This window comes from Scardinius erythrophthalmus (genome assembly GCF_964197995.2).
Source record: "Scardinius erythrophthalmus genome assembly, chromosome: 9".
In the NCBI taxonomy this organism is placed as follows: domain Eukaryota; kingdom Metazoa; phylum Chordata; class Actinopteri; order Cypriniformes; family Leuciscidae; genus Scardinius; species Scardinius erythrophthalmus.
Window position 1 is genome coordinate 22,208,152 of NC_138229.1, and position 243,793 is coordinate 22,451,944.

Here is a 243,793-nt window from a genome sequence, read left to right on the forward strand (position 1 = left end):
ATGTACTAAAACGAAATGATAGTTTTTTAGCAAGGACATCAGTAAAATAAGGCAGTTAGCCAAGTTTTCATTTACCGCTTATATTGCTTTGGAAAACAAGTATCATGTTCCCGCTTGAATGTTAAAGGTATAGCGGAGGATCTTTCCAAATTTTAGATAAGACCCGCTCTCTCCACTTTTTGAAAAGTTTGATTGATTCACCAGAATGATTGACAATTATGAGGACCAATAGTATAGGTTACCCACCAGGAAGTAAAACATCCTCCGCTATACCTTTACCTGTTACATGTTAAAATGTTAAGTTACACCTATACCCATAACTGCATATCACATAGTGAGAACTTAGAACCAAGAAACATACCCTTTAATATACAAGATATCCCAGCAATCTCACATTTTTTTAGACTGTTTTCACGGTATTATTTGAGTCATGTTGAATTTTAGTGTTGTTTCTAAGCTTATACATTAGAAATATAGGCCTATAATGTATTCAGATACATAATAATGCTTACATGTGTCAGGCAAGATGTTTTTTTTATTATTATTACAATCTAAAATGTCTTGCCAGAACTGACCGAACCTCACAATAAACTGAGGAAACTTGCCACTAGTTCTCTAGAGTTGGGGTATTCAAGAGTTCCAAGAGGTACGGTCTATATATTTCCTTCCCAGCGGAGGTCCGGACAATACTTTTTTAAACAATTGAACAGCCGTAGTACTTTGTAATAGAAAAAAATTCTAAACACTCACAAAGATGAGAATATTGGGCCAAAGCAGTGATGTCTAAGAATTATTTACCAAAAAAAAGGTATATATTTCTCTCAACTGGATATTAATATAAAAAGGTTAGATCAGATGTTTTATCTTTTTTTTTTTCACACTTTAGACACCTACATGAATGGCACATATTCAAGGCCTTGGGACTGAGAAAACATACTGGGAGTGCAGTTTATTTCTTAAGCAAAGTATGGGCCATTTTTATGTTTTACTCTAATGAACTACTAAAAGCAAACAACGTACATAATTTATAATTAAAACTAATCGAGCACAGAAAGTTTTTGGTCTTTCTTTCCCATCTCTAAATAATTTGTTCAAATTATAACATTTATGAAATGCTCTTAATATGCTTCATAATGAAAAATGTATAGGGTGGGAAAAACTAAAGGTGCCACACTTGACACAAACCTGGTTTAGTTAAATGGTCAGAGTTATCTGTACGACAGATAAAAATAATAGGATTTGCTGCATTCTCGTTTTCTGCAGTTTTAGCAAAAGTATCTTATTTTGCTGCTGACTGTTATCAAAGTAACCATATCACCTGCAGCTCTTAATGTGGCGCCTTATACCGAGAGAGAGAGAGAGAGAGAGGCTTGTGGCACGTACCGCTCTGTTGTTTTGATGCACGGCTCACTTTTAACTGTAAAATGGCGCAATTATGTCCCACGGTCCAGATGGAACCAAGTCCACCATTTGAATTATGCTTTAGAGTAATTGTAAAACTCAAGGTAACACCTTAAACAATCATTAGGATGAAATGGAGGATATCAACTTATTCACAAAGGCATTTTATTTCAAACTGCGTACAAATTATATTGTACTGCCAACTGTAGAGCTGGTGTTGATGTGCTCCACAAGTACTGGTTTGGCCATGGCAGGTCTTCACACGTGCACTGCTGGGGGAAACAGACAAATGGTTAGAACTTACATCAAGCAGCAACTGACTGGAAATCTGTGATAAGTCTGCTGCATTTTTATATGGATGATACTGCCTTAATTTACATATGATGTGAGGAATAGGAGTCATCTAGCACACAAAAGACAGTAAAGAAAATATTTAAATTAATTTGAACACTGAGAAAAAAATAAGATCAATGCATTTAAATATTCTGTAGACTTTTCAGTCAGATGCGTTAAATATTATAACTTCACATTGTCTTTCCACACAAAACACTTTTTTTTTTTGCTGAAAGTGTTAATCTGAGGTGATCAATGCATTTACAGCAGTGAATGATGTATACTACCTAACGAAGCCTCCTGGCCTCTCTTTCAGACTCCAGTAGTGTCAGAACATCTCCTTCTCTTACTGGGCCCTTCACGTTCCTGATAATGGATCTGTTGCTGTCATCCATGAACTCAACGCGCACCTATGGGAGCACAATATTTTAAGTCTTATGAGTGTGGATCAAAACTTGTACTTTAAAAATAACTCAATTACATACAGTTTTTTTCCAACTACAATATACATTATCTAGATCTTATAAGAAACTACCAACAACGAGATTTGTTTCACACAATTAAAAGGCATTTTCGCATAACGTGTCAGACTGATTACAACGGTTTCAATATTTACTCAATTGATCACGCTGTGGCTGTGGCTACAAGCAGTGTTATTTGTCTCCAGCAAAATTCACTTAAGAATACAAGGCAACTCAACTCAGTTTATGCACATCACAAATATAAATGTTTTTCTAACGAAGTAGCTAATCATATTCCACATGTACGATAACGGAGCATGAGTTAATTCTGAACTCACCTGGGTACACTGTCCCTGGGAGCCGGTTCTTCCCAGCACTTTTGTAACCTGTAATGAAGATACACAATTAAAGGTAACTATAACTGACATTATTAAACGGCACATGTGGTGGAAACGACAATCGATATCCAAACTGCTGGATTGCAGGATGCTAATGCTAACTAACGTAAAGGCCTAACGACAAACACCGCTAGTGTTGTGAGAGGATTATAAAATTATTAAAGGCTACCGTTTCCCAAAAATAATTGAAATTGTATACTTTTAATCTTACAAGTATTAAATTGCATAATTCAAAGGGAAATATTCAATAAAATATTATTTTCTTACTCTAGCGAGCTTGATGGGCTGCACGCGGCTGGCATCCATGATTTCAGCTTCGTTCGGAAAGGAAGTCACGTGGTCTCGACGGCTTTTATGTACCCACAATAAAATGCATATTTTCAATTTATCAGGTTTTATTACATGTTACATTTTGATATTATTGTTAAAAATGGAAACAGACCAAAAAAATTGACTTTATATTAATAAAAGATGGTTTTGCAGTTATAACAACTCTATTTCCGGTTCCGGGATCATAAGGGGGAACTTTTATACTGCAGATCCAGGACCAGCTGTATGTAGGCTACAATTGCAGAAATCACATTTAATAAGAAGACTTCTAAAGCTGTGGTCTTTGATTATGTCAGTACAATTAGTTTTAAACGTTAATTCGACCCTAAAATAAAAAATAGATATTGGTCTATAAGATTTTTTTTAAAGTAAGGGGATAATCTGTTTTATAAACTAATGATAAACTGACCAAAGGTTTGTGTAGAGGTGTGTTTAATTTGTGTTTTTATTTGTATCATTTATCATTAAAATCGTTCATCTGTGGTTAGTAGATAAAAAGTAGTGTACTAGGCTAAATGAAGTTTAAATAATATCTTAGTGTATTGAAATGTCAACAATTCAGCACACACAGAACAGAATAGACATATGACCTTTTTTTACATTTATATTACATTTACTCTAGTTGCACAAAAATAGTAATTGTCCATACATTTAATTAAAAAAGAAATGCAAAAATTCTTAAACCGTTTTCTTTCCTGAAAGTTATTTGCATGCCTAATATGACTATAGATCTAGCTTTTGTTTATGTTATGTTATATTTTAAGTTTGTCTGATCACATTGGTGGTAAAATGTGCATAAGAGTGGACAGGATATAAAGAGAAAAGGATACAGAACAAAATAAGGAAATTATGGGATTAAAGGATTTTCTCATTGGATTTTCACTGAATTGTTTAAATATCAAACTGAGCACAATATTGTTGATTAAAAGCAACATAAATTGAACTTTTCTGTGAGCATTTAATAACCTTAGTATCCCTGCAACTGCTATTTATCCTTTGCCATTCCTCCTCCTAGCTCAATCCTTAAATCACTACACTAATCCTCATGACTGTATTTTTAACTCTGTTGAGGACAGAAAGAACAGCAATGGGATTATGGCATCAGTGAGGTGGGGCAAATCCCAACTCTTGATCTTCAGTTGAGCCGAAACAAATACAGGTGCTTTTTCTTTCTGTCTTTTTAGCTATATTGCAAACTCTAAAAAGCTAGAAGCAGTGGAATATGTTTTCTCCATCTGTCTGAACATTTATTCGACGCTTCAAACCAATGCGCATTTTAAAGGAAAGTGGGACGTGTTGGAATGTAGAATCTGCCTTTTCCTGTTTTTATTTCTAACAAGAAGTTCGGGGGGGTTTTTTGTTACATTTTTAACATTTTTCCACATTCGTCATCATTTAAGTTACCATAAAAATGGATCAACAAAGAAGAAATCTTAAAATTCTGAAAAAGAGACGTTCAAGTCTATTTGCAAGTGTCAAACTTAATAACAGCTTTTCGCAGAGTATAGAGGAAGAAGACATTGCCTTTCCTTTTTCACAAGACAGCTCTGTGAAACCTTGGACGTCGATGGACAACCTTGATACACCATCACCTCAGGCAAGTGACAAAAGAGATCAAGAAAAGAGGAAAAGCAGTGAGAAAGAAGCAGCAAAGATGCCACACCGCCATTCAAATGTGATCAATGTAAATATAGGTGGGAAAGTCTTTACCATTCCCAAGCACCTGGCTATCAAATACCCTAAAACCAGAATAGGCCGCTTAGCCCTGTGCAAAGATCCCGTCAAGCAGCTAACACTCTGCGATGACTATTGTGTGCTCACTAACGAGTTTTTCTTTGACCGAGATCCTACTTTCTTCCACTACATCTTCCACTTTTATTGTAGCAATGTGTTATGGGTAATGGAGAGTCTTTGCCCTGTCAATTTTGAGGAGGAAATGCATTTTTGGGGCCTCCACTTGAGGGACAGTCCCCGCTGTTGCCGCATTCTCTACGAGGAGAAAATAGACGAGATAAGAGACCAGCTGAAAGTGAACAGGGAGCTTATGGCGGAAATTGAGCCTCAGCACAATGAGGAGGGTTTCAAGTCAATGTTTTTGGGTGGTGTTCGTAAGATTCTATGGGACCTAATGGAGAACCCATACTCCTCGATGACTGCTAAGGCTTTTGCTGTGTTCTCCAGCCTCTTTGTGCTCATCTCCATAGTAGCGATGACTCTGAATACTGTAAGCGAACTGAAAGATTATAAAGTCTATGGAAGAACCTATATGGAGTGTGTGGAGATCACCTCAATTCTCTTCTTCACCTTTGAGTACTTCCTTCGCCTGCTGACAACTTGTGACGTCAAGCATTTTTTGAAGAGTGCACTTAATTTAGTAGACTTAGTGGCTGTCATGCCTTACTTTATCCAGCTGGTATTTGAGGCTTTCGCTAACCAGGAAGATCTCAGCGTTCAAGATGACCTGAAAACCATGGCGAGGGTTAGCAAAATTAGCAAAGTGCTTAAAGTTGTCAAACTCATGCGCATCTTTCGCATTCTGAAATTGGCGAGGCACTCGACAGGGATGCGGGCATTTGGCTTCACTCTTCGCCAGTGTTTTGAACAGGTCTGCTGTCTGTTTCTGTTCATTATCATGGGGATCTTCACCTTCTCCGCCCTAATGCACTCAGTGGAGCAGGATGCTGTAGGAACACCTTTTAGCAGTATACCAGATGCCTGGTGGTGGGCAGCGGTGAGTATATCTCAAAACATTCACCACAATTAGCACAACTACAGTATGATTCATATATTAATACAAATGGCCAAAAGTATGTGGACATCCAAACGACACACCTGTAGGGGTGAAATCAGGTTGATGGGGACACTTTTTCCAAGTCATCTCAATGGCAAAAAGTGTCCCAATCACCCTGAATTGACCCATGTATTAACTAAGCAAATAGTCTTAAAACCATGGCTATTATTAGGATGTTGCTGCTATATTAGCTTCATCTGTTCTGGGAATGCTTTCAACTCAATGTTAGAACATGGATGTGGGGGATTTACTCTCATCCAGAGACAAGAGCATCAGTGAGGTCAGACACTGATGTGGGAAGATGGAGTGGGCTCACAGGGGACCAATGGTGATTAGGTTTGGGGTTTGTACTGGTCAGTCTTCCACACCAGACCAGTGTTGATATTGTTATCTAAAACTACAACAATAAACAATAGTTTTTGGTAATTGAAATAAAGTTAAAATACAATATAAATGTTAGATGAAAAACGAAAATTAGAAATGTTGAAATAAGTTTAAGTACTAGTTAGTAAGTAATGTTAAGAAAACAATAAAAATGGCAACAGCACATAACAAAATTACTAAAATTAAACTAAAAATAAAATGACAACAGAAAATTAAAAATAAATAAAATAAGAGCTAATTCAAAATATTAATAAATAGGCCTAATAATGCTAAATCAACACTGCACTAGACCCAATAAACAGTTTCATTTGTTTCTGAAGTTCTTTGCTATGCCCCATTTTACAAAAATAAATACATAACAATTCTCTTAGGAGACTGTATGGCTGTATTCTTGATTTACTGAAAATATCCAAACCTAATTATTTTGGGTTGTCCACGTTTAGATTCAAAATGTTCACAGCTTACATAGACTACTTACATAACTTTGATGCTCAAATATTAAACCAGTGGGCAATATTGTGTGTGTTTTTAGTAGTGTCACTTGCGTGTGAATGTTTTTTTTTTTTAAATGATTGTTATCATTATCATCATTTGCTGTGGCTGTGTTGTATCCCTCTATCCTCTTTAAATTGTTAGTCTTTATCCTCTGGCAGCTGTGTTCAATCTTATATAATACCTTGTAATGCCGCTCAATTGGAGGCATCCATGCTGATTGGAAAAGTTAGATTAGTTTAGAACTTCCTGGAAGCTTACTAAGTATTATACTAAGTTATACAAGACTTGCATGCACAATTCTGACTTTAATCACCAAACTGATAAACTGACATGGAAACATAAATCTCTTTTGCTTCTTTCCTTTTCATTTAGAAAAAAACTGGTCTTTGTTGTGTATTTTGCAGTGTTATGGTCCTCATTTGCAATATATAAATAAACTTTTTTTTTTTTTGATGCTGTTACAGGTGAGCATCTCTACGGTGGGCTATGGAGATGTGGTGCCCATATCGTACTCTGGTCGAGTGGTGGCCTTCGGGTGCATATCTTTCGGCATTATTTTGAATGGAATGCCAATCTCCATCCTGTTTAACAAATTTTCTGACTATTACGCCAAGCTGAAGGCCCAGGAGTGCACTAACACAACAATCCAGCGTGGATTGAACATCAAGAAAAGATTTCAAAAGAAATTTGAGAACTGCTTTGAGCCTCTAGCTGAGGAGACTGATGAGGACAATAGACATCACATTGGCCAGTGTCATCACTGAATGTCCTTGTCATCCACCCTGCCTTCACTGCCCTTGAACAGACAGCTCAGGTTCCCAGCCTGCCTTGAATTAAATAGGGATTTAAAAGATGGGTGAACGCCAGGTTAAAGAAAATTAAGCCATTAGCTTTAAGATGGCTTACAAATGGCATGTCGCTGAGGATCTTTGGTGAACTATATGTGCTAGTTTTTTAGCAGTATCTATTCAGTTGTCAAATAATTTCAGGCATCAAGTGGATTCAAATAAAATGTTATTACAGACTGCAAACTATTATTTGATCTGTGTTAAAACGATTTAAAGAAATAGTTCACTTCAAAATGAAAATTGTGTCATCATTTACTCACCCTCAAGTTGTTTCAAACCTGTATAAATTTCTGTCTTCTGCTGAACACAAAGGAAGATATTTTGAAGGATGTCGATAACCAGACAGTTGATGGACCCCATTGACTTTCATATTATTTTTACTATGGAAGTCAATGGGGTAAATCAACTGTCTGGTTACCGACATCCTTCAAAATATCTTCCTTTGTGTTCAGCAGAAAAAAAGAAAGTGGAAAGCACTGTACATATAAACACAGACAAGAATCCTGAGATTCTGCAGATTTTTCTTCCTCAATTAAAACATAAAGGATTTCAGAGGATCAAGTGAGATTTATGTGGCCTTCAGACACCTTTGGTATATTTAGAGTGTTGCTTTCACAATGTTTCTGTATAGGTGAAGTGAATTTGGATACCATGACATTTCTCAACTAAATTAATTGATGAACATTGTATTTGTATATACACCCTTTCAGATTGGCCCAACTCACATTTTAACTGTTTTTGGAAGGTGTGATATGAAGGGTGATTTCCTCTTTTGTTTCATTATTTGTAATGATTGTTGTTTATCTGCAGAGCCATACGATTACAAGTATACCCCCCCCTCTTCTTTTCTGAAACTTTTACATTATATATGGTTCACCTTTGCTCTGCATTACATAACATACTCCTGCAACTTGCATTATATTAAAAAATGAATAATGCGTATGAAAACGGAGAGAACTAGTTCACTGTATGTATGTCGCTACATAAATAATTTAATACAATCATTAATAAAAAGCTTTAGGCTCCCTGATGCAAAAGAGACCAATAGGCCTAACATCTTTTGTATTTAGCCCATGCACAATGCAAATATCAGAGGAGTTGCTTTCCTTTGGCTTATTATAAAAGGCTTTGTTTGTATTGTTTTAAGAGTTTTCCCATGAACATCTTCATTTTTTTTTCATCTCTGAAAACAATGTAAGTGCTAAGCAAGCACGTACTATACCGTCGGTGAGAAGTCAAGTCATCTGACTTCATGTCTAACAGGATTTTAGGATCAAGAGGACTCATGATGCCAGTGTTTTGAGAGAAATGTTCAACTTCAATTAAGGGAATGTAAAGACAAGAGCCCTTGACAGCTGCATGTTTGTGGCTTTTGTTGTACGGGAAAGATCAGCCTTTGCCACGTACAGCAGGGATTTACTGCATAACGGTCAATTATGGGATCATCTACAGTGAATTCAGACTGGAATAACTAATGTATTTGTTTGTTATTTATGTTCAACCCAACTGAGCTTATCCCACCTGCAACATTTAAAACAAATAAATGATCAGTGGCTAAATATCTCTCAATAAACTGACTTTTAACCATATTTATTTGCAAAATGTTTACTTTTTTGAAGTTGTTGATGCGTAACAGTGCAGATGAGGGAAGATGCCCACAGTGGCAATTTCCTGTTGTAACATTTAAAGATACAATTCCCTTTGTAGAGATCCTCCCTCATCTAATTCACAACATTATAAAATGATTAAATCTTGTCTTTTTTTTCTCTCTAATATAATCCATTGTCCCATAGTGAATGCGTTTGGAAATGTGTGTCTAATTCACGAAATTATTAAATAATAACTACATTCATTTGAATAATTATAAAAAAAAAAACAAGAAGAAGAAACACATTCAACAACATTCCACTAGGGGGCTTCTGTCCCATTCACGTTTCACTTCAAAATAAAAACAACATACTTTTTTACCCTAGCAATCTAAATGAATAAATGTGTCCACAAATCCTAACAAATATAGAAATTCTTATATTAATATTAAATTCATAAACGACTATTATCCAAGAACAGACAATTATATTAGAACTTAGATGGAATAAATCTCACAAATGTTAGTGTTAAGATAAATAGTCAAGATTAATAAGAGCATTAAATAAACGTGTTTAGATGACATTTAGTGATATTCATGGCGGAGGCATCTTACCCATTTTCCCCTAATATAAAATAGTACATGTTCATTGACGTATTTCTGTAAACTCATAAAAGAGATATTTTAAGAAAATACGAAAAATATGATCAGCTATCACAATTTTCCTTGACCTCAGGCAATACCATATATCACAGCTGACATGTTTTATCTGAAATACGTTCCAGCTTTGAAGGCCTCAAAGATCAGAACATGATTTTCTTCATTCAAGGCCAGATAGATTCTTGTAAAACCATGCATGCCAAAGGTCTGATAGGAAGTATAAAAACCCCCTATTGTGGTTTTGGTAGGTAGCCTGAAGTACCTGAACACACTTGAATATTGTGTATTCTAATTTGATCACCCCAAGAAGCACCATGAACATTAAGTGGTTTGCTTCTTTGGCTTTATTAATCCTCCTCGAGACTTCCAAGACTGAGAGTCAAGATGTACGAGTGAAACTCTGTGGTCGTGAGTTCATTCGGATGGTGGTCACATCATGTGGGAGCTCCCGACTCAAACGGAATGTGCTTGATTCAGACCTTCACTTTGCAAACCACCATAGTAGGTTTGCCTTCTTCAGACATTGGTGTTATCCATTCATTTATGTATATTAATTCATCCTCTTATTTTGATGCACCATCTGCCATTTTTCAGGGAACCAACAAAACTGGCTGGACAGAGGTCTCTTTGCACACCAGAAAGGGTCCCTGACTGCTGAGGACGAGCAGTCCCCTGAGAGCGTGACAGAGCATCCAGCCCCCCACCAGCACACGAGCCCACCTGCAGAGCTTCCGGAACACTCCACCACTGCGCAGGATCTCAGCATGTCCTCCAGGACCCGTCGCGATGTCGGGCCAGCGGGCGTCTGCTGTACTTCTGGATGTACCATGAGTGAACTGATTCAGTACTGCTAAGCTCACACCAGATCTCCTAGGATAGATATAAATATAGATACATAATTAACACTTTACAATTTAGAACAAGGGTCCATTTGTTAAATTGAATTAGTTAACTTGAACTCAACTAACAATAAAAAATTCTTCTAAAGCATTTATTAGTTATTGTTAATCTCAACATTTCTAGGGGAGAGCGGGGCACAACCTAACACTTTTTGACTTTCTCAGTTTTTGTAAACCTACTCAGGGTTCAGAGTATTTATTTTTTCTGGGAACTTATGGGAACTTTTCTGTAAAGCATTACCACGTTGGTGTAGGATGTATGACACTGACTGAAAAGAGTGTTATTTTGTATTTTATAGTGTAAGCTTTTGATTATAGTTGATCAGTTGTGATATATGTTTAATTAAATATTTTAGATGGCTCATATAGCCTTTACAGAAATCATAGACAAGTTATATGATTGATCAAAGGGGACCTTTGTGCAATGAATCCAAATAATCAAAGACAATATCTTAGGAAAATGTACTTTTTTTAGATAATTGAACTTGCAGGATGCATATTTGATCAATGACACTAAATAAAAAAATCTGAATTCAGAATAAAAATGTAGTTAATGGTTCACTACATTTTATGATTTAATTTGATCATTGTGAATTAAAATTTTTCTTTCGAGTAGTTCAACATGCTATATTATACATTTACTGCTAGAGGGAGAACCACCTAGTAGCAAAAGCTAGGCCTATCTGTTATTACTTAAAAATAACTTTCTACATCAAACCTTATAAAAAAAATACAACAACTAAACGTGTTATTGCTCATAGTGATTTAAATCAGTACCGAACACATTTTCATACCTTTAGAATGCTTTAGATCAAAGTGATTTGCATGAGATGCAAGCCTACAACAAAATGCATTGATGCTGTTTGACACAGGGCACAACAACTCAAATATGCTACTGTTTCAAACATAATCAATGCTAACACGTATGCAAACACACACACACACACGCAGTCACCTTCTAATAGCACCTTAGATGATGTGTGTTCAGGCTACACAGACACTGTCAGACCAGCTGCTGTGCCACAGCTGCTCTTGATAGCACGTCTTCATTTTGCTCCTCTAGGCATCGGTCTATTACTGTCACTTATTCAACAGTCCAGGACAAATGAAGATAAGGGACTTATGGTGTGTGGCCTAATAGAGGGATCTGTATAAATGAATAGATTGGATGCATAAATATCCGATGCTGAGAATTATTGTTTTCTAACATCATCAGGTAAGTTTTACCATGATAAGTGAATATCAAAGAATTTGGTAATCTCCAAAATATCCAATTAGCCTACACTGCAAAACACAACAGTGTCACCAGCGCCTTGTTCCAGGTAGGCTATTATATTCAAGGTAACAGAATGACTGAAACTGAACACAGGAACAGCACAAAGGTGTTTTTTTTTAATGAAATAGTAAAAAATGATATGTAAACATCACAACAATCTCTGTGACAGCTTTTTGTTTAGCCAATCAGAAGGGTTTTGAGGCGTTTTCTATCTGTCAATCATTCTACGCGTTCACAGCGCATATGGGAAACCGGAAAATAAAGAGCGCGAAGTTTGAACGTGAAGCGGTGTATGGGTGCGAAATGTGTAGCCTACGATTTTTTACCCGTCAACAACGGTTTACGCATGCAAAACGTCCTTAAAGAAGTATAAATACAGAGGTTTATAAAGAGACAAAAAAGCGACGGGACCAAAAAGAAAGCAAGTTGAGAAGCTTAATCGCTGGGGAGAGATGAGCCTCAAAGTGCTTGTGAAAACAGACACTGGGGTTGACAGGTAAAACCATAGACATATATGTCTATAAAACTACCGTGGTTACGTAATCTGGCGAAAATTGAGTGATGTTTGTTTTACAGCACTTTTTCTTGTGTTAAAGGGTAACTCTCGCCAAAATTGAACCTAGGCTCTTTTTGTTCTACCCGAGTCAAACGTTTGTGTAAAGGCATAATTAGAATGGAGACTCCACTTTTAAGTTGGACTGTATTTTTGTTGTAGATCAAAATGCCTTTTGAATGGGAGTGCTTGGGGCACTTCTATGATAGCATCAAAATCTCTATTTTTAAAACACTAAGAAGGCTTGACACAACATAAAACTGTGCCCGAAGTATCACCAGGGACTCTACACATGAACTTGAGCATTGACTACATTGTTTGTGTACACAAAGTTTTCTAAAAAGAAAGGTTTTGTACGAATCACTTTATCAGTTAGTGTTTCCAGCCGCCGACATTTTGTCAGTCAAAAATAGTCGATCTCCGGATGCAACGTAATCGGATTCGGGAGGAGAGTAAAGATGGAAAGCTTCTAAAGCTTAGTTCCATATAAATTCACGGATAATTTGTTGTTTTGTCGTTAGTGAAAATCAATATTGACCTTGTATTTGAAAAAGGATCCTTATAATGAAATGATTCAGTGATACAGATCGACTATTTTTGACTGACAAAATGCCAGCGGCCGGGAAGAACTACAGTGAGTTGTTCTTTTTAGTAAACTTTGTGTACACAAACAATGTAGTCAATACTCAAGTTCATGTGTAGAGCCCCTGGTGATACTTCGAGCACAGTTTCATGTTGTGTCGAGCCAAATTAGTGTTTTAAAAATAGCGATTTTGATGCTATAATAGAAGTGCCCCAAGCACTCGCATTCAAAAGGCATTTTGACCTAAAACGAAAATACGGTAAATCTTAAAAGTGGCGTTTCCATTGTAATTATGCTTTTACACAAAAGCGGGTAGATTAACAAAAAGAGCCTAGGTAAAATTTTGGCGAGTTACCTTTTAAACCAGCGTTTGCCAGTGTATTATTTTATGTAGCCTACCCCTCGGCCCAGTAAGGCCCTTTATGAATACCAAATAGCAAATTGGTTAATTTTAACATATATTATAAATTGTCTCTTAGGTTTTCTTTTCCTTATAAAGGAACTGAATGCATTGACAAAACGTACTGAAATCAATAATGGTAATTTACATATAATTATTATAATCAAATCAAATTCATTAATGAAAGAAGACATCGTGTGAAAACTTGATTTGAGCTTATCAGCATTGGTCTCTGTTTTTTCAAATCCTACATCCCATCAGCAGCAGTGCAAACAGACTTCACCCACTCCCACTCCACACTCCTCTTATCTGCTTTCCTGCCCCTGCACTTCCCTTGTGAGTGAGTGGGTGTTCTCACTACAGCTGCCATGCATAATTAAGGATGCAGTGGAGGTGTACTGCAGTGGTGCTGAGCTGCAACACCATTACAGGCCGCTGCAACGCTTGTGCCTCACAAGTGGCCGTGTTAAACACCAGAGCACCGGAGATCCCTGTTTCACACATGTATTCCCTCAGTATCTACTCAGAGAACAAGCAGGATGCTCAACTGTGCTGAGCCCAGTTTAGATTGCTGCTATTTAATGCAGACAATGCAGATCATTGAATTCAACGAAGATTTTTGATTGTATACACAAACTGGCTCACTGCCTGACACCCTGACAAGCACTACTTGCAATTATATAGTGCACACACTGTGAGGGATGTCCTCGCAGGAGATCTCTTAATAGGCTCTGCTTCACCACTGAGACTTGATCACAACGTGTGGTCCCTCTCAGCAATCAAGAGAACACAATCCATTAATATTAATTGGATGCTGTCTTGCATGCATATGTTATAGATTAGTGCAGTAAGTTACTGCGGTACAGTGCTGAATATTTTTTCATCAGCTATGACCTGATGACTCTTCCAATTGCTGCCAGGGATGAATGTTTTTTTCTAAAAAAAAAAAAAAAACATGATGCAACTGCTGTTCTGGAAGAAATCTATTATTATACAGCTATTATTAGACCAAAGAATTTTCCATGGCTTTTCAAAATCTGCTAAATGTAATTTTTTTGAAAAGCCACACATGCCAGTCTCTGAGTAACATGTAAACAAAATAAACTTCATTCCGTAAAACATGTATTAAGAAAAATAAGCCACCCAAAAAATAATTACCCAAAAATCAGCTGGCTGTCTGTTAGAATATTAGAACTAAAAACACTGACATAACACACTCATGGGCCTCAATCACTTCACCGAATACTCGCCGACTAAGAAATAAATAATTATTACCTTACAATCTATCTGTTTTCAAATCCACATCATTTGAATATCACAACATTGATGTCTGTGAAAAAATAACGTGCACGCACAATATAATAATATATATATATAATAATAATAATTTTAGTATTTACAAGAAGCGGAGGTCCAGGGAGTGCATGCATTTTCTGCAAAATCTACACTACCTAATGCTTTTAATGCGTCATCGCTTTCCAAGAAGAGGGAGAAAAGAGCGGCCTGAGCGGCTTTAACATGTTGTCTGTCAGAGACAATAACGTGCATAATACATAAAGCATGAGTTAAATTTGTTCTTCCCTTTCTGAAATTGAATCTGAATGATCAGGGAACTGAGTGAAATACTTCACTCTGCATGCTAAAGAGAAAAAAGCCAATCCAATTGAAAAACATCGTTCAACGTGTTGGTTTTGACGAACATTTTTTATGCACTGTTAGGGGTTTTTACAGTTAAAGACCAAGGACCATATGATTAATTAAGACCAGGAGTTAGAAGTTGTAGTCAATTAAGACAAGAGTCAGAAAGTTTTACTGAAGATACGTTTGCAGTTTCATCAGGCAGAAGTCAGCTTCAAGTTAAATTTTTTTATATATATATAATAATTTTTATAAACTGTAGTTTGATCACTATATTCTCAGTTGTCTAAAATATTGAGCAAATTATCAACGTTGGATAAAATGTTTAAGTTTCCAACAAAAGAGGATAAATATTTACACGATTTGTTAGATTTTATTACCCCTTAGCAGATTTTGTCTGATTACCGAATATGTATTATAAAGTACATAAAGTTATTGTATAGAGATTAGAGGATTTGTATTTATACATCAGGTGTCAATCCTTGTAATTAAGAGATTTATACAAAATGTTAAACAATATACAATATGTAGAAGTCCCCAAAATGAACAAAGACAATTCTGAGATTTAAATACAGCCCAATGCATGGTTTTCAGAGCCTCCTTATTGCAGAGCATCAGATAAATTTACATTCACAGACATTTTGCTTGATTTTTAAATTCTCCCTCATTTTTTTTTTCAATGACAATTTATTGCATTGATTTCAGTGAATTTATAGGCCCCCGAAATCTCAATATATTACAATTTCTTGAAATGTACAGGTTTTACAAGTATCTACCACTCAAATGCTTAATTTTAAAAGGGAAAATTCACCTGAAAAGGAAAATTCTGTCATCATTTACTCACCCTCATGTTGTTCCAAACCTGTATAACTTTCTTTCCTCTGAAAAAGTGTTTTAGTCTGTACAGTGAAAGCCAATGGAGTCTGTTGACTTCAAGAATGTAGTTTTGGACTTTGTTGACTCATTTTATGAACAAAAACAGTTCTTCAAAATATCCTTTATGTTCCACAGAAAATAAAAGTTCACCTATAGCTGACGTGTGATGAGCGCACTGGCGCCGTTGTACTGTGGCTGCCGTCGCATTATCCAGGTGCTGCACACTGGTGGTGATTGAGGAGAGACTCCTGATATGATTGTAATAATAATAGTACAATAAAGCTCTATATAAATGCTTCATTCATTCATGAGGGTGAGTAAATGATGACAGAAGTTTAATTTCTGAAGTATTTTTTTTTAGTTGTTACTGCTTGGAGGTCTACAATAGTAAAATAGGATGTCTGTCCATAGATAATGAAAATACATTGAATGACATCAGGTGACATCTTGAATGCCTTCCACTCCAGTGAGGTGAATTTTAAGATGACTGACTCACTCTCCTTCAGGTGTGCTCAGGGCTTAATTAGGACATCATGAATTCATGTTGAGTACAGTCACTTAATCTTGTGTGAAAGCAGATTTCACTCCAAACATGAGAGTATATTACTGATGCTGAGGCTTAATGTAAGGGTAAATTCCACACAAGAAAAGAACACCAACACTGAAAAGTACCTGCCTAACTTTGTGCAAAAGTCATGCATAAAGTCTTAGTCTCACTGCATTGTAGGTATTCAAGGTTAAACATATCCTAAATATAGGTCAGTGTGTCCCTATATGGAATTCCTTCAGTGAAAGGAGATTGGAATTGTGGGAAGGTGAAATCAGATGGATTTGAATCAGATATGGCATTAAAAAAACTGAACATTTGGCTCACTCACTTTCGCTCCTGATGCAAACGGCTGACTTTGGATTTATTCCCAGCCTCGTCAGACAGAGGGAACCTGCTGTTTCCCCTTCAAAATATTTGCACCCTCTTTGGTAATAAAGTCACTCTGAGGTTGCTTAACGCAAACAAAGGAATCCCATTCAATTCTGTTTTAAGTGACGGGCTTCTCATGTCAAATAATGGCCCCTAGGCAAACATGGTGCATAAACGCTCCTAATCCTCTTAAAGATAATTGAAAAAGGAGTTGTGCTTTATTCTTGACTCTGATGCACCTTGCACCGTATAGGCTACAATTGTGTTGAGTAGGCTAATATTGTGCTGAAATGCATTCTTTTTCTTGCATGACTAAACCTACAGCAAATTCATTAATAGTGACAATCAAGAGATGATTGAAATAAGCAGAAATGATTGACAGCAGTACTCTGATTACACCATAGATAGAATATTTCATGACTGAGCCTGGATCTGTAAAATTTTCCAGTAAATTGGTTCACATGCCACTGAGCTGATGTCCCAAACTAAAGTTGCCTCCAGATTAAAAAGAAATACTCAGCCAGGCTGTAAACAAATGCAAGATTTCCATCATTGTGAGATGAGAGCTGGTTTCCAAACACTTATCCACTGCACTGCCCATATTCGGCTGTATGCGCAATATAGAGTCCACAGCAGCAGTGTGTAAACCTTTATGGTTGTTATGTATCAGCACCTGATCAGCACAGATTCATGTTACAATGAAACCTAATGATACCCAAAAATACAACACTGTAAGCATAATAAAATTAACATAATATCCCAGGATTAAATTCTCGTGCTATCCCAGGATTAAATTCTCGTGCTACTAAAATGTATTTGCTATTTAATCATCACCATGCATTTATAAAGACCACGATGTAAAAGCAACAATAGTCAATTTAAGAGAACGTCAAAATGGTGTCTCCAGTGATGCGTCCATATGCAAGAATCCCTTTATTCCGAATGCTGCATATGAGCATCATTTTTAAGATCAATTTTGCTGTGGTTTGTGCGTGCACGGGAACCCCCGAGCCCCCACCCTATTCATCCACCCCCGCTAGTCTCTCAACAACCAAGATCTAAAAATAGAACAGGGATCCCCCCATCAATTTACAACACGTCACAAGGTCATATAACCCTCCTCTCACGATCTTCGATCAATACTACGGCGTGACGGTCCAGTAGATGTTGCAACCAAGTGTGCTGTACGAGAAACACACTTTCGCGTGGATTTTTGCTTTTTCCCCACTCAATTAAATACGACGTGTAGCCTAATTTACTGCGGTGGACGTGTTTTATATTATATTCCTTTTAGAGATGCCTTTCAAGAGGTAAACGTTCAGCATCTGGAGATGAAAGTGAAGGGGAAACACAGAGAGTTCTCGCGCCATCGGTCGCATGCATATTCACGCGCTGGAGGGCATGCCCGTCACTAGACCGTCACAACGAGGAATTGTGTCTGTGTGGACTTGCTTTTTTTAGTCGTGGAAATTACGTGCGCTTATATATTTGTATTAATATTATTATTGTTGTGCTGATGTCATTGTCAAGAGCCTTCAAATGGATCCGAATGAAGATGTGTAAAGTGTAAGGTAAGAGAGTGGAGATTCTGTAACTTACTGGACATTTAAGTTTTAATGCCACAACTCACTGCCTCACGTTTGGTATTTCATGTGGTTCCCTCTGTTAGTATAAGACTTAAAATGGCAGACCAGATGTGATGAAAGAAGGTTTCTCAAGGCCTTTGAAGCATATCTTTGTGATGATTTATTCTGACCTATCTCCATGTTGCCCTTTCATTTATAGCCTACTGACAACCTTTGTCAGGGAAGATGAAAAATATGTGACACCCTCCACCCCTCCATAAATCCAGGGGCCGTTTACTACATGTTTGTTTTATAATCAAATTTGGCAAGGTTTTCTTTTTCTTTCTTATATGCTGTTTAGGCTACATTTTTTGTTGGTTGGGTCTTATTTTGTTTTGTGACTATGGCATTGCTAACTATTATTTTACATAGAGTAGCAAGCTGATCAGTATGAACATATTCTCTCCTCATTGTTCGTGACAACGGCAACATTAATAAAGGAGCAAAAAGCAAATACTAAATTGTAAATTAATTAAAAAAAATTCAAAACCAGTGTGAGTGATAGATCTAGGCTGAAAGGGTCCTAAATGATTCAAGCTACAATGCAAATACTACATTAAGGCTGTCTATTTTTAACAAACAAATCTTACAACTCTAGATTGAAATTTTTAGTAGCATAAAATGTACAATTTGAATATGTGTTTGAGCAAATTCAATGTAATTTCTGTTTTAAAAAGCAAGCATGTCTGGTGCATTAAGTCTGGTTCTCGTCCTCTCCCACTAGGCATTTATAATAATCTTTGTGGATCACGACTCTTGTCGGCTCAGTTTAGGTCCTTCATTTTCCCTCAAAATATCCTTGTATGTGAAAGAGCTGATTTGTTGTATCATTCTCATTACATTCCATAGATTGTATTGCTCTGTGATGAGTGTTTCAGAGGTAATGTCTCTCAGTCAATCAGCAATAGGGACTGTATGCTGCATATTGAATTGCGCATACTGTCCATTTGCAAACTGACAGCAATGTCTGCCTGACTCTTTTTCAAATTAGAGGCATTTGAATCATTAGATGTGTGTGTTTGTGTGTGTGTGTGTGAGAGAGAGAGAGAGATTCAGGTTTTTCGTGCAAGCAGGCTGTCGCCCTTCATTTTAGGATGCTCTATAAATTGACTCTCACTGATAAATTGTTCTCTATTCATATTTTACTAAACACTATATTTGATATGTGATATTTTTGATAACAGTGTGTATAACACAATAATATTTATAATTAATAATAATACAATAATGGTGCATGAGAATATTATACAAAAAATACAGATATGGATTGCAAAATGCCTTGACATTTACTGTGCATATCTTTTGCTATCTGACAACGTGAGTAAAACTGGTTATAAATGATGGGATATGGAAAGTTTTGTTTTTACTAAAAAACTATACTCAAAACATTGGGGTATATGATGTATCAAGATATTACAACAGTTACATTTTTACAAAATTTCTCATTTTATAGTTTGCTGATATCAATATTGATATTTTTATTGCATTGCAAGGAATGAGTTTCTGTAAATGCTCTGTCATCTTTCATTCAGCCATCAGTTTATTCATTCACAGTAATTTTGGCCTAAATTCTCAGGGTTTCTTTAGTAAAGGCAAATGCCTATCTATCAGCCATGTTTGTCTGTTCTTGGCTTTCCATGACAGCTTTTTTCTTTTAAATCTGTTCCACAAACCTAACCCTCAAACAAAATCTTTCTTCATTTATAGATTTTAATTTAAAATGCGTAAAGTTATTTAATATATTGTTGTATATTAAGCCATTTATCATGTGATGACAGTTTTTCTGTGATTGTATGTGATTTCAGGGTACATTTAGTCCTCACAATGTAAACCCATCTTTATGCTCACTCTTTCCAACACTCATCTCCATTCTCATCATCCAGCATAATGGGATGTCCTCAGTAAACTATCATTGATATTATTGAGGAAAGTCATACCTGGCCATTCACAAATGCTTTAAGTCTTTTATCTCTAACATGCGAAATGTAGACTTTTATCACACAGAAATTGGATGATGAAGTGGCATTCAGTGATTGAGGATTGAAACCTCTCATTGCACAAGCTACGTGTGCGTGTTGGTGGAAAATGTATTCAAAGATACAAAATTACAAATTACAAACAAAAAATTATATTTAACAACTGTTTGTCTGCACTTTTTGAAATATTTAACAATCATATTTACACGTGCATAAACGAATCTGACTATTAAAAAAATGTTGCTGTGGTACATAACAGCAGTGAATCTGCCAGTGTCCATCTCTTTGATATGCCATTATGTATTTTTGGTATTGGAATACACATCTTATGCTTTTATGCAAAACTATCAGCTTGACAACAGTATATTAAAATTTATTCAAGAACAAACCACTGAACTGTTTCTGATAAGTGTGTGTGTCAGTCAAGGAGCATAAATATCGGAGCGACAAATGGAAGACCCATTCTTTATCAGTCATCCTTGTGTTTTATTTATTTTATCAAAGCTACAATATGTTTTTTTTTTCACTGCTAGGGGTCGCTAACCTCTTAACAAAGGCGTAGATTGATGACGCAGTGAATAAGCGGAATCATGGAACTTGTCATCATGCCGATGGATCTAATAATGTTTATGGGAAATAATGTTTATGGATGAGTGAATACACTGATGTTTTTAACATGACTGGTATGAAGCGACCTGCGATTGCTGATGAGAGACAGATATCAGCGCCACATGCGAGTCCCACGGATATAAAGGAATGAGAACATTGCGTTCTACTGACCGAACTACCTGCAAGTGCTGAATTAATACTTAAACTGGTCAGTTGTGAGGTAACGAAGCGCTGATTTACTTGGTCTACACTATCATATTAAAGGGTTAGTTCACCCAAAAATGAAAATTCTGTCAGTAATTACTCACCCTCATGTTGTTCCAACCGCGTAAGACCTTCGTTCATCTTCCGAACACAAATTAAGATATTTTTGATTAAATCTGAGAGTTCCTCCATAGGCTTTCAGAGGGACCGAAACTTGCTGGCCCAGAAAAGTTATTAAAGAGATCGTTAATATAGTCCAAGTGTCTACAGTGGCTTAATCCTAAGTATATCAAGCGACGATAATACTTTTTGTGCGCAAAAACAAACAAAAATAACGACTTTATTCCACTATTCATTTCCTTCTCTCTGGGCCTCGTAGTGTTTTTGCGCTGCGCGTCTGTGTTGCACGTCATCACGCATCACACACATGACCCGCTTCGGCCAATTGTGAGCCTACGTGGTGACGTGTAACACAGACGCGATACGCAAAAACACTACGTGAACCAACTAGAGGCCCAGAGAGAAGGAAATGAATAGTGGAATAAAGTCGTTATTTTTGTTTGTTTTTGCGCACAAAAAGTATTCTCGTCGCTTGATAAACTTAAGATTGAGCCACTGTAGTCACTTGGACTATATTAACGATCTCTTTAATAACTTTTCTGGGCCAGCAAGTTTCGGTCCCTCTGAAAGCCTATGGAGGAGTGAGACAACTCTCAGATTTAATCAAAAATATCGTAATTTATGTTCCGAAGATGAACGAAGGTCTTACGCGGTTGGAACAACATGAGGGTGAGTAATTACTGACAGAATTTTCTTTTTGGGTGAACTAACCCTTTAAGCTGCATTTGAGTATGTTGAAAGTTATAATGTTATATGTGTTAGTTTGTTGGCTGTATGAGCCTAGCAGTAAGCTAGATCAACATTAGAATAACACTGATTCTAACATTTCATCATGTTGAGCTATTTAACATTGATCCGTTTTATGTACATTTGCTCAATAAACCTGTCTAATAAAGTACATGCAAGAGTGCCATCTCTGTCAAGTCGAAGTTTGTCGCGGACGTGGAGCTCTCGGCATCTCGAAAACGCCACGCCGATATTGATCCTCGTTTTATTTCTCCTTTTGTCCCAAAGTCTTGCCATGGTCCATAATGTTTGAACGAAACAACAACAGAGTGCTGCTAGACGTTACGCAGTCCACGTCTGTCGCCATAGTTACTATGGCGGATATTACGTCATTGACAGGTGACAAGTGACTTGTGACAATTTAAAATTGTGAATTTCTCTGAATTGACAAATTCTTGGAAACATTTAGGATAATGTAAGTACACAATTGAAATAAATATATAACACTGTGCAAGTGGTTTTTGGATATTTTGATACAAAATTCCTACATATTGTACCTTTAAGTATTATTTATTCCACATTATGAAACAGTCAGTCAGAGTAGTGAACAGAGGTTGTTGGAGATTTTATTTGTAGGCTAACTCTGGCTGGTCTTTGTGAACAACAGTTTCTTTTGGGTATGTTCTCTAAATTGATTCTGATAAACATATCAGTTTATTTGTCCATTAAAACTTCATGTTAATTTTAATTAAAAGCCATACTCGCAATCGTCCTGACTGAATATGCCCGTCAGATATTGCCTCACTATTGTCTTGCCAGTTGCACTCATCCCTCCGTTATCATTATGCACGCGGAGGTTTGGACACAGGCTTTATGTCGTAGCCTAACATTAACCAGTTTATAACAGCGGTGCACCTGTCATGTGAAGTGATGCTCGTTATTTTTTAATATTACCATGCAATGGCAAAGGCTTGAAAAAGAAAATCCCGCCAAGACATTCAGCTTTCGCCGCGTGCATGACCTTGCTAATACCCAATTCACATTTCAGGTTTAATCTTATCAACTGTAAACATAAAGCGGTTTTCACACGAGGGCGGTGATCATCTCGGTGATGACGTCACGAGGCAGGTCTTGCTCAAGCCCACCAATGAGACAAGTCAGATTGGTTCTTTTGGGGTACGTCGCAATGAATGGGTGTCGGTGCTTTGCAAGGCAAAGGAGCAACCACAACAAGACGCGGATATTGAGGGGATGCGGCATCGGCACGCGGGAGCTGTCCACCAGCAGCACACCAACGACGCGGACGCTCGTGACAGTCAGAAGGAAGGATCTAGTCCAGTCGCCCCGCTCTTTAGTCTGCCGCCCCCACCGCCATCGATAAAGGAGCGATCCACCTCCTCACATCATAGCCGACATGTACAGTCTTGTCCGGACCGCGGCACCAGGAACGGCGAGTGCCTGCCTTTGACCGGCCGCTGCATCCTCGCACAGGGAGCGCACAGTGACCGTCAGTCTTACGACAAGCAGCCGCATCCGTTTCCAGGGGCCTCATCTGGCTATCAGTGTCATTCTGAGGGGCTCTCACAGAGCAGCCATTCTCCTCAGCAGAAATCTTCCGTTTCCCCGCAGCCCTCCCCATCTGATCTGCTGCCGCCGCCTCTGCCTTCGCACATTTCTTATACGCGGGATACGCGCCAAAAGAGTGCTAATTACAAACAAGAGATTGTACAACGTGGCGTCGGGGAGGGGGGGCGTCGAGACCAAAACCAGTTGCTGCAGCAACCTTGTTATAATCAACAAAGGGACCCCTCCTTTGAGCTACTCTTGCCAAACTCTGGTCAAGGACAGATAAATGCACGCGAGGAAGCCGAGAAGGAGAGGCAATTAATTGAGCCTCAGGCTCAGTTACTGTTGGGCAGCAGCTTGCCCATCAACTACTGCATCAGCAGATCGGAGCAAGTGTGCAGAAACCAGCAGGAGCTGCTGCTGTTGCAGCATCAGCATCAGGAACAACACAGCCTCCAGCGGCAGCAGAGTGAGCGAGACGGCAGGTACCAGGAGGGGGGAATCGCACTCTGTCAGCCGTATCAATGCGAGCGCGCGCTTGAGAGAAACTCGTCGGTGTCTAGTGGTGAAAACAGCAGCCCCCCGTACGGCTCCAGCAGTCAACTGTGGCCAGAGCCCCACGACAAGGAGGAGAGGAAAAATCGAGCAGGCAAACACAAGGTAGTTTTTTTTATATATATATGTATGAACACCAGCACAGCTTTCAGTATGCCACTCATATAGAATACGCTGCGTTATATGCGACCACGCCTGTTGTTGTTTTTATTATGTTGCGAATAATCGTGAGGTTAAGCTTTTGAGTAGGCTAATTTGATTTGCCAAAACGTGTATTCGTAAGCAGCCTATCAACATGATGACATCAAGCACACTGCATCTTCTCATGCATACACTCACGCGGACATGAAAACCCACTGTGCCTTTCACATCTCTCTCTCTCTCTCTCTCTCTCTCTCTCTCTCTCTCTCTCTCTCTCTCTCTTTCACTCTCTCACACTCACACACACACACACACACACACACACACACACACACACACACACACACACACACAAAACTTGAAATTTCTCTTCGTTTAAAGGGTCTTATTGCAGTGCCCAAATCTGTATTAATAAATGAATACAATTATAGTTAAGTATGATCATTCAAATTAGGAAAAAAAAAAACTATGAAAAGGTTGGACAATCATGGCATTTGAAAATTCAATTAAGCTCTTAATATACAATTTCAACTAATCCTTACAGCCATACAAAGGCATAACGACATAGTAAGTAATCCAGCGCTGAAACTTTGATTGAATTTCGATGGATTTGATATCAATTTTCACTCTTCGTTTCCTCTGAGTCTGAGCACCCGTCTGCCACAGGACAGAACATCTGAAATGAGATCCTATTTCGCTCATAACTCAATTATGATTTACCCAGCTACTTAATTTCTTCTTTTGAATCTTCAATCTTTCTTTACATGTACAGAATTAAAACGAATTAAAACCACTGCAGAAATCTGTGTTATATAAATCTGTGCCACTTTTACAGCGTGCCGAAATGATGCCCTCATTATTTGCCGTGCCAGTGCCTTCATCTGCAGATCATTCAAAAGACTCGAACAGCTCCCAGGGCTCCATTTATTTTTCTGACCCTGTTATCTGATGCCACTCACCGAGGCTCCATTCATGTCTCCATTCTGCTTCATGCTCTCTCTCAGTTCCTGAAATACCTTTTAATTGGTCAATCACAGTGGCTTATCTGCTTGGGTGGTAGTAGCCAAGGCTCATAAAGTAAGGGCTTATACACACAGAATATATGGACAAATAATGTGGTGATTAAAATGTGGATTAGATCAAAATCAGCACAAATCCATTTTCTGCAGTAGTACTTTGGCTTATCATTGTTCTTCATCGAGAAGCATAATTGTCCATTCAGTAAAACACCCCATATCGCAGGTATCTCTAATGCAAAGGATACATTTTTGTGCACATTTGTTTAGATTCTCTTCTTTCTGTGTCGTGGTTAATAATTCACTTTTAACCGTGTAATTTCTGTAAAAAAAGTTGCTGCCTTAATCAACTTGGATGTTTAAGTCAATTCAACTTAAATTCCATTAAACTGACTGTAAAAAATGAGTTGAATCTTGTATAACCTATAAAAAAAAGTTGAAAATTGCTTAACTTATTTTGGTGAGTTAAAGCAATTTAAAAAATATGTTGTCATAACTTATTTATCATATAATATTTTACAGTGCACTAGTCTCACCAAATGGATTTGTAAAAATAATATAGAAAACTAAATCTCTAAAAAATAAATAAAAAGAATTTTCAAATGTGTTTCCCGAACAAGTTACACTTTAGCTAAAATTTTGTACTACGGTTCACCAATCATCCCAAATACAGACCTTTTCTTTTTAGCTATTTTCAGAGTTTGAAGGTTGTATTGAACCCGAGCGCAGCACTGGTCCGACAGGAAGAAAGCTAACAAAGGAAGAAAAATAAACTGACCTTTTAAAAGAAAAAAAAACTCTTGATATCTGATGCTAGATAGTTGAAAGGAAGGATACTAATGAGAGTATACAGACAAAGGAAATTCATGTAGGCAGAGAGTCTTATCAGTTGGGCAGAACCTAGCGGGCAGGGTGGAGTCAGAGACCTTTAGTACTTTTGAATACTGTGCTCTATTGTGTACAAGCGTTGTTAATGAAAGACATGTTGCTCCAGTAACGCAAACAAAAGGACTTTTGGAATACATAAACCTTACATTATTTTTCATCTGAAGAACTGCAACAAATAACCTTCGATATCTGTCCCACACGTCCATTTATTGATGCTCCATTTAATTTAATTGTATCATTAAATTAAGCTTTGATCCTCAGATCACGATTGCCTCACTCAGGACGTGTCTAGCTGTACCCTGCAGACACACTGGCAGTTTTCCCAACAGAAAAATGAGGGAAGACATCATGTGTAGTTTTTTTTTTTCGGACAATTAAACTGAATTTGATATTTGTTTTTCGTGAGATATTGTTTAATAAATAACTTTGAATCAACATGCATAGCATTTTTCTGGTGCTCTTTATAAAAATAACTGTTTACTTGTGTTGGCTGATATACTTACCGGTGTATTTGTAACATTTTGTTCAACCACGCTGTTCTGGCTAATTGCTTAAACAAAAACTATTTTGGCTAAGAGGGACCAATCAAGTATATACAGTTACAATATCCTGTGACACAAACTGAAACCTAATAGTAGTTTGCTATTGTGGCGTGTGACACCACAGTTCCACAAGCACAGGCATTGTGCTCTGAAAGGCTTAAAATATATAAAACTGCGGTTTACTTGTAAATGCTTTCTTATTCTTCCTTCTTGTCAGTGTTTAGTTCCCTTTTCACTGGCCCCTCTTTGCTTGCTCACTGATCCCTGCTCTGGTGTTGGAGTAATGTCATGCGAAACATCTGATAAACCTCTCTAATATAATTAATTAATAGATTATATGATGAAAAATTAAAGACTTTGTGAATGAAAACAATCAGCAATTTAGTGTCATATCAGGCCTATCTCCATATTAACACAATATCACTGTTATCAAACTGTCTATGGGCAGTGTTTGATATAATTAAGCACCAATATCTAAATGTATTACTGCCATGGCTTCTCTTTATCTATAATGAAAACAGGCCTGGTGTTAATTCTCTGCATTATTTGTGTCATCTCTAACATAGGAAAAAGAAAAAGCGATAAAGTCTAATTTATCATTTTAATGAATAAACTCATTATAGCAGCATGTGTCACTGATGTTCTCCTGTTTATAAAGGGGTTTACCACCTCAGGGTTTAATGCTGTTCTTCCAAAAGCCATGAAAGTCTGCTTCGGAAAAACAAATGTAAGAAAGAGGACAAGGAAAGGGCTGTCTTTATCCATTTAAAGTCTCCTTCTAATAAAGTCTTTCATTCTTCCTTTATCTTCCTAGCCACCTCATTTCCTCTATATGTCTAAAAGGTCCATTTAAATGGGATCAGTTTACGCTAAAGGTTTTACGGAGGGCATTCAACCACAACAGCCCATCATACAGAAAAGAATCACAGAGGCATTCAGTGTCTTTGTGCAGTACGCACATTCTCTGTGTTTTGTTTCTTTGTGCGTTTAATGTCAGGAAGTGCGTAGTTTAATCTCAGTTGACCCCCACAGGCTATTGCATGATGTTGGTGAAAATGGAATTATTACTTTTCATTCACTAGTGATACCTAATGGTCAAAATGCCAGTGTTATAACAGGAAATGTGTAAAACAGGGTGTTGCTTAAAGTGAGAATATGAGAAAACATTTCACATCAGCTGGTATTCGAAAGTTGTTTTTTTAAATATGCAAATATCAAGATATGGAAATGTCTTGGTAAGAACATCTAAACAGAAATGATTAAACCTGAAATCAAAATGTTAAAGGAAAGAAATTATTTTAGTCTCTAAACCTCTAGCTAGATTATTAGCATGCAAACATGATCATTATCATTTTTGTATTCCACACTAGTTTGTACACTGGGGTTATGGTTTTATATTGTTTTTTTATATATATATATATATTTACGATGAATTCTTTTTGAATGTGACCTTTTCAGGTCAGTCCTAGTTGCGTTAGAATGAAACACTGAAAGGTTGCGTAACGCATGTAAGCAAAGCAAACAGTGTGAATTTGTATAATGCACTGCAAGTACCCTCTCTTGGTCCTCCAGTATAAAATGTGTCCTTTTTGAAAACATGCCTACTAGTGATGTGGTTTTGCATTATAGCTTTCATACAAAGGTAGATGATTCTGTTGGCATATTCTCCCGTCACTAACGCAGTGATTTTTTTTTAATACCATCACTTTCAAAGTGGCCTCTTCTGTGTTCAGAGCCTCCTATTAATAGTACTGACATTAAAAATTTGACACACTCAAACTTGCATTAGCTGATGGGGTGTTTTGAAATGGTGTTGTATTAAGTTCAGAATAGCTAGGAAAGAAGTGATATGATATGGCAGTTGCATGTAAAGCCAAGTTGTTAGACTTGAAAAGCCACTGTGACGGGCCTGTGTAAGTGTGTGTCCATCATAGATATACATAGATGCCTCAGAGTCTGCTTCTGTTGGCCGCTATACGTAAGCTAAGCCGTCCGCAATATTAGAATGGTCAAAGCCGGTCTGTGAATACTCGAGAGCAAGTTGACTATGTATGCAACTGTAGTAATCTGCATGTAGGAATATCTACATCTGCAATAGTCTTCAGCAGAAAAATCTGTAATATCCAGTTAATACATATAAAAACACAAACCAACATGTCACCTGTGAACATGTAATGCCATTTTTTGGGGGAAATTAAGGCCTTGTCCACACGGAGACGCATTCAGTTGTACACGTAAACATTTTGTATCGTATTGGCGTGTCGTCCAGACAGATCTGGCTTTTTGGGAGCCTGAAAACGCTATTTTTTTAAACCGGGTCCCAGAGTGGATGAATCTGAAAATGACAACCTCGCATTTTCGTGCGTATAGCCAATTAGTATATTTTGTGAAACGATTATGTCATCACCCCACGTCTCGACCCTAGTCAGACACTGATACGTCACGTAACAGCAACAACACACTGCGGACTACATGCTTGTGTACTCGTACTTTTATTTCTTTATTTATTATTTACTTGAATGCATTTTAATTTTTTTTATTTATTTAATTTATTTTTTATATTTTCTTTCATATGCCTTAATCAAGACATTTCATATTTTGTACCAGGCCATTTATTGTTGTTTATATTGTTCAATAAAGTTCTTGTTAAAAAAAAGAAGAGGAAGAAGAAGCTACTGAGCTTTATATGTGTTCTATACATAGACAGTAAAAGAAATGGACACAGCGACCCCATTGGATTCAACGGAGACAAAGTGAAGTCAATTAGAAACTCTTACTTCCTGGGGGTCGAGCCTACTGCGCAGACTCAAACTGAGCTTGACGACGTAGATGTGACGTGAGCAACCCGTCTGTCTTCTAGTATCTGTTGCAAGAGAAATCTGAATCATTCCCTTCCGAAACTTGCAGAGACGGAGAGTGCGAGTAGGAACTGTCCATAAGCTTGGAGCAGGAGCAACTTTTGCTATGTATTCTGATTAATTATTTTGTCATTTTGCCTCCACGTCCCCCCGATTGCCCGCGAGCTTCTCCTCCTGTCCATACGGTAATTCTCTACTGTGCGACAGAGAGTCGCGTGGTTATGACGCAATCGTTAGCCTAATTTTACAAAAATTGCTTCTACGGGGCCATAACGGAAGCTACAAGGTAATGAAGCCTTTTATACATTTTCGTGTTTCTTTAGAAATAAATAATGGACAAATGGAGTCTTTAAACGCCTCAGATGTGAAGTTATTCGCTGTCAAAGTGACGTCAAAATGAATGGGAGTCAATGGGATGCTAACAGCAGGTGGGGGTCCGCTAGCCAATGGCGGCGCACGGGGTACCTTCAAAATAATAGAAAACCCTGCCCCCCTGGTTCTATACAGCGCGCAAGGTTTATGTGCATGCTCCAAGTCTTCTCCGTTTTTAGTGTATCTCTGTGGCAAAAGTACAGCGCCACATACTGGTCTGGCATGTATACTACTTGTTCTTCGTTCTGAGTGGGTTTGTTCACAGAATTTTTTTTTAGAATGAGGAAAAAAAAGATTGGATAGGGAAAGCTCTGGCTTTGTGTGGATGTGGCCTAAATCTCAGCGGTTTTTAGAGGCTGCACAATATTGTGGCATCTTGGAAAACGTATTGATTTTTACTGTGAGTGATGACAGCATCGGCGTGTTGACTGCTCCAAGATGGCGGATGCATCAACGTGTCTGGAGTGGTCAAATGTGTACATATCTTTAGTGTCTGATGTCTGGATGATATTTTACATTCCTCAACAGTCGAATTGTTTGTAATCAGAGTATCTATTCCATATTCATTTGATTAGAATTACATAAACAATGTTTTCAGTTTGGATTGAGTCTTGAATTTGCATTGTTTCCTCAATAGCCATTTGAACCGCTTGAAAATGAGCGCTAATGAATAGGTTCTTTGGAAATATATTGGGTTTTGATTACCCAGTGCAAATGTGAGGTGACAGCTAACACATATTTGTAGTCAACATCATTAATTTGTGAAGAAGTTTCTGCTAAAGCAAGATTTTGCCTTTTTTTTTTCTCTTTTGTTCAAGAATGTAGAGAGCAGGTCCAAACCAATGCTACAGAAAAGACCCGAATATTCTGTTCTGTTGTAATCTCTGTGATGATTTCTTGTAGCACTGATGTTCAGTACATGAGCGTGAAGACATTTTTTAAATTATCAATATTATTATTTATCAGTATTGACCAATACTGAATATTTAGTTCATGCTTATTTCCTCGATTTTTAATTTTAGATTTTCCATCATCCAACAAATAAAACTTATCTTTATAAACACTAAGTATATAAGTTAATTAATAATCGCAATTATTTGAGATGGCTGGATAACTGTGATAATATTTATCACAAAATATTATTATATTTTATATATTAATATTTAAATATTTTACCTTAAAAATCTTATTATATAATTCCAAGACGCTGAAAATATACAAATATAATAAATTAGGCTTACATGAACAAAACAGATAAAACGTTAATCGTCAGCACAAAATTCATGATCTTAACGGGCCTAATTGCGAGTATTCCAATTTTAGCTCCACTTTATTTTCCACTGTTTGCTTACCTGTGAGAGAAACTTGGATCCAGGAGTGTGAGAGAACACCAGTACCACAGCTTTCACAAAGCCCACTCCTCACTCCAGGCTAACAGTGAAACATCCAAACGTCATTATACCTCTCCATATTGGGATGTTTAGCCGCGAACCATCACGATTGCTGCACATCTGTTCTGTGTGGGTAATTTCTGCCATTGTATTCCTTCAGTAGGTATCCCTACTATCTTTTTTTATTTGTTTTATCCATATTGTCAGAGCAGTAGACAGTTTATCAGACCTCACAGTTTGCTCATTATAAAATTAGATCATTCACACACAACTATATTAAAGTGTATCGATTTATACTTGTTTACTGTCCAAATTACATTTAGTCATTGCGATACACTGAGGTGTAAAGATGCTACAGTAGGTTTCTGATGAAATGAACCTCGGGACACTCCGGTCATGGAGCAGGGCCAATAGAGTAGATTAATGCTGGGTTTCAGTGTATGTGCTGCTGACACCTATTTGTCTGTATTTGATTTTTGCTGACAGGCACATGCTGAGCGAACAAAGCTGAGCCATGCTGGATCCAAGCCCTCCCTCTCTGAGAGCAGTCACTCACTCCCTCAGATAGCCATGAACAGCTGCAAGTACAATGGAGGAGTGGTAAGACCACTGGGCAGCCTGGCGGCGTCACGACGCAACCTAGCAGAGCATGACTCTGAGACCCAGCCGCTCCAGACTCTTCACAGCTCCGGCCTGGAAGTGGTCGTCTCCAAGGGAGGTGGCGAGGACCCCAGCAAGGCGTCCAATGAGAGCCTGGTCCGAGAGAGTGGCAACGCACCACAGAAAAAAAATAAAGATATTGGCTACAAGTTGGGCCACAGGAGGGCACTTTTTGAGAAGCGCAAGCGGCTAAGTGACTATGCCCTAATATTCGGTATGTTTGGGATCGTTGTCATGGTAACTGAGACTGAACTATCCTGGGGGGTTTACACCAAGGTAGGTGCTTCCTCTTTTCATGTTCCCCCATAAATGCGCAAAATATGCACATGATAAGCAGTGGGATCCAAATGGTTGAGACCACAGTGAAATTCTGGGATTAAAAATCTCAACCTAAAAATAAACAGAAATGATATGATCTAGATAAATCTAAAATAAATAAGTAATAAGTAATTGTATGCACTATGTATAGGTTACTAATACATTTGTACATGAAAAAAATTAATACATTTTGCGAAATTATAAACTTGAGCGCTGCTGTCAATACAGCAAAAAGGACAAACAAAAAGACATTCTGGAATTCATGATTCAATTTTCAATTAAAATTTTCAAGCAAATGATTACGCTGATAATATAATTTTTAATAAAGAAATCTTAATATTAAAATGTAAAATAGTGAAATTTTCACTTGTGGTCCCAGTCCTTTGGAGCCCACTATTCCTCATGTCATCCCTCATAACCTTTGGCATAAATAGCCATCATTGTAGTACATACAGATATCATATTAATATTTGTCCTCTAAACCGCATCGATCTACTCTGGGATGTAGCTCTTCTCATCTCCTTACTGTTTTGTAGTCTTTTTCACAAGCAGTACTGGAGGGCTGAAATGCTATAAACTTTGAGGTAGGCCTATTACAGAAAACTCCCAAAGCGATTCTTAATGCGGGGACCACAAAATGAGGTGTTTGGTACTGTGACCACTCAGTTCCCTTGAGATGTGGATTTTGTAATGGTTGTGCTATTTCTAGCCCTGTGGGAGAGAACTGCTACACTGCTACTGTCACATTCAGCTGGATTAACCGAATTATCACATGGCTTGATCTTGCACGAAAAGAAAAGAAAAGAAAAGCGAGGAACAATGGCATGTGAATGTCAGCAGGAAAGAAAGTCGCTCAAGATGTGTTTGTTAGGAATCTGACCTTTGAAAAAAAAAAAACCTTCCAGTGACCAACAGGTGCAATAATTAGTTTACTGTGTAATTTGTCACACGGGAAATTTATAACAATTTCAGACCTAATTTTTTCTTGGAGGGACCATTGGGACCTGGGGTTAAATTAGAAGGGGTAAGGTAGAAGGGAGTCTAATTTCACTGTTAAAATTGAATCTTTTAATTGCTTTTCTGTGGTTACATAAATTATGCACACTTTCCTCACTTCCTCATTCTGACAGAACATAAAATTTTGATTTGTGAATCTTTGCATACAGCTAGTTTCTTTAAAAAAAGTCAGTCATTTTTTTGACATGACAGATGTTTAACAGAGGAATAGCCGGTTTTGTACCTACCATAACATCAAAGTAAGCTAAAAAACTAATTTAACTAACAAAAAATTACTAGCTTTTAAGTGTAACATAAAAAAATACAGGTTCACTGTATTTCAATATTGACTGATATGCTTGGATGGGCTAAATGGGTATTTTATGTACTGAACTACATTATACCTTTCCGTTTATTATCAGTCTCTGAAACATGCTGATCTGTAATCCTCATTCTGTTGTACAACACTAACATTTCAACTAACAAGTCCCTCACTCCCACCAACACATTTAAGCTGAGATGACAGGACAGTGCCGAAAAACATGTTCAAGTATTCACATCAAATACACCCACGTGCATAGCGTGATTGTCCATGTACTGTATGTCATAGGGAGTTTATGCCGAAAGTAAACCTAATATCAAACTTAATCAGGTGGTTTGGTTCCCAAATGCATGAGGTTCATTTGTTGCCATGGGGAATATTATGGAAAGTGATTTTTTTTTCTGACACAGTGGGGATTAACTCCTCCATGGTGAAGCAATGCAGTGTATTGTGTGACGCAGATGGTTTAGACAGCATCTATTCATCCAAAAATGTTTCATTTAGTAAGCATGATTTCATAACTTTAGCATAAGCTGAAAGACTGTGGTTATGTATGGTCATACTGATGGTGTGTTTTGTTTCTCTTGCTGCAGGAATCTTCATATTCATTTGCACTGAAATGCCTTATCAGCCTTTCCACTGTTATTTTGCTTGGTCTTATAATAATGTACCACGCTCGGGAAATACAGGTTAGTTCTTGATTATAAAGAATAAAAACTTGACTGTCTTGTATTTGAATGATCTGTTAATGATAATTCTAAGGTGAAATGTGTACATTTTTGTGCCACTAACATCAACAAACAGAATTCAAAAACATTTTCAAGCAGGCTTCTAAAGCACTCCCCCTATCTGCCATTGGCTGGCCATACTGATAGTCCCGCCCCCAAAGTAATGACATTGAATTGTGCTGGACATTTCAGCATGGCTACACTTTATTGTTACTGTTATAGTATTATTGTTTTGCTATTCATGCTGATTTTTATCCTGTTATTGTTGATTTAATCATTATACACAGTTGAGATTTATGTGTAAAATGCTGATAAAGAAAACGTACACATTTATCGTTGTAACAAAAATTGTATTAATTACATTTTTGATGAACCTGAAATCCATAATTTTTATTTTAGAATCACTGAGATGCTATTATAGGATTTATTAATATTAAGTTGTATTATTTTTAGGCTATATTTTCCATTTTCAATTTAATTTTAGTTAAAGTTTTAGTAATTGTGTTATGTATTGTGTCATTTTTACTAGTTTTACTTTTAGTTGTTTTAGTAAAATGAGAAATGTTGCCTTGGCAACTAGCTGAAATAAAATGTTTAAGGTTTTTTATTTCAGTTAATGCACAGTACTGTGCAAAATTCTTGGGTGCGTTATTATTTTCACCAAAAAAATGTTTTTAAGCCAGTTACTTGTATCTTTTGCTGTAGTTTTACTGTCGAAGGAAATATTAGTTTACATTTCCAAACTGTAGTAATCTAGTGAGATTTTTGTATGCACAAGGAGTCTGACAGCAGCCGGTATGATCCACACATAGATCTGATCTCACCATCATTGAGTCGGTCTGTGATTTACATGAAGAAGCAGAAAAAGTGAGACAGAATAAATCCAGAAGAACTGCGGCAACATCTCCAAGACGCTTGAATAAACCTTCCTGCAATTCTACCTGAAAAACTATGTGCAATTGTGCCTAAAAAAAGCTGTTTCAAATGCAAAGGGTGGTCAGACCAAATATTGACTTGATTTAGTTAATAGAAGTTAATTGATTTATAAAATCTATTCCTGGCATTATTTTTGAAAGCATCCTCACTTTACAGCATTTTTACAGAAGTACCTAAAACCTTTCATAGTACTGTCGCTTTGCAGGTAGGTTTCTTCAAGCGTTTCCACAGTTCTTCTGGATTTAGTCTCTGTTTTTTCTGTTTCTTCATGTAAGCCCAGATGGACTCGATGATGGTGTGATCAGATCTCCTACAGCAAAAGATAGAAATAACTGGCTTAAAACCATTTTTTGGGGGGGTAAAAATACTAATGTGCCTAAGACTTTTGCACTACTGTATATTTGATCTGAAGTAACAGATTCTAAATGGTTTTAGATTTAGTCAACTATAATAACGCTGGCTTTGACAAGAGTTTATGGGCTGAACAAGATTTTGTATTTAGATGAATTAAAATTGAATTAATGAAGTAGTCTGACACAACTCTTAATCCATCATGTTGCCTTTATTTATTTTTTTTTTTTTTACAATTCCTTTATTACAGAGTGTTTACACTTTTTGAGGGAATCAGCGCGGTTTTATAATTGTCTCTTCATATTAAGCTGGAATAAGTTTTTTACCATTGAAAAAATGGCACACTTCACCTTTGTCATCACCTGACATTACATCCACTTATATGTGTTTTCCAGAGGAACAGAGAGTTCCTCTCGACTTCTCTGCTAATACACCCCGTTCTTCTCCTGTTCCCTGCAGCTGTTCATGGTGGACAATGGGGCGGATGACTGGAGGATAGCCATGACATATGAGCGCATCTTCTTTATTGTCCTGGAGCTGCTGGTGTGTGCCATTCACCCGATCCCGGGCCAGTATGTGTTCACATGGACGGCCCGGCTGGCTTTCACCTACGTGCCCTCTGTGGCCGATGCCGACGTAGACATCATTCTTTCCATCCCGATGTTCCTCCGCCTCTACCTGATTGGCCGGGTCATGCTCCTTCATAGCAAGCTCTTCACCGACGCATCCTCGCGAAGTATAGGTGCCCTCAACAAGATCAACTTCAACACACGCTTCGTCATGAAGACCCTCATGACCATCTGCCCGGGCACCGTGCTGCTGGTCTTCAGCATCTCCTCCTGGATCATCGCGGCCTGGACCGTTCGGGTTTGTGAGAGGTATGGCACCACAGCGACTGTGATCCCAAGCTACACAGCTACACCCCTCCCCTTCACTCGTTCTCGCTCTATTTTTCTGTCTTTCGCTCTTCTTCTCTCTGCATCTCCCACTCACTCATTCCCTCCAGGAGCATCTCCAACAGCCTCACTCTGCCTGTATGAAGAGCTTTTCTCCCATCAGCTCTGCGATTGCACCACAAATCCCAGTCCATGTTTTGTAAGCTGTATTAGCAATTGTTAAATAATTCATGACTGCTTAATTGTTTGTTTGCGGAATGGTTTGTTTTGGTAATTTTGAGGAGCCTCGAGGATACCCACTTCAAAAAACTGCATCATCATGATCTCATCCCATGAGGCAGTGTAGATTTCGACATATTAATGCACATTAGGAAATGGACATACACAGTCTTGTTGGGCTAAAGCAGCACTGTGATGATGAATGGGTTAGATTCAAAAGACAATGATCATTAACTGTTTTATCTGTACTGTGTCTTTGCCATTCCTGCCTGCGTTACCTGCTTCTCCTCACCTTTACCTCTCCAACACATGCCTTGTACCAGAATTAATTTAAGCAGAATTAATCTTTCAAACATATCTGAATCAATAGGGCTGTGCAGAAACTTCTTTAAGCCTCATTCACACCGCCAGCAACTCACAACGACAAACCAACTGTAAGTTATTGGTTTTCAGTGAGAACTGCAAATCTCCAGCGATATGACAAAGTTAAGTAATGTTTATTCTATGCAAACGAAATGAGGTGATGCAATGCGGTGACAACCAATAGGAGTACGGCGGAGATGCACTTGATTCATCTCCTGTGAGATGCTGTAGTCGACTATAGCCAAGACGTTAATATTACTGTGAGTGATTTCACTGATCTATATGATCTGCATTTGCCCACGTGCAGCAATACAATAAAAAATCATGCGAGGAAAACCGATCCAGAACTTGACGTCATTCTACATTAGTTTGATTCATAGATTCATACGCTTATAATCTTTCGTCTTGTTCATGATATGACGCATTTATGCACTGCTGCAAATAATATCCAAACGTTTTCCCCTGCAGCAAGAAAACTGACATTTTTAACGGCTATACATTTAATTTGTAGTCAGATTTTCAAAAGCTGGTACAAAAAGCTGTCAGTGTGAATGAGGCAGTAGAAATTAAGTATGCTTATATAATAGGGCTGGGTAAGTAAAAGTATTTATTTTCAGATTAATTGCGATCTTCGTTTAAACAATCATGATATTGGAAAGTTATATTTTACCAGTTTGCAGTGAATGTAATGTGTTAAAAAGGCTGTGTAGTGAGTTGGACTGCAATAATATCCAGTATAGTTAAATTCACAAACAAATGACTCTTTTAAATCAATTATTTTGAGTGAATCAAAAACATGCAGTGAATTTTTTCATGTATTAGCGAAATGGAAATTATAATTGATATATCCCCAAATGAATCGCGATCAAATGAAAAAAGAATCAAAATTGTTATCAAACTGAATTGCATTGAGTGCTTGTGAATCAAAATTGATCTGAACTGAGAAATATGTATTGACACCCAGCCCTAATAGCCCTAATAAACACAGTTGTTCCATCTAAGCCAAAGAAATGCCTTGCAAAAGAAAAGAGATGACAAGAAGAGGTGTCAGTAACTCTCATCTCTGTGGCAGAAAGATGGTTCACTCTGAAAGGTGGTTCACAAAAGGATCAGTCTCTGGCTATATTTCACTTTGGTGGGTTTACAAGAGACTGAACAGGCAACAATGAAGAGTTTGGAGTGGTAAACGAGGTGAAGGTTTTGATGTTACACCATACCACTACCCAGCACTCTGCACCCCAGTCTCATCGGCTGCAATGCACGACACGATGCTGCCCACACTCTGGTTTTTTCTTGCGTGAGTAATTTGCGTTGCGTGTGCGTGTCTGTATGAGCGAATGGGAGGTTTCGAGTGTGTGTGTGTGACTATAATTCACTGTTGTACTTTCTATTTCCCCTCTATGCTGCTCCATAGGGATGCCATGTGAGTCCTCGTTCTCTAGCCGTGGAAAACCTATCATTGTTCATTGAGCTGGTGCCACTGCTGCTCTAAGAGGGGGGAGGGGGTGGGATTCAGCAGCTCTGACCGAAAAATAAAAACTCGATTAGATTAATTTATTGGTAAAAACGAAGGGAAAAAAACATGTGTGAATGTGGCACCATCCGCAAAGGAGAAGTATGTTGATAGCAAATGCACTAATGGTTTTAAAAGCTATGATTTGCGCAGCACTGTGAATCAAGCGTCTCTTTCTAAAGTGCTCAGGAGTAGGAGGGAGGGAGGAGGAGGGAGTTTGTGTTAAAATGGAGCAGCTCCTTCAAATCACCTTTACAAACAGGCCTGAGGGCAACTCTCCCCCCCCCCCCCCCCCCCCGATTATTCCTTCAGCAGCTGTTATTGAACTGTAATACGCCCCAGCACAAAAGAGAGCTTCAGCAAAACCTGTGTAACAAACCTTTGAATTTTACCTGATACATGTGCTTTTCTTTGCATCTTTGTAGTGTTCAAATGTAGGTTGCTATAACAGGTCAGGTCAAATGTTTGATCGCACATTTGTTTAGCTTAAATCTAAACGATTACCACACGGAAAATGTGTGCAAGCAGTTGAACAACACTGGGCCGCTTATTGATGACAAATTGAGCACATAAAGGTGAAATGTTGCTGTCCATTCTAGCACAGTCTCCTCAGAGACAAGAGATAGCAAGGTTTCGGAATGCTAGACTACTGGGTACCCACTTCTGGTAAACTATGAAACAGCATGGTAGTCTTCATGTTTACTGCTCTGTTGTCATTCAAAAGAGGCGCTTGTTTCTCCAAAGTGCTGCTAAATTGGACCTTTTACTGCACTTTTTTCTTTTCTCTAAGCACACTGGCCAGCCCAAAGGGCAGAACGGTGTGAGACTGGACGAGCACGGAGTCCGTCTGGAATGGGAGGGATGGGAAAATGAAGGAAGGGCTGGGACATTGGAGGAACATTGCTGCTATTTGCAACGTTGGCTTATCATTCATTCACACTTGAATTCATGCACCCCCTGTTCATCGCTTCACATCTCTTGGCCCTGTTTCCGCCCCCTCCCTGCCCACTTTTCCCTGAATATTTTGCATGAGTCAGGCAGTTTCCTTCTCTTAGGCCCTTTCCCCAAATGTACGTACAATTCCATGCATCATTCCATCTTTATCTTCTTCTCAAAGATAACGTTTTCGTGTAGCTGAAAGTACAATAGCAGAAAAGCATGATATTCTTGGATAGGAAATAGAGTATATGAGAAGGTGCATTATAGTACAATACCTTCCATTTGATCAAGATGCTCCACAATATCTCCATGAATGCTGTCTTTAGTGCACACAGTTACTGGAGTGTTGTGTTAAGGATGGATATTCAGAAGATGAATAAACACCAGCTCACTGACAGCATATATGTTTAGTCAGTGCTAGAAGGACTGTTTCTACAAAACGTGTCCTGATGACGGTTTAACTTGTGCCCAAAGCATCTTACCTTCCTCCAGAGAACTGTAATATTGTGTCTGAACCTTGTCTGGTTTTAATGTCACACTGAGGCCTGTAACTTGCAGTGTGAGCGGACAATGAAGTGAACTACTATGTAAGGGAATGGGGGACTAAACTATGGTATTATATTTGTTGGGCGTTGCCTCTGTGTGAGACTTAATTAACATTAGGGATGCACAATCGGTACAATGTTGGTTGTCAACCGATGTTAGTGCTTTTTTTTTTCATTTATTTGTATCTGTCTATATTGAATATGTATTTATGCATACTTATTTTACCCTATTGTTTAATTTTTAGATTTTGAACAATACATCGATACCATATCGGTTATCAATTGATGTTGATACTTTTTATTTTTTTATGTATTTGTATCAGGTTATATTGAATATTTAATTGTGCATACTTATTTCCCCTATTTTTATTTTTAGATTTTGCACAATATATTGGTATTGTATTGGTTATCAACCAATGTTAGTGTTTTTTTATTATTATTATTGAATCACGATATATTGAATATTTCATTGTGCATAATCATTTCCCTTAGATATCCATCATCTAATGCGCGCTTAAATTTTCTGTAAAAACAATAATAATTACTAATTTAATTACACTGTTAAATATAATCTTTAGCAAATTTTATGTTGAATATCCATTTTTCATGCTGTGCATTTTAATGATGTGATGCCTAAATTCACTTGAGGCATTTAAAACGTCTTACAGAATTTTATTATTGCCCATTTATTAATGATTGGCCATAACACAAAAATCAGTATTCCTGCATTTTGATAGGTAAATACATTTAAGTGGCTTTATATTTGCTCCATCATTGCATCCTTAAACCATGCTGTCAGGGTACGAGTCATTAAAGGTATGGGATTGCTGGGTTCTGTGAATTTGTCTACGAATCAACTGTATGGGTTTTTATGTGAAATTGGGATATGACTGGGGTATTTGGGGAAACATCTTTTTTGAGATAGAGTTCCTGATCTAAGTTGAAGGTGGTGCCAGCTCTTCTCCATTTTATGCCAGTATTGCATACAGTATATTGAGAGCTTTAGAAGGCCAGTATGTAGCTTTTTGCTTTCGATTACCAGCATTGAGGGAAATGTTAATCAACTTCTTCACTGTCAAAACAAAGGCAAGCTAATGATGAAGACAGTGTGCATAGTCATGATCAAATTTGCATTGCATATTCATGTTCATGTGTCCAAACAGACCTCACAGGACACGACCTCTTTCCAAAATTGTGCCATGTGAATTATTAGCATCTAATAGATTTCTAGGAGCAAGCATATTGTTAAGATAATTGTAGAATGCAAGTCTGATGTAAAAGAGGGTCTTTACCAGAGCTCTTCGAGAGTATAATCTGGTATGCCAAGGACTTGTTCACCTCTGAGATCTGACACCAGCTTCAAAAAAGATCATTGAAAATGACTAAACCTATATGAGAATGGTTTGTGCCAGCACTGTGCGTTGTTTTACAATAGTTATGTAGCACCTGGGCAAACATCCTAATTGCTGTGAATAATCCCTCACTAGAACAAATTTTTAACAACTTGCATATACTGTGATCAACTTGCATATACTGTTTTACTATAGGGTTCGCATTTTTGCTCTCAATATACTGGCTTATTCAGCATGCAGGATGTGGATTTCTTCTTTAAAATGCCTGCATGGTAACTATGCTTTTCGCATGTGATAACGGGACTCTCCCATTACATTGAACAATAAAAACAATTACAACGCTCCTGCTCTTAGAGCATGACTACAGAGATGAATTGTGCTGTAGACAGGTGCAACTGATGGTGGCATGTCATCTCTTGTGTTTTGAGTATTCAGTCTTAGAGGGGATATTGAGGAACATTTAACTTTTTTTTTATGTATTAAATGTGTTTGATTAGATACTGAATTAACATTGTGGGTCACTTTCGTTCAGTCCGGCTACTCAAAATGACCGTTGAAGAGCCTGGGCCTTGTTTTGTTATATTCCTCATCAGATAAATGTCTTCTGACCTGTGTTTAGCTCCTCTTTGACAGGCTGCTGAAAAGGTCAACCTCCTGCAGATATGTGGATGAGCTGCTAGCAATAGTCTAGTCTGGGGACCAATAAGTTAGGTCATTTGAATTGGTCTCTGAGGATTTTTAAACATTTCTATAGCATCATCCTTCCACTGACTTGTGGACTGCATTTCACAGTCAAGCATTGCTGATATGCAAAGTGAAAAGTAACAGAGGATTTATTGGACCATTTGTGGTGGTTGTTTAATTTCCTATTGAAAATACAAAATAATTTGTGTTTTAAAGGAATTATTAATTTTCATAAATGTTTAAACACTTTGAATTTTATTATTTCTTTCTTTATTCATTCATTCTTTCATTTATTATTGCTTTCACTTTATAGATTTTCCAGCAGAACATTGAGCATTTTGTTTTGAGTCTGTGAAGGTACAGAATGTTGTATGGTCAAAAACATTACCATGTAAATATTTAAAATAATATTAGATGTTGTCCGGTATTTACTGCTTTTGGTCATTTTTCTATTAGTTTGTGGGGTTTTTTTTCCATTGTTGTCTTTATTGGGGAAAAAGCATCAAAGACCTGATGTTGAGATTTAATTTTACCCAATTCTATTTCTACATATATTTTGTCAGATGGGCAAAATGTTCATAATTAAACGTTTAGCCTTTTTTCCACAGCCTGATTTAGATTCTTTGCCTGTTCTGTTCTTACTATTCTAGGTATCATGACAAACAGGAAGTCACTAGTAACTTTCTTGGCGCTATGTGGCTAATTTCCATAACTTTCCTATCAATTGGATATGGAGATATGGTCCCTCATACATACTGTGGGAAAGGGGTCTGTCTTCTTACAGGAATCATGGTATGTCTTTAAAAAAGGAATTATATTTAAATGTAGTATTTCAAATAAAATTTAGTTTGCATTTGTGAAATTAACTTTTTTTGGCCCATTTTGAGTGGTAATATTTATGTTGAAAACAGGTACTATTCATTATCTCTTCCTGTAGGGAGCTGGTTGCACTGCACTTGTAGTCGCGGTGGTGGCCAGAAAGTTAGAATTGACAAAAGCTGAGAAACACGTCCACAATTTCATGATGGACACCCAACTTTGTAAACGAGTAAGTGATAAGAGTATTTATTAAAAAAAATAATATGTACTTTAAACAATCCTGATGTTTTATTCGTTTTTTTGTTTTTTACTTTCCCAGTTTCTCTGGAAAATGCATAATGGTCATGTATTGCAATTCTGTAGTAATGTTGAATTTTCATCTTTTTCTTCCAGGTAAAGAACACAGCTGCCAATGTACTCAGGGAAACATGGCTCATCTACAAACACACAAAATTAGTGAAGAAGATAGATCATGCCAAAGTGCGCAAACATCAGCGCAAGTTCTTGCAGGCCATTCACCAGTAAGCAAAATGTTGATACAATTCAGATTTTTTGCTGGCTATTTATTAATGATAAACTGCCGTTATGATTAATTGTCCCTTGAACGATCAGTATGATTAAAAGTTAAAATGTGGTAATTTTGGATATACATTTATAATGGCTGTTCAACTGTATGTTTTGTTTGTCTTCACTAATTTGAGAAACTACTCTTTCATGTTTTGAACGTTTTGGTTTTGTGTCTTTTTTTAAGGAACTGTTGTATATTTTTTAAAGTCACGTTAAATAAGAAGCGGAAGGTATTTGGTAATCCAGTTACCAAAATCATTGATGCCCATATTGCATCACAAGTTCTTGTCAAAAAAGTGTCAAAGACATTGGGATTGATTTCTGAACCTTCTCAGGAGAATCAGTCAGCATGTTATTCTTTGTAATGTGATGATTGTCCTTCTCCCCTCTCCTTCCCCAAACCCTTACGTTGTGGTTATGGTTAGTGCAGTGTAATGGCTCACATGTTGTGTATATGTTGTGGTTTTCTAAACTTAAACTGTGTTTTGTCTTCGTTCTGCTCTATCACTGCAGAGCTCAGAAGTAAGTTTTGTCCTCTGTGTTTTTCTCCCCACATCCTCCCTGTCTTTGTTTCATATGCATGGAGTCGGAAGCTGAATGCCGATTTTGGTTACCTATATTGCTTCTCTCCATTCTAAGTCTAGAATGAAAAAGATGCAACATTACTTAATGCTGTATGGTTTTATGTAACCTTCTGAAGGAGAAGCATCTTTGGAACTGTTGATTTGTTCATTTGCACCAAATCCATTATTCAAAAGCGTAAATCTCTGTATTAACTTGCATTGATAGCCCCGCCTCATGTGTCCAGAGGAAAACAAAGCACAGTATGTGGGACAGGATGTTCAGGACATTCAGAAACAGCACCTTTAAAGATTGACTTTCATTAAATAGTCTTGCAATTAACCTCTATAGACTTTGTCTATTGATAAAGCATGTATTCGGTTGATGTCGTGTTCCCTTCCACCTCAGGCACTAACTTAAGCTAAAGACATTTAGGGTCATCCAGGGCTTTGATGCAAGATGATATGGAGTTTTTGCATTAGAAAGAATGCTGACCATGTCCTGCATCTCCAGATTTTTATTTTTGGATACTCCAAAATAAATCCGTAAGCTTGAAAAGACAAAAAAAAAAAAAGCTAACATTTTTCAAAGCTTGGCATTTAGCTAACGAATGACAAATCGGAGCGGAAGACTCGCATTGTTTTAATTACGACACTTAACGGGCAGGATATTAAGGCAGCCTTTCTTACAATGTCTCCTCATGGTCAGAGTCATCCCTGTACTCTTTCATAGTTGCTATGGCACAAATAAAAAAAACTTCATTAACACATTCTTTTAAAATTTTGTTCAGAAGCAAGCCCACAGCAAGCAATGCCATTCTCACAAGCATTTTCAGCGGTGTCACATATACCTCTACCTCAGCTGTTTGCCACTTCCTTTGACCTCATCCACAAACGAGGCTCTCGGATGGCTTTTTTTGTGAATGGTTGACGCGTGCCTGCAGGGGCAAAAGGAGATGTGTCATGTTTGAACGTTAAGTTAAGAGTTTTCTCTTCTTTACATTTCATAGATTGGGTTTGCATGACTGGTATGGCAAACAGGACTGTGAATGCTTGCATGCAGGCCACTCTCTCTCTATCCTTCATCCTTATCAAGTCTTCCTGACAGGAATCTGTTACTCTTCCCTAACGTCCCCCTCCTCCCAACCCCCCATCCCTCCATAACCCTGCCTCCTCCCAGGCTCCGCAGTGTGAAAATGGAGCAGAGGAAACTCAACGACCAGGCCAACACTCTGGTGGACTTGGCGAAGGTACGTTAAAGGCTTCATAATGTGAAAATCAAATGAAATGTGAAATAAATAAATGAAATGAAAACTTTTGATGATCTGGGTAAATTGCACCTGTTTTTGGTGTCTGGGAAACTTACGAGTTTCTTCTAAAGGGTAGTACTAAAGTAAATAAATAAATAAAATGTTAACACTTTATTTTGATGGTCCCTTTTGAACATTCTGTTGACTAAGTAACGTTGCACCTATGTGTCAACTATCTTTCATTGGAGTATTAGTAGAGTGTCTGCTTAATATCTGCTAACTTTATTTTGTTGGTCCCCCAACAGCGATTCTACTGACTATAAGTAACTTTGCAACTATGTCAACTTACTCTAACCCTACCAGTCTACTAATACTCGACTAACACTCTAATGAGAGTTAGTAGACATGTAGGTGCAACGCTAATTATAGTCAACAGAATGTTCACAATGGACCATCAAAATAAAGTGAAACCAAATATTTAAACTAAATGAGATGTAGGAATAAATGGATGGATGGGTTGATATTGATTGATTTCATTCGATCTCACTCTTTCTCTGTGCTCTCTTTTAGACACAGAATGTGATGTATGACCTGGTGTCAGAGCTGCAGGAACGCAGCGAGGAGCTGGACAAGCGTATTGGCACGCTGGAGGACAAACTGGACGCAGTCACCGGCAGCCTGCAGGCTCTGCCCTGTCTGATCTCCCAAGCCATAACTCAGCAGCAGCAGGACCTCCTGGATGGCTTCATGCACCGCTTCCGCCCCGCTTCACTGGGCTCAGAACGCTCCTGGACCCCCTCCAGACGACGTCGCTCCCCTTCCACTGCCCCGCACACTTCCTCTGACAGTGGCTAACGCCGACCTGGACCCCCTCGCCGCTTCCAAAGGTCTCAGACTTAATCACGTAAGATGATCAAGCCGAGATTGAGGACTCGTATTAATAAGTAGAGAAGAATTCAAAAATAGTAGATATATGGTTTATGTTTAGCCATTGTATGGCTGTTCAAGTTAGCTTTTTTGTAAAGCCCTCATATATTTACAAGACTGAGTTCAGGAAGCTAGAGTGAGTCCAGGAAACTGGTCCTTCAAACTGCGACATCATGGGGTCCACAGGAAGGTAAACCAACGTAGACCACAAAGGAGCGACGCACCCACATAGAAGAGATTCACTGGTCCTATAAGACATCTGTGCCAGGATGAGCACCGAGAGCGCTTCTGGGCGCTTTGCGATCACTTCAGCGTTCAGCTGGAGACGGAGGAGCACATGACCTTACTACTGAGTAGAATAATGCAGGAATGCCAACCTTAAGGATTCAGTTCCCTTGCTCCTTTAAGGGAAATTGGGTGCAACTAACCTTTTTTAGTTACAAATTGGCATGTTATTTTTTTCAGTGCCTGAATGTATAGATTGTGGAGGGTTGTCCATTTACAAATTTTGGAGCGAGTTTTTGTACAATGTTAACACAAGCATTGCATTCCTTTTTCAGATACATTCCTCTTGAAGACATTTAACTCGTCTGTCTTAACAAATACCATTAACTCTGTCGCAGTCTTCTCTTATTTTCCAAAGCCTTTCAATACTTCCATCAGTTAGAAAAGCAAGGAAAGACAGAAAGGAAGGGTGGAGGAAAAGAGGAATTGAAGAAAGGAAGGAAGGATACAAATGAAAGAAATATAGGAAGGAAGGAATACAAAAAGTAATTGTTTCTACTCAAGCTGGTAACACTTTCTTCATTTTAATGAAATCTGAGCTTCCAGAAGTCTTCACATTACCGAAAGGCTGCATTTTTGATTTTGAAATGACAGCACTGAGTGCTAAATGCTGTGGTAGGCACAAATGTATGACAGGACTGAGATTTAAACCTTGCATGTTTCAGTGCAAATGTGACGAATGGATTATGGATGGTTTTTCAAACGTGTGTTTGTGTGTGTGTGTGTGTGTGTGTGTGTTCTTTTCGTTTTATTTCATTTATTTTTTACACAGAGATTCCTTTTTAACGTTGGATAGTATTTTTAGAGTTGAAAATATAGCGGTGCAGTAATGTGGTTGTTTGTTAAATGCATTCCTTGTTCTACCTAAATGAATTTCTCGACCAAGTGATTGATGAATCAGTAAAAAATAGGATTAACACTAAACAAATCTTTCTATAATCATGAGAGGATCTTCTCTGAGAGAATACATCTGATAGAGCAGATAGAGATGCTCATGGAAGACATTATTGTGGCTCACATTTGCACTTTTCAAAATATACCGTTAAGGCAGCTTAGATTAAAAATCTGTCTCTCCTGTTCACATGTATTTTACTGACACCTATGGTTTTAAATAATCGCATAACCTTAAAGCAACTGACAATGTTATGTGTTTGACGATGTAATTGTCACCAATTAGAACCAATGGTAAATGTCTGCAAACCATCTCATTGCAACTTGCTTTAGAAAAGCTTTATTTTTTATTATTTTAGTTAGTTAGTTAAATGAATTTAACATCGTTTTCCAACATCTGAAACATTATTTTAGCTATTTAATTCTAATTGTTTGGAGAAACCTATATAAGATCAGGCAAAAATGGGGTGCTTGATTTAATATTTATAAATCATTAGTTTTTAATAGACTTTTATTCTGCAAGACATTCTATTCCTAACCAAAGTCTAAATACCCCTAGTTAAACAACTTGTATGTTTTTATACAGCCTATGATCACATGGAAATTTATTTACACACTTAAAGACACAGACTTTGTGCACATTTCTTGTGAGATTGAAGCCAAATTCTTGCCAAAATACTTCAAATAATGCATGTTTGATTTTTTTCTGATTTGCTTGTAAAACATTTGTTAAAAAATTATTAAATGAGAAAAAGATTTACATAATTTACCATTTCATCACAACTCCTATCCAGCTTGTTTCAGTCTTGTCAATACTGCGTTTAAGTCTTGTGTATTTCTAGTCCTCTGTTCTTGTGTACAAACGATGCCTAAAATTAGCAATTTTGCCAAACAAAAATGACTACATTTAAACTGAAACCTTGGATGATGGGGGGGAAAAAAGGATGGAGAATTCTCACAGCTTTCATTGTTGAAATATACTTGACACTTCTAGCACATTTTGATAAAACAAAGATTAAAGAAGAACTGAGAGAGCCAGTCATAACATTCAATTCACAATGTAGACAAAAATAGAGGAACAGACTGCTTTAATATTTAAGCTGCTGTTGATGACCAAAATCAAGTGCAATTTAGATCCTGATTAAAATCAAAAATAATTTGATGATTGCATGTTTTTTTAAAAACATGACCATGACCCTTGTTCATGCCTTTCTCTCTCTTTCACTGTCAACACAGTCTAAATGTTGTAATGTGCCAATTATGAAGTAAGACTCAGATGCCTTCTGATGTCAAACTGCATACATGAGTAGATGGGACACCAAATCACTAGAACGTATTTTATTGGATTACATGATTTAATTTTCTTTCTTGTTTTTTTTTTCTTCCTAATTGCCTTTCTTTGTGAAATACCTGTGAATGATTAAATACGGAGAGAAGACTTGCATTTTGTATCCTCCCAGGTTGACTGTACATAAAGGCATGGGTTATCTTGGTCTCGTATGTTGAGATCCTCTTATTTTGTTTACATATAGCCCAAGAAGCTACAGTGTGGACAAAATCTGCCCATGTTTCAAATAATAAACATCAAATTCTTGAGAAATACACTGTGGCACTGTGATGAACATGTTCAAATGAAGATGAAAACATGAAGGAGCCTACCCAGGGGCGTAGCAGCCATTATAAAAGTGGGGGGGACAAAAGCTGTATGTGACCATAGGACGTGACCCAAAGGTGATGTTCATTTTCCTGGCTCAAAACGAGGCGGAGGTGGTAAAATCCTAATAATGTTTAATAATAAGATAATTAAATGTGTATTTTTTTGTAGATCATCATATACCCTAATGTGTTTCCCACATTATTTTTGTTGGTGGAGCTTGGTACCTCTAGGGGGGTCCGGGGGCATGCCCCCCCGGAAGAAAATTTTGTACATTTTAAAGATAAATTCATTAATCTGGTGCACTTTGAGTCACCCGAATCCACTGTTAAAAATAAATAATCCACCCGCAAACCGCCCGATGATATTCTCTGATTTAGATATCTGCATCTGATCATCACATTACAATTATTCAAATTCTGGTATCAAATTATTCAAATTATGGTAACATATCACACTGAAGTAGGCTGATTTAAAATGAACATTTATTTAAAATAAAAGTTCTTCTTTTGGCAAAATTACATTTCCTTATAGCCTAAACAGAGGCTTTACTCCCTTCAAACTTAAATTGTCAATGTTTCATTACATCACTGTTTGAAAACACAATTTTTTTTGTACCTTTTATAAAGGCATTTTCCCCCTAATTTTATGCTCCATCTTTCATTTTAAATTCTTAAATTTGATCAATATATTCAATTAAAATAATAAGACACTAGGCTGTTACCAATCAAATTAAATAATTTACATTGAAAAAATATAACTGTATTAAATTAGATTATTTTAAATATTTTTGAATATACAAATAAGGAATGTTGAAAAGAATGATACTTTATGAAACTAAACCGCCAGTAGGAGGCGGCAGGCGACCGTCTTAATGAGCGAGTCATTGAGTCATTCATTCAAACGATTCGTTCAAACGGCTGATTTATTCAGAATGAGGCAGTTTATGAATGGGTAATTGAATCTTTGACTCAACCGATTTGTTCAAAACGCTGAATCATTCAGTAATGCAACGAGTGTTGCTGTGAGATGCGCGTTCTGCTGTGATCTTTGTTTGGGACTATTTTCGCTGATGAAACAGAGCAAAAACAGTCATTGCGACTAAAATGTAAGTGAGTACATTTTTGAGTACATCAAGTAAAATTATTGTAAGTTAATTTTAACTGTTTGTTTATTGAACTGTTATGAAACCAGTCACGGTTTCAATCTTGATGGCATTCAGGAAAACAGCTGGTCGTGTGTAGCCTAGCTATATATTGTTTCTTAACTAGGCTATATTGTTTCTAAAATGTTATAACTTCACGAGCCTCGACAGCGCACATTAGGCCTGTATTATTATCAACTATAGGCTATCAATCGCCACTTACATCAAATGAAATAAAACAGAATCATCCATTCCTCCACACGCATCCATCCATCCATCCACACACGTTTTCGGTGATTGCCTGGTTATTTTTTATTTTTATATTAAAAATTGTTTTAATCAGGGCATTTGTCCGAGAAAAAAAAAAAAAAAATGCGGGGGACAGAATCACCGGTTTCTAAAAGTGAGGGGGACGTGTCCCCCCCGTCCCCCCCGGTTGCTACGCCCCTGAGCCTACCAGAGCCGCCTTCTGTGGATAAGTGATATTAAAGTACCATACTTACAGCACAATTATTTTTAAATAAAATGTGATCGTCTTGTCTTAGCAATTAAGTCAATATTCAATGCATCATCCCTCATAAAAATAAATATATATTCTTGATGTGTTTGATGTGCTGAAGTAGGCAGACCTAGATTCTGAAGTGTGAGAATGGTGCACAGGGACATTCGAGGCAATCCCAAAAGAGAGAAGAAAATGGGCCACATCAAGTTGGTAATGACAGCATGTGAGAGCAAGACATATGCCCATTAACAGTGGAGCGGACCTCATAAACATTTAATTGAAGAGGAATGAAGATAAACCACAGGCAACTGTCTTGGGACAAAAACGGCCCTTAGGCAATTATCCAAGGTGAATTCAGACACATATCATTGACAGAACATAGAATGATTGACGACCATTGAAATTTATTACAGATTTATGTAATTATAGCTGAATACCATTTAAAGTGTTCTGGTAATTTGTGGTTCCTCAGATCGCCACACTTGCAAAACCCCCTGGAGAACCTCTAGGCCCCCTTTTAAAAAGGGCAGGTGTCCATAAGTTTCTACAAGAAGTTGAAAGACTCCTCCAGTAACCTAATTAAAGACTATGAGAGACAATATGTACCGGAGCTCATTAAGCACATAATAGGACATTTAAAGGAGAACTTGGTAACTTTTTTAACTTAATAAAACTGTCTAGAAATCATTTGGATGGTTAAACAACCTGTTCTGGTGATTCTGGTGACTTTCCCCGCTCCCCCCAGCGTTCCCAGGCGGAAAACCAACCTTGCAACTTGGGGACTAGCGTCCCGGCAAAATAGAAATTGGAAGTCTTGTGAGAAGCGGGAACAAGAACGAGAACGAGCGCGAGCGCGAAACACGAATCGCTTTACGGCAATTCAACATAAACACACACGCATGTATGATGTATTACCAGATTACCCACCTCGGTAGACAAAGCTCCACACGATTCAGTTGGCTTGCTCCGACCAAAACAAACACACATGAGCAGCGGTAGAGAGGGGGAGGAGGCCGCCGCAAGTGAGTTTTTTACGACCGTGTTGTGACATATACGCCCCCCCACAGCTGTAGGGGGAGCTCGTGGGGAAAACATGCGACAACAAAAGGGAAAATCAGCGAAGAAGTGACTAGAGTTCGCTAGAGTTGCCGAGTTCTCCTTTAAGGGACCCTAAAGTTTTAGGTTCTCCACAGGATTTCACCAGTCTGGCAATCTGAGGAGCCCAAATGGAGTATTTCAATTTTTGAACGAACTTTTGAACTATTTAAATTGTTCAACGACTTGCCATTTTCTCCCATATTCATTTGGAATTACCAATATTTTACCAATTCAAACATGCAAGATGTCATGATGTTTGTTTATTAATCTAATGAGTATTTCTCAATTATTAGGCCTTTATATAAAGTTTTTCAGGTTCAAATAAGAAATGTGAAATCAGTAGCCTACAGGAGTATTGAAATATAATTCACAGGCCTCATGATCTATTTTGCTAAAGGACAAATTACTGATAAAGCACTCCTTCTCCACAGTGATAAGAGTGTTTGTACAGCCCTTAAAAATTCATGTAGTCAGTTACCAAATGCAAAGCAACATCAACAGTAAATGGACTGACTGCTTCTGTGTTCACATGAAAAATCTGTATAACTGTGCAACATATTTCCTCTTTTTCCTGCTGACTATCATTGAGACAGCTTATGCATTTCTTAATATGGGAGGAGTGAAATTATTTTACAGACAACACAAGTAACAACACATATCCATTAAATGTAGCTTGCCGTAGTACATTGATTCATGAGGAGCTATGCTGGTCAATACTCATCTACTGCCCTCTAGTGATTAGGTGCTGAGTAACAGAAAAAGACGCGATGGCCAAACACGACACGATTAATACATTTTAAAGTAGTTACATGATTCCGGTGAAATAATATCAGTCGTTTTGGATCATTTCCTTCGATGGTTTCAGGAATGTTATCAAGTCCAGTTTTTGTGGGGAAACATTCACTGGCAGCAGCAGTTAGTTGAATGCCAGCCTGTGTCTGTCACCAGACTTGGCCTCTGCAGGTTTAATGTTTAATCTCCTCTCCGGCTTCCTGCCACAGTGCTTCTGACTCACTTTTTACTTTCTGAAGCCATTTTAACACAGCCATACTCACTAACAGCAAATCAGTCTGTACTGACAACAAGGTGAGCATTCTTCTTGTTGTTTGTCTGATGTTTTACAGAACAAATGCTTAAGAGAGCAAAGTTCAGCTTACAGTTGATAATCGGAAACTGTTGTGTATAGGCTATACGAGTATGTTTATGACTGTACTCGATGCACTTTGATTGCAAACACTACTTTTAACCGGACCTGCTGAAAAGACCATCAGCTAAGTCTAGTTGGTGAAGCTGTTGGACCGGATTACTAAAATGCTTACACCAGCTTCTCAAACACAACATAGGCATAGGCATAATTATGATGTGTTATTATTCATAATTCATACAATTTTGAATATTTTTGTGAATGATAACTTGTGAAGTGAGATTACAATAAAAAGGTCTTGTTCTTAGTTTGATAGAGTTCTCTAAGATGACTGTGTACTAGACCCTGATTTCCTCACCATACAACAAAATGACGGACCTCAATAGATTATATTCAGATGACGTCTCATCCTCTCAAAGTGAAGATTTCAACAGAGCACATGCGGAGGAGGATCCTACAAAAATTCGTGATGATGACAATGAGGACTCAAGCTTCTCTTCTCATGATAAGGGCAGTTCAGCCAAGCAGAAGGAAAACATGGAAGCTGAGAAGACTAAAAAAAGCATATTTCTGAAACCATGGACTGGTGTGTTGAAGAAATGGAAGAGGGCAGATTCTGAATCACTTTCATCATCTTCAGGGGGATTTAAAATACTACCTAACGGCACAAGATGTAGTCCGCCTGTTTCTCCATCGCTGGACAGAAAACATTGGGATGTGCGGGATGCGCTTTCTGGTGACCTCAAGCCAAACTTCCCCCCAGGTTCAGTGGGGTACACATATGACACCCTTGAATCCGAACTGACCAGTATCCATCCGGCAGAGTACTACGCTGAGAAGTTAGAAGTATACCAGTTAAAATACTCCTACCTGAAGTCTTGGCCTGGCCTCTTAAGGCTGCTCGCTGGCCTTCAACTTGTATTCGGCGGGATGGTTTTTGCCTGTGTATGTGCATATATTCAGAGAGACAGTGAGTGGTCCAACTATTACAGGCCAAATTATGGATTCACTGATGTGAAAGGATACCGTTACACTGGACCAATGACAACCTTTGTGTTGGTCATTGTTGGACTCTCATGGATGCTGACCGTTATCCTGATGGTTTTGGGATTTACAATGTATTACCGAACGATCCTTCTGGATTCCAAATGGTGGCCTCTCACCGAGGCTGTTATGAATCTAGTCCTTTCGTTGTTGTACATGGCAGCGGGTATCGTCTACGTGAATGATTTGAATCGTGGTGGGCTTTGCTTCATGACGGTTGGCGTCAACCCGGTCCTGTCTAATCTGTGTCGTGTTGAGGGGGGTCAGATGGCTGGGACTTCGTTTATATTTATTAACATGCTCATGTACTTGATAAGCTTCCTGGCATGCCTTAAAATGTGGAAGCATGAAGCTGCCCGCCGTCAGAGGAAGGCCATGACCAGCCAGCTGAACAGCCAGGTAAATGCACATTTTAAATTACTGCCCAAAATTATGGGTGTAAGAACAAATAAATAAACTAAATTGATCAAAATACATTTATAAAGTTATAAAAGATTTCCTTTTTTTTATCAAAGAATCCCTAAAAAAATTATTGCAGTTCCCACAAAAATATTAAGCAGCACAATTTTTTTCACCATTGATAATAATTGGAAATGTTTTTACTATTTTAAAAAATAATTAAATGCTTGGGGGAGCATAAGAGGCGTTTGAATGGTTCTTAACCTCATAAAAACGCTATAATAGTGATCACAGGTTTTTTGCTTCACTTTCCACAAAATTCTCACTATTCTTATCAAGTTGAACTAATTGTAATGGCTGTTATCTTTCAGTTACAGCAGCAGACTCTGAAATCCACATCCAATATGGGCAGCTCCTCAACCAGATCCAAGAAAATTTCATTCAAAGATGAAATGGATCAAAGCTTTGTGAATGAGAGCAGACTGGCTTATGTCTCAGAGAGAGCTGAAGAGCGAAAGATTTTAACTGGAGCTATTCCAATTGGACACATTCCTAAACCCAGAGTCGTTGCTGATTTTATAATGTTAGTATTCTTCATTGTGTATTTCTGGTCTAATAAAAATAAATTATATATTTAGGACAAACAAACTTAACAGGTGTTGGATATATTAGGTGTTATAAATGAACCAATTGTTATATATGTAGACAACCTTAGAAAGGGCTTTTAACAGCTTTATGGATAATGTGTAATGTGGTGTTGTTTGATTCATGCTGCCGTTTCTGGGTATTTACTTTGAAATGCACCATGTGTAGGCAAAACCCCTTATCTCAATCCTGGCATTGGATTCTATGATTTTTTTTATTGTATTTTTACATTTCTTTTTAAACAGAAAATATCCTGAAATTCATTCAATAGAAGACAGAGAGCAATACAAAGCAGTCTTTAATGACCAATACCAGGAGTACAAGGAACTGCACAGAGAGATCACAGCCACATTAATGAAGTTTCAGGAATTAGACACCATGATGAGCCGACTCATCAATAACAAGAGAAACCCTGAGGTGAGACATCATATTAGAGTCGTTTAGATTGTCTCTGCATTACAGTTGTTTCAATTGTTTGTGGATGTTTTACTTAGGAGAGAGTGAGAATCAATGGCTTACTGAAAACATATGAACAAAAAAAGAACGTAAGTCAACTCTTGACTTTAAAATGCTTCAAAAACTAAGTGAGAAACAAGAGATTTAGCCTAATTATTTAATACTGTTAATTTTAACTTCTTATGTGCTTCCCCAAGGATCCCTACTTTCTGGAGAAGAAGGAACGGTGTGAATATCTAAAAGCAAAACTAAGCCACATCAAGATGAGGATTCGTGATTTTGATCAAAATTCCACTGCGAAGGACAGCAATTACTAAAGATTTTACTAAAATACTAAGTTACTAAAGTATTATTTATTGTGTATAAATTAAGATTCCTATATTGTATTATTATGTTTACAAATTACACAAAAAAGCAGAGGTGGATGAAGTACACAACTTACTTGAGTGAAAGTATAGATACTACTGGTCAAATATTACTCCATTACAAGTAAAAGTTGTAAAGGCCTATTTTTACTTAATTAAAAGTACAGAAGTACTCGTTTTTAAAAATACTTAAGTATCAGAAGTAAAAAGTAAATGTCAATGCATTGTTTTATTATTGTTGCATTGTTGTATGTAATACTTAAAGTACCGTATGCCTCTGAATCTATGCCTGCCTACCCTCATATCAATATCAAATTTATTTCTAAAACACAGTTCCAGTAGTGGGATTGAATGTGAGATTGAATAAGTGCACTCAATAACGTCCACAATGGTTTCGGACACCCAAATGGCTGTTCCCTCAAATATTGCCCTATTTAAAGTTTTTTGGCTTTTAGTATGAATATGTTAGCCTTGCTGTTATCTATAAGCTAGTGTGCTCCAAAAAAGTGCCAAAAGTCGCATTTAGAAAACCAAACCCACCGTTGAAAATGAAAATCAGGTTTATGTCAGAATCCAATGTCAGATTGACGTTAATCTCCAACGTTGGACAGACGTTGTATTGTGGTTGAAAATGAAAATTGGGTTGACGTCAGAAACCAACATCAGTCAAGTTCTGACGTCAACCCGACTTTTATTTTCAATCAATATCCAATGTCAGTCTGACGTCGGGTTCTGATGTCAATCGGATGCAGGGTTCTGACGTCAACCCGACTTTCATTTCCAACCAAAATGCAACCCCTGCAACCAAAATCATCCACTGACTGATGTTACTTTCTACTCATGGACCTTGACAGAATTGTAGTGGAGTAAAAAGTACGATATTTGTCTTTCAAATGTAGTGAAGTTAAAGTAAAAAGTTTCCAGAAAAAATAATACTCAAGTACTCAAGTACAGATACTCAAAAAGTGTACTTAAGTACAGTACTCAAGTAAATGTACTTTGTTACTGTCCACCTCTGCAAAAAAGAAATTAGGCCATTTGGCTTAAACTAATCTACAAACTTTACTTTCACAGATCATGTTTTTTATTTTATTTTTTACTGCAACTTAAAATTGTAATTACAATTTGTAAATAAATCCTATTTTATAGAAAACAAAATGGCCTGAAATCAGACTTGGACTGTTGCTTTAAAGCACTTTAGAAGATTAACAATCATTAACTCAGCTTCTCTGTCCACCTTAACTTTCGACCCACTGAGGAGCCAATAAGACTGATTGTGTCAGTAACAACGGGTTTAGAGTTTCAGGCCCAGGTCTTCCACACAAGTCACCATGAGCAGCAGCTGTCACAGGTATTCACATCAAACGGATAAGCTCAAACACGAAACAATACTTGACGAAAAACTGTCAAGCTTTGAAAAGCTGGTCTAAGGAAAACAAGGAAAAGATCAGTGGCTGTTGTGTTACGGTAAGTTACATAATGTTTTATGCAACATTTATTTACTGCAAAATGCTAGACTTTTTTTAGAATGGATTGTAGTCAGTACAAAAACACTGACATCTAGTACTTTGTAAATCTTCCTATGTCACCGATGAGATGTTGTGACGGCTATATGATCGGAACAATCTAAAATAATAGCTGTTTATTTTCAGGAGGAAAGTTGTACAATTATATTCAATGTTGGAAAGAAAAATCTTTCTCCTGCTTGTTTTTTTAGTTTTTATTTGATTCTAGAATAGCTGCCCATTCAACATGCACCTGTGAGGCTGTATGAAGCTGGCTAGGTTGAGTTTCAGCTCTTGAATTATTTATTCACTCTTTTCAAGTTACCACAGGTGTGCAGCTCAGCCTCTCTCCAAAGCATAATTAACTAAGGGTATGGTATTAGAAATATTCCGGTTAGCGGTACAACTCCTCATCTCTTTTATTCACATATAATGACTGTAAATAGCTCTTGGGGGATGCAACAGAAATGTGAAGAAGAAAACTTACAGCATGGAAACCCCCAATGACTGCATCTGTTCATGTTTCTCTGAATTATTCAGAGCATCTCGCCTGAATTGCAGTAGCCTGATGAAGGGAGTGTTGTTTTAAGATGGACTCTACCAGAGTGAGAACGTTGTTAGTGCTATAAAGAGGTGTGTTCCATCTTAAATGTTCCTGGAGCTTTATGATTAAAGCTGTGCGCTAACTATTGTACATTTGTAATCATAGGGAACAAATGTAGTGATAAAATGGATACTTTTAGCTGTTTGTATCACATTTGTGTCATTTTAGATGTTTTGTTTTGTCTTTGTTTGCGTGTTCTAGATTGTCGGTCTGATAGAGATTTTTCATTGACTCTTTCTGCAGGTTACATTGAACAAGTGACTGTCTTTGTGAGTGAGTCATTGAATCGTTCATTCAAATGATTCCTTCAAGCACAATGATTCATTCAGAAACATAACAAGTGAACGTTTTTATGAGTTAGTCACTGAATCATTCATTAAACCAATTCTTTAAAAAACACAGATTCTGTAAGGCTGTGAATAGCTCTGGAGACAGACAGGTTAATGCTTTGTCTCATTGTGAAATAGTTTCGCAAAATAGACAAAGTAACTAGCAATATTGTGTCTACAATGTATGTTGGTCAACATTAACTTATTGAACTGTTATATAAAAGCAATATCACTTTCTCAAGTGCGGGTTTTATTGGAGCACAGTATTGACCAATCATAAGTGATGTCTGGACACCGGAACTATTACTTTTATAAAGGGATTAAACTATTATCCGATGTATAATTGAGAATATGTTGAACTTTTTTATTTTTTATTTGATTTTAGCTTTATTTCAATTCAAATATTTTAATATTTTTAATTAACAATAACAATAATTGCTCTTCTTAAACCACTATAAGAGTGTTATTAGTCCATATAGTTTTAGGAGATTAAAATGTAAAACAATAAATGACAGCAGCTCTTTGTCTGAAAAAGAGTCATTTTTGCTTCAGAAAGCTGCATAGCTAGCACTGTACCCAGATGATCTAAATTTGATCTCATTTTCTCTTTTCAGATTCTCTCATGAATGATGTATGAAACACAGCAGTATGACAGCCCACCTCAGTACAGTCCACACTACATTGCCCCATCAAATATGTACACATCCAGAAGTTTCTACTCTCAAAGGAGCGAGTATGGCTTGTTCTCTTCAGTGCCTGATGCTCCTCAAACGGAGGGAAACCCTCAGCACTTCTACAGATGGTTCTCACCACCTGGCATCGTGAAAACTATGGAGGGACTGACTGCTCTGCTCTGTTTTGTTATTTTTGCCTGTGTTGCTTCCACTCTAGTTTGGGATATGCATGGCTACGAGGGCAGTATCGGGGCCTATGTTGCTGGATCTGGGGGCTATGGCATGGGATCTGGGTATTATGGAGGAACCTATGGCTATCAAAGCTCTTACATGACACCCTACTCAGCAAAGTCAGCCATGATCTCAATGGCAGCCCTTAATTTTGTAGTATCGTTGGCCATCTTAGTGGTTAGTTTCTCAAAGTTATGGTGTGTGCGCGGAAAAACGTTTTACCTGACGGTTTTTGTGGTGGACGTGGTTCTGGCGATTCTTCAGTGTATTATAGACATCATATTCGTCATTGGGGTGAATCCCATGGCTCAGAGTTCACAAAGCATCTTGTACAACCCGATCCTGATGATGTGTCAGACCTCATTAGGGAATCCCAGCATCAGCGCTGGAGTCGGCACAGGCTTCCCGGGTGCATATCCATCATTTAATCGATATCTCTATCACTACTGCTTCATGGATCCTGAGGAGGTCAGTTTGACAAGACACAATTCTCACTGTACAATGGAAAAAAAAAATATTTTCTAAACAGAGTTAATATACAATTACTTGAGAAGTCTTGTTTTCTGAAAAAAGAAGTGACTTTGTGCTTAAAACAATAACAAATATCTACCAATGGGGTAAGAAAAATAAAACTTATTCGCTTTCAATTATGTTTTTCTTACCCCATTGCCAGATATTTTTTCTTGTTTTAAGTATAAACTCACTTAAGTTTGATAATTAATTTCAGAAAACAAGGCTTAAAGGGATAGTTCACCCAAAATTAATATTATGTCAGTAATTACTCACCCTGATGTCGTTCCAAACCTGTAGGACATTTGTTCATCTTCGGAACACAAATGAAGATCTTTTTAATGAAATCTGAGAACTTTTTGTCCCTCCATTGACAGCTACGCAACTACCACATTCAAGCCCCAGAAAGGTAGTAAAGACATAAAAGTAATCCATGTGACTCCAGTGGTTTAACCTTAATTTTATGAAGCGACGCCAGTGCTTTGTTGGCGAAAAAAAAAGAAGAAAAACATAATTTACCACTTTGTTTACTATATTAATCTTTTTTTTTTGCACCCAACAATGACATGAGGGTTAGTAATTAATGACAGAATTTTCATTTTTGGGGAACTATCGCGTTAATACTTGTCAAATAAATGTATCTTTGTTTCAAGAATGTTTCGATTTTTACTCTGAAACAAGTAAAAAATATTGAGTAAGAAAATATTTTTGCAGTCTAGTGTCACATGAATGGAACATGAATCTTTTTATAAACAAGTGTTTCTGCTGAATTTTAGGCTGTGGCTCTGGTTTGTGGGCTGTTTGTCATGATTGCTCTGGCTGTTGCAGCCTATTTTGCCTATAAGACTCGAAGCAAAATATGGCATCATGGCAAACCTAATATCTACTGGGAGGAACCACCTATACTCAGAACAGACAGGAGCCAGAATTCACAAGACTGGGTGAGTAAATTTCACAAGAAGATCACAAGACGCACTCAGTGAATAATATGAAGTCTGCGGTAATGTATTATGAACGTTTTTTTGCGAAACATTCTGTGTAGGACTGTATTTGCATGGATCATCTGTTCACAATTTAAAGTTGAACATAAACTTGGTTATTATTTAATTGTCTTATGCCTTATGTTACTATAGGCAGCTAAATATCTGTGATATAAGAAATTGCCACAAAAAAAAAAAACACCTGGCACCAAGGCTTATGCTCACAAAGGCAGCATTTATTTGATTAAAAATATTGATTTAAAATGACTTTGTATTTTGTATGACTTTGGACTTTGTATTGTAATGTATTTTAAATGTAGTTTATTTCTCTGATGGCAAAGCTGAATTTTCAGCCTCATCACTCCAGTCTTCAGTGTCACATGATCCTTCAGAAATCATTCTAATATACTGATTTGCTGCTGACAGATAAAAACAGTTGTGCAGTTTAATATTTTTTGTGAAAAAAACATGTTTTTTTCAGAATTCTTCTTAAGGTTAAAAACTTTAAAATATTTTATATTTTAATTTAATTAATTAACTTATTTTGACTTGAAAATAAGAGAAGTTTTAACGAATTGAATTTGTGGACCACATTATTTATAATATAGTGCAGCCTAAACCTGTGACACCAGTCACCACCAGTGCCATACAATAAAATCAATCACATGACCTGCATTGTTTTTGTTAATCATTCACTGATTTACAGTGATTCTGAAGAAGGGAATAGCTGTGATACTATCTTCATAATGAATACTGAATAAAAGTCAGTAAGCAAATTGTGACCTCTCGACAGTCACCGATAACTTGCGTTAACCAGTTACTATATGGTTGATATAGACAGAGATTTAATGGATTTTTATAGATTTTATGGATACAGCATGACCATTAAGTGATATTTTCAGCTAAATGTAGGCCTAAACTTGCTATCTAGTGTAATTATGAGAAATAAATACATATAGTATACGTAACACATTTTTCACTAAAACACACTCACAGATCAAGAGTTTATTTTATTTGGTTCACTGTGAGGTGAGCTTCCAAACTTGGTTATTCCAAATTCTTGGAATATGCAGTGACTTTCCTAGAAATGACCTCAGATGTTGTTTGTCAGCCACATGTTGTTAAGACAATACGCAGGTATTTATGAATAGGCAGTGCCATGTACAGCACTCATCAAGTGTTTCCTGGAAGCTATAACAATCACGCTTCATTAGAGGAAGTCATGCATGTGCACGAGGGTGGGATAATTGTGTTGTGATGGATTTACAGTGTCTTGGTGTATTGTGTGATGTACAGCTTCTCAAGTGGTCTCTTAAGATACAGTATTGTTCAGAGACATCTGCAATGTTATCTCTGATCGTCCTCCGGTCTGGTCTCGTTTTCCCATCAGTAGGCGCCTGTTGCTTGGGTCATTTTGTAGTTTTAGTCTGAGACTCAAATTGATTTAATTCTCTGGCTCCGTTAACACTTATACATGGTACGTTCCAGCGAAACACTCAATACACCCCGACTGTGGTTTTATCAGAGAAGGCTTCCCCTCACCTGAAAGCAGACAACAGCTTCACCTCCTACACTGAGGGAACAGTGAGCGTCTACAGCGAGGCTGCGTACAAAGGCAACGCGTGAGTGCGGCCTCCTTGCCTTTTAATCAGGAGTAGAAATTCTTACAAAGTACAAATGCACACTAGTTTTATTTTCGTTGCATTTTGTTTTAAAGGTATTCTGAGAACGTGAACAGCTGCTCCCCGGAGCCGTTGTACCAGAATCGGTGGATGAGCTCCAGCCCCGTGGAGGAGGTTGAGGTGCAAAGCAGCTCAGTGCAAGAGAAACCGGAAACGTACGAGGTTGAGGATGTTCTCTGTGAGACAGGCTACACCACTGGTGGAGATTCAGCCACTGAATTATACACATCTGAGATGGAGGAGTGAGTTTCCATCAGGAATACTTCTTAATTATCCTTCATGTTGTGCTGCTCTAAAAGCCTGATTACTTTAAGAGCAGACTGCCTTGCAAGATAGCTTGTTACTTGTTGATTTTTTTTTATGCTACAGCTCTTATTCAGACATTTCAACAGATGAACAGCGCAGACAGTACAAGAAACAGTTTGATGTCACCCTCGCCGTTTACAAGAACCTTTGTGCAGAAATGGATGACATCAGTGATCAAATGAATAAACTGAGCCGAGAGCTAGACACCCTCCATGAGGAGTCCACCAAGTTCCAGGTAGGCAACACAAAACATTAATAAAGAATTAAACCAAAATTAATAAATTAAACCAAAAATGGTTATTCTATGGCATTGCTGTGTTAAGTCCTTATGAAATAAACTCAATACAACCCAGATCTTTTGTCTTTGTATAACAGGCTGTAGCTGATGAATATAATCGACTAAAGGATCTGAAGCGGGTAAAGAAAAATATTTCTCAATACAGATCAGTTTTTACACATCATTATTAGGCACTAATGATTTTAAGGCCTGTTCACACCAAGAACAATGCGTCCACACTAGTGAAAGATTTTTTAGAACTATATCTTTATTGTTATAGTTATCGTCTTTGGTGTGAACAGGCCTTGAAGTCACTGTGTTTGTCTGTAGATCCCTAACGCCCATATCCTTTCTTTTAGTCTCCAGAATACCAGGCCAAGAAGCTCCGGTGTAAGAAGCTAAGGCAGGAACTGTGTCATATCAAGCAACTAGTGAAAAATTATGACAGAGGCTTTTCAAGGAGAGAGAAGACTAATGTTTCTGATCCTCAGGATTTCTTTGTTTGAGACTGTACACATGTATGCACGTCCAATGTATACTTCACTGTCGGTATAGGCTTTTATAAGTTGTGTCTGTAAAGTTGCAAGAGGTATTGTAAATATTTTCAATGTTCCTGTAGAATTCAATGATCGTTGCAATTTGAATATAAAAACTCCAATAGGAAACATTTCCTTTTTAATTTGATAGGTAACAGGCAAAAAAGTCTCATGAGCACACAACTCAATGTATGATACTTTTGTTTAATCAAGCTGTCATACAGAAGTATTTAAAAAGACAAAGATATTAAAATGAAAACTGTACATGTTGCCGTTTTGATGCGTTTATGTATATTAGACCGCCTGATATGTTTCAAGGCCTAAATATGAGGTAATATTAGTCATTCAGATGTATGATAAGGCTAGAAAACTTACATCTCACAACTAGAGCCAAAACAACATGCTGTCACCGGTGAAACGCCACACCAGAGCACAAAAGACAAAACAGGAAGTGCCAGTTTCTTGCCAAAAACAGCCTTCGTAACACACATAACAGACAGATAGATCCAATCACTCCTCTTTAGTGTAAAGTGAGCAGCTCAAGTGTGTAGATATATTTGAAATAAACTGACACAGCTGTGAATGACAGAGTCCGTTTGAGTCTCAACAGGCTGCAGAGGTATTTCTTTTGGTCGACAATACATAATGTGACTATTACCAGTTTAGCATAAACTGGTTAGTATATGAAATAATAAAAGCAGAATAGAAACCATGTGTCTTATGCATGTAGATGAACACCACTTCCATGAAGAATGTTAACTGGTTTCTATCTGGGGGAGAAAAAATAAACCATGACTACTTCATCTGTCATTTATCTCAAATGTGCGTTATAGAAATAGGAATAACTCTTGAAGATATAAGTTTGTATCTTAACGCAACGTACAAATGTAGTCTGTCAAATGGAAATTTCACGAAACGTAATCCAATTTTTGCACTAGTTTTTGCAAATTTCAGTCTCTCCTCAAAGAAATGCATTAGCATTGATAGGGTAAAAGAGCTAAACAATACATGCCAAGTAGTTATCACTGGCAAAACAAATGCTTAAGTCCCAATTCTGACTGTTTCAGTTTGGTTTGTTTGGGTTTTTGGATGTCATCTTGTCTATTTCCTCCTCCTTCGGGCTTTCTGGTTCACAAGGACAGGGCAGAACAGAGAATGAGAGGGACTTGATTTCCTGGTGCCTCCAGGGACAGTCCAAAGTGACTTATGTTAACACCCAACTGAGAGAGCTTGTTGTTTTGGGTTTTAACCACTGATCTATATAGAATGACTGGATAGCTCATGACGTCACAAACAGTGAAGCCACCGCGCCGCCATATTGGTATTCCCTAGTGAGCTCACGCGTTATATTGAATCAATAGGAAATTTTATGATTTGACTGAGAAAACATTGCCTAACGAGACACCGTTTTTAAATCTAAAGTATCCCTGTACATTCTTACAACGCAAACACCCTAAGCATTTAAAAATGGGTATTTGTTTAAAGTCGGAAACTTTTCCTGCTTATTATAAATTGCTTTGATAATGGGGAGAGGAGCTTGGAGAGTGTCTGTCTAGGCTAACAGCAGTTGTCAGTAATGAAGAAGTGTTTTATTTTGTGATTTGCCCTTTGAATGAAGCAGCAGCAGCAGCTTACCTCCTCGTTAAAATACACTTTTAAAATATAATATTTCATTTTTAAGTGTCCAGTGTTCGTTATTCACGGGACTTCCGTGTAGCTTAAGATCAGTGGTATAGCTAGTTAAAACCCCAAAATGTTAACTAAAACAGCAATTTCTTTGCAAAAGGAATACAAAGCTGTACAAGAACACTAGTCGGCCTTCACTAAAGAGCTATCTTCACAGGTAAGAAAAACAGTTTGATACTATTAATTAAATAGTGAATGCTAAAGACCTACAGTTTTGTGAATTGGTGAATATTCAGGTGAATATTGTTTAGTGGCCACAAATTAATAATATCTCAGCACGTTTTACTAATTTGTTCCCTCATTTTAATATACTGTGGCCACGTTGTTATTCGTTAAATCAAAATGAGGGAGGGAATTAGTTCAACGTGTCCACGATTTATTTAAACAAGGGAACAATAGATCGTCGTAACAACGAATTATTTAGATCAGTGGATAGAGCGCATATAAGAACGAGCATTATATAGATCAGTGGTCTTAACCAATTTCCACGCAATAACTAATAACTGGTGATTAAACTGTACCTAACATCTTACCTTTGGCTGGCAGATAACCAGTATTTCTCAAGTAATTTTAAAGAACGCTTCTGGGCATCATAAAACAGTTCACAGAACATAAATCACGCCATCTGCAATGTACTACTGAATTCACCCTACTAAAGTTGACCCTGTTGCATTAGGTAATACAGTCAAAATCAGATGTGAATGTGTGGTTTTTAAAAAAAATAATAATTCAGACCGAGACTTCCAGACTGGTTCTGTGGTCACATCTGATCATGATTATTGTCCTGGAGCATACGGCCAACTGATGGAGCTGCCAGACAGCTGCATGTCACGGATGAGCGTCTCAATGGGCGTTTTCCCCACAAGGCGCATGAAGAAGAGCTGAGAAATGAGGCTGGCGGGCACCGCCCTCAGAGCGGGCAGTCGCAGAAGGAGCCGTCCAAAGCGTTGTGGCTGTCCGGGGTACTGCATGCGCTCGTACTCGGTCAGGGCCACCTGAGCTTTTTCCTGCAGGCTTTCCACATGAGCTGGGTCTGTCAGCCCACACGCATCTAAAGATAAACATGAGCAACAGCAGATATTAGTTACAGGTTTCAAACTAGATTTTGTATAACTCAACTTGTAAAGTATGATGCAGGGCTCAACAATAAAGATTAGTACAGGCGTATGTGGAATTTTTTTATTAGATTAGATATCTGTAAAATGGACTTATGAATAATTAAGTCTGTAATTACTACATAATTACAAACATTGATTGATTATTCTTAGTTAATAGGGTGAGAATAAGATGCGGGAAACTGCTGTTTCATGACCAATCTTATGCAAATGTTGGATAGTGGAAGGGTGACCAGACTTTGTGGCCAGAAAATAAATAGTAATGCTTTGCTTTGTATGCCATAATTTTACAGCAGAGGTTTTTATGAATTTATGGCCGTCTTGGAAATATATTACAACTGTATAATCTCCAGTAATTACTTTGTATTCCAGCAAATTTTCTTTGTAAAATAAACTTTGATCTGAGGAAAAAAACATTTAAATATATGTGTGAAATTCTGCAAATGTATTTAAATATATGATTTGACGCATATAAAACATACACATTTGATTATCATTACTTTTTTGGGGTGGGGCTGGTGTAATCATAAAAAAAGGATCAAATAATATATATATATTGTTGTTATATACAATTCTCAACTATTGTTGAGTCCAGCATAGGTTCTTTTCCAAGACCACATACATTCTCCAAATGTTTGAAGCATACAAATTAAAAACATGATAGTACAGGAAAAATAAGAATATACAAGTTCTAAATAATGAATTTATTTACTCTATAAATTTGCCTTATTCCTAACAATATGTTGGGTATAAAGATGCTTCAAAATGCATCTAAGAAACATTAAGGAAAGCAGAGATTTTCTCTTATCCAGTAGAGGGTGCCAGTAGTTTTAAGTAGCAAGAAACTTGACTGCCATTATTATTCTCATTATTCATTATTCCATTTTGGATGTAACGTAGAAGTATTACGTCTTCTTTGATCCAATTGTGTTCGGTTAAATGCAGTTTAATCAGAGTAATGTGTCTGACGCACCTGGTGAGAAGAGCGCTATGGCCTTTAGACAGCTGTACTCTGCTGTATCCACCTGCAGGCGGGTCAGCTTCTCCACTTGGTCCTGGAAGATGCGCACCTGGTCCATGAAGGACACCACCCTCTCGGCAGACATGGGAGAGGAGTGAAAGCCCGCGGCGGCGAGCAGCGGGGCCATGTGCAGGGGTAGGGCAGATTGGGCTGCGTTAAGGATAAACAGTTCACTCCAGCTGAGCCGCAGAAGGGCCACCTGATCAGATACAGGCAGCTCAGGGAAATAAGGAATGTTTCGGGCCCATTCGATGGTGCTAAACAGGAGTCTCGCAGCTAGCTCACAGATGCTGTCGATGCCCATGGTCGATCCTCCGCCCCCCTGCATCTGCTGGCTGTACTGATGGCTGTAGCGGCTGTTGGGGTAGGGCTCTGCCCGCAAGAGCTGGGAGATGAGCTCGGACACAGGCTGCCCGTTGTAGAACTCGCTCACGCCGCTCCCGGCATTACCGCCCACTGGAGTCGTGGATGGACTGAGGCTCGAATGCGAAGGTGGGATGCGTCCACGCTGAACTGCTAAAGGGGGAGAGGGAAAAGAAGGGGAGAGTCGTGATGGAGTTGAAATGCTTGATAGACGACTTTTCTAACAACCCCTTTCTTTTGCTATCATGCAACATCTGGCAGAGTCTGAAGGGATTAGAAACATCTAATTCCTGATTACACAAGCACTCAAAAAATGAAAAAGGAAAACACTGTTAAAGTCAAACCCCCAGAGACTTTATAAATGAGCAATGAAAATGTTCAATATAGCTAAAGATCACTTCGTTTTAAAAGCAAAACCTAAAATATATAGGTCATCAATGCAAGTTTCATCACATGCACTGGCAACTGTGGTAAATAAACACCATCAGGGTCATCTTAAAATAAAGTACAGCTCTCTCTTCCCTTTAACTATTAAATATAAACAGTGTTTCCTGCAGCATTTTGCTTAACCGACCCATTACCTTAGTAAGACTGATTCAAACCAGTAACTTGTGAGTCTAATTAAAATAACCTGTTCTTAAGTGTCATGTTTGTAAACTGGACTACACTAATTGTGCAGCATGCTTGTTTTTGCATGTAGTCCGTAAAAACAATGCAGTAAAAAGACTGATTATTGTCTTTGCATAAATTCGTGGCACCCAGTCATATTCAGTAGTTCAGACTGCAAATTCACAATATGTGTATATAATTTACGCTAGACTCAGTAGCGTTAAAGCACCTGTGCTCCAGGAAATACTCTTCAAAAATTTTGGGTCAGTACGATTTTTTAAAAAGAAATAAATACTTTTATTCACAAAAGATGCATTCATTTTTTATCAAAATGACAGCAGCAGACATGTATAATGTCTAATATTAAGAAACACAACTTTAATAGTATTTACTTGAGGACCAAATCAGCATATTTGAATGATTTCTGAAGGATCATGTGACACTGAAGACTGGAGTAATGATGCAAAAAAAAAAAAAATCAGCGTTGCCATAACAGGAGTAAATTACATTTTAAAATATATCTCAATAGAAAACAGCTTTTTAAAATTGTAATTCACAATATACATTTTTTTGGTCGAATAAATTAAGCAGTGAGCATAAGAGATTTCTGTGAGCTCAAAAATGCAGTCTGACAGAATCAGCCCCTTTGTTTACTATACATTCTATAACATGTTGACAAATCAGTGGATCAGTTGACTGAATCTGTGTGCATTAAACAATGACGGAAAGCCATTCCCGACTGGTTTCGTGACGAGCGGGATAGACAGTTACCTTCTTTGCGCATTCCCACTCGGAAACACTTTTTTAAACGGCAGTATTGACACTGGTTGCGGTGATGTTGGTCAATCTGACAGTCTCGGTTCGATCTGAAAAGAACCAGAAAAGCTTAATGTTGAGACGGAAGTTAACATGCTGAAAACATCAACTAGCACGTACATAAACAGCGCTGAAGTTCCCTCCATTACCTGCAGGTGTAGTTGAGGTTTCGCCGGACGCTCCGTTTGAAGAAGCTCTTGCAACCCTCGCAGGTAAACACACCGTAGTGTTTCCCACTGGACTTGTCACCACAGACCACACAGTCCACCACACAACTTTTATCATCGTCCCCGGCCTCCATGTCGCTGCCGCCTCCTTGTGGTGACCCGTCCTCCTCATCTCCCCTCAGGTAACCCTTGTCACCACCAAGTCCATTAGTCTCCCCATTGGGATCTCCCCACCCCCCTCTCACCATGGCCATCGCTTAGTTCTCAGCACAACCAAGGAGGAAAAATACTCCCAAACGTGCTGTTGGCACAGACAGTTTCAGATGACCCCTTTTTTTGACAGCTGTGTGTTCTAAAATGAGAAGCTACGAAGGCCGTTAGATCTGCTAATTGTCCACAGCTTCGTCTGACACATTTAGGCTCAGACAGTCATCGTCTGAGTCAGTCAACTTTGTTCTTCATGCAGCAGGCGGTGCATGTTGTTTTGCCTCCTTGACTGACCATATTCACCTTTTGCTCCCGCTTCTTTAGTCACACCTCGGGAAACGTGTCATTTGGAAGCTAGTTTCCATTTCAATCAAAGACCTGTAAAAAAAAAAAAAAGAAGTTACTCAAAACCATGGAATTGTTCTTCACTTGTTATTATCAAGCAGTTCAGAGTTTCCACGCTTTCGGACCACTGAATTTCTCTGTCTTTCTATTGTTATTACTGAAATTTTTAAATCTAAATTCCTTAGACATTTCCATTACTTTTCTTGCCCTGAATATTTCACGGTTTTCCAGGGTAGCAAAAAACCCTGACAGTTAACTAGTTTTGCTCTAACGTTATATAATGTGGCCTTTACTAAATGTATAGATAATACAGATTACACACACACACACATATAAAACACATTATTTTTTGATAATTTTACTTGTAGCCACTAGCCAGAGTAGATTAGCAATGAATTTTACAAAAATGTCTAACCTTTTGATATTCCTTGCCAGACCAAGTAATGAAGAGCAGAATACTGATATTACAAAAGATAAACCTCTTAAGTAACGTTATACAAAAAAATAACATACTAATAAAAACATCTCGGTAAAGAGCAGCACGATACTGATTGTTCAAGGAAGTGGTCTCTGCGCTTGTTTGTTGTGAAATGAGGACAGACTTTTGGAGTCCCTCTAACAGTTACCGTGGCGCTGAACGAGTAAATCAAAAACGAAACGGGTGAAACCCTAACGTAAGCCCGTGTTAACGGATCCGGAGCTAAATTACCTGTTTCTTGTTTTTATTTTTTTATGAGAGCTAGTAATAGGCATGCGGCCTAACCTCCAGCGATCATCAAGCAGGGGGAGGGGTGGAGCCATAGCTTAGCGACATACCTCGATCCTGACTTCGGCGAACACTGTTTTTATTTCCGCTCACCTTTGACGCTTCGAATGTTAAGCTAGCGTGTCGTTAACGGCGGCGAAACCCCGGGAATATTTCAATATACCTACCTGCTTTTGGGAGTGCAAAAGTCGCGCGGGCTTGAGAAGGACAAGAGAGAGCGCGGGCCAGTGTCCAGTAGAGTGCGCGCGCCGCGTGCCTGTGAGGGAGTGTGTGTGTGTGTGTGTGTGTGTGTGTGTGAGGGGCGGGGGGATTCGGAGGGATTTGACACAGCTATTCAAGCCCACGGTTGCCATGGCATCTCCTGCCTTATATGGGCAAAGAAGTCAAAGGGCAGCACTGCTGGGCACACAAAAAAGAATGTGGTGTTTTGCTCCTGAGAGATCAGTGACCTCGGGCGTGCTTCAAAGAACTGCAAATGCATACAGGACGCCAACCCTGTAAATACCGTGAGAGAACATGTAGTCAGTTAATAATAGCGTTAATGATTTTAAATCGGACAAAACATTTATGTTTGTAGGAAGTTTTTAAACTAGTATGATTTTTGTTACTGGCAATGGTGACTTTTTTTTTTTTTTTTTTTACAAGTAAGAACAAATTAGATGATACTAGTAGGCCTACCTATTCCAGTGTGTACTAGTATCTATTCCAGCTTTATATATTAGAAAGTGTCTCTGTATAAGACAATAGTATCTATCCTAAATTCCCAATAGTTACTAGTAACAGTGTTGATTAAAAAAGTAAACTACTAGCTAATTATATTTTCAACAGTGTAATTAGATTACTGTACTAATACTCTCTCTAAAAAAATATTGCATTAGGCTACATGCAATTATTAATTACTTTCTAAATCCCATATCAACCTCCACTATTTGAACAATTCACGGATAGATATGAAACTGCTCTCGTAATTCTTTCAAATAAATAATATAAAATTGCATAAATTATTTTTGAACCGACCAAAGTATTTAAAAGGAGAAGGTTTTATATACAATTGTTCTATAGTCTATACAGTATTTAATGCAATTACATCAGAAGTAACTGATTAAATTACAGAAAAATTAAGAGTAATCCCTTTACTTTTTCAAGGGCAACGTAATTAATTACTTATTAATGCATTACACCCAACTCTGCGAGTAATATTAGTTACAATTGCATTTTTATTTGTAATAATTTCAAATGTTTTAAGTTACTTTAAAGCCTAAGAACAAATATGTTAATAGCAGTTACTAGGTAACCCGGGAGCCTATAGGTAAGGTAAGGCTTGAATTCAATCATCATTTCTGCAGCAAGAGGTCAGAGGGTAGGAAAGGCATCATTTTGTATAATGATGTCTTATGCAATTATCAAAAAATGCTGGTGAGCTTTAAGGTCATAGGTTCAGCCAAAGATTTAGTTTCAGCTCTGTTTCCTGCATAAAAGGGAAAGTACAATTTCTTTACGTTACATTTTTTATTACTTTCGAACAATGAGAAAGCCATCCAGGCTGTACATCTTGTTGTTGATCCAGGAGACAGCTGTCTTTTGTTTTGAGATTTAGATCTTGGCCACCAGTTAGTATAATTATTCAGGGGTCACACTCAAGAGAAAAACATTTCATTTGCTGCCCTCACTCAACCTCTGCTTCCTTCTCAACTCTTTTTGGGAAATCATATTCTTAGCTAACAGAAACAAAACCCTGCTTGCTAAAACGAAACCAGCAGCAAGCTGATTTGGCATCATTCATGTATATCAACTCTTTTTTTAGGATTTGGTCCTTATTACTTATTTATTTATTTATTTATTTATTTATTTATTTGCAGCATGTAAAATGGTTTACCCACAAATATTGTTTTTATGTGAGCATGTGTGTGAGAGAGAGAGAGTGCACAAAAGAAAAGGGGAGCACAGCTCTGAGAGTGCTTTCTTGTGTTATGTGCATTGCACAAACTGGGTGTTTATTTGACCTTTGACCCCAGGGTTCAGGAATGTGATTGATCTCTATTAGGATGTGGGGTAGAGTTGCAGCTGTTACTTACTGACTTTACTGATCCCTGAAAGCATTTTGGAACATCAAGGAAGTTCAATAAAATGTTTATTTTCTTTTGCAATAAAATAATATATATTAAAATAAAAAAAATAAAAAATGTTTTATTTTATATTAGGGAATATATTATTTTATTTTGCAATTAAATATTTATTTAATTACAATTTAATTATTTATAAGTACATTTTTAATTTAATTTTAGTTTAGTCTGTTAAATGACAAAATGCTATAGCAGTGTTGTTCAGTGATATATGGAAATATCCCCCTCTAGTGGTGAGATTCAGATGCTACGTTCAAAGGTCTTAAAGTTGATGTAAATCTATTGTGTTAAAATACTTGTTTTCAAGTTTACTAGCAGACTAAGTCATTATTTCTCTGATTTATCTGAAAAGTTGAAATGCTGACACATAACTCTGTTTTTTGATTATTCAAATGAAGTCTACTATACCTGGAGAGAACTATAATGGCAATCTCAATGGCAGTTTAGTTTAGGTATAGCTAACCATCAAACCATGAATCACCAATAATTCCTGATGTCATTCAAATATTGGGTTAAGGGTGCATCCCTAAATTACTGTGTAAAAAAAGATCAAACCACCTGAATCACACTTTTAAATTGTGTTTAAATTTATTTCTATTTTCTTTTTTGTTGTTATGTAAAGTCTTGTCAGTGTAGTAACATAATACAAGCACAAATGTTTTAAGGTTAATGAGGTAATGTGTTCTTTGGCAAGCTTATGCGATTTGGAAACATTTGAAACAACAGCGTGTGAGGGAATCTTTTTAGATGATGATAATTTTAACATCAGGCGTATTTTAGAAACAGATAAACAGGACGATTAATTCTTGATAATGTCAGCAGATGTGTATGCATCTGTGTTTATTGCTGATTTCCTTCATTTGTTCAGTAGTTTACCTAAGAAGTGACAGTGCCTTCTGCGTTTGTCACTCTGAGACACAGCTATGAATTACTCCTTCCTCTTGGAACCGGGGTGGCACATCAACAATTCCTGGCAGGAAAGCCACATGCTTTCATATTCTTCTTATTATGGCTCTTCAGATATAAGACATCAGAAAAAATAACTACAATGTTTAGAGACATGGCTCAACAACTAGAATAGTATACAAAAGCACAGTTATGGTGAGTAACTCCAAATTACTTTATGTTTAAAACTAAAACTGGCCATTGACTGAAATGCTTTGGTCAATGTTTTAGTAAGGCACAATATACAAACCACATCCTCATACGCCAGGAAGAATCTTAGACAGCATGTAGGAATGTGGTGTATCAGAATATGAGTCAATCAGAATTCTTTAGAGCATCTTTTGCATAATAATTTGAGAATTATTTCTGGAATAAAAAGTATCGCATAATGTCGTAAACATTAACCTAGATCTAAATCCATCTCTGAATGACTGTTCAAAACAGCACGTAGTCAAACCATCAACCACGTGCTTTCTCAAGTGCCAGCATGCTGTCAAACAAAAGGATCTGTTTTGGCAGGACATTCATATTAGAACAATGTAGAGTTTAGGTTCGGGCCAGCCCTTCAGCAGTGCGTGATGTTGTTCTAACCTCCGGAATCATGACCATTGGGTGGACCAGGGACGCGTCATGCAATGGGAGGTGCAGGGAAATAATATAAGCTGGCAGCGTTAATATGTTTTAGGAGATTTGATGTTTTAGGAGAACACTTTCGCATAGTGAATTGTAGTGGGGCTACATTTAAGCAGTGATGTACAACGGTGGTTATTCTCAGGCCAACTTTGGCTTGGCTGCCAAGAAGATGCACAAGTCGAATGGCAAGAGCTGTGGTTACTACATGAAGATTGTCTTCTTTTTCTCCTCACTCATCCAGTCTTTGATCATTGCGAGTCTGGTGCTCTTTCTGGTGTACGGACAACCCGAGCATACGGTGGAGGAGAAAAGACTGCAAGAGTTGGACCAAAGTGTCAGCAAACTCACGATGGAAAACTTCATTCTCCGTGGGAAGGAAAAGAACCTCACCAAAGTTCTGAACGTCACTCTCACTGCGAAGCTGAGCAATGACAAAGCTCTGTCTGAATTACGCAGACTGGCAAACACCTCATCTACGACAATACAGAACATCAACAAAATGATGGTGAGATTTGCGACAAAGTTCAAATGTATTCAACAAATTGATTGGTTGCAGATAGGTTTCATACAAAAGAGAATGATTAATAATTGCATGATGGGTGGTGTTCTTATAATGTTTTCTTAAAGTTTCCAATAGGCTATGAAACAGTAATTTCTGAAATTTCTATCAACTTGGTTTTAAGAATGTTTTTCCTTGGTTATATGAACATTCTGTTCAAAACGTTAGCAGAATATTAATGGTAAACTTTTATACTTACATGAGTTTTAGAGCAGACATTTATTTGGAGCATCAAAATGCATCAGAAAAAACAGTTTTTTCTTTTTGCTTTGTTTTTACAGTCTCGATGTGAGATGGATAGAAGAATGGCTGCACCTCGCCCTTGCCCTCCTGTTTTCTATCCAGATTCAAATGGTGAGATTGTTGTTCAGAATTTTTTTACTTTACTTTTACTTTTAGGTAGATCAGTACAAAAATTCTGAATTTTTGTTAATTTAACACACTGCCTGTAACCCCATAAAACTAAATATGAAAATGAGTTTTCGGTCAGTAAATGTAGAAATCTTGGGTTCAATAAACATATAGATCAAATTTGCTTTTCCAGACAACAAACGTTTGCAAAGTATGCTCCAGCAGTCAGAGGAAATGCTCAAGCTGATCAAAGCGAACTTTACTCAGACGATGGCCATTATGAGAACTGAGTTAGACAACTCCAACAGAGACAAGGATAAGTATCACTTAGAAACAATTGAACTGAGGCGAGACAAGGCTTTACTTGAGGAAGAACTCAACTTGTATAAAAAGAAATGCAAAGAGGATTTTGTTGATTCTTTACGAGGAATCCCCAACATCACCAAAGAATTCCTCAAAAGGATCGATGACCTCTTCTCAAAACACATTTCTTTCCAGCTAACGTGCGATAAACAAAAAAATCAGCTTGAAGACATTAGGGAAAACTGTAGCAGTCTTTCAAGAGAAGTTGAGAACAAGCTCCAGTCGTATCTGGACATAGTGGGGGACCGGTTCACAAAAATTAATGGAGAAAATGCCAAATATGAGACAGACAACAAACGCCTGAAAGAGGACGCTGAGTGGTGCAATCAGAATCGCAGTGCCATGATTCGCGAGAATCGCAAGAATCTTGAGCAATTTCAGCTCAAGACTGACCAAGTCAGTGAAAAACTTCTGCTGGAGAACAGAAAACTAAAAGGAGAGAACAAGATGAAAGATGATCTTATTTCTGTGAGAGAAAAAGCAATAAAAATGCTCACACACACCATTGAGACTCTCAATACCTCACTTGCCAGCTGTAAGGTGAGGTTATGGTCTTTCAACTTTTAAATAAACTAAGTTTTACTCTCTTTTTAAATAAATGATTGTATTTTATTGTAATGTTATAAACAATTATGTTTGCAGTTGTAAATTATTATATTTATAATGAACTTTAATTGTATTTTTTTTTTTAATTCTTTAAATTCTCTCCTTTTCAGCCACAAATGCGATCTTACCCATTCGTGCCAAATTCCTTCGCTTCACCAAACATGCCATATGCTGGTGGAACTGGTCAGAGTTCAACAGGACTGAGCAAACCAAACGTGCCATGGCCAGGGACAGGCTCCACCGGGCCAGTATTTCACAATTTTAACGGTGCAGGATCAAATACAAAATGGAGCAGCATGGGAACAGGTGCGACAGGATCATTAGCTCCAGGCGGGACAGGGACCCTTTCAAGTGGACTGGGCAGCACAGGATTAGGTGGGTCAGGTCATACTAGAACAGGTCTAGCTCAGACAGGGACAAGTAGTTTGGGTGGAGTAAGTCCAGGGTCAACAGCATTCAACAGTCCAGGATCAATTGGAGTAGGGATGGGAAAACCAGCTGTAGGAGGTGCAGGTTTTGACTCAGTCGGGTCTAATGCACCTGGATATGGAGCGACTCCTGGAGGAACAAGAACAACAGCGGGTGGGAGTGATGGTCAAACAATAAGCCAAGGTAAAAACCAAGCAGAAGTGGTATGATTCTGCATGTTTTAAACTAATAGATTCTCTTTTATTTACTCATAGTGTTTTCGGCTTATTTTCACAATGCATAACCTTTTGTGTTCAATTTACAGCCCAAATAAATCTCCATCTGAAGGAGCTGCATCGTTATTCAATCCCAAATTGAGGGAATGAACAAAGTCCTGGTAAAATCAGGATAAACCAGGAGTGTTGATATAGAGACTGATTTAACTGTTTGAAAATAGAAAACCTAAATGTACTGACCCTGCAAGTTTGTAATGTGAATACTAATTATGAATATTAATATACATTTTATTTTTGTGGGGTGAAGTTGATCATGTATTTTGTGCATTTATGCTTGTATATATCATATATAAATATATATCTTGTATATAAAAAATTAGTCTATCACTATAGTTGTCTTTCATAGTAATATTTTTGTTGTTGTTGTTGTTGTTGTTGTTGTCTTGGTGGAATAAAAAAGTAAATGAACAAAAAAAATTCATGTCAACATGTTTTATTCGTGTTATTCATGTTATTCTTTTTCTTTTAGTCCGTTAAATAATTGCTCAAATAATTCAAACAGAAATCATGTCGCACTAGTAAAGACTAATCTGCTTATAAAAAGGTAAACGTGGCTTGGATGTAATATTAATATAATGTTGCAGTTAATTATATTAAATTGCAATATACTAATAAGTGTATATGCCTTATTAATAATTACAGAACCTGACATAAGTAAATGCCTAAAATGTTTTGCATTCTTTCAGCCACCAAACAAGCAGTAAACAAACTAAACCAATGTGTTTACAGAAAAATACAATGACTCCAGGCCACAGGTGTATGACACCAATGCAGTAAAATTAACGTACAAGAAGAACTATCAATGAAATTTTCAATAGGTCCACTTCACATTAAGCTTAAAATAGCTCTGGCTAACCATCAGGCTATTGTCATTGTTTTGCGTCAATGGGAAGCACTATTTAAAACAGAGCCGCTCTCCAACCAAAGCAAATCCTTTTAAGTGTCATACCGAGTCATCACTCAACCAACGTGCAGGAAAGCTAAACTCAGTAAAGTGATCGCATTAATGCATTCTGACGCATTAATAAAAATATGTTGTGAAATAATTAACCTTAAATATGATTAATATTAAATATGCTTCCAGTGTGTATTGTGAATAAAGAAAGAAATGGATCTAAAATGCAGAGTATACAGGTACTGGCAACCTGCACCATGTGAACATAATGTAAAACAATTAAAATAATGTCCCATGTCAACAAGCATCCTGTCACCAAGTGACAGGATGCTTGTTGAAGCGCCAAAAAGGTGGATCAGACAAAAGCAAAGAAACAGGGCGCCAATTAATATATAGAGGCGTCACAGAATCCTGCTATCCAGGTTAAAGGATATCCTTTGTTTGACATTAGTGATTTTCCACTTAAGGCAGTAAGATCTCCTGTTCTCAAAGAGAGTAGACAGGTTTTTGGTGGCTCTGACGTCTTGTAAACTTCTTTGAAAGATCTTTGTAAAGACACAGAGACATCTATTGTAGACAATGCAACTATTGTTTGCGGGTGTGGATTAAGTGCCAGTGTCTCTGAACTCAGATGTTACTTAGCCTTTTTAGTTCCAATCGACTTATTACGTTTTTCTTTGGCGTATTTAGAAAATAATCATGACGTTCCCACTCCGCATCTCGAGGTAAATATCCCGTCTCCACCCTCCACCAGGAAACGCATTAGTGCTTATTATTATTATATCCTTCCTACCTAGGTCATAGAACTCATCACCTTTTGTCTCTAAAAGCTCAGATTCTTTGTTCCCCCAAAGCACTAATTGCATTTCCTATTTGCTTGGCCCTTCTGTGCCCACCATTCTGGTAAAGACATTAAAGGCCAAAACACTTCTGTTGTTGACCTCTACACATGGTCTCTTAAGGGTCTAGATTATGCAATTTTTCAAAATGATGAAAACAGCAAGTGCTATTTAAAATTTGTTGTTTTTTTACGATAATCGGAGCATCCTTAAGATTGTCGGAAGGGGTGAATCGGGGCTAAAATCGGCCTAATTATCCTGCCGTGTGAACCAGGCTTAAGATGTAGGCTACTAAAATATTAATTTACACCACTACATGGAACTTTTCACTGACAATGTCAGGTAAAATGCAACAGTCTGGTTTATGAAATGTATATGCTTTACAGCTGTGAGAAAATAAATTCCCTTTAAAATACATTTTAATCATTTTGTTTTTACAAAGTGTTTTATTCATCTGATAATTTTTTTATGTGGATCTGCAGAACTGCCTCCATATGCTTCATTCTGATATAATAGACATTAAAATTATAGACACATACAAAATGTTAATAGAAAAAGTAAAAAATAATATTTGTGTGTTTGTCTAAGATATCAGTGCAGCCTTAAATTTGGTCAGTCGTTGTGACAGAACATATAAATATAGGCTATATTGGGGTGAATTTAAGTTGATTTGGACACTTTTTCGCAGTCAACTCAATGGCAAAAAGTGTCCCAATCAACCTGAATTATACCATGTGATTATTATAATTATAGGCCTAAATACTTGTCAAGCTGAACAGCCATCCGTAAACCAATTATAAAATATATACAAATATACAAATATCACGAATTTAATAATAAGATGTTTAGTGACCAAAATCATGGTAATAAGGTTGATGATTTAAGATCGCCCCTCACTGACAAAAATAGCAAAATATGAGATAAAGTTACATTTTGTCCTTGATGTTGTTTTAAAGCTGCAGTCCGTAGTTTTTCCTCTTTGTCGCCATCTCTGTTCGAAATCTGCAATTGCAGTTATTCGCGGAACTATCAACTTTACGTGGGTTGTGCCTCGGCACGGCACTGCGCGGATGAATCCAATGTTTTGAGGAGAATGTGCGGCTGTCAGTCACCGCGCCGGTGTGGATACTGTCATGACCAACATAAGAATTTTTCACCGGAAAATGTCATCTGAACAAGTAGCCTAAGTAATATCCACTTTTGTTCTGACCAACTAAGAAAAGGAAAGGAAAAAAAGCATTGCAGTAAATCGCGCTGATTAAATCTAACGATCACTTATCATATCACATCAAACCGTGCAAATTATACTTTGTTCTCAAGTTGTTAATGTTAACAACATCAGCACTGCGCGACTACATTTAATGCCCTTCCGATATTTATCCTTGTTTTCGCATGGGCCCGGATGCAGTCTCTTTTTTTCTGTAGCCACTCCGAACGAAGTCCGAAGTCTTTTGCATTTTACAACGGGTGAATCTAGTTGTCACTGCTAGTGATTGTCATTTGAACCTTTCTGGATCCGCTATCAAATTGATGAGTTTATCAAGTGCTGTGAGAAAAGGCTATAATTCTCCACCTCCAACATCCTCAAACGCAATATAGCCTAGCCGAGACACCTTCTTCTACAGATGTGACGTAATGCAAAAGACATGCTCGAATTTCCCGCGAAAATCCACCAGTACCACTGGAATTAAAAATATTATTACAAGCTTACCATTTTGAATCGAGCTAAGGCAAGCAGATAGTTTTGAACACTGGCTGGTTATGTACTTGAGCACTCAAAAATTTATTTCGGATAATTTTTAACCCAAAAAAATTACAGACTGCAGCTTTAATTTTTTTTTATTTTTTTTTTTTATTATGCAATAGGCCTACACTTTAATAAAGGGGAGTTATGATGGTAACTGGGATGGTAACACAACATAAGTGTTATGCACTAAAATCTAATAAATGTAGTGAAAAAATATACATTTTTAAAATATTTTTGTGAATATTTTCTAGTACTAGGGAATTCGGTAACACATGAGGTAAACAAGGCATCCTCGAGAAAAAAAGTATAAAATACTAGGACTTACTGGATTTGTATTGATGTGTTGGGAAGAAATTCCTATAATAACACATGTCAGCTTTTTATTGTTAGTCATTAAACAAGTTCATATGGGACATACAACATTAAGTGATCAACATTGTCTGAAATATTGCTCAATCATAAAACCCTCAGCAAGACTCGACCTGTATGTTCAGTATGTTCAGATCGCTATGAATTCATGAGAAGTCTTTTGTCATATACCTGAAGGCTACTGAATTTCCACCTCTTTGTACGCCGAGTTACGCTTTGCGCAGTCAATGTGATTGGTTCGTTTCAGAACATCTATGAATTATGCACCTCACGTTGCGTAATTTTCCAGTCAAGAGGAGACAGATGGCGTATACAACTTACTGACAAGTTACTGGAAAACAAACACAGCGAAATAGAGCTACGCGGCCAAATAAATGATAGCCGAAACAGCTCTTGTCAAATGATGAGGAAATCCGCTGAGTGTTGACAGTGCCATGGATGATCAATGTCAACATGTGATTGGCGATTTATGTAGCGGTCAATGGACTTTCTGCACCTGTTTGCATCAGAAAAAAGGCTCTCGCCGCTGGGGAAGCCTCGCTGGTTCCGGCCGAGCAGTTTCAGCACCAGCGCCGACGACGGCATCAGCACAGAGCTGACGTATTCATAAAGCAGAGCAAAGCGAAGATCTCACGCGATGTCCTCGGCGGTATTAGGTGAGTGACACTCAGTCACATACCAGACGCTTGCGTGTTGTTATCCAGCTGTCCTAGGTTAGTTCAAATCTAAAATATTCTTGTTTCAGTATCGCTGTGTTTTCTTTCTTGTGTATGAGAAGATTGATAGCTATTGGGGCAGGATACAAAACTAAAGGTTGATATCTGAAGGTCTGATATTTGCCCAGTAGACATCGTTTGCCTGTTCGTTATCTACTGTTGATATTGTTTGTAAGTGTGTTAAATGGTATAGACGCTTCACCTGTATGTGGTTGGCACATAAACACCTAATACACATAAATATTTCCTACGTATTTATGAAATTATTTGCAACTGTGCTCATTCAAGTTGTTACCATTATGTCATCTTAACATTTGACCCTATATATTTGAGGCAAGACCATTCTCATGATATGTCCATTGATTCCTGCATGTTATGCTTGACAACATCATTATGTTTGAATGCAGTCACTTGAATCTATAATTGTGCTTTAAAAGCTACTAGAGCTATAGCAAGTGAAATGCATATTTGTAATGTCACACTGTTAAATGCTACATCGAGCTACATCGTTTTGTCTAGTTCTTTTCTGTCCTCCTTATCTAGCTCTTGCAACTCGGTAATATCACAGAATGGCACCATAGTGTGTTATTTATTTATTCATTCTTCAACCAATTCAGGCATGAAATGTAATTTTAGCCCTTATAGGCTGCCAAAGTGAATAATTTTAAAACTTCAGCTGTCATTTTCTTCACACTTCAACTGTCACTAAAAAAAAAGAGCATAGTTTGTGACACAGTGGTAACAAAATTGATGACATCTTTCACACAAGGACTCTGTTTCCTCCAAAGAACTGCTTAAACTTAGAACAAGGGCTTCCACATGAGGAAAGCTGCATTTAACGTATTGGGCTCTGGTAAATAAAAGAACAACTTTGAAAATTTGGCACATTAGCAATAATCCTCTTATTCGATTGAAAGGAACAGTTTCCATACAAAAGCATACTGCCAGCAACCTCTCTCATTTAACCATATTTCTGGGCATAATGCTGAGCTTTAAAGCTTTAAGGATATAAGTGTAAAGTGAGGTTTGGTAGACAATGACTCTGTAGAATTGTCAGTTTGGTTTGACCTCAATAGGTTGATAGCTCAAATGTAAAGCTGAAGTGGTTTGTGACCGCGCGTGCAGAGTGCAGACGTTTCAGGTGTCATATTTTGTCTACTTATATATAAAAAAAGATGGGTTCATCTTTTTGGGTCAAAACACAATGCTGGATTTGGCTTGTTGGTAACATTGAACTAACCAAATGAACAAGCCAAAACCAGTCATGTGTTTTGACCTATATTTATATATATATATACATATATATATATACACACCACAACAATAATTTCTTTCCTCTTGCAAACAGAGAAATTGCTCAGAGGTCGTCTCTTTCATGCCAGGCAGTACCTCATGGGGCATAAATCTTCCATCGCAATGGCACCCACTGAAAACTGTGATATTCTTATGACATTCCCAGGTTTGAGTTTATATCTTTCAGTTTTGCACTAATGCAGTTTTTTTGTGTTTTCTCAGCTTTACATCTTAAATAGTATGTAATATTTGCTACCTTATAATATGAATGTAAATGTGCTTTTTGTATAACATCTATTTTACATTATATAAAAAAATAAAGAGTGATAATAAAATGTGAATTTTAACGTAATTATTTTTATTAGATCTACTGATAAACATATTCAGCTTGTTATCTTTTCCACAGACACCACAGATGACCATACGTTGTTATGGTTACTGAACCAAATCCGGTTGGGAATTCCACAAATCAGAATCCAGATCCGACAGCATAAATACACGCACACCTATGCATTCTTCATTGCCTCAACCTTTGAGAAGTAAGACACTGTAGACAACCTACTTATTGTATTGTATTTTTCCATATTAAAAGTCTGAAACGTTTGACGGATGGTCACTCGGTCCTAAATAAATACAGCAGCAGAATCATCTTTGATTTTTGTCTGAAGCTTGTTGCGTGGAGCTGAACAGATGGGGATGCAAAAGGAAGTGAAGCCACGCTATGGAGGCGGCACTCGCAGGTTTTCGTGTGAGGAGGATGACATCTATGAAAACATTGAGAGTGAGCTGTGTTTCTTCACATCACAGGTCTGTTTTAATCTCTCATTTCCTGCCTTACGCAATTTCCTCATGTGAAATCATGAATGTCTGATGTCATAAAGGTTTTACCAACACACTCATGAGATAATTTTTCTCTTGTTATTTTTTTTAGGAGCGTCAGAGCATTATCAAATATTGGTTGGATAATTTGCGGGCCAAACAGGGCGATGCCCTTCATAATATTCACTTCCTGGCGGGTCAACCAATAAGTAGATATTTTTGCAATTCTTTACTTCTAAAATGTTTTGTTTTTAGTTTAAGAATTCATGTTTTTTTTTCACAAATCTGAACACAATTTTGTATGTCCTTGGCAGTACCAGAGCTTTTAGCCAGGGGCGTGATTCTTCAAATGTTTCCCCTTCATGAGCAGAGAATCCTGAACCAGTTGATGACGTCCTGGGTTCAGGCAGTCTGTGAGAGGCAACCTCTAGGTGAGAACTCCAATATTTTCACCAACATGCACAAGAGGCGACTAACTTTTAGTTTTTCTGAGATGGCTAGTGCTTTTGAGTGTTTGTGTAATGAGATTCCTCCAGGCCACGGCTCTTCCTTTAGCAAACAAACTCATGTGTATCTACCTACTTTCTACAGTGCTGACTGATTTGCTCTAAGCAAATATGAAGTGCTGCAGTGTGAACTACCAGTCACTACATGTCTTGTAATTAGAGCTCTAAAAAGGAGCCAATCTTCATTGTGAAGATATGATGTTAGTCTAGGCATATTTGACTGTATTGCAGTTCAGACGTTTTGTATTTTACCCCAGTCCCAATCTAACAATCTGTCTCAATCGGACTTTACCATGTTTTGGGGAAAAATACAATTTCCCTATAAACTTTAATTCTAATTGCATATTGTAAAATGGCTTATTCAAATGCTGATTGTTTGGTTGTCCTATTCTTGACAGATGATGTGTGTGATTATTTTGGTGTGAAGATTGGCATGTACTTTGCGTGGTTGGGCTTTTACACCAACTCTATGCTGTATCCAGCAGTGATTGGCTTTCTGCTCTGGATCTTTGCTGAGTCTGATCAGGCAGGTTATTTTCCTTAATATAAGAGTCCTAGACTTTTAGAATGGAAGTATAAAAAGTATACACGAGATTTTCATTTGGTAATGAGGCCTGGTTTTTATAACCCACTCTTTTTTTCCATATGTAGACAAGTCAGGATATCTGCTGTGTGGTATTCGCCCTTTTCAATGTGGTGTGGGCAACACTGTTCCTGGAGAGATGGAAGCGAAGGGAAGCAGAACTGGCATACAGGTGGGGAACGCTGGACACCCCCACAGAGTCACTAGAGGAACCCCGTCCACAGTTTCGGGTATGCTGACAACATTTTTACATGACCTTATATTTAACACAAAATGAACGATAACAGCAGGTGAAAGTTATTGATGGTCATCTCTGCCCAAAGATGAATTTTATTCAAGTATGCTGATTTGGTGCTAAATAATAATATTTTTTTATTATGAGTGTTGAAAACAGTTTACTATTGCTTCATTTTTTTGTGGATACAGTGATAGAATGTGTTTCAGGATTGTAAGTTTAGAATTTGATCATTATATATTGGTTTCCCACCAGTGTTTAAATCAACCCCTGGACTGAACTGTAATTTTTGACTCCTTTTGCAACATGAATATCAGGGAATTAAACGTTGCAGTCCAGTGACAGGCTGTGAGGAGTTTTTCTACCCACCCTGGAAGAGGAGAATGTTCCGCTGGTTGGTCAGCTTTCCCATCTGCATCCTCTGTCTCTGCTTCGTCTGCTTGGCCATGTTTATGTGCCTGGAACTTCAAGTAAGGACTCTAAACTTTGCTACAAATCTTACTACAACAGGTTATTTAAAATATCTTCTGCAACTAAGTTTCAAATATATTAGTTATGCAATTGTCCCAAGATATTTAGGATTCATGATGTCTTTTACAGGAATTTGTCATGGAAACGAAAGAGTTGCCAAGCATATGTAGATTTATTCCAAAAATTCTACTGGCTATAACTGTTACTGTATGTGATGAAGTGTACAAGAAAATAGCTCTCTGGCTCAATGATATGGGTAAGTCTTTTATCAGCTTACAACATAATAACATTTACAAAAATTTCATTTTACAATATGTGTGCATCTGAATCATAAATAGGGTCATTAAATTAGCAGCAAACTTGCATTCTTGGTTATTTCACTGCTTGTTTGTTCATTATTGTTTTTTATTTAGTGACGCCTGTATATTAATCTTTCCATTTTAACAGAAAATTACAGACTTCAAAGTACTTATGACAATAATCTCATCCTCAAAACTGTTTTAGTAAGTTTAACTCTTTATTTCATATATTTTGATAAATGTATGAAGTGTGTCTGTAATGGTTAAATATTGTGTTCTGAAGTTTCAGTTCATAAATTCTTACCTCAGCCTTTTCTACATCGGATTTTATCTCAAAGACATGGAGCGGTTAAAAGAGGTAACATAGACGACAGAATAATATTAAAGCAACAATGTGTCATGAATGAATCATTCTGCACCCCATACAAAAAAATGACTCTCTTTAATTTACAGATGCTGGCTACGTTATTGATCTTCCGCCAAATTCTTCAAAATATTAAAGAAGTGTTACAGCCATATCTCTATGAGCACCATAAATTAGGTGCTCTGAGGACGTTATGGGACTTAATTCAAACCATGCTCCTGAACTATAGCCATTTGATAGTGCAAAGAATACGACTGACTTGCCAAGCCAGTCTGGACATGAAAAAAAGTGCCACACCTCCTGAGCAATCAGAGAAGAGAGAGAGGAGGAGTTTAATCGGCAGCTACAGAGTTCCCAAATCAGAGGAAGGGGATGATGATGCTGGTCTGAAGCAAAGGAAGGTCAGCTTCACCGAGAAGGTGGAATACAAAGACAAGGTTGTAGAGGCGCCAACACAGGCCAGCTTACAGGACGATGGCAGTCCTACCCTTGTGGAGGAAGGAATGGATCCATCCTTAGTATTTGATATACGTGATGATGACGACGATGATGATGACAGAGAAATGGATGATTCTGTGAGTAAACCCCTAGGACCCCAGAGAAGAAAGACAAAATCTGCTCCGGACAACAACAGTACGGAAAAGAAAATGTCCTGGATGGACCCTCCAGAGGAGACTGAATCTACTGTTTTGACCCAACCGGAAATTGAAAGTTGCATGCTAATTTATGAGGTCTGTGCACGTCCACCTTGATCATCAGTTAGCTGATGCCATTGTTAATAATACAAGTTTATAAATACTATTTTTGACACACATGTGCTACTTTCTGAACCCAATCATGGCATTTTTACAAGTGATATAAAAAACAAGACTATTTTCTTTTGACTTGCAGGATACTCTCCAAGATTACCAGGAGATGTTCATACAGTTTGGCTATGTCGTGCTTTTCTCTTCTGCATTTCCTCTGGCAGCCATGTGTGCCCTCATAAACAACATTGTAGAGATCCGAAGTGATGCCTTAAAACTTTGCACAGGCCTCCAGAGACCCTTTGGGCAAAGGGTTGAAAACATTGGACAATGGCAGGTCAGGAGATCTATTCAGATTAATTGCTTAATAAATAGTTCATAGCAGATTGTATTTCTTATTGGTTGAACTTGTTTGTGTTCTCTCACTTTTGTTTGTTATTAAAATTTAAACAGACCGCAATGGAGGCAATGGGTCTGATTGCTATAATTGTGAACTGTTACCTTATTGGTCAGTGTGGACAGCTGCAACGACTCTTCCCCTGGATGAGCCCTGAGGCGGCCATCGTCTCTGTTGTAGTATTAGAGGTAAAGGGCAAGTAATATATTTAAATAGTAAAAAACTGATTGCAAAAAAATAATAATCTTTTTTTTTAGAATTATTTTGAAAGAATTTTCTAACCAAAGCTGCATTTATCTGATAAATAAAAAAAATAAAAAAAAGTAATGTGAAATATTATTACAATTTAAACTAACTAACTAACTTCTTTTTAAATATATTTTGAATTGTAATTTATTTCTGCGATGGCAAATCAGAATTTTCAGCATGATCATTACTTTGGTGCTCAGAAAGCATGTCTTATTATCAATGCTGAAAACAGTTGAGCACCTAAATATTTGTCTGAAAACTGTGATACACACACTGTACATATATATATATATATATATGTACACACACTGTATACACACACACACACACACACACACACACACACACACACACACACACACACACACATATATATATATATATATATATATATATATATATATATATATATATATATATATATATATATATATCTCAGTGGGGATTTAGTGAAGACTGCCTATAATGTCAAAAAATTAATGGTCAAATATGTACCATTGTGTTAACATTTTATTGACTAAAAATGCGTTAGAAAACGTTCATCTCAAAGACGAGTTCGTTCAGAATCAGCTACATACAGCAGGTTGGCTGACTCGATTCCCTTCTCACATGGCGCTTTTTCCAGTACCTGCTCAACTCGACTCGACTCGCTTTTCGCTCCGTTTTCCATTGCAGATAGTACCTCCACAATAGTACCTGGTCGTCATAGCGACGCCGCAGGAAATGATGACGCAGTGAATAGTGACGATTCTCTCTGACCAATCAGCAGTCTGCCGTGTTTTCACGTCACATTTTAGTATCGCCTCAGCTCGCTCAGAACCTCGCCGGAGGTGATACGAAGAAAAGTACCTGGAAGCAGGTACAGGTACAACTTTTATACAGTGGAAAACCAAACAAAGGCGAGTCGAGGCGAGCTGGTACTGTGTAGTGGAAAAGCGCCAATACATTCCCGTGGCGTCACAGTGCATTTCCCTGTTGAAGCCCAGCGTCCATTGACTTCACTGGAGCTGCTTTGAACAGTTTTTTTTTCAGTGCTTCGAAACTAGACGGTCATTGGATAAATACTGCGATTATGTCCCGCCCACGGACGCTCAGCGTCTCTGGGAGTGAATGAGGAGTGGGCTGGCCTGGACTCAGCGATTTCATACAATAAAAAGTCGCTGAACATAGACAGTATGGATGCTGAAGCTATCCGAGCTCAGTCCAATCGCGGACTTTGTACGTTAAGTCGAAAGACAAACTGCTGCAACCTATTTCTTGGTATTTGCTTGTCGAAATTGCTAGCCAATTTTCATAATACATTTCACACAATTATACATTTATACCTTTATTATATTATTACTTATTATATTTTTTATATTATTATTAGTAATAATGAAAAAATAATTATTAAAATAATTAAATATATATATTATTAGTAGTATTATTATTATACTTTATCATATTATTATTTATACCTTTATTATATTATTACATTTGTACAATTATACAATTATAAGTCTGCTGGCCATTGAGAGGACACTGGTCAAGTCACTGTAAAAGACGCCTAGTTGTACGACAGGGTCACAGAGCATTTTCTTGAAAAGGAACGTAGGGCAGAATTTACATATAAATAAATGGACAATTTTTATGATGTAGGCCGAAAATGAGCTTCCATTCTTTGAAAGACCATCAGCCGCCACTGATATATATATATATATCTTTTTTTTCGAGGAAAGTTCAAAAGAACAGCATTTATTTGAAATAGAAATCTTTGACAGTATTGTAAATGTCGTTACTGCCAGTTCTGATAAATATGTTAGAATATGAGAGTTAAGAGTATTAAGTGTTGTAAATGGAATGTAACTCTTTCTTATTTGGTTTTCAGCACTTTGCCATTCTGCTCAAATATGTAATTCATGTTGCAATTCCTGATATTCCAAATTGGGTGGCAGATGAGATGGCCAAACTTGAATACCAGCGGAGAGAAGCTCTCAAGGTAGCACAGCACATGATGAGCATGAACAATAACCAAATATTTTTAATGTATAGATATACATTTTTTAGCTCCTACTGATAAGTCATTCATTATTATCATGTTATGGCTAATAAATGTAATTTCTCAGTTTGGTGAGTTGAAAGGGCTTGGTGATTGTCTTTTTACATTGTGTTGTTTGTGCATCAGAAACATGAACGCCTCGCTCAGCAACACCAACAGCAGCAACGGAGGAAGTCTGAAGAAGAAGAGGAACATCAAAAACTGGCAGAGGAATTGGCACGACAAGACAGTGAGCAAGACAAGTCTGATCTCAGAGGGGGTGAGGACCATCACCATGAAAAAAGCCCAGGGGCCAAGTTCAGCTCTGGAGGAGATAAACTCAAGAGACCCAGCTCCCTTTTAGGCAACAATAACGTAATGAAACTCAAACAGATAATCCCACTCCAGGGTAAATTCACCTCTACCACTTCTCCCACAAGTGGTGAGGCCAAACTTCCAGGGTTTCTGAAGTTCCTCAAGACTCAAGAGATAAAAAAGGAAGCCGCTGCAGCAGTTGCGCCAGCAGCTACACATGGCAGCCACGAGAAATCACAGTCTCCCAGCAAGTCCTTCAACCCAGGAAAACTCTTCAACTTTGGAAAAGAAAATCCATGTTCTGAACAGCAAGCGAAACCAGAAGTTGCCTCAAGGGCCACTAATGCACAACACACAAATGACCAAAATCCCTCATCAGAAGAGCTTTCATCTGAGCTTGAAAAGAGTGAGAGCTCAGACTTTGGTAATAATCTTTCCAAAAAACAGTGAATGAAATGGTTATACAACTCAGTTAATATATAGCACTGATTGTGATGCTTAACATTTGCTTAAATATCATAAAGCAACCATGTAGTGATTGGAACTGCATGTCAAAGATCATTTTAATACAATATATTAATCTGAGTTCTCCATATTGTTTACTCACTGAAGGCGGCATGCTAAAACACATGCATGATCAAATCTGCTTAGGCATGGGCAAGCAAGAAAGGACGTTTGAATGAGCACTGTAATCATAAAAATTGTAAAAAGATTTTCTATTTTTCTACGCATTTTTTTTGTATGAAACAGTAAATATGACAATCTAAAAATATTGTATTATCCTTGCTTATAATGCAATAAAATGGAATTACTGTGAAAATATATTTAAACAGTATATCAGACACAATATACTGTTACTTCAGAGCCCTGTTTTTTTTAACGTTTGTACTATCATCGTAATACAAAGTAAATGCACATCAAATGCTTAAATAAAATATGATACCATACATCATGACAAATGTAGTTTTTATTTCAATATGATTATTGTGATTTTAAACTTGTCCTAACTTGAATACTTCAACGTGAGCTTATGTCATTTGTGAAACAAACAGTAATTGATCTGATCCTTTAACATAAAAAGAAATACTAAACTGGAAGTGCGAATGAGATCCATTAAATAAAAAATAAAAAATGATGCTACTGTGCATTCATTTATTTAATTTGACAACTATTTTATAGAAGCCCAAATGCTCTACTGCACAGTCGACATTCAACAGAGATTCACTTCAAATGTGTATCACAGCAACTGTCCGGTCAGAGTCTCAATGTGTGAGGGATTTTCGTCCTTTGAGCATTCGGCGCAGGATTACTTCGATTCCACCTGGAGCGCTGATTCTTTTGATCCAGCCATGGGTCCTCTTTCGTTTGATGTTCTTTGGCTGATATTCTGTCCCACGCTTGACTGTGCGGACTTGTTGATGGTGCCAGAGTGGTTGCTGGAAAACACTGGCTCCCTCTGCTTTGATGTCCAGGTTTCCTTGCAGGAAAGTTTTCTGCTCGCCCCCTGCCCTTGACAGAACCAAGGAACCGATAGAGCGTAGTTGACTGCAGCTGAATATGGTAGGGCGACTGCCATTACTCCTGTAATATAATTAGAACATAATGTAATGTAAAATGTTTACAGATGCATGCATGCACTGTAAAGGAGCCCTGAAGACTGTAACCCAGTGTGCCTCAAAACTGAATGGCAGAGTGACAATGTACAGATGACTTTGTACATTGGTCTGACTTGAATGACTAATGAAAAATGAAAGGTAATATGAATATAAACATATTGTCGCTCTTAAAAAGAAGAGATCAGCATTTATTGCACTGCATTTCATATATGCACGATAAAAATACCATTGCACTCTTTTAATGTTTGTTCACTATGTTTTAGTGCAATTTATATTTAATCTAGTTTTGCAATATATTCTAATTAGATTAATAACATTGGCGCATGTGTGGCAAAGTGAGGTTATCACCACAGCTGGTGGTTAAACTCACAATTAGCGGAACGTTCAGCAAACTAATTTACCACAACTTGTTTTTTAAAGAAATGAGTGGTGCCACATACCAACGCAAACTGTTTGCCCCCGAAAAGCGCAAAAAAGCTGTTCGTAACGTCGTGTTCATTTCGGCAACAGCTTCCTTCCATCAATATCACACCAAAGTCATCACGTGTTTTGCGTCTCTTCCTCTGCTGGAAGACTGGATGGAGTTTTCAAAACTCACTACTGCCCCTTGAAGTCAAACTCCGAATAACATATGCGCAGCTGCACACTAGTAATATTTACTTAATTGTATTATAAAAAACAGTAGCTTTTGGAAGGGAAACCATGCATAAATTCTTTCCAGAGATAGTACAGCTCAGTGTGCTGAACCATGAGTGAACCAAATAGACAGACTTGAGACTTCCAGGTCCAGGAGGGACTGGGAGTGAACTCACTCAGAGGATCTGAGAGCTGCGCGGCCGGAAGCGGAAGTGTGTCTTAGTAAACGACGTTCTGCTAGCTTCACGAATCACAACAGGCAAACTCGGCAGCCAGCAGTCGTTTAATTTCACAAACCTGTGAGGTGCAACACTTTTAGCCGCCAAGATGTTTAACAGAATGACAAGCTTATGGATGGGTGATGTAAGTATTCTGGTTTTGCTTACTTTTCTTCGATAATTCAGCGAGTGTGTATGTAACGTTCGGTTAGAAACCAGCAGCATGTGGTTTTAGCTCGATGTTACGCAAGCACGACCAACAGGCCAGAACAAGTAAACACTAAACAGAACAAGTCACTACAGAAATAAATCCTTAATGTACATCGAATTAAAATACTGTTATATCGTATTATGTAACCATAGTGCTTATTAATAGTTTGTTTGCTCATGTTTATTCTCGAGAAGCCCCTCATACTTGCACAAGTGCTTCTGTGTCGTAGTTTTAAATGTTGAGACAAACTGCATGTCCGGTCATATTTGCACAAGTGCTTTTGTGTCGTAGTTTTAAATATTGAGACAAACTGCATGTTCGGTTTATGAACTTACCAACTAAACAACAGTGTAGTGCACTAAACCGTAAATTAAGTCAACTTGAAAGTTAAAGTTTGATATCGCCGGTGATTGCTCTGTAAACGGACACGTGACGCAGACGTTTGCTTTTCCTGTAAATTATTAACGTTTTGTGTATATAAAATGTGCTGACATGGATCTGCTTGAACTTAGACCATTAGTTGTATTATTTGTTTTTCAGTTAGACCCATACATGGATGAAAACTTCATTAAGCAAGCTTTCAGCACAATGGGAGAGACTGCCTACGGTGTCAAAATTATTACACATCGAGTTACTGGGTAAGATTACATCTCTTTTCTAAATAGTGCAACAGTCTGTTCCGGAAGTAAAAAAAAAATAAAACATTCATTTTCTCCAAAGGGATTTTCTAATGGTAATTTACGCGGGTTAGACAATAAAACTGAAATTTTAGACCACAATCATTTATTAGTATGGTTTAGGGCCTCCTTTTCCGACCAAACAGCATCAATTCATCTTGGTAATGACAGATACAAGTCCTTCACAGTGGCCAGAGGGATTTTGAGCCAATCCTCTTCCAGAACATTGGCCAGGTCACTATGTGATGTTGGTGGAGGAAAATATTTGATGATCTGGTGGCAGTGCAGTTCATGGGAGATGTTCGACTTCACTTTCATGTTCATCAAACTGTTCTGTCACAACAAGTCTTGCTGTGTGATACATAATGTGTATTATGCTGATACATACCCTTCAGGGTACAATTTTTTAATCATTAGGTGCACATGGTCCTCCAGAATGGTTGGGTAGTCCTTTGGCAGTGCCCATCAAACACAGTAGGGAATGCCATGATACTGATGCCCAAACCATCACAGATTCACCCTGTGCTTCTCTCTGGACAGCAACGGTCCGAGTGTTAGGCCTCTTCGGGGCTTCTCCACATGTGGGACAGTGGAGGTGGACTCATTTGAGAACAATATATGCTACACATTGTCCACAGCCTAAGATTTGCAGTTTTGCATTGTTGGCACCATTGAAACTGACATTTGGCAACCCAAATCCAAGCCTACTGATAGACCTACTATGAGCTACGAGGTTGAAGCCATCGAGCCTGCATCATTTCAATTAATTTTTTTTAATAATTTGTTTAACAGTGGAATTCCTGGTGAAAAAAAAATCTCATTACCCATGATTCTGCAGTAAAATCTCCACCCATCAGAATCGTGGCAAGCAAATCACACCAATTTTTAGCACCGCTCACTATCATGAAACAATGCAAATTACAGTCAGTTTCCCTACATTATCTTGGGAATATAATAAACATATCTATATAATAAACATCTATATATCACTATTTTTATATTTCTGTTCATTATTTTGTATTTTGCCATGCTTGGGATTATAGTTCTTTTCCTCATTCAAGGCAAAGGGTACACAGTCTTATACCTTTTGTCCAATTTTCAAATTACTGTTCTGTGTTTCCTCAGAGGCTCGGCTGGATACTGTTTTGTGGAGATGGCAGATGAGGCCAGCGTTGATCGTTGTGTGCAGAGGCTTAATGGGAAGCTGGTTCCAGGATCAAATCCGGTGAGACGCCAAACTTGCATCCATTAAATTGTATAGTTCATCTATACAATTTAATCTATTTGAATTCAATACATTCATATATTTAGATTATTATAGGAAGGCATATCCAGCATGGCCCCCACCTCATATTAGACATTTCAGTTATTACTCTATACATTACTAGTGATGAGCAAGTTACAGAGCTCAATTTCTTCCCTAAGGAAGGTGGTTGAGGCTGTTTATAAAATGACTTTGTTTGAAGCTGGTGAATAAACTCTGTTAGGAACTAGCTGACGAATGGGATAAAGCCAGTACTGATTGGTGGAGGTATGTGGAAATAATAGCTTCCTTATTCAAATAATAAGACACTTTGTTAGCGAATTATGTCCATACTACAGGCAAAGTGTTATTCCATTTGCTCAATGGTTGTATTTCTTTTCTTTTCAGCCCAGGAAGTTCAAGCTAAACTATGCAACATATGGGAAAAGACCAGAGCCTGGGTAAGCACACAATGTCCATAATAACATTTTGGTTTCTGATCTCTTTTTGAGAAACCAAACAGAAAGCAGTTGGTTCATTCTGTGACAACTCAACCAGAGGTGCCCGGCTCAATTTAAATTTTGTTAATGTTTGGAATATTATCTGGAACGAATAGGAATGAAAGCCAATGGAGGGAGGGAGGGAGGGAGGGAGGGGGTAAAAGTGACTATTTACCAATATACATATCTTTTTTCCTTTGTTTGGAAACAACACCAAGTCTCTTATGTGCAGGAATTATAATTCATTATTTTTCATTTCAGTTAGTATTGAGCAAAAACTGTATTTTTCCATTCCGGTTTCAGAGGTCAAAACAGAGTTCAGAGCAAAAGGTTACTTGTTAGAACCAAATAAATGTTAAGAACGTTTTTATTACATTTTATAATACAAAAACATTGAAAAGTTTGAAAATAATATAAAGTCAATCACTGCTGTTTTATTTTCAGACAAATGCAGTTGTAACCTAAACATTTTATTTGTGTATTTAACATTTGTCTATGAAACTTAGGTCTTAACTCTTGGTAGCTCCAGACAAGTTAAAGAACCAGAATCTATAAGGATAGTGAGATATCTATAATAATACACACACACAAAAAGGCAGGCCACTTTAGAAAAAGAATATTTCTGTGCCAATGGTTTTCAACCTGTAGGCTGCGGCCCCCCAGTGGGTTGCGACGATATTGCAGGAGGGGGCCGCAATTTAGCCTACTGTTACTAAAAATTATAATTTTGTTAATGTATGTAAAAATGTCTAATTTAATATAATAATTAAATATATAATGAAATAAAAAAATAAATATACTGTTACTGTGTATTCACTATTTAAGCTTGCTGTTCAGTTTTGTTAAGAATAAGCCACCAGTTTATCTACCATACTTTTACTTATACAGTAACTGTGGGCTACAACAGATTTAAACATGGATAAATGGTTATCAACAGGGTCGATGAAAAGGATAAATGCAGATCTTTCTTCATCTACAAGTAAGGATAAATCTTTAGCAATGACTGACATCAAAAAGACAAAAATAAAGCTAAACGTTGAAAAAAAAACAGTAAAACCTTATCAAGCCAAGGCACTCGAGAATTTAACTAAATATATAAAAAGCCTTTATTTAGTCATGGTTTAGGCAGTTAAAATCAGTTTACAAATAACCGCACACCGACAATGACACCCCTGAATCTGATGGAGGCTCATTAGCCGTAACTGTCGGTGTGCAGTTATTTGTAAACTGATTTAGTGACCATAGCAATGGACAGGACAGAAGTCTGATATATGTGTATTACAGCTAGAGAACCCGATTTCATTCTGGAATGGGGCCTGGGCCCGGTAACCCATTATCTGCATTTTTTGTTCATTGCCAGTTTATTCCATAAAGTCCGTGTTAACAATCTCCGTTTCTAAGTCCCCATTAACCCACGAGACACAAATAGTCAGGTCTGTTAAAATTCAACCAAAAACTTCTGTGTTTGGTTCTGTGGGCCGCGGGTTGGAAAAGTTTGGGAACCTCTGTTCTAGGGCTGCACGATTATGACAAAAAGCATAATTGTCTATTATTCCCTTGAAATTGTAATTGCGATTATTAATTACGATTATCACAATTTACATTGAGTATATATATATATATATATGTATGGCACATTATTATACATGTTTACTTATTTTGAACACACACACTGTCCCCCTTTACTTAACATGTAAACATAAATTGTAAGAATATGATTAGTAAAGACTACTAAGAAATAAACATTTGGCCTATGCTAAAGCTATTAAATAGCAGTCCCAAGCTTTTGTTAATACAATGTTGGTATGAGCCACCACAGTCATTTAAAATATAAAAAAAATAACACAAAGTGAAAATAGTGGCATTTTGGGGTTAATATTGAAAGGACAGTTACCATGGTGAATACACAATATTAACAAGAACTGTTAATGAAACATGGAAACTGTTCCTGGTGAATAGCCTAGAATGAAAATCATCCTGCTTGCAAATCCTTCTCAGCTAACACACGACGTACCAGTAACGTGATTTATTGGTATTTTACTTTTATTTCGTGACTTACTAACAACGTAACAACGTTGCATGCTCGTAGTTTCCTTTGCACTTTATACACAGCGCGCGCCGCCGCATTTGCGCGTGCAATTGAAGAGTGCGGTACGAGCACAGTGTAACGGCTGACATGACAGGAACGTCCGTTTTTCTGAAGTGAAAGACTTTTTATTTCAGCGTACACATACATCACTGCCTGGTAGTTCATATTGTGCTGGGTTTTCTGAAGTAGTTGTGATTTGCCTCTCATAACATGCTCTAAATGTTATGATTTTTTTTTTTGTTTGTTTTTTGTAATCGCGGCTTTGAACGATTACGTAATCGTGGCACCCATAATCGTAATCGCGATTAGAAATTCGATTAATTGTGCAGCCCTACTCTGTTCTATGCAGTTGTTTTGATAGAAGGAAACGAGATGCATTTGTAGTTTCAACCTAATTTGTTCTTCAGACATTCCTCTTTAAAAGAAAAAAGCATACATTTTATGCAAAGTGACCCATATTTGTTTTTTGACCACTGAAAATGTGTACAATTTACTCATGGAGCCACATTGAAATCTCTATATCTCTGGGTTACTGTCAGTGTCCTGGTAGCGGGACGCTTGGTGCTTATTTATTGTCTTTGTTTACCATCACATATTTTTATTAATCATCAAATTAGGTATCTTTTAAAAGCTTACACCCTCAGTATTCTGTGAAAACGCCCTATTGTGCAGTGTCATGTTTCATATTACAAAATTTACTGCACTTTTATAATCTCAATTTTTTCTAATCTTGGGAAAATGCATATCGTTGTAAAGGTCTGAAACTCAAGATTCCATATTTGGTGACTGTTTTGTGATATTGTGACAGAAATGTATTAATTTGTGACCCGATAATGCATTAAAAAAATGCTTTACAGTAAATTTAAACTTAACTTTTTTACTTTAAGTTTTTTGCTTACACTTCAGCAATAATCCGCTTTGTGTCTTCTTTAAAAAGAGACCATGCGTAGGTCTGTATTCCACGGCTTTCATGAATTACAGCCATTTAAGTTTGGATGGTGCATTTTCACACACCGTATTGTTCCGAAGATAAGATGAGAAAAAATTGGGTCGTCTTATATTCAGGGTCTAGACTTTCACATGTCAATAATACACCCTCAACAATAGGGAGCGCCAAATACGTGCAAAACGAGTGTTCCCCCCAGGACTGATAAACGCAGTGGAGTCATCAAACAACTCTCATTAGTCAGCCAAGAAATCCGGTGTGTAACAGTGCGTGTCCACTGGCGAGGAGCAGAGCAAGCGTTCAAAACTAAATTCATTTTCGCCTCCACGTGTATTTAGGCTTCAAATCTCAGGTAAAAATGGTCATTTTGACCCCCCTTTGCAAAACAGTGGGTTATTCAGTAAATATTCATCCATGACATTTAATAGATTGGCTTTTAGCACTATTGTTTACCTTTCTTCAGAAAAATATTAACAAAATAAAAAAATGTAGCTGGGGAAGTTTCCAAAATTTGGTTTATTTAACACTGAATGACCCAGCTGCTTTTTTGTGCTTAAATATACAATTTTTACAATAAATAAATACATTTAAATTGTGGAGTTTTTTTTTTTGTTTTTGTTTTTCACTTTATATGGTTTACTTTCTTTCTCAGCCCAGAATTCTCTGTCTTTGTTGGAGATCTCACATCAGAAGTGGATGACTACCAGCTTCATCAGTTTTTTCTGAAAAAATTCCCTTCATGCAAAGGAGCCAAAGTTGTCACTGATCCCTATGGGAACTCCAGGTATGAAATGTTTTAGCCATCACATGTACTGCATAACCTTTACTTGGCTTTCTCTGACAGTTCGACCTACTGATCTTCAACACAGAATGAGGTCTCCTTTACATTTTATTTTATATTTTTTAAAAGCTTATTTTCAGTCGATACTCTTTACCCTCCCTCTCCTAAAAAGGGCCAGACAATACATGGATGTGATTTGCCGTTGTTACAAATCTGCTAAAACTATTGTTTTCCCCATATAGGGTAAGCAAGAGCAACTCACAATTGAAGTGATGCTACTTCATGTTAAAAGTAAAAGTGAAGTTTCAGTTCTACCATCAAATAAATATTTTACTTTCTGAATACATATTGAAATATGCATTTACTGCATGATGAGGCGCATGAAGAGTGAGAGAACGGGTGCTGATGATCTAGTTCTTTCAAACAGGGGTTATGGCTTTGTGAAGTTTAGTGATGAGAATGAACAGAAGAAAGCCCTTGAGGAGTTTCAGAACGCATCAGGCCTGGGAGGAAAATCCATCAGGATAAGCATCGCCGTCAACAAAGGGTATATTTCATACACTTTTTGATTAATGTTTAACTCATGGGTTTAAGAAATAAATTAAATGTTAAATGTTAAAAAAAAAGATAATTTTTACATATATGTAGTTAAGTAATTTTCTTTTATTTTGATGTATAGTAGTCAACATTTGAAGTGGATCAAAACCTTTCATCAGTTATACATGAATTTTGAACAATACCCGTTCTTGTCTTAGAACAACTTTGATGAACTTTTTTGATCCATTTCAAATGTTTATTACTGTATATTCATTGTGATTAAGTTTTGTGTGGTCAGTGAGACTTGATGTTTGAACTTTCACCTGATAAATCCACATGAAATCTTGTTATATTCTCTCTTTTACATTTTAGCAACAAATCAAGCAGTTACCACAACCAGAATAACAGCTACAACAGCAACTATCAACAGCAGTACTATCAACAGCCCTATAACAATTACTATCCACAGTGGGGCTATGATCAGTACAGCGGTTACAACTACGGATATAACCCGTATGCTACCCCCCCACCAGTTCCACATGGGATGATGGGAGTACCCCCACCTATGGGGGTGCCCCCCAACCCTGCTGACATGCAGGGATCCACAGAGGTATCTTAGCAGCCGCAAACACAAGATCAATGAAAAGCATTTTTGTAGTTAATAAAAACCGTTTCTGTTCTAAAATTGACAATTTTTTTTATTTTGCTCTTGCAGTCCCATGATGGCACTGAGGATGTTGAGGAGGACCCTGCTGAAGGTAATATTTAGTTCCACTGATTAGTTGACCAAATGTTTGATTATAGCAAGAATGAACATCAGTGAGTTACTCACCATCTTTCTTCTCCCTCAGACCCAAACCTGCAGGTGGATGTGGATGCATTAAATAAGCAATACATGGAGCGTAGTGAGGAGCTCTATGATTCACTCATGGATTGCCACTGGCAGCCATTGGACAGTGTCACCTCTGAAATTCCTATGATGAATGGTTCTTGACTGACTGTACCAACCACTGTCCAGGATTATTATACTTTGTGAAGGAACATGCCTTTTTATAATGCTCTGAGCAAGTTTTCAGAGAATGTTTTTCTCCTTTTCAGCTTTTTATTTGGATCTTCCTCCCAGCAGACAAGACGTTTTTCTATGTGCGTGTGCGTGTCCATCACCTTTTTTCTTCTTTTCTGAGTTATGTAGTTAAAGTTTTGTTGAACAGATTTTTTTTTTAAGATAGATGGATAGAATCTACTTCATTACCATTGTCATTTTAACCGGGAGCCATTCCTGCTCTTGCCTTATTAAACTTTTCCATTATATAAATTTGAAGCATGCTTTGTGGGTACTAAAACTAAAATTGTGTTGTCTACATTGGCATTTATATCTCTTTGAATATATCCCTTATTGTCTTGTTATGAGACCACTGAAGGTTTTTGAAAGCTTTGTTCAAGAGATGGGTCATTTTTAGCAATGTTTGCAAAGCGAGACAACTGTGTAAAAATGATTGCTACACTGACCCAAAATGAATCTGTCTGTCCTTAAATTACATACGAGTTTGAGCATAATTGAATCACAAGTTTTTTATTTAAAGCTGAGATTTTCAGAAATTCTGGAGTATTTTTGTAATAAAAAAACAAATTGAGATGGTCAAGGATGAGCCTAATAAATTAATGTGGTGTCTCATTTGTTTCTTCATTTGTTTGGAATCATTTTCTCTGTGAAATTAGTACTGTATTAGGGTCAAAACTATTGGCAAAAAATAGGGATAGTTCACCTGTTGTTCCAAATGTGTTTGAAACTTTTTTCTTTGAATGCAAAAGATATTTTATTGGCCACAGAGGTTCAAACAGTCAGTAACAGACAATTTGGAAGTCATACAAAAAAAAAAAAAAAATTTCATACAGATTTGTAACTCGGAGTAAATTATTACTTTTTATTTTGGACAACTCTTCTCGAACCCCACCTGTGATTCCATTTTTTTCATTGTCAGGGTCTGAGTGAGAATATAATCAGCATGAATGAATTGTATACATACCAGCAATTTGATCAAATATACATAAATTTTGCATTGACAGATTTGGGTGTATATTCTTTAGGTTTCACTGGTGTAATTAAGCACTATATAATTAGTCCAAATTCAGCCAAGCTTTAATTCCTCAAGCCTTCTCTAGTTGATGTCTTTATCATTAGTTTCATACAGTGTCTCGGTTGTCTCATCCTGTTTGCTCTGTGTTGACAAAAGTCCAACCCCTGGCCTCCCGGGGCAGTACCAACTAGGTCCAAGTCGGTACCAGCCCTGATACAATGCTCTCCAGCTCAAACAACCCAGAGCGCCTCCCAGAAGCTGAGTAGGAAACTCTGGGAAGTAAGCCAGCAGACAGAGCAGCAGGAACACCCAGAGACTCAACAGAAGGACACAGAACAGGAAGAGGATGCGCAGCGGGGCTTCAGAGGGTCCACCCAGGCAAAGGTACGGCCCAAATACTGCAGTCTCTTCAGCTAGAAGCAGGCAGCACAAACACAGCAGGAGGGCATCTTCAGATACTTCATAGCCACGCCACAACATGCCAGAGCGGACACAGGCCTCCTTTGTTTCACCTTCCCGTAAAAGCAATAAAGGTTGGCCATCTCCATTGGTCCCTGAAGCCAGCTCAAGACTGGAGCTGAGGGGTTCATAACAGCTCCCGGTGGCATTCTCCAATAGACAAAGCAGTTTGCGGAAGCCCAGCCACAATCCACCTGCCACAGCTAGCCGAGAAAGGTGTCGCAGGGAAAGTGTGAGAGAGCGACGAACTGAGAAAGAGAGGACAAAGACAAAAGAGCCAACAAAGATGCAGGTCCAGCCCCAGCCTGAGCGCAGGAAAACCCTACAAAAAAATGGTGAATGACATATTACTCTATTAATATTGAGCACAGTCTTGCATTCTATATTTAGTTTTCACTCATTTGAAAGTGCAATTTAGTGATGTTCTTTATTGCATGTGCAGCTTGTGAACGACAATATATATATATATATATATATATATATATATATATATATATATATATATATATATATATATATACATACACTGTATTTCCATAACAATATCGAAAAAGAGCCTCAAATTATAGGTACACTTTTTTTTTAATGGGAGGCCTGTGGCTCTAGTTAGAAATGTCCCTGATTCATACTATACAGAACACTTTTTAAAGGTTGCGAAGTTACTAGTAAAATAAGTATCTACTCATACTGTTTTCGCCTACTGAAGAGTAGGGAAACATGCATATACAGCTTTAGCTGCCTGTCTTTATGAGTGAGTCATTGAATCATTCACTCAAACTAATTCATTAAAAACAAATTTACTATTGTGCGTTGCACGGAAACGCGATGGTTTAATTTTTCTTTCGATTCTTTTGGAAGTATTTTCATGTGCAGTGCAAAAATATACAAAAAGAATAGGCAATATAGGTTCAAAAATGTAAGTTACTCAATATTAACTTCTTGTTTATTAAACTGTTGTGTTGAAGCAATGTCACGCGCAATCATGCTGTTGTGATTGGCACGAGGCCGCAGACCACCAGCGTGCTTGCTAGTGTGGTATTGCTTAATTGAATTATTGAATTTTAAAGACATTCATTTGCACATATTTGTGTTTGTGCTGCTTACCTGTAGAGAAAGTGAGTCCTCTTTGCAAACACACTATAATGGGAAACCCATAGACTCAGGAGGGGCCCAAACAAAAGCAATGCTGAAAGCAACAAATGAAAATGACGTCGAAAAGATGCGTTGCCGAGAAGTCCAGCTGCCAGGTCAGTAATGACCACAAGGATAGAGTTTAGAAACATTTGTATTTTTCCTCAACCACACCAGCAAATTACAGTTAATATGGATTGGTTGTTGTTAGAGTCCAGTTTCTCTCAGAATCCTACAAAAACTTCCTCAGTGACAGCTGCATTGTGTCAGAGTTGTAAAATATACCATGAATTTATGTACGTTATCAAACAGTAAGCATGTCTAATGATACATTCGAATGTCTTTTCCCATTGACTGTTTGCAATTGGATGTTCTGGAATCACTGGAATCAATTTTCTAGCAATATATGTTTTAGTGACATATATTGATGCATTTAAACCCGGTATAAAAATGGCATGTGCTACTTTAGTAGTTTCCTCTTCTTATACTTGGTGTCCTCTAACCTTCAGGTGATTTTCATGGCCTGTCTCTCTTCTGATCTTTATCTTTCTGGAAGCACTCCCCCTTTATGTGCTTGCAGCCAACAACTTCCGTTTACGCCTTGCATCCAAGAGAAAGAAAATCCAGTTCATTCCTGATTTCCAAGTTCTTTGAATCCGTTGGTCTCTTTCATTTCTCTAGCAGCACAACTGCTCTAAGAGGGTCTCTTGCACCTTTCACATGGCCCACTCACTCCCCACCCCCTCAGAACAGAAAAAGAAATGTTGTCGCCTTCTATACGTTCGTGTTGGCGGGTGTCATGTTGCAATTAGACGGTTCTGTGTGAGAATGCTCTGTTGTCGTTAGTGGACTAAATGATTGTTGCACAAAAATGACAAATGTGAACAAGTGTTCACAACAGCAAATGCGAATCTAAACCTTAAACATTTCAGTAACAAATTTTAGTGCTCTTTTTCGGTGGATGAGTTTAAAGCAGTGCTCTTAAAATGTCAGTGGTTCACTGCTGTATAAATGTCAGTAACTGGGGTGCTTTTCAATTCAGCCATATTTAGCTCTAACCTTTGTACTGTTTCTTCATCCCTCTCTGCTGCTTTCTCCATTCTTAGATTCAGCTGTTGGTGCTGCCTGTCTCTGTCAATCACTGAGTCCCTTTATGGCCTCCACTGTCTGCACCAGCTGCATTATCTTCTCTGGCTCTTTCAAACACCCGTCTGCTCTCTCCCGGCTTTCTCGAAGTAGCTCCATATTAAGAAAAATGTAGTGCGTTTGGTATGTGTTTTAAGAGCATGCAGTATGTACACTGGTGAAGTATTCCTGTAAATAAATGTATTCCTCTCCTACTGTTTCTTCTTATGAAATTGAAGACACATCCATATTTCCACAATATAAAGGATTTTATATGATTATATAGTAGTTTTAGCTCATGTTTAGATGAAGATTGTGAATGGAAAGGAAGGAAAGCAAGCTATAGACCTTATGGGTATATTGAATTTTACACAAATGAAAACAAGGCTGTGAGGGATAGGTCCTAGATCACATGTAAATTTGAACAAATCATAACATTTAACAAAACACAACAAAACTGTTTAATGGAGTTTCTGTGTACTGAATTTTTTTCATCAGCTGAACAATGGGCATGCTGTTAAATAACAATCCATTTAATAAACTGTTTATCTGTCATAGCCTCATTTTTGTGCGGTCAGCAAGAATGCTCGCAACACATTAGCAACTGGCAGGTGAAACTCTCAGAACTGAAACTCTCTTTGGTTGGACCCGGAACTGAAAAAAAAAAAAAAAAACGCATGAACTTATTGACCTGACCCACCAAGCTTTTTGTTAAAAAACAAGCTATCTAATTTAATAACGTAACACCTTTTATACAGACACTTCATATTTAAAAAGTATTAGATGATTTTTTTGGCTGCACTGGCTCCTTGTGAAGCCGTGGCCTAAAATGACGCACAAGGCCGTTCCTGAAAATGGGAAGGCTGTTTGCAGCGGGCTGCAGTCGCGCTGATCGGGGAGGACTACCTGTCTATGCAACTCCTCGTTAGTATAGTGGACTATACTATATCTATATGTATAAAAATCTATATGTATAAATGTATTTATAAAAAGTTTTAACAAGTTTAACAAATTAAAAATGCTAAATTATACCATTAAATTGCACACATATATATATTTTTTGTAATTTAAATGTAATGTGTGTGTGTGTGTGTGTGTGTGTGTGTGTGTGTGTGTGTGTGTGTGTGTGTGTGTGTGTGTGTGTGTGTGTGTGTGTGTGTGATATTAATTACATTATAGGAGGACCAAACCTGCAGAAATTAAAGGTGAATGAATACATATGTAAATGAATAAAAAGATAAATAAATGTGATAATAGGAAAATAAATAAAGGAATAAACGACTTGATAAAATAAATATTATTTATTTTTAATCAAATTCATTTTTGTATTTTTTTTCTTTATTTATTTTCTGCTTTTATGCATTTGTAGCCTACATAAAAATATTTATTTGTTAATTCATTTTTATATTTGGTAAGCAAGACCAACCCACCTAATTATCATGCACGGCAAAGAAATGTAAGAATAAATATAAAAATAAATAAAATTGAAATAAATAAAGGTTAAAATAAATAAATCTGGAAATAAATACATATTGGAATAAATAAATATAAATATAAATGAATATATAAATAAATATAAAAATAAATAAAAATAAAAAGAATAAAAAAAACATTAAAATATAAAAGCAAAAAAAAAATAAATTAGGGGGGAAATAATGCGTTTATTCCTTTATTTATTTTCCTATTATCACATTTATTTATCTATTTATTCATTCATTCATTTTTAATGTTTTCAACAGTTTACTGCACTGTTGTTAACATATTTTAAACATTGTATTCAAGTAACCTGCATAGTAAGATATCAATGATGAAACATTCACCTTAACAAACAAAGATACTCTTATTAAATAACAGCTGTATTTATAACGAGAAGTTTGGTTTACTGTTTCTTAACATCACAAACCATTCAACACAATTAACAATACGATTACATGATAATATACATGCAATTTAAACTATACAATATATGAATAATAATGTATATGCGGTCACCTGAGTTAAAATCTGTCTGCAGGTCGTTTAGACAGTAACAAAACAAAACAAGTTTGCTGACAAGTCCGGTAAACAAATCACTGCGAATGATTGACAGATGACACTACGCTTTTTAAATTCCCCGCCACGGAAAAAGCTAAACAGCGACAGGAAGTCTACATGACGTGGCCAAACGTATATTGCATCCGTAGTGTTAAGCACTACCATAGAGAATGAATGGGAAAAGTTAAGGGAAGTTAAGCTTACCCATATTCGGCTCCCGCGCGGGTGCCCAAAGACCCATACAAAAGTTTTGCTCCAGCCACGAGTTATAGAAGGAGATAAAAGATATTGCGTTGGCCGGGAATCGAACCCGGGTCAACTGCTTGGAAGGCAGCTATGCTCACCACTATACCACCAACGCAGACAGATGGAGGTAGGCTGGATGACGACTTGTGCGGTCAGCAAGAATGCTCGCAACACATTAGCAACTGGCAGGTGAAACCATAGATATCATATAAAGGCCTTCTATACATGTCTATGGGTGAAACCATAGAAACTCTCAGAACTGAAACTCTCTTTGGTTGGACCCGGTAAAAACGCGCGCGCGCGCGCGCACACACACACACACACACACACACACACACACACACACACACAAAGTTGGTGACAAATCTATCTTTATGAGGACATTCCATAGATGTAAGGGTTTTTATATTGTACAAACTGTATATTCTATCCTCCAATGCCTAAAACTACCCATCACAGAAAAATGTCTGCTTTTTTACATTTTAATAAAACATTGTTTAGTATGTTTTTAAAGCCATTTTAATTACAAGGGCTCAGGAAATGTCCCCATAAACAATTTATGTTGTAATACCAGTGTAATACCCATGCCATTATACAAATTTGTGTCCTAATGAATCATGTAAACAAGAACACGGGGACTTTCCATATACATGATTTTTATACTGTACATGTGGTCAAACTGTATAATTGCCCCTAAACACAACCCTCACAGAAAACTTTCTGCATTTTATATATATATATATCATTTTAGATATTTTTTATATAGCCTACATGTGTAGGCTATGTTTTTGTGTAACTATTTGCTACTAGTTTTCAGCTTGTGCTCATTGGATAGAACTGTTTACCAGAAGCAGGTGCTTTAAAGGAGTTTAAAAACCCTCTCTTTTCAAGCGATGAGCTTACTCGATTACGGTATCTTATGCAATGACGCCCCCTGGTTCTTGAATTGAAGTTTCACAGGATTCAAGTCAAATTTGTAGTTGTGCTGTATGAAGTCAGACCTTACCTTTTCCACAGCAATGTCTTACAATTCCTCAGCACAGTATAAGTCTACCTAGTTGGTGTGGGTTACACTTTAAAATGTTGTATATTTTTTCTTATATTGAACTGACTACTCAAAAACAATTGTTCTCTCTCTCACACACACACACACACACACACACACACACACACACACACACACACACACACACACACACACACACACACACACACACACACACACACACACACACACACAAGATTATGCCTATTAATACTGAATACAATGCATTAATATTAAAGATTTACACTCAACAGCTTGTGTATTGTCAAGCTGCTGATGTCAGACCATTATTAATGGAGTTTATAAATCTGTGAATCCTGTATTTATTTAGATGGTCTACATGGCCTTTTGAGATACTCATATATATTATGCACATATAGATGCTCATCCCTGTGTTTTTTAAGAATGTGCTAGTATACTTCATTTAATCATTCAAATTAATGTATCACATTTAACTGCATGTAATGTTCTTTTGGGTTACACGAGAATACATAAAAGTGAGCCATTAAACGAATCTTAACAATAATCGCTATTTCATTGTGTAAACTGAAAATACAGATCAGGATTTGCTAAAAAATACAATACACAAATATTACTTACTGATGTGCAGGCGTTCACCGACTTAAAATATGACACATTTAAAATGGGCTCTTGGGAATGGCTGGAGTCACTGTGTCATTCTCATAGAATGAACAGCATGTCTGCGGTTTATCAGCTGCCCTTATGCTTTAAATAGCCACACAATAGTACCTTTAAAACATCCTGCAGTTACACAGTATATGAAACCCATCACACATTCTAATGCTCATAAAATACCAATTACAAACACATTAAAAATGTATTTCACCTTTATTCTTGTATCATATTCTTGGCCTGTAAACCTTTTTTTATAATCAGTGCATGCAAATTTGCATAAGCATGGTAATAGATCTACTATTCCTGGCCTGTTTTCCACTGTAACTGTTGATCACTTTTACTGTTGCTTTTTATGTTTAAAGGCTTAAATTATTAACAGGACTATTGGTGACCATTTTGCTTCATTACTACATTTAACCTTTTAATAGGTTCTTATGATACCCAGATAAAGTATGCTGTCTGTTCTCTTGACTGAAGAGCACAGTCATCCCTGGCTCTTCCCATTAATCCTCTGCTAAAGCTTTGATTGGCATCCAGGGCAGCTGCATGGCTGGGTGTGCTTCGTCCCGCCGCTGGGCTGGAATAACTGCTAAATCCATACAGTTCATACAGACGGACTGACTGACACGCATGACGCCCAGCATCATACAATCAGTCACGAGACACTTAAAGGCATTGTCTCAAATACTGAACTTTCAAGATGAGAGAATGCCATTAAACAGGAATATTTTCATTCGCTTTATTGAAAATAGTATTGGCAATCCTGAATCAAAGTTGAATAAATTTGGGGTTGTGCTAAGGTCATTTCTATTAGTATATCTGTCTATACTGTATTTTAGTATTTATTTAATATTGTTACGTTGTAAAGATACATGCTAAAATCTCTTGATCTCAGATGCCACTTTTTATTAAAAGAACTTGATGTAGATCTTTATTAAGAATTCAACAGACAAAGTGCTAATAAAAGACATTCACACTATTCAAGCGCTGCTCTTTGTGCTTTCAGACATCCTGTTTATTAAATGGAGGGTCGACATTGTTATGACAACCTGTTATCCTGTTACTTTTTGTTTGGAACATTAGGACTGTTTAACGGCCATATACAAGTAGTCTATTGTGAATGTGTGCTGTTCAGGGAATGGTGTGACTGTGAGACCTCTCAGGAATGCTCCTTTGGATAATAGCCACTAGAAGTATGGTTACATCTAGCACCTAGTTATCCTCTGCTTAATGCTGTCAGAAACCTTTCAATAACTGCTTTTATCTCAGCTTTTGTCTCTTGTTGAAATTGGAATGATGAGGGTGCCTATGTTGTGAATGATTCCTTTTAAGAAAACATAGGTAGGGCCTACGGGCCTGATGCAAGTTAATTTTTTTTCTCGGTTTGGTAAAACCTAGTAGTAAGGTAGCAGGGCCGGAGTGGGGCCACTTTTCAGCCCGGGAGTTTCAAGCCCAAGACCGGCCCACTTTTTCCATGGTGGAATTCCAAATTAGCACTTTTTCCAAATTGGATAAATGAAGCAACAGTTCAGCTCTTACTATTGTGTAGTTTGTATTAATACCATGGTTCAACAAATAATGTAAAGGTTAAATAATAATTCACTTAGACTTTATAAGAAGCAATTGCGACTTTATTTCACACAATTCTGACTTTATATTTCGCAATTCTGACTTTATAACACGCAATTGCGACTTTATATCACACAATTCTGACTCTATATCTCGCAATTCTTACTTTATAAGAAGCAATTGCGACTTTATTTCACGCAATGCTGACTTTATATCTCGCAATTGTGAGATAAAAAGTCGCAATTATCTTTTAAAATGTTTTATTCTGTGGCGGAAACAAGCTTCCATACCTCCTGGCCTCTTCCTCCCATCCTCCCTGACGCGTACCGTTACGGTAGAACACCTGTTCAGCTATCGGTAGGCGCCGGCGGTGTCGCGGTAGCCTACCTGAGAAAACGTTTTGGAAAAGACGGACTATGGACCCAACCAACTCTATAGGAGGGGAGGGGAGAACTTCCTCACATGGTACAACCCATGCGTAGGCTGCGCGCTGCGGTGTCAGAATGCGTGACAAATGTGAAAAAAATAAATAAAAAATTTCTCGGCCGGCCCAAAAGTGAAGCGGCCCACCGGGAATTACCTACCCCGGGCCTGTAAGGTAGTATAGATCAACATGAAGTAATAATACACATTACGTTTTATAGTTTCTTATTAGCCTACCACATACAGGCCTACTAATAAATGTATAAATGTATATGTTGTATGTACAGTATAATGACTAACAATAATTGATAGACTATCAATGATAGTACATTTACAAATTATATACAATTATTTAAATTACTTATAAATTATAAAACATTTAGAAAAGTATTTTAATAAATTAACTTTAACCAAGATCCATAAATGCTACAACAAAATGATCATTGTTAGTTCTTTATACCGCCTTAACCTTATTGAAAAGTGTTAGCCATTTTTTTTATTTTATTTTTTTAAGATCAATACTAAAACAGTACCTGCTTAAGAGTCAGTTCAGATGGATGTCCAGTATTGGCACAATAACTGTGTGTAAAATAAATCCCTCAGGCGACAGATCCAACCCACAGTGTGGTGATATGAGTTTAGCCATAATAAATTAAAATATAAAATAAAATAAAGTCTTTGCCACTGTTCTGCAGTGACAGGAACATGACATGGTGTTGAAAGGTCTCTCTGGTGAACACTTCGAGTTGGCTGGGAATCTGCTGCATTAGTGACGTCCCCTGATAATCTCCCCTAACAAGAACCATCAGCACCCCTGCCCGCCACCATATCAGAGGACACCATATACTATGGCCTCTTATGAAGCTTTTCTATTTCTAAATTCACATCTTTGTCAGTTTCAATACAAAACAATGCAAGGGCAACATTTAGGATGCTGGATTTTGTAATGTTGAAACAGAATCTAAGTCTTTTGCAGACTTTCTTAAAGAAAATTATTAAAAAGTTTGGGGTAAATGTTTTTTATGTTTTAAAGTCCCCAGTGCTGCATTTATTTAATAATATAACTTATAAAAATACAGTAAAACATTAATATTGTGAAATATTATTACAATAAAAAAACTTTACGATTTTGTCACATGGGCCAATTTTTTTAAATTGAGATTTATACATCACATGAAAGCTGAATAAATAAGCTTTCCATTGATGTATGGTTTGTTAGGATATTTGACAGAGATACAACTATTTGAAAATCTGGAATCTGAGCGTGCAGAAAATTTGAAACATTGAGAAAATCGCCTTTAAAGTTGTCCATTTATGTTCGCGATTGTGCTGCATTCACTCACAAAAATAAATGTTTTATATATTTATGGTAGGACATTTTCTAAAATATCTTCATGGAACATAATCTTTACTTAATATCCTAATGATTTTTGGCATAAAAGAAAAATAATATAATTATAAAAAATATTATAAAATATAATATAAGATCATTTTGACCCATGCCATTGTTAGGTATTGCCACAAATATACCCGTGAGACTTGTGACTGGTTTTGTGATCCAGGGTCACATATGTAAATGTAATTTATTCCTGTGATGGCAAAGCTGAATTTTTAGCATTATTACTCCAGACTTAAGTGTCACATGATCCTTCAGAAATCATTCTAATATGATGATTTGCTGCTCAAGTAACATTTCTTATGATTATACATGCTGAAAACAGCTATGATTGTGAGGGTGAGTAAATGACGACAGAATTATACGTTTTTGGTGGACTATCCCTTTAGCTTCAGCGTGGAAGAACACCTAATTTCCCAGAATGTATTACCTGTGTTGAATTTCTTAAAATTATTTGAATTTAGTAAGTTCCTGTCATTCTAATTGAACTTCCTGTGTGCAAGATTTAAGACAAAAGGGAGCCAGTTCTTAGATTCAGAATTTTGCCCAAGTCTGCAGTGTAGTACCATAAAAAGAGAAGTAATTTGGCAAATTATGGCTTTAGCTACAGTAAACTGTATATTGAGCAGTAAATGTGATCATTTGGCGTGTGCTGGGAGCAACAGTCCTTAAGACGTTGTGTTCTCTAAAGCCGATGCTGGGCCTTTTCAGCTGACAGGGTGGGGCACAAGAGGGGAGGGATGGAAACTAAAGGACTAAAGCACTTGGCTTGATTTAACCACAGTATCAGCATAGTGGACGCTGCCCTGAGGAAAGGCCAGACCCCCACACCTTTGAAACACAGTGTCCTGGACCGTAACAAAACTACAGATAAGAGAGGGGCCTAGATAAAATCAATGTGTGAGTGATAGGTGAAGGGCCAAAGAATCAGAGATGGAGAATATGTATTCCTGTGACTCACACAAAAGATATTCAGAATTCCTGGCCATCAGCCTGAACGCTTACAATTGAGCACCTCTAAGTGCCAGGGCACCAAAAGATTGGCTTGTTTTAGTGTGTTTGATGTGCTTACGTCAGGAGGGGGGCTCACAGGTCAGATGCCCTTGGCCTTATAGGGTTAGTGCAATCGAGGTTATAAATCCCATCTCTGCTATTGTGCTGAATCTCAGCATACTGTCCACCGGACCGGGACCCTGTGTGGTTTTTCGTGTGTACGTTCTTTATGACTGTGTGTTGTGCTATTGCTGTACTGCTTTTGTGTTATATTTATCACTACATATACTTCATGTGTACATTTTTCTCTGTATTTTAGGAGGAATCGCAAACACCTGGAGCCTCCATCTGCATCTGCTGTCGGTCATTAACCTAATAGGTAAATTTATGTTACGATGCAAGCACTGGACAATTGCACTGAAAATCACTTAAACTGCATTAGTTCTTCTTTCTAGTTCACAAGTCCTTCGTTTTTTTATAATTTAAGGTTAACTATGGGTGATGCTGAAATGTCAGTTTTTGGGCCTGCTGCCTCTTTCCTGCGGAAGTCTGACAGGGAGCGTCTAGAGGCGCAAACAAAACTATTCGACTTAAAGAAGGAATGCTTTGTGCCGGATCCAGTGGAGGAGTTTGTTAAAGCCACCATCACGAGTCGAGAGGGTGGCAAAGTCACTGTGGAGACACAGGGAGGGAAGGTCAGTGCTTTTATGACCTTTTATGAGGCTTTTGTGAATATTTGATCAGCCACTATGTGATTTTGATATTTTAGTATCATCCAAACTTATTACTGGGATGAACTTCTTTTACATGCTGAACATTGTAACATTTTTGACAAGCATTGTTGTTAGCTGAACCCTCTAAGGGTTCATGTTTTAATTTCATAAAAAATTGTGTTTTAAAAATGATACATTTTTATTCAATTTAATTTGGCATTGATGTTTCCAGCACAATCTTACTGTCCTCCTACAGTTCCCTTGGGCTTTTCGGTTGGAGAACCCTGCTCTAAACTTTATCCTTTATTTGTACAGACTGTCACTGTCAAAGAGAGTGACATTATGCAACAGAATCCCCCCAAATTTGATAAAATTGAAGACATGGCAATGCTGACCTTTCTCCATGAGCCTGCCGTGCTGTTTAACCTCAAAGAGCGCTATGCAGCATGGATGATCTATGTGAGTATACAGGAGTCTCAGCTGCTTCTCTGAAACCAAACATTTATACTTTTTTAAGTATACATTTATTTATACATTTATACTTCTGTTCTACAGACCTACTCTGGGCTGTTCTGTGTCACTGTCAACCCTTACAAGTGGCTGCCAGTGTACAATCAGGAGGTGGTTACAGCCTATAGAGGGAAGAAGAGGAGTGAAGCTCCTCCCCACATCTATTCCATCTCTGATAATGCCTACCAGTACATGCTGTCAGGTAATACTCACAAAAATAACCAACAAAACCAAAAAATTACAGATAATGAAATCAGCACCAACAAATAAAACAAAACAAAAATGGATACTTGTTATTCTGTCCTTGAACAGACCGAGAAAACCAGTCCATTCTTATCACGTAAGTGACAAAGCACACCGCATGTCATTATATTGCCACTTAACTTTTGTTACAGTACAGAGAAGTCTTCTGTATTTCTGCTAACTTAGCTACCGTAATCTTCTGGCAATGCATTAAATGGATAGTTCACCCAAAAATGAAAATTCTGTCATTTACACATCTACATGTTGATGAAAGTCAAATGACTTCTTCCACAAAGATATCTTGTAGAACGTCCACGCAGCTCTTGTCCATACAATTCAATACTCTAAAACTATTACATCAGTAATATATCTAACTTTGTTTATTTATGATCCTAGTGGAGAGTCCGGTGCTGGGAAAACTGTGAATACTAAAAGAGTAATTCAGTACTTTGCCAGCATTGCAGCAAGTGGAGGGAAGAAGGACTTGGCTGCTCAGAACAAGGTGCTATTTTAAGAAAGGGACAAATATAGATTTTGATGCTTTATGTTTTAAATATGTTTTTACCTTCTTCTGGGTTTTTGATCTCCTTATTTAGGGAACCCTGGAGGATCAAATTATCCAGGCTAACCCTGCATTGGAGGCCTTTGGTAATGCTAAGACCATCAGAAATGACAACTCCTCAAGATTTGTAAGTGAACGTGTACTAAATAAAAATTGCAGAGCATATTCAATTTTATGCAACATGGTGTAAGGAGGCTGTTCAACATATTTTTTCTGTAGGGAAAATTTATTCGAATTCACTTTGATACAAGGGGGAAACTGGCATCTGCTGACATTGAAACATGTATGTCATTGCCTCTTTTTGCAAACATTTCATTCATTTTACATTTCATTTCATTCTAGAGTAAGCTTACTTGATAATGATATACTAAAATGGAAAAGTTATTCCTTTGCTTTTTTTGTGTACAGATGACAATTTTGTCAAAACGATCCCTGTTCAAATGAAAATGACAAATTATAGTGGACTACTTGTACATTATAAAACTGTGTTCTTTCTATTTGTCTAGATCTCCTGGAGAAGTCTCGTGTGGTCTTTCAGTTAAAGGCTGAGAGAGACTATCACATCTTCTATCAAATCTTATCCAACAAAAAACCTGAGCTCCTTGGTGAGCAAATAAAGTAACTTCAGATACTCAATAAATAATACAAAACCTAGATAGACTTGAATATAATCTTGTGCTCTCTCTCTTCTATTTAAACTGTATAAACAGAGATGATGCTAGTGACAGCAAACCCATATGACTATGCATTCATCTCTCAGGGAGAGACCACAGTTGCTTCTATTGATGATGCTGAGGAGTTAATGGCTACCGATGTAAGTTTCTTGCCATTAAAGCAGGATAAAAAAACATAATGATCTTTGGCCACGTAACATTCATGTCTTAAGGCACTAACATACCCAAGCATTCTACTTTCACAGAGTGCCTTTGATGTATTGGGCTTCACACAAGAAGAAAAGAACTCTGTGTACAAGCTGACTGGAGCCATTATGCACTTCGGCAACATGAAGTTCAAGCAAAAGCAGCGAGAGGAACAAGCAGAATCAGATGGAACTGAAGGTAAGGAATTGAAGCTGACATCAAAATGCAGCAAATTCAAATGTCATCACCTCTGTGAATTTCTTTATTTCAGTCATGCTTTATGTAATGAATCTTGATTTCCAGATGCTGACAAAGCAGCATATCTAATGGGTCTAAATTCTGCTGACCTCATTAAGGGTCTATGCCACCCAAGGGTCAAAGTTGGAAATGAATGGGTCACCAAGGGACAAAGTGTCCAGCAAGTAAGTAGTCTTAATCCAAGCTGACAACAATGAGAGAACGAAAAGTAAAACAAACAAAACTTTTATGCGCTGGTTATTTCAGGTGAACTCTGCTATTGGTGCCTTATCAAAATCAGTGTATGAGAAAATGTTCCTCTGGATGGTGGTGAGAATCAACCAGTCTCTGGAGACAAAGCAGCCTCGCCAGTACTTCATTGGAGTGTTGGATATTGCTGGCTTTGAGATCTTTGATGTGAGTACTGAATGCTTAACACACAAATTACACCTTAGCATTTCAAATTTCTATATTTTTTCCATATAAAACCCTTACTGCAACTATATGCTATTACAAATTCATGTACAGTTCAACACCTTTGAGCAACTCTGCATCAACTTTACCAATGAGAAACTGCAACAGTTCTTCAACCACCACATGTTTGTGCTGGAACAAGAGGAGTACAAGAAAGAAGGGATTGAATGGGAGTTCATTGACTTCGGCATGGACTTACAGGCCTGCATCGATCTCATTGAGAAAGTGAGTCACCAATAATTGCTACAACAAGTTTTAATTACAACAAGGATATATGTGTTTCTTTGACATTAGCATTTCTCCATATTCCTGATTCCTTCAGCCTATGGGCATCATGTCGATCCTTGAAGAGGAATGCATGTTTCCCAAAGCCAGTGATACAACCTTTAAAGCAAAGCTTTATGACAACCACCTTGGGAAATCAAATAACTTCCAGAAACCCAGGCTTATGAAGGGCAAGCCAGAGTCTCACTTTGCCCTGGTTCACTATGCTGGTACAGTGGATTACAACATCAACAACTGGCTGATAAAGAATAAGGACCCCCTCAATGAAACCGTGGTTGGGTTGTACCAGAAATCTTCACTGAAGTTGTTGGCTTTATTGTTTGCCAACTATGCAAGTGCAGATTCAGGTGAGCTTGTAATGTATTTAAAAAAATTGACATTATCAATTTGAAGAATCGTCTACTTTAAGTAAAATCAAGCTATAAATCAATAGTGTCCACACTGGAAATTGCATGGTATTTTAGCTCCATCATTAAACATTTATGAATAACTCACAAATTACAAAAACTCAAACTTTTGAATTATATTTTGTCGAGCAGAAAGTGCAAGTGGTAAAAAAGAAAAGAAGAAGAAAGGGTCATCATTCCAGACAGTGTCTGCACTTCACAGGGTATGCCAATGCCTGTCAATACCAAAAAACCATCTGTTCTATCCTAGTCAAAATTAGCTAACAAGTGATTCCTTACAGGAGAATCTTAACAAGCTAATGACAAACCTGAGATCAACACATCCTCACTTTGTACGGTGCATCATCCCCAATGAGACAAAGACTCCTGGTGCGATGGAGAACCCTTTGGTCATGCACCAGCTACGCTGTAACGGTGTACTAGAAGGCATTAGGATCTGCAGGAAGGGCTTCCCCAACAGAATCCTCTATGGGGACTTTAAACAAAGGTACCATGAGATGAGGGAAGGAAAAATATTACTAGAATTAACTGCAACTCCTGCTTGTTTTAATTTTTTTTAATTTTCAGATATCGCATATTAAACCCTGCATCTATCCCTGAGGGACAGTTCATAGACAGCAAGAAAGGAGCAGAGAAACTGTTGAGTTCTCTGGATATCGACCACATGCAGTACAGGTTTGGGCACACTAAGGTAAGTCATGTATCACTACCTACTAGGAATATGTGAAATGCTGTTAAAGGAAAAGGTTGTGATAACTTAATGTCTGCTATTACATCAGGTATTTTTTAAGGCTGGTCTTCTTGGCCAACTGGAGGAGATGAGAGATGAGCGTCTATCAAAAATAATCACTGGGATTCAAGCAAGGTCTCGTGGTCTTCTCTCAAGGGCTGAGTACCAAAAGATGGTAGAACGCAGGTAATGCTTATCTCATAGATTATATTAAACTAGCGATGTGTGTTTATATATGCTGTTGAATTTTAAATGGTGTTTGAATGTATTTTTTATGCATTCTCTGCCAAAAAAAGGGATGCCCTGCTTGTGATTCAGTGGAACGTACGTGCATTCATGTGTGTCAAGAATTGGCCCTGGATGAAACTCTTCTTTAAAATTAAACCATTGCTGAGATCTGCTGAAGCAGAGAAGGAAATGGCCAATATGAAAGAGGAGTTCTTGAAGCTCAAGGAAGCTTATGCAAAGTCTGAGGCTCGTAAAAAAGAACTTGAGGAAAAAATGGTGACTCTTCTTCAAGAAAAGAATGACCTTCAGCTTCAAGTTCAGGCGGTAAGTTTGTCAAAAAAGATTGGAATAAACAGTATGTAATTTTATGCATGAATATTTGTAATATTTTCAATGTAAACAGGAACAAGATAATCTCTGTGATGCTGAAGAGAGGTGTGAAGGTCTGATCAAAAACAAGATTCAGATGGAGGCTAAAACTAAAGAGCTCACAGAACGGCTTGAGGATGAGGAGGAGATGAACGCAGAGCTGACAGCTAAGAAGAGAAAGCTGGAGGATGAGTGCTCTGAGCTGAAGAAAGATATTGATGACCTGGAGCTGACTCTGGCTAAAGTGGAGAAAGAAAAGCATGCTACTGAGAACAAGGTTTCATATGAACTGTAATTAACTGTAAAAAGGAAATGTCCATCTCTAATAAAGTGTTTAATTAATATTAGCTTTATACACACAGGTGAAGAACCTGACAGAAGAAATGGCAGCTTTAGATGATATTATTGCCAAGCTGACAAAAGAGAAAAAAGCCCTGATGGAAGCTCATCAGCAGACACTGGATGACTTGCAAAGTGAGGAGGACAAAGTCAACACCCTCACTAAGGCAAAAGCAAAGCTGGAGCAACAGGTGGATGATGTAAGTAAGCCAAGCTCCTTGTACGTGATGTGTAGATACTTTGTTGTTGTTTTTGTTGTTTTGTGAAGAAACAAGAATGTTTGTTGCAGCACATTAAGAATTTAATTTGTTAAATCCGTTAGCTTGAAGGATCTCTAGAGCAAGAAAAGAAGATCCGTATGGATCTAGAAAGAGCTAAGAGGAAACTTGAAGGAGATTTGAAGTTAACCCAGGAAAGTTTAATGGACCTGGAGAATGACAAGCAGCAAATGGAAGAAAGACTGAAGAAGTAAGACAAACTATTTTATTATTAGTGTATTATTGTTGTTTTGAATGTTTGAACATCATAATAAAAAAAATTCCATAATTTCATTTTCAGAAAAGACTTTGAAATCAGTCAGCTCAACAGTAAAATTGATGATGAACAAAATATAATTATCCAACTACAAAAGAAACTCAAGGAGCTACAGGTACTTTATAATACATTACTTAATGATCGGTTCTGTTGATCATTGTAATATGCATTTTGAAGGGAAAAACTCTACTTCTCTTTATGCTAGGCTCGAGTTGAGGAGCTGGAGGAAGAGCTCGAGGCAGAAAGAGCTGCCAGAGCCAAGGTGGAGAAACAGAGAGCAGATTTAGCCAGAGAGCTGGAAGAGATCAGTGAGAGACTGGAGGAAGCTGGAGGAGCTACATCTGCTCAGATTGAGATGAATAAGAAACGGGAGGCAGAGTTTCAGAAACTTCGCAGAGACCTTGAAGAGGCTACTCTGCAGCACGAGGCCACTGCCGCTACACTGAGAAAGAAACAGGCTGACAGTGTGGCTGAACTTGGAGAGCAGATCGACAATTTGCAGAGAGTCAAGCAAAAACTGGAAAAGGAGAAAAGTGAACTCAGGCTGGAGCTGGATGATGTGGCCTCCAGCATGGAGCATATTGTCAAGTCCAAGGTGAATTGGCTGATTTTTTTCCTTTTTTTGGGGAATATGACATGATTCTATTTATTCATAAATATTCATAAATATTCCAAATTTGACCTTAGAATAGAGATATTTAATTATCTGTTTGTTTGTTTTGTTTTTACTTCTGGAGAATGTCTATGCTAATACAATATTTACTCAAAATAGACTAATATGGAGAAAATGAACCGAACTCTGGAAGATCAACTGAATGAATTCCGTAACAGGTATGAAGACACTCAAAGGGCCCTAAATGACTTTACAACTCAGAAGGCAAAGCTTCAGGCAGAAAATGGTAAATCAGCAGTCTTGTCTTGACTATAAAATGGTGATGATTTTATAAGACAACAACAGTTTATTTGCCTGTTTCTTTCAAAACAGATGAATTTGCTAGACAGTTAGAAGAAAAGGAATCATTAATCTCTCAGCTGACAAGGGGTAAGAACTCCTTTAGTCAACAAATGGAGGACTTGAAAAGGCAGTTAGATGAAGAAATGAAGGTAACATACACTTGTCCTCTTCCCTTATATTTCCACTACAGCTTGTGCTTCAAGTAATTTATAATCTTCTATAACAAAGTGATCAAACAAATATTTTTCTAGGCGAAGAATGCTCTCGCCCATGCTGTACAGTCCTCCCGTCATGACACAGATCTGCTCAGAGAGCAGTATGAGGAGGAGCAGGAAGCCAAAGCAGAGCTACAGCGAAGCATGTCTAAAGCTAATTCTGAGGTGGCTCAGTGGAGAACCAAGTATGAAACTGATGCCATTCAGAGGACTGAGGAGCTGGAAGAAGCCAAGTAAGATATGAAACCTTTATAACTCTAAGTACATAAATGTACATGATATTGGGAAACATTCAAAAGGACCCAGCAATGACTGCTTGTGTTTCTTGTATTGATCTCTAAAACATTTAGATTTGACTTCTCTCTGTTCTGCCAGGTTTTTGTGAGTTCCACTTTTCAAAACCCTGCTGAAAAATCCAGCATGAAAAAACTACCTTATGCTGGTAACCAGCAATGCTGGATGGTTCAGCAGGGAAGACTGTTCTTTTAATCACTAATTACTTTTTAATTACTTTTAATTCCATGCAGGAAGAAACTGGCACAGCGTTTGCAGGAGGCCGAGGAGGCAGTGGAGGCAGTTAATGCTAAATGCTCTTCCCTTGAAAAGACTAAACACAGACTCCAGAATGAAATCGAAGATTTGATGGTGGATGTGGAGAGATCCAACACTGCTGCTGCAGCTTTAGACAAGAAACAAAGACACTTTGATAAGGTAGTATTTAAACGAGAGACTAAAACATTTAGACAACATTTATAATTGTATGAATTCACCTTTATATATAGAGAAAGAGAAAAAGAGATTTCAGAAACTCAAAACTCAGTCAAAAGTTTGGACACACCTATACTCATTCTTTATTATTCCTATTTTCCACTCTTTAGATTAATGGTAAAATCATCAGAATTCTGAAATAAAACCAATGGAAGTATGGAACTTGCATGGCCAAAAAATGTTAAGCAAATAAAACTGTTTTAGATTGCAAATTTTCTCTTGTAAATCCACCCTTTGCCAACGTCTCCATTCCAATTTATTATTCAATTCATTTTATTACATTTTTATTAGATCAACATTCATTATCAAAAATCTACTTAATCGATTTTTTTCCTTTCAGGTCTTATCTGAATGGAAACAGAAGTATGAGGAGTCTCAGTGTGAACTGGAGAGCTCTCAGAAGGAGGCAAGATCTTTGAGCACAGAACTGTTCAAGCTGAAGAACTCCTATGAGGAATCTTTGGATCACCTGGAGACCTTGAAGAGAGAGAACAAGATCCTGCAAGGTTCTTGCTATACGAAATTCTGCTGCTTTGTACATGTTTGCATAAAATTACATGTATTTGTTTTTGTATTTATAATCCAAATGATAATGTAATTTTTCCTTTAGAGGAGATCTCTGATCTGTCCGAACAGCTTGGCGAGAGCGGAAAGACAATCCATGAGTTGGAGAAGGTCCGTAAGCAACTGGAACAAGAAAAAGCAGAGATACAAGCTGCTCTGGAAGAGGCTGAGGTAGGAGCTTGGCCACAAAAAAATGAATTGAAAGAAGTGCAATGATGACATGAGTAAGCTTATTCTGTTTTTACAGGGTTCTCTGGAGCACGAGGAGGGTAAAATTCTGAGGGCCCAACTAGAATTTAACCAAATAAAAGCTGACATTGAGCGCAAGCTGACTGAGAAAGATGAGGAAATGGAGCAGTCAAAGAGAAACCAACAGAGGACCATAGACACCTTACAAAGTGCTTTGGAGTCTGAAACTCGTAGCAGGAATGAGGCTCTCAGGATAAAGAAGAAGATGGAAGGAGATTTAAATGAAATGGAGATCCAGCTGAGCCAGGCTAACAGACAGGCAGCTGAGGCTCAAAAACAACTCAAGTCTGTCCAGGCCCATCTGAAGGTAAAAAGTGTTACCATTTCATAATTCACTTTCTTTATCTACAAAAGTAACCTTGGCTTTCCTTAATGGAAAATCTTGTAGGACTCCCAGCTTCAGCTTGATGACTCTCTTCGAGCCAATGATGATCTGAAGGAGAACAGTGCACTTGTAGAGAGACGCAATACTTTGCTTCAGGCCGAACTGGAGGAGCTTAGGGCTGTTCTGGAACAAACAGAGCGTGGGCGCAAACTTTCTGAGCAAGAGCTGCTCGATGTCACTGAGAGAGTACAGCTTTTGCATTCTCAGGTAAACCATGTAGAGTCTTTTTGTATTTTTGTCGAAAGGTTCCATTTCAAACGATCACTGTATCAGAAACTTTCTCATACAGAACACCAGCCTCATAAACCAGAGGAAGAAGCTGGAGGCTGACGCATCCCAGCTTCAGAGTGAGGTGGAAGAGGCAGTGCAAGAATGCAGGAATGCTGAAGAAAAAGCCAAGAAGGCCATCACTGATGCTGCCATGATGGCTGAGGAACTGAAGAAGGAGCAAGATACAAGTTCTCACCTGGAGCGTATGAAGAAGAACATGGAGCAGACCATTAAAGATCTGCAGCACCGTCTGGATGAAGCAGAACAAATTGCTATGAAGGGAGGCAGGAAACAAGTTCAGAAACTGGAGGCTAGGGTGAGTAATTACAGTCATCTGCTATTCTTGTGGCTCTTGTTCATTTAAGAAGACATGAATAAAGCAATGTCTAATGTAAGTCTACTGCATCACTCCTAGGTAAGAGAGCTGGAATGTGAAGTTGAAGCTGAACAGAAGAGAAGCAGTGAATCTGTGAAGGGAATCCGTAAATATGAACGCCGCATCAAAGAGCTTACATATCAGGTGGGATTAAAATATTTAGATTGCATGGGCCAGTGAATAAGTTTGATAATGATTAAAATAAATCATCTACACAGAATTAATCTTTAATTATGAATCTAGACTGAAGAGGACCGTAAAAACATAGCCCGTCTTCAGGATTTGGTTGACAAGCTGCAACTAAAAGTCAAAGCTTACAAAAGAGCTGCAGAGGAAGCTGTAAGTGCTCCTGAAATTCATAGACAGAACTAGTCGCTTGTGGATGCTGTTGTGTAAAGTATACTGATGTCTTAAGTGTTTTGTTTGCCTCCTGTAATAGGAAGAACAGGCAAACGCTCACCTCGGCAAATTCCGTAAACTGCAGCATGAACTAGATGAAGTAGTTGAAAGGGCTGATATTGCTGAATCTCAAGTGAACAAACTACGTGCCAAAAGTCGTGATGTGGGGCCAAAGGTACAGTGGACACAATTAAATAATCATTAATTGAAATGTTAAAGAGCTCATGAAATTGCATAACTTCAGTTTGGATCCCACTCTTTTAATAGCCAACACGTCAGTCAGGCAGATTTGCTACTTACTAGCCAGGTGTTTATAATTGGGAGTGACTATCTCATTCTAGAGAGCATCTGATTGGACTGAAATCTTTAAGGACAGATTAAGTCATCAATGTTTTTGGCTGTTAATATTTTACAACATCTTTCCTTCATAACTAATGAAGTCTTTTTTTCCTCATCAACATTCTTCTCTCACAGAAAGGATTTGATGAAGAGTGAAGTCCTGGAAATCTTCTGAAATCATCTTTATTTGCTTGCCTTTCTCTCTAGACTATTGTACACTGTTCACTATTTCCTCACTTACATGAAATAAAGTCACTCTGCATCTAATTTGTTGTCTTATATGTTTATGGAGACTACTATTGTGCTGTTTTTATTTGGCCCAAGTTATATCACATTGTACAATTACTCTAAAATGAAATTCTCAGAAGAGCATTTAGTTTACTTAAATATAAATTAAGTAACATCTACATCTATTTATCATATTATTAATTTGACATTTTACAATAAAGCAAATAAACATTTGTATCCCCTGAGAATGTTTATCAAAAATACACAGTAATCCCTCAGTGTATATAACAGCTTCTCTTTTGTAGTTTTTAGCTTTGCCTCAAACATACAGAACTATCTTATGCTGATGTCCTGTGGCAAGTGAAACTAACTTGGGAGTATAAATAATAAATCACAACTGAGTTTAAATGTGCTTTTCAAAATGCCTGAACAATGATTTTAAATGAATTTAAGGTAGCCAATGAGCATCAGTGTACTGAGTAGAACTTCAGGAATCAGGTTTTAAGCATCAGTAATGGAAGTGCTGATGTCTAAAATGGAAAAGGATATAACAAAGCCTTTGGTTCTGGAAATAGATTGGATAAAAGGGATAAAGGCTCATGCTCAATGAGCTACTCTGAAGTACTTAACATGTCAATTATCTCAGACAACAGCACTGATACTTAAATGTGCCAGATCATCTTTGTACTTAGATGCATTTCATGTACAGATATTACAAAAATGTACACAGGAAAAATCCCATAGGAACTTTCAAGGGAGATTATACAACAAGAACACAACATCTATAATGCTACAAATATATTATGAAAATGATACTTCTTTACAGTTCTATTAGTCGCAGTTCATTAGCAAATCCACAGTCATTTTTAAATAATTAGTCATTTACTTTGTCCAGTGGGTCCTTTAAATGCTGTCTAGATGTAACTCACCTCAGAGCAGGTTGCTCACAGTTATTAATGAGTAGGTGAGAGTGAGACACACACCACAGAGAGAGATGAGAGAGCAGCAAAACAAATATTTGGCTCTATCACGATTGTATTCGGCACACTTGCACTCATAAATCTTTAGGGATGTGTAAATGTAAAATGTGCAACATTTTAAATGCACAAATTGCATATGTATTTGTAAATCTTGATAACATGGCTAATTATGTAACCTTATGCATTAAAACACATAAAAATCATAACAAGTGTAATTAAGCAGCCAGCTAATAGGTAGGCATACACATTTATAAATGGCAGTGATTTAATTTTATGACCAGTGGAAACAAAATGCATGTTACCTGTGTGTCGGAGTGATGTTCATTATGTTAAGTGCTTATCTATCTAAAAAGGTCATCGTTATCTTTACTGAGACTTTATCAATGGCTTGGCATTTATCACATCCTTTTGCACTTTGATGCCAGTCATCGTTTAAAAGATTTGGCTGGGTGTCAGAATAGAACAGTATTATCACTTGTCATGGGCACTTAACTCCTTGTTTATCTGTTGACCCTTCCCGTGTGGTAATTGTCAAGTGTACTCACCTTTCAGTTGTGTCTGCCAGTTGTATGTATTGAATCCTAAAAAAAATCTTATTCAAACAATCTTAAAATGGACAAACATCTATAGAAACACAACAAACCAGGAATTATTTAAAAAAAATCTGAGTTTATTGTCAAGTAAAAAAAAAGATATATATTTTTGTACTTACCTTTAATGTTTCTGTCTGCATATATTTGTACTATAAGAAGAATATGTCTACCCATGAGGCCAATGGAAGAAGAATATGTCTACCCATGAGGCCAATGGATTAGTGTCCCTTTCATCACTCACAGTTGCAACACATTCCAAGGACACTGACACCAACATGTGAACCCTCAAAAAAAGATTTAATATGAGTACAGGACTCTATGCAATTACAAGAATTTCAGAATACCATAAAATATTCATGGGTCTCTGTGTATACCTGTCACTTGGTTTTATTTACGAGGAAAACCACCTATAATGGCCAGTTGACAGACTATAGTTGATCCCAGGCAGAGACATAAAGTAAGGTCCGGCTCACAGTATGATGTGGTTTCACTCCTCAATCAGTGAGATCCACTCAGCAGGAATTTCACAGGGTTATCTTTGTCCTCAAAGAAACAATGGGTTGTCAACAACATGTCTTGTGGGGGGAGACACTTGCTGGCTGGTAGATGATAATGAAGGATGGTACGGCAATAACCAATATTGTTCCCCACCCAGGACATAACTCCAGTTCTCTCTTCTTTACATTTTTATTGTATTATCATTATCTAATTTTACTGAATCTGAGGTAAGACCCCTCATACGAGTGCTCCTCGACACTTGCCGCCTGGTAAATCCCGCAGACTAAGATGCTTAATATAGATGCAGACTCAGAGGGCATCTGATATTGTTGTTTGCAGTCCTTGCCAAGTCTGGGCTATGATGACAAAAAACACAATGTCGCATATTAACCCCCCATAAGCTCTCTGGGTAATTGAGAGCCCATATGGCATGCAGTTCAAACAAATCTCTTTACAGAAATCTGATACCTTCTCTTGAGTATTCTAAACAATGCTGGATGACAAATATAGAATTCCATCTAAAGTTTAAGACAGAATTCAAATCCCTTTGTTGCATGTTAAACCCCCATGGGGCGCTAAAGTGCCGTGAATGTAGTGATGGCTTACCACAAGAACACGAAAATAGAATTTTCCATAAATATCTTGCTCCTTTGCCTTAAGTTTTGGAGTAATATTCATATCAGATGCATATTCTTCAATGTACACTGTACACTGTCTGGTTTTAATCATTCACATTTAATTTAAGTGAAAACCACTTAACTCGCTAGACTAAATTAGCACTCAGCTATCAGCGAGAGCCTAATATGGTCTTAACAAAGATAAGACTTAACTCAACTAGCAGGTTCTTGCTTCTCCCTAATACCCATAAGTACCCTTGTTGAACCCTAATGATCAGGCGCAATAGCATTCCTGCCTTGTAGGATGCCTTCCCCAAATTTGGGAGGGTGAGTTCCTTTATAAAGAGTTCTCATGGTTGGTGTCCAGACAAGTCAGGCGTTTTATCTGAGGGTAAGATTTGAGCCAAAACTGCATAGTGAAGTTACATTTAATATTAGAGAATTTATATTTCTTCATTCTTCATTCAAGATAAATCCATTTTACTTCTCATTATGTTGCGTTCTTCTGATTACATCTTTTAAGTATTGGATTGTTTAGTGACGTGACAAAGACTAAAAAGTGTTAATTCACATCTGAGTCTTAAGGAGTAACAATAAAATCATATTTACATTAACAGGTTCTTCTTCAGCTGCTGCACCTTGTGCACATCAGGTAAGAGTCATGCTTATTTTCTAGAAGATTTTTTTTATTCATATGTCAAAGCTGGTTTTATATGATCGTGTAGTATTTAGAAATCTGTATGGGAATGTTGATCATAGCATGTCTGATATTGACAATTCTTAAAACTTCACATTAACATGGACTTAACCATGCCATCTCCAGACAAGGCAATCATGGGGGACGCTCATATGGCACAGTTTGGAGCAGCGGCTTCTTACCTGCGAAAGTCAGATCGAGAGCGTCTGGAAGCACAAACTCGTCCCTTTGATATGAAAAAGGAGTGTTTTGTGCCTGATCCAGATGAAGAGTATGTGAAAGCTTCAATTATCAGCCGTGAAGGTGACAAAGTCACTGTACAGACTGAGAAAAACAAGGTAGGCTCAACTAATAAGGAGCATTTTGAGAAGATGCTTTTTCAAAGGCGGGACAGTTTCAATGACAGAGCTATTTCAATGGTACATTTTCAATGTGGTCGCTGATACATTATGATAAATGTTAATTAGAAACCACTGAGCATTAGTGAGGTCTTCATTATTTAAATGTTAGCTTCAATATGATTTGCCTTTGGAACAGTGCTATAATACAATCTGGACAAAACAGCAAATTTGATGCCACTTTACACAAGAGTATTACTCTAATGCTTAAATTCTTTCTGCTTCTAACAGACTGTCACTGTAAAGGATGCTGACATTCATCCCCAGAACCCACCAAAGTTTGATAAAATTGAAGACATGGCAATGTTCACCTTTCTCCATGAGCCTGCCGTGCTGTTTAACCTCAAAGAGCGCTATGCAGCATGGATGATCTATGTAAGACCAGACCAGTTCTATATCACTCGAGAATACAACCTAATTAGCTTCAATTACTGAACTTTATTTGTCCTTTCCCACAGACCTATTCAGGGCTGTTCTGTGTCACTGTCAACCCTTACAAGTGGCTGCCAGTGTACAATCAGGAGGTGGTTATAGCCTATAGAGGGAAGAAGAGGAGTGAAGCTCCTCCCCACATCTTTTCCATCTCTGATAATGCCTACCAGTACATGCTAACAGGTATGGACAAAATCTGTTCTGCTCTGAAGATCTGAGAGTACTCGTATTCTAGCTGAAAGCATTATCAAAATTGGGCAAAATGTTTCATAAACAAACATGCAAAGTGTGAGGAACCTTTTTTTGTATTTTGCACAAATCTCTGGATGAGCCTTATCTTCTTAAAGATCGATAATATAGAAGCCGTAACTGAAGAATTCTTCTCCGTTTCAGACAGGGAAAACCAGTCAATTCTGATCACGTAAGTATTATTTTTCTTTTAATATAATTCCTTAGTTAATTCAATACTTTATGCCACTTTTAATAATCAGATTGTTGTTCTCTGTAGTGGAGAATCTGGTGCAGGAAAGACTGTAAACACAAAGAGAGTCATTCAATATTTTGCAAGTATTGCAGCTGGGGGCTCAGCAAAGAAAGATGGGTCAGAAAAGAAGGCAAGTGTCATTTTCATATGTGTCATCTGTTTCTGCATTAACTAGAAAAAAAGACATTTAACTCAATTACACCATGCCAAAGCATTTACCTTTTCATTAAAGGGAACCCTGGAGGACCAAATCATCCAGGCTAACCCTGCTTTGGAAGCTTTTGGCAATGCAAAGACCATCAGAAATGACAACTCCTCAAGATTTGTAAGCTTCAGCATTGAACAATTATGTAAACTTTTAGTGAAGCTAATGTAATAGCATTCATGTCACAGCTATCACAAATATAGTGTGAGAACACCCTCTGCTGGATAAATCAAACTGATATAAAGAGAACATAAGGTTAACAGATGGCAGCATAAATATGATAGTGTATTTAGTATTTATATAATTATGGTACAAAACATTGAAATCAGAAAAAAAGGCCTTAATCAGAAGTTATGTTATGCTAGAAGTTGTAAGAGGTTAATGCAGTTAAATTAATCTGAATCAAGTACCTCTTAACACAGGCATTAGGTATTTATAAGCCATACTGATTGATTGATTTTCAGTAGTTTATACAATTATTATTGCATTCATTGTGCTTAACTTCTTAATTTGATCATTGTTTTTTATTTGAATTCTATAGGGAAAATTTATCCGAATTCATTTTGGTGCCAGTGGAAAGTTGGCCTCTGCTGACATTGAGACATGTAAGAATGAATTTAATTTTGATATCTGGACTCTATCTGTGGATTCATAAAACACTGAATGTCAAAGACTAAACATTAATATTTTTTTGTTAATATATCAGATCTTCTGGAGAAGTCAAGGGTGTCTTTTCAGCTTAAGGCTGAAAGGGACTATCACATTTTCTATCAAATCCTCTCTCAGCGGAAACCTGAGCTGCTGGGTAAGATGCAGTATATATTCTGTAATCAAAGGCCTTTTACAGTAATGTCGGATCGTCACAAACTGACAGTTCTTTCTTTCTCCTGAAATAGAGATGCTGCTCATCACCAATAACCCCTATGACTACGCTTACATCTCCCAAGGCGAAACAACCGTAGCCTCAATTAATGATGGAGACGAACTACTTGCTACTGATGTAAGAATGAAACGTATTATATTTTAGTTTTTCTGTCACTGTAAAGTTCTCAAATGACATCTATAATTATGTAAACTTTAGGAAGCATTCGATGTACTAGGCTTCACTCAGGAGGAGAAAAATGGCATCTACAAACTGACTGGAGCCATTATGCACTATGGCAATATGAAGTTCAAACAAAAGCAGAGGGAGGAGCAAGCAGAAGCTGATGGGACTGAAGGTGTGTAGAGTATAATTCCTGAAGCAGAAAACTAAATGCAACACTCTCTTATCTCTTATGCATAGCAGTGTTTTCCTTGAAAATAGAGAAATCTTATTTATTTTACAGATGCAGACAAAGTTGCATATCTGATGGGCCTAAACTCTGCTGACTTAATCAAGGGTCTATGCCATCCAAGAGTGAAAGTAGGAAATGAGTGGGTCACCAAAGGGCAAAATGTCCAGCAGGTGAGTTGGCGTGGCATTAATTAAATGGTGTCCATTTAGACAAGTAATGGCAAACTAAATGCTTCCTTGTGCTCAGGTGTACTATGCAATTGGTGCACTGGCCAAGGCAGTGTATGAAAAGATGTTCCTTTGGATGGTTGTAAGAATCAATCAGTCTCTGGACACCAGACAACCTCGCCAGTACTTCATTGGAGTGCTGGACATTGCTGGTTTTGAGATCTTTGATGTAAGTCTTTGTGGAAAGATCCTCATGTTGTCATGTTTAAAATGCATATTACTATGCAACTTACAAAAACTTAAAATTTCATTCATTCTGATTTAAAACAACAGTTCAACACCTTTGAGCAACTCTGTATCAACTTTACCAATGAGAAACTGCAACAGTTTTTCAACCACCACATGTTTGTGCTGGAACAAGAGGAGTACAAGAAAGAAGGGATTGAATGGAAGTTCATTGACTTTGGCATGGACTTACAGGCCTGCATCGATCTCATTGAGAAAGTAAGTAGTGCTGACGAAGCTTTCATACATGAATAGTGCTTTAACTATTTAACAAAGCAATTTTCTACAGTCAGTAACTCAATCCTATTAACTTCTTTATGCAGCCTATGGGCATCATGTCAATACTTGAAGAGGAATGCATGTTTCCCAAAGCCAGTGATGCAACATTTAAAGCAAAGCTTTATGACAACCACCTTGGGAAATCAAATAACTTCCAGAAACCAAGAGTAATAAAAGGAAAGCCGGAGTCTCATTTTTCTCTAGTTCACTATGCTGGTACAGTTGACTATAATATTAACAACTGGCTGGTGAAGAACAAAGACCCACTGAATGAGACTGTTGTTGGTCTCTTTCAAAAGTCTACACTCAAGCTCCTGTCAATGCTATTTGCTAATTATGCTGGGTCAGAGTCTGGTATGTATGAGAAAAATTATGTATGCACAATTAGAATCTCAAATGCACTTATGAGTGGTTTGAGTACTACCAGTTATAAGTAATTATTGTGCCTTGTTTTGACCAGATGGTGGTAAGGGAGGTAAAGGAGGCGGAAGTAAGAAGAAGGGCTCCTCCTTCCAAACTGTGTCTGCGCTTCACAGGGTAATTGAGTTTCAGACTCAAATGATCATACACAATGAAAAAAAATGAAAAAATAATAGATAATGTGTACTAATGATTAAGCTTGTCTCCAGTGAACATTATGTCAATATTTTTTAAAAGCAATCCTTTGAATAGCTTTACATTCTGTGCATTTATCCCAACAGGAAAACTTGAATAAGTTAATGACAAACCTGAGATCAACACATCCTCATTTTGTACGGTGCATCATTCCTAATGAGACAAAGACTCCTGGTGCGATGGAGAACCCTTTGGTCATGCACCAGCTACGCTGTAACGGTGTACTAGAGGGCATTAGGATCTGCAGGAAGGGCTTCCCCAACAGAATCCTCTATGGGGATTTTAAACAGAGGTAATTATTATTGGTTCTTTGATACTTAAACTCTAAATTTAAAACAACACTTTCCATTATTACAGACATTCTGTACTTATTTACAGGTACAGAATCCTAAATCCTGCAGCCATACCTGAAGGTCAGTTCATAGATAGCAGGAAAGGAGCTGAAAAACTGTTGGGATCACTGGATATTGATCACAATCAATATAAATTTGGACACACAAAGGTGAAAACTTAGATTAAACTGAAGAATAATTTTATATCCATCATTTAATATGGGAGCAAATATGAAAGTGGTCATGTTGTTCTGTAAGTAAAGTGCATGTTTCTAAAATGAATTCTGCCTAGGTGTTCTTTAAGGCTGGTTTACTGGGTCAGCTGGAAGAAATGAGAGATGACAGACTCTCTCTAATTATTTCTGGAATTCAAGCTAGATCCAGAGGACTCCTGGCAAGGATTGAGTTCCAAAAGATAGTTGAAAGAAGGCAAGAATTCCATATATTACAATTTGCACACTGTACTATGTTTTAAAAACACTATTTTGTGATATATGCTGGCATAAAAAATGTAATATCCTCACAGGGATGCCCTACTGGTTATCCAGTGGAATGTCCGTGCCTTCATGGGGGTGAAGAATTGGCCCTGGATGAAGCTTTTCTTCAAAATCAAACCTCTACTCAAGTCAGCAGAAGCCGAAAAAGAGATGGCAAATATGAAAGATGAATTTGCCAAGCTCAAAGAGGCTTATGCTAAATCTGAAGCACGAAGGAAAGAACTAGAAGAAAAAATGGTTTCTCTTCTCCAAGAGAAGAATGACCTACAGCTTCAAGTCCAAGCGGTCAGTTAATAATTTTGTGCCTATAAAACGAGACAAGTAAATGTGTTTTCCACAGCACAGAAATCACTGTAATTATTTAACCTTTTAACAACAGGAGCAAGACAATCTATGTGATGCAGAGGAGCGATGCGATCAGCTCATCAAAAACAAGATCCAGCTTGAGGCAAAAGCCAAAGAGCTCACAGAGCGGCTTGAGGATGAGGAGGAGATGAACGCAGAGATGACAGCTAAGAAGAGAAAGCTGGAGGATGAGTGCTCTGAGCTGAAGAAAGATATTGATGACCTTGAGCTGACTCTGGCTAAAGTGGAGAAAGAAAAGCATGCTACTGAGAACAAGGTCTGGGATGTCTTTCTACACAAAAACACAAACACACACACACTGTATAAACACTTAGAACTTAATGATCCATGGTCTTTCACAGGTGAAGAATCTGACAGAGGAAATGGCAGCTTTGGACGACATCATCGCAAAGCTAACCAAGGAGAAAAAGGCCTTGCAGGAAGCTCATCAGCAGACACTGGATGACCTGCAGAGTGAGGAGGACAAAGTCAACACCCTCACTAAGGCAAAAGCAAAGCTGGAGCAGCAGGTGGATGATGTGAGTGTTACAATTTACATCTACCTTTAGGATTCTTGATGCAAGCAAATGCTATGCAGCCAATATTGACATGCTCAATAAATCAAACATGTTTAATTATTTAAACCAGTTGGAAGGATCTCTTGAGCAAGAAAAGAAGATCCGTATGGATCTAGAAAGAGCTAAGAGGAAACTAGAAGGAGACTTGAAGTTAACCCAGGAAAATTTAATGGACCTGGAGAATGACAAGCAGCAAATGGAAGAACGACTGAAGAAGTAAGGCAATTTCTCCCATTCTTTCATAGTCTAATTTGTTTGTTCAAGACAAAGGACTGTAAATATCTCTCTTGTAAATATAGGAAAGACTTTGAGATTAGTCAGCTCAATGGGAAAATCGAGGATGAACAAACTATTTGCATTCAGCTACAGAAAAAACTGAAGGAACTTCAGGTATCAAATAAACAAATAAATAGAGCATATTGCCACAGATTTTTTTTTAAAATGAGACAATGACAACCATGACATATGTTCAATTCTAGGCGCGTATTGAGGAGCTGGAGGAAGAGCTCGAGGCAGAAAGAGCTGCCAGAGCCAAGGTGGAGAAACAGAGAGCAGATTTAGCCAGAGAGCTGGAAGAGATCAGTGAGAGACTGGAGGAAGCTGGAGGAGCTACATCTGCTCAGATTGAGATGAATAAGAAACGAGAGGCAGAGTTTCAGAAACTTCGCAGAGACCTTGAAGAGGCTACTCTGCAGCACGAGGCCACTGCCGCCACACTGAGAAAGAAACAGGCTGACAGTGTGGCTGATCTTGGAGAGCAAATAGACAATTTGCAGAGAGTCAAGCAAAAACTGGAAAAGGAGAAAAGTGAACTCAGGCTGGAGCTGGATGATGTGGTCTCAAACATGGAACATGTTGTTAAGACAAAGGTATTATTAATAAAAAAAAATTTTTATATTTGTCGTCTTTGATGGGAAGTAATTTTCTAGCCAAATTATGTACGTTGTACAGGCAAATCTTGAAAAGACCTGCAGGTCTTTGGAAGATCAAATGAATGAATACAGAACAAAATTTGAGGAGGGCCAGCGTTGTATCAATGACTTCACAATGCAAAAATCTAAGCTACTATCTGAAAATGGTAAGGCTGCCAATAACTGTCTTGTCTAATTCTTATGACTGACAGAACACCGACAATAATAAAATACTTGATGACACATGTAGGTGAGCTTTCAAGACAGCTGGAGGAGAAAGACTCTCTTGTCACCCAGCTAACCAGAAGCAAGATGTCTTACACTCAGCAAATTGAAGACCTTAAAAGGCAATTCGAGGAGGAAACTAAGGTGTGAACTGAATATGAACATTGCCTGATTAATATTTAAAAAATGAATTGCATTAATTTTGTTGATCTGCTAAATAACAATGTGTCCTCCAGGCAAAGAATGCCCTCGCCCATGCTGTACAGTCCTCCCGTCATGACACAGATCTGCTCAGAGAGCAGTATGAGGAGGAGCAGGAAGCCAAAGCAGAGCTACAGCGAAGCATGTCTAAAGCTAATTCTGAGGTGGCTCAGTGGAGAACCAAGTATGAAACTGATGCCATTCAGAGGACTGAGGAGCTGGAAGAAGCCAAGTAAGATATGTTTCTATTTCGAATTTCATAGAAATTTAGACTTTTCCATGTAACTTCTCTACTGACAGATAAGCTTTTTGTTTGTGTTATGTTTCTTTTCAAATGTAAGACGAACAAAAAGTTTTTCTGTTAGTTGGCCAAGCTTCACCAAACAGAGGGTAAAATATAATCAAATGTCTATCCACTAGACTCGAGTGTGCACTAACACAATTACATTCCTCAATATTGTTCCGTTTCCTAATACAGGAAGAAACTGGCTCAACGTTTGCAGGAGGCTGAAGAAGCTGTTGAAGCAGTTAATGCGAAATGTTCTTCTCTTGAAAAGACCAAACACAGACTCCAGAATGAGATTGAAGATCTTATGGTGGACCTGGAGAGGTCTAATGCAGCTGCAGCAGCATTGGACAAGAAGCAAAGAAACTTTGATAAGGTAACAAAACTTGATTTGGGATTAAGCTCAAAAATTCTTTCTGAATACCTGTAATCCCACATAAATGAGAAATGATGCTTTTAGGTCCTGGCTGAGTGGAAGCAGAAGTACGAAGAGTCACAGGCTGAGCTAGAGAGTTCTCAGAAGGAAGCCAGATGTCTGAGTACTGAACTTTTTAAGCTGAAGAACTCATATGAAGAATCTTTGGATCACCTGGAGACCATGAAGAGAGAAAATAAAAATCTCCAAGGTAAATAAACCAAAATTTACCAAAATAACTTTTTATTGGAAAAGAATCTTAATAGATAAATGGAGATACTGGAAAGACAATAAAAGTAGTACAATAGGACTTTATGGTGTATTTGGAGTGGGGTGGTGGAAGAAGAATTTATAGTATTGTAGAGACATTTATATTTATATCACTGGGGAAAATATGGCAATATGTTAAAATGTTTTTTTTTTGTTTTTTTTGTTTCATCTAGAGGAAATTTCTGATCTCACTGAGCAACTTGGTGAGGGAGGAAAGAGCATTCATGAGCTGGAGAAAATGAGAAAACAGTTGGAGCAAGAAAAAAGTGAGATTCAGTCTGCTCTGGAAGAGGCAGAGGTAAGTTTTCAGATAAAGCTCGATTTCTTGACTTTGAAGAAAAATCAAAAATATAAAAACAACAGCTGATTAAATTGTATTATTACTATTGTTTAAAATTAATCGTATTTTTAAAGTACTGCAAACCAAGTTATAGATCACAAAATGTTATGTTTAAAAGGCCTCATTGGAGCACGAGGAGGGTAAGATTCTGCGAGCTCAGCTAGAATTTGGTCAAATCAAGGCTGATATTGAGCGGAAACTAGCTGAGAAGGATGAAGAGATGGAGCAGAGCAAACGGAATTTGCAGAGGACCATTGACACTCTGCAAAGCTCCTTGGAGTCAGAAACACGAAGCAGGAATGAGGCCCTCAGAATAAAAAAGAAGATGGAAGGAGATCTGAATGAGATGGAGATCCAGCTTAGTCAGGCAAACCGACAAGCAGCAGAGGCTCAAAAACAACTCAAGAGTGTCCAAGCACATCTGAAAGTAAGATACACTCAGAATCAATACTGTGAATCAGTTAGGCAAAGAATGAAAGCTTTTGAAAGGGTAGAGCTGTTGAAGGGTTTGTCTTAATTAGTTTGCACTCATCTTTCAGGATGCTCAGCTTCAGCTGGATGACTCTCTGAGAACAAATGATGATCTCAAGGAGAACATTGCGATTTTAGAGAGACGCAACAACCTTCTGCAAGCTGAACTGGAGGAGCTGAGAGCCGCTCTTGAGCAAAATGAGAGAGGCCGTAAGCTTGCTGAGCAAGAACTGCTGGATACCAGTGAAAGAGTGCAGCTACTGCACTCCCAGGTAAAGCGAATGGATGCTTATTCTTAAGGTTAGGAAGGGAAAATCAATTCCAATTCTGGAATCGGTTACTTGTTATAAAATTTTAATTGATCGATCTGCTTATTGATTCCTGTGTGCGCATTGTAATGTGGTTTTAAAACATTCAAGAGCAAGAAGATGTGAAAGAGAACTCAATTCGGCATTTGCCCGTTGTTTTCTGTGCTGGGCACATCCAGACTATCTTTTGTTCATGATATTGAGCTGCAACAGAATGTTACAAAAGAACAAAACGTCACAGAATAAATAGGATTGATATCTAAATGTTCTAAATGTTTAAAAAAAATTTCCCCATATTGGAAACGAAACTGTGTATCAATAAGCAGAACCGATATTGGAATCTGAATCGCTAAAATTCAAGTGATACTCAACCTGACTTAGTCTTCATTTTGAACAGATCCATTCTTATTCAGTTTCTAATTTAATGCAAATACCTAATTTGTCCAGAATACAAGCCTATTGAACCAGAAGAAGAAGCTGGAGGCTGACGCATCCCAGCTTCAGAATGAGGTGGAAGAGGCAGTGCAAGAATGCAGGAATGCTGAAGAAAAAGCCAAGAAGGCCATCACTGATGCTGCCATGATGGCTGAGGAACTGAAGAAGGAGCAGGATACAAGTTCTCACCTGGAGCGTATGAAGAAGAACATGGAGCAGACCATTAAAGATCTGCAGCACCGTCTGGATGAAGCAGAACAAATTGCTATGAAAGGAGGCAAGAAACAAATCCAGAAACTAGAAGCTCGGGTGAGTGACCTACCTTAAATCCCAACAATGTTTTCTGACTGTTGAAAGTGGTATGCTGTAAAAACATTCATACTATGCCAACAGGTGAGGGAGCTGGAGAATGAAGTAGAATCAGAACAGAAGAAGAGCAGCGAGGCAGTGAAAGGAATTCGCAAATATGAGAGACGTATCAAAGAACTGACCTACCAGGTACAACAACAACAAAAAACATCTAATTTTATTACTGAATACACCAATAGAAAATGTTACGACAACACTTTAAAACATCAAATAATATCTTTTGTTATTATATGTCTTAAAAGACTGAGGAGGACCGCAAGAATATGGCTCGTCTGCAAGATCTAGTTGACAAGCTTCAGCTAAAGGTCAAAGCTTACAAGAGGGCTGCAGAGGAAGCTGTAAGTATTGGACTAACTATCACACTTTTGATGATAAATCATACTATTCAGTTAAAGCTCTAATCTCAGAACTGCTAATCCTGCTTCATAGGAGGAACAAGCTAACACAAATCTTAGCAAGTTCCGGAAAATCCAGCATGAACTTGATGAAGCAGAAGAAAGAGCTGACATTGCAGAGTCACAAGTCAATAAACTGCGTGCCAAAAGTCGTGATGTTGGTTCTAAGGTCAGTGCTTAAGAAGACTGATATTTATTTGTGATCCATTCTGATTCAAACCAATTAAGTCACATGTAGTTTTAATTTACCCAAGTATAGGCCTACTGTAGAAACAAAAGGTTATATATGGATATATGGTCTAAAAATATAGTCACATTGATATATAATTAATTTTTAGAGACATACTTATGCAATTGAATAATTTACCACGACTGATAATCTCTTCCTCTTATCTTTTTCATACAGAAGGGACATGATGAAGAGTAAACCTCAAATGGACCTTCTGCATGTCTCCCATATGTTGAATTAGTCCACTCTTTTTCAGTCACACAGTAGAATAAAGTTGAATTGCATTATATCTGTGTTGTGATTGAGTTGTGCATTGAAATTATATATTAAAGTGCCCCTATTATGCTATTTTAAAGTTTCCTAATGTTGTTTTGGAGTCTCCTACAACAGGTTTTCATGCATCAAAGGAAAAATAAAAAAAACAGTTACATTTTCTCATAATATACATTTGCACATCACCACATTTTCAATGATTCTCAAACGACTTGTCAGATGAATCAATCTCTCTAAATCCCTCCTTTCCGTGAGCTGCTCTGCTCTGATTGGCCAGACGGCTCAGTCTGTTGTGATTGGTCTACTGCGTGAAGCGCATGTGTCGAAAACAAAACCGCCCATTGCCATAACAACGTCAGCTCTGCTTGTCCTGAGGCTTCCTACACCGCAAACTAAACACAGTAGGCTTGTTTGAGATGAGCAAAATCTGCGCAAAACCGATCACCGGTGAGATGCATGCCGGTTAGAAATGTGTCCGATGCGGTTCGCCTTGCTCAGATGTCATGCTGACGTGTGTCAAAAAACCCTTGCAAGCGCAAGGCGGACTTGTCGGATTCTGCAGTCGCATGCAGTTGCTCTCAAGGGGGTAATCCAGCACTCGGAAAGCATACCTTCCCTGGGGGCCGCCATTGGTTAGCAAGCCATCACCTTCTGTTAGAATTCCATTGACTCCCATTCATTTTGGCGTCACTTTGACATCGAATAACTTTACATCTGAGACTCAGTTTATCCATTGTTTATTTCTAAAGAAACACAACAATGTATAAAAAGGCTCCATTACCTTGTATCTTACGTTATGGCCACGTAGAAGCAATTTTTTGTAAAAATAGGCTAACGATTGTGTCATAACCACTCTCTGTCGCACAGTAGAGAAATTACCGTATAGACAGGAGGAGAAGCTCGCAGGCAATCGGGGGGACGTGGAGGCATAAAGTCCGATAAAGTCAAGGGAGAAGCCCATAGAGAGTCATAAAGTTGCTCCTGCTCCTAGCTTATGGACAGCTCCTACTCACGCTCTCTGTCTCTGCAAGGTTCGGAAGGGAATGATTCAGATTTCTCTTGGCACAGCTACTAGAAGACTTACAACTGTCAGACAGGTTGCTCACGTCACATCTACGTCGTCAAGCTCAGTTTGAGGCTGCGCAGTAGGGCTGCAACGATTCATCGAGTTACTCGATTTACTCGATTACAAAAATTCCTCGAGGCAAAAACTCTGCCTCGAAGCCTCGTTAAATTCTTATGACGCGCACTATACGCGCAGGGATCTGATTTCACACGGACCGTTGTTCAGTGTTCAGGAAGCACACCATAGCGCGTGATACATTTTGAATTTATTTGGCGCGATGGCAGAGAGTAGATGTCCATAAACGGCAGAGAATGTCTAAAGTTTGGGATCGCTTCCTTTCAGCGTCGCTGAAACAAGGTAACGATTCTGTCCCCCGCATTTTTTTTGACCCAGCGCCAATATTTCCGCCCGTGCCTAATCCTATACAATGATGTTCGCTAATTTTAATCCCATACTGTATTTAGTGATGTCGTGATGCGGTTTGACTAGATATGATGTTTAGCTTTGATGTTTTTAATAAGTAAACGTATAGCCTAAAGAAAGAACCCCTTCACACACACACACACACCCTCGTCTCTCTCACGCGGCAATGCATCACATATGCTTAAACTTTTATGTAGCCACGCAAAAATAATTTCAGCATGCATTCACTGTATACACCGAGACATGATGGAGGAACAAATATTGTATTGCAGTATTTGCGAGACCTTGTTTGTAGGCTATGTCACGTCTACCAAATAGTTACAGACAACAACAAAAAAATGAAACTCCCCAGCCTGCTTCTCCAAATCCACTCGTACTTTTGGGGAAGACATAATCGGCTACCAAAGTAATTGAACATAGAACATTTTAAATTAACAAAAAAAAAATATATATAATACTACAAAACGTGCTAATATACTTCAACTAGCCTAAGTGAAAAACAAAATGCTGTACTTTTTCTATTTAACAAAATGCATATTTGCAATAAAACATTCCCCTTTTCAAAGCTACACTTATTTTTTTTATATAAATTGTATACATTGTGTACCTGTTTGGCTTGATATTTTATATTCATTTCATTTATTTTTGTTCTCCGGTGGGAAATTTGCAGAAGGTGCAATCCTTTTTTTGTAATGTTGTATTAAGAAGACAAAACTAAGGGCAAATGGCCTTTACTATTTAAGTTTGTATTCATAGTTTTACATGTTATACATGTTTTACAGTATAAAGTTGACTTAACTGTATTGTTATATAAGTGTTGGCACTGGCACTTATAAACACTAAATGGGTAAAAATTACAATAAATAGGCTTAGTTTTGGAGCCAAATGTTGGAGTTTTTCAGCCACATCATTTTTGTTATGCATTATTTGTTTTGATTGTTTAAAAACACACACATTTTTTTTTATCCGATTACTCGATTAATCGATCGATTAAGTGCTAGATTAATCGATTACAAAAAGAATCGATAGCTGCAGCCCTACTGCGCAGTACGCTCAGCCATTAGGAAGTGAGTGCTTCTAATTGACTTCACTTTTCTCCGTTGAAGTCTATGGGGTCGCTGTGTCCATTTCTTATACTGTCTATGATTGCTTTCCACCGACCATACTGCACTGATAGCACGATGGGAAACGATTTGCTGACGACACAGCTTAATGCTCATTGGTTTAAACAACCGTGATGTATTGTTCTCTTTTAAAATGATTTTAAAACTCTGATATCATGTTTTATGTGTATAGATTATGTGTGAATACTCCCAAACTCTCTGACAGTGCAATCTTTATGTGATGTAATTTTTATTAATATATATATATATATATATATATATATATATATATATATATATATATATATATATATATATATATATAAAACATATTTACATATTCTCTTGCGCATGCAAATTTAATTTACGCTAGCAATCTTATGTACACTTTCACAAATCTTACATGCAATTCTTTATGGGATCATATTACCTTCATAAAATAACAAGTACTTTGGGTGTCTTGTTCATTATATTCATTTTCATATAAAAGCAACAGAACTTCAATTACATCCAGTTTATTATGCACGACGTGAATCCCGTGAAATCCATCTTTGATCTCACAGGTGTCTGATCCACTGCGAGAAGAGAAAACTGTCCGCCTTCCTTGCCTGAGCTTTTTTCTGTCCTCCCCACACTGCAGCCGCCTACTCTCGCATACATTTCAGACGAGGCAAGGCGCATCTCAAACAAGTCTCTTAACGAACAATGTTTTACCATCAGTTTTACCATCTCAATCCGACCGCGAGTGCGATGATGAAACATTGGAAGAGCTAGTTATTCAACCTGAACCTCCAACGAAAGGACGACTTGAGCAGGACGTTTCTCAGTGACTCAGTTTGAGGTACATTACGAGATCTTCCAACTGTAATTCCTCACCATCAGCATTAACAAGTGCATGTCCATCAACAAACCGATTATTTGACTTTTTACTTTTTTTATTTACCGAGAATTTATTGCGGTGAACGTGTGGAAACTGTATCAATAACAGGGTGTTTCTGCAACTACGGGCACTTTTAAGTCCCAGGAGTGAAATTTTAGATTTATGTTAAAATTTGTCATTTGATGTTTCATAAATAGAAACGTAGTGTCAATACACACCTTGACATAAAAAATAATGAATAAATAATATGATTTAATGTAAAATTATGAAGCATTTATAGGTCCAAACACCATTTTTGCTCATGTCCCACACCCATGGTTTCAATGTTGAGATACTTAAAATTAGCTCATTCTTTTACAATATGACATTATTTCAAATGGAATTGTTTACTATACAGATTCATTTACAGCATCTTAAAATTCTTTGTATTATTTACTGATCATTTTTATGATTTTTTTAACTAAATGTACCTGTCCCACACTTTTGAGTCATTACCGCAACAATGAAAAAAAGCTTTTATTATGAAATTTTATCAAACACAAACAAGTCTAGTTTCTATGGAAACAGAAATTATCACTTGAGCACATTGCTGACAGACTGGGCCACCACACTACCTCACTGGCAAGATACCAAAAAAATAAGGTAAACATCATCTTTTCTGCTCTAGTATTTACTGTGCGTCCTTACCATTCAGCTTAATAATTGTGTATTTTTTAACTACATTTTAAAAATAAATGTATATTACTTTTGAATTCATGTATATTAAGATGCTAAGAGTCAAAACTAATGTGGTAGGCCATGCTAGCTGCCAATTAGCTAAAATATTAGCAAAAATGTCCTTTCCGCAACATGTCTTTACCGCAGCAAATTTAGGTGTTGCAGTAAAGACCTTGTGTTGCGGTAGAGACAAATTCAAGGTTTACTGAATATTAAATGACAAATGTTCAGTATATTATTAGTACTGAAGTATATATTAGTATATATATATATATATATATATATATATATATATATATTAGTATATATATATATAAACATGCCATTTTTTACATAAAAAAAAAATATTTTGTCCTTACCAACACAAGATGTCATTACCGCAGCACTGCTCTATTTTCATTTTTTTCACATTTTTATTGGCAAAAAAATATTTTTACACTTAAGTTAAGATGATTAACACATTGAAATTGCAACATCTGTCATAAAAAGTTAATTATGTTATCTTTTGTGTGTATGGAAACAATTGACATCTAAGGTTACTGTAAATTTTTTACATGGCATAGAAAAAAACATGAAATTCCCTATTTTGTATATAATTTTATTTATATCAGTATTTACAAAACTGCATTAAATTTGAAAAAGCTATTTAAATATATTACATTTTTTTATAGAAATTATTTAAGAAAAATGTATAAAATGAACGTTATTGTAACATTGCGGTAAGGACACTTTTTAAGATGATGACCCGAAAAACATAAAAAATAAACATGTTCCAGATTAAAATCTTAATGACTACATTCTATTTTGTGTACATTTTTATATGTATTATAGACTGTGATGGTTAAAACTGAAATTCATAGAGGTTGATTTTTTTTAAATTGGGATTGTCAAAAGTGCCCGTAGTTGCAGAAACACCCAACAGTGCATTAGCTGAGCTCTAGGCTGGCGTGAATGACTGATGTAAAGTAAATTTTGGTAAAACAAATCTTGCTCCATGCTTAATCTTTCCTCAAAGTAGTGAGAACGACAGACAATATGCATCAGTAGACACAGTTTTAGGTAATAGTGGCCCACAACTGATTAGCAGAAGTATTTCAGTAAGACAGTAATAATGTGAACCAGTGAGCAGGAGACCTAAACAAAATAAAACTCAAAACTAAGTATTTTGAACATCTTTCAAGAGCAAGTGGTTTGCGAATGCAACATTGAACTCCGAGATTTGAGAAGCAGTCGTCAGTAAAATAAAGGGAACACAGCAAAAGTTTAGGATTATACTGCTGTGGTATCCTGGCAGTGGCGGATCTACGGGGTGGCAAAGGGTGGCAGCTGCCACCCCTGGGATACAGTCTTGCCACCCCTGCTGCCACCCCATTTATAAATCAGATAATATTTTTTAAGGATATTTTATGTTCATAGCCTACACGTTGAAGGAGACCCGCAACAAACTCCTCTCAAACAGAAATCGCCGATTTAGAATCCCCTCCCCCTCACAATGGTTTCACCCATCACTAGCACGGCAGCGACCCCCGCGAAATTTCACCAGTGGCAGCACAGGGCAGCCTGGGCAGGCTGCACAGTACATCTGTCTGCAGTACGTAGTGTCTTGCAAGTTGCAACCCTACTGGAGAGACTGAGCTGCCCCTGACAGAGCCTCTGAAGGTGAATTGAGTTTCCCCAGGTGTAGTTTAAACACACGTTTAACTTAAAGTTACATTTGTAATGAATGTATTGTATGCTAAAGACGATTCAGCATCAGCAAAAACAGCGAGTCTATTACGTTAGCCAAAATCAGCGGTCAAACACTCCCTCGTGATTTGTAAGAGCACTCTTCCCTTTGATTGGCCTAATTTTTATTTTAGTGAAGACAAGAACAGCTTAATAAAAAATATAAAATATTGTTTGTATCCATAACGTTTACTGATGGTCGCCGTTACGCAGACGTTACGTTACAACACACAATACAGTGCCAGTTAGGAGATCGATCTTTTGATTCGCTAAGCAGTCCTATTAAATCCAATTTCTCTCAGATATCACAGCAATGAAACCAGGCTACAACTGGGGAAATAGCAAATACAATAGGATTAAGTATGGGCGTTAATAGTTGGGAGAAAATATGATGCGTAATAATGAATAGATCTGCATTTGGTCTTAAAGAGGCAGCAGTCTAATAAACCTGCTGACGATTGCTCCATTAATGTGAACCAAACTACAAAAGGCAAAGAGAAAATCTGTCGCAGCTCTTGAATCTTTAATCTATCTATGATAAACTATGCAGTGTTATTTTAAATCTGACTTTATTATATGTCTTTTTAGCCCATATTACTCCTGAACAGTAATGTCAGACATTACTGAAATTAAAGCACTGGGTCTATAATTTGTATATTTGTTTAATTGTATACTTTTTGTTTGACCATGTGTTTGTACTTTGTTTTTGGTGTCCTATGTCTTCTGTATATAAAACACAAAAGCCTGCACCCTTCTGCATAACGTATGTTTTATTTGCTTTGTTAAAGCATTGCTTTTTCTTTTGCTATGTATATTTATTTTACATTTCAAAATATAAAACAATATTAATTGTGTTCTAAAAAAAATTTTTTTTCCTTTTTTTTTATATAACAAAAAGAACCGATAAGAATACCGTTAAAGTACCGGATCGATAAGGAGTATTGGTAAGAGTAGTAATACCGAATGATACCCATCCCTATTGGCAGCAACAAATTAAAAGTTATGGCCAATTTAACTGTGATTAAATTCAGTGTATATACGTCTGCCATATTTTGCCACCCCTCAAAAATTCCTGCCCCCCTCTCGCCACCCCATAAATATTTTTCTAGATCCGCCCCTGTATCCTGGTAAAGATTAATTTTAACTGCTGATACTTCACATGCTGGTCCTTGGGCAGTAAAAAACAAACAACCGGCATTACCTTCACATTAGAGCACAGCACTGTCTTCTCGACATGATGCTGTCCAGTATCCACAGGAATCCAATATTATCAGCTGCAGAGTTTGAGGTTCAAGTTTTCCCTGGTGTCTGCACGCGCAATAAGTGGGCAGGCAGTATGCTAATGTTTCATCTTGACGTCACAACGAAACGGCTTATGACTCGTTTGAAAAACGATTCATTTCATTGATCAGAGTCGACTCTTACTTTTGAAAGATAATAACTTTATATACGGTGCACTTTCAGATTTAAAACTTTGAAGGATGTTTTCATTCACTTAGAGCTATGTTACACACTACATGAAAGGTTATTTCCAAAAAGACATAATAGGGGCACTTTAACACTACTTGGGGGGGGGGGATACCTAGGCTACTAATCATTATATTAATTGTAACATTTTAATATTGTATAGAAAAATATGTCATTAAATTGCATTTTTAATATTACTTCAGGGGGTAAATAAATAGGCCATACCAGCTCGTATGTCAAAACCACTGCTCTAGAACACAAAAGCCTACTTGCTCTTTACATCCATTCTCTCCAGAAATAGGACGTTTAAATTGTATCCTCTCATAGTCTTGTCAACAGGTTGTTACTGTCTTAACGGGAGTTGTTGCATAGCTGTGTGCTAGTGAGCGCTTTCTTGAAGCTTCGAAAGCATTTCGAATCATTTGTTTCGAACCAGTGATTCGGAGCTCGTATCAAAAGGAGTGAAGTGTCGACTTAGACATCCCTGTCGGTGTATGACATCAAAGTACCGCGAGAGCGATTAGAGAGCAGACGGCTTCGTATGCTCATCATTATTGCTCTCGCGGTAGGCTACTTTGAAGTCATACACTGATCGAGTTTTTATAAATTTGTAGAGTTTTAATTTTAGTTTTAGTTAATATAGTCTCTTATTGGCCTCACTAACCAAGCATTCCATAAAACAAGCCCTACAATTTAATAAAATAACATATAGGCTATGTGACCCAGATTTTCAAATAGTTGTATCTCGGCCAAATATGATGTAGCCTATGTAATGATGTATAAATCTTAATTTTTATTTATTTTTTGACCTATGTGACTGGTTTTGCGGTCCAGGCTCACATATTAGATGATTTGTTAATTTCATTTAATAGATTACACTTTAAATAACACATTTGCAATTGGTTTGCAAAATGAGTTTTTGTTGCATTCCCTTTGACCGTGTTGAACGCTTCGAAACAGAGAATCATTTTGCGATGCAATTGGTTCAATTGCAGGACCCTCCACCAATATCATATACTGTACAGTGTACACTAGATGAGTATGGAAGCCCACATATAACAGATGATGTTGTTGTAAAACCTTTATTTTAAAAGTTAAATGTTTATATAAAAAAATACAACTAATAAAAACTAACTACAAGCAAGAAATTGTTAAATAATAATAAAAACAATTAAAAAAAATAAATAACAGCAAATAACAGCATGTTTTTACCCCCCATCAGTCTGTTATAATTCATAAACCAAAAAGTGAACATTTAGAAATTGACAAGAATGCAGTCAAATTTAAAATAAAATCATGTATTTTTTAATAAAGATAATATGGAACTGGTAATATTATTAAATAAAGCTAATAAATGTGTTCATACAAGTGCAGTGTGTTGTATTCGTGTTTTCTTGATGTAATAAATACATCATCAGCCGGCAGGTCAGGTGCATAATGCAATGCGTTGTGACTCGTGTCAATTTTTTAACTCTATTTACAATAGTGTAAAAAGACAGGCAGCGGGGACCCATATAATTGTCACCACCTTTCACCCCAGTAGTGACGGCCCTGTTCAATTGATTCAGTTTCGAAAAGCTTAGTTTCTTCCATCACTGTATGCCTCACTGCAAACAACATGCCGTCAAATTGACGGCGTCAATAACAACAATAAATACACACCCATGTTGCTTGACTTTTTATTTATTCATGATTAAATATCCACATCACTAGTTAACAATTAATCACAATTATTTCTTTCATACAAAAACAAAAAACAAAAAAAAACCCACACATCTTAAATAAGAGGGGAGACAGTAAATCAAATTTAGGACCATGTCTGTAGTCCTTGTTGTAAGCATGCTCTTTTGTTGTGTTCAGTGGGTAGTACACACACATTGTGAGTCCTAACAGACAAACTAGGGGGCTCTTTGCTGCCTAACTTTGGAGTGCTCTATCTACTTTTTAACATGCCGATTAGCCTACCAGTGACAGCATACAGATGTGCAGCATGGATATCCAAACAACATTCAAGGTCTATGTGCCAGGTGTAGTTCTGTGGGCGGAATCAATGTTCCTGTGGTTACTGATTAGCTCTAACCTTTCAACTCACTTTTTGCATCCTGTCTCAGGCTACTCAAGTCATTACCAGAATTCTGTGCCTTATCTACAGCCTACAGAAGGACATCCTCAGAGTCCATTGAGTTTTTCGGTCCTCAGTCAAAATCACACTCCTCCCCCTTCTATTGATAACACTGTATTTAGTATGTGTCCTGTGATGACAAAGAGAAAAAGTTACACAGATAATAAATATTCTTTGCTTCCTGAATACATAACATTTTAAAAACATTCTTGTTTGCCAGCCCTTTTTAAAGGAAAAAAAGGCAGTCTCACTTAACAATAAAATACTATCTGGAGAAATATTCATAGATGCAAAATCTTCACTTTGCTTCTCTATACAACCCAATCAAGAAGTGTTTTCCCTCTGTGGGGTGTAAAGTGTGAAACGTGTATTTACAAAACTGCTTTGAGCGGACTGGTGCGGGGGACGTGAGAAGTGTACTAACACAGTGAGAGTGTTCATTCATTATGGAAAGGACAAAATAGAGCTGTCTGAAGGCATGAAAGGTTATGATCACTGTATCAAGAGTACAACACTGAAGTTTACTGGCACAGCCCCTGAACAGTACACACTAATCACAAAAGGAACTACAGACAGGACCGTTTGGCCAAGCGCAACTGCTCTACGCTAAGCACACTGGCTCACACTTGTACAAACTGTATTTACAGAATGCTATATGAGACACAGGTACATGTTTTGCATTTCTGAGTAACTAGGGCTCTTTTTCATGGGACACGATTTAGGAAGATGTGCTCAGTCAATCATTTCGCTCTCTTTGTTGTATAAAACATCCATCATAAAGTGCATTTAAAATGCTCGTCAGCTAATTATTTAATAAGATATTTGCATAATTTAATACTTCCTGGTCTCTTGTTCAGTTTTAAATGGGATTTTCTTTGATGTTACAACATTACTACCATAAATGATCTGCCATAACATCACAGTAAAATACCAGGAAAAAATGTCACAACATGACATGTAGGGAATCAAACCCTGTATACAAACATAACCTTTAAACCAACAACAGCAACTTTTTTATTTTCTCTGCAGGCATTGTGGAGCCAAAGATATCTAGAGTAATATTACTACCAATAAAGTGCCCACAAATTCACTGTTAACAGTGTCACTAGTCATGAGCTTCAAAAACAGCAGCCCTACAATAGTAGGTTTAGAGAGTTTAAAACTATGATATTCAACTACTTTGTGAATAATACATCACTTGGTAAAAAAACGAAAACAAATTGCATTTCCTTCTATGTTCGATTAAATAGTAATTTCTAAACAACAATTTATCAATTGCCATTGAATAAATAATAGGGAAATGCACTGCATTGCAATGCTCAGTTAGGATACATTTACTGTTAATGTAATGGGCCCTCCCACATGCCAGTTTATATGTTCAGTGCAAAAGTCTTCTACTTTTTGAACTTGGAAGAACGATACTTAATTCAAGGTGAGGGATGATTTGGACCTTTGAGCAAATAATCATGACCTGTGTACAGAGTGTAAACATATCCATTCTAACTTTCTGAAATCTTTCTTTATCCATCTACTGTATATTCCTTTCCATCCTGTTTGTTTAGCTTGCGTGCCACTGCCTTTTGCTCTTCCTGTATCATGCTGTAGTTTATGTGTGTCATGTGTCCTATTAGTTCACAATTGACGCTTTGAGGGAAATGGAAAGTGGAAGATGTAATCAGATGGTTAGACATCATAAGGATACAGCTCATCGTTACAGTAATTTACGATTAACACAAGACAGCAAACTCATTGAAGATGTAAATATGCTATTGTTTGAACAGCCTATATGTTTCAAATGATTAAGTGCTCATTTAAATACTAGGGGAGACCAGGGTTTATAATTTGTGTGAGGTGGACAAGGTCAGAGGAGCAAAGGAAGCAGATGGATGGATGGCGGCTGGTTCGTCCCTTTTGACTGGGATTTAAGACAGCCCCACATACTAACAATACAGGGAGCTTAACTGCCATAATACGATGTAATAAGCTACATCTCGAGTGAGTTCTGGGGTTCCCATTGGAGAACGTATACTGCCAAACAGATACAGACAGAAAAGAGGGTATTGCATCTAAATGTAGGTCTGTCTAAGGGACAAAACAGGCTTGTAGGAAAGAAACTCGGTGTTGACGGGCTAAATGCTGTGGTTTTAACAAAGATGACACAAGAGCTATGCGGCTGGACAACCATCCAACCATCTCCAAACATCTGGAGACTTCATCTCCAATCTAGCCTCAAACCAATCCCTGCGTTCGAACAGCAGCACTGTAAATTAAGTCATTCTCAAAACATGATTTTTTAGGTGCTTTCCCAGCAAGGAATAAACAAAGAAAATTGAAACCAAGAGAAGAAGCCAATGAGAAGATGGGTTTAAAAGGGACAAGCTGTGTTGAAATGCCCTTCTCTTGCTGGTTTGCACACATCTCATGGCTAAGTGAATGGGATAAGCTGGGTTGAGTGTGAGGACATGGCGGACCCCAGAGAAACACTGAGAGAGGTGCTGCGATGTGGGTGGGGGTGGCTGCCACTCAGGAGGGACCAGGAGATGATTTTAGCGTCGTGGTCCGTGCGAGCTCGTGCGTTCTCGCGGAAGTTCAGCTTGTAGGGCTCAGTCTGGAGGCAAAGAAATGGAAAAGCTATATTAAAAAGCTAAAAACTAAATTTTATAGATATTGGCAGGGATAAATCCCCACAAATAGCTGGGCCCAGATTCGTACGTCGCAATACATTTGTCAACTTCAAAATCTTTTCAAAAGATTTTCCTCCCTAACCTAATCTGTTCCCAGTATAAAGAAGCCTTGTGCGGTACTCAGAATTGAACTGAGAAAGTCTTTTAAATTTCAGTTTAGTTCTTGAATTTGAATTGGGTTAAGAAAACAGGATTGCTAATCGAAATGAAATCCTTGTTTGAATTTTTTGAAAAAATATTATAAAAAATATTTTTATTTTATAGCCCTTATAGTCAGTGTAAATGACAGAAAATCAAATAGATACATTTTGAAATTTGTGAAAAAAAATGTACACCAGGGTTTACGAACTCTTTATTTGAATATATGAATGCATTACCTGTGAAGTTCTTGAATTGTAATTCAGTAAATTCTTCATTCTGTCATTCCAAATAAAACAATTCTTGAATTCTTATATCCACAATATATTATGTCTTTCCATGTTTGTCTATATAAGGTATCATATAAGGACTGAATCTGCCAATTTTGCACTTACTTGTCCCCGGGATGCGCTTGTCCAGGCCCTGGGAGTCCCGGGGCCCTTCTCCCAAAGAAGGTACGGGAGTAGGAGGATTCTCTTTCAGCCCATTCTCTTTTGCCCCATTGCCTGCCTGCAAGGGTGGAGAGACGACAGGGGGAGATGGACTTCCCTCAGATTTCTGCTGAACCCCATCAGCCTGGAAACACATTGCAAATGCAAGGTCAAAAAATAGAAAGGAGACAAAGATGCATTTATCGGTCTGTGTGCAAGAATGTAAGGAGCATATATGATATGAAACACAAATGCATATGTGAAACATAAAAACCATCTGTGTTAAGAGTGAATAAATTTGACAATACTTTATATACTTTTTGCGCTGAACAAGTACACAAGATACACAGCCGTTCAAACGTTTCGGGTAGGTATGATTTTTTCCCCATGTTTTTAAAAAAGGTCTCATGCATTTATTTGATCAAAAATCCAGTAAACAGTAATATTCTCTGCTGAAAAATCCAGCATAAACCAGCATGAATTCCATGCTGGTCGAGGCTGGTTTATGTGGGTTTGTGCTGGTTTAGAGCTGGTTAGTGCTGGTTTAGTTGGTGGACCAGCATAGTCATTCAACATTTCAAAGGATTAAGGGTTTTGTCTCCTGTTTCAAAGGATCTGTACACAAATCAGTTAAAAACAGTTAAAAAGAGCTTGTGTACATTGCAAAACAAAAACTTTTAGAGATATGAAAGCAAAGAAAAGTGCCAATTAACGGCATAATAATAAGCAGTTTGCTCAATAACATGGGCTTTGAGAAGAGTTCTTTTAATGGAACAGTTAATAGCAACTTGACAATGAAAGTTCAAAAATAAAATTGGCTGTTTTTAAAGACTTTCATGCTTATTTGGAAACTCAAGTGTCACAATCCAGCTGTTAAGTCACTGGTTCCAAAAAGTGTACATAGTACAAGGTATGTCATTGCAGGCAGGAGCATGAAATATTGTAGACAATAGTGATAGCATGCACTTTCATCAACTGCTAAAAGATAATTAATTCGACCAAAGTCAAGGGCCAAGTGCCCAACTAAAGGGTGTCGTTACTAATGGTCATCAACTGCTGCTACACTGCTTCAGTGTTCCTTTGTAATAGTTTAACACTGATGACTTTGCTCTGTCAATAAACAGGTAACCTGCATCATGTGTTTTTCTTTATTAAATAATTTATTAAAGTTAATTGGATAATGCCTTTGACTTTATTTAACTATGAACACATATTAAGAAACATGATATGCAACACATACACAAGTTATGTTGTGGTTTTGCTGGGATTATACCAGCACCCAGGAGATATCATATGCTGGTCCACCAGCACACCCGCTTCCCATGATGGGAACCAGCAAATCATCAACCAGCATCCCATGCTGGGAACCAGCAAACAGCATCCCATGCTGGTCCCAGCATGCAAAACACACCTTATGCTGGTCCCAGCACTGCTGGATTTTTCAACATAAGCCAAAACATTATGACCAGTCACAGGTGAAGTGAATATCATTGATCTCCTAACAAGGCCACATATTAAGGTCATAAAAACAGTAATTCACTAGGAAATATCAAATAACTTGCACACAGACTAAATGAGTGGTACTCAGCCATGTGAGGTGCCATAAACCTGACCACACTTCTATATGCTGAGGGGGGTGAACCTGCTTACAAACTGTCTTGCTTATATTCTCTTTTCCTTGTGGATAAGGAATTATATTATACTGTACATTGGTTGTTATGCTCGCCCTTTAGTGGGCATATTTAATATGGTCTGTAAAGTATTATATTACCCTGCATGTGTTTGGGGTGCATATTGGACCACATCACGTGTCTATGGCATTGATGTGCAGTACATTAAATAAATTCTCTGGTATTACTAATTATTAATTGAAGGTAGGTACTTTACTTGCTTTTGAAAGAACCCCATGAAAATGTAATATCAATAATGAAAGAGGGATGCACATTCCTAATATGTAATATCCTCTATTATTTATGACCACCTTTACATTGTTACTTCCTGGTTCGTGGCCTACATTGTCCAGTGATCCCACTTTGGCCTTGGCATTGACATTCACCTTATGGGATTCAATCTTCACATCACCACCACCTGAGAGAGATCAATCATCATTCACATGGCTATTTATTGCATGTACTCACAATGAGATTGCATTCACAGTAATAGGCAACATTAAAATCGATCCATCCCATACCTGGCTTGTGCTTCATGTTGTCCTTGGATCCACATTTTGCGGTCACTTTGCTCAAGTCAACCTTTTTATTTAAAATCTGAACCTGGAGACCATGAGTAAAGAGTTGCTAGATTGAAGTGTCATTTGATTCTTATGATGGATGTCTTTAGAGGAAAGTAAATCTAACTCATTGTAAACTGATCTGGTTATATGTGGCTCATCACATGCTTGTACTTCTATGAGCAACACACTGTTATGAAATGAGTTAACACAGTTTTATAAAAGAGAGGTGACACTGTACACTTACATTTCCTCCACCAGGTACATGCTTGATATTGTCCTTGGAGCCGCATCGGGAGGTCACATGGCTGAAGTCCAGCTTTTTGTGGACTATCTGAACCTGAACATAGCACAATAGCAAAGAGGACACATGGTCATAGGTTATTCAACTGTAACGCATGCAAAACATATCGACGCAGAAGCTATGAAGGCTGTGAGTGTGTTAAACAATATTGTACTTTTGTAAATCAAAAGTAAAAAGTAGCATGACGACACTGAAAATACAAAATCATCATGTTCATGTCAAGTAGTTGAATTTTAATGATCAAGCCACTAATTTATTTGCACAAAACATTTATTTTCTCTTTCTTGTATTTGAGGATGTAAGCTAATTCCTCAACGTTTTATGGCCGCCCTCTGGTAGACTCAAATAAATGTTCATTGTCTACTGTGCTGTTTCTTGCAGTACTTGTTTGTGTGACTCATATATTTGTTTGGACAGAGTAATAGCAGGCCAGGAACACTTTGTCTGACTCAGAGTGTGTTTTTCACAGCCTAAAGCTCACTTTATTGCGTTAATCTCAGGTATTGCTTAAAACCTTGAGGGACTTGCTGTCTAAATATATTTCATTTGACCTCTTGTAACAGACCACTCCAGGAAAAGCAAATGTGATTTGGAGTTAACTGCATAGCTCACAGGCTGTGCCGAAAACGTCTCAGGTTACGACTGTAACCTATGTTCCCTGAGAACAGGGAACGAGACACTACGTCAGAATGACGCTATGGGGAACGCCTCAGGCGTGACAGGTGTCTGAAATCAAATATCAACTCACGTCAATCATGTTGACCGGCGACAGCCCGTGAATCATCAGCTTGATTGATTAACGCGCGACCTGGATGTATAAAGGGGAGCCTTGCACACAAGACAACATCCTATCGTCTGAAGGGACTGTTGCAGGCAGGCCCCGAGGCATGGCAGAAAGACGTAGTGTCTCGTTCCCAGTCACTATTTAGGGGAACGTGCCACCTGAAATGCCACCAGGCAGGCCTGACCTGGTGTCACTACATAAGACACTAAAGTCTGGCCACTTCCTGTCTGTCCGAAGACAGAGCCTCTGGACACTTGCCTTTGGAAGGCATCCAACCCGAGGGACTGCGAAGCAGGCAGTGAACCACTCAGCCCGGATCTCAGAGACGGGACATCCTGGAGAGTATGACTCAGCATAGTGCTTTACGACCCTTGCCAGCGAGGGGAGTTTCTCTACTCGATCCATGGATCTACCCAGTGTTTGTGTTTCAAAACACTGAGGAGGCCTGTGAGGGCCTAAAGGGAGCTCACCTCCAGGAAGGCCTGGTAGGACCTCTAACCTGGCGACCACAACATGTTATATGGAGAGGAAGCCTACTACTGTACATATACTAACACATAACTAGCTTGCTATTTGCATGAAGGCCTCTGCAGGATGACTCTGAAAGTAGAGGAAGCCTGAAACATGCAATATGCATATGGAGGCCTCTGCAGTACTACTCTCAAATGGAGAGGAAGCCTACAACATATACTGACAAAAGCTAGCTTGCTACTTGCATGAAGGCCTCTGCAGGATGACTCTGAAAGTAGAGGAAGCCTGAAACATGCAATATGTATATGGAGGCCTCTGCAGTACGACTCTCATATGGAGAGGAAGCCTACTACATAACCAACATAAAAACTAGCTTGCTATTAGCATGAAGGCCTCTGCAGGATGACTCTGAAAGTATAGGAAGCCTGAAACATGCAATATGTATATGGAGGCCTCAGCAGTACGACTCTCATATGGAGAGGAAGCCTAACACATATCTAGCAATAGTATACGCAATACAGTAAGTATATGGAGGCCTCAGCAGTACGACTCTCATATGGAGAGGAAGCCTACTACATAACCAACACAAAAACTAGCTAGCTATTAGCATGAAGGCCTCTGCAGGATGACTCTGAAAGTAGAGGAAGCCTGAAACATGCAATATGTATATGGAGGCCTCTGCAGTACGACCCTCAAATGGAGAGGAAGCCTACAACATACACTGACAAAAGCTAGCTTGCTACTTGCATGAAGGCCTCTGCAGGATGACTCTGAAAGTAGAGGAAGCCTGAAACATGCAATATGTATATGGAGGCCTCTGCAGTACGACTCTCATATGGAGAGGAAGCCTACTACATAAACCAACATAAAAGCTAGCTTGCTATTAGCATGAAGGCCTCTGCAGGATGACTCTGAAAGTAGAGGAAGCCTGAAACATGCAATATGTATATGGAGGCCTCTGCAGTACGACTCTCATATGGAGAGGAAGCCTACTACATAAACTAACACAAAAGCTAGGCTGCTATTAGCATGAAGGCCTCTGCAGGATGACTCTGAAAGTAGAGGAAGCCTGAAACATGCAATATGTATATGGAGACTTCAGCAGTACGACTCTCATATGGAGAGGAAGCCTAACACATATATCTAGCAATAAGCATACGCAATACAGTAAGTATATGGAGGCCTCAGCAGTACGACTCTCATATGGAGAGGAGGCCTAGCACATATATAAGCAATAACTAGCCCGTCTAGGCTCAAAAAATATATGGAGGCCTCAGCAAAACGACTCTCATATGGAGAGGAAGCCTACTACATATACTGACAAAAAACTAGCTTGCTATTTGCATGAAGGCCTCAACAGGATGACTCTAAAAGTAGAGGAAGCCTGAAACATGCAATATGTATATGGATGCCTCAGTAGTACAACTCTCACAGGGAGAGGAAGCCTAGCACATATATTGGCAATAACTAGCCCGCCTAGGCTCAATAAGTATATGGAGGCCTCAGCAATACAACCCTCAAATGGAGAGGAAGCCTACTACACATACTGCCTGTAACCTGGCGACCACAGTATGTGGGAGCTCATAACCAGGAAGGCCTGATGAGGCCTGTAACCTGATTATCACAGTATGTGGGAGCTCACATTCAGGAAGGCCGGTGAGGCCTGTAACCTGACATGTGGAAGCTCATAACCAGGAAGGCCTGGTGAGGCCTATAACCTGGCAACTACAGTATGTGGGAGCTCATTTTCAAGAAGGCCTGGTGAGGCCTCTGACCTGATAACCACAGAATGTGGGAGCTCATATTCAGGAAGGCCTGGTGAGGCCTCTGACCTGATAACCACAGTATGTGGGAGCTCATATTCAACCACAGTATGTGGGAGCTCATACTCAGGAAGGCCTGGTGAGGCCTATGACCTGATAACCACAGTATGTGGGAGCTCATATTCAAGAAGGCTTGGTGAAGCCTATAACTTGATAACCACAGAATGTGGGAGCTCATATTCAACCACAGTATGTGGAAGCTCATTTTCAGGAAGGCCTAGTGAGGCCTATGACCTGATAACCACATTATATGGGAGCTATATTCAAGAAGGCCTGGAGCGGCCTATAACTTGATAACCACAGTATGTGGGAGCTCATATTCAGGAAGGCCTAGTGAGGCCTATGACCTGATAACCATAATATGTGGGAGCTCATTTAACCATAGTATGTGGAAGCTCATATTCAGGAAGGCCTAGTGAGGCCTATAACCTGATAACCACATTACTCCTTGACAGTCAATTCCTGGGAGCTCACCTCAGGGAGGCCCAAGCACTGTCCGGTTGCAAAATGGGGACTGTCTGGTCAAGGAGGCCTGTTAAGACCTACTACCTGACCATCGAAAAAACTTTAGATTTACTCCCATAACATTTTGCCCCAGACTCTAAAACAGGAGATGTGGTCAGACAATACTGTTTTAACATTTATACGTTCTCGTAATCTACACACTGCCTCGGCAAGCGCGAGAAAAGAGCCGTTAAAAAATATTTGGCTTTCATCCCTCGAGAAGAAAGTCAACAGGTGCGAGGTTGAAACATCCGACAGCGCACGGATTTTTTCTTTCTCACGCGCGCCGAGATATTTCTTAATGAACACTGCCAGCACCCTCAGGAACTGACTGTGAACGCCTCGTACAGTATTGTTTCACAGATCGCACGCACCACAGCTCAGATGCTGAACCCTCCTCCCTCGAGAAAAGGGTCCGCGAAAGCGGAGCATTTTAAATAAAAAACGCTCACAGTTTGCACAAGAGGCTCTCTCGAGAGCCTCCCGCGCGCTTCAGCGATATTCTCAATACAGACAAACAGTCCCTGAAGACGAAAAGATGTTGTCTTGTGTGCAAGGCTCCCCTTTATACATCCAGGTCGCGCGTTAATCAATCAAGCTGATGATTCACGGGCTGTCGCCGGTCAACATGATTGACGTGAGTTGATATTTGATTTCAGACACCTGTCACGCCTGAGGCGTTCCCCATAGCGTCATTCTGACGTAGTGTAGAGTTCCCTTTCGAAAGGGAACTGATGCATTTGCTGAAAACAAAAAACATGACCATGATGATTCTTTGAGCAGCAAAGAAACACCAGTAGCACTAAAGCTTATTTAGTAATTAACATGCAAAATGCTGCTAAATAATTTCTATGGAACTGCAAACATGATAGAGTAAGGATAGAGAGTTATAAAGTTATAAAGAGGCACAATTTCTCAAAACACACATCTGGCATTGTGAAACAACAGGAGGCTGTAGGTGACCTTGGGAGCTAATACACAGTATTTTTGAATGCAAGGAAACGTTTTTTTTAACCCCTTAACCGTCACCCCCCATTTTTTCGCATAGACATGAAAATGCACTATGCAAACTTAAATAGTTCTAACTCAAGAATGCTTTGGAATGTAGACATTTAATAACCAGTCCTAATAGCAATATAATGTAAAACATATATATAATATAATATAATATAATATAATATAATATAATATAATATAATATAATATAATATTTTTTGAGACATTTTTGATCTATTTTGTGTACACATTTTTTAAAAGAAATTTATGGAAATGAATCGTCCCATTTTTCATTTCATACGTTCTCCAAGAATAGCCACAGCCTCCTTTGTGAAAAGTTGTAAGAAAGGTGAGATAAATAGCACATATTATTATGTGCTGTGTCAACACATTCCCCCCTTAAAAGCAAAAGCAAGAGCGCAAATAATCCAAAGTAGGGTAAGAAATTAATGGCACAACAGAGTGTTAATACAATTGCTGAGTCTGTACAACATGCAGTTATGCTTTTTATGGACGTGGTCACCGCAAAGCTTAAGAACAAAAACATTTAACTGGTAACAATGGTAAAGCACAAATATTCCACAAAGAGTGGCACAATGTTCATTGGTGAACTAATGAGAGACAGAATGGTATGGTGTTAAATCCACAGAAGACATACAGGGACAAAGCTGCATTGCTCTAATGATATTTTTCTAACAAGTGTATGTGAACAAGTTTATCTACAACAACTGTGATCGCATGTTCATTCAGAAAACCAATTTACCCTAATTTCAGTTCACGAATTGTCAGTCTTTAAGTGTTTAGTGTTTCTGTGTACACTCATAAAAATGTGGGTTTGTTAAACCAGTTTCTAGAGGATCTTTGGAAAGACAGCAAGAGCAAGAGCAGGGAGATGTCATTGGGAGGGACTCACTTTGCCCTGGCTGGTCTTTGGCAGAGCATCGGTCTTGCCCTGGGCTGCAGAGACCTGAGGAGACAAGCACCCCTTTAGTCAATGCAGTGCAGGGAGGAGGTACAGAAAGCCCAGGGTCGCAGGGTCGGAGGAATAGGATGTATCACAATGAGTGAGTCAGTATGCTAAGGTTACTTTTGAATCTGGAAGAATCACCTGACAGTCTGTGTCTAATGAATTGTGCAGGAGATAGTGTATTTAACTGTGTGTCTGTTCAACTAACTACAAAGCAGATCTATGGCATCATTGAAACTTAAAGGGATAGTATTTTTTTTTCCATTTGCTCACCCTCACTTTGTTCCAAACCTGTACGACTTTTTACTATGGAACAAGAAAAGATGATATTTTGTGTTGTCTGGTGTCCATACAATGAAAGTCAATGGGGCACAATGCTGTTTTGGACTGGCAAAAACATTATTCAAAATATCTTCTTTTGTGATACACAGAAGACAGAAAGTCGTACACGTTTAGAACGACAAAAGGGTGAATAAATGATGACAACATTTTTTGGGGTGAACTATGCATTTAAATATTAATGGAAGCATAAATCCAAAGAGCAAACATAATTAATGGAAGGTTTTATAAAAAGACATTTTAATTTAAATGATGTATTGTGGCCTTTAGTTGACAGTCACCGTCTGAAATCCAAATGCACTGTCTTTACCAGATCCTTGCCGATAAGAGAAAACCCTTTATGGAATCCAGTTATATGGTCTTTTTTATTTCAAAGAGATGGGGTAAGAGAGTTGCCAAGGAGATGGCTATAGAAAACAGACAAATTCATTCTACATACATTTTGTAAGAAAATCTCAGTGTACAATGAAAAATTGAAGGCTTTGTTTTCCATGGTGGACGTCAATCACAAAAATTTGTTGGATCCATGGATCCATGAGCTCAGGCAAAACTGTCTGTATCTTAAAGTTAAGGATCAATCAGATGAATAATGGAATTTACATTGAGCAGCAGCGATATGAGACATACGAATGAGAAACAACTATTACAGAATTTGAGATTTCTTAATGCGTTTAATGGCAGCAATAGTGCAGCACAAGAGCTTATGATCATGTGTTGCCAAATAATGCATCAAATTGATTCTAAATCTGTAAAGAAAACAATGAGGTCAAGAGCAGTATCTATGTGTGTCTCTAAAGCCTAGATTATTTCATTCCTTCCACACATGCAAATTCTCCTGGTTCTGTCCTGACCAATCAACTCACCTTGCCTCCTCCAGGCTGGTACTTCATGTTATCGGTGGAACCGATCTTGGAGCGCACGTTTTTTAGATCCGGCAGCGGTGCGTTGGTGGTCGGGACGTTTCGGGGAGCTCGAGGCACAGGAGGCTTCCTCTCAAGGGGAGTCTGCTTGGGCACGGGGGGTTTGGTGATGCGGGACGGTCGAGGGGTCGGGGTTCCATTGGTGGCTGCTGTGCTGGTGGCAGAGGTTGGTGTGCGAGTTGTCCTTGGAGTTGTTTTAACTGTGAAAACATGAAGCAAATAAAGTAAATTATACCATGGTCTGGGTGAATACTCGATTCTGATTGGCTGCAGGGTGTCCATTAAAAAGTGATAATGTACACCTAGGAAAGGCGTCCCGTCAATTTGCCTGATGACAGTTCTAAATGATTGCGCTGGCTCAAACCAGAGAATGTCTAATAGGAAGAGAATTGGCACTCTCTGCTTACTTCCGGTTTCTGGACTGGCTGCAGTAACACGTCTCTGTCCATGCGGGGGCGCTCGCAGGCGAGTGCAGAATGAATGGAGGTCTATGGCGAAAACCCCTCAAAATCCACTTTTCTCAGGATATAATTTTTTGTCTAGTAATTTGAATGTTGTATTCGAAAGGAGATGCAAAGAAATTACACATTGCTGGGAGTTAGATTTTTTAGAGTCACTTATTTGGTTTAAAAAGTCTTTTAAAATGTCAATGACGTCAGAATGCTGACGTCATTAGCAGAATGCTAGCGTGTTATGGGCAACAACAACTCAACCTGTAAGAAATCGAAAAGAAATAAGTACTCGTTCATTCAACTTTCGACCTATAACCCATTTTGAACTTGCAAAACCTACAATAAAATCTGAGATTTTTCAACGGCAATCGGGTGAAAGAGACACATTTAGCCGTCTAGCCCCATAGACTCCCATTCGGTCTGCACTCGCCCGCGATCACCTCCAGTGGAATTTTAATGGAACTGCAACCAAGATCGATACAATGGGGCTAATAGGAAGTGCCAAGGCTCTCCGTAGAAGGGCTCTGCTCAAACTCACTGATCAACTGCTGCGGTCGGGTCGCTGCTTGGCAACGCCTGTATACGGGAGATATTACATAGTGCACTCGACTTAATAAATAAAAACCCTCACGATTTTTACTCTAAAACGCATTAAAGTATTATTAATTGATTAAATAATGCTTTCTTTCGTAAGTGACCATGGTATAAGCGGGTTAATGCCCTTCGAGGTGTCCATTGTCAGGTATTAATGGACTTCGGCGGAGGCAACCGTCCTCCGCTGCGCGTTGGACGGTTCACGCCTCGCCGTCGTCCATTAATGCCTGATAATGGACACCTCGTCGGGCATTAACCCTTACATAACAATTAAGTACTGCAGCAGAAAACAGCACACCACAGTAGGTTTAAAACAGTATGCATGAGAGGTCACAGACAAATAATTCCTGTTGTCATTGACCTCATGAATGTTTCTTCTTCCTAAGCCACTACAAAAGTGACAAGGTTTTCTGCTGTTGTGTACAAAGAGATGAAGAGGAGTTGAAGGCTCTATCAGTGTGATGATTTGAGACAAGCCTCTGTGAGTAAGTCTATCCCTGACTATGTCAGCATCTTCAGATTTGATGACTAACAAACTGCACTAGTCAGTGTGTATTAGCTCAGAACTGCTGTGTTTTCAGGAAACAGTAGAGGTAAAGTTCTCACCCTGCTCTTTAAGCCTCCATCAAAGCAGAATTTAGTAACAGCTACAGACAGGTAAGCACCTTTATTTGCACATAAGCACCTGACCACTGTAAAGATGATCTCTCCACTTTTGAATCTCTCTTTTTTTTTTTTTTTGGATTGTCTCTGTTTACTTGCCCAGGATATATTTTCTCTACATTATTATATTTCATTGGTTGACTTGTTATTCAAGTCAAGTTGTTATATCTCTGCTATTTGAAATGTTTGCCTTAATATCTTGATGGCTTATTTGTTCTATATTGGGCGAACAAACATGTTAATCACACTTTATATTAAATCCAGTCTCAAAGTTGGTTTAACGATTTATATTGCACCTAAAAATGGTAAGACCGTTCGGAAATCACAAGTTCCAATCTTCCTGGCTGCCCTAAAGCAACTTCTGGGAGTTTAAATGCACAAGAGTTAGAATTTATTAGCTCGCTGGAAATTTTGTTTACAAGGTACAACACTGCAACAATAAGCAGAGAGATAACTACTCATTGAAATCTGACACAATCTTATTACTGTATGTAGTAAATATCATTGCCAGGTCTTTTAACATTTCATGTAGTTGAATTTCACTAATGTCTATCACTATTGTACCAAAATATTTCTCGATAAGATAGGTAAGATAGGTAAGAAAACTGCATCATTCTCACCTGGTGCCTTTTTCACCTCTCCTGCTTGGTTTTCAGTCTTTGTAGCTATAAAAACATGCAATCAAATAACATTATGTAAATTTAAAAGTCATTACATCATTATGCCTCACTTAAACTTAACCCGAGATCCTTTATACTGCACCTTAGTCATGGTAGTGCTATAATTTATTTAATTTTTTTTAAATATATTTATTGTCCTTTTCTAGTTTTATAACCACAGAACAAGACATGCTTACACCTTTCACATATACATATTCAATTTACACTTCTTAAAGGAAGAAATGCATAAAAAAGTAAAAACAAATAAAGATAAATAAATAATAATAAATAAGTAAATAATAATTAATTTGTTACAGACAGTGTTTACAAAGTATTTTCCTGCAAGGTCTACATTCCCAGTTTACATGATATTTATGTATGGCTCCCACAGCTGATCAAAGTTTTTCCTCTTGCACTTAGCAATATAAGTTAGCCTTTCCAGTCTGATACAGTTTGATACCTTTATCCACATTTTCATGGATGGAGCATCCATATTCTTCCATCATAATGCAATAGCTCTTCTGGCTTGAAGCAGACCAAAGTCTACAAGTTTAATCGGTCTTGATGTTTGTATAAAGTCCATTGGATATATTCCAAGAATACAAAGTTTTACATTCAAAGGAATTGTAATGTTAAACATGTCTTACATACATTTTATTACCTCCTTCCAGAAGTGTTGTATTTTTGGGCATTCCCAGAGGCAATGATATAATGTACCTTTATCATCCAAGCATTTAGAGCACATATTTGGAATATTACCAGACATTTGATGAAGTTTGACAGGTGTTATATAAGTTCTCATTAACCATTTATATTGAAGTAATTTAAACCTTGTATTTATTGTCTGTGTTTGTCATCTTTCCAGTCTGCCTAATCTATATCTTCCTGTATTTCCATTTTCCAGGCATTTAATTTGTCCAATGTTGATTCAGTAGGTAGTGCCATATAATTTTTTTTGACAGGAATCAAAATGAGGCTGTGAGGGACAGGAGTACAGTATATTCAATTGGTTGTACTGTTGTATAACAGCATGCCAATTGTTTGGCTGACGAAACACTTTTACAAAGTCTTTCAGTTTTGACCTTCATACTGAATGCCATTGTAAAGACTGTAAGTCTATGACTCACAGCCTCATTTTCATCCATGTAAATTTCAATCTGCTGTCTAAATTCTATATGACGGAACAACTCACCGGAGGAGCGTCGGGCAGAGGTGGTGCTTGTGCCGTTTTTAGAGTTGGTAGCAGATGCAGCTTTAGCCTTTGGCACTGGAGGGCGACGCTGGGTAGGTGTGCCAGTCTCAGAAGACTGATGGAAACAATACGATTTCAGAAAGCCGAATGACCAGGGATGAGTTGACGTCAAGACAAGAGGTTGATTAGATGAGTTACATACACAGTGGCTTAAGGGTGGCTCAATGCTTGAGGGTGATTGTCCAGTTAAGGCAGAGTTTGACTTGAAATCTTGATAAAAGATGTTTCATCACATGACCCTGATGAAAGATCAGATTATGATCTTGATCAACCTACAAGTCAATTTTGGTATAGTGGGTGTTGGTGTGGATTTTTGATGCTGTATATGATGGTAATGACTTTGTAGTTTGCTACCACTCAGTTAAAGGGATGCTTCACCCAAAACTTAAAATTCTGTCATAATTTACTCACTCTCAAGTTGTTCCAAACCTGTTTGAATTTCTTTCTTCTGCTGAATAATATTGGTAAACAAACAGTTGATGGGGAAAAATACTATGGAAGTCAATGGGGCCCATCAGCTGTTTGGTTACCGACATTCTTCAAAATATCTTATTTTGTGTTCAGCAGAGGAAAGAAATTCATACAGGTTTGGAACAACTCGAGGGTGAGTAAATGATGACAGAATTTTACGTTTTTGGTGAAGTATCCCTTTAACTTAAATGTATAAATTGTTTCCATATTAAGATTTAAAGCATATAATCTCTTTACAAAATAATTTGTTGAAATACTACTAATAATAAAAAAATCCCCTAACTGAAAAATCACCCATAAAGACAAGCAGAGAAGAGATGACACTCAATAAAAAGGTGATAATGAATAATAGATTAAAGGCAGAGTAGGCAAATTAATCTGTAGCAGTCAGGTGGTATAGGTCAGTGCTCTGTAAGTTGTTTACATTCATTTTTATTGTAATGTTATGTGCTTTGTGACATGAGGTAGTTTAACGCCGTCTCTCGTGACGCTTTGCAGAATCTGCGGTGTGCATTCATGTGTTTTGAAGAAGGCGCGGCTTTGCAGAGCACTCTGAGCTTTCAAAGCTAGCTTGCTATTGCTAGCTGCTCCAAAAATTGCCTACCCTAACTTTAATTATATTCCACAAGCTCCATGCATGAATGTTTGAGAAAAAGCAGTTTAGAACCTAATCACAATAGAGAAGCATATAATTAGTCCTTATCTGATATCTGTCTGTCATTGGGAAATTGAATTGATGGAACATAACTGGACCTCATATTTTATCAGTGGCCTAAAAACACGCCTCTTTCTTGTGATTTTGCTGGTGATTGAAATTTTGAGTTGACAATGACACAGACGGCAAGCCATGAGTTGATTTTAATAGAAGAGATGGGCACCGGAGAAAGTCACAAAAGTCTCCCCTATGGATCGTTGGCTGGGTGCCAAACCACAGATGGGGAAATGGTGTTAACTCACCTTGGCCTTAGTCTCAAGAGTAGATGTGGTGGTGGGGGTTTTCTTGGTACCAGTAGTGGGGGTTGTTGCCTTGGGTATAGGGCTTTTTTTACTGGCAGAGTTGGGAGAGGTGCGTTTGGTGGCACCAGCACTGTCTCCAGTGGACAGCGAGTTTGGTCTTGCTGAGCTTTGTTTGGTTGACCCAACTGAAGGCTATATGCATGTATTTGCAAAAAGCACAAAAGAAAAACTAGATGCAAACGTGGGAGCATGATTAAATTAAAGTAGCAGCAATGGTTGTACAAACAACCATTATAAATTATTAATCCTTATAAAGATGGAAAAATGAGTGCAAACCCCTCTTCTCAAATGTGGCAGTTTAAAGGTTGTATCAGCGATTTCAGGCCCAAACATAAATGATCACATTCATCTAATCTTTCCTAACGATCCGCTAGCTGCCCGCCCCATAAGCAGGCCGTCAAAAAAACGCGTTTCTGTAGGCAGCCTAGGCTCTGAGATCTGCACACAAAAACAATTGCTTTCACCACCACTCAAAACCAAAATAAATAGTGTTCCAACCAATCACAGACAGGGGTGGGTGTTGTGAGGTTTTCGCATGCAGCCGTCATAGGCAGCCGTGCACGAGTGCAAAACCTCAAAACACCCGCCCCTGTCTGTGATTGGTTGGAACACTATTTATTTTGGTTTTGAGCTGGTGGTGAAAGCAATTGTTTTTGTGTGCAGATCTCAGAGCCTAGGCTGCCTACAGAGACGCGTTTTTTTGATGGCATGCTTATGGGGCGGGCAGCTAGCGGATCGTTAGGAAAGATTAGATGAATGTGACCATTTATGTTTGGGCCTTTTTTGGGCCTGAAATCGCTGATACAACCTTTAAATCAAAGTCAGAGTAGCATATCTGATGATTGAAATCCCTCTGTTTTTCAGACTTACCCTGGTCTTACTGTCCAGGCTGGTCACCTCCTTGCTCCCATTTGCTGTCGGAGACTTAGCAGGTCCTTTAGCAGCCGTCATGTTCTTCTCAGCTTTGGCTGTCTTATCTATTTTTTCCTTGTTGTCTTTCTTCTCCTCTGTCTCCTTGTTCGTCTTCTCAGGTTTGTCTACTTTCTCAACTTTCTCCTTTTTCTCAGCTTTATTATCCTGTTTCTCCTCTTTTTCGACTTTCTTCTCATCTTTGATGATCTGCTCACTCTTCTGAGTCTTATACACACTGTCTGTTTTCTTTGTAATCTCATCTTTCTTGTTCAGGTGATCAATCTTCTCCATCTTCTCAGGCTTGTCTTGCTTCTCAATTATGTTGATGCTTTCCATCTTTGAAGCAGTTTGCACATTGTCTATTTTCTCCTTGGCTGTCTTATCTTCTTTTACTTTAAAAAAAGACACATTTTAAATATCCATATTTAATCAAGCAAATGTGTATTTGCAGTTATTATCATTATGAGCATTACAATGTTTGTTCACACAGGGCTTTTGGTTGTAGCTTGTTTTAATATATTTATGGGGACATAAATTAACAGTAAGCTGCACTTGATGCCTCAGTCTCAGTACATTCTGACAATAAGAATGAGAGTAGATGAGCATGAGAGGTCATGGAAAAGGGCACAGAAAGTGCCTTGAGCGGACAGACAGAAAAGCACATTGTCAGCCTGGATGCCTTATGTAACTTGGCACCATTCTCTCCACAAAGTGAAAAATCAATGGCCAACGGAGGACAAAAACAAAAAACAAAAACACACAAAAAAAAGAGAGAGAGGAAAAGAAATAAAGAAAGAAATAAAGAAAGTGCTTTGCTCCTTAGACAGGATGACAAATACTTATTCAATACTCATACTCGTTTCACAGACATCCAGTTTATTATATATATATAATAGAAATTATGTTAAATTCTAGCAATATTTATGTAAAATATACTTTTATTATATTTTTATACTGTGACTTTATTGTATGTTACATTGATACACAAACAACATATGTCTGTTTCCTTTTTAATTAGATGAAATGGAATTGTATAGGTCTCTTTTGTCTTTTGTACCAGACGATTTTGTCCTCTATAACAGCTGATTTTCAAACTAATATCAGCTAGATTTTCTCTGTAACATTTTTAATAATGTTCTTGAAGAATATAATGCTGATAATTCTTAAGAGATCATTAATTAGAAAATTAGAAAGTTGTGAATAGCTAATAATAGTTAATGATAGAAAAGTTAAGAACATTTGGAACAGATGCCATAGGGTACCTTTAGGGATGCCTAGATGAAAACCCAGGCGAAAACCCCACAAGTCAACAAAATATATAACATTGTTCTAGTGGTTTTTGGATGTTTTAATCCCAATATCTTATATCACAATAACATATTGTGCCTTTAAGTGTCTTAAAATGTACATGACAAGCTGAAAACTGTTAGACTTAAATGAGATCAGAACTGTGCAAAATAAAACACAAGACACCATTCTGGCTCAAAATGAAATCCACATTGAAGAGTTAGCTAAATAACATTACCCTAACCCTCTCTTTTTATTTAACTCTCAGCTGAGCTTAATATAAATTTTCAATGACAACCATCTATAACAGACCATTGAGAGCATGTTTGCAAAAAAAAACAAAATACACTACTGCTCAAAAGTCTGGATTTAGTAAAAGTTTTTTTTAAATGTATTTCATTCAGCAAGGACACATTAAATTTATCAAAAGAATGACTATCACTTTTACATTGTTACAAAAGATTTCTATTCAAAGAATAAGAAATGTTTCTTGAGCAGCAAACCAGTATATCAGAATGATTTCTGAAGGATCATGTGACACTGAAAACTGGAGTAATGATGCTGAAAATTCAGCTTTACCAAAGAAATAAGATACATTGTAAATTATATTAAAATACAAAATAGTTATTTTTAATTGCCATCTACCCAAAACTTTTGAATCGCAGTGTATGTTCAGTTCTGTCACAGATACTATGTAAAGACAGAAAATCTGATTATGATACATCTGTAGGACTAGTTAGGATCTAGAGATCACAAACCTACACTGGATTGTAGACCACTGCATACCTTGAAACTGGCACCATTGAGATTTGAGCAGCTGATCTCACCTACCATTACAAACACCTTTAGGCTGAATTTCACGGGATGAAACAGCATTCCCACTTTCCGACAGCTGTTGCGGTAACTGTATCCTGGCAGAACTCTGTGACAAACCAGCAGGCTGTTCTTTCTTTGTAGTAGGGTCAGATGGGATACTCGCCGTGGATGGTAGAACGCTCTGTTTGTCCTCTACAGTGAAGTATTTGACGGCGGTCTGTGGTGGCGGCACATCCTTGCCTGGGTATTTATCAGGTAGCGGGAGGCTAGCGGGCACTGTCAGGTGGGTACTGTCTGACATTGTGCGCTGGACCACGCGGTTCTGTTGCATGGGGGGTGATATGGGTGGGCATGTCTCCGTTTTGCCCTCAACCGTGCCCTCCATGTAGCTGTCATTCACCACGCCGATCACGCAATAATTCGGCGTGGGGCCTGTTTTCGAGATGCCTCGGGGCGGATCCCAATCACTGTCTGAAGATGTCAAGATGGCACTCGACGGCGAAGGTCTAGATGTCACCCCGTTGGTGGAAAGGGCTTTCCCTGGAGACAGAGGTGACGGAGAGGAAGAGAGACTTGTGGGGCTTTCTGCTGTACTGCCCAAATTCTTCCCGTCCCTGCCACATGGGTGACTGGTTGCCCATTGGTCCGCCTTCTGGCTGAGTGCTGTCGATTTGGAATGGTCCTGCTTGTCGTCCTCTAACATTCTGGAGGATTGCAGACTGCCTGGCTGCCCCTGCTGCCAGTTCCAGCCCTGGGCAGCTGTTGACGATGCCAAGCTTGGCATGGAGGGTGGCACTGAGCACAGATCTCTGCACTCTGAGCGCTGGGATGACATCCTTACCTCTCTAGATATATTTGTCCTGTATCAAGGTGTCTATCCGTCAGTAAATGGCATTGACTGAGATGAGTTAGTCTATAGCGCCGGTCTCTAAACCTCCCTCAACGCCGAGGCTGAGATGACTCTGCGTCTCTCTCCCAAATCCCCCTCCTCTCTCTGATTCTCTCTCTCACCCTAATTCTGTCCGCACATTCCTTCCAAGTCTTCGATCACGTGATTGCGTGAGCTGCGTCCTTATTGGCCGCCCTGCACTGAAAACCCTTGCTTTTAGCATCCAGCGTGTTTATAAATACCCCTTTCTCTCTCTCGCACTCACACACTGTCTCGTTTGGCACTCAGAATGTTCTAGCAGACACAAGCGTTCACCTTTACCCTTAGTGGTGGTGATGGAGGATGTCATCATTGCCTGGTCCTCAGGTGCTGTGTCCCGTACTGAACACAATAACGTTGGTATCAATCACATTTAATCGTATATCAGCTTATTGGAGATCTGAACCATTATATTTCTCTGTCTCTCACATATGAGAGGCTGATGGAAGTGTGACCTCTGTTGTTTATTGTGCCTTTCACTCTCTAGAGATACTATGGGCCCGATTTACTAAACAGGGCAAATTAGCGTGAGAGCGCAATTCCCAAAAAAGCGCAGATGGGAGTGGAAAGTCTGTCATCATTTACTCACTCTCTTTCTATCTCCTGTGCAAAACAAAAGAATCCACTCTAAAGAATGTATAACAATGCCAATACAATGAAAGACAATGGGGTCCAAAAGTTCTGTGTCCAATCAAACCCTAAAGTATTTACTGCTCAAGCCAGTCAAACCAATGCCAACATAGACAGGTAGCAGCAGACATCTCCTCATCCTTAAACACCATGAACAACACAAGGTAAAAGAAAATGTGACCCAGTATAGACATATTTACTTGCAATGGAAAAACTTGTTTTGTGCATTCAGATCACAATGTGTTTGTGGCTTGTTGAGGGCAAGAAAGCATAAAAATCTATTTTTCTTAAACTCAACAGATAAATTAGATTTCAGACACTAGCCCTTCAAAAAAACAAAAAAACAACAACAAAAAAACAGTTCAGTCATGTCCTCTCACTGTCTTCTGTCTCTGAGAAATTATGCTTTTTATAATGACAAACACCTGGTGATTATCTCAAGCAAGACAACTATTCATGAAAAAAGAAAAAAAAATCATTAAACTGAGCTACATAAATCACTTCCAAAATCAGTCACAACAGAAAAGTTTAGCATTATTCAGAACTTTACAGTGTGTATCTGCACAGAAATAGCAATAACAGTTAAACCTCTATATTAGGTAACCTATTCGACCAGTTAATTACATGGTAGTCCTAGCATGAAAAATGTGAGCAGTAAAAACTGTGGTTTTCAAAATTATATCAGAGACACCACAAAACCGCGAAATCCACTGTATCCGCCCTTCCAGACTTGAGTAGAAGAGTGTGATGTCGTAATACGCGTGTGATCTGATTGGCTAAGACACCTTAATTAGAGTGAGCTTTCCACACACAAACTACAATGCATCTACTGCAGAGCCATTCCAGGCCATTGACAGATATAAAAGGAATCTTTTCTCTCTGTCTGTCTCATTTCTATAATGGGCCAGATTCTGGTGAATGGATTTTGTTGCATAAGGACATGTCAGATGTATTTTATTGTTTACATTCCCTTGAGAACACACTGCACCACGTATGGTTCAATATACAGAGGATATTAAAACTTTCTGTCACTGTAGCATTTGTTTATGCATTTTAGTGTTCAATTGTGGTACATTCTCTCAGGAATTGTTGTCCTTTTTTAACTGTTACAAAACAATTTTGTCTATATAATCCTTTTTGTTGTCACTATTTGACATTTAGACAATAAATTAATGCATTTAACATGGGCACAGCAATGACCATTTCTGAATACAAAAAGTTATTATATTACATTACATTACATTACATTACACTATATTATATTATATTATATTATATTATATTATATTATATTATATTATATTATATTATATTATATATTCAGAAGAGTTTCATGATGACTATAAATAGAGCTTTTGGACAAATGGATCAATTTTATGCTAGTGCCAACCTCTATCACAATGTTCTTTTCAGTAATGAAAACACAGCATTAGAAATGCATTTAACACATTCAGCGTGCTCATTGAGTAATCGGGATGTCACAGAGTTTCTATTTCTGGAACATATCCTACAGTTACACCCTAGCTTGTTCTTTGGCAGGTCCTATTCGCTGCATCACCAAGGAAACCACCTCCCATATCCATAGCAACAGTCTCCCCGTCAATGCAGCTGCTGATATTTAGGGTCCTGTGTGGTCGGAACCACCCGAGGGGAGGGAGAGGAAATGAGTGAGCAAGGGCAAGAAAGGACGAGATGGCTGATGCGAGTAAAGGGGGGGAATAAAGGGCCAAGAGGGGCATCTCCTATTTTTTGCATTTTGAAGACTGAAATCCAGAGAAGAGCAAGTGCTGTGTCAAAAAAATCAACAGGCCAATGTCTAGCTGAAAAGTGACCAAATTATATTTGAATGCATTTGCAAATATTAATTATGCATAACTCATAAAGAAGACAAGCAGAAAAATATCACATTTGCCCACAACATGCAGGAAATAAACCAATACATTTCTCCAAAGCAGGAAGTGGTATTACTACATGCAAAAGCATTTCATCAAGATTTGCTTTGCTCTTGTGACTTTAGCTTGGTGAACAAACCCGAACAGATAAAAAACAAAGAATTTCCAGACTCATTACGTCATTAAAGACGCCATCAGGGATCTTCTGTGTTAGCATTTAATCTAAAGCTACCGCCCAGTACTCAATATCTCTCAATATCCCTGCCAGAGCACAGCACCTCTCAAACGCCTCTGAACACACCCTAATCGCTTGCTATAAAAAGAACAACTCTGTAAGTCTTATATAATGGCGAACGGCAGAGCCATCAATTTTACATGAGCTGTTGCAAGAGGATGGGAGAGAGAGGAGGAGATGTGTGTGTGAGAGAGAGATGAAAGACAGAGAAAGCCACAAAAATACTATAGGGAGTATGAATTCAGCCTATAAATACCACCAACTAAAAATAACTGTTCTTAAATATTATATGCTTGAATCAACTGTTTATTTGAACAATTTACTTAAACAATTTAGTTATTGGAAAAAAAAAATTCACATTAAGTTAAAAGCTTCTTTCATTCAAACTAAACTAAATCAATCCAACGTTTTATATTCAATGTCAGGGATTACTGAGAATGCTGGATACCACCCATATAAAGGTTTTAATAAGAAAACTGAAATTTCTTTCATATAAATGGATATACCACTGATAGGGGCTGTACCCAGACTTCATTGATAATGATAATGAGATTTTCTTACCTGGTTGATGTACAGTGTTGTTCAAACAATGATGAACATGGAAAGAAGAATAAAAGAACATCATTAAAACATACTTGCAACTGCTACAAATGAAAGGTTATGGGTATGGAAGAGCTAAATCTAAACATTTCAAAATCTATGTGTAGCAGGTGTATTGGCAGACAGACATCTTAATCTCATTCTTAATCTCATAAACATTGGATTGACAGTTTTGAAAAAGAATAAAAAAGCAGAATAAAGAGTCATGTAGCATAAGATGACAAGGAGTGACATACAGAAAGCTTTCACCCACAGAACGATTAGCAAATGTAAAATCCCACATAGACAGTTGACTAGTTGACACACATCTACAAGACATGTGTATTTTGAGGGATGCTGTGACCAAGAGAAATTGTATTGAAATCCAGTTGATTGAAAACTAAAGAGTACCAGTTAGTTGGCTGCCAGTCGCGATGCATAGCGATCAGTGTGTTATGACTGCACTGAAATGTTTATTTAATGTTTATCATCTTTATTATAAGAATGGATTACATGCAGCAGAGGTTCAAGCTATAGAGGACTGACACAAAGAAGGACAGAAAGAAAGAAAGAAAGAAAGAAAGAAAGAAAGAAAGAAAGAAAGAAAGAAAGAAAGAAAGAAAGAAAGAAAGAAAGAAAAAGAAAGAAAGAAAAAGAAAGAAAGAAAAGCATGGAGTACTTAGTGACCTGCTACAGTATTTTTTGCTACAGATATAGCTAAGCAGAGGAGGGCCCACTTCATTGAGCCATGCATTATGTAAATCATCTTCATACAGTCTTCATTATCACCAACCTTCCAGTAGGGGGGGCTGTGCCAGCGGGGGCTCCTGCTGCTCTGTGATTGATGGGATGAAAGGCATAGCTTCTGAGTTTAAGCTCACTGCAGTGCTGTGCGGAATTGTTGGGGTGCAGTGACTAACAGCTGGTGCATTCTGAGAGGCAGGGAAGTCTGTGCCGACGGACAGTGGGCCAGAGGTCACATTGGGGGCAGTGGTGTGAGGGATGGGGGTTTTCACAGGGGTGCTCTGGGATGGGGGGCTTGCATCTGGGGTCTGTGCCTGCAGCACAGAGTCAAGGAACATAACAGTCTGAGTTGGACTGAGGGCAAGGGTTGACTTCTGGTTGGGATCAGTTGGGTGAGTAGGGTCAGTCTTTGAGTCCATGGGTAACTGATCTGAACGGTGAATACCAGGCAACTCTAGGTTAGTCTTATTAATATCATCTTTAGATTTATCCTTATCAAGCATATCCCTGTCAGTCTTGAATGTTGAGTCATCTATGGTATTCGCAGTGGAGCTGGGGTAATTTGAGAATATAGAGGTGTTTGCCTGCCCGGTCGGTTGTGGTCTGCATGCTTGGGTGTCCGTCAGGTGCAGAGGTTCAGGAGTGAGTGAGGGTGGTGTACTTCCCTGATCTATGCTAGCAGTGGATGGGGGCTTAAAATTACCCAAATTAGGGCCGCTAAAGTCCATGTCCATTACGGTTGAGGGAGCACTCCATTCTTCTGGAAGCTTCTTCCTGCTCTTGCTCTTCCTGGCCATGATGCGTCCTCCCCCTCTCTCCTGGATCTCGCTTTCCCAAATCTCTTCATCCTTACTGGGAGGTGAGGGGCAGTCGTGGTTGGAGCTTTCGGAAGGAGTCTCTTCTGAGTCTGGGGAACCAAGACTGTCCAGAAAATCATACATTTCTTCCCTGTTCTTGCGTTTCTTTTTTTTCCGCTTCTGTTGCTTCTCGGTTCCTTCATCAATGGACTTTTCCTCACCAGACGCTGCATCTTGACTCTGGGAACCCAAGGCATCAGTGCGCCTCTGTTCTGCCTTGTTGGAAGCATGGGACTGCTCCGTTGAGAGCATTTCCTCACCTGTCCAAGGGCTCCCACAAACTTGTTTGTGTACAGAGAGGAAGAGGAAGTGTCACTGACTACCATACAAATGATCGGACAACAAAGTTTGTGCATCTCCAACTCATAAAAGCTTTGAATAAGTGTTCAAAGAGACATTAGGTCAGCTACCTATATGAACCACTGATCACTTGCATCATATGGTGCGTTACACTAGGAGGTGATATGAGGACAGACAAAATTCACTATTCACAAATTCACAATGAATAGAATCATTGAATATGTATTCCTTAACTCAGAAGATAATTAGCATTAGCCATGGGTTCCCTTAGGAATTTCCAGTGGGTTTTTATAATAGTTATTTTTATGATTGAAAGGTCTGCGGGTAACATTACTTGAGGAGACTTTCACATTTTGTTTTACAAGCTAAATATACATGCTCCCCATCGTGTGGAAACTGCTGATGCTCATATGGTCCAGCTTGCATTGTGTGAAATATTATGAGTGGAGACTAGCACATTCTAGCTTCGGATCCCAAAATTCTGTTGATGAAGCATATGCAGTCCTCACCTGAATCAATGTTTTCAAATGCTAAAATTGGTGCAAAAATGTATGTGAAAAATGTGTTGTCCCTCAGAACTTCCAAGGTTGTACAGACGTGTCATGGACCATGAGCCTTCTGTATGATTATCAGGTAGACTGTTAAGCAGGGGTTCTCAGCTGTGGCCCTCAAGGTCCACTTTACTACAGAGCTTCAACCCTAATCAAACACACCTGAACAAGCTAATCAGCTCTTTAGAATTACTAGACAGTTATATGCAGATAAATTTGATCAAGGTTGGAGATAAACTCTGCAGAAAAAAGTGGACATCGAGGGCCAGAGCTGAGAACCCCTGCTTTAAAGGGGACCTATTATGCCCCTTTTCACAAGATGTAAAATAAGTCTCTGATGTCCCCAGAGTGTGTATGTGAAGTTTTAGCTCAAAATGCCCAACAGAATTTTATTTACAGCACGTTTAAATCATCATTTTTTTGGGTCTGTGAAAAACACACTGTTTTAGTGCTTCTCCTTTAATGCTAATGAGCTGCTGGTTCATGGCACAGGGGGCGGAGCCTAGGCAGCCGCGATCAGAGCCAGAACAGGGAAGATGATAATAATAAAACAGACAGTCACAGTAATGGTGTTCATTTCGACCATAAAAATGCCTACAGAGTCAGAGAATATATGCTGTATGGAGTTGGAACAGGTATAGTTTAGTTTAATTACGATTATAACCTATTTGGCATTGCTTGTATACACACTATTAATGCAAGCCTGCTGTAGGACTCCGTCTGACGATCTGAATTGTCTGAATGATGACACAAAATATACTGATGAGTTTAATAAAGTTTACTGTATGTCACACAAAAGATGAAGCATCAGTTTTTCTTCAGAAAATCACTGTTAGAGCTGAGTAAACAGTATAAGAAGTGCATAAGTAACTTACATAAATTTCTGTAGAGTTGAGGAAGCATTTTCTTTGAAAACAAAATGAATCCACCTCGTCTTTAGTGGCTGGCAGATTTCAAGAGTAAATAAAGAGAGCTATGTGAATGAATACATCCAGCTACAATACCTTCAACGCTTGGCAGATGCTTCGACGCTTCTCGTGAGTGCATTGCTGCAGCAATGGCTGATGTGTACAACTCGCAGTGAACTCGATCAGGGCGGGTCTAAGTTATAACGATAATAATGATCATTAGCTGTTATGATCCGTAATTTTATGATTTGGATTTTATCTGGACATCACAGTGTGTAAGATATTTAGTCAAGTCACTAACTAAAAAACATGTCTGTTTTTCAAGGTAGGCTATATATACTCATGGCATTTAATATCACAGCTGACATCCTCACTATTGCTGATCAGATCAGTAAAATCGGTCTCATATCAGAGGTAACTGACCATGAAAAGTATGAAGTAAATGGGTCTAAGTTATAACGGCAGTGTCAGTCAACACTCGTGGGCGGGGCCTGTGGCTTTAGTGATGTCACTAAAGCCACATTCTGAAAACAAGTCGTTTGGAGACACTGCTTATGATTTATGGGGATTAAAAAAATAGGAGTGAGTGGATTTTTATCACTGTAGGGTGGTTGTGTACACACACTGCCAACACACATTTATGTCCAAACACCATACAAAAGTGAATTTTGCATAATAGGTCCCCTTTAAGGTGTGCAAGGACTTGTGACCTCCTGACTGCCAGAACTTGTACTGTGTACACCTGTCCTAAGTTGCTAGCAAGTTACTAACAGAGACTACAACAACAACAAGAGTGTTTATGCTTGACATTATATTTGGACAGTTGTTGTATTCCCTATCTAGCAACTTATTATCAACTTCAGAATTCAAGTTTGATGTATGACAGTTTGTAATTTAAGTTGCAGAACAAAAGAAAACCCAGTGGAAATTCCCCAGTAGTGAATTCACTTTCAAAGTTGGAAGATAAACTAAACAGCTCCAGGAAACAAAATGACTTTTCAGTTCTTGTATGTCTGTTTGTTACATCCTGATAAAGGCCTATCACTATTGTTTCCTAAATAGGTTCTTATTGTAAGATAACATATCTGAGGGTATCATGCGCATACTTACAGCACAGACCAGTTAAATGGGTGTAATAGTTTCAACAGTGGCTGAGAGAGAATGTGCTGAGACTATGATGTGCTCACCTGAGAGCACATCAAGTGAAGTGCAAATGGGCAAATTAACTCATGGAGAAATAACAGGCAGGGATAACAACAGAGGCAAGTCACAGAGAGACTGACTCAAAGAAAAGCAACAGAGAAGAGTTACATGACATGGAATACCCAATACAAATCCCAGCACTGAGGACAATAAATGTCACTGAAATGAACTAAAATCAACAAGACACTGAACACACAATGGTTGACAACATCAAAACATATTACACTGAAAAGGAATCAAAATCTATTATTAACTAAATTTGGATTATGTTTATCTAGACTGCATGCTGCCTTCGCGTGCTATTGGAATTATCGAAAATACTAGTTTCCAAGTTAAAAAAATGGACATGAACACCCTCTCAAGTAAAAACGTGAATGCGATGAGCTCGTATTCACAAAGTGGAAAGTAGGAAATTTCCAATAGCACGTGAAGGTAGCATTAGTCCAGCCATCAAGGCATATCAAGATGAAGAAATAAATTAATTTCTAGACCTAAACAAATTGTATTTTTCTGTTTTACATAATATGATCACTAACCCATGCCTGTCCTCTTCACTGATCAAATGGTTATTAACAGTCACTTTGAGTGGCAGTAACATCTATATTTCAGATATGTTGTCTAAAATGTGAAATGGCTTTCTAAACTGGCTCTGAGCCAGAAGACACATTTCTCTCTTAGTTTCTTGGCCATCACGCTCAAAGAGTAATATTACAGAGAGGCCGAGGATAAATCTTTAAAATGCCTTCCACCATAAATTCACACTTGAAGATTAAGACGGGCAGATCTGACGGGTATCAAAAGGACCAATTTTGAATAATGATCATTGGCTGTTATGATCCGTAATTTTATGATTTGGATTTTATCTGGACATCACAGTGTGTAAGATATTTAGTCAAGTCACTAACTAAAAACATGTCTGTTTTACAAGGTAGGCTATATATACTCATGGCATTTAATATCACAGCTGACATCCTCACTATTGCTGATCAGATCAGTAAAATCGGTCTTATATCAGAGGTAACTGACCATGAAAAGTATGAAGTAATTGTGTTATGAAAAAGTATTGATGAGGCATCCATGCCTTGACCAGACAGAGTGGAATGACATGAGAGCTGAGATCATAGAGACATTCTGTGACATAATAATCATTCAGTACCTCAATATCTGGGTTTAAAGTCTGTCTTACCTGTTCTAGCTTGCATTGAGGTGCCTTAAGTGGTGATAGACTTTACCTGCAGAATTTTCCTGGCTGTTACGAGGGCTTGTTTCACTTGGATTAGCAGTTATCTGGGATGGTTTGGGTGGTTCATTAGCAAACAAGGGTGAAGTCTTCTGAGGTTCAACCATGCTGGGGGGTTTGGAGCTCTGGAAAGGGGCCATGCCAACATTCATATTCATACCAATATTCATCCCAGGCTGAGAGAACCCTGAAGCATAGAGCAGCAGAGCGGTATCGCATTAAAACTTAACAGAGCCTGAGGAAATTAACTGAATCGAACCCACGGTCTGAAGTCAACAAGATCAAACACTGCAGTGTTTACCCAGAAAGGAGTCCACGCTATTATCTTTCACCGTAGATCCCATCTGCTGGTTTCCCAATTGGCCAGGCATTCCAATCATTGATGTTGGACCTGGAATTAGAAAGACTAATGTCTAGTACATGATTGGATTTTTGTTGAATTGCTTCATTCAGTTCTCAAGCCCGACATATGCAATGATCATACCTGATTGAAAGTCATGCTTCTGGACATATTGTCCAGGAGGGCTGGGACGGATCTCTCCCTGAGGGTCCTGACGTTGGCCTCCAATCTGGCCTGCAGACATAAACCCAGACCCTGAGAAAAGAGAAAACAGAAAAATTTACTCTGAATTACTGTATAATTTTAAAACTAAAGTTCAAGAGAAATGCTGTAGGCTTTTTAAAAGCATGTAATTCATTAAAGAATACAATCAAGGAGTAAGAAAAGGGCTAAAGACCTTTGATCTACATTTAATGGTACTACATTTGCAACATTTGTAATTTCACCATCAATCTTTCATAAATTTCAAGGTGTGATGTTTTTTTTTAATTACAGATGGCAACACCAAAGACATTAGCGTATAAAATTGACAATTTCTTCAATAACTACAAACACTAGCTACTGTATTTTACTGTATGTTAGCTAAGAGCTTGTGAAAATATGAAATATTCATGTACTTTGACTATTTGTCATGAAAAATAAATAAAAATGTGACAGGTAGTTTTCTGAATTTTAGACAAAAAAGGAGGTATAATCAGACATACTAAATGCTTTAAAGATTCCTGCCAATGTATAAAACCTCTTCAAACATAAAATAGTAAGAGCTCCTTCTGACTATTTTTTAAAACATGATCTGTTGAGTAAAAGCCAGGATATTGAATCTTCAGAGACTGAAAATTTAATAGAACTGTAATGCATTTTACTAATTATTAATAACCAAGTGGCATTAATAAGCACATTTTTGGTCCCAAAAGATCTGTGAATTTAAATGAATGTAGTGAAATTGTCAAAAATATCCCATAAGTTATTTTTCATGATCATAAATGGTTTAATAATGATTTTAAATTGTAATTTTGAAATGCCAAATTGCTCGGACATAGTTCACAACATTCACCTTCGAATGAACCATCTGTGGAAAAGAGTGAGATGAACACACACTCTTCATTGGTAACTAAGTGATTTAGTGACATTAATTAGGTCCTGTAAATAAGTAACTTTCATGAAATCTGACTGTCTAGAGTAATATGTCCACTGTCAAAGGCAGTGGGGAGGGGTATCCATGAAAATAGGCCTGCTCCCATCCAGTCTGATATTTAGACATTATGAGAAGGGCAAGCGGAGATAAGTGATGCTGAGACGATGGGACAGGCTGGGACTGCAGGCCTGTTACCGTAGTTACACAACCAGCTGAGGCTGCTCTACGTTCCCTAGGCAAAGCACTCTGTCAGCATCAAGACTGACTGACAAGAGGAGCCAGCACTGAACCAGCCTTAGCTCAGATACCAGTCCTGGATTAATGATCATCATGCTCCCACAGGGCTGGGCTGCACCAGCTCCATGCAGTTATCCTCTTTGTGGAACAGGACTGGTATATATGTCACTGTGAGTCACGCTGTTATAATACCAAGGATGCAATAGGAATCGTTCAGCCAGGCCTTTGTGTTTCATGTTGATAAAGTAGAGGGGAATCGACCCCAATGGGTCTTCAAGGTTATTTGTATGTTTATGCCTCAAGTAGCACATTTTCCATCTTCTTTATGGTTTGAAATGCTGATGATGTACTAAACTAAACCTGAGCAGGAGCAATAGCCTCACAAAGAGAAGCATATGAACCTGAGAACATGCTACAGTTAAAAGCCAGAAAAATGGAAGAGGAACTAAAAATAGCCACTTTTGTCCCAGACACGAGGCACTTGAGGTACAGACTGCCAAGTCATGCTGTGGTAGAGAGCCTCCTTTTGCAGTTAAAAAGGGGGGAGCAGACATCCCATTCGGCACAGGATCGCTTACATAATGTCATAAACCAGTGCTGTACTGAGAGTACCAGAAGCACAGACAAAGAACCAGAGAGTCTCTGACATGCAATATGGTTACAAAAGCACACAAACATGAAAGATGTACTACACAATTTTCTGCATTTCTTAATTTTTTTATTGATATTATATTATATTATATATTATATGTTATGTATTATATTTGTTTTCCTATAGTTGTTCTATATATTATGTTTTGTGTTAAAATGAGTACAGTGTGAAAACTTTACAGAAATAGTGTTAAAACAAATCAACTAAGTAAAGAAGAAATCAACAAAAGATATTTTGACAAACACTTAGAACCAAACATCACTGACATCTATTAAATGAAAAAAAAAAAAAGTATATATATATATATATATATATATATATATATATATATATATATATATATATATATATATATATATATATATATATATATATATATATATATATATATATATATATATATATATATATATACCCCATTTACTAAGTCATGTTTATATGCCAACTATTCAGTTGACAAAAGCTTTTTTTTCTGTATTTGCTTCATCAGTATTTCGATCACACTTTATATTCGGTGTCTTTAACTGCTATGTGCTTACATCAAAAAATAAGTACAATATACAGAACTTATTGTGTTCATATTCTATTGCAAACTACTTTTGCTGCTTTTGCGGTGGGATACAGGTAAGGTTGGGACAGGTTTGGTGGTATGGGAAGGTTTAAGGGTGGGTTAAGATGTAAGGGAAGGGTCAACAGTGTAATTATAGATGTAATTACACAAATTAATTACAGGTGTAAAAATAAATATATAAGTACAATGTAACATATATGTACACAATAAGTGCATTGTATCAAATGATTAATTTAAATTTAAATACATTGTAGTTAAAGACACTAATATAAAGTGTGACCAGTATTTCAATAAGAACTAGAGAGGGTGTTATTTCTACAAAAACTAAGATATCAAAGGGATAGTTCACCCCAAAATTATAATTCTGTCATCATTTACTCACCCTCAAGTTGTTCCAAAACTGTATGAAATTCTTTCCTCTACTGAACACAAAAGAAGATTTTTTTGAAGAATGTCAGTAACCAAACAGTTGATGACCAAAGTCAATGGGGCCTAGGGCTGGGCGATATGGTCAAAAAAACAATATCTCAGTATTTTTGGGTTGAATGGCGATATACAGAATACATCTCGGTTTTTTCTACGTTTTTGGATTTTAAAAAAACTATTTATTTATAATAAATAAAAATAATTCATATCCTGCCCAATGTTGTTCTGGAAATAATGTTCATATTGAAGGCTATGAATGCAAATATAGTGAACTTAATGTATGCTCTGGTATATATTATGAGCAAAAAAAGGTTTAAAAATCGCATCACATTCTTGTAACAATCTAAAAACAAAAATAATGTTTTTATTTTTAAAATTCACTAAACTAAAAAATGAAAATAAATACAAACAAAAGCACAAACTAATTAACCTACATTTGATTACCCCATTACAATAGTCATTTTAAAGTTACTGCTATCATAAAAATACACTTACTTGTAGGTTTTCAATTCTACATTTGGCACATTCATTGCCCAACAACAAATATATTTAATATATAAGCACTATGTATATTTTAGTCAGAATTTTTGCGCTCCTATTCAATTTTGGCTCGTTCACGGAAATCTGTGAAGTTTAGCGGAGATTCACTTCTGACAGCAAAACGGAAATATTTGCATGATTTTCTAACATTTACAGATGGAGAATATACCTGCAAAATGTAAGTTATGCACTGAGGAAAACGCCACATCTCAAACACATTCAACAGCGCAAGACTATATCTGCACATGATATATCAGAACATCTGACGGGACAAGCCACTTTAAACTATACGTGTTATATCTTACCATTTATTTTAAAGCCCTTAATATAAAGCATGGATCATGTTTAGGACAAACTGGATGATGAAGCACTCTCCCCGCAGCAGCTCACTCTGCGTCCTCCGCTATTTTTTCAGATGCGCTTGTATCAAACTACTGTATATCAATATAAACGGTATTGCCTCATTCCATATAGTTTCTTTAAAAAAGAACAATATATTGTACAAACTCGATATACCGCCCAGCCCTAATGGGGCCCATCATTTTTGGGTGAACTATCCCTTTAACTACAAATTATTTTGGACATTTTGTTGAAAACAGTATTCCATTTAAAAATAAAACCAACACTAGTGACAAGTCTTCATACAGTATATCAACGTTCCCACATATCTCAAACCTAAAATCCTTTTAGAAATGGACATTGGACACTGTTTGTAGCATATATATTTAGCAAAAATTTTGAATGGTAACCCAAGTAAAATTTATTATAGCAGATGTTAAAAAATATTAAACAGATTTCCCAGTCAGGACCCAGATTGGGTCAATGGCTGGAGCAGATAATAGATTTCTTGCCCATTGAAGATATTACAAGTAAACAGCATTCAAGACTGCAAGAGTTCCAATCTATATGGGCCTTAGTACTAAATTATAGAGACTCAATGGAATAATGGATAACCCACAGACTGTGGTAGTGTAGATTCTTCTATTTTTTTTTTTTTTTTTTCTGGTCGATATATTTGGTAGTATTTTCCTTGATGTTATTTGTGATTATATTGTTTGTGTAATATGTGTTAAATTGTGAAAAAAATAAATAAAAAATAATTAAACTGACAATTGTATGTTATACTGCACAATGACAGTTAAAATATATGAAATATATATATATTCCTAACACACATTAGAATGCAGATGCCCTTGATGTCTTCAGCATTTATCCATTGAAAAAGGTCATATCATAGTAGAGGAGGACAAGAGCCTAGCAAACAAATAATCCAATTATTTCTTCAGTTTATAGATGCAAGATGAAAGTACATGATAATGGACTGCACGTGTAATATTATTATCTTTCCAAGAAGTTTCACAGCCTGTGATAGCATCATAGTTATTGATTAATCATCCTTACTTGTACTTTGTTCTTTGGAAATGAGCCTCTAAGCGCTTGTCAACAGACAACGTACAATTTCAATAAATCTTTATTACTTTGTCAATAAAAAAAACTTTATTATCTCACACAACCTTTTCAGTGGAAAAAGCGTGGCAGGAAAATATACTGCCTGCTAGCTGGCCGTAATGTATTTGTCAGTACTGACAACTTGCTTAGAAATTTCTATTTTTTCCAGCAAGTCATACAATGATCTGATGAGAAACCACCATAGAAACACACACTTTTGCTATATGCTAACTGTGATATGCAACAGCCTTGCCATAATGAGAGTGCTAATCTTTACAGTAACATCAAATAAATGGCATTTCTCTCTCTTAATGGAGGCAGTAATTGAATTTCATATCTTTGCACTGAACTGAAGCTATTAAAAGTATCCGTCACATCTGCTGTGGACAGATTTGCTGATACCAGCATCTATATACAGCTCAGTGCTGCACACATATACATATACCTTGCTCTTGTTGAGAGTGCATCCTGCTGTACTGATGTCTAAGCATTCTGTCAAGCACAAGCACAATATTATAAAGGACATTTCTGCATATTCTTCTACAAGTAGAAAACATAACAAACAATACTTTCATATGACTAATGTAGGATAAAGTTAAACAGAATGGGATGGTGGCAGGTAGTCCTACAGTACAGTATGCAAAAAAAAAAAAAACATTCCCCAGAACTAATGGCCCAAACCCAGAAGCTGAAAGTCCATAAAGCGTTGATAGTTAATCTATAGCCATTTCGTGTAACCTTTATTAAAATATTTTTTTAGATGATTTATGAATGATTCACTTCACAAAAAGCACCAGTTAAACAACAACAACAGATTTTAACGTATTTATTCAGACACTATTAGTGCCCTCATGCATACCAGGTGATTAAACTGTGAAAATGTGCCCCAATAAATAACAAACACATTTGAGAATAAATAATGGTGATGGTTGTAACCCAAGAGGAAGGCTGTCCGCCTAACTGAACCTAGAGTTCACTCGGAATGGTTCTTGGCAGAAGACAGCACGGTTTGAGGCGAAAAAAAATTCTTAGATCAGAGATGTTGCCAACCATGATCAGGCGTTTGTCCTAGACAAACAAACACAAAAGCAACCCGAAAATACCTCAGAATATCAATGTGTTTTTCCTCATAAAACCAACTTGAACAGGATGTGAAACCAAAGTAAAGGAATAAAATGTGCTTCTTCCACTCACCATTATATGTTGTGGCAGATAGAGATAAGAAATACACAAATAAATACTTCAGATCACAATCCAATGCAGAAGGAAGACAGTAAAATAAAAGCCTGTTCCTGATGTTGCATTGCACAACTACACAATATACCCAACATATTTAAATAAATAAAAAAATAAAAAAATAAAGCAGCAAATAACTGTGCAAAATGTTTAAAAAAAATTTTATTGTGTAAATGTTCAAAAGCTTGGGTTGGCAAGATATTGGCCTGATGCTCACCAAAGTTGCCTTTATTGGTCAAAAATACAGTAAAAATTAAGAAATATTATTATAATTTAAAATAACTGTTTTCTAATGTAATGTAAAATAAAATGTATTCCTGAGATAGCAACGCTGAATTATCAGCATCATTACTCCTGTCTTTAGTGTCACATGATCCTTCGGAAATCCTTCTAATATGCTGATTTGGTGTTCAAAAGAACAGGATTTATTTTAAATAGATTTATTTTTTAACATTATAAATGGATATAGATTACTTTTATGGGAGACAGTCTAGTTCTGAGGGACATACCTTCCCTTTTCCCATCCATCCCATCCAGAAGGGGGCGGTAGTCTGTCTTCCCAACAGTCTCGCCCACTTTATCATCAAAGGTCTGTGCCTCCAACCCGGCCACAAAATCCCTCTTCAGTAGGCTGTCCTGGGTTGCCTTAGATGCTCCGTCTGTGAAGGCATCACGTAAACTGAAGTCCATCCTCCTGTAGAAAAAAAATGAGGGGCGATCAGTCCAAACAAAGCAGGCCTGGACCTTCTCAATTAAAAAGTAATGCAGCTAAAAGTGCATGTACAGTATATACTCTCTATATATACTCTTGCCCTAGATACTAGTGCAATAAAAATGTGTGGCCTATGTTTGATCCCAACATCTAGTTAACAGATAACAATTCATATCTTTAAATCAGTGCCCAATTTATGCTACACTCAGAAAGGTCATGCACTGAAAGAACTCTCGTATGGAGGCTTTCAACATGTAAATGTGGCCAGATGTTCAGACCTAGACAAATCTGATCATGCGCCTGCACTATATATTAAGATCAACTGCCATTTTAAAGAATGTGGCTGCATGCCAAATGAACAGCTGTCATATAAGTTGCACTTTAACCATATCCTAAGATTACTTAAAACAACGATTTCCTTCTTCTATAAAGGCAAAACGTGAGAGTATGTGACACAATTGTGTACTGCGAGCATGTGAACCTGTGGGACATCAGGTGTCATGTAACATAAAAACTAAAATTCAAGTTCTTGATTTGCTCAGATATGTCCCTTTACACACAGTAAACTGTGTATTGTGCATATAAACAGTGTCAGTGAGAGAAATGAAGGAGGAAATATCAGAAAGGGATAGTGAGAGAAAGAAAGGGTTTGAGAGAGAGAGAGAGCTTCATTGTGAGAGCTTCAGAGCTTCAGTTTGTTTGCCATCGCATGAGTTTAACTGTGTCTCATTGTTTCTCTAGCTGCCACACTATCCACATTCAGAGAACTCAGATTAACACAATTACACACTGTCCTGTTCAACAAATGTCCAAAAAAGCTGCAACACTGTTGCGTGACAAACAATCAAACCATCACAAACCAAATCAAACCATCATGCATTTTGACAGCAGGGGGCAAATGAGTTAAGAGCTAAACAAATCTCTACAGCGGTTTTGATCTATTCAGTTTAGACATTAATATGATTATGCAAGTCTGTTCAAGGCTAAACATGGGATTAAAATGCTGCTGCCCCAAAACCTACCCAGAATCCATCTCCTCCCGCTGAATCTTCCTCCCTCTCACTCTCTCTATTTCAGTGGTTGGTCTTTCCTATTCAGGTTTATTACTTATCCACAGCTTTGTCTTTGCATTTCCTCCCTCCTCTCCTTGTCTTTCCCATCCCCCTGCATGTATATGGATGTAAAGTCAAGTGTAATTCTGATGATATCCTGATGAATGGTAAGAGGCCCAGCTGGTCCAAAAAATGAAGAGATTACAGGCAGTGTGATTCCCCCTCGTATTTGTCCCTGCTGACGTCACATAATCAGCCTGAAACACTTACTGTACTCAGCTGTTACTGTACAGCAGCACACAGTGATGTACAGTATGACATTAGACAGTGAGAGCATAAAAAAAGCCTTGAAATGATAGAATGATTGTGCAATATCCCATTCAGTTTAGTTGATAAGTCATATTTGTGGGCATATTTTCCACAGAAACAAAGAATGATCTGATTTACTATTTCAGTATTATTTATTTACTTGTATAGTATTCATAACAATTTTGAAGTAGCTTTTATTTTTATAATTTCAGTTCTCATTTTAGTTTAAGTGATTTGCTTGTAATTGTGATTTTCTTTTGTTTATATTAATTTAGTTTTAGATTTAGTCATTTTAATTCTTAAAGTTACGCATTTCAATTAGCTGCCAAGGCAACATTCCCAATGTTCGTTTTCATTTTTTTTATGTTTTTTTAATAGGTGTAGTTTACAGTAACATCACTGTTGCTTATTCCTAGTATTTATTAAAAAAAGGAAAAAAAAGACCAAATGTTAGTTTTTCAGAGAGAATAAAACATGTCATATGGCAGGTCATATGGTGCAGTCTCCTAAGGCTTATTCATCAGACCATGGCAAATGAGACACAGGTACATCCCTGCACTTTTACCGCTCTGACTCTGACACGGCCCTGTGTCCTGCTGTGATTCAGCAATTTTTCTTTGCGCCTTGGATGATGTCACCAGCCCTGGCACAGAGTGGCATCTCACAGAGTGCCATCACTTTCTGTTTAGGAGGGACACTCTTGTTCACTTATTCATTCATTTGAGTCAAGAGGCCTGGACAGTGTGAGTGGGTATAAATGTGTATGTATGTTAAGTACAGTTGGGTCCAAAGGTTTGAGACTATTGAACATCTGTGATGCAATAATTTAAAAATAAATAAATATTAATACATTTAATAAATTAAAATGAAGAAGAAATATGAAAGATTCTGCACTATTTTAGGTCACTGATCGTGTATGTGTGTGGCGCTGATCATGTGACTCTTTGTATAGACAGTCACATTCTCTTCTTCCACTGAAGTTCAAGCATCATGTTTGGAGAACACAATCATCAGGTTTGACACAAATCAACGCAAACTCTGAATCAACATGCACCAATGCTACATTTTTCTAAATGCCATAATCATTTGTTAACAAGTATTCATTACTTCAATGAGCTCATTGTTTCTGCCTTGAATTATTACATTGTTTAAAATGAATACATTTTTAGCTAACTGTGATTTTGTATATGTCCATTTCTGAAATACATAACTTAAGACAGTTACCTCTAATAACAGATCACTGAAGTTGTAATGTGGACTCAGTAAAGCTGCTTTAAAACGATGTGTATTGTGAAAGGCGCTATACAAATAAATGTGAACTGAACTGAACTGAACAAACGGAAAAGTTCATGGACCTCGACTGCTGCTGTCTTAAAACCCAGCAAGCAATTTTGCATTTAAAAGACGTCTAATAACCATCCAAACACAGCCCTGACGTCTAGGCTAAAACAAGACAAAATTTGGGCTGTCAGTGAAGATTTAGTAGACGTCTAACCATAGCCCAAGAATAGACGCACAGGCTACGCATAGAACATGTCAAAGAAATGAAACCAAACAACTTGTAATCACTGTTTACTTTGCTTACATGATGGAATATCATACTAGCAAGTTGTTTTGGCAAAACGACATGTAACCAAATTCAAGGTTATTTTGGCTAGAAGTGGGTTACTCACAGCCAGACTATATCGGGTGGGGTCTATAGTTAAGCGAGATGGTGAAATGACGACTATTGCTTGCTGGGAAGGAATAGGGCTACTGCACCCAAAAATGAAAATTCTGTCATAATTTTTTCATCTTCAGGTCGTTCCAGACCTGTATGACTTTCTTTCTTCTGTGGAAAGAATATATTTGGAGAAATTTCTCTGGTTTTGTCCATAAAATAAGAGGGTCAATGGGTTTCAGTTGTCTTTGGTTCACAACGTTCTTCAAAATTTCTTAGTTTGTTCTCACAGAAGAAAGAAATGCATACCATTTTTGGAACAACATGAGGGAGAGTATACAGTAATGACAGATTTTTTGGGTGAAGCATAAAAAGAGAGAGAGAAACCAAATACTGAGACATCCTGAATTCATGTGAATTTTTATATTCAAATTGTTTGAGCAAAAATATGTGTAACCACAGAAATTCAACAATGAATCAGATACATCTCTTCAAATGTCGCTCAAAACAAATGGTCCAAAATCGAAACGTATTCTGACAGAAGCACACGCTGTCCTTGTGCGGTTTAAAGGAGAATGGCGAGCTCACAAGAGTTTTTGAGCAGAGACCGGGCTGGTATTTGGCAACCATTTGTGTTGCTGTGTAAACTCTGTATTCCAAACATTCCTGTATGAATGCACACAGAACGTGGGATGAGGGTCTGGCTCAATGTGTTCCATTGTGTGCCAAAGCCACTGAGCATGCGGCTACTTGCTGCCACTCATTGTGACTGTGTTTATGTATCTGCAGCACTACCAATCTCTGTCTATCTCTTATTCTGAGTAAAAATGAGGCATCTAAAAATAAAGCACCTTCAACTGTCAAACTGATGTCAGTCAGACTGGAGTATCAGGTAACCTTAGCCTACTGGAGCCATCAACAATAATGATATATTCATATTCATTTTACTGAATGGTAAAGACAAAGTATGATCTTGTATATTTCTCACCCCAATACTGTAATCAGCTTACATCATCATCCTAAAATGGGGAGAGTGCTATTGGCCTGCCCATGGTCACAGCATAACAACGGAGGGGGGTTGTCTGTGCAGATTAGAGTCAGAGGCCATCAGTGAGGGGAATGGGGATTGTGTATGACGGGACGCAGTGCATCACAACAGGCCAGCAATCCCTGACTTGGCACCCCAGAATCATGGCAGTCCAGAAACCGCATGCCATCTTACTGAGCTTCCCTTTCCCAGCGACATATGATGACAATGTGGGTTCACCCCAGTTCATTTTTTCATTTTACTGAATGGTAAAGGTTTTATATGTTTTATTTTATATTTTATTTCATTCTCTTCTCAGTCGAATGAGAAAATATTTCTGAAGAATTTAGCAAAGGTCAAACACATTATATGTAAAAACATTTTTTTGTTACATTCATGATGGATCACAGAAAAAAGCTTTGTATACTTTTTTTTTTTTGCGATGACTGAGTGTAAATGTATCATGTATCAAAGAAGTTATATAAGATGATGATACACTTTTGAACAAGGTTAGCCACTGCATTTCACTGTTAAACAGCCAAACATATTTTTACTGCACTGTGGAAATAGTTTAAAAAAAGCTTTATTGAAATGTTCATCTATAAATAGTGACAATTCTGTCAAACTAGGTCTGTATCCCTGCTGTAAAATTGCATCACATCTGTTTATGGTGCCCAAGCTGCTCTTTTTTTTTTTTTGGACATGGTAGCTGGTTTGTTACCAGTTTAACATGGTCTACAAGCTCGAACCAGTTTTATCAAGGTCTATCAGCTTAATCCTAACCTAGCAACAACAAAGCTATCATTCATTAAATATTATCCAGACTACTGCAATGCACAATAGTTTAGAGTAAGTGATTTTATATTATTTGTAGAGGCTTATGTTGAAAGGGTTAGTTCACCCAAAATTCTGTCAGTAATTACTCACCCTCATGTTGTTCCAACCCCGTAAGCGTCCGTTCATCTTCGGAACACAAATTGAGATATTTTTTATGAAATCTGAGAGCTGTCTCACTCCTTCATAGGCTGCTAGGTAATTGATATCTGCCATCCCAGAAAAGTTAGTAAAGACATTTTTAAAATAGTCCAAGTGACTACAGTGGCTCAACCTTAAGTTTATCAAGCGACGAGAATACTTTTTGTGCGCAAAAACCTCCCAAAAATAATGCCTTTATTCAACTACTCATTTTCTTCTGTGTGGGCCTCTGAGTGAGTTCACGTAGTGTAACAGCGCAGCGCTTCTGGGTTGTACGTCAGAACGTAGGCTCACTATTGGCCAACATCACACGCATCACACACATGACCAGCGTTGGCCAATAGTGAGCCTACGTTCTGACGTACAACCCAGAAGCGCTGCGCTGTTACACTACGTCAACAGCTTAGGAGAATGATATGGAAGAGAAGAGATGTTTGAATAGAGTCGTTATTTCTGTTAGTTTTTTTTACGCACAAAAAGTATTCTCGTCACTCGATAAACTTAAGGTTGAGCCACTGTAGTCACTTGGACTATTTTAACGATGTCTTTACTAACTTTTCTGGGCCGGCAGATATCAATTACCTTGCAGCCTATGGAGGAGTGATCCAGCTCTCAGATTTCATCAAAAATATCTTAATTTGTGTTCCGAAGATGAACGAAAGTCTTACGGGGTTGGAACAACATGAGGGTGAGTAATTACTGACAGAATTTTCATTTTTGAACAACATTCTCATTTACCAGTGGATTTTTCATGTGCTTCCTGGGATTATTTACATGATGAAGCATGATCACACCCACTATGAAAACATTTGCTGAATGACAACGACCGTTGCTGCATTAATCACCATTACATTTGATCATCTCCTGATATTTAAAAGCTAATTAATCATTAAACATATCCGTCTCAGCTTACCTGTCACCACACTTTTACCGGCCTCACCCATACAAAAATAATTAAATACAACAGACAAGAATACAAACCCAAGAGGGACACCTCCTTGTCCTTCACACTTGGTTTAACTGAATAAACACTACTGTGACATTTGTTCATGACCTGTATGCAAAGCAAACAAAGCCAGTCACAGTGCAAAGAAGGAGAAATATATGAATTAACTGAATAAGGAATTATTAAGATTCAAGGGGGGTGTGGTCAAAGTGTACCTCTGTCCCTCTATAATGCAACCATTCGGAATATCAAATGAGGAAACGTGCACATGAAAGCGTTACACAAATGAACCTGTCCCACAATGCCAGGTATCCATACATGACCCTCAATGCGTCAGTTTCGGATCGTGTGTTTAATCTCAATTGAATTTTACAGTATGACGCATGTCCATGAAGCATGTTGAAGAGATGCACTGCAGAGAGCCGAGCACGCGCTACATTGCCAGTACGGATGAGAACAATGCGATGAGACGCGACGAACTAGAACGCGCCCATTATAATCAAAGCCAGCTTCATTTATTAGAACTGACTCGTTCTGGGTTTTTTTTTCCCGCGTCGTTCGTTTGCAGTTTATATGGGGTGTAAAGCTTAAATCGTCCTTTATAAGGAACCTTTCACGATTTCATCATTCCAAAATGTTCACATTGTTAAACCAATATGTGGCACTGCTGAAGTTATGTAACTGTAGTAGCTTTTTATAGAGGTTTGCTGCGGAGGGCACCTGTCCAGAGCATCCTAACTGCGGCAGTGCCTAAACAAAGAAACCTCGGCAGGTGGACATATTTTTGAACGTTTGAAAACGAGAGAGCGATGAGTCATAGCCACTCTGTTTTTGCATCGCATTATTATCTCGCGTGTGTATAACAATAACTAACGCCTGTCATCCAGGGACTGCGACTGTATCAAAATCTAAGCGTGCACGCAAATTCGTTGTCAATTTTTGTCTCCATTACGGTTAGCCTTTCTTAATGCACATATGCCTTGATTGTATTCCTATAGTGAAGCGATAAAATGTGAGCACTAATCACAATGTCAAAGTGCACTTACCCGTTGTTGTTGTTGTTTTTAAAATTCAGTACTCTGTAGTGTTGGCCGATGTGCAGTCAGATCCGCCCTCTCATACAGTGCGCCTCTGTGATCGCAGGCGACGCCCCGCCCCTTATTCTCCTTGACCAATCACAATTCAGGAAATTGTACTCTATAGTCTAGCCAAAGCACCACTATGCTGCTCTTGCATCCTGAGCATCCTCTCGTTTCTTACATGCGTAGTTTCCATGCAGGCCTTTATGGGAAGATTCATTTGAAAATCCCCTGAATGTAGCCTAACTTCATACATGACACCCTTATAAAAATAGGCTGCGAAAAGAGCATAAAGTGTTGTGGAAGTAGGGAATTCCTCTATTGTGCTCTTTATCCGGTTCTGGAACACGATTAAGGAACGCAGTTGAAGCGTTAATATAAAAAATACATAACAATGATAGGCTTAGTGCAGGCCCTTTTTTTAAGAGGGTGTTTCTCATTCGGCTGGTTTCCCGTTACACTGAACCCGTGTTTCCTTTCAGGAGCTACACTTGAATAAACAGTTCAATGAATTGTCCTTTCTACTCTATCTAATAGAGTTGGCCTACAGGTCTTAAAGAAACATTGACAGGTTGAACTGTGTTTTTTGCATTATTGAATTAATGTATTTCTATATTTGCAGCTTTGCAGGTTTAGGTGTTTTCCTGTGGGAAGCGGGAAGGGTTTGTCTACGTTTTGACTGAAGTATATCCTATTATTTACACAAAGTTATTTGTGTTTGCTTATACTCAGTGTTATTTGATGCTGAAAAGATATTTCAAAGGACGGTTACACTTTCGGTTGAGAGCAAAATAACAAGTATGAGCAGAACGATTCACTTCATTTTTAGACACTCATCAACCTTCTGTTTTAATTAAGCAGTACAATGGAAATTGGGCAGAGCCTGAGCATGACGTGGACTTTCAATTTGCCCTCTAGCTCTATAGATTGAATCCACTGACATAAATATCAGAGCCTTGAAAATGGATTTCACTAGCTTTTGCTGGCAGCAGCATTGCAGAGGTGGTGACATTTGAAAAAAGAAAAATGTCCCTTTTGACACCAGAAAACAAGGAAAAGGATGATGTTTTTCTTTCATTCAGTCAGATATGTTCTTTAATAAACTTTTATAGACTTGTGAATTTTGTGAATTAATTTATTCAATGTGAATATGATTACAAGTTCATGGGAGGTAAAATGTGCACAATAATCAATTTATGGTAAGCTAACAATACATATTCCTACTTAAGATTGCAATAAATTACATGTTATATTACATTTGAACATTCCAAGCTACACATACTGTACCACATTCCCTATAAATATCTTTCTAGCACATTTATATATGTCTTACTACTGGATGTGCTTGGCATAAACCAGCGGCAACCGATTATATATGTATTATATATGTGTATTACTAATTCTATTAGTGATATGGATTATATTCTGAATGGATTTTTTATTATTATCTGTCTAAATCACATTTTGACCCTTTGGCCAAACTGATGATTATATATTTAGAGTGATAAAATATTGTCATGGGAAAATCTGTGCTGTGGATATTTGAAAGAAATAAACACAAGCTTTCATGTAAATTACTGGCATGTTATTCAGCAGGATTCACCAGTGTTCCCTGGATTAACTCACTCAGAGGTATTCGAGCTACTAGAGATTAGCTTAGGGTTCTTCCACCTGAGATACATTTTCTAAATCATACTCTGATGGGCCTTTCCAGTGTATTGCTACAGTATGTCCAAGACCTTTTCTCCAAATAAACAAACAAACAAACGAACAATCATCAATTCAACACAAAACCGCACAGTTAAAAAAACAAACTGATATGCAAATCATAATGCATATCATTACATTTACACCTCAAAATAACAAGTGAACACTTTCTTAAAAGACAAAGTTTTCATTGAGAGGCTGGTAAAAACAATGAGTGTCGTTAGACCAGCTAACACAAATGTACCAAACTACAGGGACATTAATGATGCCTCTACAATAGACTTTCTGAGGTAATCAATATGAACCTGAAGTAGAAGATCTTCAAAACATCCTGCCATCACTGTGGTGGTCCGTCAGGTTGTATGAATTGAGTTTCACTCTTAACATCTAGGATCAGAGCCATGTCTTTTTTGGATTGAGCAATCATCCTCTACCTGATGTTGCGCTGGCAATGACAGGCGTCTTGAACACTCGGAGGACTGCAAATCTGACCTCGGACCAGCCTGTGGATGGTGAACAGTTCCAATAGGCTCTGCATCTATAAAACGATAACTACCTTGATCAGTCATGACTGTTTGTTGGCGATCGGTTTGTGCTGTGAGATCACCAGATGCGTTCCCTGCATTGTGGCTCATGGTACGTGGCCATCTCCCTGTATAAGCCCTAGAAGGAGTCTCAAAGGAGGGCTGTAAGGAACAGTCCAGGAGCTGGAGCTCCACTGCACCTGACAGACTTTCACTGGACTTTATGGGACTGCCAACAAAGTCGTGGGGATCAAGTATCTGGGAAAATCAAAAAGGATGAATTAATGATTGGAGTTTGTAGTGCCTACCATTAGATTCAATACAAATTGATGACTGTAATGTGAAAGTTCGTGAAATACCTCAGAGAGAATGGCTGGCGTTTCTGTCTCTAAAGGGTTGACAGGCTGGACCAGTTTCTGGCCTGGTTTATGTGGATTTGGAGATGCTTCTATAGGGGACGTCACAGAGCTATATGTTGGTGGAACCAGCACCATCTGCCTCTGAAGCAACTGCATTATGGCCCCAATGTCCGTTGACATACGCTTCTCCAATCTTTGAAAAAAAACAAGACAACAGACACAGCTCAAAGCATACCTATAATGAGTAAAGGACATCAAGATAACAACAATCCTGTAATTTGATCTCACCGCTGGAGTTGTCTATGCATCATTTCCAGTCTGTTCTCTACCTCAGTGCAATGGCGATGGGTGACATTGTGCAGGACGGTATTGGAGGGAACCGAAGATGAGGGGAAAGACATGCTGTGGCTGGGTACTTCCTGGTACTGATGGCCATGACTGTCCCCCCAAAAGCTGAAGGCGTTAGAAACCCCCGAAAGAGCTCCTAATTTAAATTAAGGGTAATGTCAAAATGATGCATTCACTGCAAGGGAAGATTTCACCCAAAAGTGAAAATTCAGACATTATTTATGTTGCTCCATTAAAAATGAAAAACTTAAATAATACCATTGCATAAATATTCATACCCTTAACTCACTACTTAGTTGAAGCACCTTTGGCAAATATTTCAGCCTCAAGTCTTTTTTGGCTATGATGCACCAAGCTTTGCACATCTGCATTTGGGGATTTTTTACCATTCTCCTCCTCAGATCCTCTAAAGCTCTGTCAGGTTGGACAGACATTTTCAGGTTTCTCCAGAGATGCTCGATTGGGTTCAAGCCCAGGCTCTGGCTGGGCCACTCAAGGACATTCAGAGTTGTCCATGAAACACTCTTGCATTGTCTTAGCTGTGTGTTTAAGGTCATTGTCCTGTTGGGAGGTGAACCTTCTGCCCAGTCCAAGGTTCTGAATGCTCCAGGCTAGGTTTTCATTAAGGCAAAATCTATATTTTGCTGTGTTGAGCTTTCCTTCTACTCTGACGAGTCCCCCAGTGACTGCAGCTGAAAACATCGTCACAGCATGATGTTTGCTACCACCACACTTATCGGTTGGGATGGTATTGTGTAGGTGATGAGCAGTGCCTGGTTTCCTCCATACATGATGCTTGGAACTGAGGTTCATCAGACAAGAGAATATTGTTTCTCCGTCGAGTCCTTCAGGTGCTTTTTCGCAAATTCCTCCATTGATTGCTCATTTTGGATGCCAGCTCTAGGAAGAGTCCTGGTTGTTTCAAACTTCTTCCATTAAGGGTTATGGAGGCTGCATGCTTCTGTGAACCTTCAATGAAGCAGAATATTTTTGTAGTTTTCCCCAGATCTGTGTCTTGACACAAGCCTGTCTCTGAGCTCTACAGGCAGTTCTCATGGCTTGGTTTTTGCTCTGATATGCATTTTTAGCTGTTAGACCTTTTATTGAGAGGTTTCATTTGTCTTTCCAAATCATACCCATTCAATTGTATTTGCCATTTGGTTAACCCCACTCTAAGTGTAGTGACATCTACAAGTGAAATAGGAATGCTCCTGAGCTAAATTTCAAGTGTCCCAGAAAAGGTTATGAATACTTATGCAATGTAATTATTTCAGTTTTTTTATATATTTAATACATTTACAAAGTTATCACAAATCTGTTTTTTTTTTTTTAGTGTAGATTGATATGGAAAAAATTAAGAGGTAATAATACTTTAGCTAGGCACTGTACAGTTTATGGATTAAACCGCTTGATTCATTTCTTTTGCAATCTCTATGAATTTTTTGAACCATAGAATTTTATTTTTACATAGACTTTCATTTGACTTTCATGACTCAGAGTTCATTAAAAACATCTTTATTTCTGTTTCGAAGATGAAGGAAAGTCTAATGGGTTCGGAAAAAAATGTAGGTTAAATAAATGATGACAGAATTTTCATTTTTTTTGTCTGAACTAACCCTTTCAGTGAAAATTATTCCAATTATATTCAAATGAACATAAATGTTAGGATCTTTGTTATTTTACGTCTTTTTATGTCCACTTTTCTCAGCAAGGCAAGCTAATACATAATACTTATATAGTACGCCTTATGTAAATTTAACAGAAAGCCAGTAATAACAGGAAAGATATTATCAGAATCCTCCTACCTGACAGCACGTTGAAAGAGTTACTGGTGTTGAGGTTCTTGTCCCTTTTAGCATTGCTTATGCTAGTGATATGGCTCTGAGAGCAGTCCACTATCGTAGTGGGCCGTCGAGTCTCTTCCTCTTCATCACTGCTGGACTGGGAAGCAAAGATATCCGGCTCCCGATGAGCGGCTTGTCTGTCCTCGTGCTGTTTGCCTGGATCCTGTGTTTGAAGAGTCATCCTATTGAGTTTGTCTTCTGTCCACTCTGTATCTGCTACTAAGAGAAATTGCAGTAGTTATTGAAATCCAAGAATCTGGAAGAATCTATAAACTATCACACAGTGTTAGCTCTTACCTTGAGCGCTGGAGTTTCTTATGGAACGAAACAACAGCTTTGCTCTTCGTGTGTGATGGTCAAGACAGCCATGGTCAGAATCATCAGGGTCACTGCTCGTTGACCCGGCTTTAGTGTTAGTCTGTTGAGGAGATAACAAATGTTTAAAAGCACACTTATTCTGGCATGTACTATAATGTAAACCTATTATCAAGTTAAGAGACATGTGTGAGATTACGTCTCTCAAATTGAAAGTGATCTCCAGGTTGCTCCAGAAGTAATCTGAGAACTCTGGATACATGTCCAAGACTTCCAGTACATCATCTCTGTGGATTTTGTGCAGGTCACAGTACGTCAGTGCTCTCACATCAGAACTTGACTTTCCAGGACGTGCAAATAAGTTAATAGGCTCTCCGAATATATCATTCTTGCCTGAGGATAAGCAAAGGGAAGCGATATTGACCATTAGCTTTAAAAGAACGCTCAAAATGTGACTCATAATGAATCTTCCCTCAGTTAACAAACACTAAACACTTTGAATTCATAAAAGCATACTATCACACAATTCTCACTATTTTTCCCATATGAACAGTAAGAGTAATATGCGGTGTGCTATTTCAAATTCAGCCTTAGAAAACAGAAACAAATATTTTGCATCAACAACAGATGGCGCTGCATGGCATTAAAAAAAAACATAACAGAAAAAATAGAAACGTCCACAAGGTGGAGCTACACAACAAAAGTTTTCTCCTTTGAATTCTCAGGATGAGTACTTGGACTTTGTCTCGGAGTAAAAAAAATGAAAAATAATCATACAATAAAAGAAACCAGTTTCACAATTTTATACATCTAAAAGTACTCTAAAGGTGCATAAAAAAATGTGTCTATGTAATATAAAGTATATATTTTCCATACATTTATAATATTGTTATTAAATGGGTCTTTCAAGTTAAAAAATACATATCTGTCTTTATATTTTAGGAAGGGGTTTCCCTGTCAAAAGTTTTTTTTGGGGGTGGTCCATGGAATACAAAATTTGGAATATGCATCACAATGTCAGTTTTTGTGACCCAAACTCTCTTCCTTTACCTAAAATGGCCACTACCACATCTCCCTTTAAGATCTCAATGGAGCCACGGGAAATGAAGTATAGCGCTGGAATCACATCGCCAGCATGGACCAAGGTGTCTCCTGGTGGGGCATGTGTGGTCTTGAACTTCATAGCCAAAGCACGTAAGCAGCCTTTAGTGGAACCCTTGAAAGCTTTACAGTTCTGCAGCAATGTACGATTTAGATGCAAACAGATGTCTGCCTGTAAGCACTCTGGGAACCCCTTCAGCACCTGCAATGAGATAAAACAGGCTAATGTGATAAATGATACAGTGCCTGTCATGTGTGTATGCAAGAATAAAGAGAGTGGGGAAAAAATAGAGTATGCTCAGGTGTTCACAAGGCATTCTGTATGTGACTCTGTGACTCACAGCATTCATGTCAATGCCATTCGTGTAGGACCAAGCATGCTGAAAGTACTCCTCCAGTTTTTGCCTGAGTGGGTTGGGGATCTGGTGGAAACGGATAAATTCCCGAACCCGCAGCATCTGAGTGTGGTAACGTGCGGTGCCAGAGTACAGCCTCTGGATGATGGCTGACACATTTCCAAATATGCTAGCATACATCAGCGCTGTAAATAAAACAACAACAAAAAACATTTTATTTTAGAGCAAAGAATTTTATGATTTCTGAAGACTGGAAAAATTCAACTTTGCTATCACAGGAACAAACTATATTTTAAAAATATATTCAAATAGAAAACATTTTGTTTTTGAGTTCTCAAAATAAATGATCCAGTCATAGCGGGTTAAAGCTGTAAATCATACTAACATTCAATAATAAAGACTAACCTCCAATAAGCATGACACAGATAGAAAAGATCTTCTCAGAATTGGTGTTTGGGGAGACGTTTCCAAAGCCCACGCTGGTGAGGCTACTGAAGGTGAAGTAGAGGGCAGTGACATATTTATCTTTAATCGAGGGTCCTGAGCCAGGTATTGACATATTATACGGCTTCCCCAGCTGATCACCCAAAGACTCAAGCCAACCGATCCGAGAATGACTGTTCCTCTCCACGTTCCCAATAGCATACCAGATGCAGGCCAGCCAGTGGGCGATAAGCGCAAAGGTGCACATGAGGAGAAAAAGCACCGCAGCTCCATACTCAGAGTAGCGATCGAGTTTACGTGCCACACGCACCAATCGCAGCAGTCGAGCAGTCTTCAGTAGGCCAATCAGAGTCGTCGTCTGCCAATACATGAAAACGATCAAAAGGTAATGAGATGGTTGTTAGCATCTATGACAGAATATTAAAGTCACCATGAAATCAAAATTTGCAATTCTTTTTTTTTTCCCATTTTTTCTTTTTTTTATGGAATATTGCAGTATTTACTATAAATGGTTTAGAAATGGAAATATAAAGTCCCACCCGACATTTTTTCTTGTTCGAGAAGTTTCACTGTTTCACTGTTTACTGCACGTCACAATAGGGAAGTAAAAGACTATCTCAACTTTCGTTTCATGCCAACTTTTAAAATCAGAATTACCCATCACTCACCTCTTCTCCTGAACGATAAATGAGCAAGTCAAAGGGAATGGCAGCCACCATGTCAATGAGGAACCAGCCTTTAAAATAGTAGATGGCTATCCGTCCGGGTTGACTAACCACTTCGTCGTTGCTGTTCACGTAGGTTGTGCGAAAGTTAATCACAATGTCTACTACGAACATGATATCCACAATCAGGTCCACCACGTTGAGTGGACTGCAGGAGTAACCGCAGCGCTGCATGGCAGCCTCTTCTTCGTCGCTGAGCAGAAACGAAGCCGAATAAGGCGTGAAGATTGCTGTATAGATGACCAGCAGCAAGATGACCCAGTCCCAGACTGCCTTGAAGGGGCTGTAGTGTAAGATGGTCCATTTGTGGATACGGGGAGCCTGCAGCTTATACTCAGGAAGGACATCTGCACCCAGAGACAGCACCTGAGGAGGAATATACTTCACAATTAGAAGTCTTTTCAGTTCCCTTTCGAAAATGAACTCACACTGCATCAGAAACACTTATCTAATCATGGCAATCCTATTGGCCTGCGACAGCCTATGACATCATCACTAGTGCGACCCGGAAGAATATAAGGGGAGCCTGGAGAACATCTTTTCGTCTTCAGGGACTGTTTTGTTTCTACGCTTCAACCTGAAACTTCAAAAAGGTAATCATGGCTTGTGAAAAACGCTTCAGGAAGAGTGTGCATCCATATCTAAGATATTGATACTAGATGACACACAACTTGTGTGTTTATTGTTTGGGCTCAGAGCATGCACGATCAGTTCCTGAGGGATCTGCTTATGCCACTGTGAGGTTTTTTTTCCCTTGAGAAAACTCCACTCTCGTCTGCTCTCTTCTCGGGGGGGGGGGGGGGGGGAAGACATCTGTACCAGGCGATTCAGGTCCCGCTCGCGCTGAGGCAAAGCAGAGACTGGAATCGTGGGGTTTTTCAGAGGGAGCTTGCTGAGGAGGTTGAGAGTTGTTAATCTCTCACGCCCTTCAGAGACTCGCAAGAGTGAGCTGCAGGATGAGTGATCCAGCAGTGAGTGCTCTGCTGTGTATAAAAACAACCAGCCCAAGAGAGCACGAGATGGCTGATGAGGGTGAAGAGGATTTACACCCCAAACCCTCACAGCCACCCTGCACCGTGTATGTTAAGCTGTTGAGTGTTATGGAACGCACTTCAACAAGGCTTCTGCTGTCATTGGACCGCGTGAGGTAAGAGACCACTTGTGACAGATTCACAAATGGTTTCTTTCCAGCCATAAAGCTCCAGCTCTCGTGAGCCTTCCATTCCTGCCGGATCTACACAATGAGATCGGAAAGGCATGGAAGAACCCGTATTCAGCACGCATTCATCGCCATCAGCGAACTACGCTGATGTTGAGGGGATCGCGAACTATCTCACGGCTGAAAAGGCATCGACACTAAGTGCTCCGGCCCTGCCTCTTAAGCCACTAAAATGTGACATCACGCTTAAATAGCAGGGCATACGTGGTGGCGGGTCTGGCTGGTGATGACTTGCACACAATGACGGTTTTGCAAGCATACCAGGCTGATCTGCTGACAGATTTGAAGCATTTAAATCTCTCACCCCAAGCACTTCTTGCATCAGCCTGAGGCTGGACCTATTATGAGTTATTCCTTCAATTGGGTTTGGTAGTAAGTGCGCTCTTTTGTGCTCTTATGGTGATAGGCCTCCATTTTGTGAATGTCGTTCAGGCCATCGCTCCATGGGCAGCAGGTTGAGCTCTGTAGGTCTCTTTCTGTTTACATGTGTTTTTAGTAAGGATGAATGATAGGCCACGGTTCCCTGTAAGTAAGTATTAAGGGGGTGTTAAATATGGTTTTCATAGGATGGTGAAATTAGGGCCCTGAAGTTTTACTTTATATTTGTGTATATACCATGTGTCTCGATTTTTGGCTTAGGTTTAGTAACTAGGAAATTGGTGGCGGTTTGCTAAGCATTCTCACCTTGAACCTCTCAGTATCTGAGTGTAGGCTCCTTAGAGCTAGAGCCCATCAGGATAATTTCCTCCTGTAAATCTAGTTGTTCCTAGTACTGGCCTCTTCTTACTACAGGAGTGGTCTAGCTCCTGTAGTAGCTCCCACCTTTTGCTCTAGGCGTATTCATGCCAGAGGTGTTACAGGGTAGATAGCAGCATAGGTAGCAGGCTATCTTCAAAAAGCCTCCCATGCAGATGTCCCATGAGTGTTGTCAGGCCTTTTCTCTCTAGAAAGTAAGAAGCAGTATGCTCAGGCCTCCGCCCTTTAGATCTGAGTATTATAGCTAGTTTATCCAGCTAGGCCTTAAAATTGAAAAATGATTTTTTCCGCTGAGCCCCTTGAATAAAAAAAATTCAAGTCATAAGGTTAAATGTCGTTGGCATGAGTAGAGAATGTAAAATCTGTCTTGTAAAAATACAAGATAATAGGCCTCGACCCTGATACATTCCTCAGTGTCATGCTGATAGTACTCCCCTTGTTAGGGTCTTTATTTAGAGTACTTTGCTACCTATAGCTCGTATGATATCACCCTTCACCACCCAGGCTCAGGTATACAGATTAGTTACTCCCTCCCACTCGGGTTGGTTGAGTATGCTCCCTTAGAGCCGAAGCACTGCCTTCGTGACATTCGGAGCTGTAGGCCTTACAATAGGTCTCCCCGATAGTCCAGTAGCGTAAGATTGTACTCCCCTTGCTTTAAAGGGTCGATAGCACTTCTGCTGAGTACACTGCCTGTTGGCAATGTAAACCTTAGAGCTGGAGGCGCTCCCCTTATTAGGGTACCTTTCAGAGTGCCAAGCCTCCACGGGGCTCAGAAGCACTGTGTAGATCCAGGATCGAGTAGAGTCACTCCCCTCGTTTGCAAGGGTTAGAAAGCGCTATGCTGAGTTCTACTCTCCAGGATGCACGTCTCTATGATCCGGTCTGTGAGTTATTACTGCCACTACCTGCAGTCATCACTATCGGATGCCTCCACAAGTAAGGCAAGTAATACTAGAGACTCTGTTCAGAAAGCACTGCCCGGGCTGACGTCCGTGAAAGTCGAAGCTGTAGGCCTTACAGAAGGCCTCCTCGATAATACGGTAGCGCAAGATTGTACTCCCCTTGCTTTAAAGGGTCGATAGCACTTTTGCTGAGTACCCCACTTAGACCAGGTCAGCCTCCCTGGTGGCATGTCGGGTTGACTTCATGTCCCCCTCAGAAAGTGACTGGACGGGACTCCTTTGGACCCCCTGCCTATATTCGCTTAAAGGAACCCCTTTCACGGAAGTTGTTGGTTCCAAAGCCTTTGAGCAGCCTTGGTAGGCCTTCACTGTATCAGAGGCCTCTTTGAGGCTTGGGCAGTGGCTGTAGGGAATATTGTCACTGACAGCTAAGTATGTGACCCGAAGGGGAGTGTTTTGGGCATTTCAGTGGAACTGCCGTTTTTTTTTTTTGACGTTTTTGTCACAGCCAAAATTTGGCATGCACTCCCCTCAGCATGGCAGCGTGGGTAGATCGTTCCCCATAGCGTTCTGACACAGTGCGAGTTCCCTTTCGAAAGGGAACGTCTCAGGTTACAACTGTAACCTATGTTCCCTGAGAACAGGGAATGAGACACTGCGTCAGAACGCTATGGGAACGCCTCCGCATGAACCGGTGTCTGAAACGCTTATCTAATCACGGCAATTGATTATGACATGAATTATGACTGAAGTCTCTGTCGAAGTGCTTTTCTCATGACATATTTCAGATTATTACATGGCTTGGTTGAATTCTAATGTAGAATGCGGTCTGTTATTTCTTGACAACAGGCCGCTGCTAAGTATAACACACCATTGCCATGAAAAACAGAGCGTTGCTATGGACGCAGGATTCTAACCGTAGAGACGGAACGGACTATTTTCTTTAGCGGAAGCAATACAATCGTTTTTAAATCAATAAATTCCTTTTTAAATCAATAAACTCCTTTTTAAATCAATGATCCTGATCAGCCTGTCAGGGTTGTATTCGCTATAACAACCGCCTCGCTCTTATCCCTTACTTAAAGCACCTGCTGCTGCACATCTGCAGCAAAACCACTTTTACACAGTCACATTATCAACATGATTTTTAATGGTGTCCTGCTCCTAAGAATGAAATAAAATTGTAAAAGTTTTTTTTTTTTTTTTAAACAAGAATTATTTTATTCAGCAAGGAGGAATTCAATTGACAATAAAGATTTACATTGTTACAAAATATTCTATTTTAAATAAAGGCTGTTCTTTCGAACTTTATATTCATCAGAGAATCCTGAACAACTGTTCTCAAAATATTTGTGTTGAAATGTTTCTTGAGCATCAAGTCAGCATATCATAATGATTTCTGAAGGATCATGTGACACTGAAGACTGGAGTAATGATGCTGATAATTCAGCTTTGACATCACAGCAATCAAATATATTTTATAATATATTAAAATGGAAAACAGTTATTTTAAATTATAAAATATTTTACTGTCATGTACATTTAACCATTTTGGTTTATAAATGCAAGGGTGGTTGTATAAATCGCAAACGAAGATAATGGCAAAAAGGCAATATTTAATGAATCCACAGAATAATCCACAAGAACAGAGTACCATACAACACATCCATAAACTGACAACACCGGACAACTAAAACCAAACAGAACTGAACATATATACATGTGAGTGAACAGCTGAACATAATGAGTGACTGTGACAACAAATGATAAACTCAGGCAGAAGGTGGCGAAACACAAAAAGTCCAAAGTAACAGAACCATGGAATTTACAATATTAATGTTTTTAAACAATATTAAATTTTTCGACAAATTGGTGAGTATGAGACTTCTTTCAAAAACATGGTAACATTAAATTGTAATGTACAATTATATGAATAAGTATTCATTTGATTTAGATATAATAAAATTATAAATCACAAATAATTGGTTGGTTCCAATTAACCCTTCGCTAAGATTTTAAAATGTTTCTGATAAATCCTACCTTAACGGCTGTTGTCATCAGCCATTTTCAGGTTTTTGCTGTCTCCACAGTTTTTATATTTCAATGCTGCATAATTGTAAAAAATAAAAATAAAAAAATTATAAAAAATAAAATTTTCAAAGAAAAACAGCATATAAATATTTATTTTATACCAGTTTATGAGCACATATTCCAAGATGTTCTGTAAAGCTTCTCTGAGTTATCAACAACCTCAATTGTACGTTTCATAGACTAGCCAGTTAAACCAAAACATGTTCAGTCCATTCTCCTCATTTAATTGTAGAAACCTTTTACAAAGCTCGCTGTAAGGCAGAAATATTATCATATGTTCCTGACAGGAACTGAGTGGGCTGTAACTCAGTGTGGGTGAAGTAATGAAGCCATGTTTAGTCTCTGAGATATCCACTGAGTACACATCACTGCAGGGAGAACATTAATGCTTCACACTTGTAAACACCCTCCAGGCAGCAAACTTCATCTTATTATTTTTTCCCTAAAGATGTGACCAATGTTTAGTCATTTGCTCAAAGCTCCGGTGAGTTTTTATTACTCTTACTTGTGTTTATTAGAATAATTAAGGCATTAGATTACAAGAACACACAAATATTATTCACAGCATAACTATATAAACCATTCTTTATAGCTCAGGTATAAATATTTTGGCATATGTACATTATGATTTCTTAAATATAAATACAGGATCAAACAATTTCTTGGTTTGAGACAGCCTTGAACTTATTCTACCAAAGGCCAGTGATGCAGAATCATAATTAATTTATGTTAATCTTTCTCTTGCTCATTATGTACCATTATAATGAAGAAACATATCCACCGAAGACTGAAAAGCAAGCGGGAGGAAAAAAACACCTTCTAGACTTCATTTGTTTATGGAAATTAAAGTCAGGCAATTTTCATAATCAAAAAACCTCATTACACTGACACTTGTCCTCACAAATAACGCCTGCACTAAACAGCTAATAAAATCAAAATCTAAGTTAGCTTCCAGATAAATTATGTTTAATTCATGCATCTATTTTTATAACTAGGTTAAAAATCTATGAAAAGGCTGATGTAGTTTCCATCCATGACTTGCCTTAGCACTCAATTTGTGTGGAACAGCAAAACATAGTCAGACAATAACAAGTGACCTTCTAAACAATAATTCCACATAAAAAATAAAAAATATGCATAATACATAAAGTGGTTCTAAAATAAATTGTCCAAATATAAAAAAAATAAAATAAAACAAAGAAACTTTCTCAAGTCTCTGGCCGCTCTTACCTCTCTGCTCTCTTGGCCAAGAATGGGACTTGTCTTGTCACAAAAGTGGAGGCTCAGGGAGCCTTGTTTGCAAAGCATGTGTATCTGAAATGAAGGCTGAGGCTGAACAGGAGAACAGGACTGGAAGACTGGAAGAGCTTGTTCAGTGGCTTCAGCACCAGAATCATGATCCAATAATCTTCTGACTGCCACTGCTCATGGCTCAAGTGGCAGAATCCATGACTCCTCTACATGTCTGCATGGGGAATGGTGAGCTCAGAAGCTGCAGGATCCAGAACCTGTTTATTTTCTGCTGTCTTCTGGATTTGTCCATTTAGTAGTAGTTCTCTGGGCTCTTGCAGTCCATCTAACTCCTATGCTTTGTGCTACCTGCCCTACAACATTTAGCAAGAAAGTTTAAAAGTTCTGAGGTAAAGCCATTTTAAAAACTGAAAGACCTGTTTGTGCTATTGCTCTGATTCAGATGCAAAATAGCTGCCAGTCACTTAAACATACATACAGAATGAGAGAGAGAGAGAGAGAGAGAGAGAGAGAGAGAGAGAGAGAGAGAGAGAGAGAGAGAGAGAGAGAGAGAGAGAGAGAGAGAGAGAGAGAGAGAGAGAGAGAGAGAGAGAGAGAGAGAGAGAGAGAGAGAGAGAGAGAGAGAGAGAGAGAGACCGATCAAAGGAAGAGGGCACACCAAAATCTTGTGATTAAACCGATACTGAGACACACATTTTCCAAGAATTCATCACATCCCATTGACATTCCTTTTAGTACAATAGTTCTCAATCTTTTCAATTTGAATACTGAATAGTTAAACACTATTTTGAGATTTTATAAGATTTTAATTTTTTTTTCCAATAAAAATAATAGCTATTGAGGAGGGAAATATTTCAGTTTCCATCTTTTTTTAGCATTTAAATGATTCCTTTTAATATGTTTTTAATATAATCAAATAATTTTTGAGTAATATTTGGTTGAGAATCACTAATTTAGAAGTATGTTTACATATATTTATACAGATCTTGGCAGATTTGTTATTGACTTACAAAAAAAGTGAACAAATATAATTGATTTGCTAGTGTTGAATGGCAATAGTGCAATGCTATAAGAAAAGTGTTTATTTTATGCAAAAAGGAAATACAAATTGTGGTTTCTTCTCTTTGAAAATCACTATTTTTCTTCAAAGATCCTAATTGTATTTCAACTTTAGTAAAAGGCTTCTAAATTTTCTACTTTGATTTATTAATATCCAGAGTGAAGGAGGAGTTACTTTGAGACCTTTTCTGTCACTTCGGATAATAAATTACATCAAAATCCTTCTGTGTTCCTTACACAGCTTGATTCACTCTCAGTGCTGATTAAGCAGCATCAACTCACATGAAATTACAAGGCTGCTGCTGGGTCTATATGCATTCATAAATGAGCAAACATAAGATTTCAAATCATGTTTATTCACCCATGTCTCCCAAAATTGGTGATAAACATTTTTGGGTCCTGTGGCATGGTTACACTGTCCTTGTGAATTAGCTGTGTGTGAGCTTGTTGGGGTGAAGGGGTGGGTGGGGACATGTCAGTCCAAGGCCAGTACCACAGCAGGGGTAGGAAAGAGAGAGGACATAGGGGTGAAGGAACCGGCCTTGGGACTGAAAATAGCCTTCTGGGATGGAGCTGCATTGAAGCTCCAACAAACCATAAAACACTGTTACCCTGACTGGCTCCTTGTTCTCTGACTCACCAGACAATTTACAGATTTGATCTACAGCCAAGACATTTACTACCTTATAGAGCTCTGTGCAGTAAAATCTATTTAAACATACTTTTAATTTATCAGATTAGAAGAGCCATGTTGGCAGGGAATCTGCGATCAATAAATAAATACAAAATTGTGGTTCTCAATCTTTCTGACTTCTTACATTGTTCACAAAAATATTCAAAGGCCTCCAAAAACTTTATTTATTTTAATTTGATTTACTGGATAAGTATTAAGTATAGGGATTTAATCAAATATAATGCACATGGCACTTTAGGAATTTTAAAATGTATGACTTTTACAAGTCTAGAAATCATACTACCTCATATGTCCAGGTTTTCCAAGTGTGAGTCCTGCCCTATATACTTACAAAATGTACTTCTTCTTTTGTAGGGTGCTTTTTCAAAGAAAAGAAAAGCAGCTGCTGAGGAATAATTTAAAATAAGAAATATTTTGATTGTAAGCTTTTTTAGCTTATTTGAAATCTTGTTTTTTTCCTATTTTAAATCTTATTGAGGCCCCCGGTGCCCTGGTTGAGTACCAGTGATAGAAAGCATAGACTCCTGTAAATTCTGAACATACAGCTTAAAGAAAAGAAAAAAAAAGATTATTTTGACATGCGGGACAACCTTTCACTTACATGAGATCACAACAACAGCAAACCACAACGATCCCGAAGCAGTGTCACTTGGATATTCGTTACAATATGGAAAAAAGACTATAGAAATTTCCATTTCATGCCGACTTCAAATTGTGAATGTATTCCATACATTTTGTATAAATAATAATAAAAATGTGTATTTAGGATTGGAGAAATCAAATCAACCACCCTTTAAAAAAAAATCTATATTGGTCAATTAATTTGTTCCACTAATATAAAGTACTGTATTGATCCTCATATTTAAAAAAAAAAAAAAAGAAGCAAAAACTTGATCTCATCTCTATCCTTTGCTCTGGTTGACAGAACATTCACCTATGCTATGTCCATCCCTTGTGTGCTGTTTCAGGCTTATACTGTACATGCTTCAAGGCAAAAACTTTCCTGACGTCCTACCTCGCACCAGCTGTCCACCAATGTCATGAAATGGAGTCCTCACACAAAAGACCCCTCCATTAAAAGACTATTAACGAATCTCCCAAGAATGAATTAACAATGCTTCTCAACTGCCTTCACAGAGCAACCAGCCAACATCCAGCCCCACGGTGTCCTTATCTGCTTGTGAAGAAATGAATTCAGGTAGAGAGCTCAGATGTATCGAGCTTAAGAAGGCTGTGAGAAATCTGTCAGTTGAAACATGGAAGTTAATCTCATGGGGAAGCAGTCAGAGAGGGCAACCATGGATCAAGGAAGCACTACAGCCCATAGGGCACTGCCATTTGCAGCGAGTGATTGTCTCAGTGCCTCACAGACGGTGGTGTGGCAGTCAAGGGCATCCTTGTGTTGAGATGAATGTAGGGTGCTTGACCTGACTGCTGTGACTGTGGTGAGCAGGGCCCAGTTCTGACACCACAACACCAATCTTACATGCCGCCAACGAGAGGCTCTGGGCAGAGACAAATGACAGTATTTCCATCCTGTGCCAGTGTTCATGTCCTGTGGCATCACTTTCATCACATTACATACAAGAACAGGCACATTCTACTGTAATGATTTAAAGGGATAGTTCACCCTAAAATTACTATTTTCATTTCTGGGTGGTCTCTTAAAATTGCACAATTTGAGAAAGCAAAAATACAATCTTTCTATTAATTGTCTGCAGCGAAAAAATTTGTAACAACCATAATTATGGGAAAACTCTGCTCTCATGTGCACTGTCCCAGAACAACACCTGAAGTAAATCTATATATGTAATGCATCATAATTACTCCAGTCTTCAGTGTCACATGATTCCTTCAGAAATCATTCTAATATGCTTATTTGCTGCTCAAGAAACATTTCTTACTATTATCCAGTTGTGCAGCTTAATATTTTTTGTGGAAATCGTGATACTTTGTTCCCCAGGATTCTTTAATGAATAGAAATTTCAAAAGAACAGCATGTTTTTGAAAAATAAATCTTTTGTAACATTATAAATGTCTTTACTCTCACTTTAGATCAATTTAATGTTTCCTTGCTGAATGAAAGTAATTCATTCTTAAAATAAAAATTCTTACAGACCCCAAACTTTTGAACAGTACTGCTCAAAAGTATCAAATGCTAAAAACAAAGCATATAGGGAACTCACCTCCTGTGCGACAATACTAGAGATGCGAACAGCCCTCTTGACCCGTGAGTTTCTCCGCTCATTGCTCCCTTGCGCCCCCTCCTGAGGAATGCTGCCACTGGCACTAAAGGACATGTTTCTACTCCATATAGATAACTGCCTAGACTATCACTGTTCACCACTGTTCATCTCACCTCACCTACTGCTCACAGGAACAACCAACACTGTCATCCTCTTGAGGTGGATCACTTCCGTCAGTGTGAAGCCTTCTCTTTTAGATGTATCTCTTCAGTGGCTTCCAATAAAAGCCTGATTGGTCTTTAAATTTCAGAGCAGTTCGCTCACTTTTTCCACGCTTCAAAGTTGTCCAGTCCAATTTCTGCTCAGCAATAAACACAACAATATGAGTAAACTGCTGATCTTAACATTGGTTTCTCACACAAAAATCTGAAAACGGAATACGATTCTGAACAGGAGCAGCACGGATCCATCGTCAGGCTGTCAGTGCAGCTGTTCCACTTTTTCCACGCTTTGCCTTTTAAAGAGTGTAAACTGCCTGTGGTATCCCAATCCATCCCTCCCTCTCTCGTTTTCAGAAACACTGTGTTTGCGTATGTTCCTCTCTCTCTCTCTCTCTCTCTCTCTCTCTCTCTCTCTCTTCTGTGGAAGTCCCACTCGAGAAGAGATGTAATTGCAGCTGGCTGAACGATCCACCTCCTCACTCTCAGTAGCCCAGCAGGGCTTGATGGATATCCTCCATTCCCCTGATAGATACAAACATGCTAAAAAAATGCTGTTTTTTTTCTCTCTGTGCCCAGCTCCCAGGCGTTTTACAGACCCTCACCTCTCACTCGCTTCTCTTATGATCATTTCACCCACATTAGTTTTAACCATACTTAAATTACATGTATAAAATGAAAGCCAAGCCAATGTATGCGGTGAATAACCGCTTTCTGCCAAACGTGGGTCATTGCTCACACAATACACATTTGTATGATTATTCTCAAATAAAAGATAATACTTACTGTAATACCTACACTTATTAGCTTCAGTGTGTTAACATCAGGTATTGTGAACTAACAATGAACAACATTTTTACAGCATTCATTAATCTAGGTTAATGATCATTTATAAATATACCATTGTTCATTGTTAATTTATGCTCCTATACATAATGCATTAACTTCCGTTAATTTACTCAACTTTAAGTGTTAAAAATGTATTGATATACACTACTGTTCAAAAGTTTGGGGTCTGTAAGATTTTATAATGTTTTTGAAAGAAAGCCCTTATGCTAAGCAAGGCTGCATTTATTTGATCAAAAATACAGTAAAACAGTAATATTGTGAAACTCTCGGAGTGTTTGGCATGGTAATGGATGTGGCTGGATGTGACTGATTATATGTTTGGTCTTGGCAGAATAGATCTGTTACGCTGCTGCTGCAGAGCAAGCAAGGGAATTGCTACTGCCAATACATACACAACATGTGAGCAAGTAAGACATGCTGCTGCTGTACAATATAGCGTGCATGAATTACCAATATCAGATCTATACAGGTGGAGTTGGGAGACGTGGAGGGTTTCTGAAAGCATGCTGCAACTGCTAGAGCAAATGCTGACCAAGTGGTTGAAGGTTGAGACACGAGCTCATTGGCTGCTGATATAGCAGGAACCAATCAGCTATGCCCTATAGAGAACGTGATTGCAAGCAGATTGAGTTAAGGACCTATCGGCATCATAGTTAGAGTCCCAGCATTATAGAGTTTCATGACAGAACTTTGTATTTACAATTTTGACAAGTTTTCTATTTCATTATATTTTAAAATTAAATATATTCCTGTGATGGAATAAACATTTTTTATTATTATTAATTTTGAAAACAGGTGTGCTGCTTAATGTTTTTTTTTTTTGTAAAAAATAATGTCAGGATTCTTTGATGAAAAGAACAGCATTTATTTGAAAAAAATATTTTAACATAATAAATGTTTTTCTTTTTTACATTAGTCAATTTAATGTGTCCTTGTTGAGTAAAAAATATACTGACCCAAAGGTTTTGAAAGTTATTGTATGCAAAAAATTACATTAACCTACCTTAATAAATGCAGTAAAAGTAGCGTTCCTTGTTAGTTCATGATACCAAATGCATTAACTAATTGCATCCTAAGTGTTACCAAAATATATTACTAAAAACTCACTGCCAAAGAACAATGAAAAACAAACATCTACATAGGGCTGGGCGATAAAACGATAACGATATGTATCGCGATAGACACGTAATCAATATCAATAAAAAATGCGTTCGATAAAACGTTCGATAATTTTTTATTTTTTTTTCGTCGGAAGAAACCAGCAAGCAGGTTTGATTGCATGAACAAAGGCACTCACTCTCTAGTAACTAGATAAAACAGGAAAAGTCAGCTCGCCTGACTTGAAGTCTGACCGTAGTCAGACCAATGTCATCTGCAGATTATGCAAGACAGTCGTCAGTTTCTCTGTTATTCGCGTGCTGATGCGCTGTTCTAGCGTGTGTTTCTCAGCGTGTACATGTGAAGCTCACATGCACTAAAAGCCTGTCTACCAGCGCCTGAATACTAAGTAATCTTTCGAGTCTTATTTTGCTCATACTGTTATATACACACAAGGTTTACATAAACTAGTCGGATATGTCTAAAGTGAAAGCAAACTTGAGAAAATTGAGAGAAAATCTGCATGTCAAATGCGTGTATAATAGACGCGTCGCGCGCAGTTCTTAAAGAGACAGTAGTAATAGTAAACACATTGCCGCTTGTCCCTAAAGGGATAGTTCACCCAAAAAATAAAAATTATCTCATTATTTACGCACTCTACTGTTGTTCCAAACCTGTATTAATTGCCTTCTAATATTTTCTAATATTAATATTTTGAAGAATGTGGGTATCCAAACAGTAGCTGGTCCCCACTGACTTCCATAGGAGAAAAATATACTATGGAAGTCACTGGGGTACATCAACTGTTGGTCATTCTTCCAAATAACTTTTATTTTCAACAGAAGAAAGAAACTTATTCGAGTTTAAAACAATGTGAGAGAGTAAATTATGAAAATTAGAATTTTTAGGAGAACTATCCCTTTAATGTTAATAAAACAACAAAATGTAAAGAGAAAATCACTCACTGCTCTTGACTAATAACTTTATTAATAGCTTTAATAAGTATCAATGTATAATTTATAGAAAATAGAAAGAAATAGATTTATAGAATTTATAGAAAGAAGTTGTAATATTATATTTTTGCCATATCGCCCACCCCTTTATAAAGCATTTATTACGTATTCTTTAATTTTGCACCTTAATGTTAAGAGATAATTGTTAAGTGTTCATTGTGATTTTAGACTTTTGAGTTTTCCATGGTCGTGTTGACATTTCTGCCTTTATAACTGATGGGATTATAATCAGAGGTAGGTTAAGTTTAAAATAAAAAATCTTTAAATGTAATATATTTGTCTCCTGAACTGGTCCTTATTTTAAATATGTTATAAAAAAATTCAATAATTATCGATATCGGCCGATATAAAACACTTATATCGTGATACAGTTTTCAGCCATATCGCCCAGCCCTACATCTACACCCTGGTAAATACATCTCTGACCACTCATTTATATTTTTTGGGATGTTTTGGTTGGCATTCACTTTGAAAACAACTGATCTATAAGTCATGCATACACTTGACAGTATAATTACTCACCCATGACTGACTTCATGAATGAGAAGTCACTTTTTTCATGCGTCAATAAAGGTCACACTTCTTGTTTACTAGATATTTACTAGATAATGATACAAGGACATTAAAAGAAAAGGCAGATATTATTCCAAGACACAATGTACTGTAAGTCTCTGCTTTCTAGGTGACAATGACTACTCCCTTTCATTAAAGTGAGTCAAAAAGCATTGGAAAAGATAATAAGACTTCTCTGAATATGCAATACCACATTAACCTGTTTTTAATGTGACTCATTATGTTTTTACTCTGAAGGCCTTCAGTGAAGTGTAACAGACATGATTACTGCCACTACACTGACCCACACACTACACTACACAGTTCAGTCATAGCCTTTTTTTAAATGGTTTGGAATAAAATTTATCCTTAAGTATTTCTTTATGTCATGGTCCAAGTTGTATATTGGGAGATGTACATAATTTAAAAATGAACAACATGTCTAAAGGCACGGAGTAGTCATTGTTCTAAAACTGCTCAGTTTCCCATTAGACAGAAATTTGAAATGACCTTGCTTGAGATACTCTTAGCTAAAGGCACATTTCATGGTGAATAATGAAAAACCTTGCAGATCCTTCGTGATGTATTATGGAATGGGACACTATTGAGATCATTTTGGTGAAAAAATGCCATAATTGCTTCTACAAGGAAATTTATCATCCTTTCCTGCTAAATTCTTAGAAACCTGCAAAGATTAACACTACTTTGTGGAGTTTCAGCCGTTTGAGCTGATTTATACATTAAGTAATAATTAGAAGCATAATGCATTAATGCATTTATACAAAATGACCATTCAGAAACACATTAGTGGTGAAAATAGGATAGCACTGCTAATAAAACAACTTATGTCTCTAAAGTACAAGTACAGACACAATTACATCTGAAAATCTCTATGGTTTAAATACACTTTAGAGTCAAGACAAAGAAGGATAGTAGATCCTCCATGCTGTCTCATTAACTTACAACTCCAAATGGGCCGACTCCACAAAGAGCAAGTTAAAAAAAAAAACTTACCCTCATTATAGAAAAGATTTATGGATGGCACACATAAATAAATGTGAATATACTGGCCACTATGAGGCCTGTGTCCAGAAGAGAAAGCATCATTACTAAAGAGATATTTTCGTCTAATGCTTGATAAGCAAATAAATCAAATAAAAATTTCCATTACAAACACAAACTTTGTTTCTCTAGTTTCTATAAAATTATATAAATATTTAAATAATGAATCTATTAATTAAGAACTAGAGTTCAGAATCATACAAATAAAGTGCTGCTGCCCAGCTTTATTTATATTTGGGCTGTTAAGGGGAGACACGGCAGGCAAAAACATTTTGAGATTTTGGCCTATTTGCCTTCAATAACATGTCTTCTTTCAGACTTGTGGTGAAAAAAAGTCCAAAATACACATTTAGGTCTTTATTTGACTACAATTTGTCTATTTGCATCTGTAGATTTCTCCTTGTCGGATCCAAATATGGTCACTTCCTTTTTCATCAGCAACCAATCGTGAAAGTACAATAAGGCATTTAACTCTAAAGGTGAAATCTCATTGGCTAATGTCAATTTTAAAGGCCGTTTTCTCAAAATGTGTTTTTTCTCATACTCTGAGCCAGAAATCTCCACTGCAGGAGCACTTGCATAACGGTACACCAAACTTTCCAGTTGTATTCCTATCTATATTCTTAAGGTTTTTACGGAGGGATTTGTTCATATATCATTCAGATTCTGATTTATACAACATTTTATACTTAAAAACGGGGCGAAAATGGATTATGTATGGCTGTTGACAGTTTTTTTTCTGATTAATGGAGTGATAAAAAGAGATATCCAAAAGATAGATAAAGATAGAGATATCCCCTCTGTAAAAACCTTTGACTCTAATATGTCAACAAAAGAAACAAGAATTTTTAATCTGGCTTTATCCAATGTTCAGATTTCTCTTCTGGAAATATATGCAAATTAGCGCATATTTATTGAGATACTACCTAATTTGCATATTTAAACATGACTATTCTAAAAACTTGTAATACAAAAGATATTTGTCTTAATGTCAGTAATCAACTGGGGAAGTTTCATGCTGATATCTATTAGGTAATTTTTTTTTTCCCCATTCACCTGGGGTGTCTCCCCTTAATTTTACATATTAATACTACAGTTTATTTAAAAAAAAACTATGTGATACTTTTTTTTTTATTAATTTTGCTTTCTGAGCTGAGCTCAACATAATTCCATTTTTTTTCTACCATTGGAGCAAGTACCATCAAAACATTTATTTGTAATTTCTGCAGGCAGCCCCATGGCCTGAACTAGGGGTGCTGAGGGTACTGCAGCACCTCCTGACGACAACTGTTTCACTACATTGTAATTTAAGATGACATGACTTTTAAATAACTTTTTGTTTTTCAACCTGTTTTTTAAGAACACATTCAACCTTTTTAAAATTACTCTAAAGATTATTTTGTTTTTATATGTTGTTGAATAGGGTTTTATGACTCGCATGGAGTGAGTGACGTGACACTGGTTGAGGACCAGCATCTCAGAACTGATCTGACACTCATTTAATGCATGTGAAAAAACTAAATATAAATGTATTGATTAAAGTATTCATCTAGCCTGGCTAACGTCAGACCTCTTCTCATTGAGACGTGGTCTGGGAACCACATGCTCATTTTCTCGTATTTGAGGCGTGGTTTACGAATGCCCAGAGCTGTTTATTGGGCGCTACGAATTTCTATCAAATGCGCCTGTACGTAGATCATAGCCAATCGTTTCAATTATACCAGATGACGTATGTAGAGTGACAATAATTCGACGAGGAAGAAGACGAAATTAACTTGCGTTCTAAACTACTTAGAACACTATCTAAGGCTGCATCGAAAGGTAACTTCGCGTCTGCTGCCATGTTGGATCCATAGATATAAACAAACTGCTTCGGTGTGTCGCATAGACGTCGTCATCGTCTTGCTGCTCCCTCCCCGTTCTGTGATTGGTTCCCTTTTTGAGGGGAAAATCTGGTCCAAGGTATCCAGGCTGCATAGCAGCATGAATAAAATCGCGCTGCGCTCAAGGCAGTATGGGGAAACCCAGGCTAGCATTCATCGGCATTAGGGGCTGTTCACGCAGAACGTCAACCATTCCACTCTTCTACTTTTCCATTGTTTTTCAGTGTGAACGCACTACTTGTGTTTAACTGTTGTGCTCACGTCTTGCGCATGACACAGCATTCTCAAAACGCAGCACTCAAGTTAAAATAAGTTCAACTAAACCGCGCCTCGAGACCTTGTGTTTTCCCCCCCTTCCACTGCCCGCATTTGGCGTCTTGCGTTTTCGCTTTGAAAGATTATGCTTTTTCTGTATGAACCGGCATTTCTGAGTGAGTAGCCTACCATAAGGTAATTATGAAGATTTGTGTGCTGTGCTTTTTAAAATGTATCATGAGTTCTGAGTGTTCTCACATAACTCAACTTTTGTTTGGGCTGTTTAATATTAGGATTTTGTTTAAAATACTCTACCATAGCACCGCCCCGCAATATCAAGCCCCGCCCATTAAGCCCCGCCCCCAGCACCCCCCTGATCAAATATGTTCCCGCAGCTATGGGCAGCCCCAGCTGTTGTTTATGCAAGTATAGGCCTCAGATAACTAGAACAAGAACAAGATAAATGGGAGAGTAGCCATAAAAACCTTAGTGTTTAAACACATATGGGACATCATTTCACATGTTTGAAATGATTCAGGCCACACTGAAGAAAAAAAATAAAGTCAGTAATGCATTTCTGACAGAAAACACTTTTATCTGTCTGGATTCCACAGCAGAATCTATAGTACCACACATGGAAAAAAACATTAACTAACTCTTACGAGTAACTGAAACAACACACAGTGGTTTTCTGAGTAGCAAGTTGAAAGAGCTATAGGAGAGAAGTCCTCTCTTAAAATATCTCAGAGCTAATAATGTAACGCTGATCCGAAGAAGACGGAGATGATTAGGAAATAAATGGTTCTGTGAATTCACAGAACCATTTACTTAAGAATAAATGGGGACTTAAGAATACACATATGACCCGGAGGGGTTGCATAATGGAGTATCAATGGGGTATCCAGCCGCAGGTGGAATATTTCAACCCCAGGGGTGGCAAGGTGGCTTGCCGATGGAAAGACACATGCTCAGAGAGGCTTACAGTGGAAATACACATGTGGGGGTCACCCAGAGGGACAAAACTCTGGCGTTGGCGTCAACAGCGCTGGAGGAACTCAGGGCCTGCGGGAAGGCTCATCTGAGGAAAATACTGCACGTATCCCGTCCGTGGAGAGAAATGGCAAGCAAGCGAAGACACCTGAGCAGAATCTAGTACCGGCTGGTTGAAGCGAGTACATGAGAAGAAACTGGCTCCACTCTGAGATTGTAGAATCTGTTGCGAGTGTCGCGAATGTGTTGGGTGTCGCCCAGCCTGAAGCTCTGCAGATGTCTGTTAGCGAGGCACCGTGCGCTAGAGCCCAAGAGGAGGCCACACTCCGGGTGGAGTGGGCCTTCACACCAAGGGGGCACGGTCGACCTTGCTGCTGGTATGCCAAAGCAATGGCGTCCACTATCCGGTGAGACAACCTTTGCTTGGAGACAGCCTTTCCCTTCAGCTTCCCACCATAACAGACAAAGAGCTGGTCTGAGGTCCTGAAACACTGCGTTCTGTCTACGTAAGCACGGAGGGCGCATTTTGGACAGAGCAGTGTCAGGGCTGGGTCTACCTCCTCCAAGGGCAGCGCTTGCAGGTTTACCACCTGATTTCAAAAGGGAGTGGTGGGAACCTTGGGCACATATCCAGACCAGGGTCTCAGGATCACGTGAGAATTAGCCGGTCTGAATTCCAGGCACGCTTCGTCAACCGAAAATGCCTGCAGGTCCCCTACCGTCTTGATGGAGGCCAATGCAACCAGGAGCGCTGTCTATATTTACAGGAACTTAAGCTACACTGATTGCAGAGGCTCAAAGGGAGCACTCTGCAGGGCAGTTAAAACCACCGAGAGGTCCCAAGACGGTACGAGAGGAGGGCGAGGAGGATTCAGTCTCCTCGCCCCTCTCAGGATAATTTGTTTTCTGATGATCAGGTCGTGCTTTCCCAGAGACTTACCTTCAACTGCATTGTGATGTGCGGCAATGGCGGCAACATACACTTTCGATTACAAAGATTCCAGAAAACTTGGGAGGCCGGCGTCAGAATTGCAGAGTGTATCCCCTGCTCAAAGTCGCCAGAACCGAGGGGTTGGACACTGAATTTCCCTAGAAATGTAGATACTGCACAGTGAAACGACAGACCGGGGGGCTGACGTGGTCTCCCCTGCTGGTGACGGTGAAAAGGGCTGCGTCCCTGGGCCTCCTCAGCCCGTCTATGCTGCTGTGGGGCCTGAAGCCGAGAAGTGTTCTGCTGTCGCACTCGATGCTCTGAGCCCGGATAGCTTGGGTGAGCCAGTGGCATCCTAAAAGGTGGTGCTCACGGAACCTGAGTCGGTTGTCGTGTGGCTTCTGACAACTTCATTCTCTTCTCCAATACCTCAGAAACATTGGGGCCAAAAAGATGTCCTGGTACAATTGGCAGTTCTCTCAGTGTCTTCTTACAATCTTCAGATAACCTTACCTGAGCAAGCCATACCTGGCGCCGGGCTGTTAGAGGGGTCGCTGAAAGTGTCCCAAGTTCCCAAGTCACATGATCCATAGTCAACAGAGCCGTCTGTAAGAACTGAGATGTAGAAGCGTCAACGCTCACTGACACTAATGTGTTACTGCAGGCAAGTAGCAGCTGGCAGATTCTCAAGTATATGTAGTATTCATACAAGTATTCTCTGCTCGAGTTATATAGGCTACCGACTTGTATGCCTTCTTCAAGAAAGTGTCAGTACGTCCACATTGTGCACTTGGGCAGCGTACATTGCCTCATCTGGTGATACCACCAACGCTGCAACCGGCTGTTCAATTTCAGGTGCCCGTCCTACCACAATGGAGTCAGCCTCAGCCATTGCGGCAAGAGTGCGGGCTGTCTTTGACCTCCTTCTAGGCACATTGGGACTGGTAAGTGCACTGGAGAATCCTGTCACAAAATCCTTACACAGTGGCAATGTAAACACATTACTATCAGCAGCTTGTCTGAAGAATACATTGGTTTGAATGGGCTGGACAGGTGATTTGTCAAGACCCAAACGAGCCACCGCCATTTGCAGAACAGATAACACATCAACTGGAGAAGATGGGCCTGTGCCCGATAAATGTACTGACCCACCGCTTGAACCACCTGTAGCAGATAGGTTAGAAAAACATTGTTTGGGAGGGTGGGTTGTATGGCAGGTTCCACCAATTCTTCATCAAGAAAATGAGAATTAGACACGCTCATGGAGAGAGCGTCAAAATCTATAGCATATGGGGGTTGGAAATCACTCTCATACACTGGTGTGTTCTCAGTATGTGGGGCCGACACTGGGGGTTGTAGAGACTGAAGAAGACGTTTCATCTCCATCATTTCTGAAGAGAGAGAAACTACAGTCTTTGATAACAAGTGTTCTGAACTGTCTTTGTGTGTGCTACCTAAGCGCGGTCGAAACCAGCCACCGGAGAGTATTGTGAAGCATAGGGTATCGCCGACACAACAACAAATATAATATGCACTCACGTAATGAAGAAAAATAATCCAAAATATCCATCCTGATGATAGTGTAGAGCGCGCTGTCACAGCTTGGGAGGGCGAATCCTCGCAACTCAGGTAAGCTGCACGAGACAGCGTGAAAACAAATGACCTAACAAAAGCGAGAAAGCATAAGAGGCTGGGCACCAAGTTGCTGAGGTTTATATCCTCGCATCTCGGTCTGCGTCAGGACGTGACTTTGTTGTTATATTCTTCTCAATCTATCTAGCTGGCGCAGCGATTATCCACTAGTGTTTTGCTCTGCCTCTGGCGGTCAGTAGGAATTAAACAGAACAGGATTTACTAAAGAACTCAGAATAGGCAGGCAATGAACAATCCAAATGATGAAAGACAGTGTGCTACGCATATAAAATACAGGAAAATAAGTGATACAAACAGAGGAACTGAGATAATGAACTAAATGATAAGAAGCTGTGATTATTAATCAATGTCCATAGAAACCAATGACTGGCTGGAAACTAAGACAAAGGAGAACATGTAACTGAAAAAAACTAACTAAAAGTCCATTAAAATGAAACTAAGATGAAAACAGTGTCCAAACAGAACAGAACTGTGACAAATAGCAACTAATCACCAGGTTTGACATCACTGGGAATGTCAAGTCCTTAAGATAGAAATAGAGTGTGCTGTAAATGCGCTGCATTTCTGCTTTTCAATTTGATAAACTATGTAATTGCATGTTATATAAACTTTCCTTTAAAGGGGACCTATAATGCCCCTTTTCACAAGATGTAATATAAGTCTCTGGTGTCCCCAGAATGTGTCTGAGAAGTTTCAGGTCAAAATACCTCACATATTATTTATTATAGCTTGTCAAATTTGCCCTTATTAGGGTGTGAGTAAAAACACGCCGTCCTTGTGTGTGTCCCTATAAATGCAAATGAGCTGCTGCTCCCCAGCCCCATTCCAGAAGAGAGTGGAGTCTTTACAGCTCATGCCTTGGATACTCTGGCAACAACAAAACTGGAGAATGTCACGCAGCCAAAAAGTCAGAAATGGTCATTATCGGTGTTCAGCCTTATATGTTTGAACCTGAGTCGGACACTGATGGAGAGACCCAGGAAGAAGTTTCAACTTTTAGAATGCAACTGGAAGTTTCTAAATGGTTAGTGGATACATGTATGCAGTTGTTGTAGAGTTAAGTTGACTCAACTCATCAACTAGCATGTACCGTCATGTTAATCTAAAAATCTTTCAGAAACAACTTTTGTGCTAATCCAGCGTTCAAACTGAACCTCTTTTGTGAAGCAGTCAGGCGTAAAATTATTTGCGTAAATATATAACACTTTAACGAATTTTTGCGGTACATTTCCTTCATAAATGAAATTCAACCAGGGTGTTCTCAGTGGCTCAGATGACGGGAGTCTATGGAGACTCTTATGTTCATTGGAAAATCCAATAACAGAACATTTGTAATGTTTTTTGGCGTAGCTATTGTATATCTCCAGCTGCTACACTGAGGAAACAGAAATAGCGGACTGTTGCGGCCCACTCAGTGCGGTATCTATTGGCGCTTTTCCACTGCATGGTTCGGTACGGCACGCTTTGGCGCTTTTCCACTGCATGGTACGGTACGGCACGGTTCGCTACGGCTCACTTATGGCGCATTTCCACTGCATGGTACGGTACGGTACGGCTCGCTTTAAATGGTACCATCTCTGTTGAGGTTCCAAGTGTACCGTACCGGTACTAAAATGTGACGTGAAAACACTGCAGATCACTGATTGGTCAGACAGAATCATCTATACCAGCGTCATTGTATTTACGACACGAGACACTAAACCCCCTAGATTTAAATAGCCAGTAGACAACAACCAACACTGTAGCACCTGTTTTAAAAGTATTTGCTTCAAAAAAAGAGTATAAACTTAAAAAAAAGAAATGGCTGAATTGTGGTCAGTGGACGAAGTGCAGACGTACCTCTCGTTGGTTGCCGAGGAGTAGATGGGGAAACACGGAATGAAAAATTCGCATTTAATATGATGATGTCATGGTAGTAGAGACGGCAACTATAACGTTCAGTCCCACCCACTTTGAAGCGGTACTAACTGCAGTGGAAAAGCAAACGAGCTAAAGCAAGCCGAACCGTGCCGTACCGAGTCGAGTCGTACCACGCAGTGGAAAAGCGAAGCGAGCCGAACCGTTCCGCGCCGAGTCGAACCGTACCGAGCCGAACCAAGCCGTACCATGCAGTGGAAAAGCGCCATATGCTAATAGGGCAGATTGTCATGGGCGGGATCGGCGGGGCTTCCCCCTACTCTTGCGTAATCTGGAACCGCTCATTTGGAGAGAAGGTTTCACTGTTTTTTCATTCACTGTTTTTTCAGCATCTCCCTTCATGAGCACTGCAATAAGGCACTGTGTCAAGTTAAAAGTGGTTCAGAATCAGACTTTAAAATGTATTTTTAAAACTGTTCATTTTGCTTCCTCTAGTTGTTTTTAAATGCAAAAACGCATCCTGCGAAAAGCTCATAATGGGGAGCCATTTCAGTCACAACTTCTCCTGAGGTGGCTCAGTGGCTTCATTAGCTATTCTCCATTTGCATGATCTCTGAATGAATCTCATTCAGCATCATTTCAGGATTACCCATATGGTTAGTGGAGGCTAAGGAGACTGTAATGTCATCAGCACATTTTCAGTGAGTAGAAGGGATGAGAAATGTGTGCATGCGAAAGTGCACGCAAAGGACTGCAGGGCAATCTCTCATGATTTTTGTCTACGATCAAATACAGCTCGATCGGCACAGTAGCATTTCCATACTGCATAATTCATTAACTAAATAAACAGTTTTTGTCGTTCTACCCAACAATTCCACCCACCCACCCAAACATACAAAAACTGAGAAGTTTCTGATGGAAAGAGAATAGGCTTGTTGTTTAGGGTGGTGGTTCCAGCAGGTCAGGTGAGAGCTCAGGCCTCCTATGAGTGTGCCATTGTGATTAATGAGCTAATGACACTTTAATTGGGTTGGGGCTCTGGAGAGAAGCACCAGAGGGATGCCACTTCTACGATAGGACAGACAGGGGAAGAGGAAGAGGAAGGGGATGAGGTATCCCTCTATTTCCCTACAGCATTACATTAACCAAAATAACACATCATTTCCTGTTAAGGATAGTTAGAAGTTTCCCTGGCAAAGATATCAGCAAATTCACAACTAGCAGCTGCGAGTCACCTGTGCAAAACACAACTCTGTGAAAACACCTCCCTTACAAAAAACAAAAACACTGTGTCTGCACTGAAAAAAGCTAAATGAATCGTTTTATTCAAGTAAAACATTTAAATAATTAAATATAAATACACTGCAGTTCAAAAGTTTGATTTTGGTAAGATTTAATGTTTTTTTTAAATGCTCCCCAATGTTGTATTTATTTGTCAAAAATACAGTAAAAAGCAGTAATATTGTAAAATATTATTACAATATACAATAACTGTTTTCTATTTGAATGTATTTTAAAATATTATTTATTCCTGTGATGGTGAAACTGAATTTTCAGCATTATTACGCCAGTGTTCAGTGTCACATGATCCTTCAGAAATCATTCTAATATGCTGATTTGTTGCTCAAGAAGCAGTTGTTATTATTATCAATGTTGAAAACAGTTGTCCTGTTTAACATTTTTGTGGAAACCACCTTTTATAGGATTCTTTGATGAATACAAAGTTCAAGAGAACAGCATTTATTTGAAATTGAAATCTTTTGCAACATTATAATGAAAATCTTTACTATCCCTTTTGATTAATTTAATGCATCCTTGCTGAATAAAAGTATTACTTTAAAAAGAAAAAATCTGATATGCAAGACTTATTTATTAGAATATACAAATGAAAAAGCTTGTGATAAAAATGTGATTGAAAAAAATAAAATACTAATATGAAAAACACTTTTTAAAATAATATTTCGATAATTATTATAATTTTTATTATAATTTTATAATGGGTGAATGAACTTCAATTAAATTAAATCTACTCCTAAATAGTGATAATACTGATTATATCAACAGGGCACTGGTCTAAACAGAGACAAATGACTAAGCATCTCTGAACACACACTCACATGAGTGCTAATGGCTGCTCAGTTGAGGAGATATAGATCTTTCTGTCATGGGGCATCCAGATAACTCAGCTGAAAATGGAAGGACACCTCGCGGCATGTGCCATGTGACCCTTGGCATGACCTCATTCTCCCTCTGTGCTCTGTTGTAATGCCCTTCAAATGGGAATGCAGGGCAAGTGTCTGTTCAGCCAGCCGTGTACAGCGGTCTATATGACTGACAAGGATGCTACATTAATCCCAGGTATGAGATATTCCAGTGGAACAATTATAAAAGTGAACTGCATATGCATTATGTACTTTTTTTTTTTTTTTTTTTTTACATTGCTTTGGAGAATTCCCTGAGACCACAGTTTAAATTCTCGGTAACACTTTGCCTGAAGCATTTATATATAATGCATTAATTATGCCTTGTAATGCACCTTATAGTGCCTTTTATGGTCTCATGAATAATTGTAACTACAGTTGTAATACATTGTAATACTACCTCATAACATACCTTATGAAATTATAATGCATTAAATCACATGGCAAACGGACATTTTCAGATGTCTGGGATTATTACAAGGAATCTGCAAATATTATAATGCATTTTAACGTTGGCTACAATTATTTATGAAAAGATATAATGCATTATATTATGAATACCATTCTAATGCATTATACAGAAAGGCTTTAAGTGTTACCAAAATCCTAAATATTCACTGCTACATGCACATGTATTCCATAAAGCTGTTTCTACTGCCACCAACTGGATAGAAAAAAAAACTGGTGATAGGCCTATACTGTATATATCAGTCAGACCAATTTATATCTGAATGGGATAATCTGGGTTTGTTTCTGTGTTGGGTGGGTTTGTCACATGTTTTAGTTCTGTGTCCTAGGCTGTGTCCGAAATCGTCCCCTACACACTCATTCACTATTCCCTATATTAGTCCACTAATATAGTTCACTTGAGGGAGTGAATGAAAACGAGTGAGTAACAGTGCTATGCATAAGTTTAGACACCCATGCTAAAGTTGACTAAAAAGAGGAATAAAAAAATCATCATTTGGAAATTGAACTTAATGCCTTAATTAAAAAAATGAGGAAAAATCCAACCTTTAAGGACACCAATTTTCTTTGTGAATGAATAATGTATCGTAAATAAATAAATGTTCTTCCTTAAAATACAGGGTGCATAAGTTTGGACACCCCTATGTTAAATTCCCATAGAGGCAGGCAGATTTTTATTTTTAAAGGCCAGTTATGTCATGGATCCAGGATACTATGCATCCTGATAAAGTTCCCTTGGCCTTTGGAATTAAAATATCATCATCACATAGCCTTCACCATACCTAGAGATTGGCATGGTTTTATTTCAGTTAGCCTAATAGCTGGTTTAATTTGCATTGAGAGATGATCTTATGGAGAGTACTCCATGACAATCTGAAAGAATGATAACATCCACTATGGTTTCGGACACCACTACAAACGGCTGTCCCCTCAAATAATGCCCTATTTAAGGGTATAAGGGGTGATTTCAGTTTTCAGTTCGTTTCCATGGTTTTTCATGCTTTGAATAATGTGTACCTGTTATTCATTTGGTTGATTGGTTTGTCTGTGTATTTAAGCTCTAGATTTCTTTCTGTCTCGTTGCGCTTTAATCGATTGTTCTGATTCCTAGTTTAGAGGGATTTGTTTAATAAATCTATAACCGCTGCATTTAGATCCGTTTCCTCCTCATTTGCAACCGAAAGTAGCAGTGCTGCTTAATATATTATTGCTGCATAATAATACTTCACAATATTATGATTTTACTGTATTTTTGAATATATGAAATGCAGTCTTGGTGAGCATAAGGGTTTTCTTTCAAACATTCTTCAAACAATCTTAACGACCCCAAACTTTTAAACGGTAGTGTAGACAACAGCCATTGAAAACCCCAAAATATCTGGCTGCGTTTACACTTGGCATTAACATGCGATCACCGTGATCCGATCAAGCAGATCGGATCATAAGCCAATCAGGACATGGTGCTTTTACACCTGTCCACATCAAGTGGCTTCTCTGGATAATAGATTGGATCTCGTATTCCCAAAAAAAAAAAAAAAAAAAAAAAAAAGGATGGCTGCGAAATCGACCTGAAGTGGTGGGTTTTCTTTTAAAAACAGTTTTCAGTCTGGGGACGTTTTACAAATCTCGCAAAATGAGGAGGATGAAGAGGCTGCAAGTACTAATAATGTGGATAGATACCATAATGGAAACGGTACAGAGAAACGTATGGGTCCGAGAACGTTGCCAGCTGTGCTGGGAAAAATGCGTGTCCTTTACAGAAAATTAATGATACTGCAACTTTCGGGTGCGAAGGCAAACATTTCAGTGTATTTGCGATGTACTTCGCAGTTCGCACTCGACTGTATCGCAAAACCACGTAGCTACGTGCAGCAATTCCTGGAGAGAGGAGGGGGGATAATGACAGTGGCAGGGTTTTGTGTGACGTCCACCTGTGAATGCAGACACAATGGCTGGATTGCGTTTATATTACACTGAGATCCGATCACAATGCGTCCTCAACTACCTCCGAACCTGGACACGCTGATCGGATAACATTCCGATCAGAAGTGCATTTACACTTGTCTTTTCAATGCGTATGTGGACAACATCCGGATAAGGGTCACATGTTAATGCCAAGTGTAAACACAGCCTCAGTAAAACAATACTCAGAACAGAATTTAATACCACAGAGAACTGTTGTGCTCTACATCTGATATTTTCAGGATTAAAGATCATTATTTAACATTCCTGCAAATTCCCTATTTTGTCATTGAGCAGTTTTAAAACATCACATTCTCAATGATTCTTAATAAAACACATTCTTAATAAGTCATAATGCTTTTTGCTCACAATGGACTTCCACCCTGCAACCGTATGAATGAAAAACCTCACCTGAGTGACCTTCTCTGTCACATTATGGGTCCGGTCTATTAGTTTGCAGGGGGCGATGATGTCAATCTCACTGGGCGGAACAGCAATTAAGGGGTCCGGCTTCATATCTAAGTTGTGTGATATCTGAGGACCCCGAACTGAGGTCCGGAGCCGAATGAGATCTGAGTCAGAAGTAGCATTCTGTAAGCTGGCTTTGCGGTGCATGGCGCCTAGAAGGAAAAAATTAACAAAGGTCTAATTAATCTCATCAACTAATGTTGCATGTATTTGTTTTCAGTTATTACATGGCTCTCTGGAATACTAGTATAATGACTGTTGTACTGTTTATTGGACTGTACATGGCAACATGTCGGTGCTACTATCTTATATCACTCCATGGTCTTTGGCTAATTGGCCAATTGGTTCTATCATCACCTGTGCTACTAGGTCTGACGGGCAGCTTCCTGTCCCAGTTGAAGTCAGTGGTGGAGGGTGAGGGGCGCATGCCGCACAAGCTCTCACAGGAGCGGCTGTGGGCCATACTGCAGCTGGACGGACAGGCCTCTGAGGTGAGGTTGTGCAGACGCGGGGAGGACTGGGAGAAGCCCTGAGGCAGGGGAGGGGACACTTCTGATGGCCGTGGCTCATTTTCAGGCTCATTTTGAGCCTTATCTTCCCACAACAACAGCTGAGATCCCCCGAGTGCAGAGCGTTCAGGCAGGGAGAGCAGTTTGTCCAGGGCTACAGACTCATGGCCCATATGGGGCATCGGCTGCATGTAGCCTTTTTCAGAATCTTCATGCAGAGACTGTTTACTGCCACCCAGGGAGCGCAGCAGGGGCAAAGGCAGCCTGAGTCTGTGTCTTCTTGCTGAGGACATAGGAAGTTAAGTATTTTATCAGATCATCATTACATTGCATAATTCAAACACAATAATGGTAGCTCATGAATTGGGGTCCCATACATGCTATAGAGATGCTGTAACCATCCTGCTGTCTAAATACATCTTCATTGATGGCCATTTAAAATTAGGTGTGTTTTGTGACACCATAAAATGTTTTGCAAGCAGCATATAAATATGCCATTATATTAGATATAGATGTTTTGCCAGCAAAAACATGAAATAATAATTCAAATGGATTATGACAATAGTCTAACAAGTCTACCAATAAATACCACCATTTGGTGGGTTTCTAAAGAAAAGCAGGAAACAACGGTGTTCACAGGACAAGTAACTTATTGTTTACATAAATTACTCAACATTTTCAGTAAGAGCCAGATAGGCAGACTACAGAAGCTTGTTTCTGCCACAGAATAAAAAATAACAAAGGTAATTGCGACTTTTTATCAATTTATTGCAGTTTACATCTCGCAATTCTGACTTTATAACATGCAATTGCGAGTTTATATCTCGCAATTCTGAGAAAAAAGTGAGATAAAATGTCGCAATTATCTTTTAAAATGTTTTATTCAAACAAGCTTCCATAACATAGATAGATAGATCAGATTTCATTGATCATTTAAAAAAAATTGGATCATCTCGAATTTAAACTTACAATCCTTTAAGTTACAAGGAACTACTACTAAAGTGCATCACTTAATTGTACAATACAAAATATTCCTGAACATAATTGTCACACATTCTTTACAAACGTGAGGAAGCAACACCAAATCTGAAATTCAAATACAATATAATGTAATGAATTAAATCTGTCAGTCCGATCTGAGTACCTTTAGAGAGCCAGGGGATGGTGTGTTTGTGGTTGATGTCTCTGCCCGGTGAGCTGTCGATGGGTCTGTCCGGCTGACCTGCCAGCTCAAAGTTCAGGATGAACATGATGACTAAACCATCCTCATTCTTAACTGGAACCACATCCACAATGCACAGCAAACACACACCTGCGTTGAGAGGGGGGAAATCTGAACATTTGCAATAATGGCCACACCAATAAGCTGGTAACTAAAAAATTCTGGGGTCACTTGACATCAGTACAGAAAAAGCTCTTCATATGTTTGTCACCACTAGAGGACAGCATACAACAATATATTCCAAACACAGTTGATTCAAACAGATGACAAGTATTTAAGTGGATTTATTATTTTTCACAACACGTTTACCACAAAAGCTATCACAATCTATGAGTGCGTAGAAGGTCTGTGTTAAGGTCTGTGATGACCAGCTTGGCAAAAGTCCTGAGCCCTGACTGTTCACTGTGGCAACTGATAGCCGTCCCACATTGGCACTGTGGTTCCTGCTCTCTCACACTGCCAAACCAATCAGCCCCTCTCTGTGCCAGTCTGATGGGCCAGCATTGATAGCCAGGAGTGGTTCACAACAGAGATGAACTCAAGGGCAGGCAGGACGACAATGGAACCGGGAACATGGTGCCATCTCTCAGGGATTAAAAAGTGAAACACTTCTCTATTCCTCTGTAAATCATTTCATTCATACCAGCAGCATCTGCTACTGTAAAACACAGTCACAGAGAGCATAACCATCTGCTGCTTAACACAAGCATCTTCTGCGTCATAATCTTCACAGTGTATAAGATACCAGACCAATACAGGTAAGAACAAATGCTGATGTGTTATTATACAGGTTAAGTGCTCCATAAATACATTTTATATTGAAATGTCGCAAGATACAACACTGCAAGTGAAACACAAAAGGGTGTGACCAGGTCAATGTGCCTAATTTGCAAGTTCAAGCCTTTTAAGAGATGCTCACACACATTCTCAAGATTAACTCGTGCTTTAATTTGCAAATGTCAAGGTATGTCTGTTTACATCCATGAAAAAAAAGACAAGCTTTCATTTGCAAACCTTACAAACTAAATCGGATTTTGACTTTTTCAGTACCAAGGACAGAGGCGGCTATTAGGACGAGGGAGGTTAATGCCACCAGAGGAAATTGTATTGTTTTCATAAGAACATAAGCACCATAGAAAACTGAAATTAATAATGGGATTTAGTGGCCCTAAAGCCTGACACACGCCCTCATCTTTCTCCTCCTCTCCACCACATCCTCTTGTCTGTCATGAGGATTCAGTTTTAGATGCACTGTATCATTTTCATCCTGTGCTTTCAGCTAGATATTCCATAAAACCAGCCATTACAATTAGAAAACCACAAGGCCTTTTGGAAGTGGTGGTTATAGAGAGAAAAGAATAATTGATCAGTTCAAAATGCTTTTTGTGACCTTGATTTTCCACTAAGGTTAATCATTTGCAGACTAACAAGGCATTTAATGTCCTGGTAATGTTGAAATGTTGTTTTTTTGTTTGTTGTTTTCAGTGTTTTACATTCCATGTAGAGGCCTACATAGAATCTGTCACAGTCTTTAGTGAACCAACATATGACTCACTTACTGAACTACAGGTTTCATGTCAATGAATCATTACTTTGTTTTCCATTAGGCCACTTTTACTTGCTGCGTCACCAAGAAAGCAAAAATATATTCTATCTTTACCTGTATACAATACATAAAAGTCACATCTATGCAAGAACTATCAAATTAGCTAGGAAACTTAATAATCAAATACACATTGGCCAAGGGATTTATGCAACTTCATGAACGAGTTGCATATAAATTCTGCAGAAATTTGCAGAACTCTACAGTCATAGATCTCATGCAACTTTTCTACTTGCATGTTGGACAAGAATTTATTATTTTGAATACCTGCTGCAATAACATAAAGAAAGCGAGATGTAGCATGCAGCTCTGTATAGCCAGTATGCGTCCTTGTGCTTCCTTATCCTCTCGATTTACTCGTAGGATTTGAATATCATAATAAAACAAATTGCATGCAAATTTAGATAATAGCCTGAGGTTTGAGTTAAACTGCTGCCATATACATGATTCCTTTCAGAAAAACAGCAACTACAAGCCTGCCAAAGTTAATGTTACACTGGTAGCTCTGAAAATACCCCGGAATTTGACATGTGAAACAAATTTTGAACCGTTGGCACATCAAAGCAAACACAACGTAATCAATAAATCAAAGTGCCAAACAAAAGCTTTAAATACAATGCTCTACAATAAAATAATAATAATAATAAAAAAATATATTTTATATATATATATATATATATATATATATATATATATATATATATATATATATATATATATATATATATATATATATATATTAAAAACTATATAACTAAACTGTAGATAAAAACAGAATTAGACTACAGGATGATATTTCAACATATACAATGTATAATATTTGATCATTTTCACTTATAAGGCATTCAGAAAGTTTGACTCTAACTGTGATCCTATGGTTATATCAACGGCAAGATCAGGTTAGCAACATGCAAACAAAAAAAGTCAATAAAGTCTATCAGCATCTTTTAAGTAAGAAACTCCAAACTCAGCTGAATGCTGAAAAGGGCTTTCTGATAGACTCTCCTATGAGAGTTCAGGGATGAAGAACGGACATTTAAATAATTAACTCCTAGAGATGGTTTCAGTCATTACTCTGTCTAATTATAGCAGAGGAGGCCATTACCAGAATATGAAGACTGATGAGCAGGGTCATCCTCTGTCTTATGCACTGAACGGAGGTTTTCCATTGGACCTCTCCTTGTTACACTCATAAATGGGTCAATGTTTTAGAGTGTTTGATTATTCAGCAGTTCTGCATTATTATAATTAATGTGGTTGTTACTGCCCATGTTATAATATTTAGATTATTTTATCTTTTATAAAGCAATGTTTCACATTTCATGCCTCCACACTAGGGTTTAACACATTTGCACATTTGGCTTAAACCTTGTCTAATGCACAACATACAACATTAGGCTTAAATTAAGATAAATAAAGTTTGGTACTACACCAGCAACACAACTATCTATAATGCTTAAGACTTTAAACTCATCATCAATTCCCATTTTCTCTGCAATTCCTTGCCAGAGACACACTGGTCAGAAAAAAAACCCACTTTAATCACGCCGTGATTGACCACGCCCGGTGTGAATAGCTACATAGGGATCTATTGTTTCGATTCAAGACCGTCATTGCGATCCACATTCACATTGCTTAATCAGGCTAAATGTGAACAGCCTTTAACTTAAGTTCAATGAAAGTGAATGGGGACCAGAGACTTCGTTCAGACTGTCAGTCCAAATCTGATCACATTTAGCAAGTTTGAATGACAACAACAAAGACAACAGTGGTTTGAAGTTCTATTCAAATCTCAGGTCTGTCTAATCAGATTTCGTTTGGTTTATGTCACTTTCTCACGCTACGTAAAACGTAAACATGTCAGACGCTGTTATAGGAAACATGCTGAAAGTCACTGCAGAAACAAGGTTGTGTTGTTGTAGAGTAAGCTGAGTAGAAAATTACAATAATGGAGTCACGTTGAATTTTGAGACCGGCGAATGCGACAGCAAGGAATAAAGCCACGCATATCAGCCTCCTGCGTTTCTGCCGCTGCCTCATAAGATGGCAGCCATATCACACTGTAGCCCAAGACTGGTTGCCCACTGAAGCTAAGCAGGGTTGAGCCTGGTAAGTACCTGGATGGGAGACCTCCTCAGAAAACCAGGTTGCTGCTTGAAGAGGTGTTAGTGGGGCCAGCAGGGGGTCTCACCCTGTGGTCTGTGTGGGTCCTAACGCCCCCAGTAAAGTGATGGGGAAACTATACTGTCAAAGAGCACTGTCCTTCGGATGAGACGTTAAACCGAGGTCCTGACTCTCTGTGGTCACAAAAAATCCCAAGATGTCTTTTGAAACGAGTAGGGGTGTAACCCCGGCATCCTGGCCAAATTTGCCCAGTGGCCTCCTAATCATCCCCATATGTACTAATTGGCTTCATCACTCTGTCTCCTCTCCACCAATAAGCTGGTGTGTGGTGGGCGTTCTGACGCAATATGGCTGCCGTCGCTTCATCCAGGTGGATGCTGCACATTGGTGGTGGTTGAGGAGATTCCCCCTTCCATATGTATTCTCGCTTTAAGTGCCGAGAAAAGCGCTATATAAATGTAATTTATTATTATTAATATTAAGATGCGGTAGTCTAGCGCATCGGCTACACATTGTCATGTTGTAAATAAGGCAACATCTGTATTGCAAACCCCTCCACGTTTCTGTTGTTGTTGTTGTTGTTGTTGTTTTTGGCGTATGCCTACGAACACAACGTCATTGCCATAGAAACCAATGCAGATATTCTGGAAAACGAGCACCACAGGACACAGAAATCTGATCTGAACAGTTGCGATACAGTGTGTGTGTGTGTGTGTGTGTGTGTGTGTGTGTGTGTGTGTGTGTGTGTGTGTGTGTGTGTGTGTGTGTGTGTGTGTGTGTGTGTGTGTGTGAGTGTGTGAAAAACAGATGAAAATTTTGCCCTTGCTTGACATGCGTGCTCACCATTACGTTTGATTAAGAAAAAGCAGCTTGGTTATTCTACTATAAATAACTCATCATGAAGGCATGCAACAAATAAATGACAGAATTTACATTTTGGTGAAGTATTCCTTGAAGTGAAAAGAAAAGAATATAAATAATACCATTATTTTTTTATCAAATATAAAAGAAATAAATTTAAGCAAAGTTTGAAATGGAAAATGGAAATTTGAAACTCTTATTAAAAGTCATCCCCAGATCATTTACTGCAAGAGCACAAACTGCCCCAGGGGTCATTATTAAGGCATAATCTGCTATGCTTTATACAGTTCACAGTCATTTTCTTCACAGTTAAACCTCATAGGGCCAACACACTTTAAAAAGGGATGGGCATTCACTAATTGAGTCAACTTTGGAATTGCTCTTTTGTGTTGAAGGATTACTTGTGCAACCACCATTAGTTCCACGCTCATGCTTTCAACGTCCTTCCCAAGAACTGTCTTCAGAGGCAAGGATCTTTGTGGCAACAAGAATGCCTTTACGGGAAAAAGGACCTTTGTGCACTGGGTAACAAAACTGTTATTTATGCTGATTAAACTAGTTTTATCCTTAGAAGGTTTTGAATATTTCCCCATGGCCTTTCTGTGTATTGCAGCTTTTCGCTGAAGCATCATTATCCTTCAAAGTTCCCTCGGAGGAGCTTTTTGTGTGTCCTTCCAGCAGGTAATTTGTGTAGAAACTTACAGTAGTCCTCTCCAGACTGTAGGACGTTATTACTGACCATGACACCTTCATTACCTTGCATTAGTTTTCAGTAATAAATGATCCTCTGGACTATAGCCATCTACACATTTATAACACGTCCACATCTTCTAGTATTTATGCTTTAGAGTAACTAAAAAATCTTAGTGCAAAGTAATTCTCAACCATTTTTAAGGTTAATTTGGGACTCGCACACAAAACCGCATCATCGTTTATTTTATGTGTTTAATGTGGAAGGCTGTTGAAGAAGGCTGCTGAGAAAAGTTCTTTGTGTTTTATTTGCATGCAATTTCTTTTGAAGTGCAGTATTTAGGTGGTTTCCCTGTCTAATTAAAGGGGTCATGAACTGAGAATTCAAATTTTCTTCAGTAATTTCTGTCAGTAATTACAGACAGAATTTTCATTTTTGGGTGAACTAACCCTTTAAACCTTTAAACATGGCATCTGAACCCTAACAATAGTTTATATTTATATGGCTATTGACAGAGGCGAACCAACACTGAGTGGGGCCCCTTCATTGGCAAAATTAATCAATGAGGCCCTTTATATATATGTGTGTGTGTGTGTGTGTGTGTGTGTGTGTGTGTGTGTGTGTGTGTGTGTGTGTGTGTGTGTGTGTGTGTGTGTTTGTGTGTGTGTGTGTGTGTGTGTGTGTGTGTGTGTGTGTGTGTATTTTAGATATGTTTTATGTTTTTGTTAATATATCATCATTACCTAAAGATATTATTATACAAAATTCAAGTCAAAACACAGAACATCTAACAGAACATAAGTTGTTTAATTTTTACAATATTATGTGCTTGTTTTTTTAATTAACGAAATGTCAATCTTTATCTTTATAACAGAAGATACAATACAACAATCTTCAAGATACAGTAAATCTTCAAATGTGTAACAGATTGTCACCTTAAAAACAGTCATTTGCGTGGTGGAATAAGCAAGAAACATATAGTTAGCATCTTAATTTAATCTTTGTTTTATTATTTAATTAGTTCATTAAATAATTGTTAACTCAACTAATTTAATGTAAAGAGCTGGATACTTATTACTAATTAAATAATGTAAACTATAGTAAATGTATTGATTAGAGTTGCCATAGACTAAAGATTTTTCTAGTGACTAGTAGTCATTCATTTAAGCATTTAGTCGACTAATCGCACTTTTAAATTAATTTCTGCTTAAATACTGGGTGCATGGAGGAATATAGCCTATTCTGCGCTCAAACACATGCATAAATCTGGCTGCAAAAGCAGGCTAATGATAATAAATATGTCTTCAAAAATAACGAGGCATTTTAATTGTTTAAAAATAAACTAGTGTTTTCTAAATCAGTGTCGGCTACAATCATATCTTCATACATCTCCGCTGTAAAGTAGAGGCGCCTTTAGAAAGTAATACGGATTACATAATCAGATGGTATTTGCTTTCGATACAAATTTTTTCATTTAAAAGTGGACATTTCAAGCTTTATATAGATATATTTCTCATGTACGTGAGGCTAGTATACGCTGTGTTTCGGTTTATTTTTGAGACCATGAAAGCGCGCCCAGATTGTTTTATTTTATTATACAAAAACGCAACTTTTTCTTGTTATTGTGAGTTTACACAAATAAAAGTAGTTGCGACTGATGCATTATTCTTTTCTGTATGGCCAGAAATGATGGAGTATTTTAAGTTGTTTCCAGTGTTTATAGGAAAATGCAAATAATCGCGCTCCACACTCCGCACAAACACTTGGATATGCGCCTAATAATAGCGAACATTTATCTATGTTAATGTTAGAGCAAGTGGCCATGCCAGGCGGATAAGTCTTTTTTATGTTTAACAAATCAAATCATGCATTTTCTACATACCGCGAGTAAGTGCTGCTTTCGGTTGAAAAAGGCTGCTTAAAATGCAGGGCCCCAGGCAACTGCCTGGCTTACCTGCCCTATTGCAACGCCTCTGGCTATTGATTCCAATACGCATACTGAACATGACGTCCAATCTTGGTAGGTGCAGGGTGATGGATTTGACATACAGGTTTATATACTGTTAGAGTACCACAGACCCCCATAAAAGTCTGAACATTAGCATGATTGTACACATATATATCCTAAAGTTTACTGTTACCAATGACATACTGTAATGAGATATAGATGTCAATGTAAGAAAGTCAGAAAATAGAGAGGTCTCATATTTCGGAACGACTAAATGTAGCCTGAGCACACCTGAGAAATTTAGAGTGGTTTGGTTACACAGGGTCACATTAGGAAGTATTTCTAACATCCAGATCAGTGGAAAAATACCCTGTGCTGGGACATTCTAAACCTTAGGATTAAGGAGGGGGAGGGGGGGGTTAAATAACCATTTAACAGTGATAATAATGTATCATTAGCCTACTGCTTAGCTAAAAATGGAAAATTCAGCATTTAATGCATGCCATAAGGTATAGGGTTGGGCAATAGCCAATTGCCAAAGAAATCTGAATTTTTTTAGCAAAATATATTTATTTTAGTGTCAATTTATATTTTAGTCAGAATTATTGCGCTCCTATTCTATTGCCCTCCATCTGTCGCAGCGGCGTTCCTTCATGGAAGTTTAGCCACGAGTTTAGCTTGACAGCAAAATGGAAATATTTGCTTGACTTTCTAACATTAACAGATGGCGAATATGTCCGTGAAATGTAAGTTATGCACTGAGGAAATTATTGGATGTCACTTCAGCTTAAAGATTATTAACAGAGGTATATTTGTTTCCACCAATCGCTGCACAAATGAAGTTTCCGTATGATGATGAAAGCACGTTAGTGCGAGCCCTCCCGGAACCCATAGAGAGTGCATTGCAGTCCCTGCAGTTCGGAAATAAAAATCTTTGTATGGAAGTCTACGGGAACACTCTGGGCAATTCTCGGCCTGAGTGAAATCGCCCAAAAAGAGGCGGTACTCCACAGAACGTGACTTGACGCTGATTGGACTATATCCAGAGGCAGAACAACAGTGACTGCTAGCGTAACTCTGTGGTTGAATGCGAATGTGATTGAAAAAGTCCCTTTCACACTTTGGTGGTGCGACGCCAAATCGCCCTAATGAAGAAACCGCCCCTGTCAGCTCTGTTAACATTTTAGCATATTCACTAAATAAATAGTCATATAGGAGCATTTCTATATAGGAGCTCATAGATGTTGTAATGTTGCTAACTTCTAAATCCCCACTGCATTGCCCTCTGTCCTGAGCACCACTAGAGGACACAATGTTGTGATGCCCTTATGCAACCATTTGGATAGCACTGGGACTTGATCTGGATATAGTGAGAAATTGTCCTTTGCAATTATGTCTTCTATGTCTATTGTTCCTATTCTCAAACTCCCAGCTGTCCTGGAAATCAATACATCATCCAGAAATGATGTCTTTAAATAGGAGAGGACAGAAATAGAAATAATTAGAATAGCACTTTCAGTAAGTTGAGCATCTACAATAAAGGATGCTATACTCAAAGATCAATTTTCATGGGACACATCAAATGTCACACAGAAGGATTCAGCTAAATGAAATAATGTAATGTTCAGGGAATGAGTAGTAGTGGGTCCAACGAAACACTGAATGCAGGTTGCAATTCATAGACAAAACTATGAAACTAAATGAATGCAAGTGAATAAATTTGCTTTCTTATCAACTTGTGGTCAAAGGAACTTGTTATTGCCTGTTGCTATAGCATAAAAGGCCTATGACAATTTTTAAGTGTCACTGTAATGACTTCTACAAAATGAATGTTTAAATATGCAAATTAAAGAAACACCCCCCCACATAAACGTACCATCTTTTCTGTATAGGCAGATCTCCACTTTCCTTTCTTCAGAGCCCAGTAAGGCTTTGGCCATCTGGGCCATCGCTGGTCGTCCAGTATGTGGCCCATACAGAAAACTGCACGTACACGGCTTTTGCATGACCTCTGCTCGTGTGTAGCCGCACATGCTGCAAAAGCCATCATTGCAGAAGATAATGGCACAGTTTTCAACTCGAGCATTGGCGATGATGAATTTGCGATCTGTTGAGGGACATTAAAAATAAGATATTCATTAATCACATCCATGTAGAACAAAAAAAAAAAAAAAAAAGCCGCCATTCTGGATGAAAGGATGTCTGTTTTAACTTGACTTGCTGAAAGAATGATATACTATATGACATTTTGTTGTGGTTTAACTTACAGTAAATGAACCAAATAAAAAAAAAAACTCAAATATTTGAGACAAGAATGCTCAAGAGTTGATATATATATAGGGCCTATGTATATATATATATATATATATATACACACACATATACACACACACACACACACACACATATATATATATAGAGAGAGAGAGAGAGAGAGAGAGAGAGAGAGAGAGAGAGAGAGAGAGAGAGAGAGAGAGAGAGAGAGAGAGAGAGAGAGAGAGAAAATCCTAAAAAGTTAACGTTTCAAAATGTTAAACCTTTAAACAGCTATAGTTTTAAAAAATCGTAATAATCTTAATAACAATCATTTAAAATCCTAATAACAATCATTTAAAAATCATCGTCGTCAATCACCATCATTCAGTGCACTTTTGACAATAAATAAACATGTCTTTACTTACTCTGCCCCTCGAATTTGCGAATGATGGTGTCCAGAAAGGTGTTCTGAGGCGCAACGTGTCCCCGTCGAACAGGCATTATGTCCTATTTCGGTGGGGCCAAAAAGTTCTGCAAGTTCTTCCTCAGCTTGTGCTTATCTATATAAGCGCGATATATAGACTCTACCGGCAGGTCTCATACATGCACATAAGCTTTTCATGTACACCTCATCGACGTAAAAGCAACACGAGCGCGCGCCTCTTTGAAAGTCTCACAGTAATTACGCATTGAATCTGTCAGTGCGCGAGTCCTCGCGCTCAGTAAATCATCTGTCTGTCCAATTACCTCACGTCACCTGCTTCCTTTTTTTGCAAATTGATGCAAATCAACTTTCTGTCCCAGTTTCCCAATCACTTGCTCCTACGCGCTGTGAAACGGTTCCTCTGTTTGGGAGCGCTTACAAATAAAATTGACTAGTAGTAGACTGATAGTGAATATGGAGGCTGGAGAGGCAAGTGAGATGATGGATGGGGAGGGGGAAGGAGTCAAGGGTGTGGAGGACCGCATGATTCATTCATCCTGATGTTACCTTTCAGTGTGCCGATGTTCAGCGAGCACAAATCCGATTTAGAGTGTCATTCCGCGATTGTAAGTTAGACCAGGTTGAGAGCAAACTATAATACTCACAGTGGTAGCAGAATAGCTAAGAAAATGTTTTAGTACTGTGTTTGGCTAACATGGACAGTGACCTCTAGATGATTTTCATGTATTTGCAAATGACCTTTAAAGTATGTATAAATTCAACATAAAGATGATATAATATGCTTGATAAAGGCTTATGCTATAATATAGGCTTGTTTGTATTTTGTAATTTTCTTGTTTGGAACCAGTGTTTTAACAGGGTCCACAGACCCCTGGGGATCCAAGGAGGAACTGTAGATTTAAAAAAGTTTTCTAAATGTACAAATTTATATATGTGGAAATAGAAAATGTGAATTTTAAAAGACACAATAGGCAGCTTGTATTGTCAATATTCTTGCCGACTGCTTAAAGTACATTGATTTGTCTACATTATTGTCTTCACTTGTAAATTAAATGAACACTTTTTTTAGCATATTAACAATACTAGTATGAGTATTCAAATATCTGTATTATCTATTAGCATATTAACAACAAAAATTAACCATCATTATTTGCTTTTGCTATTATTAAGAGTTATTAGATAGGCTAGTGTAAAATATATCATTTTAATAGGTTGAAAATCTGGTTGGGGGTTCCTGTCATGTTTGGTTTCGTTATCACGTTTAAGTTTCATGTTTTTTATTTTGTGTTGCCACAGTCATGTTTTCTGGTTCCTTGTCAAGTGTTTCCATTTCCCTCATGTGATCATGTAATGTGCTTCCCTTGTCTAATGTGTCATGTTCTGATTGGTTGTTTTGGTCATGTGTTTCATGGCAGCATTCACACTTGCGTCTACATTAATCCAGATATATTTGAAAACTGTGTTTTCATTTTAAAAAAGCTCTCCGTCCACACTAGTGTTTTTAGGCGTTTCCCAAAAGTTTCTCATCCACACTGAAACGTCAGAAAACGCTAAAATTCACCTTACTGTGCATGCGTAAAACCTCACAAAAGTCGCAGTATGTTTGGTCTAAAACGCAACTGCTCTGTACATTTTCTGTCATCTTTGCAGGACTGTGATATGAAGAGTGTGCAAAGTCACATAATTTAGCAACAATGTGAAAGTGAATTGCACATAAATGGCACAATACCGGTATAAACATGAATATCTATTGGTACAATATGTGTCACATGACTAAATTTACGTCATCGTTTTTAATTACCTCCGTTTTGACAGTCCACACTCCAATGCGAAAACGGCGTTTTCAAATGTATCCACTTTGGAGAGCATTTTCAAAAATGTTCGTTTTCATTAATAAAAAAGCTGTCTCAGTGTGGACGGAAGGTAGCCTGGCTAACGTCAGACCAAGTCTCATTTGAGACTTGGTCTGGGAACCACGTGTTCATTTTCTCGTATTTGAGGCGTGGTTTACGAATACCCAGAGCCGTTTATTGGGCGCTACGAATGTCTATCAAATGCGCCTGTATGTAGCTCATAACCAATCGCTTCAATTATACCAGATGACGTATGTAGAGTGACAGAAATTCGACGAGGAAAAAGACGATGGGTCAAAGATTTATTTGTACATGATGGCGTTTAGCGAATATTACCGTTTGTGCAAGATAAACATGAGGGTAGAAGATAACGTCGAGTCTGATGCCATGTTGGATCCATATAAACAAACTGCTTCGGTGTCGTCATCGTCTTGCTGCTCCCTTCCCGTTCTGTGATTGGTTCCCTTTTTCAGGGGAAAATTTGGTCCATGGTGTCCAGACTGCCTAGCAGCGTGAATAAAATCGCGCTGCGAGCAAGGCAGTATGGGGAAACCCAGGCTTGACGGAAGGCCAAAACTGAGAGAAAAAGATGCATTTTCAAGCAAAAACATATTAGTGTGGACAAGGCCTTATAAGGTTTGTTCACACTTGGCATGTTGGTTTCAGGCTACGTTTGCGTGGCCGGCTATTTTCATAAACGGACATTTCACCTTCTCCATTTTCAAAAATAACATTGTGCACACCTGTCAGTTTTCAGAAAAGTGTTCGTTTACACGAACTCGTGTATATATGCCGTCAAGAGCATGCCAACGCTGTAGATGGCAGTGTAACGAGAAGCTCAAGCCCACGTCAGCCAATCAGAATCCCAAAAATAGAAATAGCAATGTTGCACAAAGCTAGCTGAACATACTCTGAGTTTCAGAGTAGGTTTAGAGTTGACAAATCCAGGTAAATCTAACCTGGTTTACATCAGGTTCAGCGGTCTCACAAACCTCGGTATTTCAAGGCAGTTGAAAGAAAATGTCTGACTATATCAATGCATGATGTGAATCAAAGAAATAGGCCTAATAATTATAGATTCACAAAGAGCTCAAATGAATGCATGTTGTCTAACAGCACTATATATGAATGCATTGCATTTATATTAATTTAAAAGCAAAGTTTAATATTACTTGTCAAATAATAGACTATAGTTATATGAATATTATATTAATTAAAAGTAATTAAAATTCATGTAGTCTAGAATAGAATAGAATAGAATGAGTCATTTATATAGCGCTTTCATATGTACTACTGTACACCCAAAGCGCTTTACAATCATATCAGGGGTCTCTCCTCAACCACCACCAGTGTGCAGCATCCACTTGGATGATGCGACGGCAGCCACAGAACAACGGCGCCAGTGCGCTCACCACACACCAGCTATAGGTGGAGAGAGGAGAGAGAGTGATAGAGCCAATTCAATGTAAGGGGATTATTAGGAGGCCATGATTGGTAAGGGCCAATGTGTGGAATGTGGCCAGGACAGCGGGGTTACACCCCTACTCTTTACGAGAAATGCCATGGGATTTTTAATGACCACAGAGAGTCAGGACCTCGGTTTTACGTCTCATCCGAAGGACGGTGCTCTTTGACAGTATAGTGTCCCCATCACTACACTGGGGCATTAGGACCCACACAGACCACAGGGTGAGCACCCCCTTCTGGCCTCACTAACACCTCTTCCAGCAGCAACCTGGTTTTTCTCAGGAGGTCTCCCATCCAGGTACTAACCAGGCTCAGCCCTGCTTAGCTTCAGTGGGCAACCAGTCTTGGGCTACAGGGTGATATGGCTGCATATTAGCAAAAGATGAGCAATTGTGTCTATAAAGCTTTTTCATTATAAGGTTGTGTTCGGGTCATTTTGACCCGGAGAAGATCATCTTTTTCCCGAAAATACTAGTTAATGTCATCCCATTGGACTTAATGACTTTGTTCACAAAGGGTAGAACTACTTCTCAAATGTTTTTTGAAAATTTTCATACTTTTTTAGGGAGGGTTTTGTCACCTTGTTGTGTTCCCGGTCAAAAATGACCGGCCTACAAAAAATTGCTTATAAATATCTCATTATACTATATTATCACCCAAAATTGGATTCAATCTTTTTGTCAACTTGTTTTCTTTCAAATAGGACTGGTTTTATATTTCTATTTGCATCTGATTAATCGT

General features: G+C 38.1%; 16 protein-coding genes across 28 annotated transcripts; 10 read left to right on the forward strand and 6 right to left on the reverse strand.

The window, feature by feature from the left end:
- Positions 1–1,549: 1,549 nt before the first annotated feature.
- rps28 (ribosomal protein S28) lies at positions 1,550–3,095 on the reverse strand. 2 transcript variants are annotated; one of them, XM_081374108.1, is made up of 4 exons: positions 2,861–3,095; positions 2,534–2,581; positions 2,022–2,144; positions 1,550–1,670 (listed from the first exon to the last, which is right to left on the reverse strand). In XM_081374108.1, exons 1-3 carry the CDS (start codon positions 2,897–2,899, stop codon positions 2,022–2,024), a joined length of 210 nt encoding a protein of 69 aa, XP_081230234.1. In that variant the 5' UTR covers positions 2,900–3,095; the 3' UTR covers positions 1,550–1,670. The 2 variants fall into 2 exon arrangements, with proteins under 2 accessions (XP_081230234.1, XP_081230235.1); XM_081374109.1 differs by having other exon boundaries at positions 1,550–1,673.
- Positions 3,096–4,334: 1,239 nt separating this feature from the next.
- LOC308695862 (potassium voltage-gated channel subfamily V member 2) lies at positions 4,335–7,671 on the forward strand (the record flags this gene model as incomplete). Its single annotated transcript, XM_081374110.1, has 2 exons — positions 4,335–5,654; positions 7,058–7,671. The coding sequence occupies 2 exons, from the start codon at positions 4,335–4,337 to the stop codon at positions 7,355–7,357; spliced, it is 1,620 nt and encodes a 539-aa protein (XP_081230236.1). The 3' UTR covers positions 7,358–7,671.
- Positions 7,672–10,000: 2,329 nt separating this feature from the next.
- Positions 10,001–10,540, forward strand: insl3 (insulin-like 3 (Leydig cell); the record flags this gene model as incomplete). The annotated part of the gene is made up of 2 exons (XM_081373949.1): positions 10,001–10,187; positions 10,281–10,540. 2 exons carry the CDS (start codon positions 10,001–10,003, stop codon positions 10,538–10,540), a joined length of 447 nt encoding a protein of 148 aa, XP_081230075.1.
- A 12,719-nt stretch (positions 10,541–23,259) lies between these two features.
- On the forward strand, positions 23,260–49,137 carry kcnn1a (potassium intermediate/small conductance calcium-activated channel, subfamily N, member 1a). The gene is made up of 9 exons (XM_081373629.1): positions 23,260–24,316; positions 31,906–32,355; positions 34,309–34,404; positions 36,190–36,608; positions 42,892–43,033; positions 43,179–43,289; positions 43,454–43,581; positions 45,368–45,437; positions 46,008–49,137. The coding sequence occupies exons 1-9, from the start codon at positions 23,342–23,344 to the stop codon at positions 46,290–46,292; spliced, it is 2,676 nt and encodes an 891-aa protein (XP_081229755.1). The 5' UTR covers positions 23,260–23,341; the 3' UTR covers positions 46,293–49,137.
- Positions 49,138–53,390: 4,253 nt separating this feature from the next.
- Positions 53,391–57,140, forward strand: LOC308696233 (MARVEL domain-containing protein 2-like). The gene is made up of 5 exons (XM_081374728.1): positions 53,391–54,525; positions 54,897–55,108; positions 55,416–55,587; positions 55,665–55,715; positions 55,824–57,140. Exons 1-5 carry the CDS (start codon positions 53,452–53,454, stop codon positions 55,941–55,943), a joined length of 1,629 nt encoding a protein of 542 aa, XP_081230854.1. The 5' UTR covers positions 53,391–53,451; the 3' UTR covers positions 55,944–57,140.
- Positions 56,020–63,894, forward strand: LOC308696234 (occludin-like). Its single transcript, XM_081374729.1, has 8 exons — positions 56,020–57,458; positions 59,044–59,802; positions 60,621–60,785; positions 62,313–62,446; positions 62,542–62,748; positions 62,876–63,047; positions 63,188–63,229; positions 63,449–63,894. Exons 2-8 carry the CDS (start codon positions 59,056–59,058, stop codon positions 63,593–63,595), a joined length of 1,614 nt encoding a protein of 537 aa, XP_081230855.1. The 5' UTR covers positions 56,020–57,458; positions 59,044–59,055; the 3' UTR covers positions 63,596–63,894.
- nr2f6a (nuclear receptor subfamily 2, group F, member 6a) lies at positions 63,743–71,062 on the reverse strand. Of its 5 annotated transcripts, XR_014030799.1 has the most exons (6): positions 70,888–71,062; positions 69,385–69,987; positions 69,191–69,285; positions 67,400–67,963; positions 65,791–66,362; positions 63,743–64,877 (listed from the first exon to the last, which is right to left on the reverse strand). XR_014030799.1 is itself a non-coding variant. In XM_081374732.1 (5 exons), the coding sequence occupies exons 2-5, from the start codon at positions 69,654–69,656 to the stop codon at positions 66,088–66,090; spliced, it is 1,203 nt and encodes a 400-aa protein (XP_081230858.1). In that variant the 5' UTR covers positions 69,657–69,987; positions 70,888–71,062; the 3' UTR covers positions 63,743–66,087. The 5 variants fall into 5 exon arrangements, 4 of the variants coding, with proteins under 4 accessions (XP_081230858.1, XP_081230856.1, XP_081230859.1 ...); XM_081374732.1 differs by having other exon boundaries at positions 63,743–66,362; positions 67,400–67,960; XM_081374730.1 differs by having other exon boundaries at positions 63,743–66,362.
- A 3,427-nt stretch (positions 71,063–74,489) lies between these two features.
- On the forward strand, positions 74,490–77,239 carry plvapa (plasmalemma vesicle associated protein a). The gene is made up of 5 exons (XM_081374329.1): positions 74,490–74,926; positions 75,262–75,334; positions 75,525–76,234; positions 76,411–76,912; positions 77,034–77,239. The coding sequence occupies exons 1-5, from the start codon at positions 74,540–74,542 to the stop codon at positions 77,084–77,086; spliced, it is 1,725 nt and encodes a 574-aa protein (XP_081230455.1). The 5' UTR covers positions 74,490–74,539; the 3' UTR covers positions 77,087–77,239.
- Positions 77,240–81,139: 3,900 nt separating this feature from the next.
- Positions 81,140–90,820, forward strand: ano8a (anoctamin 8a). 2 transcript variants are annotated; one of them, XM_081374327.1, is made up of 17 exons: positions 81,140–81,510; positions 82,919–83,029; positions 83,270–83,402; positions 83,532–83,670; positions 83,795–83,891; positions 83,997–84,113; positions 84,587–84,714; positions 84,840–85,001; positions 85,324–85,476; positions 85,607–85,733; positions 85,925–85,980; positions 86,060–86,134; positions 86,230–86,871; positions 87,032–87,223; positions 87,340–87,471; positions 89,400–89,510; positions 89,697–90,820. In XM_081374327.1, exons 1-17 carry the CDS (start codon positions 81,492–81,494, stop codon positions 90,312–90,314), a joined length of 3,012 nt encoding a protein of 1,003 aa, XP_081230453.1. In that variant the 5' UTR covers positions 81,140–81,491; the 3' UTR covers positions 90,315–90,820. The 2 variants fall into 2 exon arrangements, with proteins under 2 accessions (XP_081230453.1, XP_081230454.1); XM_081374328.1 differs by having other exon boundaries at positions 81,431–81,567.
- On the reverse strand, positions 90,814–92,069 carry mrpl34 (mitochondrial ribosomal protein L34). Its single transcript, XM_081374345.1, has 2 exons — positions 91,921–92,069; positions 90,814–91,445 (listed from the first exon to the last, which is right to left on the reverse strand). Exons 1-2 carry the CDS (start codon positions 91,977–91,979, stop codon positions 91,127–91,129), a joined length of 378 nt encoding a protein of 125 aa, XP_081230471.1. The 5' UTR covers positions 91,980–92,069; the 3' UTR covers positions 90,814–91,126.
- A 94-nt stretch (positions 92,070–92,163) lies between these two features.
- trnau1apb (tRNA selenocysteine 1 associated protein 1b) lies at positions 92,164–100,995 on the forward strand. 2 transcript variants are annotated; one of them, XM_081374340.1, is made up of 10 exons: positions 92,268–92,479; positions 93,086–93,183; positions 94,348–94,447; positions 94,874–94,926; positions 95,903–95,944; positions 98,653–98,784; positions 99,209–99,328; positions 99,691–99,928; positions 100,034–100,076; positions 100,170–100,995. In XM_081374340.1, exons 1-10 carry the CDS (start codon positions 92,444–92,446, stop codon positions 100,310–100,312), a joined length of 1,005 nt encoding a protein of 334 aa, XP_081230466.1. In that variant the 5' UTR covers positions 92,268–92,443; the 3' UTR covers positions 100,313–100,995. The 2 variants fall into 2 exon arrangements, with proteins under 2 accessions (XP_081230467.1, XP_081230466.1); XM_081374341.1 differs by lacking the exon at positions 95,903–95,944 and having other exon boundaries at positions 92,164–92,479.
- Positions 100,996–101,223: 228 nt separating this feature from the next.
- Positions 101,224–103,813, reverse strand: fitm1l (fat storage inducing transmembrane protein 1, like). The gene is made up of 2 exons (XM_081374342.1): positions 102,960–103,813; positions 101,224–102,177 (listed from the first exon to the last, which is right to left on the reverse strand). Exons 1-2 carry the CDS (start codon positions 103,136–103,138, stop codon positions 101,478–101,480), a joined length of 879 nt encoding a protein of 292 aa, XP_081230468.1. The 5' UTR covers positions 103,139–103,813; the 3' UTR covers positions 101,224–101,477.
- Positions 103,814–112,376: 8,563 nt separating this feature from the next.
- Positions 112,377–124,110, forward strand: LOC308695996 (myosin-7-like). The gene is made up of 39 exons (XM_081374317.1): positions 112,377–112,671; positions 112,773–112,832; positions 112,941–113,148; positions 113,482–113,625; positions 113,722–113,878; positions 113,989–114,016; positions 114,316–114,421; positions 114,516–114,608; positions 114,701–114,764; positions 114,988–115,086; positions 115,192–115,295; positions 115,401–115,539; positions 115,645–115,763; positions 115,846–115,995; positions 116,107–116,277; positions 116,375–116,684; positions 116,877–116,947; positions 117,026–117,231; positions 117,312–117,435; positions 117,524–117,660; positions 117,771–118,026; positions 118,106–118,348; positions 118,434–118,610; positions 118,733–118,878; positions 118,969–119,059; positions 119,150–119,539; positions 119,717–119,843; positions 119,930–120,048; positions 120,151–120,347; positions 120,642–120,825; positions 121,223–121,388; positions 121,493–121,617; positions 121,694–122,002; positions 122,084–122,287; positions 122,370–122,666; positions 122,766–122,870; positions 122,970–123,065; positions 123,166–123,300; positions 123,600–124,110. The coding sequence occupies exons 3-39, from the start codon at positions 112,948–112,950 to the stop codon at positions 123,618–123,620; spliced, it is 5,811 nt and encodes a 1,936-aa protein (XP_081230443.1). The 5' UTR covers positions 112,377–112,671; positions 112,773–112,832; positions 112,941–112,947; the 3' UTR covers positions 123,621–124,110.
- A 3,104-nt stretch (positions 124,111–127,214) lies between these two features.
- Positions 127,215–138,173, forward strand: LOC308696012 (myosin-7-like; the record flags this gene model as incomplete). Its single annotated transcript, XM_081374347.1, has 37 exons — positions 127,215–127,415; positions 127,707–127,850; positions 127,934–128,090; positions 128,301–128,328; positions 128,416–128,521; positions 128,624–128,716; positions 129,138–129,201; positions 129,303–129,401; positions 129,493–129,596; positions 129,678–129,816; positions 129,925–130,043; positions 130,120–130,269; positions 130,374–130,544; positions 130,649–130,958; positions 131,065–131,141; positions 131,306–131,511; positions 131,598–131,721; positions 131,844–131,980; positions 132,078–132,333; positions 132,428–132,670; positions 132,756–132,932; positions 133,042–133,187; positions 133,271–133,361; positions 133,451–133,840; positions 133,923–134,049; positions 134,133–134,251; positions 134,344–134,540; positions 134,787–134,970; positions 135,055–135,220; positions 135,453–135,577; positions 135,738–136,046; positions 136,159–136,362; positions 136,846–137,142; positions 137,227–137,331; positions 137,445–137,540; positions 137,632–137,766; positions 138,004–138,173. The coding sequence occupies 37 exons, from the start codon at positions 127,215–127,217 to the stop codon at positions 138,022–138,024; spliced, it is 5,817 nt and encodes a 1,938-aa protein (XP_081230473.1). The 3' UTR covers positions 138,025–138,173.
- An 8,976-nt stretch (positions 138,174–147,149) lies between these two features.
- Positions 147,150–192,733, reverse strand: map4l (microtubule associated protein 4 like). Of its 6 annotated transcripts, XM_081374322.1 has the most exons (18): positions 192,697–192,733; positions 185,479–185,663; positions 178,868–178,978; positions 178,685–178,774; positions 178,376–178,570; positions 173,374–174,462; positions 166,172–166,605; positions 165,242–165,433; positions 163,754–163,868; positions 162,523–162,567; positions 160,137–160,393; positions 158,881–158,934; positions 153,333–153,425; positions 153,047–153,128; positions 152,837–152,943; positions 150,820–151,000; positions 150,664–150,703; positions 150,120–150,210 (listed from the first exon to the last, which is right to left on the reverse strand). In XM_081374322.1, exons 2-17 carry the CDS (start codon positions 185,657–185,659, stop codon positions 150,699–150,701), a joined length of 3,231 nt encoding a protein of 1,076 aa, XP_081230448.1. In that variant the 5' UTR covers positions 185,660–185,663; positions 192,697–192,733; the 3' UTR covers positions 150,120–150,210; positions 150,664–150,698. The 6 variants fall into 6 exon arrangements, with proteins under 6 accessions (XP_081230447.1, XP_081230452.1, XP_081230450.1 ...); XM_081374321.1 differs by lacking the exon at positions 150,664–150,703 and having other exon boundaries at positions 147,150–150,210; XM_081374324.1 differs by lacking the exon at positions 150,664–150,703 and having other exon boundaries at positions 149,185–150,210; positions 152,912–152,943.
- Positions 192,734–193,847: 1,114 nt separating this feature from the next.
- Positions 193,848–239,788, reverse strand: kcnh2a (potassium voltage-gated channel, subfamily H (eag-related), member 2a; the record flags this gene model as incomplete). Its single annotated transcript, XM_081373784.1, has 21 exons — positions 193,848–195,218; positions 195,320–195,512; positions 195,608–195,803; positions 197,473–197,727; positions 197,809–197,929; positions 198,026–198,219; positions 198,877–199,129; positions 199,269–199,468; positions 199,689–200,085; positions 200,396–200,818; positions 201,272–201,435; positions 201,515–201,686; positions 219,659–219,819; positions 219,978–220,079; positions 220,613–220,855; positions 221,004–221,127; positions 228,017–228,225; positions 228,431–228,865; positions 229,727–229,894; positions 238,908–239,138; positions 239,713–239,788. 21 exons carry the CDS (start codon positions 239,786–239,788, stop codon positions 194,817–194,819), a joined length of 4,719 nt encoding a protein of 1,572 aa, XP_081229910.1. The 3' UTR covers positions 193,848–194,816.
- Between the last annotated feature and the right edge of the window lie 4,005 nt (positions 239,789–243,793).

Excerpts from the sequence above, each read along its gene's own strand:
- rps28 (XM_081374108.1), bottom strand. The coding sequence starts at position 2,899 with ATGGATGCCAGCCGCGTGCAGCCCATCAAGCTCGCTAGA. Across the intron at positions 2,582-2,860 it reads AGCCCATCAAGCTCGCTAGA|GTTACAAAAGTGCTGGGAAG; the intron begins GTAAGAAAATAA and ends TCTTCATTACAG. Across the intron at positions 2,145-2,533 it reads CCCAGGGACAGTGTACCCAG|GTGCGCGTTGAGTTCATGGA; the intron begins GTGAGTTCAGAA and ends GTGCTCCCATAG.
- kcnn1a (XM_081373629.1), top strand. The coding sequence starts at position 23,342 with ATGCGGCATCGGCACGCGGGAGCTGTCCACCAGCAGCACACCAACGAC. Across the intron at positions 34,405-36,189 it reads ACCACGCTCGGGAAATACAG|CTGTTCATGGTGGACAATGG; the intron begins GTTAGTTCTTGA and ends TGTTCCCTGCAG. Across the intron at positions 43,582-45,367 it reads TTCTTGCAGGCCATTCACCA|GCTCCGCAGTGTGAAAATGG; the intron begins GTAAGCAAAATG and ends GCCTCCTCCCAG.
- LOC308696233 (XM_081374728.1), top strand. The coding sequence starts at position 53,452 with ATGACGGACCTCAATAGATTATATTCAGATGACGTCTCATCCTCTCAA. Across the intron at positions 54,526-54,896 it reads CCAGCCAGCTGAACAGCCAG|TTACAGCAGCAGACTCTGAA; the intron begins GTAAATGCACAT and ends GTTATCTTTCAG. Across the intron at positions 55,588-55,664 it reads ATAACAAGAGAAACCCTGAG|GAGAGAGTGAGAATCAATGG; the intron begins GTGAGACATCAT and ends TGTTTTACTTAG.
- LOC308696234 (XM_081374729.1), top strand. The coding sequence starts at position 59,056 with ATGATGTATGAAACACAGCAGTATGACAGCCCACCTCAGTACAGTCCA. Across the intron at positions 62,749-62,875 it reads TACACATCTGAGATGGAGGA|CTCTTATTCAGACATTTCAA; the intron begins GTGAGTTTCCAT and ends TTTATGCTACAG. Across the intron at positions 63,230-63,448 it reads GACTAAAGGATCTGAAGCGG|TCTCCAGAATACCAGGCCAA; the intron begins GTAAAGAAAAAT and ends CCTTTCTTTTAG.
- nr2f6a (XM_081374730.1), bottom strand. The coding sequence starts at position 69,656 with ATGGCCATGGTGAGAGGGGGGTGGGGAGATCCCAATGGGGAGACTAAT. Across the intron at positions 67,964-69,190 it reads AGTGGGAATGCGCAAAGAAG|CAGTTCAGCGTGGACGCATC; the intron begins GTAACTGTCTAT and ends CTCCCCCTTTAG. Across the intron at positions 66,363-67,399 it reads CATAGCGCTCTTCTCACCAG|ATGCGTGTGGGCTGACAGAC; the intron begins GTGCGTCAGACA and ends GTTTATCTTTAG.
- plvapa (XM_081374329.1), top strand. The coding sequence starts at position 74,540 with ATGTACAACGGTGGTTATTCTCAGGCCAACTTTGGCTTGGCTGCCAAG. Across the intron at positions 74,927-75,261 it reads AGAACATCAACAAAATGATG|TCTCGATGTGAGATGGATAG; the intron begins GTGAGATTTGCG and ends TTGTTTTTACAG. Across the intron at positions 76,913-77,033 it reads TGGTCAAACAATAAGCCAAG|CCCAAATAAATCTCCATCTG; the intron begins GTAAAAACCAAG and ends TTCAATTTACAG.
- ano8a (XM_081374327.1), top strand. Across the intron at positions 84,715-84,839 it reads TCTTTGCTGAGTCTGATCAG|ACAAGTCAGGATATCTGCTG; the intron begins GCAGGTTATTTT and ends TTCCATATGTAG. Across the intron at positions 86,872-87,031 it reads GTTGCATGCTAATTTATGAG|GATACTCTCCAAGATTACCA; the intron begins GTCTGTGCACGT and ends TTTGACTTGCAG.
- mrpl34 (XM_081374345.1), bottom strand. The coding sequence starts at position 91,979 with ATGAACACGACGTTACGAACAGCTTTTTTGCGCTTTTCGGGGGCAAAC. Across the intron at positions 91,446-91,920 it reads GGGGCAAACAGTTTGCGTTG|GAGTAATGGCAGTCGCCCTA; the intron begins GTATGTGGCACC and ends ATTATATTACAG.
- trnau1apb (XM_081374340.1), top strand. The coding sequence starts at position 92,444 with ATGTTTAACAGAATGACAAGCTTATGGATGGGTGAT. Across the intron at positions 94,448-94,873 it reads TGGTTCCAGGATCAAATCCG|CCCAGGAAGTTCAAGCTAAA; the intron begins GTGAGACGCCAA and ends TTTTCTTTTCAG. Across the intron at positions 100,077-100,169 it reads TGAGGAGGACCCTGCTGAAG|ACCCAAACCTGCAGGTGGAT; the intron begins GTAATATTTAGT and ends CTTCTCCCTCAG.
- fitm1l (XM_081374342.1), bottom strand. The coding sequence starts at position 103,138 with ATGTTTCTAAACTCTATCCTTGTGGTCATTACTGACCTGGCAGCTGGA. Across the intron at positions 102,178-102,959 it reads AGGACTCACTTTCTCTACAG|GGTTTTCCTGCGCTCAGGCT; the intron begins GTAAGCAGCACA and ends ATTTTTTTGTAG.
- LOC308695996 (XM_081374317.1), top strand. The coding sequence starts at position 112,948 with ATGGGTGATGCTGAAATGTCAGTTTTTGGGCCTGCTGCCTCTTTCCTG. Across the intron at positions 116,685-116,876 it reads CTATGCAAGTGCAGATTCAG|AAAGTGCAAGTGGTAAAAAA; the intron begins GTGAGCTTGTAA and ends TTTGTCGAGCAG. Across the intron at positions 119,540-119,716 it reads AGCATATTGTCAAGTCCAAG|ACTAATATGGAGAAAATGAA; the intron begins GTGAATTGGCTG and ends TACTCAAAATAG.
- map4l (XM_081374321.1), bottom strand. The coding sequence starts at position 185,659 with ATGGACTTCAGTTTACGTGATGCCTTCACAGACGGAGCATCTAAGGCA. Across the intron at positions 162,568-163,753 it reads CTCTGCCCGACGCTCCTCCG|CTACAAAGACTGAAAACCAA; the intron begins GTGAGTTGTTCC and ends ATGTTTTTATAG. Across the intron at positions 151,001-152,836 it reads CAGGAAGTAACAATGTAAAG|GCTGATGGGGTTCAGCAGAA; the intron begins GTGGTCATAAAT and ends ATGTGTTTCCAG.